Below are 256,837 nucleotides of genomic sequence, written 5' to 3'. Positions count from 1 at the left end.
TTAATATATACATATACCCCGGTAGAAAGATTTTGCAAACATTGTATACAATAATGGCATTAAAGATTGTACTAAGATGACGCATATTATGATAACGCAACAGTTTTGTCAGAATATAATTCTTAAATAATATTTGTTAAAGATTAGACAAATATTGAAACATAAATATTTTGCAATTATTTCAGCATTTAAAATTATCATTACATTGTAATCTTTACATTATAATCTTCAATATTTTCTCAATATAATGCAGCAATAATAATGTGCAATATTTACAGCATTTAATCTTCAATATTTAATTCAAAATTAATATCAAACGTGTATTACAATGAATTTAACAAATATTATCGCTTATTCACTAGACATTTAATAAAGATTTTAAGAAAGGCACTTTGTCTGACAGATTAGTTTCCTCCGTTGAAAAGTTAAGTATCTCATTGATAGTAATAGCGGTCAGAAACTCTTAAATCATTCCTACATTACAATGCACAAATATTGAAACATACAATATTATACATTCCACGTTTCAAATTTGTGCATCATGATTTAAGAATAATTGAGAAATAATTTGAGTCTTTTGTGCACAATTATATTTCTAAATGTTTTAAACATGTTAAGACTGAAATATTTTTCTCAATTATTGCACAATTTATTTCTAAATTTACAATAATTTTGCAAATATGCTGTTAAGATGATTCGCCATATTGCTATTGTTATGCCAACATATCATTTCAAAATTTAATTGCGCAAACATTTATTAATGTTTTATAAAAAGTTAATGTTTCTACATCTATTTTCTCAATTATGCCCTCATAATGACGGATTATAAATCTTTTACAATTCTTTTGTCATACAATTTTTTAAACTTTTTCTTATCGGGGTATATAGTATATATATGAGTTAAATATTAAACGCGATTAATAATCCAAATCAAATTTTTATATAAATAACCGTAAGAGCATTAAGTAAATTTTTTTTTAATTTATAAAAATTATATATATAATTATGTGTACCTATATATATTTTCTGTAAATGAAAACTTATTACTGAAAAGTTAATATTTGAATATGAATTATAATATTTATCGTAAATGTACGATAGTCATAAGAAAACTATTACATGATTATGAAATTTTTAATACAATTTTGATAAAATTGTTATCTAAATTAATTATATTATTTAAAAAGGTATATAAAAATATAAAAATTATATATATATATGTATACATATATATATATATATATATATATATATATACATTTCTGCATATATATATTGCATATAATATTTTTGTTAAACCACTGCACGTTTGTTTTCACATACATCATTACATTATATGTACGTATATATAGGCTGCGTTCCGAAATTCATTGTTAGTACTGAAAATCTGTAATATATGTAACATGAATTATAGATTTTCTGTACTGATAATGAATTTTGGAATACAGTTTTAGTCCCGTATTCGTTTTATATTTATTTATTTAAAAATTGTGAGCAATTCAAGCTTTTCGCGACCAAAACGCAACGGTCATAACTCTGTTTATCGGTAACTCCAGTTCACTCATGTTACGAAGTGGGCATTACGAAGTGAGCAAAAGCTGTCCCTAAAGCGCGCAAAGGTGATGATGATAGTGCAAAAGGAACAAAGCGAGTGAGAGATTGGTTATAGAACGGAAAAGGTAGCGAACACAAACTACAACTGCAAGAGAATCTCCTGTACAGTTACCTCTCTCTCTCTCTCTCTCTCTCTCTCTCTCTCTCTCTCTCTCTCTCTCTCTCTCTCTCTCTCTCTCTCTCTCCCCCCCCTTCATCTCCCCCTTCCCTCCTCTCTCTTGTTCGGTATTAGCAAGCATGTACTTAAGACCTCAGAGAGAAACTAGAAACATAAAATAATGTAAACGGAAAATTATTTAAATTAAATTGAAATTGTTAATATCAAATTTATTTACACTGCGAATTAAATGTAACGTTGTATTTGTAAAATATTTTTAAAAATGTTTTTACGAGAATTTTTATCCCTGTAATCAGTATTTTAAAATATACATAATTTGAAAACAGGAGAACCGTTGAATACAACCATAATACAAAGCCAAATCACAGAATACTATTGGACATTTTTCTTTTCTAAATATATTGATATTAGCGTGTCCCCCCCCTCCCTTGTATGAAGATAAGTTCATCTCAACCGTAAAACCGTAATCTTTTTAATAACGCCAATGATAACATAAATAGATAAAGCATACATTCGTAACGCATAATCTCTTTATCTTACAATTAGACGCCAAATCTTTCTCAAACTATTTTATGTCACTGTGAGTGTGATACCATGAATATGTTGATCTGCATATATGTGAATATATGCAGCAGCTACGTTTCTGGAAAGAATAAGAGAAAAAAAGAAAAGACGCGATCCCCGCAAATTCGCAGCGACTGTTTAGAGAGTGACGCGAAGCTCAAAGTGTTAGCGTGGCTAAGTTGGTGGTATCCGAGATGCATGTCGCGTGCTCTCGAATACGGCCCTGTCGGCTCGCGCGCGTATTTGGCCTCACACTCTCATCCTCCTGCCCACATCTCTTGCTGGGCGCACTATACTCCCCCTCTTCCTCCCTTCCCCTCCCTCTCTCTCTCTCTCTCTCTCTCTCTCTCTCTCTCTCTCTCTCTCTCTCTCTCTCTGTCCATCTCCGAAATTCCGGTTCTTTAATGCGCACTTTTTTCGTACATGTGGCGATCCTGCAAACTTTCGACTAATGCATAAGCACGCATCAGCAGACTCTAGGTATACATATATTGGATATAGTTTGTATATATCTAGACAACGATTGAATGTGAAGAAAAGCATGATTAATAGATTCGTGATTAATTTGGTTTTTGGAAGGTAAATGACCTTGCACGTATAACATTATATCATGATAATGCGAATCTAGTTATGCTAGACAGTAACCGTTCGCACGACTGTTACGAGATAATAACAACAATTAGATTCTTCAACTGCTAGGAATGATACTAAACGAAACGAAATAAATTGACAATAGCAGTGTCGGTAATAGCTCCGCTTTGATAGACAATCTGATATCAATGAGACGACTTGTTCTCTCTGTAAATACAGAAATGATTTTGATTGATACGTCTTTTTTCTTCCCTTTCATGTATTCTACCACATTGTCAGTACCTATAACACTGGTGAGTCTGTTTTCCCCACTTCGTTGCTTCCACTTCGGTTAGCCTCGAGGATCCAGTGGTAAGGCTTTTTTCTGTGTTTATCTCTGTCGATCTGTCTTCTGTTCTATATTCTCTCTCTCTCTCTCTCTCTCTCTCTCTCTCTTTCTCTTTTTCTCTTTTTCCCTTCTTTCTTTCCTTCTCCCTTCTTCACCCTCTCCTATCTTCGTCTTTTAGTATGCGCAAACTCTTTCCCATCCTACCTTACGGTTGCATGGAGCGCGCACACTCCATTCCAGATGCTCAGCAGTGCCGACAATCTTCCCCACCTACGATGTCTCGCATACATAATCGAAACAAGCCGACTAAATACCACACTCTTCATACACTCCATTACCACCAAAATCATTTTACTATCGATAAATAAGGATTACTCAAACGCATTATTTTAACATTTGAATTGATATATAACTGTCATATAACTATTTTGTCTAATAAATTGTTATACACATATCCGTATATTAGTGCTTGTTTATTTCTACATTTTAGTTTTTTCATTTTTTTACTTTTATATATATATATATATATATATATATATATATATATATATATACACACATTCGATATAAATTAAGACTATGACGATGATTAGTGCTGATAATATTGAACAGGAATATATACAGCTCATTATTTTTTAAATTATGTACATAAGTATCTCAAACTTAAACAATCATTTTTCTTTGAATATTATACTCGAGATGAATATTTTAAAGGTAAATTGTCAAATGTGTGGATAAATAAGTGTCTTTACTTGTTTGTAAACGACGGACTTCGAATGCAGATCCTTAATCTTATTAAAATCTTAGCATGATTCGAGTTCAATCAATATTCAATAAACTGGATAAGATCCAAATTATGTCAGAATCCTGAGAATTATTTGATTAACCACGAGATGCAATGATAGAAGGTAGTATCGATCGAGGTAAATGATGCTATGTTTACTGCACGGTTACTCGAGCATCGTTGTGTCGTGTAAAATCACCTAGCCCCATTCGTAAATGTAGGGTAGAGTGTAGGCGACGATGGCGGCGATGAAGGAGGGGAACAAAATATTGAGATGGAATGAGGTGACGACCGTGACGCCACCGCTTCACGAACGTGTGGCGTGCACGCTTCTCCTTTCATTTACCGACACGCGTGACGTCACCGTATACGTATACGTATACATACGTACGTACGTGTAATGTGTCGCACGCGACACATCAGTATCAGTATCATCCACGATAGCATGCCAACATCCAAGTATGATTGTACTTTTTTTTTTCTAGATGTAAATAATATCGATTACTGTGATTGAGTGTCTACTACATACTACATCATTTATGAATGTAAACTGACATTAAAACTTCAGAGAAAAATATGATTTCTAATTTTAATTCATAGGTGTATATTCACAATTCATTGTCGAATGACAATGTGGATAAAGAAGAATCTTTACTTATTTGTAAAGTAATAGGCTTAGAATGCGAACCCTTAATTCTTTCCATTTCGTTATTTAAATATTACAAGACTCAGTCCACTTTTTTATTTTTAACAACATTAAAAAATTCTTATTATTCTTAATTTTTTTAATACAAAAGACAGATATGAAGAACAGAAAAGTCATTATATGTTGACGTATTCAATGATTATTACTCAATTGCACATGTATGACTAATTAAGAGTATTTAAATATCAAATTCTTTGCACAATTATATCTTCGAATATACAGGAAAGCTTAACATCATTTCGAAGTAATATATACTAATAACATCTTGTACAAGTTTCTCTCACATTGTACTTATCTTTCTGAACTATTTTTGCAACTCGACTTGTTATTTGCAGCACAGTTTGGGTAGCACTTCTCATCGAAGAGAAGCAACAAATGTTACGCAAACTTGATTATCTCAAGCGTATTTTAGCACGATCAATAACGCAAAAGCTACCTCCGCGCGTGTGTGTTGTGTAACGGTAAATTCACTCGTTATATCGCAATGAATTATTACTCTCAGAAATGTCTCTTCTTATTAGTTTTCTATTTTATTCTGTAAAGACTAATTTAGTTAATTTAAATTAATTATTGATTTGAAACGAATATTTCTTTCGTGAGATATATGTATTGGAGAAGTAAATGTTTTATTATACAATCTCTTCGAAACCCATTTAATTACATGCAGATCAATTTTCTGTTATAGCACAATACCATCGTTGTATAAAAAAAAAAAATTTTGTATATCTGCAAAGTTTTTCGCTCTGTAACGTATACCTGTTGCTATTTTCGGATTTTTATCCCGGACCTACCTCAACATTTACCCACCTTTACCCGTCAAACAGGGCGTGACGTTCGCACCGGCAGCGGAAGTTTAAATCTCGTGGGTGTCCAAGAGAACAAGAAGAAACCACTCGAGTCTCCATGGTAACCATGATTTTATCTCGTGACGTCACGAATCATGAAAGAGTACGTGACGTAAACAACGCCCATGCAAGTTTTTCCGAGTTAGCGGTTTTTCCATATTGCGTCATCACCGCGCACACACGGTGTTCGCGCACGGACACATACATGCAACATAGATGCGTCATTAAGATGCGTTAATATTTCCGACATGACGTCACTTGTCAGATATTGTATAAGATTCTACGTATTACAATTTTTTAAGAGGCTTTTATATTAACACAATATGATATAGACAATGTATAAATTTTGTATATATAAATATCTACGTTTAAATTGTTAAACAATTATATTTTTAGACAAAATATTTTTGGATAAATCGTTATACAGAAAATAAAAAATTAAATTTATCCTTAATATTTCTTAACGTCATGTAGGAAATTATATATATTTCGTAAAATGCGATAATAAAGTTAGAAAAAATGTAATACTCGATTGTATTAAAAAAGTTTTATGCAAATAATTATATATATCTTAAGTACTCATATTATTTTATTACTTTTATGATTTTCAAATTCTTGCTTTCTTCTTTCTGTTTTATGAGTGAAATTATTATTAAATATTTCTATTATTTTAAACATTCTTCCTCTTTCTCTCTTTCTCTTTCAACATATTATTAAAATAAGTTTATTATTGGGGAAAACATTTCCTAACCTTAATAATTAATGCTACCACTACTAATATTTAATAGTAATTTGTGGATGATTAATTAACAGTAATAATAAAAACAACGTATACAGATTAACTATCTAATTTCCGGAGGATTTTCCGACTAACGTCATCATGAATGAAGAAATGGCAGCACGTATCGCTCAGCAACGTCTGACAGTGTGAAGCGTTTTACGACGTATCACGGTATTTTTATAATGCCAAACAACCTGCACAAGCCGCCTATCTCCAAAATCAGTCACTGAGTGAAATTTTACGAGTCAGAAAACGTAATTTAGTATTTTAGTGGATGGCGCCGAATCACGTTACTGCGCCGAATCGATCCGATGTTACGCTACCTGTCTATTAAATGCATATATATATATATATATATATATATATATATATATATAAAAGTATATATCCAACAGAAAGAATCGCTCGATAGCGTCTACAACTTTTTTATGGATTTTTTAAAATTAATTTGATATCCAACATGCCTAGAAAAATTATTTAAAAAGTTTAAATGGCTTCCTTCCAATAATTTTTTAACTTAATTTCTGTGCCAAATAGTTTAGTATCTGTCTGATATATGTATATCTATACTCAATCATTGCAAGAGCTTCACGTTTAATGTTAAACAAAAGATAAAATTTTGTCGATAAAAATAAACATCTACATAGTAAACATAATTCCTATCTTCTCGTTGGGAAGCGTGATAAAATAATAGCTACAAGCAGAGTTTTTAATGATCAATTAATGATTAATGAATGTCTGTATAAATATAAAAGTAAGATAAAAATTTTATCTGAAAATTCATGTCACGAGCGTCAAGAGAAATCACAGGAGAGACGGAAATATTTCTCAATAGTTTGATGGAATTAATATGTAACCAGTTTCTAACATAAACTGAACTGTAGATGGAACTAATATTGATCCAATATCGAATTATTTGAAATCTCGGCACAAACACCAAAGAACATATATGTTACACAACTAAATACAATCTCTCAATATTTAATCACTTGGAATATTGATTTCCAAGTAAAATTATTTTCAAGTATTTTTCCAATGATTTCTTTAAGATTTGAAAAAATGTGTTTTGTAACACGAGAAATTCCATTCATACTTGATCGTATGTTAATACGACGCAACGATGCAGCGACGTGAACGTAGAGTTAGATCGATGGAAGTCAAATTCGATATCGGAACGAGCGCGACAAGGTTCAATTTTATATATATACGCGCTGTATTTTGTCCGAAAGCGAATGACTCGCGTTATCTACACGAGGGATACCGCTCGTTTAATCTCCCGATTTCCCGATTCGTTACCGCGATCGTGAACGAGTCTCTCGAAAAGCAGGCTCGCATCCGCAAATCACCGCAAATATAATGCATCTAATCCGATGCTTTGACTATATAAGTATACTTATGATTGACTATATACTTTTGGTATACTTGGGAACATAGCAGGTTCAGAATTTGGCAGCTTTACTTGGCAGGGAATTGTTCTCCGGTTGTCAACATTCTACAAATAATTGGCTGAAACAAAATTAATTTTAAAAAATAATTTATTTATTTATGGTTATAACAAGCACATAAGATACATTTTATTTATGAAGATTTTGTTACTCGACTAATAATCATTCCAATGCAAAGAACGAGATTTCAATCATATCTTGTCTATCAAAGCACATTAAAGAAACTGAAAATTACTTTAATGTAATATAATACAATATAAATATAATTTAGTATAATTTAATATATTAATATATTATATTATAATTTATTCTCTTACATATAAATATATAAAACATTTTTTATCTTGTTCATCTCTGGCCCGGTTTCACCAATGCGAGTTAATTTAATCGGTCGATTATTTTAGGTTATTCCATTGGAATTGACCAATCGTATTTGTCTTAAATAAAATTAACAAATACGATTGGTCAATTCCAATGGAATAACCCAAAATAATCGACCGATTAGATTAACTCGGGTTGGTGCCTCTATATACCGGACCTCTATATACTTAACATTCAATTGTGATTTTTTAACATTTACTTCAATTACATGTCATAATTTATTTACACAATATTTATTATTTTTAACGCGCATATATCAAAACACACTCGCAGATTTACTACTTCACCAGTGTTACTAACCTGTGGAAATTGAAATTGTATTGCCTAGAGAATTTTGTTGGTACCAACATTTTTCCCCATCTAGTTTTCAGACTAATGTCACAGTTTAGCTATAACCAGTTACGACAGTCAGCGAAATTCTTCGTATAATATTTTACGACGCATGCGTCAACTGTACTATCTAAAATATGGCGGACATGGCGAGCCACGCGGTACGAAGCTATGAGCTAGACATGTGATAATTGCGTGTTAGAGGTTATATTGTGTGAATAATTTTTCAATGATATTAAGCGATATTAATTAAGTATTATTTTGAAAAGATTATTAATGAAGATCATCTTCAGTGTTCTTTTCAATATCATTTATTTTGAAATAAATTATAATAATGAGTAAAGTTAGTAAAGGTGGATTTTTCTGTGTCATGTGTAAAAACATATCTGGACGAAACGCAAGAATAAAATTTTTTTGTTTTCCAAAAAATCCATTTATTTATTATTGTTTAACCTTATTTCAGAATTTAACTTTAACTTTTTCTGTAATTTTTTTTATTTATTCACTTATCTCTTTAATAACAATTCGACACGAATCATAAGAAATATTTTTACTATCTTTTTTTGTTTTATATCTTCGAATAACGCGCTTTCTTACAATCCAAAACATGGCGGATGGTCACGTGACTAGGTAACATAAACATCAAAGGTTCCGACTGTACTGTCGTAACTGGTTATAGCTAAACTGTGCTAATGTCCTGTAACCTCTCTTTCTATTCAACACTAAGGACGGGATTCATAGACCGATCTTAAGCTCAAGCATTGTCTTAAGTCTAGCTTCGAGCCGACTTGAGACTTACTTAACCAATGAAATAACAGCATTGACGTCTCAAGATCGTGCTTAAGCTGGAACTTGAATAAGATTCGACTATGAATTCCGGCCTAAGGGGTAACCCGACAATTTCCTCAAAAAATGGAGAAGTGATGTTGGTACTAACGAAAGTCCCTAAACACTAAATTTTAATTTTTGTGTATTAGCAGATTATTTGACATTATATTGTAAATTCATTTATTATTTGTATTTGCACCGCACATATGTTTTCGCGCTGACAGATTTATTACTGATGCAGTTTTACTAATTACAAAAATTAAAATTTAATGCCTACGGACTTTTGTTAGTACCAACATCACTCCTCCATTTTTTGAGGAAATTGTCGAGTTACCCACTAAGGCCAGATCTACAATAGGTGTAGTAAGCCTTAAGCCCTAAGGAATTAATCAATTATATTCGTTTATTCTTCTCACATTCAATTATAATTGGTCAGTTTCTTATGGCATAAGGCTTACTACACCTATTGTAGATCCGGACTAATGCCCGATTTCTTCACTTCCAGATAAAGTTATCCGGAGGATAAATCTCAAGTTTAACCAATCACATACATGGATCTGATAGTTTATCTCCTGAATAATTTTAACCGCAAGATAACTGGACATGAAGAAATCGGGCATAATAGAAAAAGATAGTTACATGAAACTTTTCACTTTTCACGTTTCCGCCCTAAGGAAAAAGTTACATGATTGTTGCCCAGGGTTAGGTCATTTAATCATTTTAGAAGTTTTCTATATTTCCATGTAGAAAACTGTATAATACGTTATACCATTCGCACACACTTGACCGGAAGTGAACGTTTTTTTCAATAATTGCTATGTGTAATCGTTTGTATTTCGTATGAAGAGGTTTGAAGTGCAATTAAAAAAATTTGTGAGTCATTCGTTTATTTGTAATTAATTATTTTTTGACCCGACACTTATGGTATATCCACACAAACTTGCATAAACGCATAAGCATATGCATAAGAAATTCGATTGGTCTGTTTTCTTATGTAAGTACTTGTAGACCAATCAATTTTTTTATGTATATGCTTATGCGCTTATGCAAGTTTGTGTGGATATAAGTGTCGGGTTTTAGCCGGAATATATTATGCCCAGTCTACAATGAGTCGTTGGTCGTTGGTCGTAAGAAATTTAACCAATCACAGTTGATCTTAGAGAAGAATAACCGAACATAGATGGTTAAATTTCTTACGACCAACGACCAACGACTCATTGTAGACTGGGCATTAATTGAACAAAGTTATTATATGGAATCGTTTGAAGTTTGTATGAAAAGTTATGAAGTTTGATTAAAAAGGTTTGTGAGTGATCTAAATACATTTTATTTAATTCGTGAAAGTTAGCCGAAATTTACCGACAATATGTAACATCATGAGCATGCGCAGCGGTGCCATTTGCATGCTCTTTAGCTGTAGACGCATGCTCTGTAGGCACAATTATGCAAAAAGTGCGCGAAATTCAAATGTGTATGTATTTAATGAGAATCTCGAGCATCTCGTTTTGCGTCACAAACCTATGTGGTGCAGAGAATGCTTCGCATGCATGCACACACACACACGGGGGTGCAAGGGGAGCTTTTGGCCCTCCTCCCGCACCCATCCCGTGTGTGTGCGCGCGCGCGTGCGTGCGTGCGTGCGTGCGTGTGTGTGTGCGTGTGTACGTGTGTGCGTGCGAAGCATTCTCTGTATCACATAGGTTTGCGACTTTCCACACAAAACGACATGCTCGAGATTCCCATTAAATACATACACATTTGAATTTCGCGCACTTTTCGCATAATTGTGCCTACAGAGCATAAGTTTGTTTTTTATTCCTGCACTGCTGCACTGCAATAAGTTAGAATAAGGCCGAAGGCAGAAAATTAGACGTAGGTATCGTAGTCGTAGTCGTAGGATAAGGCAGAGAAAAACGTAAAGCCTCGTCTACAGAAGTCGCAAGCAGCCAATTGCGACTTGCGACAGCCAATGAGCATCTAATTTCTAGTTAAAGTTCGACATTCATTGGCTGTCGCAAGTCGCAACTGGCTGCTTGCGACTTCTATAGACGAAGCTTAATGCCCAGTCTACAATGAGTCGTTGGTCGTTGGTCGTAAGAAATTTAACCAATTATGTTCGGTTATTCTTCTCTAAGATCAACTGTGATTGGTTAAATTTCTTACGACCAACGACCAACGACTCATTGTAGACTGGGCATAAGTCGTAATATATTACCATTTTAGGATGCGTTCGGGAAAACGCTATTAGCGCTATCAGCATCAGTCTATCTTCATTACTTATTAAAAGTAGGACAAGGATAGACTGATGTTGATAGCGTATTCCTGAATGCACCCCTAGAGTCTAGAATAGTATACTACGACATGTACGACTTACGTTTTTCTCTGTCTTAAGCCTCGTCTACAGAAGTCGCAAACAGCCAGTGCGACTTGCGATAGCCAATGAGCGCCTAGTTTCTAGTTAAAGCTCGACAATCATTGACTGTCGCAAGTCGCAACTGGCTGCTTACGACTTCTGTAGACGAGGCTTTATGCCCAGTCTACAATGAGTCGTTGGTCGTTGGTCGTAAGAAATTTAACCAATCACAGTTGATCTTAGAGAAGAATAACCGAACATAATTGGTTAAATTTCTTACGACCAACGACCAACGACTCATTGTAGACTGGGCATTGCCCTACGACTACGACTGCAACACCTACGTCTCATTCTCTGCCTTCGGCCTAAAACAAATATAGGGTGCTTTCCAGCAACGACACGGTGCGACACAGAGTATCATTCTTTCAATACCAGTAAACAACAAAGATAGAATAATACTGTGTCGCACCGTGTTGTTACTGGAAAGCACCCATATTTTTCTTATTTTAACTTATTGCACTAATGCAGTAATGCAGAAATAAAAAATAAACCTATGGAGGAAATCTCGTATAATAGAACCAGGGGCTCGATTCTTGAATTCATTTGCAAGAGAAACGTATTTGCAAATTCTGTTCTTACAGAAAAATTGGAAATTTATTGGCTATCGTATGGCTTTTAACCAATAAACCTGCAACTTTTCTGTTAGAGCGGGTATTTGCGCATACGTTTTCTTGCGAATAAATTCAAGAATCGAGCCCCTGTTCGCGTTACTTGCACTTTTCGCACTCGACATTTTCGCTTTTTCTTTCTCCAATGCTCGAGTATATTGGCTTGTTCTTTTTCGCTGTACTGCTGCACTGGTGCAACAGGTTAGAGTAATAGTGTTTTCGATTTGCTGACTCGACCCGACTCCGAGTCAATGGTTTGTTCTTTTTCACTGCAAAAAAAGTGATAAACTGTGCAAGAAATAAAGATAAAAGGAACAGACCATTGACCCGGAGTCGGGTCGAGTCAACAAATCGAAAACGCTATAAGACAAATATATTTTTTCTTACTCTAATTTATTGCACACCAGTGCAGCAGTATAGCGAAAAAGAACAAACCATATGCACGATCTAGGCAGCAATCATGTAACTTTTTCCTTAGGGCGGACACGTAAAAAGTGAAAAGTTTCATGTAACTATCTCTTTCGATTAGTGTTGAATAGAAAGAGACAGTAACTTGAAACTTTTCGCTTTTTACGTTTCCACTCTAGAGGAAAAATTACATGATTGATACCCTGTCCCAAAAATCCCCGAACTGATCACATTAAAGTGCAACTAAGGCACTATAAAACCCTGTGTACACGATGCAAGAAATTAGACAAAGTTATAGCACCAAGTTTTTGGAACTAGAAATTGTATCATGTACACTAGTTTTTTTCTAACAATAAATTGAACACAGTTCTATTATGATAGTGTCCACGATGCAAGAACTGTCGCATAAAACTTGAACCAAATTTTTTTGTCGAGAATTTGGCCAAGAAATTGCACCAAACCAAACGAAAAGTCGAATGCAGCATGTTGCATTTTATATATCGAAAAAAGCTGATTTGTAAAACAAGAACACTTTAAATCTATAAGTTAACTTGAATAAATATTATTATTTCATTTTTAAAGGTAAAGTTATTTGTGCAAGTTATGGCAAATAAAGAAAATATTTTGAAAGGTTACGATCATACTCAGTCTGATCATACATCAGGTGGTTACACGACATTTTTCCGAAAAACTAGATGGAAAATATTGGGAAAAAAAAGTTGAAAAATGTTTTATTAGTAAAATTAATTTAATATAATATAAATATAATTTAGTATAGTTTAATATATTAATATATTATATAATAATTTATTCTCTTACATATAAATATATTAAACATTTTGTTGTTTATCTCTATGTATTTTATTTTTAATTGTGTAATATTTTAACATTTATTTCAAATAAATCCGTTTTGTTTCTCATAAGTTTAGAAAACGTCCAAAGCATGCCTTATGATTCGAAACAAATTGCCTTGCTCAGTTAAATATTGCCAGATTTGTTTAGCTTGATCAGCGCATAGCCATAATTGTCCACCCTATAAAAAGTTATATTATCCACATTTTTCATAGAAATTCTATAATTCTATATCATGTCTATAAATACTCTATATGAGTACTCCAAAATCTGGAATGTACTTTTAATAAGAAATGTAAGAAATGCAATCTTTCTTGCACTTGCACAATATGATTATATTGACGATCAGGCATACAAGTATTTGCGTCAATATCAGGATTTTCTTTCACCAACTACCGCACTTTATTCATATAATTTGTTAAGCTATTTACAAGAATTACTACTAAATATTCACTTTGTAAATGCTCTATTACTTCTTGCCTATAAAGCAACAATAAAGAGTAAAAGTAAGATTAACAAAAACATCAAATATAAAGATAGCTTCCCACACAGCACACTTTATCCTAGGGATGTCCCTAGGATGTCATTTTGGGATATCGCAATATTGTTGGATATCCGTGGACCGTCTGCGATATCCGAAAGATATCCAAGAGATGCACAAATGTCCACCGATTTGATATCCTGTAGATATCTCAAACGATATCCAGAGGATATCCAAAGGATTTTCTGAGATATCGTAATATACCTTAGTAAAAAAATTTGTCAGAATTAAAAAAACTTTTTTCAGGATTTCTGATAAATGTTTCGATTTTTTATAATTGAAACGTTTTTCGGAAAAATTTTAAAAATAAAAAATTTTGATTAATTAAAAAAATTTTTGAATATTTCTAAGTATTTTTGAGAGTTTCTAAGAATTGAAAAAAACTTGAACAAAAAATAAAAAATTCTAATTATTTTTACGGCAATTTTGTAAGAGAAAGAAGACTATAATATAACATGTTTCAGCCAAGCCGTCGTACCTGTTAAAGCATGTTTAATAGTTTAATATCTCTATACCTGAAAAAACAGTCACCCATCCAAGTGTCAACCCTCGCCGATGTCGCTTGACTTTGAAGACCGTAAGCATTCTAACGCTTCGTGGTGATCCATAAACACTTCTTGTTTATGGATTCATATTTGTTATAGATCATTACAATAGATGTTGTCAGAAGGATAAAACATGTATAGTTAACTTATATTTTTATAAATAAATATGAAGTTTTACAATTTTTTTTACTTTTTTTACTATTTTTATATATGCGCGCAAAATAGTATGTAGACTAACTTATTAAAAAATCTGTTTTTGCTCTGTTTGTATAAAATAAAAAAATTTTTTTAATGTCATTTTTTATAATTTTTTAGTATATGTAGCATATTATTAATATGCCACATTGTTTCCATAAGTGTATTTTTTTATGTTCTGACGTTTTAATCTACGTTTCTTAAAGATTTAGTTTACGTTTCTGTCACTCTTTTGTTACATTATAATTAACTTTCTCTTTACACTTGATTTATGCTCCATTAATTGTAGAGATAAAAAAGATATGATGGGATATTATTTGGATGTAATAGGATATCGTAAGATATTAATGAATATCTTACAATATCTTATAATATTTTAAGATATTTTTTGGGATATCGAAATATATTAATAAGATATCATATGATATCTTAAGATATTTTACAATATTTTAAGATATTTTTGTAGGATATCCCGGGAGCTACTCATTGAGATATCCGTGGGATCGCCTTCGTCTGTCTGGGATAATTTGGGATATCCTCAGGATAAAGTGTGCTGTGTGGGTTATATCAATCTACAGTAGATCTTGAAGCCTAATAATCATTTTTCTGTGTCTAATAATAACAAATTTGTTATTGTACATGTAAATCAATATAAGCTATTTTTACGCTTGATTATGTATCTTTGTTTATAAATATAAAATATTATTAATCTGCCATAAACCTGTAATACAAATAATGGCTACGCTAACTAAGTTGGGATTTGGTTTAAAGGCTACATATTTCCCAAATTTGCTTGTAGGAAGAGCCCACTTGTCATTATTTTTCAACTCTTCAACACACTTGTCTATCAGATATACCTTTTGGGTATATCTCTCTTAACGAGTACGAATAATCAAGAATTTTTACATGAGCGTTGCCTGATTCATGATCTCTGTAAAGAGTCAGAATGTGCCAAAGTCCAAAAGAGTGTTAACAAATGGCAGTAGAATTAATAAAAAGATTTTACAAGTTCAAAATTTTTATACACGATATTTTCTTTAAATATCCACTATATGTAGGTTATGTATTTCATCACAGTTTTCTACTCTAGCGCCATCTGATTCCATGCAAGATGTTGGTTCTTGCACGAAGGACTTGGTTCAATTTCTTTATCCAATTTCTTGCATCGTGTATACAGGGCTTAAAAGTGAGTATTCTCACGTCCGCCATTTTTCTTCTAACTAGCAGGAAAAATTAGGTATGTTTTGTATATATATATATGTCAATAATTTTTGGAAGCACCAAACTTTATGCGACAATGGACGGGATTCATAGACCGATCTTAAGCTCAAGCATTGTTTTAAGTCTAGCTTCGAGCCGACTTGAGACTTACTTAACCAATGAAATAACAGCATTAACGTCTCAAGATCGTGCTTAAGCTGGGGCTCGATTCTTGAATTCATTCGCAAGAAAACGTATGCGCAAATACCCTCTCTAACAGAAACGTTGCAAGTTTATTGGTTAAAAGCCATACGATAGCCAATAAATTTTCAACTTTTCTGTAAGAACAGAATTTGCGTATACGTTTCTCTTGTGAATGACTTCAAGAATCGGGCCCCTGGAACTTGAATAAGATTCGACTATGAATTCCGGCCAATGAAACGAAGACACGATATTTATGATCTTGAGATCATGATGTAATAAAAAAGGTGTACCATTGCGCATATAGCGATGGCGGCACGATGAGCGAAGCCAATGAAATTTGGGTCCAAATGCACCGCGCAAATAATCTTCTTCTTTCGAACATTTGGATCCAATTCTTATTGGTCGACTACTGCGCATACGTAATGTTGGTTCACCTTTCTTATTCGTCATGTTAAGCGATGGGTGCCGCCACGGTGCGGAGGCAAACGGTAACTAAAAATAGGTTCAAGATATATTGTTTGAATGCTTCGTAAGAGACTTAAGAGAAAATGACTGTTTTGGTAAATTTAACCGATTTATTAAACTACGCAGGTGAGGGCAATCGCAAATATATTGAAGGGAGAAATGTTGTGAATGCACATCACTTGATAACGTGATGACAGTGGCATCACAGGTGATGATGAAGAGAAAACGAGTTTAATATTTTTATGTCTGAAGTCAAGCAATTTATACAGTAATCTACATGAAATTAATGTATAAATTATAAAAAATATTGATGAAAAAATTATTAAATGTTCATGTTTGTGTAAAGCCTAGTCTGGACAATGCAAGCACTGCATAGCAGCTCTTATATATTTAATTAGGTAAAAGTTATATATAAATATATTAAAAGTATTATTATACTTCTAATTATTTAATTTTAATGTAACAAATATTTTTCACTTAATTTACAGGACAGAAATGATGTGAAATAGAAAGATCTACATGCACTGATATTAAACAGAAATGAGGCAAATTAAAAAATACTGTCAGAACAATGTATGAAGCGGTACCAATTAAAAAATTTTGTCATGGATTACAAAAAGAATGTAATTACATGGGTACCCAAAATTAGTCCATGTATGTTAGATGAACTTGTGCAATGTATATTAAAAGGTAATTAATTAGTTTATTGTATAAATAATAAAAATACATTCTTCACATAATGTACACAATCAAGAATTTTTGCAGATAAGAAAAACAGTATGCTTATAAATTAAAAGAAGGCTACAATAAATGAGAAAAGGTCTGCACTTAATACTGCTCCAAAGAAAAATATATTTATTACTGCAGAAGAATGCAAATGTATCTTTAGTCAGACAATTTGTTCACCAATAGAAAATGATTCGCTTTTATATAATGTGATTACAAATTAACTAACTTCGAGTACCTTGTAATTACATTCTTTCTGTAATCCATGACAAAATTTTTTAATTGGTACCGTTTCATAGATTGTTCTGACAGTATTTTTTAATTTGCCCCGTTTCTGTTTAATATCAGTGCATGTAGATCTTTCTATATCACACTTTTCTATCTTGTAAATTAAGTGAAAAATATTTGTTACATTAAAATTAATTAATTAGAAGTATAATAATACTTTTAATATATTTATATATAACTTTTATCTAATTAAATATATAAGAGCTGCTATGCAGTACTTGCATTGTCCAGACCCGGCTTTGCACGAACATGAACATTTAATAATTTTTTAATCAATATTTTTTATAATTAATATTATTTTTTATAATTGACATTAATTTCATATGGATTACTGTACGTATAAATCGCTTGACTTCAGACATAAAAATATTAAACTTGTTTTTTCTTCATCATCACCTGTGATGCCATTGTACATCAAGTGATGTACATTCACAACATTTTCCCCTTCAATATATTTGCGACTGCCCTCACCTGCGTAGTTAAATAAATTGGTTAAATTTATCAAAAAAGTCATTTTCTCTTAAGTTTTTTACGAAGCATTCAAACAGCATATCTTGGATCTATTTTTAGTTACCGTTTGCCTCCGCACCGTGGCGGCACCCATCGCTTAACATGACGAATTACATCATGCCCGCGCGCGTCACGATGCACCAAATCAGTGACGGATACCACCACCACCGTTTTTGTAAGTCTATGGTTGTATCTGGTAACTCTGGATAGGTTATGCATAACCTCTTTGCGTCATTTCATTCTTTGACGAAACTCCAAGTTAATTGCAAAAGTGTTCTTTAGTGCAATAAATTAAGACATGTTTCGTTTTGGAGCCAAACATTTCTTTATTGGCAGAAATTTTAGTACGAAATTTGATGAAATCAGCAATCTCGTTAAGGTAAGCAAATAAATGTATATGATAGCGGTACTTTTAAGTGAACCCATGTGTATTGCTGTATAAAATTTCTTTACGGTGTAGAAAAGAACTTATTGTCAGAGGTTTTTTATTTCGTCCGATAAGTGTAACATTATGTTCAATATCTATTACGACTTGGTTTTTTTTTGTTTTTTTTTTTTTTAGAAAAATAAGGTAGTTGTCTTTATGAAAGGCGTTCCAGAAGAGCCAAGATGTGGATTCAGTAATGCAGTAGTTCAGATATTACGAATGCACGGTGTTACTTATGATGCTCATGATGTTCTTAAAAATGAAGAGCTCAGACAAGGTAAATTATTATTAAATATTTGTTACAAGCTTTCATATTTCTTGAACAATTATATTTTGACAAGAGAATATTAAATTTTTGTTTATATCTTTAAAAAGATATATTTTATTTTATAAATAGTTTATACTTCATAGAAAATTTATGAAATTCTTATATACTTTTATAAATATTGTTTGTCAATTATTATTGCTAATGTCATAATTCTTCGATACTAATATTAATTACTTAGGTATAAAAGACTTTTCTAATTGGCCCACTATACCCCAAGTATTTATAAATGGTGATTTTGTGGGTGGCTGTGACATACTATTAGAAATGCATAAAAATGGTGAGCTAATTGAGGAATTGAAGAAAGCTGGAATTATTAGTGCTCTTTTGGAAAAGGAAGAATCTTCTCAAAGTGATGTCAACAAATCTAAAGAATAAATTTATCTTAGGTATTCTGTAAATAAACAAATAACTGTGTTTTGTAAAACAGTTGCTTTTTGTTATAATAAATATTTTTGTTAATCTTAAACACAATTTTTTGTCGTTTAGAAATAAGAAAGGAATAAGAAATATAAATTAGAATTTATATATATATATCAAATTTTATCTAGTATTTCTTATCTCTTTATTGTCAATTTAAATGTGAAACTCGATATTTGAAGAATTTATAGTTTTTCAAGTTCTCTTTGAAGTATTTTTCCAGATACAGTTCTTGGAATATTTTTTATAATTTGTATATCTCCCAGTTGTTTATATTTAGCTACACGTTTGGCGACAAATTTTTTAAGTTCGTTTTTGTTAATTTTATTCCCGACTTAGGAACTACAAAAGCTTTCGGAATTTTGCCATAATAGTCATGTGGCACACTAATGACAGCAACGTCTTGTATATCGCCATAATTATGAATCACTTCTTCAAGTTCAGTAGGTGCGATCTGATGTCCTTTTACTTTTATCATTTCCTTTACTCGTCCTTGTACGTACAATAGACCTGTATATTTTATAATATTAAATTTATAATTATCATTATTCCAACATAGTTTTTAAATATTTTTTAAAGTTATCATCTTGCTTACCATTTTCAGTATAATATCCCAAATCACCAGTCTTATACCAATCCCCATCCATAGCATCTGCAGTGGCTTTGGAATTTTTGTAATATCCTTTCATTACTTGTGGGCCTCGTATATATATTTCTCCTACCTCGCGCACACCTAAATTTCTGCTAAGAGTATCATTTCGCGTGCTTACAATTCTCATCTGTGTATTTGGAACCAAGTACCCGCAAGATGTCGGCGATATATTTGCAGTACCAGATGTAGCAAGTGGGGATAGTTCTGACGCACCATATCTATAAACAAATTACACATTTTCTTATTATTATTGTACAAATGTACTTGTAATTGTAATTTCTTACGCTTGGATAAAAGTTGTGGAATTAGTAAAGCGACTCTGAAATTTTGCGATGGATTCTTTCCCAAGTGGTGCAGCCCCTGACATTATTAATTTTATGGATTCAACATGACGAGACATTATTTGTTCATTGCATGCCATCATTTGTACGATCGGTGGTACGACATGTGCATCGGTGATTTTCAAGAAGTTTTGTAAATTCTTTCACGGAGAATTGCGGCAGACACACCAACTTAGCACCTATTCTATAATTAGGATACATACATACATACATACATACACACACACACGCGCGCGCGCGCGCGCGCGCGCGTTTGTGTGTGTGTGTGTGTGTGTGTGTGTGTGTGTGTGTGTGTGTGTGTGTGTGTGTGTGTGTGTGTGTGTGTGTGTGTGTGTAAACCGTTACATTAATGATATTAATAAAAAAACAAATATCAACGTTTCAAATATTACATACTGAAAATCATATTTATTTTTAAAAAATAATCAAATCAAAACCGAATAATTACTTAACATTAAAAACGTACGGATTACACTTACATACAGTTATACAAACAAATTATCTAGTTACTAGATTCTAGTAAATATGTTAACATACCGTAAGTAACAATACATGGACATTACTAATCCATAACAGTGATGCATTGGTAATATTAGTGGTATTATATCTTGATAGTGTTCACTTGCTTCTACTCCAGGGAAGAATATCGGATTCGCTCCTTGAAGAATGTTTGCAACTATATTTCTACGAAATCATGTTTTTATTATTTATATCAACATTTTTATAGTGGTCTAAATTTGCTGATTCTAATGTAGACTTATGAGTTATATATTTAGTTCAATCCAAATAAAATTTGTTCACCTATGAGTCGTCTCAACGCCTTTTGGCATACCAGTTGTGCCACTCGAATAAGGCAAGAATATCGTATCTTCGTAATTTGTTCCGGTTTTTTGACTAACTGAAAATTCTTCGATGTTGTCACGCATAAGGTCATCTAATTGGATTGTCCCTGAGATTAAACCAGCGCCAGTTCCATCGTTCACGATAACAATTGGTAATTTTATCTTTGAATTTTTCTCAATACTTGCTTTGATATCACTATATTTGGTTGGAAATGTAAAGATAGCTTGAGCCTCCGCGTTCTCTAATTGCCTTTTTATTTCATACACTGTGTATGCAGGATTAATCAGAGTTGCCTTAAAAAGAAGAAAAATGACAATGACAATAAGCTTATACACTATAAAATATATATTTTATAAAATTTATTTTATTGAGTAGAATTGCCATCTTTTAATTTTATTTTATTGATAAAAAAGTTTATGCTTTTTTAAACATCTTGCACAGTACACATATATATAAATCTTTCAAATGTAATAATTGTTTCTTACACATAAACCGGCTTCATTTGCCGCTAGTGCGATGATGACAAATTCTGGAATATTTGGTAAAACAATAGCGATAGTATCTCCCGGCAGTAATTTGGTTTTCCTTAAACTCGTTGCTAATTTGCTGCATGCTTTTCTCAGCTGATTGTACGTATATGATCTACCAGTATTTGCACACACCTAAAAAATTAAAAAACTTGAAAAGTTTTACTCAATCATTGTATGACGTTTGTGAACGCTAAATTGGTTAATTTAACAAGAGACTTACGGAAATGTTCGAGGTACTTTATTAAAATGAGTCTCCTCGCCTCTGACTGTTCGGAGTGCTTGATTTTAGTGAGTCCCTTCACCTTTCACTATCCTGGAAATTTATGTATCCTCAATTTTTTTAATTCTTAATTTAGTGGAAATAATTTTTACAAAAATGATATTCCGTAAATAAGTATGTCATACATAAAGATTTCTTGCACCATGCACACCTCATTACGGCAATAACTGTACATGAATCGCACAATGCTGCACAATTTTTTAAACAAACCTCTACGGGATTTTCAAACTTTAATGGTTTTTCTTGCAAATAACCACTTTTATACCACACATAACTAGTAAGATTTCTATATATAAAAATAAGAAATTTTTATACATAACCCACTTTTTTACCGAATATTATTTGTGTAAAAATTATTTTCAATAAATTAAAAATTTTTTAAATTGAGGATGCATAAATTTCCAGGATAGTGAGTGGCGAAGGGACTTACTAAAATCAAGCACCCCGAACAGTGAGGGGACTCATTTTAATCAAGCATCTCAAATTTTCGAAGCATTTTTTTTATTAATTTATAATTTTATACGATTGTTTCTAATTTGTACTTTGAAAATTTCTTTGTCATGAGATGTAGTCGTCATATTGGATCCGTCATTTTAAATTGTGTAATTTTGACTTTAAATTTAAAATCGGTTGCATCAAAGACTGAACGCATTTTTCTTTCTAAATTAAATGATTGTTTTCTGTCTATACTTGGAAATCACCCCTAACGTTCAAAGGGTGGTTTCTACTTTTAAACTCGCGCCATTACTAAAATAAAAAAATACTTGTCAATTATTTTTTGATGTCCTACTAGTGTGCAAAGTTTTATTAAAATTTGTGAGTGACATTTCCGTAAATCTCCTTGTCAGAGAAGTCAAAGGAATCGAATATTTTAAATTTAATAAAGTAAAATCATTAAATGTACAGAACATTATTGTTTTATAAACAAGAAAATATAAGTATAAATACAAATAACTTATCCGTATAAATTAAGCAGTTCTGTTATTAATTTCATGTAGAGTGAATCAAATAGCAATTAACTTTTAAAAAATGCAACTAACGATTGTAAAAATTGTGAGAAAATTATTAATGATTGTTTCAAACATTTACAAATTTTTTAAATTTTTATATTATTAGAAGGATTGTTTGCAATCCTTCTAATATTTTATTTTATTATTATGACCTTTGATCAACAGCTGATTAACATAACAATAAATTTTAACATTTATCAATTAATTTTACTAAGCACACTTGGCTAATAATTCTTTTCCTTTATTTTACATTTACAATAATGTGATTTTTGAGCATTTAAATAACATTATATGTGATTGGAAAAATTGTGCAACAATTTAGCTAATGTGTTAATTATTAAAAAATTAGAGAATTAGAATGAAAAATTCCGAATATAAAATTAATTTTTTTATAAGAAAAGTTGTTTTTAGCATTCGTAGAAAGAAATAATTTATGTGACTACGCACATCTTCGTAACATTGTGAAAAATGTAATATTGTGAAAATAATATAATCCTACGTATTTTTTACAATCTTGTATTATTTTATTTACGTACGAGAGCAGTGTGGTTTGACCATTTTCCGATTTTTTCCCAGATGAAATCATGCAAGTAAATATTCTCGAAACCACTTATATTAGGCAATATACTATTCACTACATTCTGTGAGTCCACTTTTAACTTGACTGCGGTCACATGATATCGATGTTTAATAAATTTTTCCAAACAATTTTTTGGCAATGTATTAACAATGCGTTCTCTGATGCGTTGATTTAGAATATACGACACTCGTGCAAAATGTAACAATTTTAGAATTGTCATTGTGCAAAATGCGTTAACAAACGTTTTGCATGCAAATATGAAGACAGCGGATATATATATTTTTTTGATTAAATGTATTTACTGCTTCTAATAATTCACGTAAATAATATAGCGATTATAAGACAGTTTGTATTATTATCTCTTCAATAAACAGTAAAAATTTATTTCTTCTAACCCATTAAGGCCCATGACCGTACTCGCAAGATTAGCTAAACAATAACAATTAGAAATAAGATAGAAGCATAAAAAATATTTTTTACTTAAAAAATTGTGCACTTTGTAAAAATAAATTTTGCAACTAATTATTGCAAACAAATTATTTTAAAAATAATTATAGAAAAAACTGATTACGATAATTCTACGGGAAAAATTACTATAAATTACATATATAACTTTTTCTTAAATTATTCTTCGTTTTTGCTAGCAAAATAATGTATATTATTAAAATTTGTTTATGCCCGTTTATGCAAAAAAGTGTTATCTTTATCATTATCTTTTCAATAAACAATAAAAATTTATTTCTTTTAAGAGATTTCTTAAGAGGAGTAAATTGTTACTGTTTATGAAAGAGATAATGATAAAGATAAATTTTTTTGCATAAACGGACTCAGGAACGAATTTTAATAACTTATATTGTTTATTTTCTTGTATAAATAAAAAATAATTCTTAAAAAATTATACGAAAATATAAATTAATTATAATCTCGATTTAACTTTTAAAACCTTTTTAATTCTTAGAATTTTTTCTCCCCCTCTCTCTCTCTCTCTCTCTCTAAAACAAGATTTAAAAAGTTAAATATATATCGATGGAATAGACATTATAATTTACACGCCCTACTATTTTCTGATCCGTTGTTCTCTGTTGTTACAATCTGTTGTTATCACTTTAATGACAATTCTTAAATAATTATATATGTAAGATAAAAACAGGAAATGCGGTTGTTGTTTTAATTAATTTTTTTAATTTTTACGGATGGAAAACAATTCAGTACTTCTTAATTGCTTTAAGAAAGTGTATCATTACGAGTATAGTTTGATTTTACGATTTGGTTAAAGAATATTTTTCCTATTTTTCTTTTTGTTCAAAATTATAATAATTATGAGCGATTTTCGAGTGATTAGCAAAAGTTACACACGGTCACAGTTGGCGCTTGTTCAAGTTGCTTTCTACGCAATTTTATGCGATACGAAGAAGTGAAAACATCGTGAGGAGTGCCAAAGAGTGCATTTGCATATCTCCGAATTTCTAGAAAAGAAAAAACTGTAATTGAAAAGACCTCACATTTAAACACGTTACGAAAATGTAAATTATTGAAAGTACTATGATATTATATGTTATATAATGCTATTATAATGATATTAGCTTGATGTTAAATAAAAAATATCTCCAGGTACGTGCAATATATTATATATAAACAAGTCATAGAGAGATTCAATAAATAATTATAATTGCTTATCACGTTAACCCTTTAACGCTCAAATGCACAAGATTTTTTCGTAAACTTTGATGGCGTAGACTGTATAAAACGAACAAACTTTTTATCCAAGACTTTTCTAGGGGGTTTCGAGTGTGCTCTTTCGAATGCCGTCGAAAAAAATTAAAAAATAAGTCAAGAACATCAAGTTTTTGACTTTTTTCAAAAAATATTTTTTTTGTATAATTTTTTTTTATGGATCTTCTTTATTGTAACCGGTTTGGATTAGGATTGAAACTGCATAAAGCGTGCATTTTTTAATTGTACTTGAAGACTATGCAGCGCAAAATTTTTTTTTAGCATGGCAGATCCAATATATGGTCGCCTTAATGTCAGAAATTTTGGAAATTCCCATTTTTTACAATTTTTCTTATTTAATCGTAAATCCATTTACTAATGTTCATTAATTACTTAGAAACGTTTGACGTTATTAGTTTGTAACTTAAAAAATGAAATCCAATATGGCGCTTCTAATATGGCGGCTAGGATTGGTGAAAACACCGAAAAAACTGTATAATATAACTAGTATAGTAGTTTTTTCTATATTTCTGTGTACTAATGTAAATGCATGGGGAGTACAAAAACAACTATGTACACTGAGTGCGAGTGTATGTGTACGTACATCCAATTCAGGAAATAATTATAAGTGATAACTGATGACATAACTAACTTCTAAATTGTCCTTTGCCAATAACTTCACGTCAGTGTTATCTATTCTCAGTATTACGAGGTGGACAATTATTGAGAATCTTTTTTTATGTTATGGTTTTTATTCTTTGTATTTCTCCATATTTTATTTTTTAAATAATTTTTCACATTTTTATTTTTTACTACAAAATTTTTTTGTAATTGAATCTAATGAGTATTTTCGAACATCTTACAAAAATATGAATTATAATGTTTACATAACTTTTTGTTCTGATTTTGCTTTAAGAATATGAAAAAACACGATATCGAGTCAATTAGCTCACAGAAATATCGTTTAACAAAGCATGTAGAGTAAGAATAAGAAAATTCTATAATTCTAAAATTCTATAAACATTGCAATTCATATTTTTGTAAGACATGTTTCAAAAATAATTATTAGATTGAATTACAAAGAAAAAAAGTCAAAAAACTAAAAAATAAGAATATATAAAATTATAACAAATTTAATAAAATATGAAAAAATACAAAAAAGACAAGAAAACAAAACGTAACAAAAAATTCTCAATAATCGTCCACTTCCATGCGGTGTGAATCGGTAACTCTGAAGTCATTGGCAAAAGACAATTTAGAAGTCAGTAATGTCATCAGTTTTTACTTATAATTATTTCCTGAATTGGATGTATGTACGTACACTTGCATACAAGTACATAGTTGCTTTTGTGCTCCTCAGTCACATTAGTACACGAAAATATAGAAAAAACTACGAATTATACTAGTTTTTTTCAGTGTTTCCATTAATCCTAGCGGCTATATTGGAAATGTCATATTGGATTTCTTTTTAAGGTATAAACTAATGTGGTCAAACGTTTCTAAGTGATTTATGTGCATTAGTAAATCGAATTACGATTGTTTAAATAAAGAAATCATAAAAAATGAGAATTTCCAAAATTTCTAACATTTAGGCGACCATATTAAATCCATCATGTTAAAAAAATTTTTGCGCTGCATAGTCTTCAAGTACAATTAAAAAATGCATGTTTTACGCAGTTCCGATCCTAATCCAAACTCGTTATGATAAAAAAATCCACTTTAAAAAAATCATACAAAAAAATCGTAATCTTTTTTTTAAAAAGCTCAAAAACTGAATGCTTTTGACTTCTTTTTCAATTTTTCTTTTCAATTTTTCAGCATTCGAAGGTACACACTCGAAAACCTCTAAAAAAGTACTTTTGGATAAAAAGTTCGTCTGTTTTATACAGAGTCTACGCCGATAATGTTTACAAATAAATCTTATGCATTTGAACGTTGAAGGGTTAAAATATTATTTTTCCATTTATTATATCGTAATATTTAAAAAATGTTATTGTCAGAAATTCATTTGCAATCTGAAGGAGCCAAAAAATGGAGTTGGCCGCGAAGTGGCGCCCTCCTTTTGATACCTTCGATCGCGACCCTTCTGTTTTCATTAACTCTGCCTCTTTATCTAGCACGCAAGTTTTTTTCTTATCACAAAGATATTATCACAGAGTCTATAGATTCCAAAAAATAAATTATTTTCATTTTTATTGGTATAATTTAGGAATGATTACTTTTTACACGGAAAGAATTTTCTCTTAAAAATTACCCTGAAAATTGTGGTAATTGTAGGACAACGTAAACCTTGAAAAATTTTAATAAAATTTGGCAAAATTTTGTAAATTTTACTATACTTCTAACAAAATTTACTAAAACTTTGCCAAATTTTATTAAAATTTTACTAAATTTTAGTAAATTTTAGTAAATTTTATTAAAAGTATGGTAAAATTCTTCAAGGTTTACATTGTCTCACAATTACCACGATTTTCAGGATAATTTTTAAGAGAAAATTCTCTCCGTGTAGAAAAATCAATGTACAGTTAGATAAATGTTAGCACACATATAATAATACGTGATCAACAAACAAAACAATAAATTTACTTAATTTACTGTTGTAAATTTAATTTATATTAATGTTAAAATACACTTTACTTTCATAATTCTATTTTACAAAGAATAGCGCTTCTTGAAAAAAAAATTATGATTGTTTTGCATATGTGAATCTTAAATAAATGAGTAAAGTTTTATGATTTGAATATTAAAAAATGGAATGTAGAGGATTTTACGTAAATTATTTTTGAAAAAAGCTTTCCTTACAGGATTCAGATATTTTTTTCAAGTTTACGTTATAACATAAGTTGAAAAATTATTATTACAAAAAAATTGTTAATATTTTTTTATATAATGTTAAGGTAAATATTAGATTTTGTTAATGGCTAGTCGCGTTTGCAATTCTTGACCGAATTGAGTTTGCGTTAATTATGGAATTTCATGTCGCGCGTTAATGTGTCAGCGGGTCACGTGCATCTCCTTGACAGTGAAAGGGTTATATCAAGCGTGGAAATTGCTCGCGGTTATCGTCACATCTAGTAGTTACACTGACCAGCTTTCAGCTATAAATCGGGGTCAACGGTTGATTTGTCACCAGATTACAAACCCAATGCAATTCGACTCGGCGCTGATCGGACCTGTTTTCTGGCGGCGACTCTCTCGGTGTTATTGGTCAACCAAAGAGAGACGACGCGTTGCGGCGAACTGGAGATAGAGAAAAAGGGTGAGACAAAGGGTGCGGGGGTTGCGCGCCGCGGCGCGCTGTCACATGAGTGGGGACATGGTGTTTCTTCTTTCGGGGGTAGTCAGCGCCGCCACGATATCACGCAGGGTGAGTCTCACTTCTCAGTCGCCACTCGGTCATCCTGCCGAACGGGTGGGTTCGAGAGTATCGATCTATTCGCGCGCTTATTCTCAAACACAAAATCGTATTCGAACACGGTTCTTTCCCGCTTCCTTTAACCTTCAGAGTGGGATTGGTCTTGAAGATTCGTGGATAAATTGTTATTTGAACATAGTGTTTGTATCGTCGTTTCATTACCAGGATATATTAGGCCTCAGTGCGATTTGTGCAATTTGTGTGTGTGTGGTGCCGCAACCGGTCAGCGCGTGTCCCAACACAGCACCCCACGACGATCGATCGGCTCGAGATACGATACGATCCAGAGAGAAACGATGGACGGAACCACCCTTCTACGAGACGATAGATAAGGAACAACATATGTGTTATCGGTACGTGATTATATAGCGAGATCGGATCGCGATTGCTCAAGTTGTTTCAACCACTCCGACTCGACTTTGACTCGACTTGACGATACAGCTTATCGAGAAGTGGCGAGTCTATAACGTTCGCACCGCGTGGCGCGTGACCTAGCTCGAAACGATCATTCTTGCTCGGGCCCAAGCTGCTGCCTGAGATTCCAAAATTTATCCTACATTTTTTTAATTATGTCCTTGAAAGATGTTACTGAAACTGAATGATCACTAGAATCTGTCGTCTACCAAATAAAGGCCGATTCAGACATAACCGTATACCATATTCGAACACCATATAAGAACAAGCAACGATCACGGTTGATTACGGTATATTTGTTTATCCGTGTACGGTACGGATACAGCACGGATGTGTCTGAATCGGCTTTAAGGGCAAATTTTAATCGCAGGATAGACAACTCTTTAACGACAATGCTTTGTTCTTATCAGAAGTATATGTTGAATATGAGAAACAAAAGGACAAAAAATAGATGATTACTTGATTGAAATCTCCAGAAATGATGAATACGCAGAGAGAATCTGTCGTAGATGTTCTCGTCTCTCCCTTTCCCTCTTTTTCTCATTCACGATATTTCCTTACTAACAAGTGATTCATGGCGCGATAAAAAAATCATAGAATTACGATTTTACGACAAATTATTTATTCTATCATTAATGAGAATGCGGATAGTTAAAATGCTTATATCAAACAAGATTGCGTTTTCAAGAATTGAAGTTCAAGAATATCTCTTTGACAACATCTCTCTGATAACATCAATGAATCAGAACGATGTATGGAATGATAAAATATAGATTTAAGGCACAATATACTAATATTCAGGGCAATGAGCGAACGATTACCTATTTACTGATGCTTGATTGTTAGGCTATAAATTATTATCTCAAGTGTGCTTACATTTGAAGAATTTTAACATGTTATATATCGTATTGGGATTTACATAGTAAAATAGTAAATAAGTAAAATTATTAATGCGAACTAATAAATAACGAAAAATTTGAAAAAAGCAAGACTAAAAATATTTGATTATTATTTAAATGTACATTATGCATTTCTTCCGTAAATATTATCCGTTTCGCGATAATATAATTTTAATGTATTTTGATATTATTATACATGATATTTTCCATCCATTTTTGCTTCTTTAACTTTCGAGAATGTATGTACGTATATTCGTGCGTTTAAAATTGAACGCGTTAAACTGACAGTTTTCGTAGTCGATGGCTTTCCAAAAAACGATAGAACAATATAGTTCTGTCCACTGTCAAGTGTCGACGATTGAGTCATTTCAGTTTTATCTTGCAGAAATTGACAGCATCACATAAATGTAACAGAAAAGATACTGAGATTAGTCAGTTCTTATAAAGCTGTAGTTTTTATAATATAATTCTGTTAATCTTTCTTATTTTAATCAAGAATTCATTTAACATGAGATAAAAAATATCTTATTAATCGATAAATTGTTTATTTTGATTATTGTTAAACGTTAAATGCAATTAAAATTATTTAACTTGTTTTTTTCTACTTAAAAGTTATTAAATCAATTAATGCATATAACTCAATCACGGCGACATTCTGTTTGTATTTGTTAATTGAGTTTTTAGTCGCAGTTTGTGTTTAAAATTTATTATAAAATGTTTATTTTGCAATGTAATTGACAATTGATACTTAATTACGTTTGTAATATTAACTGAATTTAATATACAATAATTAATTGTACTTATAATTCAAGATTTTTGTAATGGTAAATGAAGATAAACATCTTCATGATATTCATGATTTTCTTGCTTATCGACTGATTGCTATGATGATTTAAGAGGAATCGGAACGTATCACAGTCAATTGTGCTTGAATAGAGAAGTGTTTAATCTTACTGTCCAAGAAAACCAAGACGCGGAAATCAAAGGTAGAAACTTGTCAAGTTCCATTAATTAAAACTGTTACATTAACTTTGACAGCTTAACTTTCTCCTACTAGATCAACAATGGCTTGTAATTTATTGAGAATTACAAGCACTTACATAATGTATACTAATAATCTATCATTGACTTAAACTTTGTTTAACTCTTTGCGTGGGACTCTGGAGTTTCACCTTTTTAAATTACTTTTTTAATTACTTTGGACACTTAAACCTGAATTGTTTTCTGTTTTGTTTTTTTTTGAAATTTTATCTCATTAATATCTATATTAACACTAAGGCACATGTTATTTTTATGAAGTTATTTATAAAATTGTTTAAATTATTTATTAATTAACAAAAAATTTTTTACATGAATTTTTACAAAAATTTATATTAGAACATTACGTAATATTGATGTGACAGTTGTAATTTAGGGATTTTTGGAGTCGCTGATTACGAATCTGACATCAAAATTTTAAAATTTAAAGCGGCGAATTCAACATAGCGGACCAAAATTTTTTAAATTTTGTTTAATTGGATGAAATTTAATTTAGGGGTATTTGGAACGATAACTACAAATCTTACATCAGGTCTTCACTTATTAATTTTAATATTTTTAATTTTTTAATTTTTAAATAAGATTTGTAATCAGGAATCCAAGAAACCTTTATACACCGAATTTGAACAAAGGTAAAAAATTTGAAAATTTTATGATTCGCCATGTTAGATCCGTCATTTTGATTAAAAAATTCTGATATCAGATGTGTAATCAGCGACCTCGAAAACCCCTGTATTATAAATTTTATTTAAATAAATAAAAAATTTTTGATCCACTATATTAGATCCGCCATTTTTAATTTTGAAATTCTGATATCAGATTCGTAATCAGCGATCTCCAAAATCTAAGTATACCTATGGTATTTCTACTTCGTGAATGTGTCTATAAAAATTCGGGGTTAATGTAAGGTACCTGTACCTAATCATATCATATGATCATATACCCAATTTAGCTTACCTCCCATTTTTAAATGGTTATACAATGAATTTCACAGATAACGCTAATATATCTCTCAGAAAGTCGATATGATGTATTTGTGCTAGTTAACTGCTCAATATCTCTTTTCTACGGCTTGTAATCACACTTTATTCAAATTACTGTTTTTCTGAGTCTAAAATTTTAGAGGTAAGTTTTTGCTTTATGTGTAACAATTATAAATATTAACAATTCATATTATTGTAGCTTTTTATTTATGCTTTTTAACACTGTATTTATTTTAGGTTTTTATTAAAACATCTTATAATTAAAGAAAGAAAGCTCTTTGTATTGTAAAACCATTATGGCCAGGGACACTACTAAAAACATAATATATCTTATTAATATACAAGAAAATTAAGATTCTGTTTCTTTATTTAATGTTTAATTTTTTATTAGTATTTCTTGTCTTTCTTTAATTAGTTGAAGCCTTTTGACAGGTAAAAGTTAAGATAACTTTTGTGGTAAATAAACACAGTTTCATTATTTAATGAATAGCTGTATGTGTAATTTTTTCATAAGTATGTTAATAAATGCTTAATTAAACGTGTTAATTCTGTTAGTTTGCATTTTTTTCAAAAATATTTACGAAAAAGAGGAAAATATGGGCCACATTGGGTATATATGTAATCGACATGGTCCAAGTGTTATCTTTTTTTAAAATCTTTACTATACTTATATAAATAATTGAAAATATTTTATATATTTTTTCAGTTTCAGAAATGTATCCTATTTTAAATCCGACCCTTGTTTTTCAATTTTGTATTTATCAAAAAATTGGAAAAATCTCCAAAGCTTAGGAGGGCATATTGGGTACATCACGTTTTAATATCATTAATACAATTTCTGATCATTCCATTGTTTCCCTTTCTATACACCGACCATGACAAGTTAGAGAAAGGGAAATAAAATGTATGAATTAAATGTAGTTGTTTAATCACATTCGAATGGGAATATAAAAGAAAAGTGAGATATACAGGCAGCATCTGATTTCTTCTCAACTTCCTAAATAAGAAATTTAAAAAATTTTTAATTTAATCAAATCTATATAAAATCAGTAATCCGTGAAGATTTATGATGGCCGAATTATTTCTCGCATTATCTGTTCCTCAATATAATAATATCGAAATGTGAAATTACTCTACGTGCTACTTTTTAAATATTACTACTTTAATGCTAATGTAATTTACATGTTGGATAAAGATTATAGAATAACATTTGCAGATTATATAAATGCAATAATCTATATGTAAACGATTTATATTTATAATTATATTTGTTACAAAATGTTTAAAAGTGCAAAAGTCTGATAAAAGTGGAATTAATTTGATTCAACATTCTAACTAATTAAAAAACAAAATAAAAGAATTACCTGGATTCTCATTCAGTTTCTCGAGATCAATTAAGCTAGGAAAGTCCTCGGAAGCTTTTCCGCTCGATGTTTTTGTTTGCCCTTTACAATCATATTTTTTTATACAAAGAAATATTTTCAATTTTATCTTTCGTGTTTTATTATCCATCCATTACACGCTATTCAATTTTATAAATTTGTCAATATATCGCATGTAACATATTATATGTCATAGTTGTGAAATTTAACAATTTTCTTCTTTTTCACGCCATCGAATCCGAATGAATTCGATGACGTTTTGTAATATCTTTTAATATTTCTTTCTTTATACATATTTGTATATTGTAAATTTATAGCAAATCTAATGGGCTTAAATTTGAGGTATATACTTTTATTACGTTCTGTTATTTTATTAATTTTATAAAAATATCGTGCGTAACGTCATATGATTAATTTTTACAATTTTATTCACAGTTATTTATATATATTGTTTTTGTTGCTTAAATTACATTGTAAGTTTCATATCCATATTATTTATAACACTTTGCTGTAGAAATTTACACGATGTATGTAAAATCCTGTGATATGTGTAGGAATTTGTAAAGTCTTTTCCCAAGAAGTATTTCTTTCTTGAGTCGCGTGAGTCTAAAGATACCGATTGGATTCCAATTCTTTCTGTGAGTTTCTTTTTAAACATTTTTTTCGAATATTTTTCAAGTATCAATTACACAGAACTTTTTTAATTGCTAATGGTTTAAAATAATGTCCGTAAATATGAATATTAGATACTCTTTTATTTTTTTAACATAATAAATAATAGAATTTATTATTGTTTGTAATGTATATTTTATAAGAAAGTCAAAAATGTATTTTACAATTTTAATAATGATTTGATTAGTGTTTACGTATACGTAATTTATTTTAATTATAATATGAAATAACAGTACCCATTCTTTTCGAGTTATACAATTTTTTAATTGTTGAATTTACCATATGACAATTGCTCGAGCGTTGTCTTTTCGTTCGTTGTTCTTTTTTCGTGAGCCTTTCTCTCTCTCTCTCTCTCTCTCTCTCTCTCTCTCTCTCTCTCTCTCTCTCTCTCTCTGTCTGCCTGTCTTGTCACTTTCTGTATATTTCACTAAATAGATAGCGTTATGAATTTATTTGCTTCCCAAGAGAAATCGACGCTATGTATGTACATACACACACATACACATACATCTCGCTACCTAGCAGAATAACTGCAATTTCTGTTTCACTTCACCAATCGCTACGATTGACCTGTTTTCTTTTCATATGTACCCATTGAGTAATAATGACATTCTCAGTTATTACATTAAATTAATTATGATGATTTAATTGCGGGAATTTGTGATTTGTTATTTTTAATATGCATTAAATTCTATTGACAAATTAACAAGTAAATTTCAGATTAGGCGAATTATTTCAATGTATAGCAATAATTAATAGCATATAACTAAACTAAGAAATTACATCAAAATTTTTATTTTTTATACAGTCTCCTATCACTCATTCTTGCAGTCGTTTGTAGTCATTGTAAATTACCATAAGAACTGAAATTGAGCCATTAAAATTGTATAAGTAAATAGATTAACAAATTAGTCAAAAAAAATTAAATTAATTAAAAAGAATAAAAATTAAATAAATATGTAGATGATTAGATGAATAAATGAATAAATAAAATAAATAAATAGATAATTATTATAATAAATTAAATTAATTTCGATTTACTCTTTTTAACGGACTTTCTCAGTTGTATGCGAATATTGTGAAGAACGAATTTTTAAAAATTTTTAGTTAAAATATAAATTGGTTAAAGCTATGGATTGTATAGAAGAGTGGAGAAAATAGAGAAGTGTATATATACGATCGCGAATTTTTAGCGCGAAAGCGTAGTGGCTGTAGGTTACACAGCAACTGCAATTTTTTGCATGAACGTCATGTCATTCAAATATCGGATCGTGTCTGAAAATAGGCCAAGTGCATTACAAAGGAAAATAAAAAAACCAAGAATGTAGTAGTTTATTTTTAGAATTTGTAGAATATATTTTATATTTCATATTTTAACTGTCTTTTCTCGGTTTGACTCTGTATAACTTAATCCAACAAGCTATTTGTCTTTACTGTGACAACTATGTGTAATCTTACACAAATATCTTACATATCAATCTTTGCGATAAAACGAACTGACTGTTGAATTAACATTGTGCGTATAACGAATAGAGAAAGGTCAATACACTACTATAAAATTATTAAAGCGTTATTGTTAAAAACACGATCTGCTTAGAATATTAAAGAAATAAAAATTCGTACATTTATATAGTCATTGCTTTTTTTCTATATGAAATCTACTAAAAATGAATTTAATCTAATCTGATTTTTATATATAATCATGCTACGTGATACGTTTTTCGAAACATAATTTGTATTTGTAATAAATTATTTCTTTCTTTTTGACAAATAAATTAAGCTTTAATGGCGCGTTCTTATCTACTTCCTCAATTTTTGCTACTAAACCATCCTTTATGACATTTTTATATTATTTTATTTTATATTTTTCTTTCTTAAAAACACATGCATTTTCGTGATGGTCGGCTGATAATTCATCGTATATTTAAATGTCAAAGCCAAGCTTGCACTGTACAAGATGCGGAATAAGAAGGGTTTTTGTACGTAGAAGGTTAAGACGACGACAGCAGTCGCCGGCAGCAGTCTCGACGCCATGGATCTTTCCGTTCTTTCCGAAGGACATCGGAATTGTAATTTGACTTTTTCGGTGCTTCCTTGTTTCTCTATATCTCGCGTCACGAAACATGAGCGACGTTATTTCGCTTGGTGTAATATCGCCAACGGCACTTTCAAGCAACGTGTTTTTAAATAATATCGAGAAGATATAGCGATGCCTCCGGCTTTGGTTTTTGTAAAGATGTTAATTCCAACATTTTCTCTCACGCAAAGTAGGATTATCTTTATTACACTTTAATGCAAAAAGAATTCTACTGTGTGTGTTTTACTTCCACACAAATATCAAAAATACATTATTCGTGTTTCAATATAAGTTTCTTAATCCGTACAAAGTAAATGCGAATACTTCAAATATTTAGGGATAGATATAAGTATTTGTAAAATACACACACATTTATGTATAAATATTGAAAAATATAAACAATTAGATAATTATTGCTAATTATTAATTATATCACATTTTAAAATAAGAATTCCACAAACTATTATGCTTTTTATTACTTATAATTAGTTTAACTATCTGACCTAAATAGCCAAGTCTGTCGAAAGCAGATCGTACCAGTGTCTGCTATTAATCATTATCAGCAAAAGGCTATAAATTATGCACAGAGTCTGTAATATAAAAAAAATGTCGATAAATTGTCATGAAAAATGTGACAAAGCTTGCTGATTATACTATGTCATGACAACAGTAATTGAGCAAGATTTGTGATTTCTGTTCGATTTTTTGCTGCCAAATTGTCATTAAATTATCCGCGCAGATTCTACTTAATTTCTGTTACTAATCTGCTGTCAAAACAAGTGCAAGCTGTTTGTGAGCAAGCTCTACTAGTAAATTATAAGCACATTTCCTGAAATAACAAATGCCAATTTACTGACAACTTTTAAGGAAATGCTAAACTGCTAGTCAAACTTGATCGAGGTCGATAATATAGAGTCATTCGTGCACATTATTAACAAAATTTTGTATGTATTTCTTTTATAGATTTGGAAATCCTTTTCCAAAATTAAAGTTTATGTATTCATATCAGCTTATGAATTAAATTTCATACCAAAAATTTAAAAAAAATTCAGATTGCTCTTTTTAGACGAAATTTTCACACTCATTAAACTTTTTTATTAAAACGCCTACGCTCAATCTGAAAGTGTAGTATTGTTCCTAAATGTTTGCTCCACTTGGACCCAGGCTTGATTGTGCCTACAAGGTTTAAAATTTTTACATCAGATACATTTTGTTACGAGTCGACGGCAGAAGCCGACAATTTTAAAATTTTTTGTCGTTTTTCTCACAAAATCGTTTCGGCCCGGCTTTGTTATTATCTATACTTTAATTCTGGAGAAGGATTTTTAATTCTGTAAATGCAAAAAAAGATTAATGAGAAATAAAATTATCAGTAAAACAGGACAACTTTAGCATCCCCTTAAGGAGATGCTAAACTGCTCTGTTTTATCACTAATTTTTCGGACACCGAAATCTTTTTATTGATTGCATGGAATTGAAAATCCTTCTCCAAAATTAAAGTATAGATAGTAACACGGTGCGCTGCGATCAATTTCATACGAAAAACAAAAGAAAGTTAGAAAATTATAGTTTTGTTATCGACTTCTGTAATCGACTCGTAAAAACATTTGCTGCGTATAAAAGTTTTAGACTTTGTACATATAAAATAAGCATGAGGCGCACTTGGCATTTCAGCAAAGAACAATACTATGCTTTTAGAATAATAAGCCTAGGAACCTTAGAAAAAAAGTTTTCCGTGTTTAAGGAGGGGGGTTTCCTATCTGTTTTATTGACAGAATTGTACAATTTGTTCCAAAATCCTTCTCCACAATTAAAGTATAGACGATAACAATGTGCGGAATACATAAACTTTAATTCTGGAAAATTTCTTAATCTATAAAAGAAATACATACAAAATTTTGTTAATGACATGCCTAAATGACTCTACATTATCGACCTCGATCAAGTTTGACGAGCAGTTTAGCATCCCCTTAAGGAAATCTGTTACTAACCTACTAATATATTGCACGCAATTTCTTTTAATGTTTATGTGGTAGCCTTTATCATGGTTGAGGTTATCGAGATGTTTCAACTTTTACGATGTTTTCTGGTAAAATACATTCGGTTCCCAAAAAAGCAATACGCTCAAAATGTAAGAAAAATTTAGGTCATATTTAAATCTTTGTATCTTTACGAAAAATGGCCGTGGAAATACAAATTAAAAAGCATTTGAAAGCTTAACCCCTTGGCGCATATATTATTGTTTGAGACCCACTTCTTTTCTCAATGTTGTATCTAGAGGTTTTTGGAGTCGCTGATTATGAATCTGAAGTTAAATTTTCAAAATTCAAGCTAGCGGATTCAATATGGCGGTCGAAAATTTAAAAACTTATTTAATTTAAAAATCTGTACTAAAAGGTTTTCGAGATCGCTGATTACGAATCCGAAGTCAGATTTTAAAAATTTAAAATGGCGGATCTAATATGATTATTTATCCAAAACCGCCTATCGTATTTTTATTAAAATATAATAAAATTACGATGTTTTCTCCGCCATGTTGAATTCGCCATCCTAAATCTTACTTTAGAATCAGCATAATCCGAAAACCCCTTATTACAGATCCTCACGTAAATTCAATAAACTTTTAAATTATATTAAATCTGCCATCTTGAATTTTAAAAATTTGACTCCGAATTTGAATTCTACGATCCAAAAAACATAAAATTCATTTTAAAAATATATTTATAAGGTTTTTTTTTCATAACTGAATTATTTCACGTAAATTGGCGTTTTTCAACTTATTTATTTATAACAATAAAAATAATGAACATTTATTCCTACTAAGGAATACTAACTCAAAATATTAATATTAAACCCTTACCCACTTGAAAAAATAAAAAACCGCATCAAGATATGTAAAAAAGGTTAACTATTGAGAAAATCGATAAAAAGATGGGAAGAATACTTCCCACTGACACTCAAAAGATTAAATTTTTGAGTTTTTGAATCTTTTGATTGAAAATTTTGAGTTTTGCAACATGACCACTTTTTCTTAAGACAAAGCACAAAAGAAAAATGTTAAAAAATTTGCATCAAATTTGAACGTGTCTATAGACTGAAAAAAATTTTTTTACTTTAATCTGATAAGAAATTTTTGTAAATTGAACTTTTTCTTTAATTTGCTTTTTTTCAATTTTTTCTACGACCATTTTTGACTGAGTTATAAACGATCAAAGAAAAAATGGTACTTTAAATTAAAACGCTCGTAACTTGGTTAAAAATAGTCGCACATAAATTACGATGACAGATTCGAAAAGCTAAAAACTTCTACTTTGAGATGCTTTATTTATCTACTTCTTTAATAAAAAAATATTTTGTTGTTTAAAAACCATCCTAAAACTAACTGTAAAAATAATATATTTTCCTTTATTTTGAAGATTTGGAGCTACTTTTAAAATAATTGTAAGACTTTAAAGGTGTCCACATTTTCTTTAAGTTAAAAATATCCTGAAATTATTTAAGGCTTAGAATATTTTTTCCGTATGTCTTTATAGGATTTGAAATATGTCTTTTTGCTTCCTTATAGAGGAAGCTTTGTTTTCGTATAAAAAATTTTTTTAGTTCTTTTTGCCAATGTGTTCAGAATGTTCTTAAACGTCGTAAAAACGCAATTTTTAAAATTGTCGGTGTGTGTGTGTGTGTGTGTGTGTGTGTGTGTGTGTGTGTGTGTGTGTGTGTGTGTGTGTGTGTGTGTGTGTGTGTGTGTGTGTGTGTGTTCAAGTATTACAGCAGAGATAAGCAAAATCTAAACGATCTAATACTCATTAATGAATAATAACTTGTAATATTAATTAACACCCCCCCCCCCCTTTTCACACACACATACATACATACACACACACACACACACACACACACACACACACGCGCACACACTAGACCAAGGGGTCACATATATCGAATCGAAAAGCTTATGCTTTTACATGTCAAATCTGGACCTTCCAAGGCTTGTAGAGCAGAAACGGCTCATAGGATCGAGTTGTGCTTTGAGACATTTGTTCAGAATGACGAGAACTACAACATATCCAAAAATTAGCCAAATCCGCAGAAAGATTTTTTCTCCCTTAGTGTGATGCGGAGTCCTTTAATTTCACACTTAAAAGCTATGAGAAAGCAATGTGCAAGTTTCTACTTGCACAATTTTTTCTGTGCGGCGATTATTGACCAAAATGTGAGTGATAAAGGAAAAATCATCTTGAGTGTACAAAGTAAAAAGTTGCAGAATTTTTATTCCTAAAACGTGGCATTTTATAATTAATCATGGAATCTTTATTATACCGCCGACATTAGCATTACCAAAGCATATCACGAGATTTCAAATGCCGTTTTTTCTTTGATCGTTCATAACTTAGTCAAAAATGGTCGTAAAAAAAATTAGAAAAGAAAATTAAAGAAAAAGGTTTTATTTATAAAAATCTTTTATCAGATTAAGTCAAAAAAATTTATTTTAGTCTATGGACACGTTTAAATTGATGCAAATTTTTTAACATTTTTTTGTGCTTTATCTTAAGAAAAAGTGGTCATGTTGCAAAACTCAAGGTTTTTAATTAAAAGATTAAAAAACTAGAGAGTTTAAGCTTTCAAATGCTTTTTAGTTTGTATTTCCACGATCATTTTTCGCGAAAATACAAAGATTTGAATATGACCTAATTTTTCTTACATTTTGAGTGTACCGCTTTTTGGGGGACAAGAGTGTAGTTTGGTGAAGAGGCCAGCATGATAACCTGCTCGTATCCACTACACGAAGTGTCCAGTCTCCATTCAGTATTCGGCTAAAGCTGATTGAGAAAAGTGGCCGTGCTTGATACATTGCTGGTGTTCCGTGTACTGATTTTTCTTTTAATTGCTTCTATGTACTTTTTCGCGAAAGTAAGAAATCTTGGTATATCATTGGTGTTTCCAGTTTTTTGTCTCTAAAATAATCTGAAAAAATTCTGATATATTCTTTTAATATTTACAAGTATATGATTGTACAATTATATGATTCAAAAAGTTTTTTCTACATGTCCAAATTTGAAACAGAATCGAAATGGAAAAGATCATCCATATATATATCTGTATACATACATATATAGTGAGGGAGGAGGACTAACTTTATAGGGCCTTTTTTCTAAAATTCAAAATTATTTACAAAAATTAAATAAAGATTTAATGTTTAAAATAATTTCTAATGTTCCTTATGATTTTGTTTCATTTATTGAACAGTGACGAATACCTGCGTAAAAATTATTTTAAATCAATAAAATTTTCAAGATCTCTTCTACTATCTTGTATGTAAAATGTGTATTAGGTGATGTAGGGACGATTGGTGAGATGTTAAACTGAAGAAGCTAAGTTTGAGAAGAAAAAGAATCCACATGAAAGAAAATTTCTCAACTAAAGTGTACACGGAAAGAATTTTCTCTTAAAAATTATCCTGAAAATTGTGGTAATTAAAGGACAACGTAAACCTTGAAGAATTTTACTATACTTTTGACAAAATTTACTAAAATTTTAATAAAATTTGGCAAAATTTTGTAAATTTTACTATACTTCTAACAAATTTTACTAAAACTTTGCCAAATTTTATTAAAATTTTAGTAAATTTTAGTAAATTTTATTAAAAGTATGGTAAAATTCTTTAAGGTTTACGTTGTCACAATTACCACGATTTTCAGGGTAATTTTTAAGAGAAAATTCTCTCCGTGTAGATGACGTTTTTCGTCACACTGTAAAAATTATCTTCACTCCGAAATCTTCATTTCTGATATCACTTTTTGTAAGTTTTGTGAATCATCAGCACTTTTGTCTAGAACAGAGCAAATCATTTATTAGCTTCCGACAGTATTTTTTTAACAAAATGTGGAAAATGCTGTGCTGTAAATGTTGCTTTATTGTATTCATGTTTTTTTTTTGTTATATCTACCAAGTTTTTTAAAAATGTAGAAATTTTATATACTTACAAACCGCAAAAAAGAAAATTATTAATTTAAAAATAAGATTATAAGATATAAAGACTCCAAATTAAATTAATTAATGTACTTAATATTTAATATACATCTGTATATAGGGAAGACCGGGCCTCTCTAAGTTTTTTAGTTCATATCTTGTTTAAAATAAAATAGATTGCAATAAATAAAGTACCATTGGATAGCTTATTGCCCGGCGCAATTTTTTATAAAATAATTGACAGTAATAGTTCTGAGATATAATTAGTTCTGAGATATAATGAAAATACTGATCTCTTCAAAACCCTGAGTAAATCCAACCGCCCGAAGTAAATCCGACCTCTCTCTCTGGTTGGGGTAAACCCAACTCCCCCTCCCATTATTTTTGATTATTTAATTCTAAATTTCTTTTTAAATTGCTTCCAATAGAAAGGGTTTCCGGATACATGCCGCATTCTGGTACAGCGTTGCGCCGACGTTTCGTAAACATTGCAGTTTGCATCATCAGGGTTAGAGTCCGATACTGAGCTCTCTTGGATTGTAACCGTTCTTATATACCCCTTGTGGTAGGAGTGGGGATGAGGGGAGGGGGCGGAGTTGTTTGTCCAATAGTAGCACAGTTCTTTTTAAATTATTTCGTTATTTTAGAGTTTTTTTTACATGAAATGAGAATCGGGCTTATTTGTGGTACAAAACTTAATCTTTATTCGAACTTTTAAATTCCAGTACAGTTAACAAAATAGAAGAGATTAACAAAAATATTAAGAAATTTAATAGATTTATCTAACAAATACAAAAAATAAAAATGTAAAACAATAATTTTTCAAGGATATAATTGTTGAAATGTAGAAGAATACAAAACAAAAAATTATTTTTTATCTGTATCATCTTTTTCACGGTAATCAACAGCTGTAGTCATATTTCGTCGCGTAATAAGAATCAACTACAAAAACCTTTATTTTAAATAAAAAAATACTTCCTGTACATCAAAAAATGCAAAAAACGCAAAATAAGGAAGGTCGATTTTACCCCAGTTTTTTGAGGTCGTATTTGCCCCGATCGATGTTTCTTACTTTAAAGATTTATCTTAACTTTTAATAATAAAGATGCAATAAATTTTCTTCTTCTCTAGGAAACCTTATTGTATACCATTAATAAAAAACACTTAGCTTTGAACTCCAGGTCTACATTAATAACTTTAACTGAATTTCTGTAAAGGGAAAAAATAAAATCAGAGACCACAAAAATGATATATTGACTATAGCTCAAATATTTCAAAACCAAACTCATTGATTGTATGTCACCAAAATAATATTAAATAACAATGCCTCTAACTACATTTTCCTTTTTTTCCATATATGATTGCCTTTTTGAGATAATAAAAAGGATTTACCCAGTGATCGAATTAGCCTCAGTCTCCCCTAATAATAATTTTTGCTCAGTCTTTTTAGGAAGTAAAGAACATCAATAATACCTTTTAACACTGGAAATACTAAAAAGACTTTTAGTATTTCCAGTGTTGAGAATTATAGTAATTTTGTTTTTAATATTAAATATTTTGTTGTCCACTTTTATGTTTTATTATATTGACAAAATTAGGAAATGTTGCATTGAACACTTTATGTTGAGTATAACAAAATATCGAAAAACTAAACCAAACTTTGAAGAACTTTGCAGTATCATTCTTGTGAAAACTGCGTGAAACGCACTGACATTGCGAAAGGTAGAATGCTGGAGTGAAAGCATCTTCTCTTGCGCAACTAGCAAAAAAGCAAAATATATTCCATTCCTATAATCTTTTAGCCGTCTAGTCTCAGAATAGTCTCGAGAGTCTCTAATATGGGCGATCGACCGAAACGCTTTGTTGAAAGTTTCTGCTTAAACGCGATGTCTTGGTGAGTTAACTTACAAAGTGTATCGGTAAAAGATAAAGTCCGAACACAGAATGTTTATATAATAATACGTGCTTCTTGAAATTTTTTGACGAAATATTACATCTTTTTATATATCATTATAAAAACTTTTGATAAAAAATTACGTAAATATCGTACATTTAGCAATTTTATTTTAACCAATGATCACTAAAATACATTCTTTAAAAATTAAACATATAATCTCAAATTTCTTATTGCTTATGCAGTTTAAAAGAGTTCCTCTGCTCAGGCCCGGCACGACAAGTAACACAGGGGCTTAAATTTAAAAAAATTCTCAAATAACTATTTTGTTGCCTTCTTTTTTTTGCTGTATGTGATTTAAAGTTAATAATAATGAATATCAGAAAAATTTGCCTATAAAGTACTACCTTCATTGCTGAAATAATTTTTTTTTTAATTGAGAATAAACATTCTTTACTATTATATCATCCTTAAATAACTAACTACAACAATTTGAAATTCATGTTATACTACTAGCACACATTTATCACACTTACGTGCTGTATTGCTTCGATTATTGTGAACTTTTTTTATCCTATCAATTATTTCACTCAAACGAGCAAGTGCATAAATTTTCAAAAATTTAACAGTACTTTTCTGGACAGCCAAGATGTATCGTTGTAAAGTTTTATTAACATCTTTTCATTACTTCTACATTTAATACAACGATAAAAACCAAAAAATTATGAAAATTCATCGATTTCCATAAGAGCTCATGTAAATAAAATATTTAATATCTAAATAACTAGCTAGTTCAGCTTTCTAAAATTTTGGCAGTCAATTTATATCACCAATTTGGACTTCTCTAAAGTTTCATGAAAATCTGTTTATTTTGATTTAGCAGTGGAACTCCCAGCGGGGAGATACATTTAAAAGCCTGAAAAAACGCTGATTGGGAATTTTTTTAATAACAAGGAGTTGTAATAATAAAAAACAACTTTTTCATTCAAAGTGATGCCATTTTCACAAAATTTATTTATTTTTACTTCGTAGGTTTATTCCATAACTAGACTCGTAAAGTAACAAAATTTCCTAGATTGTTTATTTTATATAAGGGGAACAGGCGCTAGAATGCATGCAGTTTGGAAAGTCGCGCTGAATCCGTCTAACAAGAGCGTGCTGTATCTCTACCATTTTGTAATACTTTTTAATAACAAACATTGATAATTGTATCTCAAGGACAATATATTTGATTATATTAATTAAAAAATTATTGGTCTACTCCTTGTTATTTAAAAAAAAATCTAAAAAATTAGCGTGTTTTTAGGTTCCTAAATGTATCTCCTCCCTTAAGAGATCGTAGAATGTCAACAGGCGACTTCACCGAGCATTATTCGAGCATGGAACAAATTTTTCTTGGTAGTTGGTGGCAAGTTGAACGGGAAGAGATGGCGGTATCTTCGTGTAGGTCGATCGATATATGCTCCCTTGAAATAAGAGGCCACTTCCTTAAGCATATTAGCAGAATATTTTGGCTAAAGTAATGCTAACGGTAAATGATAAATCAAACCTTGTCGACGAAGTGAATGAAGGATTATCCCTTTTATGTAAAAAAGCGAGAAGAACTGAAAGGTAAATGAGCTGCATCTAAAAGGCATGCTACTGTCATCCGCGATCAATTTCATGTCAAGTTGCAGCCGTGCTATTTGCTATAGGTCGATGTAACTTCTCAATTATCGATCCTGTTTGCAACGTACGGACCGATTCAGTATCTCGTTACAGAATGAAGTAAGAAATAACTTTCAATGTTTGTGAGTATTAATAGCACAATTAATAATCTGTGAAAGCAGTTTTTCTTTTTCGTTTTGCTGTATTTATAGTCAATTGTCACAGATTAGCTATCAGTAAAAGATCGTTTTTTAATTAATTAAGATGTTTAATTATATCGAAACATTGAACAATTGTTTTATATATATATGTTCGTCCACTTGTCCACACATTCCATTAATTCCTTTTTAATATCCCATAGTTTATGAGCATATGTGTGAATTGACGATACAATATAATTGTAAAATAAAGAATAAAAACGTATTCCAAATTAACTACATAACAAACCTAACAAAACTGATTAATTTAACATTTCGTATTTTGTATTTACTCAATTCTTATTTCACTAAAAACGATTAAGAAATTATATACCGTTTTTAAGAGAACAGTTACGTAGAATTGTGCAAATACATTTTTATATTTAACAATACATAATATAAAGAAAGATTGCTATTTTTTAAATTTACTGATATTCGCTGAATTTTTTACATTGTACTTTACTGCAAAGCTTGGTGTGGAACCGTTCCCATTTAATGATCGCGGCTCGTCTCAACGGGGTCATTCTGCGGTTTCGTAGACGCTGATGTGGACCACGAACTAAAAAAAGTATAGTGCGGATCGATCGATCTCCAGAGAAGATGAAAAAGAATAGTAAAGTGTAGTACAATGCCAAAAATGTCTCAGTGACGATGAACATTTTATACATATATAACTTACTATATATAACTTACGTTTTCTTAAGATGCTTTAATACAGTCTTACAATTATATGAGTATATTTGCATTAAACTACACATTCTTTATTAGTATTATTAACTAGTTGATACTGAATCTTAAAATTAGATACTTATGATAATTAAATATATAATGTAATAGATAGTACGGATAAATATAGTCAAATGAATGATATTAAAACATACAAGTGAGAACTTTAAAATTAAAATTAAATCTTAAAATTTTGTACATATTTATATATTAGTTTGTTATTTTATTCAACTCTATATTAAAATTTAGAAATTCTAAAGTACTGCTATTATGTTTATTATCGATTAATGTTAAGATAAAATAATGATTCAAGATGCAATACAATTTAAAATAAATCCACAAGTATTGCTATGGGTTTGGAAATTTAAAAAATACATAAATATCAAAACAAAAATTTCTCTTAATGATTTAAATGACACTTATCATAGAACTAAGTTTAAACGTACTATAAAAAAGTATATACCATAAAAGAATATTTTTATTTTATTATTATCCAATACAATATAGACATCTTGATTAGTCAATGCGTCTTTCAAGTTTTTTTTTTTAACGCGAAACTAAGTTAATCGATCGTGTGCAAACTACTTTTCCACTTTAGGCTGACCTTCGGGCGATATTGGAATTCTTGTAAATCCGGACGAACTCGGCCTCTCTTTTCTAATATTGGTAACATTTGCCTGCACGCAAGGCATAAGTGCATTTATCCTGTGTGTCTAAACTGGGACAAATTGGAAATGTCACATAACAGCGAGGACACCGATGATGATATCAAGCGATGTCGAGATTTCGAAGAGTCAACATTTTGTTTTCGTTCATTTTTGTAATTAAAAAAAAATACAAGCTGAGCCTTTCATATAGAAACTAAAAATATCAGTATGTAAATTATTATGGATTTAAATTTACATTTACATTTATTTTTTACTAACATTGATTACGTTTACATGTCTTTAATCATTTCTGATTAAAATAGCACTATATTTTTATCATATTATAGGCGCACGCTTGTATTTTACAGCGAGAAGGAAGTATAATTCTATTTAATTCGTCAAGTAGCACTTGGACCCCTTCTCTTCAACACTTTGAATAGTGTTTGTGGAAAAAAATGCGACAATCGTTGAAATTTTATAAAAAATAATCTTGATTATTTTTTTTGATCTTACCATTTATAAATATTTGCCACGAGAATTGTTTCTTCAATCGAAACTCTTGATGACATATCGAAAAAAATCTTTCCCAGATAAATTATTCAATTGGATTGTTTATTTTCATTCTCCTACTCCGTAATGATTTATGAAGATGCAAATATGTAAACAGATAATAATTCCACGTAGAAAATTTGTATGTAACAGAGAAAGAGAGAAAGAGAGAGAGAGGAGAGATGTATGTGTATAAAAATGAAATAGATTTCTAAACTTATAATTACAGCATAAGTTTGCATTTTAAGTATTCACATCGTTTTATTGTCGACAAAAGAATAGTTAATTACTTATTTATTACTTTATTCTTATATATTTCTGATCCCTTCAGGGTTATAGAATGTTACATGTTTCACATATCTATAACACAACTTCATCACTTACTATTACCTTGTCACTGTTTAATCCAACTTATAACTAACTTAACTCTTATTCTAACCCTTCTCTAACACGCACATACACATTATCTATATACCCTCCCTACTTGCAACCTATTCTTGCAACTGGTTTCTGTTTGCGTTTTTTTGACACTTCACACACACACACACACACACACAATAATAATATTGCCTTTCTAAATTATGTTTACATCATAATCATCACTTTATTTTAGAAATACACTTTAAGTGCCACCTAAGTTGAAAAGCGCTGCTTTAAAAGCTTCCAATGCATTGCTTTTATAAATAGTATAACATTCGTTCTATTACCATAAATTTTCTAAGTAAAATTGATGTACACATTAAATAATTAATAGCCTTCTATTAATCTGCATCAATACATATAAAGTTTTTGTAAATTACGAGTATAATAATTAAGCAAATACATATGTTTAAATATATTTATTAATAAATAAAATTAAATTGTATGTATTTATAAAATCTGTATTTCAAACCGCGCATCTCAAAATATTATACTATACTTGTTATTTTACATCGTTTATTTAATTACATAAATTTATTTTTTATTTTATAATTAATTATTTTTAATGAATAATATAATTTGTATCTTTTTATTTTGTACTTGGCATTCTCCACAACATTTAAGAAAAATCACTAAATTTGTTTTCTTTAATTTTGTTATTTGACTGTTAAGAATTATCTTTTAGAGATACTCTCGTAGCTACCTTCGAAATTTCTGCGTCGATTTTCCCGACAGCGAGTACTCGTAAGTTAATGAATGTCGGGATGTCGCTTATCATGAATATCAAGCGGTAAACGCTAACTTTGTGTCTTGCATCGAATCAAGTTTTGCTCTTTGCAAACTTTGAGTGTAATCACCCTGATTTGCTTGTTATTAAAGCATATATAGATATATGTATACCTCATATAGGTACATATATTTATATGAACTGGAAACATAAATTGATATCATATAATTGTTATAATATTTAGATATTATACACGCATTTACCTTAAAAAAGATATGCATGCAGAAGATTTATAAAGATGTTATAGAAAGTGTAAGAAGTCAAGAGGATTAAATCCAATATTGTCATCTATAACTGTCTATAGAGATTGTTATCATTTAAATGTCTATAAACAGTTTAAATCCACTTTATGTAATAGTGGTAAAGCACATTGCGAAATTATTAGAACGGTTCAAGTAGCAGTAGGTAGGTAGGTAGATAGGTGTACAGTCATTTCGCTGCAATCGATTTGAAATTAAAGATAGAGGAATGAGAATATAAGCGCGAAAGGAAGTAATCGAAGCTGTCTTGCAACAATAATAATTGCGGTTATAGTTTGATACGATGTCCAATACATTTAAAGTTTCAGGGAATCTTATTGCATTATCCCGTGCATGTTATATCCTCAATTATGCTCACAAGAATATTTCTTGAAAGTTGATACCAACGTTGGGATGTCGTTTTTTACCAGTTTTATCTTTTATTTCAAGGTAATTAGAGAGAAAATATGACTAATAAATTACGTGGTGGACTTATCATGACGTTTCCAAGCCATTAAAATGATATCACGATAGAGTTCAATCGAATCGCGAGTCTATATCGAGCGTTCCCCTTTGCCGCTTTTTAACCGCCATGTCCATAATTGTGCGTCTCTATATTTGATGTATATATTTTATGTAGTTACATATAGAGATCAGTCAGCTCTAAATATTGTTTAACATAATATTCATAGATTGAGTACACGTGTAGTTAATGCTAATCGAAAAGTTGTGATAAAAACTGCAGCATGATCAAAGAAATTTGCATAATTAACATCGCTTTATGTGAAAAAAATGGTAAACGTCATTTTGATTTGAACTCATCAAAAGTTTGAAAATATACAATACACACAAAAAATGCTAGTATAATCCATCAAAAAATTTTGTAAAACATTTCTTGTTATTAATAATACTAATAGAATTTTTATAAATGTATATACAAGACTCTAATTAGAAACATCTAATTTAACAACAAAATTGTATAAGGACCACAGTATAGCGAACAAGTGCCATATAATACTCTTAATGTCCTTTCTAAAATCGACTACGCCCGCTCTGAATATATTTATAGTAGAAATAGAGTTTCCCTGTTCTCTATATTAAGATAATGGAAATGTGTTTATAAATATCTTTTCCGAATTAATAACTGATTTTATGGCAACTTAATTTTTAGAACAAATGACGTAGCAGCGATGCGCTTGCACACGAACGATGAAAATACCGAATCGAAAAGTTTTCGAATAACATTAAAAGTTCAAATGCGATTGCTACATTGCTTTCAGCGCGAGAAAGTTATAGTAGTCTTGACAATCACAAATTAGATGAAGCCGATTTTCGCGAATCAAATTTCCTTCAAGTAAAACGCTTGATTCAAAGAATCGGAAAATCAAATGCTAAATGATGAAACTAGTTATATATGATCTTAGTAGTCTATATATATTTACACATGTATTATTTTTCTGTATATCACGTAATATCTATTTATACCAATAAATAATATTTGTTAATATCTTGTGACAATTTTATTGTTGAAAACTTATATGTTAAATCGTGAAATTATCCTTTTTCATATCTACATGAACAATTTTTCTTTTCTGTTACAGCCTTTCATTGCTATCATTTGGACAATTTCAATTATCATCGTTTGATCACCAATCGTCAGGAAAAGACCTATCTGTAAACACGGGATCGAATGCAAAGAATCATCCTGAATTACGCCAAGACTTGTCAAAAACGAAGCCTCACGTGATCGAGTTGCTGACATCGCAAAGTGCTTCTCATCGTGAGATAGCACATCCACTCAAGACGATGATGTGACTGTTGACAGTTAACGTCTCACATTCAGCCAATCTCTACGGAGGGATGTCCTCCTCCGCGGATACCGCCTGCACGGACGCTGAGGAGGACACCGAGGATGTGGAGAACGACGTCACGGGTACAACGGCGCAGTCGTCACGTCACCTGTCGTCGTCGTCGTCGTCGTTGTCATCAACATCATCGTCGTCGTCGTCGCGAATCCGTTGCCGCGAGAGCGATCACTTGGAAGGATTGCGGTTAGATGGGTCATCGGTCGTGTATCGTCCGCCATCGTCCGACGATACTTCCGGGAGCATCGTCGAAGACTCTCGTCCATCGATGCTTTGGGCACGCTATTAAGAAGAGGGCGAGACCGTTGCACTCATTGCGATCACCGACAACATACGCAATCATCCTCGAGGAACGACGGTCAGGTGGATCGATCGGTGCCACACTTCGATCGATCGTCCACCTCTACCTTCTCCTCTTCCTCCTCCTTCTCCTCCTTATCCTTCTCCTCCTCCTTCCCCCCCTCGTCCACCTCTTCCTCCTCCTCCTCCTCCTCCTCCTCCTCCCCCGCGACGGCTCGATTATCAGGCTTTTCCAGTCGATACTTATTCCGTACGTATTCAACGAATTGCACGATCGCATTTGGGAAGTACTGGCTGCTGGACCGATCGATAGATCATCGTGGTCGACAACCACGACCGATGTCTTCGACGAGGTGAGGTCAAGAAAATCGATAAACGAATTCGCCGAATCGAGCGTGCGCGGTGAGACACGTGCGACTGGAATTCCAAATGAGCACCGAACGTGCAAATCGATAAGCGAGTTTGAAGCGCACTCGAGGGTCCTCGAAAGGCCAGGTGGATCATCGATTAGCAATACGCCAGGTGTTGAGCTGTCCTTTAGGTCAATACTAATCCTCTCGAGCATTGTCGTCCTCCCGGTTGGATCATTAATCCAATTTGTAAAATCGATCCAGCGAAAGAATAGCGGAATAAACTGGCTCGAAAGAATCGTTGATCTAAAAAAAAGATTCTCAATAATTGCTCGACTGATCTTTGCCTTCCATCGATTATTAAATGAACGAATAATTACACGTGTTAAACACGTGTCAATTGTTTGGCGCAAATTGAGCGTATTGGTAAATCAGTTTTTCCAGCCGGTCATTGTCGAGGCGATCGATTTTTATGAAACGATCCATTCGTCTTTTTCCTCGCCAAGGAAATCGTTGATTCATGTAGCTGCTCCATTCCGAGGTGCCGTAATGACGTCAGAAAGAAGGACATCGTTCAGGTGACGAAAGAAGTCGTCGTTCTCATCCTCGCCATTATTTATCAAAGAATCATCGGCGGAAGTCTTTTTGAACCTCCTTTTTGATCGCCTAATGGGCTAGTAAACAGCACGAGAATCCACGACAAGAAAAGCCTTCCAAGAAATTTGCAGGCTTCTCCATTTTTCGTTGTTTTATTCGTCGAAAATTGGTCTAGAAATCGTGGACAACCATCATAATCTTCAACGCCGAAGCAAAACGTCAAAACTGATTTAAAACTTGTCTTATAAATTCCATAAGCGACAAAATGCTTTTATTGATTTGTCGGAAGTAATCATGAGAAACTATCAGATGTTTTTTTCTGTCGAAAGTGCTGTGGAATTATTACTGTGAAATTGTAAAATCCCTTTGAAAAACTAAGTGCTCGCTTCGGAAAGCCACTTGTTACACGTAATACCACGTTAAAATTGTTTTAACGTGGTATTCCAGACTTTCCTCGGGTAAGTGCTGGCACTAAGTAGTTCGCGCGCGTCATACGATAGCAATCTAATGAATCGCAATAGTGAATCGTCGCGTTCGAGCGTTATCGCAAACGATTCCAAGTGCGTGAAGTGTACCATCATTTTGTTACATGTATACCAAAAGATATATCTAATGTGAATCACTGGTGACAGCGAGTGAAAAGAGTCAGACAGAGAGAGAGAGAAAGAGAGAAAAACTACAAAAGATTTTCGTTATGTATCGCAAGTGGCTGTAATCAATAGTAGCCGGCATATGCCGGCTGAGATCCTGATAGCCATTGCAGCGACCAGGATCTGGGACCATTTAATAAAGAAAGGATGCCAGGGGGGCGTAGGGGCCTAGTAGCCCCTCAAAACACGTTCCTGGAGAATATCATACGACGCAGTAGCAGTCAACGTGAGTTTTGTTTTTTTTTTGCATTATCGAAAAAAATTAACGAATAGATATGTCCATAAAAGTGAACTTCTTTAGTTAATATGTTAGTTTTTTACTATAAATTTTTAAATATTAATAATTTTTTAGTTACAAATGATTGATAAATAAAGGATTCACATGCATCAAAAGAAATCGAACAGATAATAAAACACTCTTTATTAATTTTAAATTGTTTATTTAATTATTTATTTAATATTTTAATTTTAAGTTTAATTATAAAAAGATAATGATAGAAATTGTAAGAATGGGATAATAAATATTCTCAATATTGTTTTTATAAAAAGATCAAACACAAAATTAATAATTAAAGAATCTCTCATTTAAAATAATGCAAGAAAATCCTATATAATTTTAGCTTCAGTAAAGCGCATAACTATTTAAGTTAGCAACAGAATGAAGAAGTAAATATAAATAAAATTTTATACTTTGTTATTTTTTTAAGTTATATTTAAGTAATTTTAAATGTGATTCTAATTTAAAAAACAGTTTGTTAAAAAGTAATTTATTTAAAATTTATTTAAAATTTGGAGAAATAAGATCCATATATAGTTAATTCATTATTTTGATATTTGATATTTGATAGTGATTTATATTAAATATTTATTATTATATGTTAATTTAACATAATATGTTATTTATTTAACATAAAGAGAAAAATTATTATTATTAATTAATCATTATACATATAATACAAAACAATATTTTCTATTATAATTCTATGTAATTAAGCGAGTATTCAGAATTAATAACGATTTTCTATTAATGCGCGAAATTGATAGTATACAATAACATTTTATATTGCCACGTTTCAAATTTAAACACATTGTAAATAAATTCTTTGACAGTTATGGAAAGGGTAAATCAAGCATGTAATTCAATATTGATTTCTCTAATTGGAATGTCATGAATTTCCAGAATCTGCAGGAATTTGCTATATTCATATATATTTGGGCGCGAAAATAGCAATAGCAGTTAGCCAATAAATAAAAATGAATCTGTTCGGTATATTCTGGGATTAATAATTTTTAAAAAAAGATATGCGCAAAAAAGAAAATATACATCACACTTACATTTCAAATATTATGAACATTACGATCAATAGGTTAAAATCTTAAAATTCATAATTGATTAAAAATTCAACATAATCATCAAAATTATATAATTTGTAATTGTATTCTTATTTGGTGACAAATGTCGAATAAATGTAGAAATTATATTTCGATTTCTTCATCTTACCAGATATTTAAATAATAATATACTTATTTAAATAATATACTTATAGCTGTGATGATTAATAAGTATTTACTATTTTTTAGTGATTTTTACTTCAAAATTAATGTATTATTACTAAAAAATTTTAGTGTTTTTATTTTACTGATTAATAAGTTATCAATACATACCACTGAAAATCGGTGTATTTTCACTGATTTCGCTGATTTTTCACTGATTATAATTTAGAGAGCATACACGTTCACACGCGCACGTGTGAGTATATACATATTATACATATATATGTAACATTTTATTAAAATTTATACATAATCTACAAATTTTAGACACACACACATATTGAAATATTATATATTATAATTATATATTTTTTTATTTTTTAAAGATATTATAACTAAATTAACAAAATAAAGCTTTGAAATCAATTTAAAGTTATACGTGATGAGAAGATTATTCTGAATGTATGCAGGATTATTTTAATCTCAAAAGTGCATCAGATGGTTAAATAAAACAGTTTAAACATATTATGGTGAGAAGTTACAGATATTTATTATAATAATAAGAGAATTATGGTAGAATTACAGTTGTACAAATAAATGGAGAAAGCATACTTTATTTATTATCCATTGCGCAACTGACATGTGCAAAGTTTCTTCAACAAAATTTCTATAGCTTTCATCGACGTTTGTCATGTTTACGTGGTATCAGGGGGATTCTTTTTATAAAGACCGCAGAGTCTCTTAAATTTCTTTTGACATGAAAAATGGAAATTTCTTGTTATTTCTTCGTAAAAATAATAAATCCTATCTGACTTTGAGTGTTACGCACACACCATATAGGATAATGTCAGCACGTTTCTTTCTGTAGCTTCGCGTTGTGGGTTGCGTGCGACGCTTCGAGGGGAAAACGATGTAGATTTATTCAGACTTTGTTCCCCCGGAAATTGTTTTGCATGATGAAAAAGACGAAGATCGTGCCGCTAGTATATAAAGCCATCAATTTTGACACACATTATCAGTTTTTCGTAAAAATTATTTAATATTTATATTTGAAAAGTTTATCAAATTTTGGATTAATTGTAACGATTATGATATTGAGCAACGTTGCGCTTAGGTTACTTAACCTTTAGAGGGCCTGGATTTGAGATCTTAAAACTCCCTTTGAAAAGGACCCAAACTTGTGTCTTATATCATGAGTTTATTATATACAAAGTTCCGATCATGGATTGAGTCGCTATAGTGGCTTTCCGCCCGCTAAGGTAAGAAACAAAATTTTTAAATTTTGCAAATAAGGCTTATATAAAGAGTTTTTTGGGGTCGCTGAATACAACGGTAACGTAAAACTTTGAAAATTTTCACTCCTAACTTTATTATTGTCCCCAAAAAGGTGAAAAATTCAAATATCACAATTCTCCTTAACATTACCTGGAGCTAACGTGGATGTAGAGAGTTTATGTAGCTCCTTTCTCTTTTTTTTTGTATTGTTTTTGTTATTGTTTTAAAATTTTTTTTAATTTTTTAAATTATATAAATTTTTTTGTTACTAAAAATTTTTCAAGTTTTTTTTTGATAATTATTTTTAATTTATTTTATATATTTATAAAGCATACATTTTTTATGGTAATGTATCCTTTGTAAGATAGAGCTCAAAACAGAATGCTACACATAATCGATCTGTACAAACTCTTCTATAATTTCTGCCTATGAATGTGTGCATATGTGTGTGTATATTTGCATGTATGTGTGTGTATGAGAGTGTACTGCGTGTATAAATGTGTATTTATGTATGCTAGAGTGCTTGTATATGTCTTACATCTATGAGAAAATGATTTTTAGTTGGAGCCAATATATTGGCTTTTCCGGCCCTCTAAAGGTTAAAATTATTTAAATAAAAATAAATTAAACTTATCTTAAATAAAATAAAAATGATTTGATTAAATGTTTAATTTATCTAGATTCTTTTTATGTTAAGTTATACATAGTTACTTGGAGGATAAAACTACTAAGTATAATATTTCATACTCACAATCATTTACATTAATTTAGAGAATAAAAAAATAATGACATTTCTTTTATCTAAGATAAAAATAAGATGAAATTATTTCCTTGTGTAGATAATTATTTAAGTAATTTTATTTAGATAACTGCTAACATTAAATGACAAGCTAGTGAAAGTGATAGAAATAAAATATATCAATGATATAATAGTCAGCTTTTTTTTACATTGTGTACTAATTTTATTCTTCATGTACGTACATAAAACTTACTAGATTGATTACTGAAGTTAAAATTCTAATGATTAAAAACTCTATTGATAAAATTCACCGACTGATTTCATTTGATCGAGACAACGGTATTCTTATTGTTAATTTTATTATAAATTTTATTATTAACGCGTCTGATTTTACGCTTATATCAGACTGAATAAAATAGAGAAGAGGCCAACCGAAAGATTTATATTTTTATGCCAGAAGCAGAGATATTAAGCGCATATCTTTATAAATTAAATTAGAATTACACTGTCACAAAGAGACCAACACTGCGGATCACCCTATAATGTAACGGTAGGGAAAATTATTAGAGAGAGATAGTGATAGTGCATATTTTTGATGACTCCCTGTCCCGGAAGTAAATTCGACAGAGCTGATGATACTATTACACGAGAGCTGACGAATAACGTACCGCTCGCACGCGTACATGTGTATCACTTTGAGACACACATTATCGTGATTGGAAATCATCAACAAGAGAAAGCCAGAGATAGCCCACGTTTGTGATATATAATCCAGCCGGGGTTTGAACCCCGTGCGCTCGTTCGTCAAACCAACGTCAACTGCCTATCAATAAACGCCGTACGAAACGTTTCGTGCTGCCATACAAAAAGAGAGGTGACTAATGTATCAACATGTATGTTATGTATTCTATATTAAATCGATGAAAAAGATTTTTTCAGTTAGCATTTTGCAAATGTATAAAATGAGATCACTTAATGGCAAAAAAAGTTCATAAAAGCATTTGTACATTGAAATTAATTTTTGAAGAATTTTTAGAAGAAAAATTCCGCAATAATATATTATTAATTTTAGTTTTCTTTAATTCTGCACTGTACTATTTATTATAAACATATTAAACAGGTTTATAATAAAATGTTTGCATACTGCGCTCTCTCTATTCGCAGTTCTGGTGTGTACACAGAGGAATTGTAATTTTCATAAAATATTCATGGCACGTTGATGCGACATCGATGACGACCAATTGTGAATTAATTCAACCGTTATAATTCTATCATTTATCCAAATTGTTTCTCGGGTCTTTTTTAAAGCATGAATCCATTATATTCTGTTTTATTAATAATAAAGTAAACATTGTATAAAAGTAAACATTTATAAATTGCCACGATAATAGTAATTCTGTTATAAGAAAACTTCTTCTGTTATAAGAGAACTAATGACAATAAAAGAAAGCGAAATTAAAGTACAAAAAACACAATAAAGTCTTATTAGGTTTATAGAGGGATAAAATATAGTTGCGCGAAAGCGCATATACGGGGAAAACGCCTCTTGAGAAATGGTTGCGACAGACGACTGAGTTCAGTTAGTGTGTTTTACTTGTTACAAGCTTTACAGTTTTGAAACTCGGGGAAAGTTGGAAAAGCGTACCATATGCTACTTATATGTTAGTTATATGTGTGATCGATGCCGTTTTTAAGCTCACGCACTTACTTAAGAAATTTAGTATCGTATTATAAATCAAAATTTATTTTTTATTGTTATATTACAGTTACATTGTTATATTAACCACCGCTTCTTATATTCAAGTTTTTGCATTTTGTTATGCTGCAAATTTGCATATTTATATAATTTTGGACAATTTTATGATGGATAATATAATTAAAGAGTGATATTGACATAACAATTTCAATTAGTTTTAGCTACACATTAATTTTAGCTACAAGCATTGTATGTCTCTCTTTATATATAACAATATAATAGTTAATAATGCAATAAATGGCAATGACAGTTAATATTGAAATCTGATAAACAGTTGATGAATGCCTACTATGAATAAAATTTGTTTGATATAAAGGACATAGTGGAATAAGCAGGTGAAATCTGCCCCCGCACTAATCGAGCTTAAATTGATATCATTAGTTGGCACCCTTGAGATGTAAAACTTCCCCAAATATTAGCTACAAAATTGCATTTTTGAGGGAGTTATGGAGGGGGAAAGAAAAATAAAGAAAGTGGTTTTTTTCGAAAATGGTTGGACCAATTTTAATGAAAAAAATATATGTTGTAAACATCATTTAGACAAGTTTAAGAAAATTTTAAGTAATTTTTGTGGTTAAAAAAACCCGATAAAAAAATTTTTGAATTTTTTATGAATTTTTTGGGAGGTGATAGTTCTGAGATACCACTTTTATATTTTCACAAAAACATCTCTAGATTTTCTTTTTTAACAGATATTTTTTTCAAATTAATCGGAGTGGTGGAACATGGTTAAAAATAATAATTCACACCGCGCCGTTGTGCTGCGCCGCGCCGGCTGAGTGACCGAGCCGAGTCATGTTGAACTTACATACTAGTTGCAGTGTTGCAATGTTTAGTTGCCAAAAAAAATTATGATATAATAATATAAAATATAATAACACATATAATATTTCCAGGACGTCTGCAGTTAGCCCATAAAACTTATCGTTTCGGCAATTTATCACGAGAAGATTGCAGTACGTTTTTAAATTCCATATGTTCGGGGTGCTTTTTCAATGTGAGTCCCCTTGCCTCTCACATTATTTATCATTGGTGTACTTTTTTAATGTGAGTTCCCTTGCTTCATTCATAACGGCGCGGTGTGAATTATTATTTTTAACCATGTTCCACTACTCCGATTAATTTGAAAAAAATATCTGTTAAAAAAGAAAATCTAGAGATGTTTTTGTGAAAATATAAAAGTGGTATCTCAGAACTATCACCCCCCAAAAAATTCATAAAAAATTCAAAAATTTTTTTATCGGGTTTTCTTTAACCACAAAAATTACTTAAACTTTTCTTAAACTTGTCTAAACGATGTTTACAACATATATTTTTTTCATTAAAATTGGTCCAACCATTTTCGAAAAAACCACTTTCTTTATTTTTCTTTCTCCCTTCATAACTCCCCAAAAAATGAAATTTTGTAGTTAATTTTTGGGGAAGTTTTATTTCTCAAGGGTGCCAACTAATGATATCAATTTGAGCTCGATTAGTGCGGGGACAGATTTCACCTGCTTATTCCGCTATGCCCTTTAAATTGCAATTAACACTGAAACAGAATTATTGACCCTCATAAGTGCAGCACTTATAAAAAGTGATAAAACAATTATAATTATAAACATATGTATAAAACTTTACACATTCTTACTGAAGTAAAATTTTTATAGCAATTATAGCAAGTATAAAAAACCGTTTCAAACTTTGTACTATAAAATTTCTTCGACTATTCCAGCACTTAATTTGTAAATTTTATATTAATTTAATTTCATATGAAAAAATATTATTGTTCTCACGTATTAAATAGAAAACATATAATATATTTCTGTTAAATCCATTTTTAATAAATCAAGACAAAAAGATTGTCTTTTAGATAATTTTCTATTTAAAAGTTTGATTAGTTCAAGAGAATTTTATTTCATATCCTATACTTATATGATATGAATTTTAATCACAATGAATTGAAGAATTGGACGAATTTTCTTTCGCATTTCGATATTGCGAGATAGAGATATAATATCCGTATAAAATTAAAAATAAACCGATACAGAGCGATGTAGTGGATTTGCTTTTTATCGTGATTAATTATTTTATATTAAAATGTTTGTTCGTGTTTATCTATATCAATTAAAAAATAATTTAAGGTTAAATCACGAGAAGAAGCAAATCCACTACATCGCTCTGTATCAGTTTATTTTTAATTCGGATAACAATTAATAACAAATTGTAAATAAAACTATGCAACTTAGCAAGAAAAATAAGAATGATATTGTTACCATTATATCAGTCGATGAGATAGATAGTAATGTTAAGTAGTTTTATATATATATTCAAGTCTACTAACTTTTATTTCTAATCCTTTAAAATGTACAACAATACATATATTTTTTATTATTATTATATGAAGTTAATTATGCAAAGTGCACGCGGTATATATAAATTATTTTACACCTTGACGTTCTAAATGTCGAAACAGTCAATGTTAAAGTTTAAATTGCAGTTTTATTCTTGACCCAGTATAACTTCTTTTAGTTCATGAGCTTACTCTCTGCGTGAACATCGATTCCAAGATATAACTTGCCAACCTGTTTTTTCTTTGGCCTTGAAAACACATTTCTCTCAGGGCCAACGCGAGCGTATCGTATCGTGTCATGCGCGCGATGCTTTGGACGATTAATATTATCCCATTTCGCTCGAAAGAGAGAGCCCGCGGGATCCGGCGCCCACAAATATCAGATAGCGCTGAAAAATGTTTTGTGGACGAAATTTACATCATTACTTTTTTCTATTAAAAAATCATTTTTTCCCATACAATCTTGGTATCAAATTTAACATAAATATAATTGTATTTTGTTTTTTCATAATAAAAAAGTGATTGAGAGAAAAAATTATTGTAGAAACAGAAACAAATTGATTAGACTTACAAATATACACGTTACTTTATCAGCGTACTACAGCATAAAGTTTTTAAGAAAATCGTAAAAAATCTTGTACTTCAAAGCAATATAGACTGCTATTTTATTCAACAGTAATATAAAATTATAAAATCTTATTATTAATAAGATCGTTGATCAGACAAAAGATATAAATTGAATATATAGTAGCTAAGATGACGGCGCTCCTGATAAATTCTGTTTTATATGGCATCCTATAGCTAAAATGGAAGCTAACGCTGCAAAAGCATTCCTTATATATTAAAAATACAAATGTTACAGTAATGTGAAGCGAAAAACATGTACGTATAAATACTGTGCTGCATTCCAAATATTTCCCAAATATAACTGGTAACAGAAAATTTGATAATTTTATTTTCGAGTAATGCAAATAAAAATAACAACGGCTCTAAGCAATGATTCGATATACAGGGTGTCCCAAAACATGTGGATCAACGCTCGTAAAAAGATAGGAGGGATCGAGATGAACATAAAAATCCAATATTGTTTTGGGTCCATCAATAATCAAAATATTAACATATGGAATCAAATAATCTAATTAATTTCTATCGTAATTGTGAACAGTAAATTAATAAAAACTTATCATACATTCACGATAGATTTTTTCTTCCGTGTTATGGCTCGAGCGGATCGAGCTCTTCTCTTGGCGCGCTCTCATTCGCATAATTTGAAAAATTAATACCTTGATTATTGGTGGACCTAACCCAAGACAATATTGGACTTTTAAGTCCATCTCGATCCTTTCTACCTTTTTACGAGAATTGACTCACATGTTTTGGGACACCCTGTATACAGAATTTAATATTTTACTTTTGTTAATTAATTATACAAGTATTTGCCGAAAAATTGGAATTGTGAGCGAGAAAAATCGCCTGTTAAACTTGCGAAAGAATTTTAGTCAGTGTTATCCCTTGTACCTCCACAACCTTGATTTAACCATTAGACTTTAAACTATAAGCACTAAAAGTAGTAAGCGATAAATCTTAATATATAACAAGTAATTTACAACAATTGTGAAATAGATATTTATCCAACTAGTGCGGTAAATCAGCTAATTGCCCGTAAATTCGGGATATGGACATACGAGCCGAAGGCGAATGTGTCCACCCGCACGAACGAGCAAGAACCGATCCGCACATGTCACATATAATATTTTTTGTTACCTGTGCGTTGAAATATTGGTCCTTTTATATGAAATGACACGTGAGAAATGGACCATTTTTCATACACTTGCAGCGAAAATAATCTTTAAGGCCTTAATGTCAGTCAATTAAATAGCTATGTTCAATATGAAGAATGTTTGGATAACTGATTTTTATAGCGTAGTATAGTTTTCATAGCATTTTATAGCAGCATTAAAACTGTAAATATGAGAACAATAACAAACATTGTTACTTTTGCTTGTCAGAAAATAACATTAGGTCGCCAAAACGATTACGTGTAACAATTATCGTTTCTTGTCTCTCAACACTGATCTACATATTTAGTATTTTAGCATTAAAAAATTAGCATTAAGAAATAAGAATTGCCCATTTCATTATATCTTATTGTGTTTATGGACAGTTTAAAGTCGAATATGACGTCACTTAACGCTTAAAATTTAATGTTTAAGATTTAACGTTTACATTAACTTAAAGCAAGATTATAGACGAGAGGTTAGCTCGTAAAAATGATTTATAGAAACGAGAATATAGTAATGAGAAATTAATGAATTTTTAACATCGTCCAAGATTACAATGTAGAATTTAAAATATATTTACATGCAAATATGTGACTTATTTGGTAGAAACTATGCTATTCTACAAGCAAGTTCCGTGAAAACAATAAACTTATAATCATTGATATTTGCAAAAATACAAGTATTTTGTTTTATTTGTTCGAATATTAGATAAAGAACGTTAAAATACAAGAATTAAGAAGGATTATGCCACATATAGATAGTACATAAATCTTTATCAAGGCAGCTAGATAATATATATTTTACGATAAATAAAGTAGAGAATAAGAGATCAGATTAAAACGATATACGAACTTTACGTGCTTCAAAGGTTGATGTAACTTTTTGTAACATGGATTTTAAAGGATTTAGTAAATCTGTATATACTTTAATTAAAACTAAATACGTATAAATAATGCTTGTCTATGCAAAATTTAGGTTTATACATATATGTATAAACTTAAATTTTGCATAGACAAGCATTATTTATATGTATTTAATTTTAATTAAAGTGTATAAAAAGGTATCAGTTTATAATGTTTATATAATTTCATCGAATAGCAAAAAACTGGGGTTATCTTGTAAACTTTCTTACTTATTCTGTTGAACATTCATGTGTGAAACTTTTATTGTAAAACTAATATAGAAGTTTGATATGTTATTGAAAAAAAAAAAATATATATATATATCTTCAATAACAAATTATCGTTGATTATCTCGATTATTAAAAATTTTTATTTTTTAATTATATTTATAGCAATTGAAATATGCAGTTTCTACAAAATTAATAAAATTGCCGTTGCTCGATAAGTCTAGCGTAAACACGAATATTTAAACTAAAAATTAATTAAAACTAAATTTTAATGACTTTTTGAAAATCATTAAAGCCAGAATAACACCATAGAATTTTGTTAATCCGCGTACGAGATTTTCTTGTTACGAAAATGAGCTTTCCGCATTTTAGTAAAATTTATTTTAAAAACACATGTCTTATCTTACTTATAACAATCAATATGCAGTGTATTTTTTAAATTAAGTTTGTTTTTTATTGACAAAGTGTGTACATATTTTTTATTTTTTAATTACATTTAAGTGTTAAACATTTAATAGAATCAATGACAATATTCTAATTTAATTTTATATAATAAAATAAAAATTATTTTGTATGTGAAATGTAATTATAAAATTTTAATGCTTTTAACACAAAAACGATATATGTAGCACATTTGATTGGTTACAACACTACATAGTCCATTTAATTAAAAGTTATAATTGATTTATACAATACAATAGAACAAGCATTTGGCAACAAACCGCACTGCAGTTAAACATTTTCTATATTATACAAAATTGACATTTTTTATTGGCACTGTTTTTTTCTTATATAACAATTCTTTAATTTCACTGTTCTTTAAGCATGATACCGTTTCGAACCTATAGTATATTAAAAAATATTAAATAATATTGTTAAAAATATTTTAATTGTTAAAAAATGTTTTGTGTTGATTTCGCGTAAAAATCTAGCAATATGTCGTATGTTGTCGTTTATATTTCCGTTATTTCTAAATTAAGAATGATAAAGCAAGTAAATGTTGTAACTCGGGAAGTGTCGTCGAGATGTATACATTACATGATTAACGATATCTCGTTTTTAACCATCCAAATTATAAATTTAGGAAGCTCGTGACATTTCCGCGAAAAGTACTTAATTGTGCTACAGTAGATGTGCTATTTAACTTCTTAAAAAAAATATATACATATATATATATATATATATATATATATATATATATAATATTGTCGTAGTAAAAACATCTACGATAACTTATAAGACTTTTATTAAACACTGAAGTAGAATATGTATGTTTGTAACTATACTCGTACGTATAATAATTGAAATAATTATTATGTTAATATACACATGTATGCTCGCTCGTATATTTACATTAAAAATATTTAGTATTAAATTAAAATCGTGAATAATTTTACTTGTGACGCACTTTTTCTGGTGTTATCGCTATTTGTTGAAAGGACAAAAGAAGTCGTTACCCCTTGAGAGATCATATTTGGAAAATGCCATGTAGGATAACTGCCGAGAGAATATGGTGTGCCCAGAATGGAATGAATAAAATATGTAACAACACGTCAAAAATGTGGATGACGCTTGTCGATAGTTTTTAAAATGATCCGCTTTTTTATAGTATCTTTATTAGTTATGAAATACCCACACATCAAAATTGTTTATCAGATAGCATCAACTCTGTTACATTTTTAAATACATGATTTAAACAAATTTTAATTTATATGTGTGCAAAAAAAGGATTTTTGATACATGGATGAATCACAATATTTTTAATAGAAGAAAACAATGATTTATTTTATCATTTTGTCAAGCCATGTCTAACAAATTTTTCTTAATTTATTTTTATTAAAATTTTAATTTTGTACTTGTGCACTATGTATATATATATATATATATATATATATATGTGTGTGTGTGTGTGTGTGTGTGTGTGTGTGTGTGTGTGTGTGTGTGTGTGTAAATAACTCAAAATATGTGAAGGTTTATTTTGCTTCACTTATTATCACTAGCAAGTTATACGGATTCGCCTAATTGCATCGAAGATATTCCGAGAATTTGTAGAAGGACTTGGAGCACGCCGGTACGTGAGCGTGGTGGCACGCATAATGCGGCTTCCGTGTATAATTTCGCGATACATTATATCGCCACGACAGCTCGCTCAGTCTGATTATCCCGAAAACAACTGCAAAGATTAATCATTGTGCGATATTGCCGAAATAACATAGTATCGCTTGTCGATGCTGCATTACGGTATCGCGTATCACGTTGCTCCCTTAGATGCTCATACGTATGACAGATACGCAACAAAATATTTATACCTGCGTGCATAGTCAATCAGCGTCAACGGGGGAGAGAGACCTCTATTCGGGCAGGAAACCAGAATAAAGCAATTGAATGGAAGGGAGGTAGCTCCTAGAGAGAGAGAGGGAGAGAGAGAGAGAGAGAGAGGAGAAGGGGAGGAAGGGAAGGGGTGAAGACATGGTGTGCCGGGGTCGAGGATGAAATTCACTCGGGCGTTTCCGCGGCTTTTCGGGCTCGTCCGCTGGGTCATTGGGTCAAATCTACGGTTACATCCAATGTAGGGAGAAGGTGAGGGGTACTAGCAGTCATATACACCGTTATACGCGTTCACAATGCAAACTTCAACCTTAGCCGCCACCACCACCCCCAACTCGTTATTCGATGCGCGCCTATTTTTAGAAAGAGCCGCCCCGAGCACGAGAGAAACCTGAGAATGAAAAGACGATGAGGAGAAAGCGAAAGAGAGGGAGGAAGCAGGTTGAAGTGAACGTCTAAAATGAAAGGGGCACAAAGCTGCCACGAGTCGACGGCCCTCGAAACTTTAACGACGCTCTCAGACAATCGATATTTATTGTCAATTTAAGTATTGACAATTTTTGTCGACGTATAAGACAATTAATGTCAATCATCGATCGTTTGAACAAATTTCTAGGCCTGAATAGAGCCGAGCAAAAATTCAGAGCAAATCGAATTATCGAGAATCGAGATTGAATGTAGTTGGTGGTGACTTAATTACAAACATGTAAATAGCAACAGTTGTTAAACTCTTATTTTTATTGATTATACTTTTGCTATAGATACTACTTTTATTAGTATATGAAAAAAATTTTATTTCAAAAATTACTGTATAAGACAGGAATCATGTGGATCATGAGAATAAATTTCAAAGAATTACACCATAAGCAGTATATTTAAATACTAGAGTACTTTGTTGAAAAACATGGTAAAAATTTTAATTATTTCTTTTTTTGTCCGCGCTTACTGTTTACCATAGTAATTTTTAAACAAATAAACTTTATTACATTTATATTTTACTTTTACATTCTTAATTATGTCTTATATGTAGTTTGGCATTTACAATGTTATAAATCTCCAACATAGTATTTGCATTCAAACATGTAACGTGCATATTCAGCACAGTCACTTCTCTAAGCGATATCATTTCTGATTAATTCGCGCATTATTCTCGTAACTTTCTTGTAGGTGTGCAAAATTTCGAAGTGACGAAATAGGAATGAGCGAGGGAGCGTGATAGAGTCACACTCATGTATGTACATACATCGCAAAGTAGATTGCTTCAAATGTTCATTCACCTGATGTGGTAGACGGTAATTCAACTCTATCCACAAAAGAGATCCTTTCTTTTTTAATGCAATCAGCGTATAAGCGTATTAGCATATTAATAATTATACATTGATAATTAACATTGCGAATTAACAGAATGTAATATAAATGATATTAATAATTATACATTGATAATTAACATTGCGAATTAACAGAATGTAATATAAATGACGATGTTATTAACTAAATATCTTATATATATCAAGCGGCGCGACGCCAAGTACATAAAGAATCATGCCGTGTAACGCAAACTTCACTGCGCAAATGTGCGCAATAAAGCTTAGTAGAGGTGCTACTAAGCTTTATCTGGAATTATGCCTATTATCTTGTTCAGATGGAAATAACTATGTAGTCGTGCTCTCGCACGCCATTTCGACAACAGATTTCAAATCCCCGCCAAAGTAAAACGTCCCGCGCTCAACCACCACGCGCTAGGGTTTTCAAGGTCTCTACCACGTACTGGGGCCCTAGCGCTGCGCACGCTCTTCTTGCATGCACGGCCATGCACACCCAGCACACCTCATTGTGTTCTGTTCGCTCGTTTTCAGACAACAGTTCTTGTGCGCGTGTTTTTCTATTTTATTTTTCAGTCTTTTAGTGAACCATGCCAAAACATAAAAATAAAAAACAGAGCCCTTCCTCGAATGACAAAAGACGCTCACGTCGAGATTCTTCACAAGATTCCCGAGGATTTCGTGGAGATTGTGGGTGAACTCCCCGGAATCGCCACGTGGACGTAAAGAAAGATGGCGAGGGCACAGTTTTCCAGGCCCCCACTTCTCGCCCGATCGCCGACATTTGAGGGATTCCTCGTCAGGATGTTTCAGCGACAAGCTGTTTTTTACGCTCGGTGAGATATATAATCTCCTTGTCCAGAGACAGTCTTGGAGGATCGCACAAGGTATGACCGGTGATACCCTGGTGAAAATGTAAAATCGGAGCGTAAGTTGAATGTAAAGGGAGAGTAATAGAAGCGTTAACAAACCTTCTACAAAGTGTAAATTGAAACAATGAAATGTAAAAGAAGCGTTAACACTTCTTTTACATTTTATTGTTTCAATTTACGCTTCGTAGAAGGTTTGTTAACGCTTCTATTACTCTCCCTTTACATTCGACTTACGCTCCAATTTTCCATTTTCACCAGGGTAGATTTAGAGATCTTAGAGAAGCCGATGCCCCCACTCTCGGGGCCTTTATCTGCTGTTGAGCAACTCCAGGGTGTGAACAGACGGTCATACAAGCTGACTGCGACGCTGTACCAGGTATATCCTTTCATTGACCCAATTTCTTCTTTCTAGATTATTTCTAGCAAAGAAAGGACATAACGTCACATAACCGATCTGTTTTTCTCTCTTCCTCGTCTCTTCTCCGGTCTTTTCTCTATTTCTGATTAGAGCTCAGCGAGAAATTCTTCCTCACATCGATCCCCCGAATGAGTAAAAGCCTTTTAGATTGTTGTCGATCGGCTCGGAAAACCGCCGGCAGAGTGACGACACCTCCAAGCAGCAGCGAAGTTTTCACTCGCTCGCTTGTTCGTGCATTCGCTTGTTCGTCTCGATCTCCGCAACGCTCCTGGCACGTTCTCGAGGTCGACGACGATGAAGACAGACGGGCGCGTGCCTCGCCGCTCTCGCAGCGATAATCGGACGCGCATGCACGTAACACACATGTGTTAAGCGCTTATCGAGGCACTGACCATAACATCTACCGCAAGCCACCACGCTCCTATCAGACGAATTAGTGGACCGATGGCAACAGCCACAGGAGGTGGCTGCGACCGCGGGTGAGACACCAGCATCGGCTTCTTTGCCTGTCGTTGAGAATCTAGAGGAGGAACAGGCGATCGCTTAAGCTGACTGCGGCATTGTACCAGGTATGTCCTCTTGTTGACCCACATGTGTCGCCGATCGACTCGCAAGACTAGCGGCGGAGTAATGACACTTCCAAGTTGCGGCGAAATCTTTGCTCGCTCGTTTCGATTTTCTGAGGCGCGCTCACCAAGCACTATCGGGTTTGACGACGACGACGAGCGCGTGCCCTGCCGCTCTCGCAGTGCATGCACGCACGGAAACTTTTCTGGCGAAGAGAGGACATAACCGATTTGTTTCCTCCTCACCTCTTTTCTCTTCATGCGCTTATAAATCTTTAACTAGGGAGACAGCATCCTTTGCCGTTCTTCCTGTCACTGCAGCCTCAAGGGCTCAGGACCAAGATACTCAGGAGACACCAGAGAATTTTTTAGCCAAGCCTAGATGTTGTAGACAACACCAGCCTGTAACCTGCTGAGCCTGCAGGCAATTCAGTCTATATTCTGAAACAATTTTCTTGAGAAAGTACACAGCAGCCTGCTTGCTAAATACGATATTAAGGAGGAATTCACAAGGCTAGCGCCATCCAGCGCAACAAGGAGCTTAATGCTGCATTGACTTTCTCCATTATTAAAGGCGATGAATTTCAATCGTATGCTCAGTCGCAGGCGAGAGCGGCCTGTAGGCTCGTGCTTTAAGAGACTTTACCAAACCGTTGGTAAACATTATGTCGACCCTGAAGGCAACTTAAGCCTGTGAAAAGGCTAGTCGAGCAACGGTCAAAACAACCCCACTACTGAGGAAGAAATTTTTACAGCTTGTGCGCCAGCAGACTTCAATGATGCGCTCAACCTCTTACACTCAGGAAGTCAGAAAACTAGAAAGCTCCCGTTCACGACTCACAGGACGGGAGCCTCACATCACCAAAACTGTCATCACTGCCACCAGTCCAGACGTCGCTCTTGCATCTAAATGAAATACGATCACTAGGTTACCTGAGTTCCTTTTGTGAACAGCGACTTAATATCGCCTCAGACCTAATAGTCCTGAATGCAATACAAGGTTACCGCATTCAATTCGTCTCGTTTTCCCATCAAGGCTCTGTTTACAGGTTAATTTTTCTGAACGCAATTTGCTGCGTTCTGGAAATAGAACGCCTTTGATCCAAAAGAACTATTGAGGCGGTTGAACCTTCAGAAGATCAATTTCTATCTTCCTTGCTTATGGACAAAACATCAGGCGGTAAATGTTTTATTCTAAACTTAAAAGAACTGAATACATATTGTAGGGGACAGGGGGAGATTCTGGTTTGGAACGTGACTCTGGTCAGGAATGGTAAGGGCGAGGCGTGGAATAAAACCGTGACTCGAAGTCTGATCAGCTGTTTATTATACGAGTCGTAAACAAAGACTGACTGCGTCGCACATGCTGCGACGCACGCTGGCTGCCTCCGCCGCGCGTAGTGACATGCGCAGTGGCAATATCCAATGAACGGCAAGTGTGTTGCCGTGTATACGCTTTAGGCCAATAGCGAGCAATCTTACAATATATTGCACTCTTACATTTTAAACCAGATTGGTTAACTGTTACTCGCCTCATGTTACCAGGATCGCAAATAGCGACTCTCGAAGTAGAAGACGCGTATTTGTTATTTTAAATCAGATTCATTGAAAATTTTTATGTTTTTAGTAGCGTCAAACAACTTACCAACTCAGCTTACCATTCGGTCTAGTTACGGCTTTATTCATCCTTACGAAGATTGTTTGCCTAGTTATCACACATCTGCGTAAGAGAGGATTCTAATCTGTCGTATACCTGAACGATTCTTTCCTCCTGGGCTCAATCAGAAGAACGCAGAGTTAACGTTTTTTTTGACACTACTGCAGTCTCTAGGTTTCCCAATCAATTACTAGGAACCTATATGGAAGTCTTCTCTAGATGTAGATGTTTATGATTTGTGTTTGACTCAAGCGAACAATCTATCTCAATTCCTTCTCAACGTCGAGGAAATCTGACTTATATCAACGGATTCGAATCGACACCCTCACCTCTCTGATATTTTGAAGCAAATATGGCAGCGGGGTGAGGACAAAAATAATTTTATTTGTGCCTTGTATATCTCCCAATTAGATTCTATTGCCGATGCGGAATCTTGATCTTCGGACCCGAATACAAAATGGTCCTTGTCAGAGCAAGCATTCCAGAATGTGGCCGAGTTCTTCGACTTGGATATAGTTTTATTCACTTCCTCTATCCCGTCCGAAAGTGCAAAAACTACGTTTCCTGACTTCCGGATCCAGAATCAATCGCAGGAATGCATCTACCTTTTTGGATTAGAATTCAATTCTTACGTATTTTCTCCGTTTATTTTGCTTTCACGAGTTCTTTGAAAATTGGGGGATGGGGGAGCATTGGGTCGCGCCCGGGTAATCCTTCCAGCCTTGGTTCTTGTTATTTTCAACGTCTTCTGGGGCTCTATTCTTGAATTCATTCGCAAGAGAAACGTATTCGCAAATTCTGATCTTACAGAAAAGTTGGAAATTTATTGGTTATCGTATGGCTATTAACCAATAAACTTACAACTTTCTGTTAGAGCGAGTATTTGCGTATACGTTTCTCTTGCGAATAAATTCAAGAATAGAGCCCCTGGTTCCAAAGCCGTTAATTTTTGCTCCCGACCATTCTCTAGGTTGTGCTCGTGTGGTTATCTCGCAGGTAGCTAGTTTTTTCTTAAGAAAAGACTAAGTAAGTGTTTGTACGGGACTGTCCCGATTGCGCACATAAGCGATTGGACACAGTCCCGATTGGACACAGATCCGATTAGACACAATTCCGATTGGACACGGACTTGATTGGACACGGTCCCGATTGTCTACCGTCCCGATCGGATACAGATCCTATTGGACACAACAGCAATCGGACACATAATGTTTGAATTGGACACCGAATCAGTTGCACACGGACCCGATTGCACACGAACCCGATTGCACATCGACCCGATTGCACACGGACCCGATTGCGCACCAACCCGTTTGCACACGGACCCGATTGCACACGGATTCGATTGCGCACCGACCCGTTTGCACACAATACGATTCCACATTGCAGATAGTACATGGGTTAGCGACTTGGACGGGGTGGGTATGGAGGGGACGAAGCCCTCCTTGCACCCCTCGTGTGTGTGTGTGTGTGTGTGTGTGTGTGTGTGTGTGTGTGTGTGTGTGTGTGTGTGTGTGTGTGTGTGTGTGTGTGTGTGTGTGTGTGTGTGTGTGTGTGTGTGTGTGTGTGTGTGTGTGTGTGTGTGTGTGTGTGTGTGTGTGTGTGTGTGTGTGTGTGTGTGTGTGTGTGTGTGTGTGTGTGTGTAAAGCATTCTCTGCATCACATGGGTTGCAACTATAAAATACATATTTATAAGACGGAAAAATATTTATGATAAATATTTCGTACATATTTTTATGTCTGAGTTTGCCAGGTATAAAAAAATTATGATAAATATTTATGAATATATTTAAAATATTTATATTATTATTATCAAAAAATATAAAAAATATTTCGAGTTTATATACCATAAATATCTTTCAGTACATTTTAAAAATATATTTTATATATTGTTAATAATAATTTTTGTATTATTTCTAAATGGTGTATGAAAAATAATTATATAACCCTTAAAATATATATTTTTTTAATAAATTTGTAAAATATTTATGAAAATTTATGATAAATTTTCTGTGGTATCTAGATTGTTTTTGCATTATTCTGCGATACGGAGTCGTGTACAATCGGGTCGGTGCACAATCGGGTTCGTGTGCAATTGGGTCCATGTGCAATCGGGTTCATGCGCAATTAATTCGGAGTCCAATTCAAACGTTATGTGTCCGATCGCTGTTGTGTCCAATAGGGTCTGTGTTCGATCGGGACGGTGTGCAATCGGGACCGTGTTTACTCAAGTCCGTGTCCAATCGGGACTGTGCCCAATCGGGAAATACTACTGTGTCCGATCAGTGCGCAATCGGGCCTCACTCGTTTGTACGGAAAAGTACGTCACGGCGCACGTGTCGGCCCATGCTGCTAGCGCCTCTTGTTCATGTTTGACTCCGAAAGCGCCCAATTCCCAACATTCTGTTCTCTTCCTTTCAGAAACTGACATCCAGAATTCAGGACACTTTCCCTAGTGGCTGGAAAATTATTAGGAGAGCTTTTGAGCCTAGGCTCACTCCGCTTGAGGGGATTTCAGCTTCTCTGTCAACATTATTAAACAATATTCTTCCCTTTTTTTTCTTTCCTTTTTTGATGCTGGGGAAATTTCTACAAGCAGCACAGCACATTGCTCTACTCTCCTATCGTGGTTCAGATACTGAAGTTTTCGCCCCAAAATCTATCTACTTCTTCCTACTCAAGCCTCAATACTATAAGGTCGACCGTATCGCTTATCAGTCAGTTACCGGCAACCCCCAGCTATTTTTATGCTGCGTTCGGAAATGTCACCCGAGTGCTCTCAGGTATCATTCTATCTTTGTTGTTCGTTCTATATGAAACAAAGATAGAATGATACCCGAGAGCACTTGGGTGACGTTTCCGAACGCAGCCAAGCTTGCCTCTGTTTATCCTTACGATTCATGCTTCTCGTTGAAGGTTTTTATTAGGAAGCTAATACTCCTTCTCGCCATCGGAGCGTGTCAGCATATACAAACGCTTTCCTTGCTAAGAATATTTTATATCGCTATAACGGACAACCTAATTATCTGTATCTCGGATGTGATTGAGACCTCAACGTTAGGCCGTCCTCAACTTTTCTTCTTTATCTCACGTTTTGTCAAGCACGAAAACCTTTATATTTTTTAGCTAATAGAGTATTATCTGTAAAAGATCAGTACTCTGTATCTTATCTCATGTGACATTTTATTTTTCTCAATAATTAAACCTCTTAAAGCGGTTACAGCTCAGACAACGAGTTACTGGATAAAGCGAGCTCTCAAAAAGCGTGGAAGATACCTCGACTTTTTCCGCCCACAGTACTCGTCACCTCTCAATCTCACGAGTTGTATACAGAGAGGTCCTCATCAAACGCACAACCACAGAGAAAAAACTTTTTGTTGCCAAAGCAAAAGAAAGGATTAGAGGGAACAGTTATTATTGCAAATTATTTCTCATTATTTGGTATTTTAAGAAACATATTGTTTGAGATACAAATCACGTGTATGCGCGTATTTTTACAAACCGACTGTGAATCCGGAAAAATCTAGCAGCTGCAGTTTCCTTCTCTTTTATTCTCTAAGGTTTTTATTTCCGGCTAATTGCAGGGCTTTAAACAACTACATAGTTATTTCCATCCGGACGAGACAATAGGTATAATTGTTAGATTGAACGAACTTACCTGTGAAGAACTAAGGGCAAAGATTAATCATATTAAAGAATAAGTGACTACTCAGTACATGATTGGTTCTTGTCCTTAGTTCTTTATCTCCTCCCCATACGACCGTATATTACCGGGGCCAGAATCTGCGATTCTTGTGCACACCTCATAGTTCAAAGTAAAAGAGAAGGCTAATCGCTAATTCTGAGGGAAGGGAAATAAATGTGGGAGAGAGAATCCATCTAGACGAGACAAATGACATAATTAGGATCGAACTTCATAGATAAGTTCGTTCAATCTAACAATTTAACTGTCAAATTCATTTTTAGTTAAAATATCTTAGAAAGTAAAATTATAATCAAAAATCTAATGATAATTTTATTATATAATATTGATATAAGCAGTGGCGCCGACTCGGAAAACTTTTTTGGGGGGCAAGAAGAAAATTTCAAACGACCTTTTTTTTAGGCTAGAGAGATAAACGTTAAAAACACTTTCACATATTATATTATATCATTTCTTATCGAAAGTTGGAAAGTTCCCTAGCATTTTACAAACAGCTCGCAAGAATGATGCCGCAGGTTCTAAAATAGCTTCAAATATAAGTATGCTTCATATATAAGTATGCGCGCGAGCTTTAATATCTTATATACTTACATATATTTTTATTTACGTTGCACAAAATCGAGAAAGTTTATTTCAAATATTCGAGAAAAGAAGCTTATTTTCTTTATTTTTAGTTGGTAGTCTGATACGGGCTTAAGCTGTGCGGTTTCTTAAAAAAAAACTATAAAATCTGTACACTCAATTTTGAGATCTCGAGATCTCTTATAAGAAAAACCTCGCTTGAATTATTTTCCACAGATTTATATGTATGTACACACATACACGTAAAGCCAGTTTGTCATTCAAGGGACTTCATAATGTGCCTACATACAATTTTATAAAACTAAAATAAAATTATTTCGTAATGTAAGTGGTGGATATTGGTTACGCGAAAAAATCTAATAAAATTGATAAAAATAAAATAAATAAATAATAACATATACAAATAATATACATGATATATATGTAAATGTCGAAAATATTATTTAAAAATTAATAAAAGCCTCTAAATGTTCAAGCTATATCTACGGTAAAGATATTTGTTAATCTAAATAAAATTAGTATACTAACAATAATATAATTATAACTACGTGTGTGTGTGTGTGTGTGTGTGTGTGTGTGTGTGTGTGTGTGTGTGTGTGTGTGTGTGTGTGTGTGTGTGTGTGTGTGTGTGTGTGTGTGTGTGTGTGTGTGTGTGTGTGTGTGTGTGTGTGTGTGTGTGTGTGTGTGTGTGTGTGTGTGTGTGTGTGTGTGTGACATATGCATTTATATAAAAGATAAAAGAGATACGACAAGTACATAAACGCGTGCTTTCAAAAATGAATTTAAGATCAATACAATTAGCCAAGTTTGTTAGAAAAAAGACTTAAGAAAATTTAATAAACATCTAGTTAAAAATTATATAAATAAAACTTAAAAAAATAAAATTAGCCAAGTATATTTTTAAAAAACTTAGAAAAACCCCATAAAAATTTATTCAAAAATTATTTGCAAAATGGTAATGTTATCAATAATAAGAATAAACCTAGTAAAACAAAAAACTTAGCGTACCGGGATCGTATTTTTTCTGTATTTCCAAGGCTCTATGTTATTGATAAATGTATATACAAGAATATAATTAATGCAAGCACGCTAAATTTTTTGTTTCTGTCACTATCTCTTATCATTGATAACATTGCCATTTTGCAAATAATTTTTGAATAAATTTTAATGGAGTTTTTTTAAGTTTTTAAAAAATATATTAGGCTAATTTTATTTTTTTAAATTTTATTTATATAATTTTTAACTAGATGTTTATTAAATTTTCTTAAGTCTTTTTTCTAACATACTTGGCTAATTGTATTAATCTTAAATTCATTATTAAAAGCACGCGTTTATGTACTTGTCGTATCTTTTTTATCTTTTTAATGTGTCTTTGGTGGGATTTCTTATTATTGTCTTAAAAAATGGACACTTATTCAGTGTACTGAATTTACTTAAACTCTATTAAACGTGATGAAAAGGACAAAAGAACAATAATAGTTAGAAATCTTACAATCAGAGTCAGATTAGCGATTTTGTCAAATTTCTGCGAAAATAAAGAATATACATTTATGATAGTATCATAAAGCTGTCCTCCTTATTCTTTTCCTCTTCTATTTCCTTTTATGTTTTTTTTTCTCGTGAGAGTTGACAAACTTAAGCCTTCGGCACACGATACGATTTTTCATGCTAGATCGCATACAAGGCGTCTTACTACGTATCCTCATTAGCTTATGATTGGTGACATAATCATCCGAGCCAATCAAGACACGTATTAAGATGCCTTGTATGCGATCTAGCATGAAAAATCATATCGTGTGCCGAAAGCTTTAGCAGACTAATCAAAACTAACTGTTTTATGTCTCTGACATATTATATTAATTATAGTGAAATGAAAACGGACATCCAGTATCTATTTTTCGTTTATTACTTTATTAGCGAAAGGACCAGTTTTGTTTAATTATCGTGCAACAAAGGTTTTTCTCTTTGCCTCGAGATAGATTTTTTCAATTTTAATTATATTATAAGAATAAGTTATAATATGTTTTTATATTTATTCTCTGTAAATTTAAAATAAAAAATATTAATTTTCTTTATTTCTTTATTCTTAGAGAGATTTAATCATTGAAAATTTATTGTTTCTCTCAATTAAGTAAATTAATATTCCTTTTTATTTAGAGTGACAGAATGTGTATGTACACTTGCTCTAAAAAAAATTTGTACGTTTGCTTACACGATATCTCGACGAACAGAAATAAATTTTTACAGAGTGACCATTTACGTTAGAAAAGATATTGAATAAATCTCAATAAAACTTTGCATTGCTGTAATAGTTCATAATCTTTAATGGATCAATAACATATTGGTAGTAACTTGACCCCGTAGATGGAAACAAGTTGGCGAGAACATCGGAAGTGATTCGCTGTCGGACGCTGCTAGGTCATTGGGTCAAACCACGGATATTCGCAAACGAAATTGCACGCACGCTGTGTATATATATATATGTGCCAATGTACTTGCCAATCGCCTTTTTATTTGTAGTCCATGAATTTTTCTTTGTTTTACAAAGGAAAACTTTATAATAGTACTTTGGAATACAATACACCATTTTTCAAAAGCGGTGAATATTGAAATCCCATGTTACTTAAGAGAAACAATTCATAATTGTTCATGCCATAATTTAATTTTAGGACTTTTTGGGTGATATGTATTTTTGCTTTAAATCTTTATATTTAATACATGTCTATATTTTAATAAATGATTTTTATATCCATTAAGAGAATAAAAAATATATGAAATTATTTTGATAGTGGATTGTAGATTCAAAATTTCTTCTAAAGATAAAAGAGAATAGGAAACTTATTTACACATGCATATAATTGTAAAAGATTTTATTACACTGAAATTTTTTCAACGTAAAAATCTTTTAAAATTCATTAAAAGTAAATTAACGAATAGGAAGGTCTTCTTTGAGATAAAAATCTAAAAATGGGTATGGAAGAAACCGAAGCGGAAGACGTACATCGAAAATCTAGGTGAGAGGAACTTATGGCGCACTGTATCTTACATGTATGTGTATATCTGTGTATGCGCATGGAACAGCGAGGGAGAGTTTAAATTTGCATCAAGAATACTTGAAACGAGAACAGAATCTATCTTGCGCGACGTCGAACCTGGGCTACTCAAATGAATAATTGACGAAAACATAAATTTGCAAAAGTCAGTCCGCAATAACTTTACGTTTAGTGTTACCTAACAACGCGGAATATCATAAATAATATAACTTTTTTCTAGTTAGTTTCTTTCCTTTCCGAAGAAAGTCGATATTTTTATAGCAGTATTCACATAGAAAATGTTATATGCATTACATAAATAAATTTACATAGTTACTATAGAAATGAAATTAAAGTTGCATAATTTAATACAACTTCTTTATATTGTGCTAATATTAAATTGTGATTTCTCCGGATTATTGATATTTTTATACTTTTTGAAATACAGTGTAAAGCTATGACGACAAAAAGAAAACAAACGTACAAAATGAAACTAAACATTATTGCTTTACCATTTATCTATTTCTGATTTTGAACACGATATAAAAAGATAATCTTATTTATTTGAAGTTTCTTTTTCCGTATGAAAGCTCTTGATCTTCTATACAATAAAAGCCGTTCAATAGTATTGTAAATAAAGATAACGACATTATTTAATTTCTACTGACCGAGTAACCTTTTTAAATTATCTGTTTTAAGACTTGTGTACCATTATATTAATTTGAAATTTAATAACGATATCAAAATGTAAGCCTTTATATAGTTTTTTTAAAATAGTAAAAATAAAGTATAAAATGGTATAAAGATCAGATTTTTAAACAACGAGATTAATTCTGTAAATATATATCTATATTGCACGAAGTACCGCGATAATTGGAAGCGACAAATTACGCGCTTACAAAAATTTATTAGCGGAAAAATTAAAACGTTGCGATGCTAAAAATACCTGTAATTAACTTAAACGCAATCAGCGTACACGAAAAGCGATGGTGCTTGCAGCTGAACATATGTAATTATTCGGCTTTATTATTTTATTTTCATCGAGATATACTCTTCGATCGCGTTTAAAAGTTTTCCAACGTTTTTTTGTATTATACATTTATAACAATATTACACAATATGTAAAATTGTGCGGATTATAATTGATACAAAAGGTAAATTAACTTAAAACAATTTTATGCAATAATCATTATTTTTACATTATACATATATTTAATCGTTTATGCTTGCATTAACAATTGGAACATGACTACAGTTTAATATTTATTTAACGGTGAACAATAAAAGAATGATGAAAAGATTAATTATTATATTTAATGATAAAACGGTTTAAAAATGATCTTATAACTTTATATGAAAACATTAATAAAATAACGATATTTTAATACACATCGCTTATTTGTACATTAAAATTTTATAACTAATTATTTTCTTAAACGCGCATACACGTATCTATACCTTTTTATGTTAGAAAATGTTTTATTTTTATATATTTTAGATTAAATTACATTATCTTGACAAATGTTGCGATTGATTAATAAAAGAGAAAAACATATTAAAAAAGGAGATATTTTATTTTTTCTTCTTTTACTTTTGAAATCTTTCCGTGACAAGTTAATTATTGTTCTTACTGTACAGTTAAGCGCTAAATGAAAGTATTTTAATATAAATTTATACAAAATATCGTACACATACGCTCGACGTAAATGAAGGTTTAGTTTCCATGTGGATATTTTTATTATTACAGTACTAAGAAACTTATAGACTTTCATTTGCAAAACTGTTTTATCGACATTATATTTTTTGAACATATGATACCGCAGTGTCTCCGCACCGGACATAAATTGAGATCATTCCCCTGTACTTTTTCCTTGAACTCGTTGCAATAATCTGTGAACCTCGAAATAAACGATAGACATACATAACACCACTGTTATAGCTGCTCGTAAAAATCGGCCCGGGCGCTCTCCCCCTTAAAATTTTCAATAACCCTCTTACTAATCTTATGTAATAAAAAGCAGAAAATAAACATCCCTTAAAAGTATCAACATTTATATCTTCTAAAAAAATATTCCATATCACTATTTACACACAATAAAATATTAGAAAAACGTATTATAAAAATATAGTTTTATAAAATGTGCACAATATGTTTTATATTCTAAATGTTTCGAAGAAAAATAAATATTTTTATAAGATAATTTTTTTAATAATTAATTAAATTTAGCTCTCTTTCTACAGAAAATTATTTATATGATAAATCATATGTGTGAACAATTTAAAGAAGAAAGAGGCATGAAAGAATAGTATGCCTGCCAACTTTGTTGCATACACTATAACAAAAATAAAATATGACGTTTGAAAAATGCATTTGTCGTATCAGACTCGACTCTAAAACTCTAAAACTGCAACGAATCACAACAACGATTTATTATTGAAGCATATATGTGAGCTGAATGAGGACAAATAACTGTGAAAGATATTTATATTTAATTTAATTTTAATAACCCATTTTTATCGCGTATATATATTTTCAAAATTTTTATAAATATGAAAAGATTCATAAATCCTGCGTAAATGCATTCTAACGGTAATACTTACTAACTACATTATAACAATAGTAACATGTTTTGAAAAATTGAATCATATATTTTAATATAATAGGCATTTAGAATTTTTTCAAAAAAAAAAACAAAAGATTTGTTTGAGATTACACTGACCTTGACAAATAGCCAACTTATCGGCATTTACAATCAGCAACGTGTATCGTAATTACATTAGTTACGACAACTTAATTGTACCAGTGACTATATCACGTTACAATCAAGCAAATAGATCTATGCGAATGCGTGATTTCGATCACATCTTATCAGCTTTCTACGATCCATACAAGTTTCACTAGCGTTTCGATGTGCTTCTCGAGGCAGCCTTGACGGCGGTCGACGTTGACGAGGAGAATTCACCTTCTGACGCACATTAAAGAACGAAGCGAGCGACAACACGCGATCCGCGCGTCCTAGCGATAAATCATCCGTAATCGTTGCAGTTTTACGACGGTGAGTCGCTTGGAGAAGGGAGAGGGGGAGGGTGCCCCTCATCAGAGAGGTACTGCGTGCCGTCTCCGATAAAACTGAGAAGCCTTCGGAAAAAGTCTTTGCAAAGGGATAATGTCGCGTGCGGCGAAAATCCCTGTACCATGAAAAGCGACGAATTTAGAAGCTTGCGATATGCTCGAATCGATCGAAATCGAATGAAATGCGGCACGAAACGTCTTGAAACATAACACTTAGAATTTTTTAAAATTTTAAAAAAGCGTAATTCTAATTAAGAATAATTTAATACAAACAATTAATTTTATTTTTTTAAAAAGAATTTAAAAAATTAATTGATTAACTTAATTTATTCTTAAATTTCAAAATAATTTTAAGTAAAAAATTAATCTTTAATTACATCTCTAATTATATATATATATATATATATATATATATATATATATATATATATATAACTCTTTAATTGTAATGAGATCTTTTGGAGTATAGCGATTGTTCGTTACTTTTTAGTATCGGTCGAATTTTATATACATTTAAAATCACGGGATTGCAAATAAAGTTTAGATTTACGCTTTTATTCAGCGATCTTTTTATGACAAGGCACGAGTAATATATTTTTAAGTTATATTTTTTAAGTTTATCTTTAATTACATATGTCTGTCACAAAAAAAGTTTTATATGAAAAACCTTATTATAGTAAGTAATAAGCGCGGACCAAGGAAAAATTATAAAAATTTTTACCTTTTTTTTTTAATCTAATAATCTTAATCAAGTATTTATACTATACTTATTGTATAATTTTATGAAATTTCTTCTTATGGTTATTATTATACATTGTAATTTTTAATGTAAAATTTTTTCCGTGTAATATAACTTAATTAAGCTTAATCATAACACAGTTGGAGAAAATAAATATTTATCTAGAAAATTGACTATATATGTATATAAAATAACACACGTGTACATTGTATTTGTTGTATGATGAAGTTTTAGCTGCACTTTATTATAAATTGAAAAGTGACGATTGATGAATATAAACTCGATTTACATTAAGCTGTGAACGACTTGAAATTAATATTAGTGAAATTCTTTTAATCCGATAAATCTGGTTGTATAGAGCGATTACGATTCTTGATCAATTTTATCGCATGCATTTATTTTACTTTGCCGACGCATTAGGGCACGGATTTCTGTATTCTCTTTATGGTCACGATATATTAAATCGAGCACAAGCATTTTGTAAAAGAGAGCTGTGCTTGAATTGGGACGCTGCCTCGATTCTTGTAATACGCGGACGCGTGGCTCCGTCGTAATAATGCGGTGGATACAAAAGGAAATGGCAGCGTTTTCGGTACCAGAGCTTCGCTATCGACTTTGTCTCGTAACTTAATGCCACCCTATTTTTAAGCTTTTCCACTTTGCTTGATAAAAAATTGTGTCGCAATGGACATTTGATAGAGCTTAAAGGAAACTGATATACAATTTAAATTATTGATCTTGAAAAAGTATTGATTTTCTTTATTATTATTTATGTGATATTATAGAATCTTTGTGTGATTTCAAATGTTCTACTGTATTTTTTTAATGTAAACTACATCAATAAAAATGAAGAAAGCAGTAAAATATATGAATTTATTTACGTATTTTATTAAATAATATTTAAGTGAGAGAAAAATGTAATATTTAAAGAACTTTTGAAACATTTATATGGTTATCGTGACTATTTTTATGCAAATAATATTAAATATTTTTCTTAAAAATTTTAAAATGTGATTTTAAGTAAAGAAAATAATGTTTTGCTTAAACTATTATGGAAGTTGAACAATTATACGAACCAATTTAACATAAGTAATTAAACGTTATTATGTCCGAAATTTATTTATTTATAATAATATGTACGTAATGAGATAGCCTCACAAAAATGACAGTTAATGTTATAATCTCGCGGAGGACTTAATACTCATTAAATATGCATAATCCACATCAATTATATGTATTATTCCTTTTCTCTGTACCCAAATTTTGAGTAATAATTTATACAAAGAATATATATATATGTATATACATATATAATTATAGTTACTTTTCAAATTAAACAACATACATCATATAATATCATATTTTATATAAGTTCTGTATCCTTTAATGTTCAATATTACTTTTATTATTACATATATGCGATTGTCTTCATTCTTTTAACATTTTTTACTTTATTTTATAGTAACCATCTTTAACAATTTATATTAGATAATTTCTATTTAATATAACACACACTTATAGGATTATTGAAATGTTAACTAATATAAATGTATTCTATTAAGAAATTTTGCCGTATTTATGACACTATATTAATTATATTCTAAGATTAAAATAAATTACCATTTGCATGCTACGGCGTTACTTTTGCGCACGAACGAGCAATATGCATATGTACACATACAAATATATATTAATGTTTATGTGTACTTAGCAAAATATTATATTATTATTATATGTAAAATAACACAATATTTTACAAAACCTGCATTATGCTAATTGAAAATATAATTATGCTGCATTGCGTTTGCAAGAAAATATGATAATATCTAAACTGTTTAAGTGTTTTTAACAAAATCTCTTTTCATGTCCTCAGAACATAATGATTTAAAAAAAATGCATAAGAAAGAAAGGTCGATTCACCGGTTATATAATAAGGTAAATGCGTATCATAAAAGATCGGAGCTGAAAAATATTTTTAAAAATATAATCATTTTTTCATATTTATGAATAAATAATATTATCAAGCGATATATACGCATTTGAGCAAAATTTAATAATATTGACATATACTTAAGTATTCTTGAATAAATGTTTCTATAAATACAAGGTTAATTTGATACTGTAGAATGCTTTTAATCGGTCGATTCCGCGTTATAACATTAAATTAAGTTATTTTTTTTATATACAAACTGATTACATTTTAATTAAATTATATTAAAGATTAATTTACTTAAATTATTTCAATTTGTTACAATATAACACGATTATGTCACACACTATAGTTGAAGTGCGTATGACTCATTTCCAATATGCTATATCAAGCGCATTTTAAATAAAAAAATGTATGCAATGACATTTAAGATAGATGAAATAATACTTATAGTGATTTGTAAATTCAAGAATTTTTATTTGCAAAGAAATGTTATTTATTTAGTTAAAATATTTTCCTTAATTATATTTAAATCAAAATTTGATTTTGCACAACAATGATCTTTGGATATTAAACAGTGTTTGCATAGATGACACAAACTACCATCATCTATCTTGATACTGAATCGTATAGACTTGAGTGCTTAAGAACTGTAGACTGGCTGAAATTTGTCCAGCATAATCCAAAAACTCAGCTGTTGTATGTTAAGACCAACTGTAAGCGCATGCAAGTATACTGACTGCACCTTGACCCGATCTAACTTCGGTCGCGAAAGTTACTCGCGTGCGAATCAAGATTAAGTAAGGTCGGTCTGACCTTAGTTGCTGCCGACCATCAGACACGATCACCACGTGCGTAATCGTTTTCTGAAGAGGTAGAGCTTGTCGTCTTTTTTAATAATCAGCGATTGATAAGATTTGCGCGTATTTTTTCCGCACGATGAAGAGTAAAATTAAGATATGATAGACTGATACTTGACTCTACTTCTTTCTCTCTCTCTCTCTCTCTCTCTCTCTCTCTCTCTCTCTCTCTCTCTCTCTCTCTCTCTCTCTCTCTCTCTCTCTCTCTCTCTCTCTTTCTCTCTCTCTCTCAAAATAGTTAAATATAATATTTAACTCAATTCATAAATGTGATATTTTAAGGTGATTACATGAAGTTTTAAAGTTATATATATAATGAACTTTATTGTATCCCTTTGAGGTTTACAATCTCTACATAAACCTCAGTACCCTCTCCTCTCACCTTTACCCCTCCCCACTTGACCCACCCCATTACTTCTTCTAAGTCTGAGATCAATATATTAAAAAGCAACGGACTCAGTGGACACCCCTGTCTTACCCCCCTCCCCGTCCAAAACTCCTCCGTCTCCTCCCCAACTCTAACTCTACTTTTCGTTTCTTTTAATAAACTTTCCACTCTCTCTATTAAACCTTCTCTGATCCCCCCCTCTCTCTCATCGTCTTTATTAAAATACCTCTATCCACCGAATCAAAGGCCGCCTTCAAATTTACGCTACTAATTTCCCGCCTTTTTTACCTACAATTCTATTTACTAAGTAGTTTAATACATAAATGTTATCTATTGTCCCTCTCTTATTCCTAAAGCCCGCCTGATTTTTTGAGATTATCCTCTTCTTCTCAATCTCTTCATTCAACTTCTCTGCTAAAATCTTGGTATACACCTTGTATGTACATACAGCGTGGGCATTAATGTTATTTCTCTATACTCCTTCACCTGTTTCCCCTCTCCTTTTTTCACTATCGGTATCACTACCCCCTCCTTCCATTTCTCTGGCCACTTTTCTCCCTTCCATACCCTATTCAAAAAATCATCTATCCACTCCTTAAGCTTTCCCCCCCCCCCCCCCCCCACCTCCATACCTCATTCGGAATTCCATCTAATCCACCTGCTTTTCCTAATTTTAATTTATCCACCTTTCTCACTTCCTCCTTGCTAATAACCTGTTCTTTCTCCCTCCTACTACCCTCTCCATCCTTTCTCACCTCTCCTCTAACCACTCTTGCCTCTACTCCACCTAACAAACACATAAAATACTCTTTCCATTCCTCCATTCCTATTCCTTTGTTCACCCTCCTTTTCTTTTTCCTGTCTTTATTTACTATCTCCCAAACTTTATTCTTATTCCTAGCTTCTTCTGTCTTTTTCTCCCACTTCCTATTCTTCTCCTCTTTCTTTCTCTCGCATAGATCTTTGAATTCTCTTTTCAGCTCTATATATTTACTCCTATCCTCTAATCCTTTCCTCTACCTCCTTAAATCCTTCCTCACCTGTCTCTTCAACTTCCTACACTCTTCATCTCACCAGCCTCTTCCTACCTTCCTACCTTTCCTTCTCTCTCTCTTCATCTTTCCCATTCTGCCTCCTTGATTTTACTCAACATTCTATTCCACTCCTCATTTACCTCCTGCTCATATTCTTCCTCTATCCCTCCCTCTAATACTCCCCTAAACATTTCTCTACCCTTTTTATCCCAGACCCCCCTTATCTCCCTATTTTTTCAAGTTTTAAGGTTATTGTAATTATGTCACTGATGAATTTGATATCATATAAGATTGTTGCGACATAATATTAATAATTAGTTTCAAATCTTTGTATTCTCTTTTATAGTTTATTTTTCAAAAGACATAATATTCTAAAAAAATATTTAACAAACTGCCATTATTAAAAGAATCTTAAAATACACGACAATTAAGTAATCAGTTATAAGTGGATTTTAATTTACAAGTGGTATTTGTTATTTTCGTATCCGAACATTAAATGTCGATATTTAGCGTTACACACATCGTTGATATTGCTATGATATTAATGATATGAATTAGAATGTCGCATTGTTTATGTCTTTATTAAACGATAAATATAATGATCATTAAAACTATGAAATAACGATCATCTTCTTCATAAAGAAAGGGTTAAACCGTCTGGCCTTTTGCGCGGTAAATTTAGCGGGTGTTATAAATGTAGCTCCTTTGTGATCTCTTCTATTAGCAATTAAGAAATTACATGCCTTCAATCGATCCATTCCTTAAAAATTGATTTTGTAAGATAATAAAACTTAAATTTTTACGTATAACGTCTGACAGAATCTTTTCACGATTTTATTTTTTTATTTATCTTGTTACTTAATTTTTAAGTATTTTTATGATATTTTTATTACAGACTATATGTTACTTTAGATTTTTTTATTAATACAAAATATTTTAGAATAAATTTTTTTAAGAAAATGTAATTGTAAGATAGATAGAAAGTTAATATAAATTATCTCACAATCCTTTAAAACAATGTAATATTCAACGCTGAGAGAGGAAAGAAATTATCTTTTTTTTTTATGATCGCAGCATAATGTAAATGCAGCAAAACTTTGTAAAACTTGGTACAAACAATAAGATTCAAATAAAATATTTTTTATTGAGATTTACGCATTTTTTCTCAAAAATTTTATAACAGTGCACGAGTACATTACAAATTATTAATATTTTTTAATAACATGTTTCTAATGTCGTGGACATTAGTCGTATATTTACCGTTTATTCATATTGAAATAACGTTTACATAAGATGACAGTTTCATTAACTAGATTTAGTTTCGGGGTAAAAAGCCCCGAAGTTCAAAGGTCAAATAACATTGTACCATACAACAGCGGCCACAATCATAAATGAAGGGTAAACCCATCAAGAGATTACTCTAGCAAGTTGGTGTATTTTGTGTTAGTTTAAATCACAGGAAATTATTTGATTTATTAAAATGTTAGAAACGCGAAATCTAGTTTTTATGACAAAATACTAGATATTTCCACATAACAAATTTTCATATGTTAAATACTAAGGATTTATGTGGAAAAAAACTATACACAACAAATTCAACAAGAGGATTTTTAATTTTATTATTAGTGCTACGATAGATGAAATATTAAAGAAGTTATTGGGGATAAAGAGGTTGTTTAAAGTTATTCTATATACATATAATAATAAAAGATGAGATGGTTTGAATTAAAAAAAATTAAAAAAAGAATTTTTTATTTCTTATAGATGTATTTAAAAGATAAATAAAAAGAAAGTTTATAATTTTTTATAAAAAATTAAATAATAGATAATTAAATCTGTAAAGAATAAAGATAGAAAAATAATAAATTTAATATAATAAAATTTTTTTTAAAAATAAGGAAATAATAATAAATAAGGAATTTATTTAAATTATGGAATTAATATAAAATATTAATATTTAAATAATTTTTACTATAAATTTTTATTAAATAATTATATTTTAATGTTAAGAGGCATAGAAATTTTTTAAATTTTTTGAAATAGTTTAATTTATTAGATATAAAATAAATGGGAAATAGAATATAATAATATGTATTTCCCAGAGGACTAGATAATGCCATATAATTTATCGTACTTATTATATGTATTCTTATATCTAATACATTTTATAAGACTTTAAATGGACTCGAGATTGCTGACCAAAGTATCACACTATTTTTCCAATAATACTGTAAAAAAGAAAGTCTTGTTCGCACTTTAGATCTTATAATGTTGATCAAAAATCTTGACGCTTATTACATTATTACTGGTTTTGCCTTAAAGCTCGCAAAGTATTTTCATGGAATTCAATAACGACAAATTTCTAGATGCGTATGTAATTTCTCTTAAAAAATTTTTTTAATATTATTTTTAAAATATATTTTAAAAATAATATTTCCTAACAATTACATTGAGATTAAAGATATGAAATTAATATAGTTTTGTTATACTTTATTTATTTAGCATATGATACATCTTGGGTCACACTAATTAAGACAGATGATATTACCTTTTCTACTTTGGTAAATAAATTTTGTTAAATAACTCTAAACTTGCACGAAATTTTACTTGCTTTAATAATATTTTAATTTTGTATATTTTATAATATTTATGTTTCTAAATATGCCTTAATATTCAACATTTTTTTAGTAAATGATATTCTTTTGTATCATTATGTACAAAAGAAATCTCGCGAAATGCTTTTAATAAAACAGCTTCGTAATTTAACTCATTCGAAAGGAATAAAATTTGTGTGTGTGTGTGTGTGTGTGTGTGTGTGTGTGTGTGTGTGTGTGTGTGTGTGTGTGTGTGTGTGTGTGTGTGTGTGTGTGTGTGTGTGTGTGTGTGTGTGTGTGTGTGTGTGTGTGTGTGTGTGTGTGTGTGTGTGTGTGTGTGTGTGTGTGATATCAAGATACGTGTCTAGAACTGAAAAGAACAACGGACTATCGCAAAACACAAATTTATTTTCAAATTTATAGAGTTTGTAACAGAAATAGATTAATGGTTTATAGAAACATGGATTAGTGGCATGTGTACGAAAATTTCTCTGCTGGATATGACGAAAAATCTGGAGAAGACGTTTTATTTTGTCTTATACATGTCAATGGTGAGAGAAGGAGACTAGAAATTCTAGTAATTACGTCGAATACTTTTATCGACAGCATTACTAATGGCTATCGTGTTCTGCCATTACCTATAAAACGTTAGTATCGATGTTCATGCGCATACTATTTCTTCGTCAAAATAACTGTGGGAAGATAAGATTTCCAATGTCTCTCCAGTGCCTAGGATGTTTTGTGTACAAGAAATAAATTGAGACATCGTTCTTGTTTTAATTTGAAATAAAAAATAAATAATTTTTTTTTGTTTTTAACATACATGTCATTGAATCTTTTACAATTCTCATAGTACCAATATTTTTGCTTTTTGAAGTGTTTGATAAACTTTGTGTATCAAATTTTCTAAAGAATTATAATTTTTATATTAACAAATGTTTGCATTAAAAAATATATACTTTTTATAAATATATTTATCTTTTTAGAAAATAAACGACTGAATTATGTGAGATATTATATAAGAATAGTTTAATAAATCATGGAATAAATTCTCCTTTGTCATCGTAATAGCTAACGGAAATCGTCAGCCGTGGCAGCGCGCAATGCGTTGTTCGAAAGCAATAGACTTTCCGAAGCTTTTACATCGTCGCCTCGTTACTTTGTTAATTCTTCAAAAACTCTCCGTTCGTCTTGAAATTTATTTCGTGCTGGAAAGTTGCTCGACGCGACGGCGTCGGAGTTTTGAACCACCATCCATTCGTAATCTAAATCTTTTTAATGCGTTTCATCGATCCGCCTGGTCCGGAGTGGTTCACAGCGGACTTTGATACTCTTCGTATCATTCGTCTCAATTAACTTCCTCCCGGGATCGTAGCAGCATTAATTGGTCTGGAATTGTCCGCCGTAGTTCCGCAATTTTTCTGGTCTTTTTTCTCTTCCTTTCGAAAATAGAACGCTTTGATACGATACACATAAACATTTTACATATCGCCGAACGTAATTTAAATAGACCATAAAAATAAAACATGCGATACAGTTTTAAACAAAAAAAAGTGATATTGTATGTCATATCTTAGTTTCTACTTTTGATAAATTCTTTCAATTCATTCATATACAAAGTATACCTGATTAATGCTGAACTACGTATCGTATATCATATCACATGGAAGTAACATGCATCATAAAGTTCTATTATAACTATGTCGACAATCTGATCGATCGATTGTAAGATTACACGCAACCGTTTTAATTCGTCGTTTTATCTGACTTCAATGTATTTTCAAATATTTCACTTTATTTCGACAGAAATTATTTCTTAAGTTATTTTTTTTTTAATACAGTAATAATTTTTCCTTATTTTTTATACGCACTTATATTATGTATTATTGCATACTGTCTTGTAAAACGTGCTACAAAAATATCTTTGAATTTATTGCTAACTTTCGTACTAGATAAAACGTGATTCAATAGTATATTCTCTAATCTAGAATTAACTCTAATTTTCATCCCTTACACATCCACACACACACGCACGCATGCGCGTACACACGTATGCACACGCTCCCCCCCCCCCTCTCTCAATCTCTCTCTCTCTCTCTCTCTCTCTCTCTCTCTCTCTCTCTCTCTCTCTCTCTCTCTCTCTCTCTCTCTCTCTCTCTCTCTCTCTCTCTGTTTCTAACTGCATATTTTTTTATGCTGATCCAATGTCCAAGGAAAGGATACGGCTTTACGCAAAAAAAGGGAAAGATGTTGGTTGCATTTCAGTGGCCTCTAAGTAGAAAAGTCTATTAAAAGCATTCGCGTCCATGACTTACGTTGGCGTTTACGTGGATGGTGCGATATTACTATTGTGAAGGAAACGATTGCATTCGTTTCATTATGAAAATTTTTCATTTTGGGATGCTTTTTTAAAGTAATCTTCAACCTGAATATTACTCGCTAATGTAAATATAATTCGAATCGGAGTAAATTCTTACATTATTTATGCTTAAAAAATATGAATTTTGTAAACAGTAATGATAACAAATAGAGAACGTGACAAATAATAATGAAAAATAAATATATTTGTATATTCTTAGTCGGTGTGTTATAACGAAACAGCGTGTAATGAAAAATGTTACAATTAGATATAAAAATAGAAATAATTATTGATATATTATTAATCATCATTACATTGTTTGACGATAATCGAGTCGCTGAGAGGCAATTGGCTTTTGCGCTCTAAAAATTTGAAAAAATTCTAATTGTAGGGAGAGAGGCAACGCATAATTTAACGAAATTACATAAAGGAGGATAGTTAAGATGCAGAAATGTTATTGGTATTATTCACACCTGTGCATTATCTGTCTTAATTTTCCCTATATTATTATTTTAAAAATCTAGAACTTTTTTGTATTTATTCGTGTAGAAAAAAAATTCATTATAACTTCAAACAGTCCAAGGTTAACACTTATGAGAAAAAAAATGTAATAGTTTACCTAAAAAATGTCTGCCTAAAAAAATATAATTATTTTATAACCTAAAAATAAATAATTCTGTTTTAAAAATAATTCTGTTTTAAAAAAATAAAAAGGAAGATAATAGAAAAAGAAAAAAGTTTTTGACTAAAATTAGTACTTAAATTTTAAAAATAAATATAAATTTGGAGAAAAAAATATTCCTCGTGAATTTTCTAATCAGAACACTGTTTGTATGCTGTTTGCGCATTGGTAACAATCAGGGCTCATTACATCGAAATTTATCGTGCATAATACTGCTGAAACGCATTCTCATGTTTAATACATAACAAGTATTCGCGATCTCTCTCTCTCTCTCTCTCTCTCTCTCTCTCTCTCTCTCTCTCTCTCTCTCTCTCTCTCTCCCTGCCTCCCTCCCCCCCCCCCCTCCCCCTCCCTATTCCATTTAAAATATTTGAATTCAGACATAAAAGTTATTAGGAATCTTATTATTTTGAATCCTTGTTTAAGCGAGTCTGAAAGAAATATTTGCAAAGTGGTGATAAAACATAGCAATTATTGATAATTAATTACCAGCGACAAATGTCTATCACTGAAAGTTCTAATAATATAATAACCATAGTTATTTTATAATTTTGAAAGAATTTATATTTATTATACCAATATAATTTTTTTATTATGAATCAAGGTAAAACAAAATGATTCAATAAATTTAATCATATAAACGAGTTCTGTATAGTGATTATAAATTTTGTTTAACAAGCTCATACATAATCATGAGTTTTATATAAATTTTACTTTTAAAAATTGGTATTAATATCTATTATCTTTACGATTATATTGAAAATCTTAAAAATTTTGCATAAATGTTAAACATTAATATTATAAACATTACATTTGCTATTACATCTTATACAAGTTATTATTATATAATTAATAACATTCTCTAGTATATTTTGTATTAATACATTACATTAAATATTTGAAAATAATAAATGTTAACTAAATATTTTCTAATATTTTTTAAATTACAATAATATAAATTACAATAATATAAATTTCCCGCGGATAAATATTTCTTTTTGATCTTGATATACCCCTGCGATATTATATTATGATATAAATTTATTTTGCACGTCAAACAACTGCACTGCAAAAGAATAGTCATATGAATCAGTGTTATATAAGATTTATGTATAAAATTAACGCGACTAATTAAATTTTGTTTGTTGGAAATTCTCATTTCGACAGTAAAGAAGAGTTGAAGGAAACAGATCGACGATGTTACAGGCACTTTTAATCGAGTATCCTCTCGAAAGCACTCCGTAAAATCGTTGAGAGCTTCGACCAGCTCGAGTTGCAGATGTTGCAGACACACCCGGTACGTTACACATATACACATCTGTGTACATATATGGAACGATGTATTAAGTCACAATGCATTGTAACAAGAATGCAACAGGATCTACTTCAGAGATCATACGCTCGGAAGAGTGCATCCGATTCCTTGTGAGAGAACTTAAAAAAAAATAGGAATGACGGATAAAAATACAGCTTCGAGAGAACAAGAAGAATTGGACTTTATATTTGTTATCAGCTTAGTCCGAACTTTAGTCTATCTCGCGTAATTATGATAACGTACAGCAGTAATTAAATTAATAACGTTCTATGTGATTGATTTTTAATTTAAAGTACACTTTGTTTTCCGATCTTTTATGACATATCATAATAGATCGTTTATTTTTACATGTAATACATTTTCACATAACATGACAGCTTTAATGACCTCGGTCGAAATCATTTATATCCACAAGGAGTTTGGCAATTGTACTTATTTATTTCAATTTTGGTTTTGATTTCTATCATGGTTGAAAAATTTTTTGACCCGCCAACAGTCAATTCACGTCTCAATTGGCGACCCCACTCATTGAGAACTTAAGAAATCCCTGGTTTAAAGGAATATTAAACAATATTATTGTACAATATTATTAAGTGTCTAGAAGTCGCTTAGGATAACTAAAATTGCAACTTTTTCCATTTCTAGTGTATACTACTTTACTCTTTCTGATTCGTTTGGACCATTAAAGCTTTACGTGTGCGACAATATGATATGCCAATAATGATAAAGTTAAGAAAACGATGCATACGATATGTATTTTGTTTGTTCATGTGTATGCATATGCATTAATCAAACTTAACATTATATATCGTTAGTATAATACGTTCTTGTTTGCAAGTGTTTAATAGTGTGTCAAAGAGAATAGAAAAGAAGAATCACCAACTCTATCCTGCAAATATATTTTATTTTATTTTAATGTTTATTGTGATGCATGCATTGTCAAGTTCAAACCTAAAGCTTTCGTTTGTCATTTAATGATCGTCTGTCGCGACGATGTTGACTGCACGTCGATTGCTAGCGAATGAGTATCCGTGTGCTTTATAGCCCAGATCGTTAGACTCTTATTTTTGTTTAAGATTTAAGAGATACTTAATAAACGAAGTCGATGAAATAACGATCGCATTGTCCTCGTTCGTTGTCATCACAATTCTTCTTGTAAAACGCTTTCGAATTTTTAAGTCACGATATTACCACTTCTGAACATACGGTACTTCAAAATTTTATTAACCTTTCTTGCGCGCGCACGCACCCCTTCCCTCACACACTCACCCCCCCCCCCTCCACACACACACACACAAGCTGCACTAAATGAGTGTTGTAAAATTGGAATATTTAATCATCATCACTTCAACGTTTCTCGTACGGGTGACTTGGAAGAGAACAGTTATTCGCGAAAGAAACTTTTACTCACTTTTACGTATTTTACTTTATATTAATTGTGATAAACATGATTATCGCAATAATAATTATAAATGTTACATAATATGGACACAATGATTGTTAATGTCTCAATTAATTGACTACGATGATTTAACTGGCTGAAATACAATAAGTTAGCATTAGTCATCATATTATAAGTTGATATGATTAGATAATTATAGTCATCACATAAATTACGATTTTATTAATTGTTTACATCTAATTAATTAAGAGATTTATTAGGTGTTCTCTTTAACAGAAAATTTGTTTCTTATCGTTTATAGAATACATTTGCTCGGACTGTCATTATTATTAGTAAATGAATTGACGCTCGTTAAACGCTAATTGTATATCATGATTAATTGTATAAGTACGGTAAAACGTGATTCGCCTTATATTCTTCGTTTTGTTTTACTTTTATTAAAATGCGCTATTATCCCATATGGGTTCGAGCATGCTGTATTCTCGTTGTTAATTCTCGTTCATAATTTATTGAGAAACTTTTAATGAACTCTGGAGCACGTTGAAAAACTTGTGGCACACCCATTTGCCAAATTATGTAAATTTATACAAGAGAGAGAGAGAGAGAGAGAGAGAGAGAGAGAGAGAGAGAGAGAGAGAGATCTGTTCTATCATAAACTATTTGTAGATTTAAAATTGTAAAAATGTTGATCTTTAAATGATCAAGTTACAGGAAACATTCTACATATATATTCTGAATAATATAAAGAAACAAAAAGATACCGTTTGATAAAAAAGAATAAGACAACAGGAAATGCATGTTTTTGTGTTATGTTTTACTAAGGAGAATAATATCCTTTTTTTTTCTTTTTATTCACAGCCGACAGCAGTTTTCTACTAGCAAACGCCCAGATCGTCGACTTCCCGATTGTCTATTGCAACGAGAGCTTCGTCAAAATCTCTGGCTACAATCGTGCCGAGGTACGAAATATTTGATATTCGATTTGTATGTACTATTTTTAATATTCATACCGATTTTATATTCACTGATATAATTCGCGTATGATTGTATTTACAATCTCATCATGCACATAAAATACTATACACATAAATTCACATATTGTGTATTAATTAATTAATTAATTAATTAGTTAGTTACATATTATTTAAAGTGTCATACCATTATTTGTTAGATTATTTAATTTATCAGATATTTGTTTAATTTATTAGATGTACAATGGACTGCCAATTATTTGAACATAAATTATCTGAACATTGATTTTCTGCCACAGTTTGAACATTTAAATAGTTGCAACTATATTAAAAATACATTATTTTATTTAATTATGCCAGTTTATTTTAATATTGCATATACATTTTTTGAAACCCGATCAAAAATTTTTCACGCAAAAGTATGTAAAAATCTGTAGAATTATGTATCAAAAATGTCCATGCAAAATTTTACATTGTATATTTTTATTTAATTTTACATATTTTTATGTAATTTTATATAATTTTGATATAATTTTATAGATTTATACATACTCTTGTATAAAAAAATTTTTGCCGGGAAAAAAATTGCTTATTTACAATTATATATAATTACATATAATTCTACAGATTTTTATATATTTTTACATGAAAAATTTTTGATCGGGAAGCTTTATGTGAATATTCGATAAATGTATTATTATATAATATTATTATATAATATTTTTCAGCTTGATTAATTTTAAATAAATTATTAAAGAAAAATGATCGATACTGGCATATTACTTTGTGTTTTTGGATTTCTTAACAAAACAAAAACTAAAACTAAAATTTAAAATTTTTTGAAAATATAAATGTAAACTTGAAAGTCTTTTCTATCAAATAACGTAGCAGTTTTTTGTTTGGTATTTTGTAGTAATTAATATTTTTGACATAATCAAAAATAAACATCTAAAACATTGAGCGCAAAAACTGACCTAGGTAATAAGCAACTTTCCGTTTCTTTTTTTTTTTAACATAGGTAAGTTATTAGGACAAAATATTGTTAATGTATATGAAGATTTTTTAACGCATTTCATTTCGCAGTAAAACACTTTTTTATTGATTATGCAAATATTATATGCCAGTATGTTGGCGATCACCCTCTAGTATTGTTAATATTTTCGATGCTTTGTTATGCTTCTTTTTTTAAACTATTATTCTCATTATAATTATAGAATTAACATCGTTGCAGATTTCGGATTCTCTAAATCTGTTTTCTTTGTTAAGGATCCGAGAAATGTTTACATTTTCGTATATTCCGTAATATTCCTTGATATTTATCTGCTGATACATGTGAGCAATAGTTCACTTATATCTTTTGCTATCTCTTACCTTCTAGAATGAAAGTGGTACGAGTGGCGAGCGGATAACGGGATTTAGCTACTAGCGTGTTGATTTATCGACATCGATTTATTATATCGGAATATGTACGAAGCAAGAAGCTTGGAGACGATATCACGCTGCCTATTCGCGATATTGAATTCTCTAGCTAAAATCTAATTGCTAATTTAACTCTTCATTTATAATTTATTTACTGAATTTGATTATTTATTGTTTTTAAGAGATATCGTATATTTATTACTGTTGTTACAGAAAATTGTAAAACTTACATGAAATAAAACAATAATTGGTAAACAGCGAGGGTATAGTAGAAAGAATCATTATTATTCATTATCATAATTATTATTATTATTTATTAGCCTAATCCTTCCTCATTTACTGATTAGTCTCTTTATTTTACATACATATTTGATTGCATGATTATTATAGTTGCAGTTTTAAAGAATTTGCTTGAATATTTGGTATATTGATAGATATAACCAAAACTCAAAACAAAATAAATTTTATACGAAAATCGATTATAAATTATATACTTATATAGACGATAAACAGGAAATGTGAAAAATCTTATTTTAAACTTATTAAATAAACTAACGATACAAAAAACGCACAAAAATAGTTTTTTACTTGATTTATTTGACTCAAATGTGACTAGTTGATTGTGAGCTCTGGCGTCCCGACCAAAGTGACGACGTAGCAGCAGGAGCAGTAACCACCTCGTTTCTGTAAGACTCCCAGTGTTCCAATCCTATTGTTTGGGGAAGATACATGGATTTGGGGTTTGCAAACTCCATTTACTGGAAACCGGATTGAGAATGCTTTCGTGGAAGATTTAAGGACAAAGAACGAAAACGATGACGGCGAAGAATATAACCGCGCAGATGTTATTTTACATTAAAGAAAATTATTGTTATTTTACATAAAAATCAAACGTTTGAATGCAAAAAAATATTTTGTAAACGAATTTTTTGTGAGCTCTTTCCATGTGTAATGAGATTGTCTTTGCAGAATTCTTTTTAAGAAGTAATCATTTTCTTTGGCAACTTGAATAAAAATCGTCACAGTTGTACTTTTCGCTTGTTGGTTGTTTCAATTAGCCATGTAGTATTATTAGAGAAAATTACGTCTTTAATCCTATTACCTTTAGCAGACTCCAAGACATAATCGGGTTAATATATAATCATGCAGTCATAGAATTTTCTTTGTTTTGAAAATCTCCAAGCTTTCTTTAAACTTTCATGCCCTGTGACCACGTCGGTCACAATATTATGTTTCCGCTTTTCAATTATTTTAAAAAGTATATTTTTTTTATTGTATGGAAAGCGTGGAAAAATACATGTAGTACAATAAATTTATTACTTCATACAAAAAATATGCGCTATTTCATGCCGTTTTATCGCACATCTGCATCTTACGAATGTCGAAGTGACAGATACAAGCAAAATAGAGTTTACAATGAATTTTTTTAATATTAGTTTATTTCTGTAAAATTTAATAAATCATTAATAAATCACAAACGTTTTATGTTTTTTTTCTGTTTTATATATTAAGCGGATATTGTATCTCTGAATATCAGTCTATAAGATTCTTTTTACAAGATTGCGTGTTCAATTTAAAAAATTGCCACACGACGGGTGATGGATTTGATTGGGATCGAAGTTATTTCGTTCCTGTTGCGTCTGCGAACCGCGGGATTTAAAGGTCAGCACTACGGGATTAATAAATCTGTTTCGAGGTCGAAAAACATGATATCACCTATGTTCGATATTCTACACGAATGGTACAAGCTGGTTTCTCGCTTTCATCGGCATTTGATAACATATCGGGTCAACTTTGATCGACATTATTGATCCGTATGATGGCTATTTAAAGAAACGCTTTATTCACAATTGCTCCTGTTTACAACGTTTAATATGCATTCGAAAGTGTTGCATTGTACATTATATGATTTTTATACACGTACACAAGTTTAATAAACAATGACATTATTGATTGAAAAAATATTGTAATTACTTGCGAAAATAATTTCTCCGTAAAATTTCCTCTTTATATATCTCGTTTAATTATACTGTAGTGCTCTTAACCATTTATTTTCACGTAAATCGTTTCGAGTAATAAATGTTCTATTTCTAGGTACTTGACAATTTCATACTTCTGTATTATTCATGTCACTTATACACTCTATTAATACAACAAATGTGAAATGCTTATAATAGGTAGATGGTACCAATTATAAAGAAACAATTGATTTTTCATTATAATTTATAGCGCATTTATTATCTGTTTATATGTATTTATCATTAGTTAATTTAGTAACAAGTATGTTATACATATTTATACACAACGTATTGCAAGTGAAAAGAATAGACAAATATTTTACACGTCGCTTCTATATTTCCAGGTTATGCAAAAGTCATGTCGTTGTGGATTCATGTACGGGGAGCTAACGGATAAAGAAACGATCGCCAGGATTGAGGAATGCCTCGAGGGTCAGATTCACGATCAATTCGAGATCTTGCTGTACAAGAAGACCAGTGAGTCATTATGTCTTACAAATCTTCGCATGAAAAGCTTAAATGTGGTGTTCGTGGTTTTTTACGAGTATCGATGGTTTTCGATGTAGCATTGTCAGTTGATATTTAATCTGCAGAAAGCACGAAGAATCAGGATACATGTTTGAAAATACGAATCTAAAATTTTTTATTTTTTGATCCAGCACGTATAAAGCACTTATGTTTTATAGGTAATAAACACGTTTTATAAAAAAAAAAATTAGTAAATTTTGATGTCTTTTGTTCTTATTGCAACATAAGACGATTTAAGAAGATAAAATTAGGTATTTGGTTTTTTTTTTTAAACCAGAAAAAATGTTATGTTATTACAGGGGGATGCAATTTTCGATTTTTAGCAAAATTCGCATGTTGCAGCAACAAAAACCCATGATGAATACATTTTTCTTCGCACGCATTTTATCACGCATGGCAATTGGATAGCCGTCCAAGAGGGACGGGAAAAGAGAGAAAAACTACCCGCGGAATCTCGGCCGGGGAGTTATTGCGCGAAATTTGCATACGCGTGTTTATCAGCCCGGCATCTAGTTTCCTATTGCACCGTGTACTTTATGCATTGTGCATAGTGCGGAAACGTTAAAGGTACCTAGCAATCAGCCGGTCTATGTATTTAATAGAAAACAAAACGTTGCCGCTTAGCGTACGTAAAGGAACCGATGTTTTACCAACGTAAAAGCGCCGTTGCGTTAATTGGGATATATAACTGCTGTTGAAAACAATGCAATTTATGACTTTTTTATATAACGATAAGCATGTGAAAATATAATTACATTACTTTCTCTTTAAATATAACATAATAAAAATTTAATTTTTTTAAGTTGTGATAGATACATAAAAATTGATTTAATAAATTGTATAATTTTATTCAACATTTGGCACTTGTTTAGTTACTGTTAAAATGTCACACCGTGTAGATCGAATCTAATGAGATAAATATTTATTCAAAAGTCGAATCATAAAAATTTACGTGCTGTTTCTTAATTCTTCCACACTGTATATTTTGTATTTCAAAAATCATGCAGTGAGAATACATTGTTCGGAGAGAAACATTTTTCTTATAACAATTTTTAATTAAATAATTGATCATGAATTTATAAAGCGCACGTGGAAGCATACATATTACAATTAAAACGTTTGCAACAACAATTGCAACAGCAAAACCATCGATTCCCGTTCTGCGAAAACGCCTCGAGGCACGAGTTGTATCAATGTGCATGTACAATATTTGGTGGAATATCGAAACGTAACCATCAGTATACATCATCGATAAGTTTCACATTTTACTGGTCGTTTTACCTTCATGTCGCATCTCGCTTTAATATTCGTGTGTGGTATCGTTTTGAAAACTTTTAAAGAATATTCCATGATTTTCTCCATAAAGGGAAACAGCCTTCCTTAATGCATGTATTAAAGCATAATAATGAAAAACCGTTTTGTTTAAAGGTAGCCCAAGAGGTATGTCTAGCACAGATTCGCAAAAGCGTGCTCGCAAATGCCATCAGTAAGTCACCCACGAATCTAAAATCTGTACAAAGGACACCATATACCATACATGTATAAATATTCACGACAGATATATTTCACATTAAGCTTATATTAGCATTGAAATTTAAATTAATTACATTTAATTTTAAATCTTTTTTTTTCATTTCAGCAATTCTTCTTGAAAAAATAAATTTAATTAATAGTAAATCACTAAACTCTCTACTCATTTCTCCATTAGATGTCATAAGAAGGATTAAATATTTGAAATTTATTAGAACTATTGCTAGTATTTTGCATCCCGTTTTAAGATTTTTCCCAAATTTTCTCCTTAAAATGGCTATACTTCTTTTGTAATCGAAGATAAAACAGAAAGATTATCGCCTCACAATAGTATCATTTGCCGATAGTTGTAAAAATAAATTACGAACATTATTTTTGTACCGCTCGTTTAGCGGGTCTAAATACCTTTTTGTCGGAAAATCACAGTTCTTATCATCGGAAGGGCGTGGAGATAAATCCAATGACACTCATTTTTCTCTTTGAAAAGAAAAGGAAAGTTACCTGGAAGATTATCAACTTACAAGATTAATCAATAGGAATGAATACCGATTGTAAAAGACAAACGGGAAATAAAGATTTATTATCTTCTTAACAGCTTACATAGTTTATATAAATTAATGTTTACTTATATATTCCTTATTCACTCGAATTACATTAATATTTTAAAAATTTTCAAATTTTTATCAACTAAATTTTATTTGTGTGTGTTATTGCAATTTACTATTAGTGCATCAAATAACAAAATTTTATACAAAATTCTTTTGTTTATTTATTCTAAATTATATGAATTCAAATTCTCTGAATCCTACAAATTCAATTCAACCGAGACATTTCGATTGATTATACAAATGTCTCTTTTACTCATAACACACAAATTTATTTTATGTGTCCTAATATTCCAAATATACATAGGTATTCTATTCGATACTCTCTTCATTTGTTTTCAGTAACATATAACACGCTGTGTAACAACATGACGCATGTTGTAATATAATTACATCATTTATATTCTAACGTATAATTAACATCTGCATAATGTTTAATATTGGAATGCTCAAGATAATTTTGATATTCCGTGATACCTCACATTTTACAATTTTAACACATTTTACATTAATAACAAAATATTTTAAAGTGTTCTTTGTATTAAATATCCTTAATAAATGATATATTATTAAATATATCTATATATTGTAGCATTTACTAAATTTTCAAAAGTATTTTGATGCTGAGTTTTCTCTATTATAATCATCTAAATTTAGTAGGATGATTAATTAGGAAATCTTTTTTATTTTATTTTGAACTTGTTTAAAGCCAGAATAGTTTTCTTATAACAATAACTTACTTTTTTTTTTACTTCTTGGAAATATGGTCATTGGTATTTCTGTCATCAATATATGTTATCGATACAGCTTCTCATATGTAGCTCGTACGCCGTTGTCGTTCGACAGGCTTACAAGGTTGCTTAATTAAGCCAGTTGTCGGTAAATATCTATATAGGAGTAGTATACGAAATATTCTCGAACATTTATATATTACTTGTATTCTCTTGGACGTAAAATTTTATTTGTTTGTATACATATATGTATGTATCTGTATATGTTTTTTCGTTAATCCGTGATAAAAGAATAACCATTTTAATTTTTATAATAAAATATTTTCGAGACTACATAAAAATTCTATCAAAGAATGATATGAATATATCTAAGATGCAAGGAAATTATTTTTGAAATTTATTTCTGTTTTTGACATTGCTATATTTAATACGCCTAGCACTGGGTCGCTATTCTGTATGTACACGGTTATCGATAGTTGTCGGTTCAATAACTGTCATTGCGTAGCGCAACGACACTTACCGAACCGACAACTATCGATAATCGTGTACGGCTCTGATATATTTTATTATTGTATGTACATATCTTTATACATTATGCTCTCAATACATGTATTGCTCTTTTCTTTTCGTATTTTAATTGAATTGTATTCATTATTATTATTATTATTATTATTATTATTATTATTATTATTATTATTATTATTTGCATGCTTGCATGCTTTATGCTATTAAATGTCAGAAGCGAATGCCATAATTGGATTCTATTGGCTTGAACTCGCATACAGCTTTGATCCTGTATGTCGAATATTGTAATTAATATTACAATAATTTAGTGCGCAATATGACTTGTCACTTGAATTGACGTACTATTGTTACAAGGATTAAGCGGCTACTTAGAAATTTAATGTTAGAAAGTATATTATATCTTAATTAATTTAACTATATACTTTATACAAATTGACTATATAAAAAATGTAACACATTAATGTACGGATTTAATCTCTCTTATTTTAAAATATTTTATTTATAATAAAGATAAAGATTAAATAATCGTCTATTCGATCAGTAGCAAATCTTGGTACTGAATAATAATTTTATTTCAATTAATTATTTCTATTAATTTATTCTATTTCACTTTCTTCTTCTCTTTTACACTCTTTTATTGCTGTATATAACATCTTACAGAGTCTATCTTTTGACACATGTAGCGTAGATTCTTTATTCCGATTAGCTGACTTGCTAATTCAAGTCTTTGCTAAAGAAATAAAATTCGTAATCTTTTTGCGATTAATAGTGCTTGGAAGAATAAATAAATTAAATATCATATTATCTTTTCTCCTCTTTACATGTTGATGATATCAGCGTTATCCTTTTTTTTACGATATACAGAGACACCATTATGGCTGCTGTTGCAAATAGCGCCCATCAAAAACGAACGAGACCTTGTGGTCTTGTTCCTGCTGACGTTTCGAGACATTACCGCCCTGAAGCAACCCATCGAAACAGACGACAGCAAAGGCGGTCTTTCCAAGTTTGCCAAACTCGCCAGATCAGTCACCAGATCGAGATCGGTCCTTGTTTCCCAATTCAGCTCTCATCTGCCGGCCTTGAAAGACACAGCCGTACCGACTACCACCAAACAATCGCATCTGGGTCATGTAAGTTTTGTTATGTGAGGCTTAACTATCAAATTGTCTTATCAAAATTAAAAATCGTTGTCCTTACGTGTTTTTATATCATTTTTATTTATTATATACTGATATTAGTGTAATTGTTCTGTTTACCTTCAAAATATCTCGATACCTCTCTTTTACTGTGACTGAAAATATATAGATTCCCAGATAGCACATGGACATCCACTGGACGTCCAAGTTCGGACATCCATTGTAACCAAATAAGGTTCGACAGACGTCTTATGGACGCTCGTTGTTCACAACTTCGAACGTCCATTGAACATCTAAAAAAGGATCTGAAATGGACCTGAAATGGATCTAAAAGGACCTCAAATGGACATATTTTTTAGTGCTCTAGTATTCGTGATTATTTCTAAAATAAGTGTTTAAAAAATATAAAGGAATAGTTTATGAGCAATAACAAATTTGAAATGCAGAATCAAATCATATATTTATTACATAAAACAAAATATATAATAACACATAAAAGAAATATATAATAACACATATTTGTTTGCGTATATCTCCTCGAATAGAAGAGCTGATTCATTGGATTCCGGAGGACCGATAGGTTGTTCAAACAATATATATATATATATATATATATATATATATATATATATATATAGTTTTAGTGTAACCAGAACAAACTTTATTCATTAGTAATATTAAGAGTTATCAGTGTTAGAATATTTCTCGTGGAAATGTGCGCGTCTTGCTTGCCCGTTGAGATCGGAACGAAAAGTGAATTGCGCTCTACATTTCGGAGGGGATTCTCCCGCACTTGGTACACATACATACTGTTCATACTCCGAATCGTGGAACCAATCATAAGTGAGAATCAGAAGATATAACCATATGTATATGGGCATAAACATCTTGTGTTGATATTCTAATACATAAGTCGGCTTGCACGTATAGAGCTGACGCTGAACGTTAGATGTAGAAAGTTATCATTTTTCAAGATTTTACGATTATCGGTCGTTAATATTCTAACACCAAATTAATTTAACATTAAAAAATACAAATTAGAAAAAATACAAAATTATCAATAAAAGTAAATAACATTTTATAACAATATTTTTTATTTATTTATAATACAGATCGATATTATAATTATAATTAAAGTTACATATAAATTATAGACACCGATAAAATTTGAAAATATTACATATATAAATATATATGTATGTATATCTTGGAATATTCTTGGAATATTGTCAGTTATAATTATAACATTTATATACAATTTCAGTTTTTAATATATAATCATACACTTTCTAAAAATGTAAAAGTGTTATAATACATACGAATTATTTAATAATTTCTATATATTTGTAGAAATGATAAAAATTAAAGACGGACACAAACAACGTACTTTGTACAAGGGTCCGGAAAATCATCGTGTGTACTGAGATAGTAATTAAGACTGTTTTAATAATTAAAAATCGATAATATAAATATGGGCCCAAGACCGGATATTCTATGGACGTCCAAATATTGGCCATTGATGGATGTCTGAAATCGGACATACGATGGACGTCCATTTCATGTCCATTTCATGTTCAAACAGTCAGTTTAAAAATGATTATGGATAATGGATAATGGAATACCATAGTCAACTTATACAAAGTTTTATAAATTGATGAAATAGAATCATATTTTCAATACGCCGACTTTGTCAGAAAATGGAGAACATATCTGCATAAATTTTTCTTCAAAATAAACCTAAAAAATTTATATATTTAAAAGCTTTTTGGAATATGAAAAGCTAATAGAGCCCAATTCAATGTAAAAAAGAGATATTACATAGATGAGATAAGAAATCGATATGTAAACGTTGAAAATAATTCCTTTTCTTTTATAATTTATTTAAGACATATATCGCATTTATCAGAAAAAAAATTATGCAGAAATATATAATATCCTTAATGAATTTAACATATGTATATGCATAAACATAGAAATGTAGATGCATATATAAATGAGTTATTTTTAATAGTAATTCTTATTGCACAAAAAAAGATATATACATACATATTTTGACGTTTAATATTTCTGACATATTTTTGTTTCATTTTTTTCAGATGATGTCCTTAAGTGGCGATGTTATGCCACAATACAGACAAGAAGCGCCGAAAACGCCGCCACACATTTTGTTACATTACTGTGCATTTAAGGCAATTTGGGACTGGATCATTTTGTGTTTAACTTTCTACACAGCCATCATGGTGCCGTATAATGTCGCGTTTAAAAATAAAACTAGCGAAGATGTCTCCTTATTAGTTGTAGACAGTATTGTCGACGTGATATTCTTTATCGACATTGTTCTAAATTTTCACACAACGTTTGTTGGTGCTGGTGGAGAAGTTGTGTCTGATCCGAAGGTAATTAGTTTTATTAAAATTTTGTTTGTAAATAATTTAATTGAAGAAAAGTAAATTATTTATACGTTTATATTTTATATGTAAAATTTTAAATTGTTCCAAATACTATAAATGATAATTTGCAATTTTGTAAAATAGTTTGTTCTAATATTATCTGCAAGTACATATATAATAACGTTAACACTTTGATAACTTTCAGGTAATCAGAATGAACTATTTGAAATCTTGGTTCATCATAGATCTACTGAGCTGTCTACCATATGACGTTTTTAATGCCTTCGATCACGATGAGGACGGAATAGGTAGTTTGTTCTCGGCTTTGAAAGTGGTACGGCTGCTGCGACTCGGTAGAGTCGTACGCAAGTTGGATCGTTATCTGGAGTACGGTGCCGCGATGCTCATTCTTCTGCTCTGTTTCTACATGTTGGTTGCTCACTGGCTGGCCTGTATTTGGTACGTCATATTAAGGTGATTTTGTCTGCGTACACACACACACACACACACACACACACACACACACACACACACACACACACACACACACACACACACACACACACACACACACATTCAAGATAACACACCTTCTCGGACTGGGATAGGCTCGTCGCATAATCCATCATTACTATACACATGCTTACAAAGCCGAAGAATCACCATACTTGTGTTGTGTCACAATATACTTTCATTTTCTACAAATTATATGTATATCTCTGTCGCTTCTACATTATTATATCTTAAATTTATTTTCTACATTATTATTATCTTAAAAATTGAATTTTTCATCCAATAAAACTCAAACTTATTTGAGTTTATTTTTAACGTGTTTATACTTTTATTTAACTTATATTTAAAATAAATTTACTTATAAGAGATGATGTGAATGGCAAAACAATACAAAATGTTATAAAACGATATAACAAATGAAAGACAAGTAAAAACCAAAGACAGTTTTTTGGACGACCTGACTGGCGTTTATTGAGCGTAAATAATTCAATGTTTCGACCAACAATCGTGGTCCTTCTCGGGAATAAAATAAATTACATAATAATCGTGTGTATCTACAGAGAAAGGAATATAAATCAATGTTATGTAATTTATTTTATTCCTGTGCCTGAGGAAGACTATGATTGTTGGTCGAAACGTTGAATTATTTACGCTCAATAAATGCCAGTCAGGTCGTTCGAAAAATTGTCTTTGGTTTTTAATTGTTTTTTACTTGGTTTATCATACACTGGCAATATATATATATATATATATATATATATATATATATATATATTGGAAATTGATGAAATCGAAGTTAAAGTTAACCGATAATTTAGAAACCATTGAGTGTACGAACAGAAACATTAAGGGTGTATCGGACATACAATCTTAGACAAAAGTGCATGAAATTTGAAATACTTAAATATCTATGCCTAACGCATAGTAAATCTAGATGTAAGAAACTTGAACGATAGTTGGAGTCTTATTTTTACTCTTATAAAGGTATTTTTTACGTATTTGCGATTTTTTTCACTTATGAGTTTAAACTTTTGACAGTGAAAATACACAATTATCTCAAGTTATATTTTATTTCTGTAAAACTGTGTAGTGAAGACAATTGAAACTTGGCAGATATTTTCATCTAGTCATATACTAGATGTACAAAAAAATTCAAAACATTGGTACTATTTTTTCTATATTTTTTTAGCTGTTTCATCCGTCAAGATCGTCCTTTTCCATAACATAGAAAAGGATACCATGTAAAATTAGTGAAAATTAAAATAGTTATAACTCAGCAACCGTTTAGTGGATGCGTTTTCAATTTTTTTCAGTACATGAGGGAAATTAAAAGAATGATTTCACAAATTTTTAGCAACTTTGTACCATTTTGAACTTCAGTCCGATACATCCTTAAGTTCAACTTTGCACGATCATAAAAGAAATGGCACGATGCCTCGCATTCATATGTAATCCTTCGATATCATATTTTTCAATCCCGTTCAATGGATCCGATATATAATCCTATGAGAAATCTCCTTACGTTAAAGGTATTCGATAGGAAGGTCGGATGCCGACAATGGGGTGCAATACTCGTGGTTGTGGAAGTTGGCCAACGTTACCCAGTCACCGTATAGCTACTTGTGGACCAATGCCAGCACCGCACCCGAACTAGTAGCTGGCCCATCACGCCGCACGATGTATGTCACTGCTCTTTACTTCACAATGACTTGCATGACTTCCGTGGGCTTTGGGAACGTTGCAGCCGAAACTGACAACGAGAAGATTTTTACCATCTGTATGATGATTATTGCTGGTACTGATATTAATGTTATTTTAAATCTGATATATAAATTTATATCAGCTGATGTATACAGAAAAGATAATTTGATCGCCTTCGTTTGATAAAGCTAGATAAAAATTATTTTTATAATGAATATATTGACTATTTTGTGTGAAATAAATTAAAATAGTATTTTTGTTTTTCTTTCTCCTTCTCTTGCAACCAGCTTTATTGTACGCCACGATCTTCGGTCATGTCACCACAATTATCCAACAAATGACGTCCGCTACCGCCAAGTATCACGATATGTTAAACAACGTGAGGGAATTTATGAAGCTCCATGAAGTACCGAAAGCTCTTAGCGAGCGCGTCATGGATTACGTCGTCAGCACGTGGGCAATGACCAAGGGCTTGGATACGGATAAAGTTCTCAACTATTGCCCCAAAGACATGAAAGCCGACATTTGCGTACATCTTAACCGGAAAGTCTTCAATGAACATCCCGCTTTCAGGTAAGTTCCATATACACCGCCGCGCCGGTATCGTTGCTCGCTGCCCATATCGCGACCGCTTATATTTGCCGCGAGACACTGCCGTGCTTCTGGATACATCAAGATTTTGTACAATACTTTTCATCGATTTCATTTAAAAATGAAACAATATTACATTATAAATGTAAATTAGATCCTTTTTAATTATAATAATTTTAATTCGCTATGCGCATTTTCTATTTAGATTAGCGTCCGACGGATGTCTGCGTGCTTTGGCGATGCACTTCACGATGTCGCACAGCGCACCTGGCGATCTACTATATCACACAGGAGAGTCTATCGACTCCCTATGCTTTATCGTGACCGGCAGTCTCGAGGTCATACAGGATGACGAGGTGGTGGCTATACTGGGGAAAGGCGATGTTTTCGGCGACAGCTTTTGGACGAATCCGACGATCGGCCAGAGCGCAGCGAATGTTAGGGCGCTCACTTACTGTGATCTCCACACAATCAAGCGAGATCGGCTATTAGAAGTGTTGGACTTTTATCAGGCCTTCGCAAACTCATTCGCCAGGAACCTGATTTTAACTTACAACTTGAGTCATCGGGTGAGTTTCTCAAATAAAAAAATAAAAATTAAACTCCTTTCGGAAGCTGTAAAATGTGTCTATTGTAAATCGATGTGTGCGTGTGGAAAGTACATAGTCGAATTAAACATGACAAAATATATGGTTTTGATTGTTTATTGAACTTTTAGTAGATCTTACACTAGTGCATTTTTTTTTTTTTTTACTTTATAATTGGCAAACGGTCAGAGTGTTTGCATATTTCCTTTTATTTTTTGCACGACAATTATACAGTCTTAGTTAACAAAAACAATTTGTATGGCACACGGTTGTTCGTTTATGAATAATCAACATACGCAGAGAACGGTAAATTAACAATTATAACGACTCGTCAGGCACTGGACAATAGGCATTCAGGCCACGCAACAATTCGGCATTCTTTAATATCATAGCACTGAATTCATAAGTAACACATATACACGACATAATAAAATTACATGATAAATATCGAATGATCGAAGAAACAATCGCGAATCGAGAGATATCAGGCCGTTATAAAAAGGGGACAAAAGTCCTATAATAATATACCTGATAAATAATTACAAACAAATAGTCTCACTCAAGTCTGTAAAAATGTTTACGGAATTCATTCATACAGACAAGCCAAACTTTTTCACTCAAACTTTTATAACAATTTTCGTAATATAATTCGTTTCTCTTGATGTATTTCAATTGTTTCTCATGTCGCTATCACGTGAATTCGTTTCAACTTCAAAGATATACACTCGTGTAAAATGGGAGGACTTTTAGATCATAAATATTATTATATGAGTTTTTTAATACGTTTCTTATACCCGCATATATCCAATTACAATTGTAAGAATCGATAACAATATTTATATAGATTTTGTGTAAAATCAATTGATCAATCTTAAATAACTGTAAATATCTTTACAACTAGTGTTCTCTCTCTCTCTCTCTCTCTCTCTCTCTCTCTCTCTCTCTCTCTCTCTCTCTTTTTCTCTCTCTCTGCTCAAGTTCTCATAAAAATCTCTATATTTATCACAATTACTCTGGATCCTCGCGAAGTCCCTCACTGTGTAACTTACGACCAGACAATTCTAGTATGACCTTTGATGTTGGGTCTTGATCCAACACAGACTTTATTTCGCGCACGTCCTCTTCCGCGTCTGGCACTGGACCGACTCCCCATACCTCACAGTGTTTGATTTTAAAGTCTTCCTTACCACTAAGCTGTACATAATTTTGAAAAGTTGTGCACGACAAGCTCGATTTTCCGGTGCCGTATTCGCAATCCAACCAGAGGCCGGGATAATTAAGCTGCCCCCCCATAAGCAGGCCATTAGGCATCGTTTGCTGATGGAGATTGAGATATTGATAGTGATTGTTGTAATTCGTAGATGAAAATGTCAAAATTTCCGGCTCAAGCTTGAATAGGAATGACGTTTGATTTCCTATGAAATTCGGCCCTAGTTTCCAGCTGTCCGAAGCGAAACCACCAAATACATGGTCATCCATATCTTGTAGTATGATTATTGTAGCACCTTGCATCACAATCCTTCCTAACATGGTCGAAAACGATTCGCCATGCACCTGACTCGAAAACAGAAATCGCCATTCATCACGTAACTCGTGTGGCAGACTCAAATTTAGGAACAGAACGTCTCCTAAGCCTAATATACTTGGAAAGTGCGGTATATTTTCCAAACCTTTGCACAACGGCAAAAGATTCAAGTCATTTATTCGTGCTCCCGTATTCTTATCGCTACCCTTCTTTTGCGAGACGAGATAAAGATATTGAAAAACGTGCGATTGAATATTCTTGAACGTGGCAGCTGTCGTGAACCAATTTTCCACTTGATCGATGGTCAACACGTCCCCATACTTAATCAGATCCTCACAGAGAGTGCGAGAACGCATCCCTATGCGCCTAGTGTTGACAGTGCAGCCAATACTACTCCAAGTGAGGTAGTGGGCATTGCCAGAGTTTTTCTGCAGTCGCAAGTAAGAGTTAATCGTTGCTTGAATATATTGAAGGAACGAAGTGGTGGGTATTTCGTATTTTTGCTCTTCCTCCGAGAAACCATCAAAGATCAGGTTAGTTCGTTCCTCGGGATTACCGCGTACAGCAAAGACATAGAGCCGGCCAAAGTTCTCTCCATTGATGGCCGAGACCTTCTTTCCTGGATCGTGACAGAGAAATCGGACCACAAACTGTAATAACGCATCGTCCAAATGTACGGACCAGTGCTTGAATATGTCCTCGCGTTTGATGGAACCTGAGCTGCGAGACATAGATTTAAAGAGGTTTTCCACTAATGTCAATTCCTCCGTGGAAAGAATATTCGACGAAGTAGAGCGACTTGACCCATGACCCATCTAAAACAATTGCATTACGTCAATTATTCCGTTCATTTCGAAAGCAGCTCTTATTACTAATTAAATCTCGTTCTCGAAATATATCTAATTTTTTTATTCTGACTTTAGAACGTGAGACTTTAGAGCGTGTACATGTTTCTCTCGCAAGATAAATAACGTAACGTAACATAACGAAGATAACTTTCTAGAGATTATTAAACAGCTGTAACATTAATGTACTATCGAAATGCACAATTAATACAATCGCTGACGTAATATTACATGAAGGAAAAGCATAGGTACATGTTTTAGGATTTACATGGGACACGCTCATCGATTGATACCGATATTAACTTCGAAAAAAAAAACAAATAATTGTGCAATCTCTTGATAAGGCGATATGTTTTTTTTACGCACCTTTCGTACGAGCGAGCAACCTTTCTCGACAGTCCATATACTTTCTAATCTTCCATCCGGTCGTCCTGTGTGTACGCGTCGACGAGGACGCAAAGGAAGACACCACCCTGCGGGCCTGCACCTGACAGGTGTCACGTCACGTCACGTCGTCGCGCGGATCGACGACGGCGATCGGCGATCGTACGATTGACACCCTCCGACACCCTCCTCAGTCCTCACTCCTCGCAGTCCTCGCCCGCACTTACAGAAGACTTTGAAGGTTATGTGCGAGGCGCGCGAGCGAGCGAGCGAGCAGCTCGCCTGCTGCTACGAGTGCGCACTGCGCAACTGTTATTATCGACACCTATCGACTTCCATCATGACGCCTGCGCCACGGACCTTCGTCGCTGTCGCTCTTCTCTGATCCGCACTACTCTACAGCAGCATCCGGGGTGGCTCCCAACAGGGGTTTTTCCGCGCGTATATTTTTCCGCTCGTCGATTCACGAGTAACAAAGACTGTTTAAAATAATGATTTCTCTTTCGAATGAATTGTGAAGCAGTGGCCTAATAACGAATCGCAAATTATCCGAGACAAATATTCGCGAAATTTCAAAACACAAAGTGGGATAGAGGGGAAAAAAATTATTTCTCTTTTTTTTTTATCTGTTCATCTTTGTTCCATTAGCGCGCGCATATGCATATGCGCGTTAATGGAACTGCTTATGCGTCAGTCAATATTTTTTACATACAAATCTTCGTAGCGAGAAACAGAGCTCCATGCATAAGCGAGAGAAATTAAAGAATTTTATGAAAAGATAATTACTTGGTGCAAAAGTTTATCACATAATGCAACGTAGAAAGGGTCGTAAAAAGAGTTGTAAATGATTGTAAAGGGATGTAAAAGGTCGTAAAGGGTTTTAAAAGAGTCTGAGAGAGAAAAGGGTGCGAGAAGGATGCGAAACGCGGTCTCGCTCAAAGGGAATAGGCGCGTCGCGCGAGTTGTGCAATTTTCAAGCGGGAGAAGATGAAATGGGATGAGATGACCCGGCCTAATATGCACAGAGCGCATTCAAGATGACGCGCATCCATAATACGTCAAAGCCGAAACGCGGTGTCAACTGTTTCCACGCAATCTTGACACTAGCGCGAAAACGTTTGGCTGTTAAGTATCGTTTAAACGAACATTGCTTCTTTTGCCTTTCTATTGCTGAAAATAAACTGCTGAAAATTATATCGAGTATTATAAACACGCGATTAAACATAATCAATGGCATTTTGTAATAATCAATAGCATTTAACAAATTGACAGTTTATTATTTTATAAATCAAATTTATTAGGAAAAAAAAATATATATGTATATACATAAATTTTCTCCCCATTACATTTTATACATTAATAAAAATTATCCTCTTTTTTTATTTAATTATTACTTGTAATAATAATATAGTTTTTATTATGTACATGTACATGAAGTTGAATTCTGTGCACAGCTTATCTTTCGAAAAGTCGCCGATGTCCGTCGAGAAAAAGAATTGGCCGAAAGGAGGAAAAATGAACCGCAATTGGATCAAGCTCAGGATCATCTAGTTCGCAAGATCTTCTCGAGGTAAGAAAATACTTTTGATTAATGTCACTTAGTTACTAAATACAATCGAACGCATTCGGTGTCAATTACTTATCCTTGAAACAAATATATTAGTCATAACGAATTAATTCTAAAGAATTAGAAAAATTAAAATTGCACAAAATAGACATTTATTAATTTTTAAAATAATCTTGAATTATAAAGTTAAGAATTTAATTTTATGGAATGGATTTCTGCTGAGAAAATTATAATTATTGCAAGTATTAGTTTGTAGTTGACGACTTCTGGTTGTCACTAACGATTAAATTGTTCGAAAGTGTCTGCTTCGTTTTGGCAATCAAAGAATTTTATCGAAGCATGCGAGATTTTTTCTTTTATAGATTATAAGTGATGAATTTCCCACGTGATATATGATAAATTATAAAATTTCACATATTAATTCAAATATTTTTATGTGTAAAGTGTGTGTGCGCGTAAAAGGATATGCGATCCTTTTCTTCTTCTATACGGACGTGCTATTATTACACGTTCGATTTTGATAAGTTTGAAATAATTCCGTGCACTAATTGCCATGTATTAATAATGTACGTATTAAAATAATTAAGAATAATTTAATTCACATGCGATAATGTATATATTAATAATAGTAACTATCAAAATAACACAATTAAAAAGTTACAACGAGAAGATTATAAAAGTAGGTTCATTAAGACTTGAAAAGATTCCAGTTTATTATTGTGCTATCAATAGGACGTTTTAACATTTTTATATTTTTTTGTGCGTACACATGCAACATCCTGGGTGACACGTGCGAAAGAGAGAGAGAGAGAGAGAAAGAGAGAAATAAAAAAGAAAGAAATGACAGAAGTAGTGTGTGATATATAGAGAAATTATTCGCGGATTTTTGTGGCTGTGTTGAATGTGACTGTTGATCGTGTTGCTTGGCTGGCCTGTTCTTTCCGAAAAGGTTCAAGAGCGAAGGGGAAAGCCAGATCGGCGTGTCCAGGACCGTGAGCGGACGGTCTCAGCAGGATTCCGACGAGGAGCTCACCGTGAACGTCCTGCCACCCTGGCCGAGTTTTAGGCAATTTCATTATTTTTCTTATGTATTTATTTCTTCTCCAATTCTTTTTTTGCCATTTTTTCCTCGCTACGTACACATCTTATTATTATTGTTATTATTATTATTATTGTTATCATTATTATACCGTTATCTTTTGTCATTGATTTTTATATATCTATTATCATTATGATTGCCGACCTTATGACCGTGGCAGTTTTATTACTCATCGCGATGTATACTGTATATTACATTATGCATATAATACTGAAATACCTGTTTCAATATTCGTGTACATGTGTATATATGTAATATTCATGAATAGATACTATATACCACGGCAGCGCGCGTGATGCACGTATCTCCGCGGGTTAATCCCACATTTGCATTCCGATGATTCCGAGTTTATCGTCTTGTTGTGTACGTCTGATCTTTATCCCTAAGTCAATATTATAAAATTGTCAAAATATGTCAATTTTAAAAAATATGATAAGAAAAATATAAAGTAAAATGACTTTATTTTTAAAAAGACTTTAAGCCAATTTGCTTTATACATAAAGAGAGATTTTATATGAAACCGATTTTTATTGTAAACAATTTATTTCTGAAGTAAAACTATTTTTAATGATAATTAAGCAAATAAGGGATTAAACTGCATCATTCCTTAAAAAGATAACAACAACATGCGCAGAATGTCTTGTGTAACATTGACAAACTTAATTCAATGCCAACCACAAAGTGTAAAAAGCTGAAATTTTTTCTTAAATAAATTAATAGAAAACAAGTACATCAAGTTATAAGTAATTTACAAATTACTTGAAAATAAACTTTTAAAAGAATTAATTTTTTATTTAATTTACTTTGAATGAATGTTGCGTTGACAAAATCTTAATCTAATTTAATTCCAGAAAGCATAAAAAATCCTGATAAATTCTCGCTGAGACGATATTGATTTTAAATCATTCCAAGATACGTTCAATCTAAAATTTGTCATTGTCATTCAAGAACATCCTGCACACATATTCGGGTACTTCTCCCCTATCTCCTATCCTTCCGATACGATAAATACCGTAATGTGTCCCGTAATGTGCCAGCCAAAAGGTATAACGTATATGCACTTGCTATACACACGCTTGAATGTGAACAACGATAAATTTTTACGTCTACATTGAATGAAATACGAACAGATGGAGAGTAATAACCGCCATTCCAGATTTTACATTTATCCTTATTAAATAGATCTGTTATGTATTATATATCTTATTTTATATCTTTGATATAAATATGTAAAATTAATATAATTATTTGTTTTACATTTAATATTGTAATACTATTTTATGGTTTTACTAATGTTTATTAAATTAATGAACCAAAAATAAAAGATTTATTTGATAGTGATTAATATTTAAAGATTATTGGACAATTTTTGTTGTAAATAATTCAAATTTTTATTATAATTTGTAATGTCTTAACTTTTCTGTCTAAAGATTTTGCGCTAATACTACAAAGATGCTTCGGTTTGCTTAATCTTCTAGCAGCAATTTTACGAGACGTACATTATTTGCGGTATTGTATCAGTATAATTTTAGTGATTCTGCAATTTTTAACGAATGCTAGAGTGCTGTAAAATATACGGCTTTACAAGGTCATGCGCATAATCTTTTTCGCATAATCATATAATATATTTTACAACTAAAAGCCAGAGTCATATAGCAAATTACAGGATTTCGTACAGTTTTTATTCCGTCCGTTATACAGCTTTGCAACTATATTTGCCAGCTTTTATTTTCAGCACTAGAACAAAATAATATAGGCGTAATACTATAGCGATATAGAATCCCTTCAAGGTTTGTTAATATTAAGTAAAAGGTTCGAATTTTATTATACAATTTAATATATTTAACAAAATTTATATTGGCAATAATATTTTTCGAACAAACGATATCTTATCTATATAATTAAAGACTACGAATCTTATTTTTAATTGCGCATAAAATTACACAAACTTACAGTTCTGTGAGATGAGAAACTGCCGAAATCCTGATGTACTTAATGAGCATCAGATTTTCTTTGATTTTTATGCAAAGTGAAATGCATGTGACAAACGCGCACACTCTAGTATTCAGATTTCTCTTTAATTCCTGCTATAGTTCGATATCTTTATGAGAGTGCATATTCGTATATACATACGAACATAAAAGAAATATTGTCATGTAGCTGCCCGAGAAATTATCGGAATGCCAGAAAAAGAACTAAAAACAAATATCACGCTGCATTTACAATTTATAGCTACAATATTCTTACAATATCTGCTTTTTTAAAATTTCTATTATAATCATCAACGATTTTATACATATATATTTGTGATCTTTTTATTCTTAATTGCCTGGTTCACACGCAATATGCTTTTATTGCCAATTATTCCTCTCGACTTTTGATAATCTTACGCTATTTTTTTGTAGCATAACTATTTATATTCACTACTCTTACAACAATTTTTCTAATGATTATTATTCTGACGATTATCAGAAGATACTTTTGAATGAAGATACTTTAATGATAGGCATTATCTTCTGATTTACATGCATGATAAATTCGAGTTTTTTTTTAAGTAATAATACTAATAATGAGATAATATAAAGTTATTTGTTGTTTATTTTAAACATACACATTAGTAAATTCTGTAATAAATAATGGTGTATTTTTATTTAATCGAATATGAAAGATTTTAAATCGCTTTTGTCAACTCAATCAAATGCATGATGACATTTTAATATTTTAATTAGGGATTGTATATAGAATATACTATACGTTAGAACTTGGAAAAAGAATTACTTTGAATGGAAATTATTTAACGTTTTTTAAATGATTGTTTATATAATTAAAATTTATATAACTAATTTAGTTTATATTATTATAATATTATTATAGTAGTTATACACTCACTTTAATATATCTTTAATGAAAGATAATAATCTGTATAAATCGTTGATTGATTAATTTCTAATTAATTTCCGAGAGGAATTGGCGTGCTTTGAAACGCATTATAACATTTTTCACTGCCTACGCGAGCCTTATGTCACAACGGCACTGTGACAGCATCAGCAATTTATAATTATAACATAGCTATTCGCGTTTAATATGTTTGACAAAGTGGCATTCCCAAAGTTTGTCAGGCAATTTCTCACCCCAAAATGTTGTCATCGACCTGAAATATAATATACTAAAAGAAAATAAACGTTGGTCGACACTGGTTGGTGTAATATGATCTTTTTTTAATTAAATAAAAATTAAATAATTAAACTAAATAATTTTTACATTTTTTAAAACAATTGATATTATGGTAATTATGTAGTTATACGGAGCCACCTCGGTGGCTTTCAATATCCTTTACATATGTTATCAAGGTCATCATTCTGAATAATGTGAAGGTTTTAGACCGCGCTCGGCATTTATTAAAAAGTTATTAACACGGAAAGTTTTCACGAATTATTTGGAAGACACTTAATCCACACTTCTTCGCTGTGGCTACACACACACACACACACACACACACACACACACACACACACACACACACACACACACACAACACACAACACATTCACGCGCGCGCGAGGGGTGCAAGGAGAACCTTTGGCCCCCTCTTGCCGCACCCGTCGGTAAAGGGCGTACCCCGGAGTTATTTCTCAACAAGGTAAATGTCTATAATAGCTACTGGTGCAAAAAATCAATTTTTTTCATTACCAATCAACAAAACTACTATAGAAATGAAATGTAGAAATGTTATTAGGGAGGGGCAAGTCTTTGCACTCTTTCTTAAAAAGCTACACGATATCTTTGCTTTACTTAAATCTTAAAGTGGTAAACCCATATGGTGCAGAAAACGCGTGAACGGGGTACAAGGGGAGAGCGAAGCCTGTAACTTGTTATTGAAGCATTGCTCCTCCCTAAAAACATTTTTACATTCCATTTCTATAGTAGTTTTGTTAATTGGTAATGAAAAAAATTTTTTTTTCGCACCAGTAACTATTATAGACATTTACCCTCAACAAAGTACGCACCGTACTTTCGCGCACTTCTACCCAGGGCACCCCTATCGACGGGAGCCGAAGGTCCCACTTGCACCACCTTCCCGTGCGTGCGTGCGTGCGTGCGTGCGTGCGTGCGTGCGTGCGTGCGTGCGTGCGTGCGTGCGTGCGTGCGTGCGTGCGTGTGTGTGTGTGTGTGTGTGTGTGTGTGTGACAATTTCAACGTCAAAAATTACAAATAATTCAAGAAAACTGTGTTAATAACTTTTTAATAAATGCCAAGCGTAACCTGAAACCTTCACAACATTACTCAGGATGATGACCTTAATAACATATGTAAAGGAAATCGGAGGTGGTTTCGTATAACTACACAATTACCGATATTATTAAATAATTATATTATTTTGTTAGTTTATTATAATAGATTTGATATAGTTCACTATTTTATGCGTAAAATCAATGATACAAAAGCTTATCTAATTGTGAAATACAAAACCTCTTAAGAGCTTTTCTAAAAATGTATTAAATGGTTTTTTATTTCCATCAATTTTAAGTTGAATTAAGAAACTGTAGTAAAAGACCTGTATAATAATTTAGCGTCAAAGCTCCCCGGTAATTCCCAATGTTCCCTAGTAGTAAAATACATTGGCAGTATATTGGTTAATATTGGCTAAAAATTGGTTATATTGGGAATGTATTGGTCAATGTTTTCCCAATTTAAGGCTAATATTGGTCATAAAATATTGGCTCCAAATTAAAATGCAATTAATGAAAAATTCAATATGAAAAATCTATTGGTTTAATATTGGCTCAATGGCTGAACCAATTAATATAGAATCAATATTTCTGCTTAGACAAATTGGCTAAATAAGATAAACGTCCACTTTACAATATTGGACCAATTGGAAATATTGTCTTTATATTACTTTCCAATATTGCGCCAATGTTTTTTGCTACTAGGGTTATTATTGATGATGCGATAACGCGTCTGATTATTTAAGAAGCTACTTGTCTGTAAAAAGCGTTTTATAAAAGTCTTCTCATGGCAAATTAACCCGAATTTTTATCATCGATGTTTACCAACGTTTTCCGTTTTTCTCCCGTATGTTTTGCCAACATCGCCCACCGTCGTGGATCCCGTAGACATGTCGCACTGTAAGTCGCTCGATCGCCGGCCAATCTTCTCCGACCGGAGCTATCTTCCTTTTTCTAGCTCTCGATAGTAGGCGGCTGTATTCTACGCTACGACGATATCTCGATTAGCTTGACCTCGAATCAATTCGAGGATGCACCGTAGATATAATCGAACCAGAAAAGAGAACGACATTCAATAAATACATATATATGTATATATATATATATATATATATGTACATATATGTGTGTGGGTGTATATATATATATATATATATATATATATATATGTATATATAAATAAACAAGTCAAGTTTTTCACATCAGAATGATCTTTTGTTCAGCACCCCTTCACCACACTCTTGTCCCTCTGTATGCATTTGTATTTTGCTGCCCTGGTCCAAATCTAGGGAATAACCAGCCTTTATCTTCTCTCCTTTGTATGTAAATATATTTTGTAAATAGCTTGTATTTGGAGATAAAGACGATTTTTTCTTTTTCTATTCCGTATAGATTTCGCCGTGAAAAACACACTGCCGACGTAGAAAAGGGTGACGGTAAAGATGCTAAGGATGGTGAAACGTCGCACGCTAAGAAACTCTCTACTACCGAGGAAGGTGGAACAACCATCACAAAAACACGACCTGGGGGCAAGTGGGGTCGTTTGTTAGGTAAAAGTAAAAGTCAATTTTTATTAATTGCATTTGCACACAATTGAATCAATCAGATACATAATGCTACTTAAAGCAATAAAAAAGAACTGAAATTGTGCATTCGGTGAGAAACTTATGAAAAAATATATGATGCTGCAGGTAGCTCAAGTTTAGATACTGGTAGTGAATCGGGCACGGCTGCTGATCCATTCAAGCGATCTCTTAGCGCAAGAGACGCGCGTCCAGGTTCCAGTGTCGGCACCAACAAGGTCTTCCCGAAGTTGGGCAAATTAGGGGGCACGATCGAAGAAGGCGGCGATGTTGAAAATTCAAAAGATCCGCAGCAACAGCAGGTGCAGCAACCACAACAGATCCTCGGCGTGGATTCGAAGCAATTGCAACTGCGACGTTTAGAGAGCTACGATGGTGGTTTGATTACGCAGCAATCGAGTCACGAACGAGAGATTCTCGCGGCGGTACTGGAAGTGAAGGTGGATTTGAAGCTAGAGGTGCAAAGGGTAAATCAGCGGTTGGCTAAGATCGAGGACATGCTGCAGGCGCTGATGAACAAATTTCCGGCTGCCGGAACATCGTCCAGTGGCAGTAATAACGGTTCTCAGCAACAAAAGATTCCGACCTTTACTCTAAGTGGGGCCCAGAGTCAGCAACCTGTCACCTCGAGCGTAGTAACGTTGGTTCAGTCCGCAACTCAAACTACTGAGTGTAGACTCTCGATCGCTACTACGTCAACATCCACGACACCGAGCGAAGGTTATCGGGAGCAGTCGACGGCGACGGAACGCATGTCGAAAACCAGCCAAGAGCACCATCATCATCATCATCATCACCATCAGTCGTCATCATCACGGGATGTCAACAAGGAGCTGTTGGAGCGACTGGCGCAGGCTTCCACGTCGCGTGGTGACGATTCGAATGCCCTGGGGCCGCTTATCCTGAGGAAGCGACGCAGCAAATCGCGTAACAAAGGTGCAGCGCCGCTCGCTCCTCTCGCCACGCAGCCAATGAGCCCGTCAGAAGCTACGGAGACCACGCAGATGCTCGAGTGCACCGATGATCGGGATTCGAGCGGTGGCCCGATCGACAGGGCTGTCGCAGACAGGACCGTCGAAAGATCTGACCGTAAGAGGCCACCACCCAGACCGAGAGAGTATTTGTGAAAGTTCTTTTCGCGCTCCGCGCTTATTTCTTTTCTTCTTCCTTTCGAGACAATCTACCGCGACGCGGTCCAAAAAGTTCATTATTCGATACGCTTGGTAGTTTAACCTCTCGTGAAAACATGAGTCTGTATGGTTGCGATCACGATCGATTATCTTATCCTAAAACGTTCACGTATGTTGTACATCGAACAATAGCTATTATTTCGTTTGTATCTCTCTCGTTTGTATATTTACGTGTATCATGGCATATTAGGCGATGGTTCATTATTTTGGTGCAACTGGAAAATTTAGTTGCTGGCCCACCTCACGTGTGTGCTTGGACTTCTCCAACGACACGATTGAGTAAATTAACGCTGCTTCTCTTTGAATAGCAAACGTCATTGTTCACAATTGTAACGTGTCGATAATTATGTCCATATATCGACTTTGATAATATAGACGTAATATATATTTAAAGAGAAGAGCTTTGCATTTTCATTAATTACTCTTCATAATAAAGGAATAGATAAGGGAAATTACAAGATTTCACCTCGAACAAATAAAACGCCAGCGTAATTCTACATGGCCAAAAGCGATACAACTAACAAAGAAACGAGGTAAATAAATTCAATTTTAAGTACGAATTATTCGCTTGCGACGGCTTTTTCAAGATACATCGAAACTCTTTGAGAGAGTACATCCACCTTGTGGATACACACACACACACACACACACACACACACACACACACACACACACACACACACACACACACACACACACACACACACACACGTAGGTAGATACAGATCACATGCATCGCGCATAGTGGGTTTCGTGATAGCATCATTATACGATTATGCTACATTTCTAAGCCTCTCTCCGGCCATAAAAAACGATTTACGTAAGAACCATCGACACCAAGCCAATGTCTCTCTTAACGAGACAGCGCAGTGGTACTTTGTAATTATTAAAGCATTCGCGCATGTGATTCGTAATATAACTTGTAATGGTGGTATCTAATCAGATTATCAAGAGTGTATATAGTTCAGACTTGACCAAGTATATTAATTTTCAACAAATATCATGAAGCAGACTCAAAAATGACTTTTACACCCAAAAATGAAAATACGTTACAAAAATATAAAACGAAATTAATAGTACAATAAAATAATTAAAGTTTTATATAAGAAAATGAAATAATTAAATTTTCTTCTATAATTTTATTTTTTTTAGTAATACTATAGATTTCATGATATTAAAATTTATGGTACTTGTTGAAAGCTAAAAAAGGTCTAAACAGACAAATAATTTTTTAAAAGTTTTAGGTGATTGATTTAAATACAAATATAAAAATTTCTGACTTATGAAAACTGTATACATTTTCGAAATTACTTTTTTCTTTATAGTATAAATTTAAATAGTATTTTTAATATCTTTAAAGTTTAAAATTAGTAATTTATTTATTTCAAAATTAGTAATTGGAGTTTTAAATATATTTATTGTCTTATATTTTATTTTGCACAATTAATTCAGTTATTTGAAACAGTTAGATTGAGTGCATATATATGATATTTAAGCATATTTTCCTATAGACAGATAGAATTTGTATTGCAATAGCAAAGGTACCTGAATGTAAACTCGAAGGCTTCATGGCGTCAATAATTTTTTCCTTTGTAGGAGAATTAATCAAAGATTTTAATACGCGGTTTGAGCACTTCTGATAGATAAGAGGATTTTATTTAAAAATACTTAGAATCTTCAATTAAGATTACGTTTGTGATTTTCTTTTAATGTTAAATGTATTAAACAGTGTTATCGAATAATGCTAAATAATTAGATCAGAACAGTAGAAGAGCTAAATCAAATAAGAATCGAAATAATTGACTCATCGCACTCAACAAATAGTCTATGGAATTGCAAATGTGATCATTATTCTATTTAAAATGGAATCTTGAATGGAATGAAATCGACAACACAATCTGTTGTATTGACATGTATTGTAAATACATCTTAAACAGTTTTGATTAAAACTGAAATTAAAATGATCGAATCAATTTTACATTAAATTTTATTATTTTGAAATACTTCTGATAAAACGTTTTGTTTTTTTATTTTATTATTTATTGATTTTTATTGCATTTTACATGAGAAATAATTATAAAGCAATGAAAGTGTGATTTGACTTCGAGAATTTGCTCTTCAAGTTTATGAAGATGTTAATTCATCAAAAGAAGTTTCTCGTGCAAATAGATTAGTATTGTTACGCAAAAATGACGCTACGTTTGCAAATTCGTACGATATATATACGAAGCCAAAACAGCAATATTAGATGTATATATCTTGTAATATGACATGTATATATATTTGCATAATTATGACCATACAGACGTGGGAAAGAGCGTTGCTATTGCTGCATACGAGGATAGCGTCTTTGCTAATGATAAAACGAGCTGACAATCAAGCTTTTGCAAATATTCATTAGTTCGAATTATTATCATATAATATAATTATCACATACTTAATTATACGAATCGAAATTACTTGCCATTGCTTCTTGAGGAGAATAAAAGAAACAATTAATTTGTATCAATAGTGTGCTATTGTTTACGTCTAATTATCTCTTTAATTTAATCTTTTTATAGTTGTACAATTATAAAAAATTAATATTTTTCTATCCTAAATAACTATGAAGAGCAAAGGCACAATTCTCATTTGAAAATATTTGATTAAATCGAAAGTACAGACGCAAATACGCGTGCACACACGTAAAATACACATATACATATATTTGCCCGTGTACATATACATAAATATTATAGGTATATATATATATATATATGCAAATATAATAAAAGACAAAGAATATATATATATATATATAAGTATACACATATAAATAGAGATATATATAATTTCCTGTTATGAAGAGAAATTACTAAAAAATCGAGAACTTTGTTAAATAGATTTTAGAGACAGAAACGATATAGCTGACTCTATCATAGTTTATATACTTATACTCAAAGAAAAAGATTTAACACTGTTGAAATTGTAGCCATTAAGCCAATTAAACAATTAAGTCTGTCGCGCATCGGTTTGAAATGCGATATGCTGAGATTTTTCATATACTAATCATATCGTACGGACGTCATTATATGCTAAAATATTCGATTTTTGCAATTTCCACTTAGTTTCGTAAACGATAGAACAACATCTGTGTAAATTTAATTCATAACATGTGGGGTTATCATCCGTGCGTTTCAATAACTAAAGTATATCTATTTCGAGTGACATCGATTTGCATAATCAAATAGATATGTCACGAAAACAAAGTTAAAAGCCGTAACAGAGATGAATAACAAGCATTATTTTATTTTAATTTTTATACAACGTTTACAGTTAAATTAAATTAAAAAATTGAGCTATAAGACGTGTATTTTGCAATACCAATGCTCTGATTCGTGCCATAAGATTCGAAAGAATCCTTTAGCCGAAAATGTAGCTACTACTGCATCTACAACCCATTACAGCACGATGAGAAAAGTTAAAAAAATCCATTTGTCAATTACAACTGCCTTTTACTTTCTTCACGTGAAACTTGCACAATATGGAAACGTACGCGATGCGAACCCGAATAGCAATTCTGCGCTCCATTGCTTAAAAATTGTTCACCGGCTATAATGTCGGTTTATCCGAGAAATAATATTCGCAATTTCTATTTGTTACTGTAAAATACACTCAACGAACTGTAAGTAGCAGATATTTCTTTTAGAATCAATGCGGTATCAAAAAGTGACGGCGAGGAAGTGAAGAATATATGTATGGAACTTCAATTACAAACGCGAAAGTTTGTATTCGTTATCCAATTAATTCGTGATATTAACACATGACAGAATTTAACAAAGTTAAGCACCTTCGGTAGGTCTTAGAAGATTATCTCCGTTAACTTCACAAACTACAATCGAATGTATGACAAAAGTTATGAGAAACAAAAAAAGGAAATTTAAATTTAAAAAGTTTATTGGAAACATTACGATGCAAATACGGTACGAGCGTTTTGAAATATGAAAATATTATAAGTATTGCATTAATCGTCGATAGAACTCTTAACAATTAAATTAAAAATTATGTAAGAATGTTACCACACACAGTTTCTGTTATCCTCTCTTTTTTCTAACTGAATCTAGATTTCTAATAAGGGGCATATACAATATTACAGCTTTGGACAAATACTAAACATATAAAATATGGAATTATTTCAAAGAAAAAATTAAAATTGGATAAAGAATTGCTCGTTGAATATCAAGGAATTTTGTAGAAAAGTCACGAGAGGAAAGCAAAAACGAGAGTGAAAATGGATGTGCCTGCGTGTAGTTATGTAAAAAGTAGATCTTTTCGTTCGTGTTCTGCCTCATTTGACTAAATTGTAATTTCATTGTCATTCGATTACGTTAAAAATATTTTTTAATAATAATTTTTATTTGTTGCGAAAATTTATGCAAAACTTCAAACCTGCAGTAAGATTTCTTTTATTTGTGATAAAAATTATACCAAAAAATATAGCTAACATAAAAAATACATTTGCGATATCAAAACATAATTTAAAATATTCATATTCTTTGCGACAATTCCTTTCGTAATTCATATTGTACAGCAGATTATTATTGCGTAAATACGATATTACAACTTTTTACATCAGCTACTTCGCGAATAATACGAACAATCATCATTCGAACAACAATGTCGTAACACGAATCGTCGTCCCTGACCTTACGTGCTTATTCGTTCGAAATAAAGTTTCAAGAAGCAAGTCAATTCTCGCGACTCGTTACAACGAGTTACTAATACACGGCATGTACAAATCCGCGTTCGAAAGTTGCTGCGAAAGCTTTGATCATCAATTTTCCAAAATACAAAATCTACATATTGTTTCCACATATTGTATTATATATATAATATTATATTAAGCTTTAGATTTTAGATCAAGTAAACAAGCCCTATAGAAGTAAAACGTATCGAATTTCATTATCAGCGATATTCATTTTTCAATATAAATTATTTTAAATCAAGATCGTTAAAAAGCGGCGATTTAAATCTTGGTATTTTTTTCATCTCATGCAATGTTGATTAAAATAAACTTTAAAATAGTATAATTTATGTATATTACCATTGTGTTTTTATGTATACAGCTACGACACGCTAAGTAGCATGTCACAATCGTCGCGTGCGATCTCGAGAGCCTTAAATATAGGGAAATTCGATACGACGACGAGAGTGTTCGCAACGACCGTCGAAAAAGCCGTGATAGGTATTGATACGAATTTCATGGGAAAAAAATGATTGAAAATGGAAAAAACTATAAATATATAGATACACATATATATACGTATATATATATATATATATATATATATATATATTATATATTGATAGAAAGGGGAGAGAAGAATTTTTGCTATAACACTTCGTCCATTTTTCTATATGGGCAGTTCGTTGCACTCGTAACACAAATCCTTGGCCTTGTAAATTGTCCTCTTCAATCATTTTTCTGACGAAAAATACCCCCTGTTTTCACGGTAGAAAGTACGTGTATGTACATCGCAGAAATCGAACGAAATCAAACTGAACGAAATCAAAACTTGATTTTTACGTCTTTCATGACTCTTTTTCTCATCCCTTCCTCCTCTATGTTTTCTCTATCTGCCTATTGAAAGATAATCTCTTGCGGTTCGATTTCTACGATAGCGTGACCACTCTTTACGTAACGACAAGACTCTGTAAAGCTTTGTGGGGCTCAATAGAGAGTGATCTCGAGGGTGGATTTAAGAATTTGTGAGAGCAATTTCTCCGCCGATAATTTCAATTTGAAATGATCATTGACGACTGATAATGTGAACAGATGATAAGTATCTCAGGTATTTTGATGTCAATTCCTGAGTGAAAAGTACGGAATGATTTATTTGGATGGTTCAATATTCTTATAAAAATTGTATCGTTGCATTTGCGATCAATTTATGAGTAAAAGTTACATAGAATAGTCGATTTGATGTTTAGCAAATAAAGTTTAGTCTTCCTATTGTCACCGTATTTGCGTTCATTCGAAGCATCGATTGCGTGAGAAACACAACAAAAAGAAAGAGAACAAATGGGAAAATACAAAAATACGTCCAATTATTATCCAGCAAATCGTCGTCAATGATCACTCGAAGAATATCCTTGAGAAATGAAATTGTAGCATCGAACGAAGCCTGGCTAGAATACTCAATGAAGAAGCTGCTTTCAAACTTATAATAAAAACATTAAAACCTATACTTTCGTTGTTTCATTTCCAAATAAATGTATTTTTCGAAGATCTATAGTTCGTATCTTTTCGCTTCTTTCCTGATAAATAAAGAATTTTTTGTTAGACAAATAACATATATAAAATATATTTCTTAATTAATATATTTTTACATTTTGTGACAATTTTGGCAGTCATAAAATTTTGCTATATATAATTAATTCTAATTAGACAGACTTTACATTAAATACAATAAAAAATCTTGCTTTAACTGATTTTAAACACTTCAGTTCTTGGTATAGGCAGATTAATTCAACATATTCTACGTTGAATATCATTCTGATGGAATTTATATTCCGAAGAACTGACAATACGGTTTAAGAATTAATGTCATGTAGTTACAACAATGTTCTAATTTAACGTTGCTTCTCCAGTACGTGAATATAAAACGCGGGATCTTCGATCTGATTGAGCGGTTTGAAGTCACCGTAAATAGTATGTTTTGCTCTGTGACTGAATACCTCGGTCAGCATATCGCGAAAAACTGCTAGTCTGTGAGGATAATACGATAGTCTAAATTCACTGATATATTCGGGATCGTTTTTTTTCTTTTCATCCAGAGCGATCATGTAATCCATAGTAACGATTTTCGGTTTTCCACAGACATAGAGCACTGATGTTTTGATGTCTGACATATGCTGGCTCTGCAATATGAAAAATTAATCACTTTTAATTTTTCTAAAATTTTTCTAAATGACGAAAAGTCAATGAAAAAATGTAATGATTTTTCATTTAAATGTAGCAAGCTAAGTAAATAAAGTAATTAAAATAATTTTGTAAATTGTTAAGAAATAAATATATCTTCATGACTTTTTGAGTCACTATATGCCTCTAATACGGTAATAATGGATAATTACATTTTTTTTAATAACACTTACATTATAATATATACATCTTGGAGGGGTTTGGCCGGTCCGCATAATGTAATCATAATTTCTGTGATCGATGAGCAGTAAGCCTCCCGGCTTTACACAGCGTTCAAAATTTATCAAGGCTTGTCTAGAACAATCAAATATTTAATGAATAATATATGTGTGTGGATATATAAAACATTCAATATTAATATATCAAGTTTAATTCACTTAAAATTTTTGGATTTTGCTAGCACAGTTTGAGAACCAATGCTTCAAAATCAATCATAACTAATCTAATCTAATGAACTATATATTAAATTTAATACCTCTGCTCTCTCTGATCATCGAAAGAATCAGGCATGTGGGCAAAGCTGTTTCCCAAACATATAACAGCATCAAAACCTTCTTCAATAAGGTGACTAATATCGCTAGGTAAAGTTAACCAATTCGCTTCTTCGATCACTATTACAAACCAAAAGATCAAAATATGATTACAAAGGTTTTTTTGCGGACATACAGAATTTTTTAAAATCAGATATCAATAGTAAAATCTTTGCTTTTTCTTCTGGAACCTTTCTTTAGCACTTTATGAATATAATTCCACAATATTCTAAAAATAATTAAAACATAAATATTGATAAGATAGTTATTAAATATAACCTTTAATATAATTATAAGCTTCAATTCTGTTAGCATATAGTAGTGATTGAAATTAAGTTGGAGGCTAGAAATTAGAAAACAAAAAGTCGCGATTGACCTTTGCTGATACAAACATAAAGATCGTTTTTGTATTTCTTTTACTGATAAAGTATATAACTGATAAGCAATCTGCTGACTGTTTTTAAGTGATATAAAACTGCCGTGCTACTTTATCTGGTTTCAATTTTACTGTGTATGTGTGTGTGTGTGTGTGTGTGTGTGTTTTAATAAGGTTGAAAAAATAGGTGAAAAAAATTCATATAAATTTGTGTATAAAATGTTTTATTAAAAAGTTATAAATGTTCAAAGATTTTTATCAATTATTATAATAATTATAATGTTTCTAGAGAAAATTCTTCCTTTTACAAGAATGCAGATTTTTACTCGTTAAACTAATGACTGTCGAACAGCTTCGATCTATCAAATATATCATAAACATTTCAATAAATAATTTTTGAACACAAATTATGTGGACACAATTTTTTTTTACTTATTCCATTAATATGTTGTTTAACTCTTTCTGGACACCCTGTATATATAATTAATATTTTTTATTGTACATATTAATAATAATAAGTTTGTATTGACATATATTGATTTAAATACAAAGTAAGTTAATATTTTTATTACTAAATTAAGTTAATAGCTTTTATTAATTTAATTATGTTAAAAATTACATTACAATTAAATTAAATTAAATTTAAAAGGTAATATTTATATTAAATCATAGTGTCGTAATTTAAAAAATCTAAATTACTCTAAATAAGAAAACAATTATAACACGGACCATCAAATAAATTTAATATTTTATTCGTAAATTAAGTGTGCATAAAATTACAAAGAAATAATTTTTTATATGAGAAAATATTTTCTCTTTTATAATTTTTTCTTTTATATAAATACATTTCCAATTTAGGAACAAAAGTTAATAAGTAAAAGTTTATATATTTTAAAAACTAGTTAAAGTTAAAAATTAACTTATTTAAAATTAATCAAGCTAAAAGTTATTAAGTTTTTAACTTGATTATTTAATTTTTAATTTCTTAATTTAATTATTACCCAGCCCTGTTTAAATCTTTTTAAATACATAACGTCATTATAATGTTTCTCAATCAGAATAGAGACAAACTCTTGCGTCAATCATTATCTCAAGTTTCTATGTAAGTTGATTAACTCACTTTTATGAAATAAATAACTCGATTAGCTCGTTTTTCTCATCGTATTTTGAGTATTTTTTGTATTATCTTTCTTTATTCTTTCTCAGACCTTTTTTGGCTTAACAAGAAATTTGATCTTATCGAAATATTAAATATCCAATTTACTCACCCCACTTGTCGAAGGCAGGCTCCTTTCTACGATCCCATCTGGTTTTTAGTGCATATTTGAGCATTTTGTCAGACGCATCGATACTAACGACTTCAAAACCCTCTTCCAGCAGCATCACGGAATCAATGCCGGTACCGCAGGCGACATCCAATATTCGACGACATCCCTTTTCCCGCAGTAGGCCCGTCAAGAAGTCCCGATAATTCTGTGTACGTTGTTTTACATCGCCGATAAAGAACTCCCAAATCTTTGCCGCTTTACCATCCGCATATTGATCCTTGACACCTTCGGCTGGCGTACCGAGAGAACGAGTACGAAAGATGGAATCCTCCATCGCAAGGGAACAAGACCTTACACAGTAAAAAATTTTATGTTTTCTTGTTAAAAAATATCCTGGTTAAAACTTTCATGTTAAAATTTAACATATTTGCTTGTACATTTAACGTATTTACTTTAACATATTGCTGTTGTGTTAATTCAAGTAAAGTGTTAAATTATTAGAATAGCTAAAAAAAGTATAAAAGTAACACAATGTATTATACTTTTAATTTTACACACGTACTTTTAATTTTACACAATAAATATGTTCCTTATTATTAGTGATAGGATTTAGCTGTTAAAATTTACAGAAAAAAATGTTGAATTTACTCTATAATTGAGTTTTAACAAGGACCATTTCATTTTTGAGGACTTTACTATCTACCCCAAAATCGGCGCATTTCTTGTGAAAAAGATTCACTTATTAGGTAAATAAAAGGGGCTCACCAAGAACAGAGAACCAAGTATGATTACATTCACATATATTATAATATTGGACTGATTCCAATAATATACGCACAAAATTTTTATCGATGCCCCTAGAACAATCTATATATGCAATTGTAAAAAATTTCTTCAGCATTTCTAGAATAATTATTATTTAACATATATAGTATATTAAATTAATATATATAACGTGTTAAAATAATATTATAATTGTGTTAAAATAACATATATAGTAGTAATATGTTATTGTTACACGTTATATATGTTAACATTATTATAATGTTAAAATATTACATGTGTTACTTGGACATAATTTTCTTATTAAATTGTTACATAAAAATTATGTCAAATTATAAAATTTACATTTATTTTTATGTTAAAATATAACATAATATTTATGTTGCTATTTAACATATGTTTAATATGTTAAATTAACAAAAATTTCTGTGGACCGTTTTGGACATGCGATATCTGTTACATTTAACACAAATTTTTTTACTGTGTACGACAAAACTACGAAACCAACGTACATCTTACCAGACAGTACAGTTGTAATATGAAAGCAATGATATATTAAAAAGAATTATAAGTAAGCTTATTAAAAAGGAATTACACTCCATCGCTATTTTGCCTTTGTTGTTCTAATCATATCGTCAGTCATATATACTTATATATATATATATATATATATATATATATATATATACATATATATATATATATATATAGTAACGTAGAGCGTGTTTATAATTTTGCAATTATTTATTCTCTTGGGGCTACATTTTCTACTCGACCATGTAAATTTAATCGCGAATATCACTATCGTATCTAATAACTTCAATCGACTATTTTTCTCGTTATCTTACGCTAATTATTTTTTATTACTACAACCTTATTTTTTTAATAACCAAAATTAATTACACATTCAAAATAAGTTCCTATCTGCAAGATCGATCAAATGCCTTCGTCATCATGTTGTTCCACATAAATTGTTGTTATCTTGCATAAATGTAGCTAAGGACTCTTGACACAAGTCAAGCGTGCGTCAGATTTACACCGAGGGCAAATGAGAGAAGGATGACCTCTCCCTTCACATTATAATGCCATGTTTCCATCGGGAGTAATTCCATCATCTCCTAGCATTTTCTATTTACTCCAGAGAACACCGATATACTCTGATTAAGCGCGGATGACAATCTCGATCAAAATTAAACGTGAAAGCAGTCATGTAATTAAACAAATTAATGATGTAACTCGATCCGCATCACTGAAATTCGAGCAGTGCATGGTAGCGGGAGAAATTTATTATGACAATTAATATTATGATAACAACTTTGAAAAGTATAATAAGATCTGAATTTAATAAACTGCAGCAAAAAAAAAACAGAAATTGATGTAAATCTAAATTTAATTTCTACTTAATTTTTCTTTCGATCATTCTTCTTAAAAAGATTCTTGAATAAAGCCGCTGTTTTGTACCTTTGAAAACCTGTTATATCTTCTTCTCTTACGAGATATCGTACCTTTAACTTATGACGAACTCGATGACGAACTCGATGACGAAATCGTGCGACTCTCGTCCAATGTTGAATACGAAAACCGCGCTTAAATGAAAACTGCCGCAGTGATACGGCAATCGCATTTATATATACTGTGATAAATAACGGTCGTTGTGTGCGACAGCGTGAGCAAATATGCAGACTCATATACTGCTGTGCTAATGACTCTATCATTGGATTACTTCTCAATATGATGTAACAGTTTCTACGCACCGTCGATAATTCGGTTTAGTAACGTTTAGATAATTATTTGTTATTAACGAAACACTTCAATTAGCTCTAACTTGGACAAATACTATCAAAATATGACAACAACATACTCCTAAACAACCTCCATTTAAAAAACACAAATATTTGAACAAATTATTTAAATAAGTTATTTAAACAATGACTTATTTAAACAATAACATACGTTTAACTATAAACCTCCTTTTAGACCATAAGCACAAAAAGATGAATTCTTGCTTTGTACAGAAAACACGAGTTTATAATTATTCTTTTTACATAGATTTTCAACTTTCCATCCCACACTTCCTCGTGTTTATGACTCAAAACAAAATCTATAACTATTCTGATCCACGAGTTTTCGACTTTTCACACAAAGCGAGAAGATCCACACCTTCCTGCACTTACGGCCCGAAATGAGGTCTCTGTTTATTGTTTTGTTCCACATGGATTGTCAATTTTCTATACGAATGGTTTTGATTATAACTTCTGTTTGAATCGCCGCCAGGTTTTTTTATATTGGAACCACGTGTATATCAGATCCTAAATTAGGAGTGTACGATTTTAACAGCATTTTTTAACAGTAGAATCCATGTTAGAGTTAATTTAAAATGTTTCGCTAATGGTGAATAATTACCATCTGAAGACAGCTGTTAAAAATTCGGGCCTCGTTGTGCCATATTATTTCTGTTTTCTACCACGAAATTGTACAAATATTAATATGGCAAATATTATTTTATATATCCGTTTTATTTTATATGTCCGAGAGATATGCTGTAACGAATAAAGTTTATTGGATCATGTTACAACGTCACCACGAAATAACAAGAAAATATAAGACTATGACGCAAGCAATGACTTGCAAGTCATTGATCTATAGTGAACGCAAATAAAAGTACGAAAGATGATCATAATCAAAATCGAACATAGTTTTATAATACTTGCTCAATATAACGTATAATGGGATTACAATAATTTTTAATTAAAACATATGTTGGGTCGTGTTCATACGAGCGAAAGTAGCAACGCATTTTGAAATATGTTAATATCACATTCCAAGAATAATGGATTCTTTATTGAAGAATACAACAGAATATTCTTACATTTCTTAAAATTACATAAATACATAACAATAGAAGATGTGAATCAATTATTCTTAGTTTTACAGTACTTTAAGTACTACATATTTTACAAGCATAAAAAATGCATTATCGTTAATCTTTTCTATAACAACAGGAGGAATTATGCATGTGTTTATGGATAGCTTAGTATAATGCAAAAATGACAAGTTCTGTTGTAAAAACAGAAATAAAAATGTTTATCTCTATAAATGTAAAGGAAAATATTTAATATATTTATTTTTGCTGTGATTATTCCTATTTTAAAGAGCATACAATACAATCAACTATAAATTGGCAGTCACGTAGTCAAAGATTGTTATGTATATATCATTCAAACTCTAGTAATTTAAACAACCGTTTTTTATAACCTTATCTCTTAAAATTTATAACTATTAAAAGAAAATGCAACAAAGTCAATGATAAAAAATAATATTCTTTTCATAACGGAGAAATTTATAATGTGGAAATACTTGTAATACCTTTGTTCAAATGGGAACTTTTAAATAATAAAGGTATAATAAAAAACATGGATAAAATGCCCCCCCCCCCCTCTCTCTCTCTCTCTCTCTCTCTCTCTCTCTCTCTCACACACACACACACACAATGTTAAATAATGATTTAAGATTCTGTTTAGTCATTTATATTATGTTTATATATCTTTCTTTGTAAAATAAGAAATTGTTGGTGCTGCATTTCTCTTGTCATTCTTCTTATGTCAAAATTTGTTTCAAAATTTTGCCATTAAATTTATATGAATTTTATTTAGAAATATACACAGAATCTTCAGATGTAACGCTTATATGAAAAGTATCGATTATATGACGTAGGTGAAAAATGTTAGCATTTACAAATCAAGATTTTCTACAAAGTAAATCATCGATTGCTTAGCATTCTGAGTTATGCACAACAAGTCCGTCGAGTGTGATAGATTACTTAAAACACTAACAAGATTTATTTTCTGAAACTATGCAATGATCAGATGATGAATGTTGAACTATATCACTTTGTCAGTTGCAGCAAATTTTTCATGCGCTCTCACCCAATCCCCACAACACTTTATACTCTCATATATTCTTCAAATCATCTGGCAGCTCATTTTTGGGATGTTTATTTTCAAAGTGTTGCTTGTAAGTTTTAGGATCTGGCATTTGGGCCTAAAAATGAAAAATTTATGTCAAATTTATATTGATGATTATATTCATACCAAGCTTTCAAAAAAATGTGTAGATGACAAAGATTCCAATATACTAGTAATATACTAGTACACAACGACATATGAAAGAGTCGTGGTTAGACCATGAGTTGAGTACATGAGAGTAAAACTTAAGAAAAGGATGTTAAAGCCCAAAGTGACTTCTCACTCCTTCTTGAAGAGAATAAAGACAAAGATTCTGACCTTGCATACAGTACACACGTGCACAAGCGCTTTTTGTGCTGCCTTTTTTTGATCGTTGGCACTATGTCCTTGCTGTTTCTTTAGTTTTGCACTTTTTTCTGCTGCCTTTGCTTGAGACTGTATCTTCTGTTGTCCACGAGCCATTCTAAAAGTAAGAAGAGTCGACATATAAGTGGAAATATAATATTAAACCTATACTTTTTAGCTGAACTCGCATGGTTTGTTTTTCCTCCTTTTCCCATCAAAGAGAAAAAAAGAAAAAAAAATGAATTATACAAGTTCAATATATCTAAAGAGAACAAATCTATTAATAAAAGTAAAGCCTGTTTTTTCACAGAGGTGATAAACTATCACGTGTGACTGAATATAGAATATTAGCCAACAATACGTATCTAATTTCTTTAACTAATATAAATCTAACTAATCATATCCTTCGGTCGTCACCGTTAATAGAACTCTTTCTGTCTCTCTTTCTCTATCTCACCTTTCGAAATAGAATACAAAACCATATTGTACTCTACCTAGCTGACGAAACGTAAGGAAGCGAGGGTATTTGTGGAATTTATGTTTGCCGAGATCGTTCACGTGCCTCCTCGACCGCGATAAACGCTTCTACGGCCCGGAGTAACAAAACGTAAGGTGTGAGGTGGTATGAGGTCACTTTCGACCGCTAGAAAAAAAAGTGCAGGGAAAACTTTCTAGGACGAGAAAAAGAGAGTAAGTGTGTGTGTGTGAGTGTGTGACAGAGAGAGAGAGAGAGAGAGAGAGAGAGAGAGAGAGCGCTCAGGGCTTGTTTGTGTATCATCTGGAAGAGTTGTGCTCTCTCCTTTCTCGCAAAATTTCTTTCTTGTCTCTTTTTCGTCGCACGTCGGTCACGTATCCATCTCATTTCAAGTGTAGATGGTGCAGGATAGCGCAGCTGAACTGAAGTCTTACCTATCCGTTTTGACGACTCGGATATCTCGGATATGGCTCTTTCGCGATAATAAAGGCGCGAGCGATGTTCACCGACTCTTCTCACGCGGCGAGAAAGACGAAGAAATTGAAGAAAAATACTTTCCTCGGCAAAGAAAAGTCGAGGTGACAAAGATGAGCGAAGCGCCTTTCGTGCACTCGCGCGCAGCCGTCAAACGAGAAACACGTCCGCGTGTAGCGCGAGTTGGCGCGAGTCGGCGAATGCCGTAGAGCACGCTGCACGTTGCACGTATCCGACGCATGTGCTACTTTCACGCGTGTGCCGCCAGTGCATGTGGTTACACGACTTGCACGTTCAAGTTAAAGCCTAAACATAATGCCAGGCAATAGGAACAAGAAATAAAGAAAGAGAAAAAGAGAGAAGATCTTTCTCTCTTTCTCTCTTTCATTATTTCTGTTCTTATTGCCTGTTGCCTGGCATTGTGTTTAGGCCTTTAAGACCCTCACACATGAATTGACATAACCGTAACAGTAAGGTTTCGACCAATCACGTACTTGAATTAGCCGGTTACGGCAGGTTACGGTTATGATCGCCCAATCCGATGCGTCAAAACCTTACGTTATGGTTATGTCAATTCATGTGTGAGGGCCTTAAGGGCCATCTACAATGGAGTGTTTTAGTCGTAACAACGCTAAATCTACGACCATGCTGTCAATAATATAAACGACGTAACAATAATATACAAGCCGGCTATCATAGAGAGGTGACTAAAAACTAACCCCGAACACCTAAACGCTCATCGTAAGCACCCACTGAATTGGCTCAATGTCTGTTGTAGGCCGTAATCAGTAAAACAGTACGTAATGAAAATATTGTCTACGACTACTACTACGGCCTACAACTCTCCATTGTAGATGGCCCTTTAAAGGGCCATCTACAATGGAGTGTTTTAGTCGTAACAACGCTAAATCTACGACCATGCTGTCAATAATATAAACGACGTAACAATAATATACAAGCCGGCTATCATAAAGAGGTGACTAAAAACTAACCCCGAACACCTAAACGCTCATCGTAAGCACCCACTGAATTGGCTTAATGTCTGTTGTAGGCCGTAATCAGTAAAACAGTACGTAATGAAAATATTGTCTACGCAAATATTGTCCCCTTAAGGGCCATCTACAATGGAGAGTTGTAGGCCGTAGCAGTAGTCGTAGAAAATGTCTCCACTTCGTATTGCTTTACTGTTTAAAGCCTACAGCAGACATTGAGCCAATTCATTGCGTGCTTACGATGAGCGTTGGGGCATTCGGGATTAGTTTTTGGTCGCCTTTCTTTGATGGCCGGCTTGTATGTTATTGCTACGTCGTTTTTATTCTAGACAGCATTGCCGTAGTTTTAAGCTGGTCACACACACTTTCCATAGAACGTAACAGTAAGATTTCGACATGTTGGATTGGGCGACCGTAACAGTAAGCGACTAAATCAAGTACGTGATTGGTCAAAACCTTACTGTTACGTTCTACGGAAAGTGTGTGTGACCCGCTTTAGTGCTGTTACGGCTAAAACACTCCATTGTAGATGGCCCTTAAGGCGTAACGTAAGACTTAGCTAATGGAATCAGAAGATAGAACAATTCAACCAATCATAGAACATCCATAAGATATTATCCGTAACAGTAAACATAAAATATAATTTGACCTATTATAAATGACTTTTAGAAGATAAAAGAAATAGAAAAAGAAATATATAAATAGTTGTGAAATGTTTTATTTATATTTTTCAAAATATTAAAAGATTATTAATATATAAAGATATACCTATATAAATATAGTTTATAATATAAAAGAGAGTTTAGCCTTGAACCCTGGACGGGTCGAGGCGCGAAGAAAAGTTTTAGGTTTTAGGTTTTAGGTTAGATTAGGTTAAGAAGAAAAAGAAGCATAGAAAGAATTAATGATGATTTATTGTATGGATGAGAATAACTTCGCACTAAATCAATTAATAATAAGGAGTCTCCTGGATTAAATATGATATTGATATCCTCGTTATTTTCATTTTGTAATGCAATGTTAACTTTATCATTATTTGAAAATGTTTTCGCATATTCATAAATGAAAGAATTTGACAAAAAATGCGGTAGTCTGCCTTGTGAAACGAGATATTAATCGTTAAAGTTGACGACTTGACACTTGACAGGTCAACCTGTCATACTGACAAAATAAATTCAACCAAAAGCATAAACAGTTCAATGCAAAGTATTATTCTTTGCTTTAACCAAAATATATTGTACTTTTTGTATTTATACTTGGTTAAAGCAGAAAATATATTCTCTGTTTTAACCAAAACTACAAACAGTTATAACTAAAGTTTTAGTTATAACTTTATAACAAATTTTATAACCTGTCATCAACTTTAACGATTAATATTTTGTTTCACGAAGCAGACTGCCACATTTTTTGCCAAATTCTTTCGTTTCGTGTCAAAACGCGTCGAATGAACATAAATTTATCGATATTCGAGGTGGAACCCGTATTCTAAATAATTATCATTAATAATTAGATTTATACTTTTGTGCAATACAGATCCGTATTATAATAAAAAAATTTTTACGCAATCACTCAAATTACATATAAATATACGTACTTTAATATTATTAAATATTAAATTATTATATAAATCAGATATATGCGTATTATACACATCTCAATGCAATGAACATAAAGAATAAAGACGTGCCACAACTTTTTAGTAGCAATCACTCATGTACATATACACATGTACATATATCAATTCTTCGTAAGTAAAAATTTCAACAGATTGAAATTTATGTTATGTTTAAGTTTACAGCTATTTCTAATGTTACTGAGGTGTTCAGATCTATAGCTATTTCCTGATTGGTTCTTAAGCTTATGTTTACGTCTTATGCTTATGTTTACGGAAATTCATGTGCGATGGCCTTAAAATAGTAGTATATTACGACTTATGTTTTTCTCTGCCTTACGCTACGACTACGACTACGACACCTACGTCTATTCTAGACCTACGTCTCGTTTTCTGCCTTCAGCCTAACTAGCATGATGTTTTAGGCCAAAATCACATGGTGCGGAATAGAGTTGTGGAATAGAACGTGCATCATAAAAGCAGCCAATCAGGGGCCCAATTCTTGAAGTCATTCGCAAGAGAAACGTATACGTAAATACTCGCTCTAACAGAAAGTTGTAAGTTTATTGATTAATAGCCATACGATAGTCAATAAATTTCTAACTTTTCTGTAAGAACTTTTCTGTAAGAATTTGCGAATACGTTTCTCTTGCGAATGACTTCAAGAATCGGGCCCCAGAGCTATTCCGCATTTTCTGTTCCGCAAATTTTTGACCGGTCTGTTCATATGGTGCGTCATAGATGGGCAATAACGCATCCGGAATGAAAATTATAAATGTAATATAACTTTTATTAAAATAAATCAAACGTTTTTATAAAATGTAATATTTGTAATAGCAATAATAATCATTAATATAATATTATATGAAATTTGGTATTAAATATTAAAAAGTTTAAAACAATATTTTTAAATTTTTGAACTGCATTGACACATTCTTGGTCATTTTTCTGCACCATGTGAACAGGCCGGTCAAAAATTTGCGGAATGCGTGATGTAGCCTTGGGGCTCTATTCTTAAATTTATTCGCAAGAGAAACGTATACGCAAATACTCGCTCTAACAGAAAGTTGTAAGTTTATTGGTTAATAGCCATACGATAACCAATAAATTTCCAACTTTTCTGTAAGATCAGAATTTGCGAATACGTTTCTCTTGCGAATGAATTCAAGAATAGAGCCCCTGGTCTCTTGGGTTAGGTCCACCAATAATCAAGATATTAATTTTTCAAATTATGCGAATGAGAGCGCGCCGAGGGAAGAGCTCAATCCGCTCGAGCCATAATACGGAAAAAAATTTATTATAAATGTTTGATAAGCTTTTATTATTTATTGTTCACAATTACGATAGAAATTAATTAGATTATTTGAGAATTCCATGTTAATATTTTGATTATTTGCAGACCTAACCCAAGACAATATTGGACTTTTATGTTCATCTCAATCCCTTTTACCTTTTTACAAAAATTGACCCATGTGTGTTGGGACACCCTGTATATAATATGTTACGAATGACAGATCCTTCATTGGCTTAGTTTACATCGTGCATTTGATACGCGTATCAGGTACCATATTCGTATCAAATTCGTACTAAATATTTAGTACGCACGATGTAAACGCTGCCGGATCAATTTGGTACGAGCGTATCAAGTAGGAGTATCGTACTAAACTGATACGCGTACCAAGTAATACAAATGTCGATGTAAACGCATAAAACGCATTTTAGAGAGAATTTAGCAATTGAGCATAACCTCAGTGCTAAAATCTAAAAACCGGTGTGAAAATGTCTTAGTAGGAGACATCAACATGAATTAAATTTATATTATATTTTTCACAGTACATGCTTAGTACATTCGATGTAAACGCGCCCGTACTAAGGCTTTGGTGCGCACCAAACTTAATACGCGTACTAATAAGGTTTTGACGATGTAAACTAAGCCATTGTATTAATTATATTTTAAGAATGGATGCTAGCATCTTTGAAGATCTATTATTAATAGTAGGTCCTGGAATTGAAAAACAATTAAATATAAAAAAACCAATTGCTTTATATACAAGACTGCAAATATGCTTAATATGCTATGATCAAGAGAGCTCAACGAAGTTAGCCCCCCACTTTGACTTTTCTTAATTTTCTTTTTACCAATCGTTTGGTGGTCGTTTGGTAGTGTTTGGTACCGTATTCCAAACGTTTGGTGGTTCCTCGTTTTTTCAGGAAATCAAAAGTACATTTTACGCGACTGACCAATCAGGAAGCTCGTTTAAAGGCAAACATTGGGTCTGTTCACATTGCTTCCAACGCCCGGATATATATTTATCTCGTTTCAAGTGTACAAACATTTTTGAGGATTTCAAGCAACGCGAACAAACCTATTAATTACTATCATAACATTATATCATCATTATATCATCATTATATCATCATAAAAATTTCAGAAATATATATTACTTAGGGCCACCGCACAAGCTTTTTCGTAACACGTTACGTTACGTTAAGTGCTCCATAAATCTAAGTTCGTACTTAAAATTAAACTTACATCAACGCACAAAGAAACTTTTAACGTAAGTTCTTAAGTTCTTACGTTAAGGATTTCTTTGTGCGTTGATTTAAGTTAAATTTTAAGTACAACCTAAGTTCGTATAGAGTACTTAACGTAACGTAACGCGTTATGGAAGAGTTTGTGCGGTGGCCCTTAGGTTAAATTTTGGTCTGTTCTTTCTATCTGCACTGTTGCACTGGTGCAATAAGTTAGAATGAGAAAAAATATACTTGTCTTACTTTAACTTATTGCACCGGTGCAACAGTGCAGCTAGAAAGAACAGACCATTAGACACACTTAGTATATAATACTTAGGTTGAACCATCCAAAAGTATATACCACTTAGGTTGAATTTTATTAAGTTTTATCTTGAATTTATTATTTTTTTCTTATATTATTTAGGTTAAACCATCCAATAATTTGTTCTATGACGCTATTACGCAACGACGCCATCGACGCGAACGCATGCAGAAAAGGTTATAGACACTGCAGCAATTAAAGCTCTTGACTGCTTCTATGACGCACGTTCTATTCCGCAGCTTTATCCCGCACCATGTAATTTCAGCCTTATATATATAATACATTGCAATAACTTTTACAGTCTCAAGATCATAAATATCGTGTCTTCGTTTCATTGTCGCATAAAGTTTGGCGTTTTCAAACATTATTGACGTATATACCCTAAGAGCACAGTTGACGAAAAGTCAACGAAAAGTCGACTTTTATAAGTCAATTTCACCACTTTCAATCATTCAATAATGTACTATCCAGTGCTATTGCTCTATCTGCGTCATTGATCATTAGACGTAAAAGATTTCGTGTTTGGGCCGACAAGAAAAAGAGGATCGACATCGTTATTTATCCATCGGAAAATGAAACGTCTGCCAAATTATAATATTTATTGAGTTATCGTAAATCGCAGATGATTTAGGAAAAAGAATATCACCACCAAAATAATTTGTTTGAAACAGGAGGTTCAGAATCACAATGATAAAGCAGCAAAGTACATCTATTTCTCTGATCAAAAAGTTTCGATAATTCCCGAAAACTTTTCCTCATATTTGACAGGACGAGTTAAACATCTACTCATAACCTTAAAAATATACTTCCATCCAAAATTTCTGCGTTTTTGATCTGGGGCTCTATTCTGTACCGGCTACCGACAACTATATCGGTGCATGTCGTTGTACAGGCTTTTTGCCATATAAAATATCTACGCAACGACACCGATAGTTGTCGGTAGGCAGTACAGAATAGATCTCCTGCACAGAAAGTGACTAAAATCTGACGTTTAAAGTTGACGGAAAGTCAACTTTTCGTTATGATGGGAAGTCGACTTTTAGTCGACGTTTTTTGGGTCATTCGCCGACTATAAACCGACTTAAAGTCGACTTTCGTCCTTAAAAAAGTCGACTTCAAGCCAAGTCAAGTTTCGATGAAGTCTACTTTAAGTCGACTTAAAGTCGACTTTTTGCTCTTAGGGTATGTACAAAACATACCTAACTCTTCATGCTAGTTACTTGCTAGTTTGAAGAAAAGTGGCGGACGTGAGAATACCATAGACCTTATAGGCCGGTATTCATAGTCGGGTCTTATATTTAAGATCATCTTAAGTACTGTTTTAAGATGCCATCAACCAATCACAGAGCCGTATTAGCATCTTAAGACATTGCTTGAGACGATCTTGAAATAAGATTTGACTATGAATACTGGCCATAGATATGGACCGGCAATTGCATGCCTACAGTTTAATTGTGTATAGAAAACGGTATCCAGAAGAGATGCGAGAGAGAAACAGACTTTTTAGTACTTCTTTCTCTAAAGTTACCGGAAATAACTATCGCGCATGTCAGCGCACATGCATACATATGTATATACATATATATACACATATTCAGTTAAAACACGTGACTAGATCCGTGACCAATCATTGGATTTCAATGTATAATATGTGCAAGCATGCGCGAAACATATTTCCGGATTCTTTAGAGAGAAGTATGGACACGGTTTTGCTTAGTATTGCCAGTCTATATCTATAAGGTCTATGGAGAATACCTACTTTTCTAATGTTTTAATATAACTATAGACTCTTTACTGCGCATGCGCTAAGGCCCGGTTCCACAACTTACGGTTAAATTAACTGGCCGATTATTCCATTGGAATTGACCAATCGTATTTGTTAATTTTGCTCAACGACAAATACGATTGGTCAATTCCAATGGAATAATCGGCCAGTTAATTTAACCGTGAGTTGTGAAACCGGGCCTAAGACAAGGACAGCCAGATTCCTTCAATTTTTATTTCTTTCTAATTGCCTGATGCTTTTTTAGCTGGCTCCCGCGCTCTATTCTGGCTGCGTTCCGAAATTTACTGCCAGTACTGAAAATCTATAGTACACGTAACATAAACTATAGATTTTCAGTACTAACAGTGAATTTCGAAACATAGCCTCTATCTTCTCTCTGAGGCTGCGTTTCGATATTCACTGTCAGTACTGAAATTCTACAGTGTATGTGACGTAAACTATAGATTTTCAGTACTGGTAGTGAATATCGAAATGCAGCCTGAATTGACATTGCAATATTATGGCGTTTTCGACCCGTGCTGGGTTAACCCCATAGAGCTTGTATTAATGGAGTGGCCTTGGTCCATCGCGACGCGCGCGGGGAGAATCGACAGAGAGGTAAATATATTCTGAGAGAGGTGAATTTTTCGTGTGGGAACAGGTTTGTAACTATACAATCCGAGGCCCGATTCTCGAACTCGTACGAAAAAAATTTTTGCTTACAAAGATAACACTGTGCATTCATTAAATGGTACATAATTTAGAATCTAAAAGATGCATGCCAATCAATGAATGCACAGTATTACTTTCATATGTAAAAATTTTTTGTACTAATTGTAACAGCCCAATGCCCAAGTAGGCACCAAGTAGGTAGGCTTAAAGACCTATAATCAAAGATTCGCCAATGGCGAACACAATTTTGATTGGTCACTTCAGTCACATGGTTTATCCGCCATTGCGTACCCACGCTGGGCGAGGAAGAGAGGAGAGTGCTCTGTGTTGAGCAGTATTATGGCGTCATTAATCGCTCCCGGAACGATTAACCCAGTCCGGTCGAACACGCTGTTGACCTAGTTTACACCGAGCACTTGGTACGCGTATCAAATAGTAAATAACTAGTGAATGTGTTTAATCATTGGCTGATCAGCTTAAATTCACTACTTGATACGCGTACCAAGTGCTCGGTGTAAACTAGAGCATTAGGCCTATTTCTACCAACATAAATTAACTTTAATCTTAGATTAAGGGCCACCGCACAAACTCTTCCATAACGCGTTACGTTACGTTAAGTACTCCATACGAACCTAAGTTGTACTTAAAATTTAACTTAAATCAACGCACAAAGAAATCCTTAACGTAAGTTCTTAAGTTCTTACGTTAAGGATTTCTTTGTGCGTTGATTTAAGTTAAATTTTAAGTACAACTTAGGTTCGTATAGGAGTACTTAACGTAACGTAACGCGTTATGGAAGAGTTTGTGCGGTGACCCTTACGTTAAAAGTTTCTTTGTGCGTTGATGTAAGTTTAATTATAAGTACGAACTTAGGTTTATGGAGCACTTAACGTAACGTAACGTGTTACGAAAAAGTTTGTGCGGTGGCTCTAAGGCCGGTATTCATAGTCGGATCTCATATTTAAGATCATCTTAAGTACTGTCTTAAGATGCCATCAGCCAATCACAGAGTCGTATTAGCATCTTAGGACATTGCTTGAGACGATCTTTAAATAAGATTCGACTATGAATACCGGCCTAAGTTACTCTTTCTAATTTTTGGAACTAGAATGAGATAACAAGTAAATTAATGCCCGATTTCTTCATGTCCAGTTATCTTGCGGTTAAAATTATCTAGGAGATAAACTACCAAATCCATGTACGTGATTGGTTAAACTTGAGATTTATCTTCCGGATAACTTTATCGTGAAGTAAAGAAATCGGGCATAAACCAAAATTAAAATTAATCTACGTTGGTAGAAATAGGCTTTATACCCGATTTCTTCACTTCCCGATAATTAAAGTTATGCGGAGGATAAATCTCAAGTTTAACCAATCACGTGCATGGATCTGGTAGTTTATCTCCTGGATAATTTTAACCACAAGATAACTGGTGCTCGATTCTTGAATTCATTCGCAAGAGAAATGTATTCGCAAATTCTGATCTTACAGAAAAGTTGGAAATTTATTGGCTGTCGTATTGTTTTTAACCAATAAACTTGCAACTTTTTTGTCAGAGCGAGTATTTGCGCATACGTTTCTCTTGCGAATGAATTCAAGAATCGAGCCTCTGGACGTGAAGAAACCGGGCATTAGTATTGTTCGTTTGTCTGTTCAGGGGCTCGATTCTTGAATTCATTCGCAAGAGAAACGTATTCGCAAATTCTGTTCTTACAGAAAAGTTAGAAATTTATTGGATATCGTATGGCTTTTAACCAATAAACTTACAACTTTCTGTTAGAGCGAGTATTTGCGTATACGTTTCTCTTGCGAATGACTTCAAGAATCGGGCCCCAGGGGCTCGATTCTTGAATTCATTTGCAAGAGAAACGTATTCGCAAATTCTGTTCTTACAGAAAAGTTGAAAATTTATTGGCTATCGTATGGCTTTTAATCAATAAACTTGCAACTTTTCTGTTAGAGCGGGTATTTGCGCATACGTTTTCTTGCGAATGAATTCAAGAATCGAGCCCCTGGGTCTACTCGGAGCAAACCCAAGCAGACCAACGCTCTTTAATAGGTTGGCGTCATCGGAATCAACCTATTAGAGTGCGTTGGTCTGTTTGGGTTTGCTCCGAGTAGACCCAGAACAGACAAAACGAACAAGGCTATTATTTATTGACCTTGAGAAGTGAAACAAATAGAGCAATGAAAATAAATGTACGCATACAGAGATCCTTTCAAAAACTTTCAAATAAGAGTGAGGTGCGTCACAAGTTTTATAGTGTGCGGAGAGGGCAAAGGTGAATATGAATACACATAAAGAAGAGACACCATATTGCATTGTATTGCACTGTAGAATCGAGAGAGTGGCTGCACACAGCTGCACATTAGAATTTTTTTTTTTCAATAAAAGATATTGTTTATTATGGCCACCATAACGAAATTAGCTAAAGTAAGTTAATAAATAATTAATACAGAACTCTTTGATATATATTTAATTTTTTATAAAAGTGTTATAAAGTATATTTTTCTACCATAATAATACGTAATCTACTTTACAATAATATATCAAATGCATTACAATAATTAATATACCAGATGAAGTTAATTAGATATGTGATTTTTATTTTTTTGATATTTATTTTTTAGAATTTTTAGAAAGTATATTTTTTATAAAGTTAATCTTTTCAATTTAATTAAAATTGTACAGGAACTAATTTAAAAATTAATTTCTTTTTCAGATGAATTTTGTGAGTAGACGCTTGTATAGTTCCAAAGTCAAATTAAACGATGTTGTAATAGTAAGTGCTGTGCGTACCCCAATGGGTTCTTTTCTTGGATCTCTTTCAAGCATGTCAGCTACTAAGCTCGGTGCAATAGCTGTGCAAGTAAGGCTTTAACATAGATGCTCATTATTAATATTTATATTTAACACTGAAGGCGACTGAATAAAGATAAGTTATGACTAGCGATTATTTATTGATTATTTCTTTAGACAGCTATTGAAAGAGCAGGTATTTCCAAAGAACAAGTCAAGGAAGTATACATGGGCAATGTCTGTCAAGGTTTTTTGGGTCAAGCACCAGCTAGACAAGCTGTATTATTTGCAGGTTTTTAACTTTTTTTAAGTTGATACCAATATTGTACAAATTTTTGATATAATAATGAGATAAAAATGTTTCTTTCATAAAACAGCTTCATAAAGTTGTGTGATGTCGAAAGAATACATATTGAAGTTTATTATAGATATTGTTAATTTGATTAATGTATTTATAGGTCTTCCAAAGTCAACAATATGCACAACTGTGAACAAGGTTTGTGCAAGTGGCATGAAAAGTGTCATGCTGGCTTCTCAATCGTTGCAATGTGGCCATCAAGAGGTTGTTTTAGCTGGTGGTATGGAATCTATGTCCAATGTACCATATTATTTAGCACGTGGTGAAACATCGTATGGTGGAGTAAAACTTGAGGTTGAGTTTATTTTTTATATAGAATAAAATTGATTTACATCAACTTTTTACCAAGAAAAAAGACTTGATTTTTAATATAAATATAATATAAATTTAACCATACACATTCTATATCTTAAAATTAATAACTAGAATCTGTCAGTTCTCATAACATTAACATTATTTCAATACAATTGTTTATTCTGTTATAAATTTACTTAACAATCTTTAACATCTAAACCTTTAAATAATATTACATTATTATACGTTTATTATCATTTATCTACATTGTACAGTTCATTATTATAATTTATCTAATTTTCTATTATCTAATTTTAAGTTTACTTATCATCTACATTAATCTCCATCTTTTGTCTCTTTTAAATATCTAGCTTTTCTTCTAATTTTATCTTTTTATTCTTATTAATTTGTGTGTGTGTGTGTGTGTGTGTGTGTAGAATTATGAACGAAAATATTTATTTATAGCAATTAACATCCAAAAACTTTAACAGGATGGCATTGTATTTGATGGATTAACTGATGTTTATAATAAATGTCACATGGGTAACTGTGCTGAAAACACTGCTAAAAAATTAAATATCACTCGTCAGCAACAAGATGAATATGCTATCAGCAGTTATAAGCGCAGTGCAGCAGCTTATGATAATAATGTATTTAAAGATGAACTTGTATCTGTCAATGTACCTCAAAAGAAGGGTAAACCAGACATAAGTTTCACTGCAGATGAAGAATATAAAAGAGTCAACTTTGAGAAGTTTGGAAAATTGAGCACAGTTTTCCAGGTAAAGTGATTCTTTGACTTCTGATTTATTCATTTATATTTATATCTAATATTTACTATATACAGTTTGACACAGGTTGAGAAAACTTGAGAAGTGGTTCTAAATGATAAAGACGAGAAAAACGAGAATAAAGAACAACAAAAAACAATTAAAACTTTTTTTTAGAATTATAAATGTTTAAATATTCATGGGCTTTAGGTATTTTTTAGGACTATTTAAACATTAGTGAATATTTAAAGATTTATAAATAATTACAATTTATTCTTTATTCACATCTTATTTATTTTATCATCTAGAATCACTCCTCAACTTTTTCCTCGACTATTGCCTCTATGTGTATTCTTACTTGTATATGTGCAGAAAGAGAATGGTACAGTAACAGCTGGAAATGCATCCACTTTAAATGATGGTGCTGCTGCTTTAATCTTAATGACCAGTGACGCTGCTCAAAAACTAAATGTGAAACCGCTGGCTAGAGTTGTCGCTTTTCAGGACGCGGCGACGGATCCTATAGATTTTCCAATCGCCCCAGCTCTTGCTGTGCCATCGGTAAGTTGATCATATGTATATAGACGGTTGAAGTGACGATTGAATACTCTCCAGGAACAATATTATAAATTTTTATTTGCCTTTAGCTCCTTCAAAATGCTGGAGTTAATAAAAATGATATAGCTCTGTGGGAGATCAATGAAGCATTCAGCGTAGTAGTTGTAGCAAATCAGAAATTACTTGACATCGATCCTACTAAAGTAAATATTCATGGTGGTGCCGTTTCGCTTGGACATCCTATAGGGTGTGTTATTTGAATATATTTCATTAGTTTGCCTTAAAGCATATTGTGAAATTAATATAAATTTTATAGCATGTCAGGAGCACGTATCGTAGTACACTTGGTACATGCTCTCAAAGCTGGAGAAAAAGGCGTCGCATCAATTTGCAACGGAGGCGGTGGTGCGTCATCAATCTTGATTGAGAAATTGTAAGTTCGTAAATCATCACGGTGATCCAACATCATCAACGATATAAATCATGTATAAAGAAAAGTAATTATTTTTATACTACAAAACTATATGCTGTTAAAACAATATTCTAGAGTTTTATACCTTTTTTAATTTGAATTAAATAAGTAAAATTTATTGTTGTATAAAAACGTTTTACATTTTTCTATGACACACACACACACACACACACACACACACACACACACACACACACACACACAAAATATGTGTAATATAAAATGGCTTGCAATTGACACATGAAAGTACATTTAAACAAAAAAATATTTTTTACTGTATACTTTTGCTGTATATTTTATTATTGCTCAAAGCATATCTTTCGCATAGCAAACTAACGCTATTTGTCATCATTTTAATGTCAAAATGACATCTTTGACGACATTTTAACATCAAAATGACCTAGCTTGCTATCTTATATACTTTGTTGTTGTTAATACAAAAATAAACCTTTCTATCAACGGCTTGATTTGATTGACTTTTTCCTTGAACTTTAATATGTATAAAAGAGATCTCTCAAAAAAGGAAGCATATTATATATGATTTTTAGGTATCATCCGATATCTTCCCCACCAAAATTAACATTGTACACAAAAAGTCCGTGTCCACTTTGCGACATTTTAAAGAACGAGCTACATTTTCGTTTTGCCGATCGTTATCAATTGGAAGAAATTGACATCGCTGCGCAAGGAAACAAACAGTATTTTAATTTGTATAAATACGATATACCAGTCCTTTTTTTAGAAGGTCAGTATTTGTGCAAACATCGATTAGACGCCGACTTGTTAGAAAGGAGACTTGATGAATTAATTTCAAGAAAAGATAAATGCACGCATTAAGATGCTAAAACTAGGATCATAGACCTTCAAATTTATTATGTGTATGTGTGCGTGCGTGCGTGCGTGTTGTGTACACGCACGCGTATGTATCGATTTTATTATATGGCATATACATATGTATATATAAAAATCACATGTTTCTTTTTTACATTTGTTTATTGGGCCTTGTAATATTCGATTTCTTTAGCGAAATAAAAAAAACAGATAATGTATGTTTTCTTCCATTTGAAATCTTTCACATTTCTCTCTCTTCTATAATAGATAAGTAACTAAGTAAGTCTTAATTACTTAAATCGTTTAAACTTAATCGTAGTTTGTTGGATATTGTTGCATCTGAACTAATAAATCTAGCGATCTAGATCTTTGTCCGCAAACGGCATCGTTGGATGCGAGGCTTGACCAATTTCAATGTTTCTATGTCCGCCTTCAAATCCGTTCGCATCTCTCTTTCTCTCTCTCTCCTCTCCTTTTCTCTCCTCTCCTCTCCTCTCCTCTCCTTCCTTCCCTCTGTAATGTTTTCTCTTTTCTTTATTTTTTTTGCAACAAAGAGGCAAAAAGCATCACAAGTTACAAGTGCCTCCACGATTCTATTATAAATTCTTATTATTATTTCCATTATTTAATTATAAGATATTAATTATTCGATAATTATTACCTCGACGATAGTTTTAATTAAATTTATATCAAATCAAGTAATACTCTCAGTTATTTAAATAAAATTTAAAAATTGGTATAACTTGATAAATTCGAATTGTAACGGATACATGAATATAATTATGCGACAATAAAATCGTTAATATAGACATTTTTTCTATATTATGAGAGAGAGAGAGAGACAGAGAGAGAGAGAGAGAGAGAGAGAGAGAGAGAGAGAGAATACACGATCTGATTTTATACCAATGTGATTCACTTTTTCCTTTATTTCTTCCTCTTTCCTTCTGTCGAGATCTTTTCTATCTTTCGTGTGTATCAGTTAAATTCTATTCTCCGGGTGCGGGAAAAATTACAGATCAGTGTGTGTTACACTTTGTCAGAGATCTATGATCTATACATAGATCTTGTATTAATGGAGGGGCCATTGCTATATGCCGGAGTCCGCGCGGGGAGAATCGACAGAGACATGAATATATTCTCATATATTCTGTCTCTTTTCGTGTTGGACATCCCCACCACTCCGTTTTCTAGAAGGAAAGAATCGCACATACGAGCGGTACAAGTACGAGCCTACCTACTTGGTGCCTACTTGGGCATTGGGCTGTTACAATTAGTATAAAAAATTGTTACATACGAAAGTAATACTGTGCATTCATTGATTGGCATGCATCTTTTAGATTCTAAATTATGTACCACTTAATGAATGCACAGTGTTACCTTTGGCTGCGTTTCGATATTCACTGCCAGTACTGAAAATCTATAGTTTACGTCACATACACAGAATTTCAGTACTGACAGTGAATATCGAAACGCAGCCTTTGTAAGCAATTTTTTTTCGTACGAGTTCGAGAATCGGGCCTCAGATTGTATAGTTACGAACCTGTTCCCACACGAAAAATGACAATATATTCACTTCTCTGTCGATTCTCTCCGCGCGCGTCGCGATGCACCAAGGCCCCTTTATTAATACAAGTTCTATGGAACTGTATCTCAGATCTATATCAGCATTCTTATATATTGATCGATACCTAACAGAAAAAATAGAGTCAATAATATTGCCGGAGCAATCTCGGATCCGTTTCGATCTATGGGTCATCCGTTCGTTCGCCTTACCTGTTTCTTTTGTTTTAATTAACTCTCTCTTGCCCCCTTCTTTTCCTACATCGTATCTCTCTCTCTCTCTCTCTCTCTCTCTCTATATATATATATATGTATATATATATATATATATATATATATATATATATATATATATATATATATATATTCCTTTCCGCCACCTCGCGCGTGCGTGCGTGTGGGTGCGTGGCTTGGCGGTTGAATTGGTCAACGGGCGTACGTGGACTCGCAGTCCGTTGCCCGCGTCCGCAGCTCGTTCTTCCTCGGTGCTTACGCAGGCACCGTGAAGCATTCGTCTTAAAACCCATAGAGCGGTTACGTGGCACGCGCTCGTTGCGACAAAAGGAAAGAAAAAAAGAGAAAAGATCGACAGATATGAAGGAAAGAAGAAAGAGTTAGAAAATGAGCGACACAGGGCAGAAAACCTGATGAACAGAGAGAGAGAGAGAAATCGAGTCCGGTCTATCGCAGGGAAAGGGAGATCGCGAGAGTGCGCGCGCGAATGGGGGAGAGAGAGAGAGAGAGTGAGAGGGAGATTGAAAAAGGAGGAGGGGCGACGAGTCGACAAAGAAAGAGAGTAAACAAGTGTGCGAGAGAAAGAGTACGGAGTAGAGAAGTAGAGAGAAAGAACGAAAGAGGGGAGAGAAGCAAGCGATCGTTCTTCCAAAGCGAGTCGTCGACGAGGGGGCGACCGGCGAATATCTCTCGCGTGCGTCTCGCGAGTGCGTCGCGTTTGGAATTTCGCGTCCCGTGCGCATGCAGATCGTGAATGAATATCAATAAGAAAGAGAGATTAAGTCGAGGGAAAACGGAAAGAAAACGCTTTTTCTTCTCCGCAATCCTTTGGCGTTTCCAAGAGAGCAGTGTATATCATCTGAGCAGGATCGTGGATCCGAAAAGTGAAGTAATTTATATGATTGATTTCGTCATCGATCGGCGCCCGTCAATCCGTCCTTCGATTCGCGTCGCCGCGGCTGTGAATCGAGAGGTCCCGATTCGGGACGAGGAACACAATAAAATTTGTCGCGTCCGCGCCGCCACCGCCGCTGCCGCCGCCACCGTGTGAGTCACGGTCGGCCGACCCGGTTTTGTTATCGAGGTGAACGTGGCGAATGCGAATCGAAGCGAGAAAGGTCTCCCGCGCGGGTGATCGACGATCGAGCGCGCGCGAGTCAATCGATCGCGTCTCTTCCGTTAATTGACGCGTCGCGTCCTTCTCGGCGAAAAGAATCGAAAGCGAAGTCAGCGAAGTGGCACGAAGTTGACCGCGAGCGTGTCGTCGGAAGTAATACTTTTACACGACGACGGTGGACGGTGCTCGTCGAAATGGTCAGCAGAAAAATTTCAAGAAAAGGAGAATAGAAGAGCGACGGATATTTATAAGAAGAGTCTCCTTGGCTCGGTTTGAGCGAGTAGATTCTTTCGCAAGAGAGAGAGAGAGAGAGAGAGAGAGAAAGGCCGCTTACCTGCGTCGACTCGAGGAAAGAGAGCGGGTGGAGGAGGTGAGGGGTACAGGAGGGACAAAGATACAAAGGCGCACTATGCAACGCGGGAATGGCAGCGAAATAAACTCTACGTCCACTGTTGCGTTGACGCTGTACTTTTTATACGATTCTCGAAAAGGGCATACGCGCGAACGGAATGACCGTGATTTAAATCCGTAAATTATCGCGCCCGCGTGCGTGCGTGCGTGCGTGCGTGCATGCACGCGCACGCGCACGCGCCCTGTTGTCCAAGCGGACAGACGAGCAGCCAAAAGCAACGAAGAATCTTTTCTCCCGGCAAATGCCGGCCTGCTGCCCAGGCTGCCCTGCGCGGTCCACCTTGGTAATCTTGGTGTTGGTATACGACTTAGTCGCCACACGGACCTCTCGCGCGCTCCGAACGTGATCACCTCTTACGACTGGCGTCGTCTCCGTCTCACGAGTGATATCAAGGTACGTATATAAATAGATATATCCACAACTATTGCGAGTAAGGATGATTCTCGAAATTGTGCGGTTGACCTCTCCGCGGATCACTCTCTTTCTTTTTTCCTCCCTAGAAAAAATATCGTGCAGCAAATTATCTAGAGATAAAATATATAAATTAACAAATTATGCGGAAGGATGTTAATAAAACGTTGGTCTTCTTCAAGGAGACCGATCCAACATTCGCGTAAATGTCGAATCCGGCACTATTCCGGTCTGTATTAATGTTTTAAAATTAATAAGGAGTAATAGATTTTCGATTATTTACCGAGTATCGCGTGATACAAGCGAATTGCAATAGATGCTGACTGTGTGGCATATGTTCTTTCGGAGTGAAGATAAAAAAAAAGCAAATTACATACGCTCGAAAAAGAAATTGAGTTTCCTGAGTTGTGTTTATGTATGTTTTTAACAGCCAGATGCGTGCGCCATCGTCTGTGGAAACGCTCGGAAGTGGTTGACCTTCGACTGCGACGTCGATGATCCTAAAGACTCCGGTGAATGTTAAACGCCGTACGACATCTTTCGATTCTCGGGAGCAATATACAATTTATGTTATTCCTCTAAATGTTAACTATTCTTATCGCTTTAAATGCTAAAAACTCTCCTCTCGATTATTAAATTCACACGCGCATTGCTCCCAAATGAAAATCAGCTTCGTACCTACCATGGTCTTTATGTGTGTGTGTTTTCGTTTATTGTATACAGATATCTTTCGCGCATATATTATTTTTTAAATTATTGCTGTACACAGATTAGATTTTTTTTAAAGAAACCAAGTTATCTGTTTTATTATATATCGTACTTTATAATGCGGTACATTTTTATTACTTATTTATACTTTTTTGCTTTTACTTGCAATTTCTTCATTCGCAATCGAATCGCAATTCTTCGTGAAAAGTAATAAGGTATGCAATTAGAAAAACAAGAGATGATACTTTAATTATCGTTTCGTTACTGCATGTGCTTTTAATGTTTATACAACGGTTACAATTGCAATCCGGTTACGTGCGCTATTTGCTCAATGTACCAAAATTAATTAAATATTCTGTTCTAATATGGAAACTGAAATGAACAAAAGTTCTATGGTCGTTATCGAAACTGTTGTCACGATTATTTTGTTTTATAGGCGGTTCTTTGAATTTTCATTCGAACTTGATCGCAAAAGGATTGTAACTTGCCAAAAGGATTCAGTGATGAAATATCAATGTGAACGTTTTATGTGACTATTTAACATTAGAATGAGCTATTCAGTTGTAGCTTAAGGCTGATTTCATACTAATATTTAATCTTTTAAAATATAATTATATATTTTATAATAAATATGAAAATTTTTTGTAAGAATTGAATCGTAAAAGTAACAATAAAATTCTGTAAAAAAAATTAGTCACACATTTTTATTATTTTAATTTAGTAGTAAAGGTGTGTGTGGTTTACACACTTTAATGGAAATTAATACAAAATAACTTGTATTAATTAATTGATAAAAAGAAAATAAACTATAAAAGTATACATTTTAAGTATTGAATTATAAACATTAAAAAATATTAATTTTTTAATGAAATATTATAAAATAAAAATGTTCTCGTCGTAAAAAAACTCATTGATGGTTGTCAAGATTTCTTGCTTTCTACATTTAAAATAAATAATTTTTTTAGTATTTTTACTTTACAAATTATATATGCTGAAATTATACATATTTTAAATAAATTTTATAAACAACTAAAAACATTTTAACTTAATTTATTTTAAAGTAATATATATTAATACGAATAAATATATTTAAAGAATATAGTAATACCCGATTCTAAATCTCTTACCAACACACAAAAAAATGTATTCTTAAAAAAATGCAAAGATGCCTTGATTTAAGAATATTGTATACTTAAAATAGCGCCAAGAATAAATATTCTTCATTTAAAAATAAATTATTCTTAATTAAAATTAAAAAAATTTTTTTATTGAAAACAAAATTTGCTTTAATTAAAGAATAAAATCTCACTAGTTTAATGCTAAATGTGCTCTTATTAATTGTAATTTTTCTCTCAATGAGTCTTTTTGTTAACTTTATCCAAAATAAATTTAATTTAATTTAAACATATTATTTTTCTGAAACAAGAATTTTCACAATTCTGTCCTTCTCATTTTTCTCGATCCTTTTTATAGACTAACATATTTTAGCCAATTTTATATGTAGATGGCGAAATCTTACTTCTTTCTACGCTCTTGGCGAGCCCCTTTTATTAATAAGAAAGTGTTCACGAGATAACACGCCACGTAGCGGTGGGTAGTGAAAAGAATACCACCTTAAGAATAAAATATACTCCATACAAACTTAGTTGCCCAATAATTAAGCAGTTATTTTCAATTCAAGAATAAATAATTTTCGAATTATGTACCTAAGTTTGTTTTAATTATATACGATTTTAGAAAAAAGAATACCGTCTTAAGAATAAAATATACTTTACGTAAACCTATTTATTATTGATATAAATAAATATTTCTAGTTAATGATAGCATTTCATGCTTATATCAAAGTATATAGCATTCAAAAATAAAAATTTACTTGCAGTAAGGATTCTCTTTTTTGTGAATAAATCAACTTTTTTACCACAAACTTTTTTTCTTTTCATAGATGAAAAGTTTTAGAACAAGATAACATTTTTCAAATTTGTATGTGTCGGAGCATTCCATAGATCATGGTATTCTATCTCAATGATTCATGTAATTCGTGTCTACCGTACGCTGCATTCTAAGTGAATTGAAGCGGTTTTAAAAATGTTCTATAACTCCATTATTTTTTCCACATTCAAGATAAAACTTTAAAAATGTAACGCTTAACTGAAATGTTTAAAATAATATTTTTAATAATAATATAATGTTTGAAATTATTAGAGAAATTATTAGAGAAATTTTTATATTTATATTAATTATTACTTCCACAAGTTCTCTTTTTTCTCTTCTCATTGATTTAATTTAGATAGATCTAGATCTAGCGTTAATCATTCAAAAGTAATTGACAATTATTAGACATAATCACACACAACACACACACACACACATCAATTTATCATGCTGTGTGTAAAATAAAAGTGATCGTGTTAAAATTAATTTATATAAAATATTTGATATGTTTATTACTACCTGGTATTTATTCTATTTAACACAATATAAAATTATAAATAATATTTAACATATTTTAAAATATTAGAACTTTATTATATGTTTTAATGAAATTTAATCGAACATATTTTATATTTTGTGGTAATAGACATAAATTGAGGAAAACATTACATAAATCGAAGTTGTATATTGTCCGAGAATTACCATAATTTTAAAGGTGAATTTTAAGTGAAAATTCTCTCTATGTATATGTATATATTAAAATTTTTGAAAAATTACACAAGTCGTAAATAAAAAACGTTAACTATTGATACTTATATATATTATAAGATGTTTCTTTTACTGGGATATCTAATGCCAATTCATACAGTGTTATAAACGATTAAACATTATTTACATTATTTATCACTGTAGCCTTGAACTAATCAGTTAGCACAATACATTTTGAACGACATTGTAATTACGATGCATCGACATGATTCGATGACGGGGGCGTTGCCTTTCCGAAAGAGACAACCCGGGACTTTATTCACGATATCAAATCATCAACTGCGCATATAAACTCGCTCTTGTATCCGAGCTTATTAATATTGATATTTTTACGTTTGGTCGATTGTAAAACGTCTTGAGTGCGACAATCAAGGCTATCAAATGATATATAACTCTATGTAAAGCCGAGCGTGTTCTAAAACGAGCAATTTTCAATATCTTTTCACGAATTACGTCGAATTATGTGGGCAACGCTGTTTCGTGAGCTCGCATTTCTAAAATCAAAATAGTGACGATAATGAGAAGCTTGAGGTGCACGAGGATACGGAAAAAGCTCGCTAGGAAACGATTCGATGCGACGTGAGTGCATTCTTCAAACGTGGGAGCGACTCCCGGCGCGCAGCAATAAAAGACTATACAGGGTGTCTCCGGCGTCATATACTTTCCCTTAGCTGCACGGAAAGAACAGTTTTACAGCTGAAATATACCAAAAATAGATTTTATAGATGTAGATTTAAAAATAACTATGTCAAACTAAGGGATAAACGGTCCAATTGATGGCGCGTGTGCGTGTGCGTGTGTGTGTGGCCTATAATTTTTATATACTTCAGCAAAAGAATATTGATTCCGTGTGTCGAAAGCCGTCCTTATCTACGAATTAATGGAACGACATCTTTCGAACAAATTAAAAATACAAATTGCAAGTAATTGTAATTTCTCAAGAGTCCGCAAGTTAACGAATGTTCGTAATCAGGTGAAAGTGAACATGTAACCGAGAGCTACTCTATCAAACTTTTCGAGTCGTTTGTCAGGCAAAATTCACCGTTGAAATTAATTTGACTGCCAACGATATTCACTCGCGAGTCGCGGAAGGAAGCGTGTAACCTTCGACACACCCTGTACACGCTGACGCTACGAACGCGTGTCGGGCGTATATGACCCGCCTTGCTCTCCCGCGTGGCGCGATTAAAAGTTCAACGAACCGCGCGCGATTCGCGGTATGGTCGTCTCTCCCTTCATTGATCATCGCGTCATGATGAGTGATTGGCTCAGCGATGAGTCAGAGGTGTAACGCGTATAAGAGCGGTCTCTGGCATCCGGAACCTGGCGAGTCCTCGGGACGGAAAATTGTATCTGGCACCGCGTGGAGATGTGCCGCCACACCGCCACCACGAGGATTGCGTTCATTATCGTCGAGAAAGTACCGTTCGCGCAATATGTATTCGCACGCGAAGCGTAAAGCGCGCGCGTTACTCGCGTCACTCGCGACCGATTCTGCCGGCGTTTCTTTTTTCTCACCCAACGGGGCTTCTCTGGAGGCGATCGAGTCAAAGGATCCGATTCGTTTCACTCTCGGTCAGGTGTTAGACGCTCCTCCGTTGGATGGACGGACTTTCGCGGATAGGCGCAAAACTAGAATTTATACGCGGTGAAAGCGCTGCATGCGGTTCCACCTTTTTTTTTTCATTTGGGAATAACGGGTGTCTACACTGATGCGGAGTCATCTTCATCTTTCTACGCGACAATAGAACGTATTCCCGACGTGATTATTGTCAGATTGTTTATACGAAAAGAACACAGTTTTGTTCGAGTATCTAAAAATTTAACTGTAGATATGGATTTGAAAATAATTTTGTTGAACGTTAAAATAATTATAAAGGATGTTCAAGGATGAGTAATGCTACAAAAAATTTTGCAAAACATTCTAGCAATCAGCTTGAACATCTTACATAATTATTTTTAATTTATGTTTAACAAAGTAACTTTCATCTGTATCTAGTTAAAATCTTAAATCTTATTAGAAAAATTATTTTTTTCGTGTACGTTGAGATGAGAATTTTTTCGTTATTTGAACCAAAAACTCGGAATTAATTACAAAATGATCTAAATTTGTAATCTTCGCTTTAATATATTACGATATTAATATAATTCAATTTTTTATTACGTAAAACAGCGTGAAATATTACAACAGCTGTATAATATTGCAGATTGCATTAGTAAATTAAACATATAATAATTGTCATTAATACCTAGAGTTCAATTCTTAACACCGATCGATTGCTCGCCAATTGTGTAAATTTTTTCTTCGCCGCACATTGTTAACTCTATTAGTCGTAAAGTCTTACTCGTAATTGATTAGTATTGCAACTTGTGATTAATAAGCCTATAAGTGGCGCAGGGAAATAACTCTTAGAATACCATTAACACATATAGTTAGTTATTGTTTAGCATTGCGAGTCTCATGGTCTCGTGAAATAACTGCAGATTCTGCTACTGTTTTTAAGCGGCCTCTCGGGATGTCTTGCGTGCGCGCTTTTCAATTTCTCACCGGTTAACAAGGGTGATTTTTTTGCTTAATTCACGTGTAGAAATTATGATTGTATTTAACCTTCCTTACGGTCGCACCTTTTCACATCTGACGAGCGAATGCACACGAATACACGCCGACATGTCTCTCATCGAGACGGTACATTTAGTTAGGCATTTTATAACGTTAGAGACGAGAAAAGAATCTCTCCTCGGCTGCAATCTTATTAGAGCAGTTTACATAGAATATTTTTAAAGAAACATTTAATGAAGACGTAGTTTGGGATTTCTTGGAAAAGTTGGAACTCTGTCAATTATATTATTACTAGGATGTGCATCTTTCATTAAATTCACGTACAATTTAATTTAACACAATGAGTGTTCTCGTTCGTAAGTTTGTTTCGTTTGAAAACAAGGAGAAATGTTTTCCTGAAACTAGAGAGAGAGAGAGAGAGAGATGTAACGCTTTTTTGGAATTGGTTTCCTCTCTGTTATTTCGCATCTTGATACACAGAGAGTAGTACTGGCGGCGGCAACGCTGTTAATTTGACTGAACGTGAACGGAATGACAGAGCCGCTCCGACCGAGTAATTGTATACAATTATATCATTTGTTTGCTTTCTGGCCGGCCGCGGGTCGTGAGAATGAGGTCTAACCAAGTTTAGCGTTTAACGGCGACGAATAAATTTGTGTGCCCATCAAGTGAATTCATAACGCTCGTATGCGTACACACGCGTCGGTGGTAATTAATTAGCCCGAAGTGGCCATCGTTCGCGAATTTATAAGATTATTTATAGATTGATTTACTTTACGGATAATTAATGACGCTGATTAGCTTCGACGCTTGTTAATTCCTCGGAATTATTAGTTGGACAACGGCTTATATAGAAGTCGGAAAAGATTGCTTACGAACTTGTGACACTGCTGTATGCTAACGAATCGACGAATTATTCACACATTTATTCAACCGATATAGCGACTTGTTCGCGGTGATTAAACGATATGCTGCCGAAACCAGAGTCGTAATAAAATAGGCGTATCGAGAATAACTGTACTGTATAGTTTTGCTTCATGTCTGATCTCTGATCTCCTTCGAAGTCTAGGTGCAGAAAAAAAGAAACTGTTTCCAACGGCGGAAACGTCAACGGTAAAGGATATACTTATAGTATGTGGATGCAATTTCCTCTTTGATGGATCCGAAAAAGCTCCATGTTTGTTGCTCGCGTTATGATATTTGAGAAAAGCTTTTTATTCGGACTTTTTATCAATAACCGAAGGAAAGAGATCTTGCGACACGGTAATAATACAGAGCCGCTTCGATTTTATTACGGCGAGGATTAGTGAAAGTTGAGAAAATTGAAAAATACCAAAGAAAAGTTAATTAAGGCGGCGATCAGAAAGCCGCATTTCGACATTTATTGAAAATTACAAATAATTTAATTGTAAACATATCCTGCACACAATAAAACACATTGTATTATAATGTTCTACACGTATATATGCAATATAATCCCAAGTAGCACGATTTGTTAGCGCAATACGAATCCAACGTATTTCCAATGTAAATACATTGTCGCAATATTGGTCCAATATTACGCCAATAAATTTGCCGGTATTGTGCTACTAAGCATATTGCAAATATTTAAAAAGTTGAATGAGAGTGTCGTGCGTTAATCTCCGGAGTTGACGTCGCGACATCTTCCGATACATTCGCTGAAAGTTGCGAAAGAGAAGGCTGGAGGGGTTTACGTATCGAATCAATTATAAAAATCTAGCCGATTGCACGCCCACACTGTTCGCCGCTAAACGCACCCGGCGTGCACCGCTCATTTAGTATCCTGTTGTTAATCGTTGCTGACGATTACGAACACTTATGATGATAGCGTCGACTTCTCTTCCTCAGTCGTTCCCGATGCGGATGAGCTCGAGAACGATACCGCGAACGAATGTGATAGCACGGTCGTGAATCTCTGTGATATGGCGGGCATACTTTTGTACAACCTTCTCCGGTATATACGGAATGGTAAGTCAGAAAGAGAGAGAGAGAGAGAGAGAGATTAGGAAAATGGCGCAATAGAGCCTGTAAGAGGTTCAAGCGAGGTTCTATAGCGGTCAGTCGTTGAGAGAACTGCAGTTTACGACCAGATTTCTTGAACGTAGGTCAGGTGAATCTAGGACGAGTTCATAAGGTTGCAATGAAAAACTACTGACACACTTCGCGCGGTTAATCTGATCATCTTGGATGACTGTCGAGGTGTAATCGTTAGATCAAATTGGTAATGATCAGCTTAGATATCGCGTGAATCAACGATGCGTATACGATTCTTTTAAGTACTTAACTTATATCGCAAAAAACTTGCAACGTGGAAATAATATACACTCTAAGATAATACACCTTAAGAAATAGATTGATTTTTAATAATATATAAAATGCATATGTAGTTTTTATTTAAAAAATGTATGAATTATAAATATAATAGTTTTTTTCGATAATATTAGAAATGTATTTGTTTATATATATATATATATATATATATATATATATATATATATATATAGTGCTGTATCATTTTTTAACTATTGTATAAAAAACGATTTTCGTCCTTGAGCGGTGCATCACTCGTTTATTATCAATTAACAAAAGTGCTCTTTATCGTTGCAGGTGTAAATCGTCGCAAGATGGCGTCCAACGAGGATGATGATTTGATCGATCTTGGAAATGATGCGTGTGTGCCCCGAGTAACCGTAGAGAATGCAACACCCGATGAACAAGAGCATCTGCTGGACGTGTGTCCTCCGAAACTCGAACAAAAACTCTCCCTTACCAAGCAGCAAGAGCGAGTGCTGAACAGTATCGATAAGGGTGACATTCTGGTGACCTTGGGTCATGATCAAGTAGTACCGATCCGCAAAAGGATCGACGTGGTCTCGTCGGACACGATCAAACGGGTGCGCGACATCACCAGGAATCTAGAGCCAGTGATACGCAGGACCTGCTCGGGTATCAACGAAGAGACCCAACAGGACACGGTCGATCATACGACGACATCGAGCTGCAAAAGAACAAGGAAAGCCTCGACAACGAGATGTGAAGACGAGACATACGAAACGCGGGAGATAAACGATGCCTTCGATTTTCTCACTGAGCACGATGATAACGAGGATCAAGCGAATTGTGGTCGAATGAAGAACGAGAACGTCGATCTGAATCATACGATACGTCCCTTGATTGAGAAAGAAGAGGACGGGATCAGTTATCCTTTCGAGTCGTCGTTCAAAACGTCGAAGGAAGAAACGAATGATAGAAGCAACGCAGAGGAGACGAAAGATGCCATCACGTCGAGCGAGTACAACAATCCCGTCTACGAAACCTCATTGAATTTGAACAAGTTTCACGAGCAGAGCTTGCCTAAGGATAAATCCGTTTCCATCGATTCGGAGCGTCGTGCGAGAACCATTCTCAAGAGACGCGGCCAGAAAGACGTCAGCGCCTTCGAGCGCGGAAGCAAGAGGCATTCCTTTCAAGAATCGCATCGTAAATCATGGACGGAAGGGACGAGCCTAAATCCGGTCTTTACCAATGACCTTCCTGGTATAGATAGATCCACCAGTCTCAAAGAATATCGCTGCGTACCATCGATCGTTTCCAACGTCGATCATGGAGTGTCCAGTTTTCTCACGAGGTACGATTGTTTCTATTATATTGTCATGCTTTTCTCACGCAACAAGTTTTTGCTCACACTTTCTTTATGTTGGTAGAAAAAAAATAGCGTCCACTTTTAAGCTTTGGCTTTTTAAGTTAGAATCCGAAAGTTTTTTTTTTTTTTTTTAGATTTCTCAACAGTTAAGTTTTTAATAAGATGGAGTTGTTAGCCTCACGTCCTACTTACTTTGAATCCACTTACTTTGACCTACGAATTTGAAATCCACATGTTGAATTGCGAATTGAACTTAATCCTGTGCGGTATCTTCTTACATCATTAGAAACGAACGAAATTACTATTTTATACTTGTCCTAATTGTATTCGTCAGCTTATCCTCTTTTATCTAGATGAATTTTAGATTTTTAATTATTTGTTAGATAGTAAGCAGAAGAGGAATTTATTTCTCTCCCTTAAAAAATTGTTGAAAGATAAAAGCATTAATTTTCAAAGCAAATAACTTCATTAAAACTAGACAAATTCACAAGTTTTATTAATTCACCAGTTACATTAATTCGATTAGAAAGTATATGAATATTTAAATCGAGTTAAGATCGTGTTTCCTAACTTTCCACCGCAAAGACTGTGATGTTTCTGTAGGAAATTCTTTGGCCTCTCGTGTTTGGCTAAAATCTCGCCTGTCTTTCTCACAGCGAGCATCATGCTCGTATCGCTAGACCGACTCGGATGTAAGAATTCGCGTAGGTAGACTCGAATGCGTCGGCAGAAAGCGCGCTTTCGTGCCGGAAGTATTTACATAGGCCCGAGCCTAACAAGCGTGCAAACTGTTTCGATTCAGACTCGATGTGCATACGTCTCAGTCTCAGCGACAATGAGAAACGACGTGTGACGCGGGGATTGAAGTTAAGACACTGACAATGAAAATGCAAATCTTTGACAACCGCAAATGCATTACGTATGCCTTACCTTTCGAGCTATTAGCATAAGTACAAGCTTGAGAATTTCAGGAGCCGCTTGCAGCCGGTAAACTTTGAAATAATTAATAACCGTTTCGAAGTAAACTCGGAATACTCGCGTTGAAAATCACTCTCGATTTTTAAATTTAAACTTCACACCGGAGTCGCGCGCGCTCACGCGCGGAATGTGTATGTTTTCCTTTTCTTTTTTTTTTTAATTAAAAAAAATTTGAAAGTCAAAGGACTTTTTAAATTTGAGAGATTTATTCTCTCTGGAGATAGTGGAACTTTCTAACGAATGATGGGATCAGAACGATAGCGTGAACATTCGGAATCTAAAGGCGAATGCATTGGCTCTCACCTGAAAAAGAAAAAAAAAAAGATTACAGAGTCAAGCCGTAAAGGTAAACGACATGGTGCAGCGTGAATTTTCACGATGATTCGCAGTACGGTATCGCGCAAGGCAGGCATTCACGTAAGCGCGCGGACATGCGTTGAATTAAGCTCCCGTATCGAATTAAATGCGCATAAAGGGATGAAACATTACGTACGACACGTGAAAGCGGAAAATTCTGGTCTCCACGTGCCCCGCATCGCAATAACGTATATTACACACAACGTCGATTAACAATAAACATGCTGATACGAGAAAAAAATAATTACATTTCTATTGTATAAGTATTTTTAGAATTCTACAGCTTAAAAAAGTGGAAGGGCGTTACATAATTTTTTATTCATTATTTTCCAACGAAGCTTTTAGCATTGTCAATTTTGAGCTTTCTGCTTTAAAACAATAGTTTAGAATTAATTTTCTCTTTAAATACTAGGGATAAACAATAAGTTATGCTGTTGTATATTTTACACAACACATTTATACCTTACATTTTATTAGTGTCCATTGCACATTACATTTAATATTTATTGAGGAAACTAATTCCGAAATTTTAATTTTTAATATCTAATATTTTTCTATTCTGTGCGCAAGATCTTAAAAAGTTATATTTAAAAAACCTAGACGATCAGAAAAAAATGAAAATATTCGGGAGTGCTTTTTTATGTTCCGTATTGTCATTACACTTTCACTTTTGACTTATCACATTATTTGTATATGACTTTATGTAAGATTTCCGGGCGATCAGGTGGATAAATTATTTAATGCGATATCGTTGATTAAACGAATAAAATGATTTAATTAGTTTCAGTTCATACAATGTTCACTTTCACGAAAAGTAACGCGAACAGTCCTTCGCACGCGCTACTTATATTATTCGCTTTTACACCAAATAACGCAGACGGTCCTTCGCACACATTACTTAATATTCTCAAATATTCTATTCTCTTCATCGAACACGCAGTCCCTCGCGCCTCGACTACTTTCGTTTGCATACAACAATTGTTGCCCTTCTCATCTGCCCAAACCGTGTATCTCGATACATCGATACATGGGGAGGGGGGAGACTTGCCATGTATCCTTGTAGGCGAGTCTTTATGACTAGGCTTTAATGATTAGGGATTTCTAGGGCTTGCGCTTACATTTATTTGTTGAGCCAACGGTGTCGACATCGAGATCGAATTCGGTTCAATTTTTTTTTTCCGAAAAATGAATAGTGTAGTTAAATGGAGGTATTTATGCTGTAAAACTATTTAGGCTGTAAAACTTTTGTATGAAACATTTTTTAATATTTTGTTTAGTTTACGAGATATATCAAAAAACCGCAAAAATGTCTCAACTTTGAAGGGTGGTTTCACTCCTTCAAATCGTTTTTGGACACCAACTAAAAATTTCTAAATTCATGTATTCACCCCCTCTACATTTATGCCAAGTTTCATTAAAATCAGAATTTACGGGTTCGCGAGGTTCCCTTGTGAGTGCCTAACGCCAAATCAAGAGAAATTCAATAAAGTACGAGTCAAACGAAAATACCAAAGTATTCAAACAATCGATCACGCCCGCTCTCCAGACAAGACGCAATTCACCGTAAATAATCTAATTAAGGCCTGTGCCTCCAGTCGTGCTGACCGTGGAAAAGGCCCGGAACTACACACGACTATCTTCAACAGTTTATATGCATATTAAGCATAAATTTATTTTTAAAATTTGATCAAGTTTTTACATTACTGGAAAGGATTGAAGAACCTTCTTACGAGAGACCATATTTTTGTTATCTTTTCGAAATAAAATAAAATGAGAAAATACAATAATTTGTTTCTAATGGTAACGAATAAAGGTGTTGTTACCATAATCATCTACTTTTTCTCACGCATGAATGCGGATCGGATAATTTACTAATCCCCTACCATCCGTAACGTGCTTATAATTCTCCGTAATTTCCTTCCGTTTGTTCATTAACGCCACGTCGAAGCGATTCACCTTCCTATCCGCGGCCTCCTGCAACAATAGTGAAACGGCTGCTTTTGTTCCGCCGTGCGTAGGAAATAATTAATAATATTAGCGGTGCAATACTGATACGCGCAAAGAAAACTTTCGTTGTCCATTATAATACTACTGCGATATCGTCGCTTGGTATGGGTGCGTCAAGAAAGGGCATGACCACTTTTAGAAAGTCACTCTTTGGATGAATCTACGAGTGATCGCGCGTCTGAGCGAAACGTTGTAATGCTCGTTGAAGATGCAAGTTGTAAGACAAGGTGGGTGAATAAGTATAAAGATAAGATGAAGACCTGAGATATAAATGATATATATAAAAGTAAGAATACGTGAAAGAGCTACTCTCCTCTCTCTCACTCTCTCTCTCTCTCTTTCTCTCTCTCTCTCTCTCTCTCTCTCTCTCTCTCTCTCTCTCTCTCTCTCTCTCTCTCTCTCTCTCTCTCTCTCTTCTAAAAAAAGTAAGAATTTAGCGAAAATTCATTCGTTAAAAAAACCAAAATTTCCATCATGACACATCTCTAACTTTTACTTTACTCATAAGTCTTAATGAAAAGAACGTGTATGTTACGCTTATATCACGCCATTTAGTTCCACTTGTAAATAAAAAGTCTTCTGCAAAGCTCAACAAATTCAAAAAGTTTAATTTTTAAAAAACAAAAAGCTTCGTCGTTCTTTAAATCGTTCACTGTATAAAAATTGTTTCCGATCCTAATAGATAAAATCATAAAGTTTAGACTTTGATTAATAATTTGAGGATCATGAAAAAAATATATAAAGCCTCCATACTTTGTTTCTTTATATTTTATATTTGCAAACTATTTATATTTATATTTTTTGTTTGATTCTTGTCAGAGTAAAATTGTTCATAATTTGATGCTATTATACAGAAAATGGCGCCACAATTGAGATTAAAAAAAAAAAACTCTCTTGTTTGGTTTTTAAAAGAAAAAAAATCTTCAATTGTAGAACATCATTGCTTTGTTTGTTGCCATGCCGAGCGGACGTGTTTTAGTTTTAAAGTAGCAACTGTCATCTCGATTGCCTTTAGTCTACTAAGAATTTTATATGTTATAAAACTCATCGGAGCATTTGATTAGATTATTGCTGCCAAAATGCACAAAAAACCTCGAAAGTTTGCATACAAGCACAGAATAATTGTCTGAAGAGGACCTGAATTCGTGGTCGAAACGTAGCATACAATTCATTGCTAATAAATAGCCAGATTAAGTAAAAAAAAATATCAGTTTTCTTAAATTGATTAAACCACTGGCGAAGAAAGAAAAAATTTCCTATCACGCCATCATTATTGTTGAAATTATCTTCAATTGTAATTGTGAAACATGAATTTGTTGCACAATTAAATATTTAAATTATTAATATTTAAATAAATCGTTCTTGAAAAATTCTGATTTCAATTAATTTTATTTTGTGAATTTGACCAATTACGACGTAAAATCCACCAGCGACGATTATCTCATACAAAAGCGCGATATTCGTCGGAAAAAGTTGAATGTTGGGGGCCATTAAGGGGTCCGACATGCGGCGGCAGCGATATCGTTATCGATAGACAGACTCGCTGGGAAAGGGCACGAACCGTGTTTAGAAAGTCGGTCCGCGGATTGATACGCGGGGCATCGCGGGCGCTGCGAAGGCAATCGGGTCATCGGGCGCACGAACAAACGGGGGCCTCGCCTCTTTCTCTCGCTTCCTCGCGCAGACACGCGGGTTTTCAACAACAAAAATTTCAATTGTTATATCGGCGAAATACTTCCCACGCGCGACTCGCGCACAATAAGGTGAGAGCCGTGTGCCATCATGCCATGTCGGTCGGACATTACGCGTCCGGAAAACCGCGCGTCGCAGTTATGCGCACTGCCTTGTGACGAAATCCCTCAATGCCTCGCTGCACGTCCGCGATGCCAGATAGTTTTCCAACGAAAAATCTACGATTCGCAGTCAGAGAAACTCGGAATTAACTCAATGCGCGCGACAATACAAAAATACAGTTAATACGACTGTTGCGTACATCTCCCAAAGAGTTTTCTTATACTATTAAAAAAATGTAAAATTACAAAATTAATTTAACAAAAATTAGTATACATTTGCACTTTCACGTTCGATAACAATTTAAAACGAATGTTTCTACAAATTTTAATTAGAAATTTATTTTTACTTATTGATTAATTACTATAAAGAGCAATAATTTTGTTTACAAGTTGTAACTTTTTACCCTTCGTGTGAAATCATGTTTGCCTGCAAGTTTTTATTTCGTAAGTTATATGTATATGTCAATAGTTCTCGAGCACGGTGTGCTAAAATATTATAAATTATTAAACTTTTATAACATATAACGCCGCTAGATCTACTAAGGTCATAAAATCTTATTACCGAAGAGATTCTGAAGCACTACGCGCTTTCTTGCATAACGTCATAACCGGCCAGATTAAATGCAAGAATAAAATTCAAAAAAGAAAGTATAGGGTAAACACAAATCTGTTGTGAACAAGAATTTTTTCTTAATAGAGAGAAAAAAAATTTTCTAATACTTTGTTCTAATTTTTCAAACAAAACAAAGGAGTTAGCATTAATATTATCAACTGTAAAGCCATTCCTTCCATTACAATCTTAATATGTTATCTTCTAGACTTACATGCACTAATGGCCGAACATGGTTTTTTTTATAGACGAGTGCATGTAATAATAGGAGCAAACTAAAAATTTCTTTCCTGTGAAACCAATCAAAATATGCACATATATTTAAATAATTTATTTTCTACATATAAATGCGCGATCTCAAAATAACATGAATCGTATTTTCTCTCAAATTTCCCCTCTTTTCCCTCCGGGGACCTGAATTATCTGTCGTAATCACCATTTCCTCTCCATCCCCGGGCGTACACCTGCGAACAACTCAATGCTCCGTGTTTCGAGGCACGAGGAGAAATTCTCCACCCACGAATTTCTACGATTATCCTCTCACAATTCATAGTAGAGGCCGAGGGTAGAAGCCACGCGGGGAAACTCGAAGCGAGCGAGAACTCGCACGGCTCGCGCTCCCACACGCGGATCCGTCGTAACCGTGCTATCCCCTGTCTCGGTTGCCGGTGTCGGGACGGATGTGGGGGGTGCGCCAGGAATCCACCCGGGGATCGGCGTAGCTAGAAATTCTTTCTGGCGTAGAACGCGCGTTGGTGAGCGGTGTGGTGCTAGGTGTTCGCTCGCAGGCCGCCGTTGCGTTTTCGTACCGGAAGTCACGGTACGCGCGCGGCACGGGGGGTCGTGTGCGCGAGGCGTGGAGCCCGCATCGAGATGACATTCCTTCTTCCTCTCGGCTATCCTTCCGTGACGCTTTTCGATCCCTCGGAGCAGCACGTGCTGGCTAATACGAGCTCGCGCGGAGAACAAGGAGTTTCCGTTCAAGGAGTTCCTTCTCCGAATAATCTCCTCTTTCGGATTCCCGATCGCACGCGTTTGATTATTATCGCGTCTGTCCATCTCGGTCCTCTGGGACAGAGAGGCGCGTGCGGACGCGTAAAATCAGGGAGGACGCGACAGAGATCGAGTTCGTTGACCCTCCACGCACGCTTTGATACGGAAATTTTTCAAGTTCGGAGAGAGAGAGAAGCGGGAAACCTGCTGCTCCCGCGTAAAAAGGAAGTTGTTTGAACTCCCGTCAAAGACAATTTTTACAATGAGAAAAGAAAGATCTTTGTCAAGAAATTGCAAATTAATGCAGTTATTTTTATTCCCTGATATAAGTAAACGAAAGTAAACGAGAAAAGTAATGAGTTTAAAATGAATAAGAAATATAAAATATTTTGTTTTTTACACTCGCGTTACATGTTACGCGATATGAATCTCATCAATTGTAATTATTGATCTATTATAATATTGCCGACGGCTATACAAATACTCACTGTATAATTATTCTTTTTTTTTCCTATAGCCGCTACAAAAGATACGCGTACGTACATTTTTTAGTCTGTCGTAATATCGGCAGAAAAAAAGAAAGCTGTTTCGCCAGCATTCAATTAAGTTAATCGCATAGTTATCCAGCTATACCCGCATAAGCGAACCCAGCGAAGATTAAGCCCGCATTTTTGCTGTGCTTGCAGACAGCCGGCGGAAGCGGATGCGGAATCGGCGAGCAATCCGGCGTCGTCCGAGGACGTCTGCTCGGAAGGTTCCGAGGTGGATTGGTCGTGGCTCGAGGAAGTGGAATACCTACGTACCGCCGAGCACGTTGAACACGGCGAACAACAGGGGGGGAAGGTGAGCGGCGGCACCCCCACCAAAGCGGGGAGCGCGGGGCGCAGGCGCGGCTGCGAGCGTCGCGAGACGGTGGCGGCGGGCCGCAGTGTCGCGATGTCCGTCGCCGCGACGGCAAAGTCCCTAGCGAGCGGGGGTGGTCACGGCCACCCGCCGCGGTGGCCGCCCTCCGGCGGCGGCGCGCTTCTCCTCGATCGTCAAAACAGCAACAACGGCGCCGGCGGCGGCGGCGGCGGCCGACGTCGCCGGCATCGCACCGGCAACGATAACAATAACGACGGGGAAGACGACGACGACGACGACGACGACGATGACAAGGACGAGGCCGCGCGTTGCAACGCTACGAACGAAGCGGTTGATCGCGAAAATCGCGACAGCGGCGGGACGACAGCGACGGCGACGGCGGCAATGGTCACCGCCGCGAACTCGTGGATGCGCGCGTCCATGCGGCGTCTGCGTCATCTGCGATTACCCGACGGCGGGAACCACCACCACCACCACCACCACCGCCATCACCACCAGCCCTACCGCGAGTCGGCGGCAGCGGCGGCTCCGGCCACCAATCGGCGCGCCGCGGCGCCAAATTCCTTGCCGGATATCGCGCTGATCGCGCCGGAGATCCTCGCCGCGCAGACCAACGGCAGCGGCACTTCCGGCACCCTACTGCTCCGGCCTTCGAGCGCTCCCGCGAGAAACGCCGCGATCGCCGGCGCCGGCGCCGGCGCCGCGACGCCGCCTCGCCGAGCCGGCCGGCAATTCGCCGGCGGCAGGTCGCGGGGGACGCGAAATCGCGAGGCGTCTTCGCGGCAGAGCAGCCTCGGCTCCACCACGACCACCACGGCCACCAGCACCGACACCAACACGACCTGCTCCAGCTCGTTCACCGGCGGTGGTGCTTCCAGCAGCGCGCCTTCCAGCCCGCAACGTGCCGCTCCGAGAAGGTCAGTGCACGAAACGTCTTTTACTCTTCTTGTAAAAATTAAGCTTTACTTTTTTCCCCCCTTTTTTTCGAAAATTATCAGCTAGATCGCGTTCGCACGCGCGCGCACATTTCTCACTACAGGCGTAAAATTCGTTTAAAACATTTACGCGGGAAATGCGCGCGGAACTCCGTCTCTACCTCGAAAGAGAACCGAGGTAACGAAACTGTGTAACGGCATGATAAACAAAATACATAATACGTGTAAAGAATAATTTTCATTGGTTCTCAGTTTTCGAAATGACGAGTTGCGTCATCGTCGTTAGCTATAGACGTCGATGTAAATGCTGGAAAACTTAACGCAAGACACCAGGATAGCAATCTCCGCGCGCGTCAGGTCTCGAATATTCTTTGTCACGCGGGATGTGCAATATCCGGAGAAGATAAGTAGCAGAGAGACAGAAGCACGATGGTCGATTAGGAAATGTTCCGCGGCCAAAAACCTATGTCGCGCGTCGTCGATACGACGCGACGTCCGAAGATTTCAAGATCTCTTCTGAAACGCACAAAAAGCGCGATCTTTATGGCTGGCTGAATTTCTCAGAATCATCCTATCGTTCTTTTCTCTCAACCCAGATCTCTTGCTACACTCGGCGGAAACGGAAGCGGGTGTTACTTGTTGCTGTTGTTCGTCCAAGCTTGACAGTGCTCAGCGCTTTGGCACTTTGTTTGCGCAATCGGGCAACGTAACTTTGTAGTGTCGTGGCATTAGAAAATTTAATTGGAACATTATCTTCGCACGTCGGATTCTTCTTCAACCGATTGTCCCCAATTAGATACACTGGAAAAAATATCCAGCAGTTGTAATCTCGGAAAAAACCATTCGGATACCTTATCCGATTGATTTTGAATAGAGATGGGGCTTCCGATGAAATAATGGATACCTTTATCTGATAAAATATACTTTTTGGTGAAATATAAACGGATAGTGAGCCGCAATTTCTTTATCCATTTGAATTCATATACAATACAATCGGACATTGCATTTGATCGGTTAAAAACAGGGTATTTTATCCGATCAAACTGAATGTTCTATCTAATGTACTATATCCGATTCAGAAGTCCGATGAAATATATGCGCGCGCACATTTTGGTAATTATGTGCGTACCAATAAACGATTAGTATGTTGTATTGTATGTTTTGTGTATTTTGTATTGTGTTATCTATCAATATTTAATAAAAAATTTCGAGGGTTAAGTTTATTGATCGGATATATTATAATCGGAACTTTTTTTGATCGGACATTTTTGATTGATTTTCATTTTAGTTTTTATCAGGTTTTTTTCCAATTAAAAGAATCGGTAATATCCTTTCGTTACATTTTAAGTGGATTTTTTTAAGTGTAGGTTTCTATCTTGGAAATCATTTTTTGTTCGCATAATCGGCGTTCTTGCAATGTAACCCCTATAAAGTTTACCCCCCCCCCCCCACCAGCGCCTAAAAAATCCGCAACTATATAAAAATTTAGTGCTCTTTTGTTGCTAATTTGTTCCTATTTCGAATTTTGTTGCTCAAGCCGTTTAGCAGGAAACAGCATTTGAAAGGGGTGAGATTGCCATCAAACTAACTCCCCCCCCATAATAAAAAAATATATTCAGGGTGCTCAAATCGAAAAAATGAATACATCAGAATTTGTTTCTATTTTGTTGCTCTAAGATAACGCATAAACATTTCGGAATTATAACATTATTATAAGAGATACCCATATCTACTAAGTGTTGGTATACAGGTATCTCTTAAAAAATATCGCATTTCCAAAATGTTTTTGCGCTATCTTAGAGCAACAAAATAGCAACAAATTCTGATATACGCATTTTTACATTTGAACACTCTGAATATATTTTTTATGTACGGAGTACCAGATAACGGCGCGCGGCGGCCGCCCGCGCAGACAAATTATTTATTTACTGTCACTTAGAGTCGAGCAACAAAATCGAGCGTTGTAAATATTGAAAGGGCGTTGTTCAGAGAAAATTTTAAGACCGCGATCATTTGAACAACAAAATCTTTTAACTATCTGTGAGCATATAAAAAAATCAGATAACGGCGCGCGGCGGCCGCCTGCGCAAATTGTTTATTTACTGTCACTTAGAGTCCAGCAGCAAAATCGAGCGTTGCAAATATTGAAAAAGCATTGTCCAGAGAATATTTTAAGACCGCCATCATTCAAGCAACAAAATCTTTTAATTATTTTTTAATTGAGCCACTCTACATTGGTTTTCTCTTGTGTGGTGGGAAGGCCGGAACCTTTGTTAAGCTAGTCTCCCCTCTCCTCGTATATAAAAAAATATATTCAGAGTGTTCAAACGCAAAAATGCGTATATCAATTTGTTGCCATTTTGTTGCTCTAAGATAGCGCGAAAATATTTTGGAAATGCGACATTTTTTAAAAGATATTTGTATACCAACACTTAGTAGATAATGGGTATCCCTTATACAATGTTATAATTCCTAAATGTTTTTGCGTCATCTTAGAGCAACAAAATAGCAACAAATTTTGATGTATTCATTTTTTCGATTTGAGCACTATTTCGCCCCTTGCACAAAAGCAATTTTGGTTTGGAAGAATGGAAACAAGCAATGAAATGTATCAACAAAAGGAAAGAAATCAATCAGCAATTACTCATAGATAAGCAACAATATAAAATTTTGTTTAAAAGATTTGATAATTTTTACAGAAATTTATATATAAGAATGTTTAAAATTAGGAAAATTTTTTGTGTATATAACAGTTTTATCAAGAAAAACATACGTATTCATTTTTTAATATATTGATATTGTGTTGTTCTTTTTTAGGTGACTGTTATAATATTAAAATAAAAGTATAATATTTCGTCGAAATTTAAGATTATCACACTTTATATTTAAAGAACTATATTTTTGATTATAAACGAAATATTGATTGTTGATTTGATAATAATTTTTTTTAGTGTAATACTATAAAATTTGTTTTTATATAGGCGGTTGTTCCTTTATTCAGTGTTTTATCTAATGGTCCTTGAAATGCGTCACTGATTGTTGTCATACAATTGCAGGATTCATTTGTCCGCAATGTGTCAGAACACCCGTTTTCTCTTTTCTACACACACGTGCGTGCGTACGCACGCACACACGCGCGCACGCGCGCGCACACACACACACACACACACACACACACACACACACCGATATTTTAAACTATGTATATTCTACGAATGACACCGTGTATTTTGTATTTTCTCGCACGGTGCGTCAATAGTTGATAGGATCTATACGTTACATTGATAGAGATGAGACATGATACTTAACTAGTCATTTTTAATTTTTTCAACAAGTCACACTAGTAACCCAGATAATCCGACAATCAATTTTTTAGTCGTTCGGAGATAACTGTAAATTACATCTCGTTTTCCAGCGACAGGTTTAATGAGTCTCGTTTATGGTTGATATTAATAATCGCGAATGCCAGAGTTTTGATATTCATTTATTCGTAATCCCGACACTTTGCCAACGACTTTAATCACGTGGTATCAAATGTATTGCCAATCAAATGCCACGTGCGAGACGTAATTTATCGTGTCGAGGTGATATGGCGAATATTTATAATCGCGAAAGATTTACCATCATTAATCTTTCGAGTACTTTCTATTAGTATTATAATTTTTTTTATTTAAAAGTATCTCCGTTAGATGAAATTGTTGTTAGATCGAAGATTTCGTCAAGATCGAGAAGGTCGACGATCTTGTGCGTTCAGAGATTGTTACGCTGTCGATAAATCGCGTAACATGTTGCGCAATCCGTTCTCCTGAGTAAGCAACAAAATCTGTCAGGGATGGTAAAAGAAACCAATGCTGGTTTTTCCGCACGTATAGCGTGAGAATTCACAGCAATGACAACTCTCATAACGGAAATGAAAAAAAAAAAAAAAAACGTTTTGTCACTCCGTATGCGATATCTAATCGAATGCGCCTACCTTACCATTAGTAAATTTATTAATAATTGGAAGCCAATCGGCGAGATATATATTTCTATTCGCAATCGGTAAAAAGAATAGTGCGTTCAACGGAAAACGTCACGAAGCCCTCACGCGTATCGCGGACCTGTCAAAATCGTTGAAATCTCGTAGGCACGTGCAGTAACGTACTTATGCGTCGGACAGGATTAACAGGATCGGCGGCCATCTGCGGAGCGACTCCTCTTTGCCCGAGGCGGACAAGCGTAATAAACGCAACGATTGCGATCGGTTCATGTTCGTGCAGAGAGTCCATGAAACGGCTTCCCTGGCAATGAACCGTGCCGAGTTGTTTCTTCATTCGTAGAAGCTGCTATTATCTCGGTATTGAGCTTCCATCGAGAACGGGAGAAAGAAACTGGCGATTATCTTCGGTGAATTACATTCGATCACGAATTACTCCTCCCCCTCCCCCATTAAAAATGTTAATGCAATTAAAAACGTGGCGTGATTATCCTTTTGTACGTCACGTTTCTGCAATTTAATCTGTTTTACATTTTTGAGGGATAATAAATTTGATTATAGCGTGGCAAACAATTGAAAAATACACATTGGCGATATTTATATTGAATCTTATTTCGACATTTAAAAGAATGTTTTAATAATTATTTTCCATCGTGTGTAGAGGAAAGACCTTCAGTATTTTTTTAAGATATTTGAGAATAAAAACTTATTTGATGAGACAAAATGGTATGTCTTGTGATTCAATATATGATTTCTTCTCTGTGAAATTTAATTTAATTGCTTAACTATTTCTCTTCGTGATTTTTAAATACAGAATATCCTAAAATTAAATATCAAAACTTTGACACATACTGCGAACTTCAATTGATACATGTCTATATTTCAGAATAAAATTTTGTTAAAGTGTAAGCAAAAAATAACCGTCTGCTTTATTTACATTCCTAAAATCTCGCCATTCATAAAATTTTTTTAAATTAAAGTTAAATATCTTTTTTTTAACCCGCTCCTAACTTCCAAGAGAAAGTTAGAATGTGTAAAAATACGAATATCGCAAAATAGTTCACGTATCAGTTTAAAACTATTTTATGTCCTTTTTATATTTTGTGCAGAGGAGGTAAAAAAATATAGCGCGCGCGCTGTGTGTGTGTGTGTGTGTGTGTGTGTGTGTGTGTGTGTGTGTGTGTGTGTGTGTGTGTGTGTGTGTGTGTGTGTGTGTGTGTGTGTGTGTGTGTGTGTGTGTTCGCAGCTTGAGATTATCGCATGATACGAGAAGGCGTTAATGAGAAATCTAACTCGCATGATACAATTACAAATGCTAAGATCACATTCTTTTGTAATTGCACGGATTCTTCTTCGACAATGGTCGTCTTATTTAGGTCAGTCGGTTGCTACGGGAGTAGGCAGTACCGGGTCGACGACGGTGCGCTGCCTCATGTAAGTTACCGTAACGGTATACCGACGATTATAGCCGCAAGGATATCACGGCGTTGGTGTTCTATAATTGTCTGGATGAGTTCGCCAGCGCGAGAGGAGTGCGAGTGCGACTTTGTTCTCTTCGTTGTTGACGCCGCAAAATATGAGAAACGAGAAAGATCTTTTTCCAGACGAGTCTTACGATAATAAAATCCTCTAAATAATTTCCCCTAAAATAATTTCAAATGAATCTCAATTCTTGTCAACAGATTTTATTTATAATCGAAGTAATTTTCCCACACGTCATTCCTTGAGAACGAATGTAATGTGGCACGTCGCCCTGTCGAGATAGTCACGTTCGGTCGTTGCACTTAATTCTTTGTGCATACTTGCTTTTCCCGTCGCCTTTTCTCGATAGTCCTATTGATCTCGGCGCGAGGGTCGTGTGTCGTGTCAACGCAAACGGCGGCACTCGTGTATGCAGACAAGCTTGTAAACTCAAACGTGACTCACCTTTCTAATCTAACTTACTACAATCTCGATTTGTGCATTAATTTTATCTCAAGATATTCCTTCAGAACATTGAATTCTTATACAATCTGCGGATTCTTTTTCAACGTTCCTTAATTGAAACATTTACGAAAGTTATTATATAGATAACAATTATCTCAGAGTCGATTTTTTTTCTGGTTAAGAAAAGAAAGAATTACTTACAATTGGATAGAAATGAATGTATAATCGGTTCTTATTGAAATTAATTATCTTATAAATTTTTTATTTTAAACATATTTTTTAAATTATTGTTTAACTGTTTAATATATGTTTAAAATATTAAAAATACTAAAAACATTTATATAATTATATGATTTTTTTTACACGACGATATAATATGATAATATGATCTTCTGTTTATTATGCATATAAGAGTATTAAGGTAGACTAGTCGAGAAAAGTCAATAATTTACAAAATATAAAATGTTTACAAAGTATTTTATACTTTAATCTGGCATTATTATTTCTCGACTGTGAGAAGTCATGTTTATTCTATTAAAAAATCGAAATTTAAATATTAAATAGACAAATATAATCTTTAAAGTGAAATAATATAGTATTATTCACTTACTGTGGCAACATTCCTTACGAGGAAAGAGGGGATGAAAAAAACAGGTAAAAGATTCTGAATAGCAGTGACTCGAAAAAATAAAGGTGCTCCGTTTTCTGCGTGTTTAAGATCGTATCGAGACGAAAAGCGATCTTCCGTGCTAACAGATCTCTTGCAGTGCATTTTTGTCGTTATGCAGTGTAGATCTTCCGTCTTATTACACGGCCCAGTTCAGCCACTTTCGCGAGCATCTTTTGTTTTTTGAAGAGCATCGTACGCTCCATGTCCACGTGTGCAACGGTCGCGAATCCTTATTACTTTATCGTCTCAAATGATCAATGATTATGTCGCTTTTTTGGCAATTGCTGAGACGTGTTCGACATACGTTCTACCAGTAAGTACTCACTAATATTTGAATTAACATATCTCGTATAATTATTTTTATATGTTCTACGCTGCATGGCAATATTTTCATATATTTCTCAAAGAAAATTATTATTACCATACACTTTATGAAACAAAATTATTTTACAATTTAGTGTAACATTCAATTGTTTTAAAGGATATTGTTTCGAGTATTCTAAGATTCTTTATTCCTTCCGAGAATTTCGATCGATGAATGGAATTTCCGAACGCAACCTATCCATGGAAAGTTCTCGAAATCCCAAAGAATTTCCCACTCCTTATCCTCTTAAAAAGAATTTGCGGTTATGTGCAGTCGAACGACCACAGCTAGTAATTTTCTTGTGAACAGCAGAGAATTTATTTTTGGATCAGACACCAGTGATCCATATTTATATTCAATGTTTCATTTTTATTCATTTTTATGAACAGTAACAATTTTGTAAAAATTACTTAAAATGAAAAGAAAATATTCTCTTGTAGGGAATTTTTTAATTCTTTTAAATAGTTGAAAAAGTAGGTAGGGCGTGAGTTATGCGCAATGCGTAACAATTGATATCTTTCACATATATATCTTAAAAATTAAATATTTTAAATTTTGAGAAGTTTAATAGTTGCAATGTGTGATTATTGCAATAAGACTGTTATTTATATAACTGTTGGAATACTAATCGTCCTTACTTCGTATATGCATGCATATTGGAATTTCGTAGCAGTAAAGGCCCTCACACATGAATTGACATAACCACAACAGTAAAGTTTCGACGCGTCGGATTGGGCGACCGTAACCGTAACCTGCCCTGCCGTAACCGGCTGAATCAAGTACGTGATTGGTCGAAACCCTACTGTTATGGTTATGTCAATTTATGTGTGAGGGCCTTAATTACTCGTCGTGGACACACTAGTCGTACTGTAGAAGGACCAATGATATTAGAGTCAGTGTGTCTACATACACTTGCATTTGTATTCATTAATTATTTTTCAATTAAAGTCACGTTAAAGAATTACCTATCGTGAGATTCTATTTTCTTTGAACAGGTTTGTAACGGTGAGTCCGAGCGTATCTAATCTCCTTGCTGATCTTAATGTTTTATCAGTTAGGTAAAGCCTAACGTCAACATTCTCAGAAAATATTCCTTTATAGGTTGACCATATATTTGACATTTTACTCGGATTATTTTTTTATGTTTCTAACATTCCGTCAATCATTCCACGATAATGTCGAATTAAATGGCTAAAATTATCAAAACGGGTTTTTATAATATATTGTTGTAACACTCAAAGATAAAATGAGGCTTGTTTATAATAACCTGAACCTGAACGTATTGAAATTTATATAGAGAATCACATCTGTTACGATTTCATCATTTTTTGCGTCTATGTAAGCATCGTCTGATCATATACTACTGACGTATGTAAGGCATATCTGTTGTATACTTTATATTCTTCACCTGTCGCAAGAACAGATGATTTTTTGAATAGAGACACGTCCAGATGTTACAAAAAAACATACCGGTCTTCAAAAGAGAAGAGAAGAATAGTAGTCAGAGCGTTATTATTTTAACAGGAATTTGATACTGTATTATTAATACTTACAACTCAGAATGTTCAGTAAATTATTTAAACGTTGCAAGTTTAATATCTATATTAATAGAGAAAAAAGATTTTCAATCCCTTATAGAGGAGCAACCCTTGTATACAAGTATTTTTAACTTTTTGTTACCTCTTCTCTTTTTTGTAAATTGCTCGCTCGATTTTTATGAAAACAAACCTACAGGGTAAGTTAATAATACTTTGTTCGAATTCAAAATAAAAAAAAAATTAAACATTGGATTTAATATAACAAAATTATAAAAAATAACATAAAATTCTTTTTTAAGAAATTTTGAACATTGCTAATTGTAATATTAAATTTTGTTCTATTTAAAGTTTATCTTAACCGAACGAGATGGGGACGTCTATATAAGTGCCTTAATTTCTAAAGTCTAATTGTGAGTCCTTCATAAAAAAGTTCCTCCTTTATTGAAGGTTACTGTATTCTTTTATTTTGATACTGTTGTTACATTTAAATTAAATAATCCGGAAATAATTAGATTAATTCTTTTTGTATTTTTCTTCGCGTATTAAATTTTGAATTTTAGAATTCTGGGACCAAAAGTGAATTCAACGACTCACAAATTTCTTGGAAAACAAAATCTTCAAATTTTGTTAAAGAACTTTCGTCTTAAAAGCGTTAATTACTTACGAAATGTTTTTTATCCAAATGCATACGTATAATAAATATAAATGTGAACATGTAATGTACATACAATGTAATAATCTTACGAGATTTGTGAATTTATTTATTCCGAGCAAGCCATACGTTTTATAATTAGCTATTTAATAACAGCTTTACGCTCGAAGAATTTTCTGTTTCCGCAAACTTTTGCTTTTTGCAGACTTGCGAATTTGAATAGCTTTGACTCTTTAGACTCTTTAGAAGATGAAGATAGGTAAGACATGTGGAACGTGAAAAAGTGAATCGCTCTGATAGTCAACTTGACAGTAGGCGGATAACCGGTTCTCTATCATACTGTAATCTCCTCCTTCCAGAAACTTTCTCTGCAAATTAAAAAAAAATTTTTCCCGATCCAAATCGAATTTCACTTTGTAAGAGTTTCTGGAGCAGTTTTCTATTTTCCATTTTCGATAATGTTAACTGGAAACTAATAACCAAAGTTTGAAACGACTTTGCAGAAAGAGAAAAAGAGTGTTGAGAAACGAAAAATATATATTCGCGTTATATGTAAAAATTATCATGTTTGTCCTGAGATTATTATTGTGACCGATTCATATCGAGTCCTAGTTATTATTTGCTACAGTTTTTATCGAATTCTTATTGTGCTCGAGTAATGAAAAAAGAATCTCGAAAGATCGACGTAGAATTACGGTTTACGATTTGTCCACGTGCATTTTATCACGTCCGCAACGACTCATCATGCTCGAATAACTTTTTAACCGCGCAACCGATGCGCGATGCACGCTCTTCGCCCATCACGATATGTGAGAGATTTATGAGGTGCAGTCTCCAACAAAGGGACCTCGAGGCTAACGTGTTATTTCGCGTTTCGGATGATATATCAGGATTCCACGTCCGCATATCTCGCGTTCCTCGCGAGAATCCAATTTCACAAATACAGTTTCGCGCGATTTCATTAGCACGCTCCACTAATTCCTCCGCGGATTGTCAGTCTCGTTAAATTCGCGATAAATACGCACGCGCTCGTGCTTAATGAAATTTAATTACTGTGTTAAACGAGAAGATGTTTTAACATAAAATTTTTGCAAAATTGCGGCGCGATTATGATATCGACGAGAACAAATCACGTCTGTCTCTCTCTCTCTCTCTCTCTGCTTAAAATTTCAGCTGCTTATTTCCAGTTTATCGTCTTCCCAACAAATTCGAACTTACGCTGCACTTTGCCAATTTGTCAGTCTTACTCGAAAGGCTGTCCACGCGCGCGAAACGAGCAACGTATTCTCGTCAAACAGCCGGTCAGGAGTCAACGGTTGTTTCGAACCAATTACTGAAGTCCGACAACCCGCGAACTTCTCTTTGTAATGTTTTCATGTTACTATGGGAACGTTCAAACACCATATCTATTACCGTATCTACTAATCCATTTGCTACCTAAACGCACGTTTACGGATCGATGTAAGTACATCTCGCAAGATATTCTCATAAGATATTATGCGAGTTCGGCATTACAATTGAATCTTTTACTGTAAAAGACAAAAGCTTTAAACATATTATATCCGTCCGAAATAAAAAATTATCTAGTTCAAACAGTTTGAATAATTCGAACTAAGATCGTGATCGGTTTGTAATGTCAAAGTTCAGATAGCTTAGATAATAAAGAAGATTGGAAATAAATTTTTTATGAATCTTGTCTTTTTTATATTTTCACATAATTATTCAGTATAATATTTCAAAAAATTTGGGTTTAAACTATAATAATTTTGAAATAAATTTCGGATCTGAAATGTGTTATAGAATGCACTTTCAGTCTTAAAGATTCGAATTATGACGTTCAATCTTGATATTCGAGCTGTCTGAACTGTTCAGTCACCTGACGTTTCCGAACATTTTTACGTATCACAACAAATTACGCTTTAACTGTAATTATGATGCATATTTAGACACCAAGTCGCGTAATTATAGATATGGAAGATTAACGAGAGTAAAATAATCGTCGCTTTCTCTGGGCTAATTATTATTAATGCTGTGATGTTTACTGCGCTCGAGAGTATCGATTCCACATTCGTCGGGAGAATCTATTTCTCTTAAAGCACTTTTACATCCGGCGCCTAGAAACGCTGGCTCGTCACACGCGCCAAATGGCATATTTAAAAAGCGATAACGACCGGAGCTCGAGCGTGTTATTCTTCTTTCAGGCTTTCGTGTTCCCCGCGCAATCACGGCAAGCGTAATCGGTGCCTCGGCTGTACGTGAAACGTCCTGCAGTTCAGGAGAGCAGAGCGTGGTCGTAGTGACGAGTAATTAGAGCGTGACCGAAGAAGCTAAGCGTTACTTTTCATGGTTTTAGAAACGCCCTTCTCCCAGATAAAATCGTATTTTAACCAAAGAGATTCATTCGCTCCTTTCGCCGTTTTTCTACGAAAAAAAGCCAAAGCACATTATCGCGCGTACTGTACGCCCGTCATTGTGAAACGGGCTCAAATTGCGTATGTTCCGAAGCAATTAATTTTTTTTTCCCCCGGAGAATATTTAATAACTTAACAGACGGAGTTATAATATGCTTACCCTTGCCGCGGGGATCTTTTTTGTAACGGTAAAATTTTTATAGATGCAGGACAATGGAAAGCACACGTTATTATCCCAATTCCTTTATATTCTTCCTTCAAACCAGCTTTATAATTATCTAGGTGCGTGTATGATTATAGTGTAGAAAATGATAAGAAGCTCTAGCAAAACAATGGACCGTCTCAGTTGCACATGTTTTCCTAATATAACTTTTTCTTAGAGACTTTCAATCATATCTTAAGAATTCTTTTAACTTAAATCTTCTTAGAAACTCTCAATCATATCTTAAGAATTCTTTCAACCTAAGAACTTCTGTAAAACGCATGGTGAGGCCGTCTTTTCTCGTTTCCTTTAATGTCAGGTAGATCAAACAGTTACGGGCAAGTGGTCGGTCCTACCGATTTCCTTTTTCGGACGTGACAACTTTAAGATTTGACGTGAGTCATGCAACTGCCTCTTCGTGACTGCGTATAAGCGAATATACATCTATTTCTCTTCACACTATTTGAATTAATAAGGCTAAATTTAATCCTTTTAATTAATCTAAAGAAATTTGAACTCTCCAAAAGGATTTAGCGTTATTTATGTCTTTTAACGTATTTCACTAATTGAATCTGTCATTTGAGAAACATAAATCAATTTCTGTCGAAATTGAGATATTAGGAGATTTCAGAATTGTAGGAGGTAAATATACAATTTCCTTTAAACACTATATGAGTCTAGCATTTCTTTCTTAAATATTAGATCTACAAAACTGTTATTCACATAACGTCATAAGTTAATAACTGTATTTTCTTTACATTATTTTCCGTAAAAAATACACTTAATAATGAATTACTTTAGCATATTTGAATTTAATGTTACGAGCTTACGCGTAAATTTTTTTATAAATTGAGTACTTTTTAACAATAAAGTTAAATATCTTTCGTAGAGGATATAACTTATTATTTTATAAAAAGTTTATCATTACATCTACAAAATTTTGTAATTAAAAAACCTGCACTATTTTATATGTTATACGAAGATACACTTTATTGAGAAATAGCATAAATCAAAAATTTCAATAAAAGTGATATGTACTCATTTATGTTTACTTCCACCATTGTACTTGAATTTTTATCTTGGTTTAACTTACTTTTTCTAATTCTAAGAATTAAATAGTAATCAAACTGATATCAAAGTTAATTTATTATACTGCAGTGTTGGGAATGGATGTTAATGACATAAAGTATTTTTTTTTTTATTATTTTTAATACTGCTTTAATTTTAAACAATTTTTCAATTCTCCAAAAGTGATCGAGATTTTTTAATTTGTATTATTTTTCAAATAATTGATTTAATTGTTCTTACAATTATTATGTATGTATCAATTACGTATTATATTAATAACGTCTAATTGACGCTTTAAACATATTTTCAATATTTGCGTTGTTATTTAAGGAGGAGCCTTATTTGTGTCGCACTTAAAAATCACGTTTAAATCCGCCATTGCCTCTTTGTTTCCACGAGGATGCCTCAGGAATCTTAATCGTGCTATGTCACGGAGCCTTTCCCAGAAGATAATTCAACATTTTCGATACTTTAACCGCGGTACATCAAAGATTTACGGCGTTAATCCTTCTCGTAATTGCGCACATGTGTAATGCATTGTAATTATTATATATAATAACTGGCATGTAATATAACGCCGCGATTATATAACGTCTCACGAATAGCAAATGGGGGGATTATGTGAACGTTCGAACGAATTAATATTAATTGCGGGAGTAACAGAAGGAGAGTTTAATTGTTAAATTTTTAATTATGATAATGAGAGTTTTTAATTACGATTAGACACCACAAACGCGCGTTTCGCCCGCGTTATTTGGCGTTTTATTTTTTTACTTTTTAAAAATGATAATAGTACAAATAATCATCTATACAAATTATTATTTGCTAACTCCGATGACAGCTCTTACCAAGTTAACGCAATCGATCAGCGTCGCGAAAAAGCGGTGACAACATTTCGATAGATTCGATTTCATGCCTTATTATTAATAATAAGGCCAAATGTGAGGAAATTTCCTAAGATTAATGACGTTAGAAAAAAAATTATTTTTTAACAATCAAATCTTAGAAGCGCTTTATTTAATCCAAAGTATTCAGGCGCACATAAATAACGCGCAATGATAACAAATGCCTAGTATATACGTCTGGTGACAAGAAAAATTAAATCGTAAAACGTTTCGCAAGTGTGGAGAGTCAATTGTGATTTCTTTGAACAATATCCGCCCAATGGTTTTTTTAGACACTTGTATATAGCTATCTGCAGTTTATATATAGCGACATTTTAACAACGTTTTTGCGTCGACGGAAATAACATTATCGGATAGGTATGGGTAACAAGTGTTGAGGAATGCAACTTGCAAATAAAAGCGAAGGAAAAATTGCCGCACACGATGAATTTTTCACGATCGGACGTCATGTTTGCCGTGGATTCTCTGGCGCACACATGCGGTACGCAGTTGTTATACCCGCGTATAATCTGCATAATAAATGCTTCGTCGACTCGTTGAATATGGGCGTGTGCATTTCTCCGGCTTTCGTTTCGTCTTTCTTTAACCCGCCATCCGTTCATCCTCACCCGATACACCCAGTGGTCAGAGTGCGTGGCTCCGGTTCGCCTTCCTACACACGCCAAGATCCTTCTGCGCGGTGTCTTCGCGAAACTACGATGTATGTACTCGTGTATTGCATACACGACGAGCATGCGAAACACTGCGTCCAAGCGCGAATTCGTCGATTACGAAATTCTAGTTACACGCATGAAAAAAATTATTTCGTATGCTCGTTTAATTTTTTTTTTATAAAAATTTTTTGCAAAAAACTTTACATTTTAATAATTTCAATTTGAAAATGATAAATTTTTACTTAAAAAAATCTAAATTTGAGACTTAATTAAGGTAATTAAAAGAATATGATGCATATTCTTATTTTTATTTGCATTGTATTTATGGTCTTTTTTTATTATATAATACTTTTTATAGTCTTTTTGTATCTGCTTAAACGTTTCATTATTATCATTATTATTATTATTATTATTATTGATATTATTTTATATTAATTATGTATCAAGCATAATTAGGAAGTTGAGTCGATTTTGTACAATCTGTCGGACAGTTTACTGCATCAAGAATGAGAGAAAATTAAAACGACAGTTCTTCTGGTACAGGTAGCCAACATAGCCGTAGATTTCTGGCGCATAAATCCTATTATGCCTACCTACAGGATGCAATCATGAAAATACCGTTAAAGCCGTATTAGTACAGCATCTTGCGAGGGATATGAGATACACGATGATTTAGCGATTGAATTGGTGCGCCGATAACTCGCTCATAATTGCGTTTCCTTGAAATGAAACAACGTGTCTCGCGCTTCGCGACTCGATTAAATTTTTTATGAGATTAAGTTTTTCTTACGAAATCGGCGAAAAAATGGCGAAAATGTGTACGTCCCTACGACTATCAGATCTGAATATATTTGAATTTGTCACTTGCTTTGTAAATAAAAAAGACATGCTAAAGAGGATTTTTGGAACCGTTTTTCAGGAACTGAAATTTTCAACATTTACATTTTTATCATGTATACAATTATATAACAGAAAACAACATGGTATAACGAAATTTCGGCAATGTTAGAGCATTCTTTTTAATAATAATTATAATGCAACTCTTATTAAAATGAAAATAGAAATAAATATCAATTAGGACGAGTAATAATAAAATGTTAGAATTTATATTTAATGCATAAAACGAGAGATTTTCGTATTAGCATTTATTATATTTTTGCATTAGTGACTGAAGACAAAAATCAGAACGTTTTTCATAAATGAATATACAGTCACTACACTAAATTAATACAAATAAAAACACTTAAATTATTTTCTAGATTATTCAGTAACTGGTGCAATGGCCCAAAAAAATAAACATATATTTTCTATAATATTTTCACATCTGATTAACTCATGGTTTACATGGTTCCGCTTGCTAACTCTTAATGTGGTGTATTTATAAACAGCGATCAGTACGTTGCAACAATGTTTTCGTGTTGATTACGCAATAATCATAATAAGGATAAGATGATACTCGCGCGCTTCTTTGTGTTTATTTGGGAACATTGCATCATTGAGGTCGAATGCGCACACCACGCACGCAATCGCGCCGTCTGGCGCTTCATTGAGAATGAACGGCAGTGCTTTCGTTCGCATATTACTATCTCCACTTACAAAACAAAGGCTCGGGATTCGACCGGCGCGAAAAGAGCACGGTGTCGCATGTCTATACTCCAATTTCCTGGCTAGGCGACTATCACGTATATATTGGAATTAGATCATTGTGCATTTACAATCCTTTGCGATGTCAGTTTCGCGTGTTGCACGTGAGCGAATATATAATTATTATATGTATGCATGAACCATGCAAAACTTGCGGTTCAAATAGTAACGTCGACCGACGAATTAATTAAACGAAATTAGAGTAATAATTTAAAGTTTTAATAGACAAAATTAAATAAAGTCGTATATTTTAGTCGCGGTTGATAAAAGTAATTAGCTGGTCGATTAAGTTGCGTGAGATTTAATTGCTTAGATATAATTTAAATAAGTTAAGCTGTTGGCGCAGGCGCGGTTCTTCATCAAATACCTAGAGTTGCTGCGAAAACTTAAAAACTTTACATTAATTATTCTGCGATGAGTTTATCGGATGAACCAAATTACCTACCGCGATACGAAACTTCCAGGGCAATTCGAAAATTCCTTTGGGAAATTGAATAAATTTCTCATCAGTCCATTAATATCTTCCGCAAATTTATCCAAATTCATGTACTCTTACACTGAACTCAGACTACATATACAAATGCAACATATATCGCATTATAATCAAAATTACTTCAGAATGATATAACGAACAAACAAATAAGAACGTTAAAATTATATAAAATGTGCATTTGATTACCAAATAATAATAAATATAATGGAAAGAATAAGCAAAATACTTATTTAAAGAAAAGTAATTTAATAAAAACGATTGTCATAAGATTAATTAAACCATAACTAAGAATTATTGTAGATATTAAATAATTCCAGGAACTCTTTGTAGCGCAAAGTCATCTCTCTGCGGACGCGGAAGATAAAACGTGACGATAATACGAATGTCGATGCAGTTTTCTAGTCAAGATAAAATATTTCGTATTACAGCCATATTATAATCAGATTATTGGAATTTCGTTTAATCCTGAATGGTTTAAACGCGTCGCCGACTCGCGAAAATAAATGCCAGGAAGTAGCGTTGCTCGACAAAGCCGAGGCGCACATACACCGACGTTTCTAGTCTGTTCTGCCTGCCAACTGTTAGTTTATAACGGACTCGTCGACCCGTTACCGTTGATACTTCGTTATCCTGCCATCGTCATTCAGCGGACGATTTCGCGGGGAATAATATCTATGAATCTCTCTGGTCTATTGTATTGTCCCGACGCCCGCTGTCATTATCCAGATTCAGCACTTGCAATTCGCGTGTATTTTCCACACTTGCCATTCACGGTACGTAACATCGACGACGATGACGACGACGATGAAGACGACGTGTGTTCGATGATAATACAGACTGGTGCACAGCTGCACTCGTCTAACCGGTTACACGGGACTCGACAGAAAAATTGATAATCACTTATGCAACGGTCACTGGCGCGATTGATCGCGCATTTCGGCACCTTGAAAACGCATGCGACCACAATCAGTATCGATCATTTACGCTAATCATTGTGCAGTTATATTTAAAAAAAAGATATAAATTTGGAAAGTTGCAAAGTTTCCCACGGTAACGAATTTATGCACGAAGAGAATTCTCTCTTAGAATTTAATTTCAAAATTATAGTTATGGAATAACATAGGTTTGATAAAATTTGGTAAAATTTAATCAATTTATAATATAAATAGTTTGATGACGATTTAACCTAAAAATAAAGTAAATGTCTTCAAAATCAATTTTGTCCTACCACGTAACTACCATGATTTTGAGTAAATTCTAAGAGAAATGTCTAAGAGAAAATAAAATTAAATAACAGAATTTAATATTTTTAACATTACTAAATTATTTTACTACTAATGTGACAGAAGAAGAAACGAAATGAAGTTACAGTTACTAAAAATAAGAATATAATTTTAACTGTAACGTTAGGAAGTTACTTGACAACTTCGATATTTTTTGCCTCTTTTTGAAATATTTTTTGTGCGCTATTTATATACTTTGCCAAACGTTACTTCGCTTTAAGAACGAGCCTATGCACTTGCATCGTAGTGCATCTTGCACAGCCACTTCTCGACTCGGCTGCTATCCTGATACCGTGGCTGCAGCCGCAGCTGCGCCGACGTGTCGCAACCGACATTGTGAGAAAGAGAACAACGCGGAGCCGCGAAACGGGACAAATCGAGAGGTATTCACCTTCAAGTATTTACACAAGATCTCGATGAACTTGGCGCTCAAGACAACGCTTCTCGCGCGCTCACCCTCGCTCTCGACGAACTCGTACGGTTCATACGTGGCCGAATTTCGAGATTCGCTTCGATCTCAGCCCTGTCGAAATATTTATTCAACACGCCGGCATTTATCCCTTACATCACGACGATCAATGGCGAATTTATTCCCCGCAAGAGAGGAAGAATTATCCCGTCACAAAATAAACACTCGAATCAGTCTTTTATTGTGACACGCGATGCAATCACGGTTTGTGAATTTTAATTATCCGAAATCTCCAGAAGTCCCAGTTCTGTCGCGAGGGAAACCGAAGCAAACAGCTCAGACATATGACGATGTATGTACATTGCTATTTATTACAGATGAATACGCGAAATCGGGACGCCCGTGAAAAGTATGCACGACATAATCACCGAACGGTTCTTTTTAGTTAAGGGACTCTCGAATACGATCACAATTGACCAGAGCATGAGCGTGTTTCTTCAAGGAATTTCGAAAAGACAACGGACGTATGTCTCGACTGGCCGCACGTCGACGAAACGTGACCCCCAAGAATAGTTTTGAGCGTGGAGATGTATCAACCCTCAAAATTTCTTCTCAGTCACGTTTCTGAATAAGACGTGGTTGCGCATTTCCTTTTCTTGTACCGCCACGACCGATCCGCTCCGGTTTCATGCACTTCCGTATTCATGTATCTCCCTCATTCGTTTCTTTTTCTTTATGTCTTATCCGTTTGCATTACACGTCATACATCCGGCAATCGCCAAACAATATCTGGCTCACGCATATATCGCATCAAAACAATACTGCAATGTATGTACGTGTGTGCATGCGTGCGCGCGTGTTTGTTTTTTATTATATTTAAAAAAGTCAAAAATAAAACTTCGGAAACATAAATACATATTAGAAAATGTTTTCTATTAAATGGTATCGTAGTTTTTGTAATATTATTTGGAATATTATGATAATTAAGTTTTTAAAATAAAAACAAAAATGAAAGTCTGACAAAAGTCTGAAAATTAACATAGGTATGATACATTTGCCTTTTCTTTTCCTTTCACATGAATCATCTGTATAAAAAACTTAACGTATATGAGAATTGCTAGTAGCCTTTCACTTTAATGTAAAACGCTTCTTGTTGATTTATATTATACAAACATTATGTTGTTTCGCAAAATGCAGCATTTTGCGCGATGATGTGTGAAAATTAGATTAGGTTACTAACTTAAGGGATTAGGCCACTGTAGAATTTTCAAAAAATTGAAAAAAAATTTTCTCGCTAAAAACATACCTTAGTGGATCAAAAATAGTATGCAAATGGTCCCACTACGAAAAAAAAATTTTAATGGTGTTTATGAGGCCGTACAGAACATCTTTTTTGTTTGTTCATTTTTGTATTAGGATTAAAAGCCTGAGTAGAGTCATCGCCATTATTTAAAATTTCTCGAATTGTATGACGCAAATAGCTTCTGAATGTGTTTATTTCGACGTTGCAAATGTGACTTTACTAAATTGAAAGTAAAGTCTTTTAAAAAGTTACGCCGATTTAAAAATAGATTTTCTTGTCGCAAATAGTACAAAATTGACGAATTTATACCAATGTGATCAAACATACCATAGAATATACGCAAGACCCAGCAATCAGACGTGTTCAAGAGGCCATTGTAATTAAATTGCCTTTATCAATTAAAAAAAGCTGGTTGTGGTTGTAACTCTAGTAAAAACATCATAAAAATAACAAAATAATTAATAAAAATCAAATATTTCTTACTGTCACGAAATACTAACACGGTCTGTACACTGGGTCTTTTTGGGAACACTTGAAAAGTTTACATGCTGCCGTTTTAACAACAAGTGCCGGATCAAAGCGTCCTTTTGGATATGAGTACCTACTATTACTAAGTTTTTTTTAGAGAGGGAAGCTTTACCTATCACCAGTTTTGTGGCTACACAAATGAAAAATTTTGCTTGTTCCCTTTTGGGATCAGTGTACAGAGGGTTAATACAAAGAAACTCACAACGTTTCGGCCAGACGGTTTCTGGTCCCTTTTCAAGTGAATCTTATGCAAATTACAATGTATACATTGAATGTCTATCGAATTAAATTCACAAACGAAAGATCAGTATTGTTTCAAGAGACGTGTTAGAAAGCACGTCTGTCTCCGCAACCTTTGTCAGTGGAAAGCTTTTCCACTGACAAAGGTTTACGAGTTTTATTATCATTCCTTTACTGCTGGCAACTTAACGAATTCCGTTTAAAGATCATATTTTGTTAGTAATGATAAAATGCGTTCCCAAGAAATAAGGGAGGTTGTTTGAAGAATCTATATTACTTTCTTATATAAATATATATATCATATATATAATTCTTTGTTGAATGTTTATACGATCCCTGAGACGATTCCAAAGAGTAAGATGGATTGTTCATGAAATAAAAGAATATCGACCGGCTATTCCAGGCTGTATGAATAATTCATGTGCATATGCTAATAAATTATATCGAAAAAAACTATGAATTTTTCCAATCAAAAATGATCATACATTTATCAGTTAAAAGTGTCTGTTATTAGTATGTTTTTAATGTCTTACTTATAACTCATACTTATCTCTCGTACGTGTAACATCAATTTATTTAGACTACAAGAGAGACGATAATTTATTAAACTGTCGCGTATATGTCAGGCGCGTATTTGTCAAAGGATATCTAATAAAACACAATGCAATCAGCTAGGAGACGATTCTTTGTGAAAAATCAATCAAAAAAGAATACGAACTCTGAATTAGATGGCATATTTTTTATTAGGAAAGTAATATGGTTATATTTGATCGTGTATTAACACCTGCGTGCGTCTATTTTGCTAGTATAAGACATTATATGTAACCTTAGAATTTATTTACATATTTATTATGGTATCGCTATAAATACCGCTATTGCTTTTTTTTTTAACGGAAAACGAAAGTAGATTCGATGGGAGCTGGAATCAAAAATCAATCAATCAATCAATTAATCTTTAAATTTTGTCACTAGGCGGACAATATGCAGAAATATGTCTATTTGGGTCACAATTACACTGCCGTTAATCGCGGTACCTGTCGCGCGAATCGTGTGCCGGTCGATCGCTCCCGCTCTCGTACGACCGATCATGGGGCTACGTGGCCCCCCATCCACGTGTGTGCGTGGGTATGCACATGATACACTCGTGCGAAAAACAGTTATTCGGCGCGATAGCTCGACGAGTTCGCGTCAGGTCCTCACGGTAGTCGCACACTGCTTCGCCGCGCCGGCACACACGAACACGACGACCATCTTCAAGGTTCCCTCGCTCGCGCACGTAACGTGGTCAGTCGCGGGCAGACCCATCGCGGACGAAGACCCATCGCGTTCCGGTGCGCGCAGTGAAGCGGTGCCGCGCGCGCGTAGTGGCTCGTCAGTCAAAAGTTCGCCGCGAGCCGGTGACAAGAATCGCACAAAGCAAAGCTTCTTGGACGCGGACCCTATCCGGATTGGAAATCGCTTCCGGAGTCGAGTTTAAAAGACTTCCAATTCTATTGGGGCGCCAAGAGTCAGCGTCCTTTTTCTCCGCGCGAGGGTTTACCTCAATCTCCTCTTGTTCTCCTTCGAAGGAACATGTAACTGAAAATTAATTTTGGTAACGCACGGTTAAAGTGATTCTCGCGATGTGAGAAACGGAAGAAAATTGATTGTTGGGCTTGCCAGGGTCTTGCCAGTGATTGTTAAGGGACTTGAGACCGGGAAAACCGAGCTACGACTTGGAAAGTAATGTGCACATAGATCCCACCTACGCGACTGCGTTTCGATCGGAATACCGACGAGTCGCGAGGACGAATCGAATGACAGCGAATTAAAGATGATTGCAATACTCTCGCGCTGATGAGTTAGTTAAACGCTCGTAGCCAATGCGGGAACATCAGTCGAGGACAAGTATGATCCGGGAAAACGATTATCCATTAAGCGTCAAATCGGGATTCGTCGTCATTCGTGTCCTTCGAATCTTTCGTTGTTTACAGTGAAGTAAATCACGTGGACGCGCCATATTGACATTGAAGTGAGTGGGCAGTTTGGACTACCTAGTCTTCCGGATCGAGAAAGGACGAATCCGGAAAAAACGTACGCGATTAAAAAACAAGTCCGTGTATAAAGAGATCCTCAACAATCAAATGATGATTTACTGAAGAGTGTTGCAACACAAAACACATTAGTCATCTATCAAGTGATATGGATGCGGATGATTCGTCCATGTCATCAGGAATCCTATTTTTCTGAAACAAAAGGCAGCTTTCCGTTTCTTGGTTTCTTCTCAATCTTCGCTATTCACGTCCACAGATTACAACTTGGTACATACGTACGACTTGGTAAACTTGGTTTATCAGCGATGACAACACGATTCGGCATGCTTCTTTGTTCCTCGGCGAGTGACATCGCTATAACGAATGAACGTAGAACGGATATCTCCCTCGCCGAGGTGAATCTTCAGGCCGCTTCGAGTCCTCTGTTCTCCACCGTTGTGGACGATCGTGCGATTCGACGTGACCGCATTGCAGTGTATATAGTACGTCCGCGTATCGATTAGTCGGCAAAGTTTGCGTCGTAAGTAAACTCGTCAAGTGACCGCGACAACCGGAAGATTGGCGGGATCGAAACTTTTCCGGGCGGCTATAAGTAAGAGCGGCCCGATACTCGTCATATATTGCTCATCGCATTGGACGGAGAAAAGGAAAAGCAAGACGAGCGAAGCGAAGAAGCTGATAGATCGAAGAGGCAGGACATTCTTAAATTTCAGGTTTTTTCAAGGCGACACAGACCGCTCACACGAGGCGTGTTTTAATATTTAAAGAGTTTTGGCAGGAATTTTGACGGGATATTAGTCTTTCCCTTTTACAGGGATAGCTTTAAATTTATTCAATATTATATTAAAATAGAAGTTGTATCATGTTTTCTTGATTTCACACTGGAATAACGAAATTAAGACCATCGACAAAGAAATCACTCGTCGAATTATTTGTACGGAAAAGAACAGAGAAAAACAATTGTCTATGAAAACCGAGTGTAAGCCTCCTTATTTAAGATCATCGAGTACATAAAATCAAAAAGAAATGTTGAACGTAATCTTCGGCGATTCGTCGTGAACGGTTAAAGATAGAAGGACAAGTCTCCGCACGTCGAGACACAGGCAGTAAGCGAGTATCTCACGAGCTTACGCGATAATCACCTACAATTACGGCCTAAGAGACCGTACTCTCCCGGGAGGGGCAGCAAATCGCTAAACCGGGGTTAAGTAATCCTGGGCATTGTTCGTGTCGCGGCGGACGCGCGCGACATGAAAAATAACGGGTGTCCCGGGTGCCGCGGGTGTAATACGACACGATTGTGTGCCGCTGCGGGAAAAGAGAAGCCTAGAGGTGGGTGCGTGAGCGAAATGAAGAGCCGCGCGTGATTTCACGCTTCAGACACGCTGGCGGAGAAGAGAGAATCGGCGGACGCCGCCGCGGAAACGGACCGTTTCAAAATTCGATTGTTTCGTGGCTCGTTAAAGCAGCCGTCGTGGAACCTTGAGCGGTGCCCATAGAGTGTGTATTTCGCGCGGTTTTCCTCGAATAGTGCAATTCCCTTCGTAACGGCGCGCCAGCGACGGGTAAGCGTCGTGAAAGAAAAAGGAAGGAGAAGACTCTTTGTTCGGTGACCTCCTGGAAACTGAAAAGGAATGAGATTTTAATTAACAGGATGTTATCCCGAGAATGAATTTATCGTTCGAGATTTCGAGAGCGCACGAGAAGGGGTTGCGATAATCGTACACATTTCGACCACCATTTGGAAAAACGAAGAGGCCTGTTCTCCGGGAAGGAGCAACAAAATTAATTCATCATCTCTTATTCCAAGGCGGAACTTATTATTCGAAATTAATCGAGCGGTCGCTTGCGGTACTTTGGAAATTAGGGCTATTTCGTGTAACGATTGTACATAATCCGCGAGCGAAGGGAGAGAAAAGGACAAAGTTGTTTAGCTCGAGGAAGTTGCATCTCCTTGTTCTCGAATAACGCGAAGGAAGAAGGAAACACGTGGAAAGCGAGATCGGGAGCAGGAGGAGGATCAATTTTGTCGGACGACGGTCGTTGACGTCGCAACGTGACATGCGACGAGGATGAACCACGATCCAACGATTTGCCATCAGTACTTCTACCGTAGCCAACGGCATCGCGTCAGGTATCGAAAACTCACAAAACAACGCTCAATATTTTTACGAAAAAATACCGTAAACACTCTTGCGTGTTCCGTTATGCCAATTATCGTGAAAATTGGTTTGAATCGCGCTTCGCGCCTGAATAATTGATTGTAAGCGCGTTACTTCCATCGAAACGTATATGCTTCGTGTGCGCGACAGGCTGTCACGTTTCAATTAACTCCGTTTTGTTTATTATTAATTATCGATTAGCGGACGAATCTAAACAATACCAGAATGTTCGTTTCTACCCTACTCAATTAGTAAATAAATAAGTACGCCAAAGTGTTTGATCAGCGTGAAATATTTCACGCTAATGTATCTGTCTATTTTATCGACGTAGAGTGACTTTAATCTCTACTTTATAAAAAATTGTTCAATACTAGGAAAAGTTAATCTGCATTAATAAACACGAATTAAAGGCAAAAATTACATTAGAACTTTTGAGCACGTAACGTTTTATTTAGCGATGATTCGTTGACTAAATAAATTAGTGTCGCAACGACTTTCGTCACAAACGTGTAATTGGTAATAGCAAGAGCAGCGAGAGGAAAACGCGGAGGAAAATTTATTACCACGAGTGTTATTTGCACGGGAGATTCGAGGAGCAAATTCACGTCCGAGGGCCGGAGGGACAGTGATTACGATTTCATTCGCCGTGGTATCTTTCTTACAGGTTTTACGGTTGTCCGATTACACGCGAGCGGCCAGCAAAGCCGCGAGATGAGCATCCCGCTTCCTCTCGCGCGACGCGTAACGTCACTCTTAACGTGCAACAAACGGTCTCGTTGCATCCCGGTGTAATGCTCCTCAACTTCGCGACATCAACCTAACGAACCGTGTCGTGTCATAGTCGTAACGTTAGTCGCCAGTTACGGCGGCGCGGCGGCGTCCGTCGAATTGCCCGGCGTGTTTTACACGTGAGAGGACTAGACAAAGAGTTCGCGTCGACAACGTTTACCCGGGGGGATCCGACAGGATGCTACGAACGATCCGTTAATAAATGCGTTTACGGAAGATTAAGTTTTATTCATAATTAAAGAATCCTAATATATAAAAAATTTGCAAGAGACAATTCACACAGAAAAAGATTATCTTTACGATTCCTCTTGGCATCATCATTAAAATACGAAATATTCGATTGGATCTTCGGAAAGATCTTTGTGGATGATGACTCTTGGATGAATCATTCTTTTTTCATTGTTTTGCTCCAAATCTTTTGAAATTTTTCCTAAGTTGTTGACCGGCGCTCTATATCAAGGTCGTATCATGCAGCGTGATTTATTCGGCAAATATTCACATCATTTAACATCAGTTTAAAAATTTGACACAAAGAGAAAACGTGGCGCATATTCTGGTTTTTTTAGCAAATATAAAAAAAATTCAAAAAAGACAAACAAGTACCACTGTCCAAACGTTCCACTGACCGATGCGCCTTTGTCCGAGTACAAAAAACCGAGCCGGTCATCGACATCTCATAAAATAAATGTATCTCGACCTTGTGGCCTCTCCTTGAAAAAAATTGCATAGCGACGTCGACGCTATATAATTTCGCGGAGGTAGACAATGTTAGATAAAAAAATGTAAAGTGTGTCAAACAATAAGTGGAATATCTGCGGGTAGATCGAAAATGCCGACTGCTTTTTCGTAACATAATAATGGGGGACTCGCAATGGATAATGTAGCATTTCTTTTGATCAGTACCAAGTAGTTCGGGTATTTCTCGAGCACGCGATTTCGCTTCTTATTTCACGTGATGTCCCTCACTCTCCGCTTCTATTTGACTTTCATAAATTTGTTGCTGGAAATCTGTAAATCGTAGTTAATTTTCCAACGTGGATAGATCAAAAGCAAAAAATACCACGGTCGTTCACAGTAATGTAGTGTGTCGCAAACGTTGCATTGCGCGAAATTAACGCTTCTTTATTATAATAAAAGGACGCGACATGTCTCGCAGAGACGACAACATTAACTTTCTCATGACAGCTGTGTCTTGGTGTCGCAAAGCTCTACGCGCAACGATGTCTCTCGCAGATCTTATCCATAACTCAGCAGAAACTCGAAGTTGAAATTATGTTTAGCAAGGTGCGATTAGATTTTTTTCTCAAGGCCGCAGAATTGGCTAATAAAATAACATCGCTGACAGTTTAAGTGAATTGTTAAATCAAAACAGAAGTGTGAGAGATCTCTGCGGATCAAGGCTGTCGGATTCAGCATCTCGGAGAGGACCTTGATTATTTTGAGAGACGTTTAAAAAACTGGCTCGTCAGCTTAAACAACTGGAGGAGGGTCACGTGTCTTTTCATTCATATGCATGTTTCTTTTAACAAAGGATTTTGGCATTGCCGTTTTACCAAAGGATATCTTGGCATTATCATATCTTCAAAACTCAAAATAATAAATAACAAGATTTAAATGGGATATTTAACAGCCAATGACCGTAAATTTTTGACAATTCTCTCAAAATTTTTTATCTATGACTTATTTTACAAAATCATGAAATCACGTACGTAATTTTCGACAGCGCGAATTATGCGGATGAAGAAATGTTTGCCTGCACTTATGCAATATCACACGATTTACATATATAAAGACGTCATGATTTTGACATATATGTTTTTAGTACTGTATGACGAATCATATTCACGTTACGATTCGTGTTTCCTTGAGATTATTGAGCAGACCCTTGCAGATTAATCAGAAGATTATATTGGATTGAGCAAAACATTCTTGATCGACGTGACACGTTATTTCCTTTTCTTCCCTGGTTATGAGGACTGTACAATAGTTTTATCTCTGATCTCATATTGCAACTATGTTGATATTATTCGTATAAATATGTATGCTATCGTATAGAATATTTCTACGATAAAAATAACAGCAGAGGATCTATTAATAATTATTCCTTTTTTGCATGTCAATACATAGTTGAAGACGATATGTCTGTATAGTGGTATATAGCTTTAAAAAAATATCAACACAAAAAAAAGCAAAATTCATTACTTATTGTCACAATCAATCTTGTTCTCTTGACACTTCTTCACTTTTTTCCTCTCTCTTCCCCTCCCCCCCTCACTCTCTCCCTTTTCAACATTAAACAAATTTTTTTATGAATATTTTTTTATTAAATACTAGATGTTGATACTTGATTATTTAGAATTAATAAGAAAAATTATAATTTAAGGAATGAATACTTTTAATGGAAATGACGAAATAAAAATACTAGAATCATTATTTACGTTATTTCTATTAGCGCATTTTCATATTTTTTCTCATGATCTGATTACAATTGAAAAACAATTAAATTAAAAAAGTTTATTTTCGGAGATTGAACAAATTAATTTTCACTATATATGACATTGCGGCACAATAAAAAAATAATTATTTTTTAATTAATTAAAATATGCAAAAATTATCTCATTTTCTCACACATTAACTGAATAGAACATATCACTTAAATTTACAGAAAGAAAATTAATTGGGAAAAAATTGAATTTTTTTTCAAATAACTAATATACATATATACAATTATCACATTATACATCGGTGTATATGAGCGATCAAGATATTAAATAAAATTTTAATTATTAAGTTATTTTATTTATACTAGTCTAATTAAAACTTCGATAATTTTATAGTATAAATACTGGACCATTATAAGCTTAATTATATATTATCGATTGTTTGTATTATATTTGGAGAAATGAAGCATATTTTAAATGTCTGATTATCCGATAGAGAGATATGTCAAAAATTTTCTTATATTTTCACGATATATAGGTAATCGTCATACAATTTTATTCAGTTTCTCAAGAAACACCGAAGAAATGTGCGTGCGTTTGCATCCGTTCTTTAATTTGCCGGGGCACGTAAAAATATACTTCACACATCCACCGAATTTCGAAGCGCTCATACCAAGGACAATACGAACGTGTTTATTGCGCAAATATTCAATCGCATGGTAAACACAAATATTTATCTGCTTCTGAATAAACTATAGGTTAATACGCCAGCGAGAACGCGGCACGCGGATGTTTGTATTCTGCGATCGCGATGCAATTTCTTTCCTGAGACCTCGCAAGATCGTGCATAGCTGTGCGTATCCTTGAAATCCACACATGAGGTCTATAAAATAACAGCAGCATTTTGAAGCGTACAATCGTACGTGCGCCTATTCAATATATCGTTAATTTAATTAATTAAAACAATGGAGTTGAACAATTTAACTCAGAAATGTATTAAACTTGACTTAAATTTAGTTTATTATTTACTAAAGCATATGTTAATATAAAACTAAGCAGTTTAATTACAGAAAAATAGGTTGATCAAATGTAGTTGTTTCTTAACTACATGTTTTGTGTTAATAAATTTCGACACAAACATGAAGATTAAAAATAACAAATTATTTAGTTTAAGGAATTGATTTCAGTTTTGATTTAATTCTTTAATGTTTAAGAGAATATATTTATCACATCTTAAGGTATTATCAAAAATTTTATAAATTGTACAATAAGTACACACAATATAAAATATAAAGATTCTATTTATTATTACATTTAAGTATCTGTGCATGTAAAATTTGAACACACAATTCTCGTATTAGATTAAAAATTATTTTATATTTTATGTTATAAATAATTTCTTTATCCTTGATTCTTCTGTAAAAAATTGCGTTTTGTAGTGAGCAATATTCAATATAATGTGTTTATTATTTTTTGCAAGTACTTTTGCAAATTTGACAATAAAGTAACATTAGGATTTTAATCAAATTTTTTACATATGCTAATAAAATTCTAATCAATGTTTGTTTAATTAAAAAAGTTTATTTAGTTAATTTCCATTTACTTAATTAAATATTTATTTAAAACTACAGCAAAATACAATTTACGTTACACATAAGATAGTTGAATTAATACATAACCTAACTAATGATTGATGCTTAATTGATACTATGGATACTAAACAGTGTGTCTAACTAATCAAGAACAAATTTGTTCTCTGCATATATACTTTGGCCTTGCTAGAAAATGTCATTGCAATCACCCAGATTCCTAGTATGACGCGCTCGCCTTGACAGATTTTATGAAGTTTATCAAAGACTAAACAAGCGATCAATATAACTATTTTCCTGAACGAGTCGATAAATCACTAACGGGAATATCCTGTCTTCTAAATAAATAAGCATTTGTGTGAGGCGAAACCTTTGAGTCAGTTCTATCAAGCGCGACTCATCACTTTTCAGATTGGCGTAAGAGCGAGCAATCAAAGATTATGAGTAAAATGTCATGTCATCATCTTGAATTACGTTATAAGCAAAAAGCTTTTGCGGGAATTTTGCAAATTTCCGTTTTACAAATTTTGTCTCTCTCTCTCTCTCTAGATAAGAATTAATAATTTAATTGACAATAAAAAATCTATTGTCATAAATTTAAAATATTTGGTACTTAACTATCTTTTCAGCAAAATTTTCTTAAAAAAAAAAAAATCTTTTTAGCGCTTATTTTAACAGACTATAAAAGGAAAAGAAAATGTTTGAACTTCAAATTTTTCAGTGCGGCGTTTAATTGATATTCGATTTGCGTTTTATTGTTGAATAATCGAATCGAGACACCGGCCATTTTGCGATATACCGGTTCAAGTGTTTCGCGAGATATTTTCATCGAAATGGTCAGCCTCGATCGATCGGACTGACCCAAGCAAAATCGGACATAGAACCGAGCCTGGTCAGAACAAGCGAGCGAGCAAACGAAGAGAAAGAGGAAAAGAGACGTGTGGTTATCGTGTCAAGAGTGTGTGGCGCAGCGGCTCGCGTGCGCCTAATCGCGAGCGGCATCGGTTAAGGGGCTGGCTCGGGGTTCGCGGTCATTAGCGGTGACCACAACAGTTACCGTATCGATCTCTCCTTCAAACCCGTCTGCCCTTTGTCACTTCCTCGGTTTTTAACGACCTTCGGAACTTATGTTTCATGCTCCCCGAAATATCCGTGACGTCAATTGAAAAAATAAAAAGAATACGGCTTTGCTCGCTTCTCGGTACTCTGTGCGATTTCAAACTGATAACGTATGCTTTCGTGTCGAAGATCACAATCTTCAAAGCTTTCCCGAAATACTCCAAATACTGCTCGTAAAGATTAATCAGAATTAACTGACCATATAGAGAAAACGTCCGCGTTAAAATATTAATTTTCTGCAGTTAAAACGAAATCGTAGATATTAAATTAAACATTGAACTGACGTTTAGTATTAATTAAGTTTTTTTATTTATATCTAATCAGTATTTATATAGAAACAAATAATAATTTCAAGATACATTAATCATCGATACTTCAACATGGATATGTACTTTATATTGAATTTTTTAAATAACAATGTCTCTCTTTTGTGTGTGTGTGTGTGTGTGTGTGTGTGTGTGTGTGTGTGTGTGTGTGTGTGTGTGTGTGTGTTTGAGCGTGCGTGTGCGTGCGTGCATGCGTATGCATGTATGCGCGCTCGCGTGTGCCGAGTTTAACAAAATAGCACGTGGTGTAATTTATCGATAAGAACGTACTCTGTTACTTGTAGTAGATCACACTTGCTTCAATGTAGCATCCGTGTGACGGAATGAGAGAATCCAGGCCTTAGCAGAACTCTACTGGAATATTTTAATAAGTTCTTTACAGTTTTTTAAGATGCTTATAGCAACATTATTAAATTTTTTTGATCAAATTAATTTTAATATTATTCTAGCTTCAATTTACGATTGCGTCTTAAGGATGTATCGGACTGAAGTTCAAAATGGTACAAAGTTGCTAAAAATTTGTGAAATTGTTCTTTTAGTTTCCCTAATGTATTGAAAAAATTGAAAACGCATCCACTAAACGGTTGTTGAGTTATAACTATTTTAATTTTCACTGATTTTACATGGTATCCTTTTCTATGTTATGAAAAAGGACGATCTTGACGGATGAAACAGCTAAAAAAATATAGAAGAAATAGTACCAATGTTTTGAATTTTTTTGTACATCTAGTATATGACTAGATGAAAATATCTGCCAAGTTTCAATTGTCTTCACTACACCGTTTTAAAGAAATAAAATATAACTTGAGATAATTGTGCATTTTAACTGTCAAAAGTTTAATCTCATAAGTGAAAAAAATCGCAAATACGTAAAAAATACCTTTGTAAGAGTAAAAATAAGACTCCAACTATCGTTCAAGTTTCTTACATCTAGATTTACTATGCGTTAGGCCTAGATATTTAAATATTTCAAATTTCATGCACTTTTGTCTAAAATTGTATGTCCAATACACCCTTAAATCCAACAACCATATCAATACACACAGTTTATAGAATAGAAAAACTGTTATACAGCTGTACATAAACTATTATGCAGCTATTAATGCAAATTATTTTTTCTTTTTTTTATCTAGGCATGCAATCGATACGAATTCGCCATACTCGTGCCGCGCAGTTAACGACACGTGATTTCTACTCTAATTTTTTTGAATGATGGTATGTGAGCGGTCGATCGATAATAAAAATTCTAAAATTATTCGTGTTTTATGGTAATATATGATACACATAATATATTACTTCATGAAGTAAATTATGTACATACATTATTCAAAAATAAACGCTTTTTTTCAAATCCAATAATTTAGCTGCACCGATCCGATATTTTAACGACAGTTTTTACATAAATGGTAATTCTAGGAGAATTATAATTATTAAAAGTATTATAATGATATTTATTCTAAAATAATTATTATAAGTTATTATAATTTATTCTATATAAAAATATGAAGAATATACATTACATAGAGGGTATCCGTAACACACGTTTCACACAACATTGTAGTCTTTATTCAAACATAATCCTAAATATTTTTTTGCAAAGAAATAGGAAAAACCAAACGTACATATGTGTATACATAAAAAATCTCTCTTCACGTTATTTAATAAACAATACATGTGAATCTGTTTAAATTGGCACAATGACACACCGACAAAACTCGGCAAAACTCGAAAGAAACCTCCGCTTTAGCAATCACGATATGCATCATCTCTCCTATTTTGTCTCTTCATCTCGCGATAATAACGGTACTAACCTGAGACATGAGACGGTCAATTTGTTATCGGCATTACCGGGTGTGTCTACCATCATGCGTGATTTAAACCCCATTGAGATAATAACGTTTAAGTACACGATAGAGTCCGCAGATTGTAATTCACTATTGATTCTCTTGGTGGTATCATCGGCGATCGCCTTATGAGATTTATATGAGCGCCCCTGCCACTCGCGTGGATTACTCGTTAGCAGCGATTAGGACGGGATGCAAAGATTCTCGCTCCTGCTAATTTTAGCGCAGACAACGGTATCTTCTGCGTAGAATAAACGCTTCACCGAGTATATCCCGATACTGCTCTGTAGGTGTAATCGGAAGCTTACGCGATAAGACCCTTTTCGCATTAAGACAACGGTGCGTGATGAAATTGCACTCGACCTAGTTTATGCTGCGGATTAACGTGACCTCGGACAACATCGGTTCATAGACTATGATCGGAAATCGAGACGCACACAATAAAATCATCCGTGCAACCGCTAATGTTAATTTTACGACTTGTAAATGAGATTTATTACGACAATTAGAGATTAAGTTGATTTCACACACCTTCTTCCTTTAAGAATGAAAATAGATCAGATCTTTTTAAGCGTCAAATAAACTGAGAACAAAACTACACGGTAAAAAAATTGTATTTTCTTGTTAAAAAATATCTTAGTTAAAATTTTTATGTTAAAATTATACATATTTGCTTATTACTTTAACATATTGCTGTTGTGTTAATTCAAGTGAAGTGTTAAATTATTAGAATAACTGAAAAAAGTGTAAAAGTAACACAATGTGCACGTACTTTTAATTTTACACAATAAATATGTTCCTTATTAATACAGTGACAACATTTAACTGTTAAAATTGACAGAAAAAAATGTTGAGTTTATTCTATAAGTCCCACCAGTTAGTGCGCAGCGCCGCCGATAGGCGAGCAAACGGCTTTAACTCTCTCGGGAGTAAAACAACCGACAAAAATTGAATCGTTCATTTACAGATTGTCAAGTACGAGTTAACTCATATTTGAGAATTAACAATTGTTTCAATTTGCTTTCAACGATTTCTTTTTTAGGTATAAAAATAAGTTACTTTTTTTTAACAAACTGAGAATACTTCGTAGAACTAAGAGTATTTATTTTTTCGGTGTACGTATATAAATACAAAAAATCAAATTTTAATTTACTAAACGTTATAAACTTAGTATATTAATTACAATCCTATTAATCATGTACATTTATGGTATCAATTATAGGACATGCGAGAGACTAAGAGACACCAGCAGACATAATGAGAATGACGACGAGAACGAGAATTCTCTGGGGAAGTGGCCTCACGCCCTTAGTTCGGCCTTCGCATGTCTCGGCTGCACTCTGGGGCTCTTTAACATCAGCAGATTCGCTATTCTTAGCGTACAATTTGGAGGTGAGCACCGTAACGCATGCAGCCGCAAGAATGCCACAAACGCATCTCACGAGGCTTCCGTTAAATTAAAATATTCCATCAAAATCTCTCTCCCTTGAGCGCGCGCGCGACGTAATAACGATTGTGTACGAGATATGAGGACAACTGAACTTTTGACGCGTGTAATTTTTTTCGCGGAATAATTTCAAGAAGCAACTGAGACCAGTCTTGTTTCGACAAGATCGGATTTCGACATTTTTAGTATGCAGAAACCAGCAGATCTCTGTATTCGTGACTAGCAAAATTTATATGCAATATTGATGATCGGGGCTCTTAATAAAGAACCAATCATAACTGTCCGGAATCAATTCGATTCCCTTAAAATATGTTAATAAATATAAAAATCTAAGAAACACATTTTTTTTATATTGACCAAATTTGAGATTTAAGGGATGAATAATTCCTAGTTCTTTTACTCGTCCCACGATATTATAAATTTCTCGCCATATATTATTATATATTAAAGCAATTTTTAACAACTTATTGAGTAATTTTATTTGAATTTGAGTTGTTCATGTATTTTTTATTCTTTATCTTCTTTTTTACAGCAAACTTTATTGTACAGTTCCTGATTTTATCTCTCGTGCTGGGCATCCCGCTGTTGACACTACAAGTATGCCTTGGACAAAGATTGGCGGCCGGTTCCGTGGATATGTGGAGAATATCGCCGCTTTTTCATGGCGTGGGAATAGCTTTACTCACCGCGCAGGCATTCATCGGTATCTACAGCATAGTCGGTGTATCGTGGATGTTCGTGTACTTCAGGTAGATTTCTATGATGCTTAAATATATATCAAAATATATCTCTAAAGCTAGGAGTAGATTATGCACTAGATTTATGATTCCAAATTCGCAATTTGCGATTTGTGAGATTTACGAATAGTTTGAATAGTCATGTTCGTCGAGTTTATCGATCAGTAGAATTGCTTGCTAAAATTTCAGTTGTACAATTCGTTGTCCCTAATCTAATGTTTCTTCTGTCTAGACCAGGATTTTCTAGATTTATCTGAACCGCGACCTATTTTATAAACGGCAAAGATCTATTCATTTAGTTTTAAAACAAATTGGAATTGATTTTTTTATACCATTGTTCTTCTGTTTAATTTTTTACTTAATATAATTTTATAATTGTAGTTTATTCCAAAATTTGCTTTTGAGCTTGATCGCTGAAAAACTTTCCGCGATCCACTAGATTATGGAATAAGTCACGACCCATACTTCGAGAATCTCTGATCTAAACAACAAAAAATTAATAATTCTTAACAATAATGAATTATTAATTTAATGAGAGTAAATTAGAATTTAGTCGGTGTCATTCTAAGTTTTGATAAAACTTAACAGACAAACTCGTATTTTAACTTGCATATTCGAAGTTTAATAGAAAGTCAAGAGAAAAATTAATGAAAATCGCAAATCCGTCCTAAAAACATTAATATATGTACATCATATTTGTGATCTTGATGCTATGCTCTCAATATCTCTTTCGAGTCTTGGGGCTTCTCCGTCGCTCTGTCATATGCAATATCGAAATAATGTCATGCCATGTTGATCAAGTGGGACAAAATGCGTGGTACATTGATTACAGAGATTCGTTTATAACGAAGCAGGACAGGTATCGATGGGCGGAGCCGTTTTCTCTCTATCAGGACGATAGTCGTCCTACGTACAACAGCACCGCTTCGTACAAATTATACGAGACTGTTCCGGATTACTTCAGCGGCGTTGTACTGCAAAGGCATCACTTGAACGAGACTAATCCTGGTTTCGTCACATTAAAGTTTCAAGTAGCTTTCCATCTAGCCGCCGTATGGTTGATCGTATTTGTTTCGCTGAGTAAAGGTGAATATATCTTTAATAAAAGACATGGATTATACAAATTCTTTTTTGTATTTGGGAATCGTACCGTATATTAATGAGCGTGTTATGTGTAGCATTTAAAATTCGTAGAGGGAAAAAATTTAATTACTATATCGATATGCACGTTGAATATTCAATGAATCAATTGGAAAGATTTAATTTTGATTTTTTACTTTAGGACTAAGATCTTATGGGAACGTTATATACGTTTTCACCCTAGTGCCCGTATTTGGCACGTTTATCCTTTGCACAAAACTGCTTGGACTCACTCCGCCAGGTTCGATACATCAACTTTTCCCCGCCACCGTCTGGAGCGAATTCTTTATTAATGGGAAGTCATGGGTGGCTGCCTCGAATGAGGTCTTCCTCACGTGGGGTTTACTCGGCGCGGCCGTTATGCAGGTACTGTTGCCTAAAATCGCACGATAATTATTTAACAAGCACAACTTATTTTCTCCTATAATTATTTCTCGATTGGTCGTAATATTTAAACGACGATCGGTAGCAATTTATTGAAATACTTCTAATTTCAGATAGCAGCTCATAACAAGCACAAGCATCTCTTACAGCGGGACACGAGTCTTGTGATAATCGTAACGTTTGTAGTACTCCTTCTCGGGGCTTTCCTAGCAAATACCTGCGTACAAATCCTCAGGCATCACGGCTACATCTATACTATTAGTTCTTTCGGTAAACATATAGCCATTTTATTTATTATATTATATTATTACGAACACCTGGAATCAAGTCGCGCGGCGTTTGTAAGTTGTAATTCTCGGACTTTGATTTTGCAGAGAGAATGTCAGGGTATACATTTATGAGGCTTGCCAGTCAACCAGCACCGCCAGGATACACCAGCACGCCAGAGAGATTCATGTCTCACGCATCATTTCTTCTTGGCCAACGCGTAACACGACCTGGTGCGGACACGAGTACTGAGTCCGGATATCAGGTGTTACGGCTAGCCACTGAATTAGTGCCTTCGACATTGGCATTGTTAGGCACCGAACAGGTGTCGCCGTTCTGGGCAATTCTGTTTTATTTTATTCTCATCTTATTTGGGATCGCACAACAGGTACATGTTTTTAGATATACATATCATTTTCTCCTGTACTCTATAAAAAAAAATAAATTCGATAAATAATAAAAAATATCATAATAAAAGATTTTAAACAAAGAAAAAATGTTCTTTTAGAATTTACTTTCAACATTATTATAGTCGCTAGATAATATTATAAGTGTAAGAGTTTAAAAAAATTTTACTATACCTTATTTTATAAAATTTTACTTAAAAATTATATTTTACTTTACTTTAAATTTTATTTTACTAAAATTTTTCGAAGTTCACGTTATTCTACGACTATCATGACTTTAAAAATAAATTTTAAGAAAAAATTTTCTCCATGTATGAATATGCGATTTAAAAATGTCATCTTTGATGGTGAATATGTGATGGTGAAAATACTTAAAAATTTTGTCGATATTTTCAGTTGGCAATCTGGCATTGTGTAATAACTGGTATAATGGCGATCAATACGAAAATGATGAAACTCTGGGAAACTTCAATCACGTTTTTTAGCTGTGCTTGTGCTTACATATTTGGATTACCTATGGCTACGGAGGTATGTTGAAATTCTTTATAATGATGTATTTTTTAATAAAGTAGAGATAGTAACATCTTTAATAGATTTATCTTACTTATTTAAAGATTATTTTACATGCACACATGGTTAAAGAATAACTAATTAAAAAGTTTAAAGTTAATAATTTTTTACTTAATTTTAACTTTAACTTAAATACTTTTTTCCTGAGTTAAAAATTTACCCGTGTAGAAAAAAATTGTAAAAACTACATTTCTAATAAAAAAACAATATTTTTTATTATACATACATTTAATTTACAATAAAATATTATAAATTTAATATGACGATCGTAATTATTGTGTTACTTAAAGTAATCTAATTTTTTAAATTATGACATTTTAATTTAATGTAAATGTAAATAATACTTTTTAAAATTAACTTTTTCATAATTTAACTTTAGTTAATTTATTTTTCTTAACGCAATTTTTTTAACAGAGTTAGTTATTTATGCACCTTTTAATATAATTATGTTAATTTTGATATAATCTATTAAGTTTAGTTTTTTAGTTTAAAAAATATTAACATAGCCAACTTCAGTTTAATAGAACATATGATAATTTTCTTGAAGATACAAATATTTATATTATTAATTATACAAAATATACATTACACAAAAATATTGTATTTTAATTTACGTAGTATATCGTATTTTAATATTACATAGTATATTGTAACGCAATACACGCGTGACACAGATATGTAACTTGGGTATATCTGTAATATTATCTCCATCTTCGGATAAGGCCTCTAACTCTTATCAGATAGAGCATACAATCTTTCATTCCAGAGAATTGTTATCAGTACTTCATTTTAGTTTCGCGCATCAACGTATTAATATCACAAACGCGTCCGTATTAAAACGGAAGATGAGTAATAACGTTCACTCGGTAGTGCGTCGCAGTGTGCCCTGTTATTTTTGCAATGAATTTCTGGAGGAGAAATATTTAACGGAGCATATAACGCATTGCGCGGCGGTTCTGGAGGAATGTCCCAACAAATGTGGGGTTTATGTTTCCCGTAGAAACCTGGAGGTACACGAGAAAATGTGCAACATCGGAACGTCGAGAGATAGCCTGAGAAACAGCCAAATAAAGGATATTCAAGATTCGGTGTGGAAGGAAAAAGTATTCTCGATATTGACGTTGTTGCGTTTGGCTATCGATCAAGGAGAAAAGGAGCGAATACGTTTACAAGAGGATCTTACGAGAAACTTGAGTCTACTACACTCTCAGCAGGAATCTCTCGCTGCATTGCAGTTGAATATCGAGGAAACAATTAAGGAATCTCGCAACAATTACGCGACGTTGAATCGGAGATTGAATAATTTGGAGATGATCACTGACGATATGCAACATTGCACTACTCTGAATTTACGACAAATCTCTGAACAGCTGAAATTATTGGAGGGAGAATTGACCGATGAGCAATGTAAGCACGTGTGCACGCCCAATTATTGTTTCCAGGAATTGAAAGACCTCAAGACCTTCGTCGCTAAGGAGAGTATACGCGCGAGCGATATGTTGCAAGAGTATTCGCAACGTGTCAACGATTTAAAACTCGAATTGGAAATGAGATGTAAGAATACGGGAGAATTAACATCCAAACAAGAAACTTTATCAGAAAAGGTAAATAGCTTGTCGGGAGAAATCCGTAAACACTCTGAAAGTGTGGCGAAACGAAAATCCGAGATAAAAGATATGAAGTTTCAAATGAAGGAAAATCTGAAATATATCGAAGAGCTAATCATTGAGAATTGTAGACCGGAACCGTCATTGAGTTTGTGTTCTTGTGAAGGTACGGAAAATGCCTCGACGAATGGCCGTATTATATGGCGAATCGATCGTTATAAAGAAAAGATGAACGAGGCGAGAGGGAGCGATCACGCCCTTTACAGTCCAATATTCTACAACAGGGAATATGGTTACACTTTGAGACTAAAATTGTTTTTAAACGGCAAAGGGCAGTGGAAAGATCGTCACATTATCGGATGTTTGCGCGTAGAGAATGGAAAATGGGATCCTCTGTTGGATTGGCCTTGCGTTCTCAGAGCCGCCGTGCTTCTACGAGACCAGGACAATCCCGCGAACGATGTTAGAAAAATCGTAAAGACTGTGGGTCGCGATAAGGATGATTCAGATCCCGATAAGGAATCTGGGCTGTACATGTTTATTCCTCATACTACATTAAGCAGACACTCCGGTTATACCAAGAATAACGTTATGTTTTTGGATATACAAGTGAAAGATATAAAAACAAGTGCTTCGACAATGTCATTAGTAACTCAATAAACTGTATAAAACTCCTAATATGATAATAATGACAAAAATAATGAACAATAAATGGTAATCATTTCAATGAAAAGTATATTTATTATTATTTAAAGAAATGTAAAAATTGTTATATAATTATTAACTAGCAATTAAAAAAACTTAGACAAACATTTAATCTTAAATATATTCTCATAATAATTCCCCAATGAAAGTATTACTCTAAGTTTCATCTTTAATATTAATCTATGTTTATATATTACTCTGTTCGCAGTTGGGTATTTACGTCGTGTACTATCTCGATTACACCGTCGGCGGAGCATGGTGGATAATCAGTTTGTACTCAATACAAATCCTCGCTGTTTTTTTAATCCGCGGACGTCCGCACACTAGCGAGACAATCGTCACCGAGTTATTTCCATCGACCGGGCGATGTCTCAGATACTGGGTCGGCCCTCTCCTCTCCTTCACATGGGCTTTTATTCTCCCCCTTGCCTTAGTAGTAAGTCGATTCTTACCTAAACGCAACAAAGTTATCGGACAATTACAGTCACGCATATTATCATTATTGTACTCTGCAGGTTTTATCTATCACAATATTCAAGAGCAGCGATTTCCGGGAACTGTACTCTCATCGTCGCGCGAGCAAAGATTACTGGGCCGTGTGGGCAAGGCAACTCGGCACAGCGATTCAGCTGACACCGATACTCATAATACCAGCAGTGGCTGTCATACAGACGTGTCGATACTTGAATAAGGGACCGCCTGATATACTCGATGTGAGTTTTGCTTGTCGAATTTGATTTCTGCTTGTCGAATAAACTTCAAGTATTTATTTCCATCGCCCAAAAATTATAAACTGCACATAATTGATAAGGAATTATAAAAGTAGCTGTTGCTTAAAATCATTAAATAGCATAGTTTTATTGTTTAACAACTTTATTGTTTAAGAGAACCCTTAGAAAATGTAATACTGCGCAGTATTAAATTGGTCAGTAATTAATACTTATCTTAAGTACTGTTCTTAGTACTTTTAATACTCAAAATAAATAATTATTGGCCAATTTAATACTTCCCAGTATTACATTTTTATAAGGGAAAGCTCAATAAATAGATTTGCTTGTGTTACGAGTAGATATTAAGTACTTTGTTTTAGACATTGTAGATTTACTGTATATATTTAGAAAAATAATTTCTTATTAATTATACAGGGTAGTCCTTAAATATTCAAGATTTTATTTATATTAATTCAAGATGAAACTTATGTACAAAAAATGGCTTAGTTTCAAAAATATAAAGTGTCGAAGAAAGGAAAAATTGTTTTTTTTTCCAAAAATTTCGACAGCCATTTAATTTTAATAAAACGTTGCGTTATTTTAATAAAACGTTGCGTTTCAAGCACATCTTAAAACTTCAAGCTCATCTTTTGGAACCATACATTATTTAATCAGAAACGAATTTAAACAGATTTTTAACTTAAGCTTTTTTTTACGAAAAAAATTAATACGTCACTATTTTTTGCAATTTGACATTTTTTGTAATAAATGAGTTTTATGATAAATCTACACAAAAAGGTCTCTTTATTATTTTTAATAGAATAAGCCATTTTCGAGAAGCAAGATGTTTCCTTCAACTTTAATCCTATATTTTAAAAATTGTTTCGGGTATAATTATATAAAGTATTTGTCTTGAATTAATAATGTTGTAATTAATAATAAAGAATTGTCTCTTAAAATTCTTTAGAATCCTTAGAAATATGTATTAAAACAATCTGTAGACAACTTTTTTATTCAGTTTAACCCGTTCTATCTATCTACGAGAGATGATACGGTTATTATACCAGACACTTTATATGCAATTGTATTGCTACACAGTTACTATAATGACTAACATATCTTTCATACATCTCTTTCTGTGTTTTTGCTGGCGATAGAGTGAACAAGTGGAAGTAACAATAAATCATTGTGAACAATGTAACGGCGTAAGTTCTTACTAATTTCTTTCTGCGTTAATATTGCATTGCAATAACTTTGCGATATGCATTAATGCACTCTTTAATACACATAATATTAATCACTCTACACATAATTATCTTAAAAAAGCAATGAGTAAAAAATGTAAAAAATATAATACATACTTATTCTGATTGGAACAATCTGTTTTATTTATTTATTTATTTATTTTTTTTGCAGAGAATTCAATTGCTCTGTCGGCCACCACTGGAGCCCGAGGATCCTCGCGACGCGCAGACCCAAATTGGAAGCGACACTGGTAACAGTCTACACGGAAACGGGATTCTGCCTGCCGCAACCACAGAGATACCGTTCGAGGATCCGCCGCCAAAGTACACTCCTCCGCCGAGCTATACCACGGCGACCGGGGCACGAATCGCAAAAATGCTGCGACAGAGCTTCCGGCGAAGCGTGCGAAGGATTGCGAACGTGCTAGGGGAAAGCAGCGCGCCGCGACAGAGGCCGGGACTGCAACCGCCGCCGCCGGATTACGCGACCGTCCTAGTGGAGATGAACAATCAGAGCGGCGCGTCGATACCGCGCGACCATGTCGCGATCCACGTGCTATCGGAACCGCGGCCGGACGTGACGAATACCGGCGGCGCGGACGTGTCGACGATCGAGCGGCGTCATCGGCCAAATACCATCGATCGCACCAGCAGAATCGGCATCGCGGCGAGATCGCGCGCGATTGAGCGCACCCACTCGACGAACGACCGTGGTCGTCGGTCGTGCGTGAACACTGCCGCCGCGCACACTCTGTCCAGCTCGAACTTGACAGCCGCCGACGTGGCAAATTTGCTGCGTAGCAGCATACGCAGGGGCACCGTAAGGACGCAACAGTCCCTACGCAGGAGCTTTTGCCACGAGGAATCTACGACGGCGGCGTCCGTCGAGAATCTAGTCGAGGCCGCCGCGCCTATTGGCGAGGACTCCTTGATCCTATCGAAGGACGCGCATCTAGTCCCCGGTGAACAGATTGACGACCGCGGCAATTACGGCGACGATGGCGACGAGAAAAAGACTGCAAATGAAATGGAGAGTTCCGTTTCTGTGATATAGACTTATACGTCGGCCGGTCGTTGCAAGGTGAACAAAACCGGCATTTCAGGGTCGAACTCTCATTAGCGATTTGCTGCCTCTTTCTAGGCTATAATTTTTATTTGTAATATAAACGAAAACTTCTTCGCCGAATCGGCGTTATTTGACGCTATCGCCTTGGACAGCCTCCAAGTGCTTGAACCCTCTCAAGATTAGGATGTTGACGTTTTGCTCCTGTACTCGAACAATTGCATGCATTTGTTACTACCCCCATTTTTGTGTTCTTACTGTATTTATTTCTTAATATGCGATACCTATATATATACACATGATGTTCAGAATTTAAATGTTTAAACTTTGAGAGACCAAAGCGAACTAAAAAAAAGTCTTTTAACGATATGCGCGTTGCTTTATTTCAGAGAAAATCACAAAATGTTTTTCATTTTTTTACTTATTTATTATTTACTTGAAGCAAGCGTGATGTTGCGGATAGCGCACTAATCTTATACTGAAGTCTTTGATCCTAAATTTGATTCCAAGCAAAATCGGAAAAATTTTATACACTCGTTCCCTCTTTGATGAAATAATAAGTCATCAAGAATATTCTACACCTCGAAATCTCTCTATCTTAACTGTCCGGAAATTGTAGGTTCCATATATCTGTGAACAATCTACGTATCCTACAACATACATATATAAAGAGAAAATCTGAGTCCGACTTAGACTATAGTGCCATTGAAATTAAAATTATTACATTTACACTTATTTATTTATGTTGTTACTTTCTTATGTGTATATGAAGATTTTTGAGATTGTTAATTGCTAATCTGAAGAGAAAATTAAAAACATTAAAACGGCGAATTTGCAACACAAACATCTAACGTTAACTACTCATGTTGGATCCAAATATTGCTTCATTTTTTCAAAAAACGCTCAATTTAAGAGGATGCTAAAGTTGTCTTGTTTTACCGATAATTTTATTTTTCACTAATCTTTTAATTGCAGAGTTAAAAATCCTTCTCCAGAATTAAAGTATAGATGATAACAAATTCGGGCCGAAACGATTTTGTAGGAAAAACGACAAAAAATTTTAAAATTGTCGGTTTCTGACGTCGACTCGTAACAAAATGTGTCCGATGCAAAAATTTTAGACCTTGTACGTACAAATCAAGCCTGGGCCTAAGTGAAGCATTTAGGAACAATACTACGCTTTCAGATTGAGCATAGGCGTTCTAATAAAAAAGAGGTTAATGAGTACGAAAATTTCATGTCTAAAAAGAGCAATCTAAATTTTTTTTTTTAATTTATGGTATGAAATTCAATTCATAAGCTGATGATATTAATACATAAACTTTAATTTTGAAAAAGGATTTCCAAATCTATAAAAGAAATACATACAAAATTTTGTTAATGATGTGCACAAATGACTACATTATCGACCTCGATCAAGACTAGCAGTTTAGCATCCCCTTAATACCTCAGGCTTATATTAGGATATCATGAATTTTAGTAATTGGTTTCTTGAATTATTTCACAAATGACAATTCATTTTTATCAAAAATAATGTGAACGCACGTAATAATAAGGAGCTACATTTACAAAAGAAGGAATTATTACCCAAAGAAGTTATCATATACATATAGCTTCAGTATAAATAAGTATTAAATATATGAAAAATGAAAAAAAGTTGATTTTCTCCAAAAGAAACAAAAAATGAGATAATTTCTAAAGAACTTTTCTCAATTTGTCAATCTAGCTGTTACATATTCCTGAAGTTTTGGCACTTAAATTTTGAGATCCATTATATAGACTGCATTCCGATATACACTACTAGAATATAAAATCGCTAGTATGAAAATGTATAGTTTATGTTACGTATACTACATATTTTTAGTACTGGCAGTGAATTTCTGATCGCAGCCATATGTAATACATATCTTCATTAAATTAGAACAAATAACGTTTTTGCAGTTTGATGCACTTTTGAATATTTTGGACCTCGAGTTTGTATTTCTCTCAACGTCAAAATCAGGTATACAATTTTAATCTCATTTAATCTCATAATGGATACAATTTTTTACACTGAATATAAATAATATTCAGAACCGGATTTAATTGCGGTTTCAAATAAGTCATGTAAATACGAGCGTTCGCTTTTCTTCAGTATATAGTTTAAGAAGAATTATATTATTATTACTAATTAAGCAATGCTATACTCATGTCAAGAAGTGTATCTCCTGATTTTTGCGTTTTCTCTGAAGATGCGGAAGAAGAATTAATTCAAATTAAATGAACGAATGATTAGAAACATATTATAAATCTTCCTCGCTGCGTTTACGGCGAAAATTGTATGAACAATATGTGCGCGTAACATATCCCTATACTCTTATTCATGATTAGGTCATCCTGTAAATACATGTAGCATTTTAGTGAGTAAATAAATGTAGCATAAAAAAAATGTTACAATTTTAAATCAACTGGCTAGGTATGTAGTCAATGTGAGAGTGTATAAATTTGTCCAGTGTCATCGATGTAATTTTCGTTTTCTGTGTTTTGTGTTGTGAATCGTCATAAGAATGTGAGCTAGACTGATTTGCATAATATTATTATCTTGATTGGAAAGAAAAGAAATATGTCATTTAATTAAAGGATCAAAACCGATAAGGAAAGATAGTAAACAGGCAAGTCTATCAAGACCAAATCCTACAAAATGTCCGTTACCAATTTTTAACAAAAAAGCTACGGATTTAATGTAAGATCTGACATACAATGCTGTTATAAATTTTAGCAAAATACTAATAGAAACATAACAAAATATTTGTTAATAAAATATAATGGTAGAAATTAAATAAGCTTCAACATACTTGCTACACTGTTTGATACAGAGTAGCGACAGAAATAGAGCAGAATATGTGTTCAACAGATTCTGTTCGGTGTCTATTGCCAATCTGTTATCAAATTATGTTCGCAGGTTCTGTCAGCGAATTTAATGTGGGCACAGTTATTCAATTTGCTCTTTCATTGTCAAGTAATCCTTCATTAAATCATTGAATTTGTTTTCCATCTGCTGATATATCGGTGGACAGTTTGCTTACTGGCGTTATACATATACACTCCCCAAGCGGTATCAAAAAAAGCGATACATTTAAAATGTGAGAAAAATTTATATTATTCAAATCTTAATTTGTATCTTCATGAAAAATAGTTGTGGAAATACGAACCAAAAAGCATTTGAAAGCTTAAACTCTCTAGTTTTTGAATCTTTTGATTAAAAACTTTGAAATTTGCAACATGATCACTTTTTCTTAAGACAAAGCACAAAAGTAAAATGTTAAAAAATTTGCATTAAATTTGAACATGGACTGAAATAATTTTTTTACTTAATCTAGAAAAAGATTTCTATAAATTGAACTCTTCTATTTAATTTTCTTTTTCCAATTTTTCCTACCAATTTTCCAATTTTTTTATAAAAAAATTTTTTTTTAATAAATAGCATAGTTAAATAAAGGTATTTATACTGTAAAACTTTCGTATGAAACTTTTTTATATTTTGTTTAATTTACGAGATATATCGAAAAACCGCAAAAATCGTCTCAACTTTGAAGGGTGGTTTCACCCCTTCAAACCTTTTTGGGCACCAACTAAAAATTTCTAAATTCATGTATTCATCCCCTCTACATTTATGCCAAGTTTCATTAAAATCAGAATTTACGGGTTCGCGAGGTTTCCTTGTGAGTTATGAACGATGAAAGAAAAAACGAAATCTCGTGATAATGCTAACGCTGTTGGTAATGCTAACGCTGGCGGTATAATAAAGATTCCATGATTAATCATAAAGTGGTGCCATGTTTTAGGAATAAAAGAAAATCTGCAATTTTTACTTTCAGGTGATTTTTCCTTTAATCACTCACATCTCAGTCAACGATCGTCGCATAGAAAAAAAGGCATTTTCAAATCCTAGAACATACGGAAAAAATATTCTAAGCCCTGGCTAATTTAAGTATACTTTTAACTTAAAGAAAACATGGACACCTTACGATTATTTTAAAAATAGCGTCAAATCTTCAAAATAAATAATTTAAGTATACTTTTAACTTAAAGAAAACGTGGATACCTTTAAAGTCTTACGATTATTTTAAAAATAGCGTCAAATCTTCAAAAAAAAAACTATTTTTAGTTAGTTTTAAGGTAATTTTGAAACAACAGAACATTTTTTTCATCAAATAAGCAAATAAAGAATCTCAAAGTAGAAGTTTTTAGCTTTTCGTATCTGTCATCATAATTTCTATGCGACCATTTTTGACCAAGTTATGAGCATTTAAATTTAAAATGCCATTTTTTCTTAAATCGTTCATAATTCAATCAATAATGATCGTAGGATAAATTTAAAAAAGACAAATTAAAGAGAAGAGTTCATCGTACAAAAATCTTTTATCAGACAATTAGTAAAAAAAATTTGAACACGTTAAAATTTGATGTAAATTTTTTAACATTCTTTTTTTATGCTTTGTCTTAAGAAAAAGTGGTCATGTTGCAAAACTCAAAGTTTTTAATCAAAAGATTAAAAAATTAGAGAGTTTAAGCTTTCAAATGCTTTTTGGTTTGTAGTTCCACGATCATTTTTCGCGAAGATACAAAGATTTGAATATGACCTTAATTCTTCTCACATTTTGAGTGTACCGCTTTTTTTAAGATTGAGTGTATTTCTCGTGATCCTTTATCTTACTAGCATTGTAACTATTATATCTAATATTATGGACCACAATAAAATTTTTATGTTCTTGTAGATGGCTTATTGTGATCCTTAAGCGCTCTTCTACTGAGTTATATAAGAAAATAATTTATAATGCTTGAGTGGAAATATATACATAACTATATAGACTGAAATATGTACTACTACAGGAAAAGGAAAGATTCTTATATGTATATAAATAAATCAAAATGATAGAATTAATTTTTTTCGAATAAGATTTAAACTTTATACGTTTAAAATATTTTAAAAAATACGAATTAAAATGGTTTGTTAATAACATGTACTTTCTTGCTAAAATTTTTTCTTATAATTTATAATTTTTCAGAAAATTTCTCGAATTTTTTATACAAACTGGAATACCTTTCAGTGTTTTTCAATGCTGCTTTTCAAAAAAGTCTACATTTTTTCTATATGTAAAGAAGAGTTTTTAAGCTATTTTTTTTTTAAATAAATTTAAAAGATGATAAATTTAAAACAAAAAATTTTTTAATACCAAGTGCAATGTTTTTTCATTCTATAATTCTCCGTATAGATCATTTATTTTACTGTTTTTATTTTTACGAATTTACAAATAATTTTTCTTGGAAACGAATGTGTTCAATCGATTATTAGACTTATCAATGTTTGCGCGTCTCGATTCATACATTACAGATAGCCAAATAAAATTAATATGGAATAAGTGACAGCAAAATAACAACACCAACGTGTTGTTATTTTGCTGTCACTTATTCCATATTAATTTTATCAAAGTAAAGCCAAGGTGTTTCCTCAAACTGTCTGTTGTTCTGACATCATATAAAATTCTACATTAGAATTCAACAAACTGACGGAAAATTGTCAGCATGCACAATTGTTGTCAATGTGACAAGTTTATTATTCCTCAATGCATGCACTTACAATATTTTATAAATTCATGAAGGTTATTTGCTCTCCTGATGTTAACTTCGTTCCACGTTAAATTACAATGACAGCAAATTGTGGGCAAGTTCACAACATACACGCAGTGCATTAATTTGCCCGATATGTTTAATGTCGCTTGGCTATCTGGGACGCATCATATTGGCGCACAAAGTTCACGTCCACCCCCGCCCCGTGAGATAACAGAAGTTTGTCGTGTAGCTAAAAGCTCAATACTTTTCCTTTTTTTAAAATTTCTCGATATCGGTAAGTAAGAAAATGATTAAAAATGATAATTAATATTTTACATTTATAACAAAATCATAATATAAAAATAACATAAAGTTATTAATATTTTTTCGTGGTCACTTTTTATTAAATCAGAGAATATTTTAGGTTAATCACAGTATTATGTCAAAATCCAATCATTGATTTGAAATAAGGTGCAAATAAAAGACTGAGGGTCGGTTGTTCCAACTTCTTGGTAAACTTACCTATTAGATAAATATATGTTAGTCTTTATTTATTTAAGAAAAGAAATGAAGATAGACACATGCTTGCCTGGTAGGTAAATTTATCAAGAAGTTGGAACAACCGGCCCTAAATAAAGACAAACATATAATATTTACCTGATAGGTAAATTCACCAAGAAGTTGGAACAACCCTCTGAACCCATTGCATGAAGATAACCGCAAAGCTACTGCACATGCGCATTAAGGGGATGCTAAACTGCTACTCAAACTTGATCGAGGTCGATAATGTAGAGTCATTTATGCACATCATTAACAAAATTTTGTATGTATTTCTTTTATAGATTTGGAAATCCTTTTCCAAAATTAAAGTTTATGTATTAATATCAGCTTATGAATTGAATTTCATACCATAAATTTAAAAAAATATTCAGATTGCTCTTTTTAGACATGAAATTTTCGTACTCTTTTTTATTAGAACGCCTATGCTCAACCTGAAAGCGTATTGTTCCTAAATGCTTCACTTAGGCCCAGGCTTGATTTGTACGTACAAGGTCTAAAATTTTTGCATCAGACATATTTTGTTACGAGTCGACGCCAGAAGCCGACAATTTTAAAATTTTTTGTCGTTTTTCTTACAAAATCGTTTCGGCCCGGGTTTGTTATTATCTATACCACAGTATAACTGTGTCTATACTTTAATTCTGGAGAAGGATTTTTAATTCTGTAAATGCAATTAAAAGATTAGTGAGAAATAAAATTATCGGTAAAACAAAACAACTATCTTTTTTGTTCTTTTCTTACTTACTGATATCGAAAAATTTTTAAAATTAATTAAAAATAAACGGAATATGAGCGACGATTTTCCTCCTCAAAATCTCATTTAGAGGCCAAAATAAACAAAATATAAAAGTTACAAGAAAAAAAGAGATGTTGCCGTTATAATACATATTTACCCCGACGGGATTAGCGTGATCCACGTACTCGCTTGTTCATGATTTGATTCAGAAGTTCAGGTTCAGGACACCACAGGACACGTCGACACCGCTCAGCACGTCGACGTTACGACGTTACGTGAGAGACATGTGCATCGTCGATCTGTGAAACAGCTGCCATCGCAACTCTCCCGTCGGGACCAAGATGCCAGAACGAATCGAAATCGGTATTTAATCCTAGTATGATTCTAAGAGCGATACACGAAATAATCTATTACGCGTTTGTCATAAGTTCATAATTTAACCTAACCTAACCTAACAACGAACTAAGAACGATTTTAGTCAAACTCTGATTAATTTTATCCTTAATTCAACTTATTAAATAATGCATTTATTGTCTTGTTAATGTGAATAAAATTGTTAAATCTTTGTTGTCTAACATTTGGGAAAAAATCAAGTCGAAGAAATTAATTAGAAATCAATTTAATTGACGATTAATATTTCAAATAATGTCTGTATTTTATTAATACGAGTAAAATAATCTTTATTGTTTAATCTGCAGAAGAAATGATTAGGAACCGCAAATTATATTAGAGGTTTTATTTTAAAAATCGTTTATGTTAATTAAATTAACTCAGATTGTGCCTGGATCTGAGTTAAGAAAGGAAACTATCAAAATGCTCAGGATGATATATAATCTTATATCAAAGACAGGGAAAGTAAATAAAATAACTTGTCTAAAACAGTTTATTTTTTGTATTTGAAATATTTTCTTTATTTTTCAAAGTATTTGCCTGTAGCTATTAATATAGAATATCCTATACATATTGTCTTATTACATGTATTATATTCAGTATATATGTTATATTTTTTATATTTATATACTTATCACAGAAAAATAATTTTTAATTATCTGGTAACAAAAGATTGAATTTTATACTGTTAATTATATACTTCTATTCCTTGTTTTAATTATATTGCATTTGATATTTGTTTACTAAAGTTTTACATGTTCTAGGTGTTATTCCAAGTAATTTGAGACATGAGGAGACTATAGTTCAAATAGCTGAAGCTCTAGACAATCTAGGTGATGCTGTCTCATATATTTTTGACTGCATTGATAGGAGGCTTTTAGAAAACACACAAAGGTATGATAGAGAAAAAAAATAAATCTACCATTCTCTCAACTTCCAATATGATTGTTGCTTTCTTTTGCTTAATTGTGCTTTTATTTAAATATTTAGTGATAAATATAATATGTAAACAAAAAATAACTTTGTCTTTGTAGATTAACCAGCATCAAAGAGAGAGCTAGGAAGCTGGAGGACAGGTTACACTATTTACAGACTAATTTAAATCTGAAAGCAGTGAAAATGTATTCTGCCGCTAAATATCCAGCTAATCACACTTACAAGGAGTATCAAATGACAATACCACCACAGCGCGAGCGTACTACTGCTATACCGAGCATTTACAAGTGTTCCGTGCCTATAAAGGATATTCCTGAAGCATATTTATCTTCTAATTGCAAGACAGAAGATGGCCAGTATGCTGCGAATATCAGTCTCCAAGAAAAGCTTCAATTTTATCACGTACGATCAAAGGCTAGCAAAAAAGATAACCTTGAGGACTATGTGGAGCCATTCCCACCACAATTATCCTCAGTTAGCGCCCTTCTACTGTTCGACAGCATGGATAGTCCATATGAAAAAACGCCTATACGATCGTCGCATCAATTTGCCGACAAGCAACAAATTGAGGACGCCCCGGATTCGATTGTACAGCCGTGGCTTTCGTCAGAAATGGACGCGTCTTCCAGCTATTTGTATACCCCGACCCTTGGAGAGGTCAGATTTTTATATAATATATTATAATATATTTAAGGGTATAATTTATGTCAATTAAAACATTTGTACTTCAAATTTACAATTTTATAATTTATTTTCACGGTTCTTATGTATTTCAGGTGCCTCAAATAAATGTACCGCTAACACTCCCAGATCTACCAGGCATTGTAGACGATGAAAAATTTGTACTCGATCTTAACTCTCAGAGTCCTATCGCACCGTCATCTGCGGTCACGACGCCTACCGTTCGTTTAGATCTACCGACGCCAATCAGTGACGAGAGGGACTCTCAGTCGAAGGTCGAAGAAAGTGTCCCACACTTGCCTGTTCTAACTGGAACCACATCCGCCATGTCGTCACCTACGCCACCACCTCCACCACCTCCTATGATCGCCATAAATGCAAATAGTGTCACGAACAACGAAAAAATTAATTTTCAACAAGTTACATCTCCACCACCGCCTCCACCACCACCACCGCCGCCACCACCACCACCGCCACCAGTTGCGGAACCAACTATGCCTGCATCAAATGACGATTCAGAGAAAAGGATCAAAACTGCTGCGAATCGTTTACCTGCGACAACCACAATGGATGATCGTTCCAATTTAATGGCGGCGATACGAGACGCTGGCGGAATAGGCAGAGCAAAATTAAGGCCCACTGTATCAGATGAGAAGAAGGGTGATCGATGGTCCTCTGCTTCAGTCGGAGGAGATTTGATGGCAGATCTGCACGCGAAACTGGCACTGAGACGCAAAGGTATCGCTGGTTCCACGGTAGGCGCTTTAGAGAGAATGTCAAGCTTAATACCACCACCTCCAAAACCAAATGAAGCGTCCACGTCGGATAGAAATTCTGCCACCAGTGAATACGACTCTCAACCCGATACGGACGATTGGGAAGAGTGATTACTGCTATTACGATAATTAGTAAAGCGATGTGCCATTGAACAACTATTGTGTAACAAACAAGGAAATATGACAAATGGCTTAAACTAATCATCCGCGCATAAAGACTCAGGGGAATTTTTTATTGGATAAGTCCAATGAAGTAGGAGAATAGAAAATCGCGTGATACGCAGATTTAATTTATTTTTTTATTCAATAGATCTGAAAACTGTTAGATTTTAAATTCCACTTTTATCCAATGTCTACTATTAATATCTTTTTGCAAGAGAATAATTTGTACGAAATCTGAATATTAAACATATAATTTTGTTAATACAATAGTTTGAGCAAAATAATGTTACTATATTTGCAGATGAATAAATTACAAAACTTAAGAATATTAGGAGAAGTTATTATGAAAGAATAAATAACAGAAATAGAAAATTTTTATTTTTTACATACATTTTTTCCCAGAAAATTAATTATTTACTTACATTTATTTTGTTTCTTATATATGTATATTGTGTATGATCTCTCTTGTACACGGAAAGTCTTGTACATAAAGTATATTACAAAGCTAATCCAATAAAATCTCAATTGTATATTTCCTAATATCCATTGCAGTGTACAATATAAATATAACTATATATATACTGTTGCGTTAATAAAGTTTTATATTCAAACTGTATAATATACACGATACATTTGTGATATTAAAATTTGCACATATATAATAGCTATTGAGCAGTCTTTCAATAAGTATCTTACAGAAATTCTAATATATTATCGACATTTTTTCATTTTAAGATACCTTTTAATTAAAAAGACGTTACAGAAGACTGCAATGTTTTCTTTTACATAATTAAAGTACACACAAAAATGAAGAGAGCAATTTTATAATAATCAATTTGTTTATACACACATATATATATATATATATATATATAATTTTTTTTAGTTTTATACAACCAAATCAAAGATATCTTACAATGAAAAAATGTCAATAATTTGTTTTAGCATCCTTTTAAGAATTATTAATAACGTAATTCGCGATATGTGATATGTTTACAACATTGTATATATATTTAAAATTCTTTACAAAACAAATTCTACACAAATTACAATACCCTGATCTTATACTTTCATTTGTTTGTTTCTTTTTTACATAGATGAGGCAGAAATTTAAAAAATCTAGCTTTCGAATATAATGCTCCTTTGATACAAATATCTTGTTTCCAACAGTTCTAACACTATGTACATATATATCATCAGTTTGAGATTCATTCTCAAGATAGCTACAAAACAAGAATATATTTAGTCTATTTTTGTTATGTTTGCAAATTAATTGCATCTACCGAGTATGAATCGTAGTGAAGCAATGGATGTCAAAAGACGGAACATTTTCCAAAAATTTCTCTATGACTACATCGCGCAGCTTAAATTATAAATTTGGTGCAATCCAGTTCAAGAATTTCATACAAATTTCGAAACCCATGAAACAGGCTGCGTTTGCAGGAAAAGCTCGTAGCATAACGGGCACGACACCCTTGTAAAGCGCTATTGGTCCCTCATTTTTCATCAATTTAATGAATACTTCGCGTATTCCGTTTTTATACGTACCTTCTGGCGCTGGATAATAATAAATATTATATACAATACTGTTAATTAATAACAATTCTAATAGTTCGAATTCGAAAACTAATTCTAATTAGTTAGAATCTTGAAAGAAAAAAAGAAGACAGTTAAAGTATATACATACCAGTCTGCAGACGACTTTTCAAGATATCAGGTGGCATTCCCACTAGCCAATTTGCAATGCCCGCAAAACCGCCGGCTGTTATGGTAGCAGATAAGCTAAGTTTCCCTCCCTCTGGGGTAAATCGGTCCTTTAGGTATTCGTACGTTAAGAAGTACATTCCACTAGCTGGAATATCTGAAAAAAAGCATACGGAGGTGCAGTATGAATTAGGGATCATTCGAGTATCCTTGCGTGAATCAAAGATGGCATGTAAACATTATGTAGAATAATAGCAAGTAGAGCGTGTGGGCCGACAGATAGAAGGCATCCTGTTTGATAGCAAGCATACATCAAAGCATATAGATAACAGTTAACAAAATCCAGTTTCCTTCGAGCCAGTGTGCTGCTGATGTTGATTCCAAGTATTGTGCTTTGAAAATTGTCATAAAGTGAAACAATATGATATTTATTCTCTTCGTTCTCGTCGTCTTGTCGTCGGTATATACCAATTTTAACACCTAGTCGCACGCTTCGTAACTAAATCCTGTGTAATTATTTTATATACATGACGCATCGACATTTTATTCTACAGTGCTATTTATATTTCTCTTACTTAGTTGCAAAGTGTTGTAATAACTGAGCTAACATTATTTAACTTAAACATAATTTTATTAAATGTTTTAAACTATCAAAATTTTAACAACAAAAACTGTACCAAACCTGACTAGCATTTGGGTGTAAATTTATTAAGTTAGATTGCACATGATGAGATAGATTTTTAAAGAATAATAAAGTAATTTGTATAAAATTTGAAACATTCAGTTGCAATATAAAATCACTGATTCGAATTGTGTTATACTCAGGATCAGTGTATAGGACAAATTATCGATATCGGTGATGTGTGGGAGATCAAATGCCCACAGGGATGTACCTGTGAGATCCAAAAGTATTCCGATCTGTCCCTACATCAATGGGCCAGTACAAACAGAGATAACGATAAGGTATGAGCAAATCACATGGGCAATTGATATATTATTAGCTTCCATAATTTAATGTATCCTCGATCAATAGGCTATGTCTACTGATGATGCTGATTTTAATATGAACGATAATCTAATGACTCATGAATTGCTGAAGATCGCAACATGCGTAATTGTTGACAATTCTGAAGAACTTTTGGCTAAATTACCTTCAGATATACAGGTCACATGAAAAGCATACATATATAGGAGATAAATATAGGAGATAAACAAAGTAATGTGAACACTCAAGAAATACACTACTTTTTTTATTAAAAGACTAATTAACCTATTATTTATCTGTAATACAGATTCTTTTTGCAGAAAGTTATACAATACTTGAACAGTCATTGATGAAATAAAATGTTATACTATTTTTTTAGCAGAACATCTTTCAGTGTAATATATAAGTGATGTTGGAGAAAGAAATTTGTTTCTTATTCTATTTTCCAACATTGCTATTTGTTCTTCAAATTTATTCAAACTTTTATTCATTTTGGCCAGCCCAAATGTTAACTTAAATATCATCAAGTCATTATGAACAATTTTGAAAGTCAGAATAAATAAAAATATTTTTTCGAATATCTTTTGTTCTACTGAACAAATGATATAACATTGTATTGATTGATTTAAGTACAGTATGATCTTATTTTAAACAATGATAAAATATTAAAGACAAATGAACCAATCTCTTGTTAATAAAATAAATATAGTATTTACCAGGTGTTCACATTTTATTTTGTTTCTCCTGTAATTTCATATATTTATATCTCTTATATTAATTCATCTTGGCGTTTTATCAGGTCCTGACATTACTCGAATCGGGTAGTGGAGATGTTGATATTCTTTTGCATGCTACTACATTCCAACGATTTACCGAATTGATATCATTAGACATTCAAGGAATAGATTACAGTGATTTCTCTATAAAAGAAGCAAATAATCGTACAGAAAAAGGCGGCATTATTCTCGCGTCTGACGCATTATATCCTTTAGGACCTACTTTACTGTATCTAAATCTGGAACGAGTTAAATTGTCAAACTTAAATTTACCAAACAAAAACAAGGCGAATCTGGTGATCAAGCCAATGAATTCGCAGGAAACAGAAACGGTCGACGAAAATCAGGTGTTCGCGATCAATGGTAGTCAGTACACAGGACACAGACTTATTTTTCTCAGTCAGCAAAACAATGAGGATAAAGAGATATTACCATATGATCTCTACAAACAAGAATTAGAGGGCTATAGAGAAAATGTCGAGTTGTTTGCTGCACTCGGTGTACTGACGCATTTAAGAGTATACAATTGCGCACTGAAAGACATATCATGGCACATGTTTGACGGCCTCAATAGCCTCCTTTATCTCTCACTGGAAAAGAACAGTTTAAAATTTATTCCCGAATTCTGCTTTTACGGCACACCAAACTTGAGATTACTCTCATTGGCAAGCAACGAATTATTAACACTGAAAAGTGTAGATCTGGCTGGATTGCTTATGCTGGAACATTTGGATTTACGACAGAATAATTTAACGTTTCTATCAGAATTATCGTTTCCGCCTTTTCCAGCACTCGTAAGCGCTGATTTCACGGATAACCCTCTGGATTCCATTTTTCCAAGGTAATGAACAATATTAATAAGTAAGACTGACACTGATCATATTCTACACAAAATAATTGTACACGATCAGAATATTCTACACAAATATATTGTACATGGAAAAACTGTGCACGAGAATTAGCTTTAAATTAAAAATTGCACACGAATATATTGTGTAGAAAAATTATCCACTACACAGTTTTTTTATGCACAATACAACCGTGTGTAATTTTTAATTCAATAATAATTCTTGTGCAGTTTTTCCACGTACAATTTTTTTGTGTACAATATATTTGTGTGGAATCTTCTGATCGTGTACAATTATTTTGTGTAGAATATGATCAGTGCCATAAGACTACTAATAAGTAAGACTATATACAATGTGTTTTCTATGATTAAATCTGAAGATTATATCATATGTTCATTTCAGTACCTTCGAAATCATGAATACGACGATAAAATTATATCTCGGAGGTACAGCATCCAAATTGAAGTTGCAGAAGAATTCGTTACTGGGACTACATCGAGCTGAGATATTACACTTGTACAATATAGAGATACCTATATTAGAACGTTTTATCTTGCAAGGACTACCATTGCTAACTCATCTCAAGATGCGAGGAAATGTCTCGAGCATCGACTTTGATGCATTTGTTGACCTTACTAATTTATTGAATCTCGATCTAAGTCATTGTCATGTTCAGCGAATTTCTATGGATGCCTTTTATGGTTTGGAGAAAGTTAGGAGAATTGATTTATCAAATAACGATCTTGAATCTGTACCACCTGGTTTGTTCACAGCTCATCAGCAAAAGGAATTGAGAGAAATTATACTTGCAAAGAACAAATTAACTTCGCTACCTTTAGATTTCTTTAGAAGTTTGAGGTTGTTAAATAAGCAAACACGTGTACAAAACATAAGATTGGATGACAATCCTTGGGATTGTTCATGCACCATGATCAGCTGGAATCCTAATCTGGTAACTAATATTATACTCGATCTCTATTTAAAGAAATTTCTGCTTTGTAAATAATATAAAAATTAGTAACAATTTTGTACAATGCAGGTAAACAGAAATAAGGAAACGGCTCCACGTTGTTCAACGCCAAAACGATTACAGAATTGGGGAGTCTTCTATGCATTACGCAAAGGTGGTTTGCAATGTAGAAGTCCAAAAAAAATGTACCTTCGAAAGTTTCTGAAGACAAGAAGCTCTGAAGAAGATAACAATATCAGTTAGCCAAACTCTCATTTCAAATTATATGTATATTTGATACATGGAGAAGATTATGAAAGATATACATTAAACATTTTTCTAACATGTCCTTCTCTAAAAATACATTTAATCCTTCATTTCAAAATAATATCTTAAACGCTAAAATACAGCTCTGTCATTGGTTTAAGACATCTTAAGACTATACTTGAGACAGTCTTAAATATAAAGAAGCCTAAATTAAATGTAATACCTAACTAGTGTATATGTAATAAGCTTGTGTAAATGTTTATGTTTTACTTTTTATAATGAATTATGTTGCTTGGTGTACAAGGTGGTCCTTAAGTATTTTAAAAAATTTTAAAGGTAATGCTTCTCATTATTTGAAGACAAAAACATATGATCATTCAAAACAATTTAATTTCTAAAATAATGTCATTTTTGAATTGGGAAGTGCAAATTCTCTCTTGTAAACTATATCGGACATATATAATCATGTGAACTTTTTATCTTGAATCATGTGAGAAATTATCCCTTAAAATCTTTTAGAACTTGGACAATCATTCTATATACAAAATGAGTAACATTTTTAAATGTAATGTTATAAATAATATAGACAATTTGAGAATTGTGTGGCAATATAAAATATTAATCATACCTCTTAACAATGTAGCACAGGTGCCTTTATAGATACTTCTAATGCCTCCTTCTCGATACAATTGCTTTGCACAATCCAAAGGTCCACTATATTTTGGCTTAGCATCCGCATGTTGTATTTGTAATAGGCACTTGATACGTTCACCGGGTGCCATTATAATAGTCGTGAATATGCCACTGAATGCGCCAGCATAAAATAATTGCAATGGTGTAAGTTTCTCATCTGGAACGCTCTGCTGCAGCTTTTTCCCAATGCTGTATCCAAAGAAACTTATTGCGAATATCGGAGCAACGCCAGATAATGGTGCACCCATGCCTAAACAAATAATGTAAACAAATCCTAATTAATATTTCTTTTTAAAAAATATAAATCTTCAAACTGTAAATAATTCACAAAGAAATATACTGTTCTTACTCATAATTACTTATCTGGTTGAGCTATTTAAATATTGTTTATCACAGGGTTGGATAAATTAATTAAAGTAAAATATTATTTTTATTATCAACACTATTTTGAACCTTGCAATATGGAACATAAAAATTTAATATTTTACTTGTAAAAAAACATATATATGAAATAGTAAAGTATAATTTAAAAAAAAAAAATTATTTTTGTAACAATAATATAAAAATAACTGTAATGATGCATTATATAAAATAGATGTAACAAATTATTAAATATTATTAAAAGTATTATTACAAAATATTTATCACTTAATCCATTCTTGTAAATAAACAATTGCTTAAAAAAATGTGTTTTTTCTATTTAAAGCAATAGAATTACATAACTGTAACAATAATCGCAAAAGCTGCTTGTCTAACATTGTCTTTAAAAAAATGTTAAAAATTTTTAAAAAGAATAAAATATCAGCTTTTATAAAATTTTAATTTATTAGAAAGAAATTAATGTGTTAAAAAGTTATATTTAAAATAATTAATTAAAGTTAATAGATAAACATAAAAATTAACTTATTTGAAAATAACCAAATTAAATTACAAGTAATATACTTTTTAGCTTTATTTAACTTCTAATATCTAACTGATTAATAACTTTTGATTACTAACTTTTTAATATCTAACTCTGATAAAATATATATTGTATAATTTGTAAAGGAATAATCTTTACTTATCATACAATTACCTGGTTAAGTTACTTAAACACTATTTATACATCACGTTACATAAAGCTTTACAAACTGTAGAATATTAAGTAATCTACTTTACCTTGGTGCAGTTGTCAGAATGCAATCGATATATTTATAATATTTTAAAAGTACATAAAAATTTCTCTATAAATCTTCACACTGAAATTTGAAAAACCTAATATGACAATATTTGCATAATGCTCAGTACAAACATAAGTACCTTTGTATAGGCCACGTATTCCCTCTTTGGTGACTGTTTTCTTAGCACAGTCCCATGTGCCAGAGTATAGAGGTAATTCATTAGGTCTTGGGACTGGCATTGTCTGCAGTCGTACCTGCACATAAAAACAGTTCTTTTAGGCATGTGTTCCTTACAAAAAACAAATAGCAATAGTAGGAAGTAGGAGAAAAGAAGATAGGAACATGCAAAGTTTATATGTTAATTTGATTCAACAAGTTTGCAAATTAAAGTGTAACCTCACCTTTATGGTGTCCAGAGGGTGGCCCGCTATCACGGTGCAAACCCCTCCGAATCCACCGCTCAAGAAATATTTAATAGGACTAACGCTATCCGACATGATTATTATATGACTGGAAGTCTCTCAGTAGAAGAAATAACGGCTCTGTAAAACTCGGTGGGCAAGCCAGGGGTCAAAGTACACCGGCAATTGGCCCTTGACGTATCGGGATCGTAAAGTCCATTAAGCGGTTGTGACGTTTTTCACGATGTTTTACGTAACTTAATATACATCCGTATTTATATTGCAATAACATTTTAATAACGAAAATAAATTGTAAGAAAAAAATCATCACAAACACACATATTGTACGTGTGTAAAATGGTGTAAAACAATTCGTCTGATCCAGACTGCATTTTCTTACACTTTCTGCACTCAAAAAGGTTCGAACATATATCGTATGTATTTGTATATCGAAGGAAAAAAAGAAAAAAATATGTTAGAAACAAATCTAATTAATAAAATAAAAAAATTAAAACTAAATTAAAAAGAAATCGTAAGAGATTTCTATCCCCATTCCATTTCTATTCTAAAAACATTAATGTCCATTTTCACCATTTGATATAAATTAATTTTCATTTCTATCTTTTACTCTTGATCACGGTCTTGTATACAGGTTCGTAACTTCGGTGGTGGGAGACAGTCACGTAAGTGAGGCAATTTAGTTCTTGCAGTAGCCACAGAGGCGTTACAGTCTACCATAGTTTGTAGGCGAGAGACGCGGGAGGCCAGGGGATATCAATTTAAAACAAAAAATCAGGGTAATAAAAATGTAAATTAAAAAATAACGTATTACTTATTAATTTTTTAATAAGTAATTATTTTTTTACTCATTAATTATTATAACAGTAATCCGAAATGGAAAAAATCGTATTAATTATTTTAAAAGTAATGCGTAATAAAAAAAATCGCATTGCTTATTTCAAAAGTAATGCATATTGAAAAAATCGCATTACTTATTTCAAAAGTAATGTGTATTGAAAAAAATCGCATTACTTATTTCAAAAGTAATGCATATTGAAAAAAATCGCATTACTTATTTCAAAAGTAATGCGTATTGAAAAAAATCGCATTACTTATTTCAAAAGTAATGCGTATTGAAAAAAATCGCATTACTTATTTCAAAAGCAATGCGTATTGAAAAAAATTGCCTTACTTATTTCAAAAGCAATGCGTAATGAAAAAAAATCAGGGTAATGAAAATGCAAATTAAAAAATAATGCATTACTTATTAATTTTTTAATAAGTAATTATTTCTTTACTCAGTAATTATTAAAACAGTAATCCGAAATGGAAAAAAACGCATTAATTATTTTAAAAGTAATGCGTAATAAAAAAAATCGCATTACTTATTTCAAAAGTAATGCGTATTGAAAAAAATAGCATTACTTATTTCAAAAGTAATGCGTATTGAAAAAAATGGCATTACTTATTTCAAAAGTAATGCGTATTGAAAAAAATTGCATTACTTATTTCAAAAGTGATGCGTATTAAAAAAATCGCATTACTTATTTCAAAAGTAATGCGTATTGAAAAAAATTGCATTACTTATTTTGGAAGTAATGCATAATTAAGAATCTTCGCATTAGTTATTGAAAAAATATTCTTTAATGAAACCGTAATGCATTACAAAAAGTAAAAAATTTGCAAAAAATTTTAGGAATCTCAAATGCTCATGTAAGTTATAATATATATAATATTCATCTCCGTGTTAGGGGTGTTTCTGAACCTTGAAATTTTGTAAAACCGGAAACTTTAATTTGGAATGCAACGATTTAAAACAAAAAAATTTCTGGTAATCCAAAAAATTTTTTTTCGTTGCTTAGTAACGATGCAAACTTCAAGCTCATTAAAAATTGCAGAGATTCATACATAAAAATATGCAATTTTGTGTGCAGTAATTTTTACATAATTTTTTCCTACAGAAGTCTCTTCAGGTTTCTCTCTGATTTTATATTCTATTTGGTAGACACGTAGACACTCTGTTTTTTTTTTTTTGACAGGTGACAGATTAGATTGGCTAGGCTTTCTCTGTCAGTTATATCTATAGCTGGTATTCATAGTCAAGTCTTATATTTATTTATTTATTTGACTTCGTTCTGGGCTGCCGTATTGGAAGGACGTGGTCCGCTCTGGCTCTCCAGTCATTAATTCATTATAAGTTTTAATACCATTATATAAGTCGGTATCACTGTTAGTTAAGTTCTCCGGCTTCATCAATTTGATCTACGACGGCGCCCGTTTACCAGCATAACTTGTGGATAAAAGATACCTCATCTATCTCCGCCATTGCAACGCCTGTTATTGGAGAGGCAGGCGAAGCTCCCAAAACGCAATTTCTCGGCCATTTTGTATGGATAGAAATAAGAAGCTACCGCATGGTGAATATACTTCTCGAAATTTGTCCTGAGGGGAGGATTCTTGTCATCAGCATCCTTAAGGAAATAATAATTGAGAGACGAGACAAATAGAGAAGAATTTATTACTGAAATCAATCCATAGAAAGGACGAATTAAGGATTCTCACACCTAAAATCAAAAAGGTTAGTTCCCAAAGGTAGCATGCTCGGCAGTGTTTATTTTTGAATAATTGATTTAATTATGTCAAGTTATTGATGAGAAAATCACTCATCTTTTGCCTATCTGCATAGGCTGACTTTGGCTTATTCTATACATACATCCACATTTTACGTTAGATTTAAAAATGACAGTAATAATAAATTTATAATAAAAAGATAAAAAAGAAAGAAAGAACGAATAAGAAAATTGTTATGAATAGTATAAAATATAATAATAAAAAATAAAAAAAAAAATTGTTTAAGAAAATAGTAATTTATATAATTCTTTTAAAATGCAAGAATATGGAAGTTATCTATTATTATATATTCGAATAAATGTTAGATTTATAAAGATTTTTGTATCCAATCATCTTAGTTGAAGGTGTTTGTTTTGTGTTTGGAGGATTATCATACCTCCCTTAGATATCATAAATGATAAATAACCACACTATTGTGAAGTGATCACTTCATGGCGAGTACATGTATAAACACTTTTATAGTGGTAAGCAAGGTCGAACATTGAGCTCAGAGAGAATTTGATATTATCCAATTCAATTTGGATATAATATTCTAAAAATAATATAAAATTAAAAAATAAAAATAAAAATATTATCTCTTCTGCATTAAAATATACATTGCTATTATTGACTTTATTTGGCCTCAATTGTATGCACGCTCGATTTTCTTCCTTGCCATAATAATACCTGATTTATATAAATGATCTGTGATTCTAAGGAAATTGAGTTGAGAATGGTCTGATATAATCTCAAATTCCTACCTGACTAAAACTGTACCCGAGATATATAGCTCTATCTGTGATATTGTTATTTATGCTGTAGCTTTAATGTGATTTATGAATATTATAAGAGTTTGCAGTTTATATTTATTTATTAATATGTATATGTTACTCTGTTTTAGTCTAGATAATAAGAATGTCTATTTATTAAATTGTATATACAACTAAACCAAAAAGATAAAAGACTTTTCACCATCGCTCAACAAGTAGATATATAGATAAATATTAAGTATATCATTTTGAAAAGTTAGTATAAGAATGAGATATCCGAATTAAAGGAAAAATAATATTTAAATAATGAAGTGGCTAAGGAGTTGGCTTGGTTGAAGTAATGGTTTTCAGTGAGCCTATTTACGATCAATATCTTACCATTAGTATAGTGAGCCTAAGTTCGGGACCTTTGAGTATTACATTTGAGTCACTATAAGTTTAATATTAATATGATTTTTGGTTTGGGTATTATCTTATGTGTCTGTCTTGGGTGCTTTCTTAGTGGTTAGGCAATAAATGCTACACGAGAGAACACTCATTGCAATTAATTTATTGATTAATTATATCTTCCAAAATTGTATATAGTAACTGCGCCTTTTAAATTAGTCTAAGAAGATATTTATTCCATTGGCTACAAGGTCAATTGATTATATTCTATATACGTATGCGTAGACCTGTTTTCAGACGGGTTGGTAGTCTTGTTCCTCGAATCCGGATTGTAATTGAACCAAAGCTTTGAAGAGGTAACTTCTGTTCAGACAGACCGCGGTTTCTGCCTCGGATTTTCTCACTTAGTGCTTTACTTGAATTTATATATCCAAATTAAGATCTAATTTTATTTTAAAATTGCGAAGTGTGAGATCAATAGTGGTGGTCAAGTGATTCTGAACCGACTCTGACTCTGATCCTGAATTCGATTTCCAAAATGTCAAGACAAGAAACCAGAGGCTCCAGCAGACCATCATCTGTAACCACGAGTAAAAATGCCAAACCTGGCTCAAGTAAAGAAGGTAGATCAAGTAAGAAACGTACTCATGATTCTCCATCTAGAGACGTTTTAAGTAAAGAGACATATTTTGTGGATCCATCTCCCTCCATGGACCAGAATTTTAATCAAGCAGATCAGTTTCCGACCAATGTAGTGCAAGAGGTGATAATCTCCAACGAGAACGAACCCATCCTGACAGCTCAAAATAATGAGTTTGAAGTAAATAGAATGGCTTATATAAATTCTGCTTCAAACAACAGATATTCATCAAATATATCTGGACCATATTTGATATACATTGAAACTCTGAAGGGCGATTCAGGATTTAACATAGGTAACTTGCACCCAATGAGTATAGGCCAATGGATTTTTAATAAAACTAGCGAGGCTAACATGAACCAATTATATGATAACATATTAAATATAAGAAAAAAGGGTAAGAATATCGTTAGTATTAGCTTCAAGTCCTACGAAGAGGCCAATAACTTTTTGGATAATAAGGATCTTCTTCCAATTGATTGGTCGGCATATATTCCGAATTTCAAACTATTTCGCACTGGTGTCATCAGAAATGTTTCTTTGGATTTTGATGTGAAAAATATTTATGAAAGCTTGGAGTTTGGGGTGATTCACCAGGATAAAATTAAAGTCAGGAATATAGAAAGACTCAAGTACATGGATCAAAAGGACAATATACTTAGAGATTCGTCTACGGTGAAAATCACTTTTGAAACTGATTTGTTTCCGGAGTTTGTCTATTTATACAAGGTTAGATATAGGATTCTTCCGTACATAAATAAAGTGCGAAGGTGTTATAATTGTAGCAGATGGGGCCATTCGGCGAGAGCATGTAGGGGGAAAAAGAGATGTAAATACTGTGGCCAGGAGCACGACTCGGATGGCTGTAACGTGATCAATCCCAAATGTTGCAATTGCGGAGGAGAACATTCTTCGTTGGATAAGAACTGTATGGCCTTCACTTATCATCATCTGATTAATCATGTTATGGCATATGCAAATTGTACTCAGTTCAGTGCGAAAAGACTAATTAAATCTAAGGGTATCTCAAAAGTTTCTCAAATTCCGCATCTTTTTAGGTCATCAACTTATAATGGATGGTCACTGTACGATCATGTGGAAGACTTGAGTAAAGAGAATAAAACAAAAAATAAAGGTTTAACAAATTTGAACAGAGGTCCTATTGGCAGATCTAAACAAAGGTTTAAAACCATTAATCAACACCCACTTATAGAATTTGAATCCTTAATGCAAGATAGTAATGAACCTCCTATTCATTCACGTGAAGGAATTACATTCTCAACGCAAGTTGATGGTAATATGGACAATCCGACCTCAGAAAAAGAGTTGAGTATTCCACCGAGTTCTCGCAGGGGATCGCAAGCGTCAAAGATTTCTACAATCTCATCTAGAGACAAATTTGGTTCCTTATCGGACCTCACCAGATTTCGTCTGTATAAATCTTCTTTTTATAATAAAAACCTCAATACTAACATAATTATAAATGATGTTGCAAGGTTAATGAATGCGGAACATTCTAATGAAAGCAAGGTCAGGGAATTAATTTTTTATATAAATGCAATTCAGGAAGGAGTTAATAACAAGTAGTGATTCTGCTAGATCTTGAAGCTGTTGGCATATCTGGTACTTGATTTTCCCTTATCGCTTTCAAAGTATTACAGTGGAACTGCAGAGGTATCATTGGTAAAAAGTTAGAATTCTCTAACCTTATAAATGATTATGATGTGATCTGCCTTCAGGAAACTTGGCTCTCGAATAAACACAAGTTTGATTTTGGTAATTTTTTCACTTTTAGAAGTGATAGACCGAATAATGCTGTTGGAGGAGGAACGGCTATTCTAGTATCAAAAAATCTAACAGTCAAAAAACATAATATACTAATCCCTCAGGAATTAGGGTTTGAATACACAGCTATCTCAATATTAAATAAGGGCAAAGTAAACAATGAATTAATTATCATGTCACTTTATAGACCTCCTGACATACGCACTAATAAAGCAAGGTGGATTGAGCTCTTTAATGGTATTCTCAATTCAGCTGATCATTCTAACATTTGCATTTGTGGAGATTTCAATGCACATAATCCCTTGTGGGGTTCATCGTATGTGAATTCGGTGGGAAAATGCTTAGGAGAGGTGTTGGATGTCTCACCATTTACCATTATTAACAATGGTTCAATCACAAGGATATCGGCGAATCCAGATTGTATTAGTTGTCCGGACTTAACACTGACTTCTGAAAGCCTTCGGATATTTGATTGGTCTACAGATATGGACCCGGTGGGAAGCGATCATCTCCCGATCAGTTTCGAAATTGTTCTGGGTAATTCTAACTATACACACAGAAGAGACATTGATGTAGATATCCGAACTAGAGGAAAACTTGACACCCTAAATATGAATAAGGAACTCTTGCATGAAGGAATGGTTGAAGACATGAAAAACATAACTGAACTCCAGTTGTCAGGAAAAGATTTATACACCCAATGGTATAATAAAGTTTTGGATAAAGCACTAAGAGCAGGTGCTAGACTCATTGATGGCAAAGGTAATATTAAAGAGTTTGATTCAAAAACAAACAACTTTAAAAATAATAAACAGAAGAGTAATAAGAAAAAGAGGAATAAACCCTGGTGGGATGATGAATGCAAGAAGGCGGTTGAAAACAGGAAGAAAGCATATAATTCACTTAAAAACAACTACTCGAGGCTTACTCTGGCAACATATAGGAAAATAGCCGAAGAAACAAGAAAGACAATCAGAAAAAGGAAAAGTGAAAATTTCAAAACTCTAGTGAATAATCTTAATTCCAACGTGGCTATAAAAAACTTTTGGAATACTGTTAATCTTTTTAAAAAAAGTGCTACACTTAATCAGATTAAACCACCAGACGAATATAAGAACATCAAGATTTGGAATACGATCAACAATATTACTCCCCCGTGGACACATCAAAAGTTCGAGGAAACCAATGTTTTTATTAATGAAAACGATGAGGAATGGAACCTTCCACTTAAACTTCATGAAATGCAAGCAATCGTTTTTGAAACTAGAGATAGATGTGCACCGGGTCCTGACTTTTTCAACAATCCATTATTAAAGTGCCTTCCAAAAGAAGCTATGGATTGCCTGCTGCTAATATTCAATAAATTAATTGATGACGGCTCATTTCCAACAGAGTGGCTTAAGGTGGACATTACGTTGATTCCAAAACTTAATAATAATGATTTTAGACCGATCTCACTAACCTCAAATGTTCTTAAAATTTATGAAAAGCTGTTACTTAAGAGATTAGATAGATTTATTGAAATTAATCGAGTTTTGCCCAGATGTCAATTTGGATTTAGAAGAGGTAGATCATGTGAAGATTGTCTAGCATTGGTTAATTTGGAGATCTATAAAGCGTTTTCTGAAAGAAAAATGACTGGAGCTTTATTTTTGGATATAAAGGCAGCATATGATAATGTGAATCGACAAATATTATTTTCAGTTATTAACAACCTGGCTATTCCTTCCAAGATTAAAATAGCAATAAAAAATCTGTTATACCCTAGGAATGTGGATTTCTATGAATCAGGATGTTGGATAACTAATAGGCGTATCCAAAGGGGTTTACCTCAGGGTTCTTCACTTAGCCCATTACTTTTTAACATTTATGTCAAGGACATTCTCTGGCAGATTCCTCATAATTGTAAAACTGTCCAATTTGCGGATGATATAGCAATATTGTGCACAGATGATGATATAAATAGAATCAAAAATTCTCTATCAACAGCATTCTTAAATGTAGAAAAATGGCTAATTTCCATAGGATTGGAGTTATCAATCTCTAAAACTCAAGCGATCATATTCAACAGGAAGAGGGGAACGTTAAATGAAGAGGTACTAATCTTAGACCATAGATCACTTAAGCTACAAAAAGAAATTAAATATCTGGGATTGATAATGGATGAGGGTTTACGATGGAACAACCATATTCGTACACTTAAAGTTAAAACGATGAAATATAATAACATTCTTAAATGGTTGGCTGGATCTTCTTGGGGGATCGATTCGCGTCAGAGTCTGAGTTTTGTTAATGCGACAATAGGAGCACAGTTGGATTGGGGAAGCATGTGGTTTATTAGTGCGGCTTGTTCTAATGTAAGGATTTTAGAGAAAATATTGTGTAGTGCTTTTAAGATAGCCACCGGTCTTCCTAGGTCGACCCCGAATAGAGTAGTATGGAATTTTAGTAACCAAAAATGTTTCATGAGTAGAGTTAGTCTTAAAACTGATAAATATATTTGTAAACTTATCCAAATGAAAAGTAACGCTATAGTCAACAAAATAAAAAATTTTCATACAGTTATTCAAACTAAACAAATAGCTAAAAGAAATATTCCATATATGGTTAAAAGGTGGCCAGTAATCAAACCATTTGAAAGATTTTTAGCTAAATGGGATTTTCATCCCATCCATTTATATCCTTTCCAGCAGGAATTGGAAAATGTGGAAGTTGATATCAGAACAGGTTACTTATCTTTACATTGTAATAATCCAAACAATGCTTTTGTTAATCTGATTAATTTTAACAATAGTGTTGATAATGAAATTACAATATATACGGACGGTTCACGTACGGAGCTGAATGATGGAGAATTCTTAGTTGGAAGCGGTTTGTTTATCAGTAATTTCAACTCAATTTTTAAATATAAGCTTAATCATTACACTAGTAGTTTTTCTGCAGAATCAATAGCTATTATCAAAGCAATAGATTTAGCAATTGCTAACGGATGGAATCACGTTAATATTTGTTCGGACTCCAGGAGCAATTTGGATATTATTGGATCATCTACTGAAATCTTCAGAAACACAATTAAAAAACTCAATCCTTCTACCGAGGCAATTAGAGCGGGAATCATGCGCTTAAAAGAAATGGGGGGCTCTATAAGATTCACATGGTGTCCTGCACATAAAAATATTATTGGAAATGAAACGGCTGATAATGCGGCTAAAGAAGCTGCTTTGGTAGGTGAAATATTAGAGAATCAAATCACATTCTCGGAAGTTATCTCTTCATTAAAAAATAACTACATTCAAATTAATTTGGATTATATGAATAGTATTAATATCGGAACCGGGAATTACTATATGAATGGATTTGTAAATATTAATGTTAAAACATTATCCAAATTCGGGTTATCTAGAAAACTACAATGCATATTAAATAGATTGATCACGGGATACCCGTACACTAACTCAGTCAAAAAGAAATTTGGTTTAAGGGAATCTACAGAGTGCGAGTGTGGATTTGAGGTCCAAGACTCCAATCATTTACTCTGGGCATGCCCCAATTATAATGACTCAAGAAAAATATTATACCGAAAACTTTTAGAATTAAAGTGTCAATCTCCTTTTTCAGTCGAATATGTAATGTCGGTAATTAATAAAAATATAGCTAAAGCCATGGTCAGCTTTGTGGAGGCAAGTAAAATTAAGATTTGATAGGATTAGATATTATTAATGCTGAGCTGTTGCCAAGGGACTTTCCTTGCAGGTGCTACTGAGGAGAAAGGACTCCCAATAAAGGATTCAAGACGTGATTTACCCCTACGATCATCGTCTTACAAAATTGGAATTTTTGGTACTGTGTCCCGCCGGGACAGAAATCCAAAGGGTAGAAAAGAAGAAGAAGAAGTCTTATATTTAAGATCGTCTTAAGTACGGTCTTAAGATGCTATCAACCAATCACAAAGCCGTATTAGCATCTTAAGATATTACTTGAGATGATCTTAAAATAAGATTTGACTATGAATACCGGCCTATCTTTCTCTCTCATACTTCCGGTTATACCCCAAGCGACAGGAGCCAATCAGAAATCGTTAACGCATCGGCGAATCTCTGTTATATGATTTATTCGCGTCGCCATGCCCCGACATGATCCTACTCACTCCAACGCATTCTAATAGGTTGGCGTCATCGGAATCAACGTATTGGAGTGCGTTGGGGTGAATAGGAGCATGTCGGAGCATGTGACGCGAACAGACCTATAGTATCTCTAGTAGCGTCAAGTGGACCGCAGCCCTCATTGGATATCGCTCATCGCTCGTCGCTTATCGCGTCTAGTGTGCGAGAGCCATAAGGGCTTTGGCAGACCAGCGCGATTCTGTCGCGCGCGACGCGCAAAGTCCAATGAGCGATCACCTTTCTGCTCATCTCTGTACTGACTCCGGCACACTAGACGCAATAAGCGACGAACGATGAGCGATATCCAATAAGAGTTTTGCTTTTTCCAACATAGCGATGAACTGTTCAAAAATGTAGAGCTCTCATTGGATATCGCTCATCGCTCGTCGCTTATCGCGTCTAGTGTGCGAGAGCCATACGCCCATTGGATATCGCGCGTCGCGCGCGACAGAAATCGCGCTGGTCTGCCAGAGCCCTTTATGGCTCTCGCACACTAGACGCGATAAGCGACGAGCGATGAGCAATATCCAATGAGAGCTCTACATTTTCGAACGTTTCATCGCCATGTTGGAAAAAGCAGAACTTTTATTGGATATCGCTTATCGCTCGTCGCTTATCGCGTCTAGTGTGCCAGAGCCATAAGGCCAGATCTACAATAGGTATAGTAAGTCTTAAAAGCCATCTACAATGGAGAGTCATAGGCCATAGCAGTAGTCGTAGAAAATATTTTTATTTCGTACTGCCTTAAGCCCAGTCTACAATGAGTCGTTGGTCGTTGGTCGTAAGAAATTTAACCAATTATGTTCGGTTATTCTTCTCTAAGATCAACTGTGATTGGTTAGATTTCTGACGACTAACGACTAATGACTTATTGTAGACTGGACCTTACTGCTTACGGCCTACAGCAGACATTGAGCCAATTCAATGCGTGTTTACGATGAGCGTTCGGACGTTCTAGATTAGATTTTGGTTACCTCTCTATGATAATTGGCTTGTATGTTACTGCTACGTCGTCTGTATTGTAGACAGCATTGCCGTAGATTTAGCGCTGTTACGACTAAAACACCCCATTGTAAATGGCTCTTTAAGCTCTAAAGAATTAACCAATTATATTTGTTTATTCTTCTCACATTCAATTATAATTGGTCAGTTTCTTATGGCTTAAGGCTTACTACACCTATTGTAGACCCGGGCTAATGCCTGTTCTACAATGAGTCGTAAGTCGTTGATGGTAAGAAATCTACCCAATCATAGTTGATTGTAGAGAGGAAAAGCGAACATGATTGGTTAAATTTCTTATGACCAACGACTAACGACTTATTGTAGACCAGGCCTTAGCCTTGTCTACAATAAGTCAGTAATCTAAGGCGATGCTGGACTGCCTCTCAAACTTGATCGAGGTCGATAATGTAGTCATTCATGCACATCATTAATGAGATTTCGTATATATCTCTTTTATAAATTTGGAAATTCTTTTCCAGAATTAAAGTACACATAATATCCATCTGTGAATTGGACTTTATATCGAGAACAAAAAATTTTTTTTTTATTGCTCTACTTACCGACTTTTTACGCGTATGTAACCTAAATTTTCGTTTCACAATTTCGTCTCAATTAGGCACTAAAATCTAATTTTCGAAACTCGACACTGTTTGTTCCTTTGAGTATATATACATGGAGGAGGAATGCCAGCACTGAAAGTGTGTCCAAGATCTGTGCGAGAGAGAAAGATATATCATGATACTTGCTCTCTTTGCGCATGCGTTAAACGCTATATGTACAATGACAGGGGCCCGATTCTTGAAGTCATTCGCAAGAGAAACATATACGCAAATACTCGCTCTAACAGAAAGTTGTAAGTTTATTGGTTAATAGCCATACGATAGCCAATAAATTTCTAACTTTTCTGTAAGAACAGAATTTGCGAATACGTTTCTCTTGCGAATAAATTCAAGAATAGAGCCCCTGGCATTGTATGTTTCACACACACATACAATTCGTAAATAAGTACAAAAGTGCACAAGAAGTGCACAAGAAGTGTTGAAACTGCGGTGCAGATAATGATATTAACGCATGCGCAGAGAAAGCGAGTATCATGATGTACTTTTCTCTCTCGCACAAATCTTGGACACACTTTCGATTTACGCATTGCTCTAGTTTACACCGAGCACTTGGTACGCGTATCAAGTAGTGAATTTAAGCTGGGGCTCGATTCTTGAATTCATTTGCAAGAGAAACGTATTCGTAAATTCTGTTCTTACAGAAAAGTTGAAAATTTATTGGCTATCGTATGGCTTTTAACCAATAAACTTGCAACTTTTCTGTTAGAGCGGGTATTTGCGCAAACGTTTTCTTGCGAATGAATTCAAGAATCGAGCCCCTGATCAGCCAATGATTAAACACATTCACTAGTTATTTACTATTTGATACGCGTACCAAGTGCTCGGTGTAAACTAGAGCATAGACCTTATAGATATGGACCGACAATTGTCTACAGTTTGTGTATAGAAAACGGTGTCCAGAAGAGGTGCGAGAGAGAAACAGACTTTTTAGTACTTCTTTCTCTAAAGTTACCGGAAATAACTATCGTGCATGTTAGCACACATGCATACATATGTATATACATATATATACACACACATAAGTTAAAACACGTGACCAAAACGTATCCAATCATTGGATTTCAATATATAATATGTACAAGCATGCGCGAAACATATTTCCGGACTCTTTAGAGAAAGAAGTATGGACACGGTTTCGCTTGGTATTGCCAGTCCATATCTATAAGGTTTATGGATCTACATGAAACCATTGCAATTCCTCCTCCATGTATATATACTCAAAGGTTTGTTCTCGTCGTCTACTAGTTTGTGAATACGAATTTCGTAGGTACAAACTGTAAATCTTTTATATTAAGCAAACATTTATACATAACTTGTATTTTGAAGCAAATATTTTTATAAACAAATAACTTTAAAAACTTTTTTGCATTTTTGGTCTTTATCTAAATGTCCCTGGGCTTATTTGTGTACGTACTTTAAAAGTGTAAAAGGATTATCAATTCTGTAAATTCAATTCGAAACTAAATGGTTGAACAGAATGTTGGTAAAACAAACGGCTTTCTATGGCCGGTATTCATAGTCGGGTCTTATATTTAAGATCATCTTAAGTACTGTTTTAAGATGCCATCAACCAATCACAGAGCCGTATTAGCATCTTAAGATATTGCTTGAGACGATCTTGAAATAAGATTTGACTATGAATACCGGCCTATGGGATCTTTCCAGCAAGACACAAATTGACACAGCAGTAATTTTGTCCTTGTCTCTCACTGAATATCAAACAAAGACAGAAATATTGCTGTGTCAATTTGTGTCACTTGCTGGAAAGCTCCCTATATGAGTGCGTTCGGGAAGACGCTATTAACGCTATCAGCATCAGTCTATCTTCATTATTCATTAAAAGTAGAACATGGGATAGACTGATGCTGATAGCGTTAATAGCGTCTCCCGAACGCACCCTATGTCGCGATTTTTTTGCGCAAACATGGTGCAGAGCGGCACTCTCTACATGCCTTGCGAGTGCAGCGTCTGTATATTCTTATATTTTTAGTATATGCGACAGCTGGCGACACGTTGACTGCTTTTATGTAAATGTGTGTAAAATGTAGCATTGCAGTTTTAATACAATGAATATGTAGGTTGCAAATGTACGATAATTATTGACGTTCAACACGATAACGGATGCATGCCATTAAGCCGGCTTTGGATTAACTCAATTTCTTTTTTCCGACGAAAGGTAGTGAACATTTCATTTATTTATTTATCGGAATTGTTGGCTGAAAATGGGACACGAGAGTTAAAGTTCCACTTTAGCTCGAATTACGCGGCGGGTAAATTGCCAATTGTAATTTTCTCTCGATGTAATACGCGTCAATGGGATTTTCAGAAAACATCGTGTTACATCAAGCAAAAATTAACGGTGTTAAACGTGCTTGTGCTTTTAGATATATAATTCGAGAAAGATGAGGATCGTACAGTTTAGAAGAAACCGCTTGTTCCACATATTGATGGGTAGCATCCTGGTGCTACTAGTTTTATATATTCTCCTTAGCTTTTCTTCAGACAATCATATGAACAATATAAAGGAATACTGGGTGCAAAGTCTTGGAAAAAAACAGGTAAAATACTTATTTTTTATTAATATAGTTTGTGCATATATTTATGTTAAGCATTTATTATTGAGCATCTAATAAACTGTCCACAATATAAACAAATGTATAACAGATTTGCTCACTGATATTACAGTAAATCTACTATTTTATCCATATTAAACTCATATTAAACTTATACAACTTGTCTTGCTGGCAGAGGTTGCTGATATAATCTGATAGCAAATTGTTGATAGAAATCCAATTTGTTATTTCATATACTTTTAAATGAATTGTATCATTTAAGGTGGTCTAGTTTCTCCATAATACATTAGAACTTAATTAAATTTTAAAAGTTTATAATTAGTATATAATTAGTTTATAATTAGTATATATAGGCATTCCTTTTTTCAAATTTTTTGATCTGGGTTTTTTCAATTTTTTAGTTTTCTTTGAATAATTCTAAAATAGCATTGAGTCTTTTGGGAAGAAGAGTTTTAGATAATTTAATTGCAAACAAAATATAACAATTTTAAAAATTGTACTTACAAGAAAGGATGAAGTTTATAATAAAGATTTGGCAAAAAATGAAGTTTTATGGTATTATTTTTATGTAAGAGCATAAAATATTCATAAATTATGCAATTTTCTTTAAATACATTTATAGGCCTGTCCTTTGTACTGGTGCAATAAGTTACAATGAAAAAATATATATTTGTCTTATTCTAACTTATTGCACCAGTGCAGCAACAAAGAATAGGCCTTATATGTACTAATAAAAATATGATAATGTTTATTGTTGCCAGAGTTGGATAATAACTAATTAAAAAGTGAAAAGTTAATAATAAAGTTAAAAAGTTAATAACTTTAACTTAATTTAATTAATTTTAAATAATTTAATTTTTAACTTTATTTATTTTTAAAACATAAACTTTAACTTATTAACTTTAAAAAGAATATTTTTAAATAGTAAATTATCATTTTTATTGCTTAAATTTTGTTCATTATTTTAAAGATAGCTATGTCAAAAACTCCAAAAGTTTTTAAAAGATATAATGACTAAAAAGTTACATGACTCCTTTATTTTTTAAATGATTACAAAACAGCAGATTATATTCTGTAATTGATTATTATATTTTGTTAGCATTTTGTTAGTCTTTTGCTGCATGTTAGTGTCAAAAATTTGTAGTAAATGCTTTCAAAATTTGTTCTCAATGGATCTGGCTATCCAATGACTTTCGAGTACTTTTATGTATATCAAATATATATCCATTTCGCAGGTACCGGTATTTGTAGAAGGTTTAGGAAATTATGAACTACGCGATGTACCAGTTCGGTCTGGTCCTGGAGAAGGTGGTAAACCACATATTTTAAGAGATGATCAGCTAAATGATGTCCAGCAATCAGAGTCCGATTATGGTATGAATATGGTATGTTCTGACGAGATTTCATTGTCAAGATCGATACCAGATACAAGACCTGCAGAGTAAGTCTCGTTTCTTTCAGCTAATATTCTAATTTCTAATTTACCTTTTAATTAGTTTTTGTTTTTTTATGATACAGATGTAAGCATTGGAATTATCCAGAAGAATTACCACGCACTAGTGTCATTATAGTTTTCCACAACGAAGGTTGGTCTGTTTTGCTGCGAACTATCCAAAGTGTCATAGATCGCACTCCATCAAAAATACTCGAAGAGATTCTTCTTGTCGATGATTTTTCTGATAAAGGTAAGTTTTTCTGATAAAGGTGCTTGCATGAAATGTAACAATTATGATAACATTTTATTTAAAGTGTGTGATAATTAACAAATGTGACAAATTAATATTTTACAGAGAATTTAAAAAGTGATTTAGATTCCCATATTGAACAATGGGAAGGTAAAGTTAGATTACTTAGAAACTATGAAAGGCAAGGTTTAATACGCACACGATCTCGAGGGGCGCGCGAGGCCAAAGGGGAAGTAATAGTATTTTTGGATGCTCATTGCGAAGTCAATGTAAATTGGCTACCTCCACTTTTAGCACCAATTGCTGAAAATAGGTAAAATATCAAGAGACATGGTAGTGGCTCGGATATTCAATTTACATTGAAAAATAAAATATCAACGTTTTGTATAACTTATTTTTCTTTTTTAGAAATGTCATGACTGTTCCTGTGATAGATGGCATTGATCACAAGACCTTTGAATATCGTCCTGTATATCAAGAAGGACATTTATATAGAGGAATTTTCGAATGGGGCATGCTATATAAAGAAAATGAATTACCCAGAAGGGAAGCCAAAACGCGTGCACATGATAGTATGCCGTACAGGTGCAAATTCTATTTCTATGTTCAGTTTTGTAGTCTAATTTATTATAAATATTTATATACCCTTGGTCAAAAGTATTAGGCACTTATATTTTTTTATTTAATAGAAAATAATACAGATAAGAATTCCAGATAAATGAAAAAAATATAAATGACTAATACTTTTGGCCAAAACTATGTTATATATTTATATAATAATATATTTATATATATATTTATATTATAAATACTTTTTTCTTCAATACCTCTATTTCTATATATTTATGTCCATACTTACAGATCACCTACGCATGCTGGTGGTTTATTTGCAATAAATCGACAATACTTTTTATCTTTGGGTGGATATGACGAGGGATTGCTCGTTTGGGGAGGAGAAAATTTTGAGCTATCCTTTAAAATATGGCAATGCGGCGGAAGCATTTTGTGGGTACCTTGCTCACACGTCGGGCACGTTTATCGAGGATTTATGCCTTATACATTTGGTAAACTTGCTCAGAAGAAAAAAGGACCATTGATAACTATTGTTAGTGATCGTTTATAGATGCATAAATAAATTATTTATTTATTTATTTATTATTGAGATATATATTCACAAAATGAGTTATTTTTACAGAATTATAAACGCGTTATAGAAACGTGGTTCGACGAGAAACACAAAGAATTCTTTTATACCAGAGAACCTTTAGCCCGACTGCTTGATCATGGTGATATATCTGAGCAATTGGCTTTCAAGGAACGCAAGAAATGTAAGAACTTTCAGTGGTACATGGATAATGTGGCATATGATGTACTAGATAAATTTCCAGAATTGCCACCAAATATTCAGTGGGGAGAGGTACATTTGCATAAAATAAATGCATATGTTTAAGTTTTCTTAACAAATTTATTAATATTTTCAAATCAATGATAATATTTTTTAGTTACGAAATGTGGCAACTGGATCATGTTTAGATACTATGGGTCATGCACCACCAAGTCTTATGGCCACTTCTCACTGTCATGGATTTGGAAATAATCAAGTAATTTGCAAATATTTCACTTATATCTCCTTTATTATATCTAACTTTAGTAATTTCTTTATTCCATGCTGTATTATTTTTAATCTTGTATTATTTCTTATTAGCTTGTCAGACTGAATGCTAAAGGTCAATTAGGTATCGGTGAGAGATGCATTGAAGCCGATGGCCAGGGTGTGAAATATGCATTTTGTCGCTTAGGAACTGCAGACGGCCCATGGCAATATGATGAGGTAAGTTTATCTTTTTTGACGGTAAAAATTTCAAACGCAAACATACACAGATAAACAACAATTTTACATGAGTGTTATCGATATATGTTAATTTTTTCTTTATAGAAAACAAAGACTTTATTACATAGAGTACATAAGAAATGTATGGCACTTCATCCCCAAACTCAGCAATTATCTCTGATGCCGTGTGACATAAACAACACTTATCAGCAATGGAGTTTTCATCAAGTCCATCCACGATGGTAGTATGGAACAGAGACCAAAACTATTATCAAAATTTGTAAATTATTTGACGTTATGCGTATTTAAATTTTTTCAAGAAAATGCATTTACCTAGTAATATGTAATGCAGAATAGTAGAACATTTATTTGAGATTTATTACGCGCGTTAGTGAGAGATTTAAATAAATAACTACAAAGTAAAATAGTAACATATATATTCGTCAAATATCCAAGAATAATCTCGGATTTTACATCTGGTAAAATAAGAGTCTGGAAGTAAGCGTTTATATTACGAAGTGCAAAAAGAGTAAATTTCAAAATTGATTTACAACTCTTCTAGACGCGTCTATATTTAAATATTCATTAAACGGTGTTTGGATATATAATTTTTTTAAGCAAACTATATCCGATTAAAGGATATTGCTTTTTCTTTACACTGACTGATAAATCGTAATGAGAAATTAGTATTTAATAGCATTTTGATAAATGACCTTATTGCTACTGCCAAAATTTCTTCCTGTAATATTTCTGATGGAGTAACTTGCTCGAGTAAGATGTATTAATTTGTTAGAATTTTAATTAAAACCATTTTTTAATCTTGAATGCTTGGGGAAAATTTGTTAATTCTCATATGTTGTTCGAGAGATAAAGGTTTAATATTATAACAGAGATTTATACTTTTAAATAAAATTGTAATTTATATATATATATATATAGATAGATAGATACTACATCTGTGCGTAAGCTTATGCGAGAATGTGTAAAAAAGATATGTACATTCCAGAAAGTTGAAATAGCTATTACATATTTATAAGACATTTTTATTTTTATACCAGTGATTCAAATTCTTCATTATTATTGTAGAACATTTTACACGTTATCAAAGTAATAATGTAAAAATGATAATAAGAACTAATAAGTCTACAAAACATTGAAATAATAATATAATAAAACATTTTGTCTTATTTTGTAACAATAAACAATCTTTTATTTAAATTTTTTAAAATAAAAACTAGGGAAGTTTATTCTTTGTTACTTTTTTATAAAATTGCTCTTGTATAAAATTTTATACTTGTTAACATCTTTAGATTTATACTTCGCTATTTGAAATAATTTATTTTTTATTTATACTAATATCAGATAAAGAAAATGAAAAACATACAATGATATGCATATTTATTTGCAATGTATGAAAGTTTCTTTTTGCGAGTATTGCAAATTTGATATATAATATAAAATTTTTAGATTTCTAATACAGCTATCATATAAATGTACTTAATTTACATTAGTTACATTAACGACCACTATTACGATCCAATTTCGAATTTAAGGAATAATAGACATGATTGTGCGATTAATGCAAAATAAATGCAATATACGGATAAATATATATTTTATTATATGCAAGATGTACTTAACGTTTAATTATTTGCCAGAATTCTGTTGTATGAGATTATATATTTTAATTAAATTGTTAAAAGAATCATACGTATGCACATTATGTATTAATCATTCTTAAATACAAATATTAATATTTACAGAATCTCCCAAATTTACCTCTTCCTTTGATAAAAAGAATGTCAATTTTTTAAATTAAGGTAGATTATAATAATTTTATATGCTTTTATGTTATATTCATATATTATGCCAAAATAAATACGAATTATTGCTTTACACTGAAATGTTTCACGCATATTTTTATTCAGAGTGTGAAAAAATATTACATTATATAAAACTTTTGCAAAAAGCATATATGATAATAACTGTTAACGTTTAGACTTTCGTAACCCGTGAAATGAATGTGATAAACATGTAAGTCTGTAACGAAAATTATGTCAAAGATATAATGAAAATTATCTATAAAATTACATAAACATTGTTAATTATACTTACTGCAAATACGAAATAAACTTTAAATTGCGTCTCATAATTTATTGAGTCGTATTGACAATGTCATCAATCTTTAGTATACTGCGTACAGTTTCAGAAGCAAGAGTTATCGAGCTAATAGAAACTAACAATGGTTGAATCACGTTCTCTTCTAATATGTTAGTGATGTCGCCTTTCCGAACATTAATTCCTGCTGTTATTTCACCCTTCGCATGCCGATTGCGAAGTTCAGTTACTGTAGATATCGGATTCAAACCTGCATTTTCGGCTAACGTTGATGGAATCACCTGTAATTTAATTATTCCAAACAGATAAGCTTTTTTCTTAAAATAATCTATCTATACAAATGATAAAACATGTAACACTAACTTCAAGAGCATTTGCAAAAGCTTTAATGCAATATGCGTCAATTCCGCCTAAGGTCACCGCGTATTCTCCTAATTTCAATGCCAACTCAATCTCTGGTGCTCCACCACCGGCGATCAGCGCTCTTTGCTTTACTAAACATCGAATGACACACAATGCATCGTGCAACGATCTTTCGGCTTCCTCTAACACTAATTTGTTGCTACCACGAACAAGAACTGTGACTGTTTTCCCATGATTTTGAATTCCTGTGATCTATATAAAAGTATATCAAATATATAAGTTATATATTTTAGATTATGATAATAGGTAATAATTATATTAGATTATAACAAATTAAATAGATCATATATTGTGAAAATTTTCATTTTTCTAACCAAAGAAACATACCTTAACAAATTTCGAATTTCCAGTTTGAACTTCCTCACAGAGCTCCGCATTGACAAGATTTTCAGGCACAAAATGATCCAGCGATGCAATTGGCCTACAACCTAGCGTTTTACACACGAAAGGAATATCCTCGCGCTCTACGTCTTTTATTACCATAACTTTAATTTTGTCCAAGAAATGTATTGCGAGATCGCTAATAGCGTCGCGTAAAACCGATTTTTGCACGAGAAGTACATTGCAACCTGCTTTCTTAATTTGTTTTACAATATTTAATATGTAAGCACGTTCTTCTTTCAACACACGATCCATCGCTGCATAATCGGACACAATAACATTATGATCCATCTATAAGTCACAAAAAGTTGATTGTTCATTTATGCAAAGACATAAAAATAAATTCTATCTAGAGATGTACAAATCAAAGATTTTTTATGCTGAATCAAATTGAATTAAATCATTTAAATATAAATTAATAACATAATTATTGTTACGTTAAGTTTTAATATATAGATAATAAGAGACTTTTCTTTGTATAAGAAATATTAATATTGATTATGTAATATAGCCATTTTAAATAATTTTATAAGATTAAATATATATTGATTCACGTATTTAAACCTCTCAACATTGATATTTTTGAACAGTTCAGATTTGAATAGGGCGAATTAAGAGAATCAAATCTTAGTCTGATTCAATTTGTGTTCAAATAATTCACACATCTCTGCTTGTATCTAGCTCAAGTCCTTCTACTAATTACGATACTTACATCAGTTTTTGGTGGTGAGATGCAAAACTGAATTAATCCAATTTTAGCTTTCTCAATACGTCTCGGACCATTAACATTACAAGGCTTTTGAGTAAATATTAATCCATCTACTAATTCAGTATCTTCAACGGTACCTCCTAACTTCTTTATCACCTTAATATCCTGTAAAAATAGTGCATAAGCAAATTCTTGTTAATTCGCTCGTATTAAATGATATAATAGCAAAATGTAAAGAATTTGCTCTCACCTGTAAGTCAACTGATGCTTCCTTTCCTTCTTCTGTAACCTTTAATACTGCATCCACAGCAAGTGGTGCAAGAAGACTAGATTGTTGATGCACAACCTATAATACATTAATAAGACATTAAATTGTTTTACACACACACATATATATATATATATATATATATATATATATATGACAAAATATAATATAATTAATGTTAATATCATATACATTTTTTTACATACCTTAGAATTAAGGGATGTTGCGGCAACCTTTACAAGAGATTCTTTGTCTGTTAGATCAACAGGTATAGACATATCTGTTAGAATTGATACCGCTTTAGATGCTGCTTTCTGAAAAGCATCACTGATCGAAGTAGGATGAATGCCTTTCTGCAACAAACGTTCTGCTGCTTCTAACAGTGATCCCCCTATTACGACAACACTCGTGGTACCATCACCAGCTTCTACATCCTGAGCCTTTGACAACTCAACAAGCTAAACAAAATATATGTATGAAGAAAAATATATAAAATTAAAATTAAAAACATGAAATTTAAAACAAGAAATTTATTTCTCACCATTTTTGCTGCAGGATGGATCACATTCATCTCTTTCAGGATAGTAGCACCATCATTTGTAATGGTAACTTCTCCATTACCAGCTTGAATCTGTTGTATTTGCATACATGCAAAATGAATTAATATTTCATATATACAGGGTACTATATTACGTATATATAGTACTATATACAAGGTAATTCCTAAGTATCAAAATATCCTATATAATACAGTGTAAAAAATCTTATTCCTAAACTTAAATATTTCAAGTCTAACAACCTATTTAAAGTAATTCAAAAAACCTCTAAAAATTCATAGACATACTTTCGAGTTTCTAGAAGAAATGTCTAGACTTTACTATAGAATAAATAAACTGTATAATACAATTACCAAAGATTAATTATAAATTGTAGACAAAAGTTATTTAATTGAAAAAATTGTAACGCATATAAAAAATGACTAGAATTTTAATTTAAATATAAAGCTTTAAAAGAATTAAAGAAATCCCAAATTTTTCAAAAAATATAAGGAAAATGAGATTCTTGACAAATTTGAGAATTTTTTATGGATAGAAAGATTGGATACAAATTATCCAGGTTTATAGAGAAAAGAATATTCTTTGATCTATTTTAGAAAGAAAAGATACTATGAACATATATCTTGAACCATGTTGTTTTCAAAAGACAAGATTTAACAAAAAACCACATT

General features: G+C 33.1%; 13 protein-coding genes and 1 pseudogene across 24 annotated transcripts in view; 8 read left to right on the top strand and 6 right to left on the bottom strand.

The window, feature by feature from the left end:
- The first annotated feature begins 18,427 nt into the window (after nt 1–18,427).
- Nucleotides 18,428–19,491, top strand: LOC105836812 (glutaredoxin-related protein 5, mitochondrial). Its single transcript, XM_012681105.3, has 3 exons — nt 18,428–18,649; nt 18,833–18,974; nt 19,204–19,491. Exons 1-3 carry the CDS (start codon nt 18,569–18,571, stop codon nt 19,398–19,400), a joined length of 420 nt encoding a protein of 139 aa, XP_012536559.1. The 5' UTR covers nt 18,428–18,568; the 3' UTR covers nt 19,401–19,491.
- A 72-nt stretch (nt 19,492–19,563) lies between these two features.
- On the bottom strand, nt 19,564–24,498 carry LOC105836808 (annotated as a pseudogene).
- A 4,250-nt stretch (nt 24,499–28,748) lies between these two features.
- Nucleotides 28,749–128,363, top strand: LOC105836810 (potassium voltage-gated channel protein eag). 6 transcript variants are annotated; one of them, XM_036285052.1, is made up of 17 exons: nt 28,749–29,159; nt 50,946–53,332; nt 92,919–93,048; nt 93,712–93,794; nt 95,327–95,427; nt 99,221–99,353; nt 100,833–100,844; nt 103,660–103,928; nt 106,031–106,330; nt 106,530–106,783; nt 108,367–108,632; nt 108,826–109,111; nt 109,335–109,698; nt 113,925–114,040; nt 114,987–115,103; nt 120,758–120,915; nt 121,057–122,075. In XM_036285052.1, exons 6-17 carry the CDS (start codon nt 99,224–99,226, stop codon nt 122,073–122,075), a joined length of 3,291 nt encoding a protein of 1,096 aa, XP_036140945.1. In that variant the 5' UTR covers nt 28,749–29,159; nt 50,946–53,332; nt 92,919–93,048; nt 93,712–93,794; nt 95,327–95,427; nt 99,221–99,223. The 6 variants fall into 6 exon arrangements, with proteins under 6 accessions (XP_036140945.1, XP_036140944.1, XP_012536551.1 ...); XM_036285051.1 differs by lacking the exon at nt 93,712–93,794; XM_012681097.3 differs by lacking the exons at nt 92,919–93,048; nt 93,712–93,794 and having other exon boundaries at nt 121,057–128,363.
- Nucleotides 109,818–113,748, bottom strand: LOC105836811 (MTOR-associated protein MEAK7). Its single transcript, XM_012681104.3, has 2 exons — nt 112,453–113,748; nt 109,818–112,056 (listed from the first exon to the last, which is right to left on the bottom strand). Exon 2 carries the CDS (start codon nt 112,054–112,056, stop codon nt 110,725–110,727), a length of 1,332 nt encoding a protein of 443 aa, XP_012536558.1. The 5' UTR covers nt 112,453–113,748; the 3' UTR covers nt 109,818–110,724.
- Nucleotides 125,570–133,835, bottom strand: LOC105837902 (glycine N-methyltransferase). Its single transcript, XM_012683074.3, has 5 exons — nt 133,562–133,835; nt 131,274–131,623; nt 129,575–129,710; nt 129,273–129,393; nt 125,570–129,038 (listed from the first exon to the last, which is right to left on the bottom strand). The coding sequence occupies exons 2-5, from the start codon at nt 131,605–131,607 to the stop codon at nt 128,751–128,753; spliced, it is 879 nt and encodes a 292-aa protein (XP_012538528.1). The 5' UTR covers nt 131,608–131,623; nt 133,562–133,835; the 3' UTR covers nt 125,570–128,750.
- A 761-nt stretch (nt 133,836–134,596) lies between these two features.
- Nucleotides 134,597–137,533, bottom strand: LOC105837905 (zinc finger protein 706). Of its 3 annotated transcripts, none has more exons than XM_012683080.3 (3): nt 137,276–137,533; nt 136,340–136,484; nt 134,597–136,097 (listed from the first exon to the last, which is right to left on the bottom strand). In XM_012683080.3, exons 2-3 carry the CDS (start codon nt 136,481–136,483, stop codon nt 136,008–136,010), a joined length of 234 nt encoding a protein of 77 aa, XP_012538534.1. In that variant the 5' UTR covers nt 136,484; nt 137,276–137,533; the 3' UTR covers nt 134,597–136,007. The 3 variants fall into 3 exon arrangements, with proteins under 3 accessions (XP_012538534.1, XP_012538535.1, XP_012538533.1); XM_012683081.3 differs by lacking the exon at nt 137,276–137,533 and adding an exon at nt 136,824–137,063; XM_012683079.3 differs by lacking the exon at nt 137,276–137,533 and adding an exon at nt 136,861–137,063.
- Nucleotides 137,534–147,480: 9,947 nt separating this feature from the next.
- Nucleotides 147,481–150,911, top strand: LOC105840362 (acetyl-CoA acetyltransferase, mitochondrial). The gene is made up of 8 exons (XM_012687274.3): nt 147,481–147,626; nt 147,916–148,062; nt 148,170–148,284; nt 148,451–148,644; nt 149,136–149,426; nt 149,787–149,975; nt 150,062–150,219; nt 150,289–150,911. The coding sequence occupies exons 1-8, from the start codon at nt 147,600–147,602 to the stop codon at nt 150,407–150,409; spliced, it is 1,242 nt and encodes a 413-aa protein (XP_012542728.1). The 5' UTR covers nt 147,481–147,599; the 3' UTR covers nt 150,410–150,911.
- Nucleotides 150,337–151,493, top strand: LOC114254359 (glutaredoxin-like protein C5orf63 homolog). The gene is made up of 2 exons (XM_028190440.1): nt 150,337–150,469; nt 150,993–151,493. Exons 1-2 carry the CDS (start codon nt 150,456–150,458, stop codon nt 151,279–151,281), a joined length of 303 nt encoding a protein of 100 aa, XP_028046241.1. The 5' UTR covers nt 150,337–150,455; the 3' UTR covers nt 151,282–151,493.
- Nucleotides 151,494–153,274: 1,781 nt separating this feature from the next.
- On the top strand, nt 153,275–218,619 carry LOC105836629. Of its 2 annotated transcripts, XM_036283938.1 has the most exons (14): nt 153,275–154,991; nt 163,606–164,626; nt 172,066–173,160; nt 206,969–207,138; nt 207,726–207,942; nt 208,763–209,016; nt 209,213–209,436; nt 209,568–209,724; nt 209,829–210,109; nt 210,525–210,656; nt 213,219–213,446; nt 213,526–213,723; nt 214,878–214,925; nt 215,137–218,619. In XM_036283938.1, the coding sequence occupies exons 2-14, from the start codon at nt 163,623–163,625 to the stop codon at nt 216,016–216,018; spliced, it is 4,890 nt and encodes a 1,629-aa protein (XP_036139831.1). In that variant the 5' UTR covers nt 153,275–154,991; nt 163,606–163,622; the 3' UTR covers nt 216,019–218,619. The 2 variants fall into 2 exon arrangements, with proteins under 2 accessions (XP_036139831.1, XP_036139832.1); XM_036283939.1 differs by lacking the exon at nt 214,878–214,925.
- A 3,100-nt stretch (nt 218,620–221,719) lies between these two features.
- LOC105830390 (WASH complex subunit 1) lies at nt 221,720–226,368 on the top strand. 2 transcript variants are annotated; one of them, XM_012669685.3, is made up of 4 exons: nt 221,720–223,279; nt 224,071–224,200; nt 224,341–224,899; nt 225,019–226,368. In XM_012669685.3, the coding sequence occupies exons 1-4, from the start codon at nt 223,258–223,260 to the stop codon at nt 225,808–225,810; spliced, it is 1,503 nt and encodes a 500-aa protein (XP_012525139.2). In that variant the 5' UTR covers nt 221,720–223,257; the 3' UTR covers nt 225,811–226,368. The 2 variants fall into 2 exon arrangements, with proteins under 2 accessions (XP_012525139.2, XP_036140019.1); XM_036284126.1 differs by lacking the exon at nt 221,720–223,279 and adding an exon at nt 223,296–223,771.
- Nucleotides 226,240–234,319, bottom strand: LOC105830392 (congested-like trachea protein). Its single transcript, XM_012669687.3, has 5 exons — nt 233,645–234,319; nt 233,383–233,497; nt 232,019–232,333; nt 227,549–227,722; nt 226,240–227,418 (listed from the first exon to the last, which is right to left on the bottom strand). The coding sequence occupies exons 1-5, from the start codon at nt 233,738–233,740 to the stop codon at nt 227,231–227,233; spliced, it is 888 nt and encodes a 295-aa protein (XP_012525141.1). The 5' UTR covers nt 233,741–234,319; the 3' UTR covers nt 226,240–227,230.
- On the top strand, nt 227,729–231,988 carry LOC105830389 (insulin-like growth factor-binding protein complex acid labile subunit). The gene is made up of 6 exons (XM_012669682.2): nt 227,729–228,025; nt 228,391–228,528; nt 228,599–228,730; nt 229,350–230,167; nt 230,577–231,126; nt 231,214–231,988. Exons 1-6 carry the CDS (start codon nt 227,987–227,989, stop codon nt 231,385–231,387), a joined length of 1,851 nt encoding a protein of 616 aa, XP_012525136.1. The 5' UTR covers nt 227,729–227,986; the 3' UTR covers nt 231,388–231,988.
- Nucleotides 234,320–247,583: 13,264 nt separating the features above from the next.
- Nucleotides 247,584–253,341, top strand: LOC105838179 (N-acetylgalactosaminyltransferase 7). Of its 2 annotated transcripts, none has more exons than XM_012683532.3 (11): nt 247,584–247,797; nt 248,006–248,179; nt 249,430–249,635; nt 249,713–249,879; nt 249,985–250,192; nt 250,288–250,464; nt 250,741–250,984; nt 251,075–251,296; nt 251,382–251,480; nt 251,585–251,710; nt 251,816–253,341. In XM_012683532.3, the coding sequence occupies exons 1-11, from the start codon at nt 247,747–247,749 to the stop codon at nt 251,954–251,956; spliced, it is 1,815 nt and encodes a 604-aa protein (XP_012538986.1). In that variant the 5' UTR covers nt 247,584–247,746; the 3' UTR covers nt 251,957–253,341. The 2 variants fall into 2 exon arrangements, with proteins under 2 accessions (XP_012538986.1, XP_012538987.1); XM_012683533.3 differs by having other exon boundaries at nt 247,585–247,891.
- Nucleotides 251,804–256,837, bottom strand: part of LOC105838178 (T-complex protein 1 subunit delta) — a 7,003-nt gene continuing 1,969 nt past the window's right edge. Inside the window, exons 3-10 of one of the 2 annotated variants that reach the window (XM_036284257.1) lie at nt 256,151–256,240; nt 255,816–256,067; nt 255,592–255,687; nt 255,345–255,506; nt 254,579–254,923; nt 254,192–254,443; nt 253,826–254,109; nt 251,804–251,912 (exon numbers count right to left, since the gene is read on the bottom strand). In XM_036284257.1, the coding sequence (XP_036140150.1) occupies nt 253,864–254,109; nt 254,192–254,443; nt 254,579–254,923; nt 255,345–255,506; nt 255,592–255,687; nt 255,816–256,067; nt 256,151–256,240 (1,443 nt within the window). In that variant the 3' untranslated portion in view covers nt 251,804–251,912; nt 253,826–253,863. Of the gene's footprint in view, nt 251,913–253,308; nt 253,751–253,825; nt 254,110–254,191; nt 254,444–254,578; nt 254,924–255,344; nt 255,507–255,591; nt 255,688–255,815; nt 256,068–256,150; nt 256,241–256,837 lie in introns of those variants that run through there. The other variant, XM_012683531.3, reaches the window with a different exon arrangement.

Source organism: Monomorium pharaonis, chromosome 3 (genome assembly GCF_013373865.1).
Source record: "Monomorium pharaonis isolate MP-MQ-018 chromosome 3, ASM1337386v2, whole genome shotgun sequence".
Classification (NCBI taxonomy): Eukaryota; Metazoa; Arthropoda; class Insecta; order Hymenoptera; family Formicidae; genus Monomorium; species Monomorium pharaonis.
The sequence above is the reverse complement of the archived record's forward strand: the minus strand, read 5'-3'. Positions and strand labels throughout refer to the sequence as shown.

Bases quoted from the DNA above. Each gene is read 5' to 3' on its own strand.
- LOC105830389 (XM_012669682.2), top strand. From the start codon at position 227,987: ATGATATTTATTCTCTTCGTTCTCGTCGTCTTGTCGTCG. The intron at 228,026-228,390 runs GTATATACCAAT...TGTTATACTCAG, and splicing joins TTCTCGTCGTCTTGTCGTCG to GATCAGTGTATAGGACAAAT. The intron at 228,731-229,349 runs GTCACATGAAAA...GCGTTTTATCAG, and splicing joins AATTACCTTCAGATATACAG to GTCCTGACATTACTCGAATC.
- LOC105840362 (XM_012687274.3), top strand. From the start codon at position 147,600: ATGGCCACCATAACGAAATTAGCTAAA. The intron at 148,645-149,135 runs GTTGAGTTTATT...AAACTTTAACAG, and splicing joins ATGGTGGAGTAAAACTTGAG to GATGGCATTGTATTTGATGG. The intron at 149,427-149,786 runs GTAAAGTGATTC...GTATATGTGCAG, and splicing joins AATTGAGCACAGTTTTCCAG to AAAGAGAATGGTACAGTAAC.
- LOC105836629 (XM_036283938.1), top strand. From the start codon at position 163,623: ATGGCGTCCAACGAGGATGATGATTTGATCGATCTTGGAAATGATGCG. The intron at 207,139-207,725 runs GTGAGCACCGTA...TCTTTTTTACAG, and splicing joins TCTTAGCGTACAATTTGGAG to CAAACTTTATTGTACAGTTC. The intron at 209,017-209,212 runs GTGAATATATCT...TTTTTACTTTAG, and splicing joins ATTTGTTTCGCTGAGTAAAG to GACTAAGATCTTATGGGAAC.
- LOC105836810 (XM_012681097.3), top strand. From the start codon at position 53,254: ATGCCAGGGGGGCGTAGGGGCCTAGTAGCCCCTCAAAACACGTTCCTG. The intron at 109,112-109,334 runs GTAAGTTCCATA...TTTTCTATTTAG, and splicing joins AATGAACATCCCGCTTTCAG to ATTAGCGTCCGACGGATGTC. The intron at 120,916-121,056 runs GTAAAAGTAAAA...ATGATGCTGCAG, and splicing joins CAAGTGGGGTCGTTTGTTAG to GTAGCTCAAGTTTAGATACT.
- LOC105836812 (XM_012681105.3), top strand. From the start codon at position 18,569: ATGTTTCGTTTTGGAGCCAAACATTTCTTTATTGGCAGAAATTTTAGT. The intron at 18,650-18,832 runs GTAAGCAAATAA...TTTTTTTTTTAG, and splicing joins AAATCAGCAATCTCGTTAAG to AAAAATAAGGTAGTTGTCTT. The intron at 18,975-19,203 runs GTAAATTATTAT...TTAATTACTTAG, and splicing joins AAATGAAGAGCTCAGACAAG to GTATAAAAGACTTTTCTAAT.
- LOC105838179 (XM_012683532.3), top strand. From the start codon at position 247,747: ATGCCATTAAGCCGGCTTTGGATTAACTCAATTTCTTTTTTCCGACGA. The intron at 251,297-251,381 runs GTACATTTGCAT...AATATTTTTTAG, and splicing joins CAAATATTCAGTGGGGAGAG to TTACGAAATGTGGCAACTGG. The intron at 251,711-251,815 runs GTAAGTTTATCT...TTTTCTTTATAG, and splicing joins GCCCATGGCAATATGATGAG to AAAACAAAGACTTTATTACA.
- LOC105836811 (XM_012681104.3), bottom strand. From the start codon at position 112,056: ATGGGTCATGGGTCAAGTCGCTCTACTTCGTCGAATATTCTTTCCACG.
- LOC105837905 (XM_012683080.3), bottom strand. From the start codon at position 136,483: ATGGCTCGTGGACAACAGAAGATACAGTCTCAAGCAAAGGCAGCAGAA. The intron at 136,098-136,339 runs GTCAGAATCTTT...TTTCATTTTTAG, and splicing joins ACGTGTGTACTGTATGCAAG to GCCCAAATGCCAGATCCTAA.
- LOC105830392 (XM_012669687.3), bottom strand. From the start codon at position 233,740: ATGTCGGATAGCGTTAGTCCTATTAAATATTTCTTGAGCGGTGGATTC. The intron at 233,498-233,644 runs GTGAGGTTACAC...TTTTATGTGCAG, and splicing joins ACCCTCTGGACACCATAAAG to GTACGACTGCAGACAATGCC. The intron at 227,419-227,548 runs GTATGTATATAC...ATTATTATCCAG, and splicing joins GAAAAGTCGTCTGCAGACTG to CGCCAGAAGGTACGTATAAA.
- LOC105837902 (XM_012683074.3), bottom strand. From the start codon at position 131,607: ATGGAGGATTCCATCTTTCGTACTCGTTCTCTCGGTACGCCAGCCGAA. The intron at 129,711-131,273 runs GTGAGTAAATTG...GGTTTGTAATAG, and splicing joins GCCTGCCTTCGACAAGTGGG to TGATCGAAGAAGCGAATTGG. The intron at 129,039-129,272 runs GTAAGTGTTATT...TTCATATTGCAG, and splicing joins CAAGATGTATATATTATAAT to AGCCAGCATATGTCAGACAT.
- LOC105830390 (XM_012669685.3), top strand. From the start codon at position 223,258: ATGCCAGAACGAATCGAAATCG. The intron at 223,280-224,070 runs GTATTTAATCCT...TACATGTTCTAG, and splicing joins GCCAGAACGAATCGAAATCG to GTGTTATTCCAAGTAATTTG. The intron at 224,900-225,018 runs GTCAGATTTTTA...TATGTATTTCAG, and splicing joins ATACCCCGACCCTTGGAGAG to GTGCCTCAAATAAATGTACC.